At 37.7% G+C, this 288,358-nt stretch overlaps 7 protein-coding genes and 1 long non-coding RNA gene across 19 annotated transcripts; 7 read left to right on the forward strand and 1 right to left on the reverse strand.

The window, feature by feature from the left end:
• The first annotated feature begins 13,159 nt into the window (after positions 1-13,159).
• prkrip1 (PRKR interacting protein 1) lies at positions 13,160-20,403 on the forward strand. The gene is made up of 6 exons (XM_084114323.1): positions 13,160-13,381; positions 13,495-13,573; positions 16,259-16,359; positions 19,050-19,135; positions 19,337-19,398; positions 19,716-20,403. Exons 1-6 carry the CDS (start codon positions 13,181-13,183, stop codon positions 19,805-19,807), a joined length of 621 nt encoding a protein of 206 aa, XP_083970449.1. The 5' UTR covers positions 13,160-13,180; the 3' UTR covers positions 19,808-20,403.
• Positions 20,404-21,508: 1,105 nt separating this feature from the next.
• On the forward strand, positions 21,509-29,177 carry upk3b (uroplakin 3b). Its single transcript, XM_084113417.1, has 6 exons — positions 21,509-21,699; positions 23,837-23,980; positions 24,902-25,139; positions 26,509-26,591; positions 26,680-26,809; positions 27,289-29,177. The coding sequence occupies exons 1-6, from the start codon at positions 21,636-21,638 to the stop codon at positions 27,482-27,484; spliced, it is 855 nt and encodes a 284-aa protein (XP_083969543.1). The 5' UTR covers positions 21,509-21,635; the 3' UTR covers positions 27,485-29,177.
• Positions 29,178-32,074: 2,897 nt separating this feature from the next.
• LOC311083793 (uncharacterized protein) lies at positions 32,075-34,186 on the forward strand (the record flags this gene model as incomplete). The annotated part of the gene is made up of 3 exons (XM_084115537.1): positions 32,075-32,212; positions 32,305-32,372; positions 33,748-34,186. The coding sequence occupies 3 exons, from the start codon at positions 32,075-32,077 to the stop codon at positions 33,947-33,949; spliced, it is 408 nt and encodes a 135-aa protein (XP_083971663.1). The 3' UTR covers positions 33,950-34,186.
• Positions 34,187-43,517: 9,331 nt separating this feature from the next.
• Positions 43,518-86,365, forward strand: rasa4 (RAS p21 protein activator 4). Its single transcript, XM_084114830.1, has 21 exons — positions 43,518-43,770; positions 51,618-51,674; positions 53,285-53,398; positions 54,327-54,388; positions 61,645-61,777; positions 63,166-63,247; positions 63,341-63,475; positions 66,939-67,030; positions 72,653-72,770; positions 73,292-73,445; positions 73,611-73,675; positions 75,321-75,433; positions 75,528-75,720; positions 77,343-77,480; positions 77,765-77,909; positions 78,180-78,352; positions 79,468-79,605; positions 79,794-79,929; positions 81,938-82,058; positions 82,284-82,342; positions 84,189-86,365. Exons 1-21 carry the CDS (start codon positions 43,706-43,708, stop codon positions 84,314-84,316), a joined length of 2,421 nt encoding a protein of 806 aa, XP_083970956.1. The 5' UTR covers positions 43,518-43,705; the 3' UTR covers positions 84,317-86,365.
• Positions 86,366-87,332: 967 nt separating this feature from the next.
• On the forward strand, positions 87,333-139,173 carry clip2 (CAP-GLY domain containing linker protein 2). Of its 6 annotated transcripts, none has more exons than XM_084113209.1 (18): positions 87,593-87,734; positions 88,377-88,600; positions 99,691-100,205; positions 117,818-117,942; positions 121,270-121,483; positions 124,353-124,550; positions 124,698-124,801; positions 125,805-125,865; positions 126,398-126,502; positions 131,090-132,049; positions 132,431-132,488; positions 133,073-133,105; positions 133,188-133,271; positions 133,422-133,578; positions 134,785-134,944; positions 136,097-136,285; positions 136,430-136,492; positions 137,615-139,173. In XM_084113209.1, exons 2-18 carry the CDS (start codon positions 88,486-88,488, stop codon positions 137,624-137,626), a joined length of 3,153 nt encoding a protein of 1,050 aa, XP_083969335.1. In that variant the 5' UTR covers positions 87,593-87,734; positions 88,377-88,485; the 3' UTR covers positions 137,627-139,173. The 6 variants fall into 6 exon arrangements, with proteins under 6 accessions (XP_083969340.1, XP_083969338.1, XP_083969335.1 ...); XM_084113211.1 differs by lacking the exon at positions 126,398-126,502 and adding an exon at positions 129,688-129,738; XM_084113212.1 differs by lacking the exons at positions 126,398-126,502; positions 133,073-133,105 and adding an exon at positions 129,688-129,738 and having other exon boundaries at positions 87,591-87,734.
• Positions 139,174-142,426: 3,253 nt separating this feature from the next.
• Positions 142,427-174,822, forward strand: gtf2ird1 (GTF2I repeat domain containing 1). Of its 6 annotated transcripts, none has more exons than XM_084114648.1 (27): positions 142,427-142,830; positions 152,365-152,494; positions 152,578-152,719; positions 153,443-153,622; positions 153,747-153,930; positions 154,881-155,176; positions 155,341-155,436; positions 156,992-157,075; positions 158,282-158,465; positions 158,997-159,022; positions 161,053-161,176; positions 163,414-163,457; positions 163,574-163,654; positions 164,944-165,030; positions 166,627-166,677; positions 166,764-166,826; positions 166,982-167,165; positions 167,290-167,351; positions 168,631-168,693; positions 168,900-169,167; positions 169,286-169,314; positions 169,418-169,465; positions 171,155-171,232; positions 171,333-171,525; positions 171,620-171,657; positions 171,737-171,852; positions 173,712-174,822. In XM_084114648.1, exons 2-27 carry the CDS (start codon positions 152,369-152,371, stop codon positions 173,778-173,780), a joined length of 2,916 nt encoding a protein of 971 aa, XP_083970774.1. In that variant the 5' UTR covers positions 142,427-142,830; positions 152,365-152,368; the 3' UTR covers positions 173,781-174,822. The 6 variants fall into 6 exon arrangements, with proteins under 6 accessions (XP_083970774.1, XP_083970771.1, XP_083970770.1 ...); XM_084114645.1 differs by having other exon boundaries at positions 142,480-142,830; positions 168,628-168,693; XM_084114644.1 differs by having other exon boundaries at positions 142,591-142,830; positions 152,368-152,494; positions 166,761-166,826; positions 168,628-168,693.
• A 1,247-nt stretch (positions 174,823-176,069) lies between these two features.
• dtx2 (deltex 2, E3 ubiquitin ligase) lies at positions 176,070-197,164 on the forward strand. Of its 2 annotated transcripts, XM_084114324.1 has the most exons (9): positions 176,077-176,930; positions 178,483-179,071; positions 185,939-185,997; positions 189,234-189,371; positions 191,459-191,526; positions 191,846-192,007; positions 192,841-193,002; positions 193,257-193,346; positions 195,541-197,164. In XM_084114324.1, the coding sequence occupies exons 1-9, from the start codon at positions 176,597-176,599 to the stop codon at positions 195,799-195,801; spliced, it is 1,863 nt and encodes a 620-aa protein (XP_083970450.1). In that variant the 5' UTR covers positions 176,077-176,596; the 3' UTR covers positions 195,802-197,164. The 2 variants fall into 2 exon arrangements, with proteins under 2 accessions (XP_083970451.1, XP_083970450.1); XM_084114325.1 differs by lacking the exon at positions 189,234-189,371 and having other exon boundaries at positions 176,070-176,930.
• A 33,052-nt stretch (positions 197,165-230,216) lies between these two features.
• Positions 230,217-250,142, reverse strand: LOC311083073. The gene is made up of 4 exons (XR_014606197.1): positions 249,914-250,142; positions 246,937-247,009; positions 235,228-235,359; positions 230,217-235,137 (listed from the first exon to the last, which is right to left on the reverse strand). It is a non-coding gene; the product is annotated as an uncharacterized lncRNA (long non-coding RNA).
• Between the last annotated feature and the right edge of the window lie 38,216 nt (positions 250,143-288,358).

Here is a 288,358-nt window from a genome sequence, read left to right on the forward strand (position 1 = left end):
TTTATTTATGGAAATCCTGTTATGGAATACCCCATGTGGACATCAATCACTGTTTATTTGTTAGGATTTTATATCCAGGCCGGAAAGCTCTGCATTCATTTTCAGTGCTTGTATTGTATTTTAAACAGCTGTGGGAAAATATGTATGAATCATTACAAGGGTGAGAAGGTATGTGCCTGCACTATTTATCACTTTGTAGGGATCAGTGAGAGGTGCAGAGCACAAATTACGTGTGTTTTTCTCTTTGAATTTAACCTTCTGTTTCGGACATGAGTGGAATTCAGTAAAACTAATTCTGCAAGTGCCAAGACCCAACCTGCACTGTGTTTGCACTTGTCTAGATCGATTAATACATACATTAAAAATGCACTTCATCTCTTTAATGATGAGCATGATTATTTCTGAATTAAAATTCATTGCGACATTTTTTCAAAAGTCAAAATGTCAGGGTAATACCACTGTCCAGAAATGTACAGTAGTAGAGAGAAAAAAAGCCATCAGGAACTTAAAAAAGAAAACTGATTTTTTTTTTTTTTACAGAAATAACAGTTTAATAATGACAACACTCAAAAGTATTTAGCATGATAATGAATATGGCAATGTAAATGTATTTGGTTTTGGCGGACTAGATCTGATACGCTGCTGCTGAGCAAGTATGGACTTGCTGCTGCCATTAGATACACAGACACGCTGCTTTGAGAATGTAAGATATGCTGCTGATGCATGAATAAACATACATAAATCCCTTTTCAGATCTAGGCAGGTGGAGCTGGGGGAGGTGGAGGGTTTCAGAGGAACTAAATAATGTTGTTTGTTGTTTGTTGTTTGAATTACTTGTGAATAATAATAACTTTTTACCTTGAAAATTATATTTAAAAAGTATTTTACACTTTGCCGAATAAATGGCTAATTTGGATGAATTTGTAAAACCTCATTCATATGTTTTCGTACATTTGCTATCTTTTTTCTGTTTTCATACACATCAATAGTAATTCATACAAAATCGGCACCTCATAAAATAAAGTCGTCATGGAACAAAATTTGCGATTTTTCTTCCTTATTGTGATGTACTGTATATATAAGTGAAATGGCTTAATCAAAAAAAAAAAAAAAAAGTAGGGCGGGACATTTTGTCCATTGAATTGATTGGGTTGATTTGATTGGAAGGTTGTGGTATGCTATTACAGTGATGTCATGTGAGTGACAGGTTGCCCCGCCCTCGTGCCAGTAAACACGTCATCAGAGAAGAGAAGAGATGTCGCTGCAAGAGGGAGGGGAAGCTATTTTGAATTAAGATTACGAGGGCAGATCGGCAGATAAAAAAAATATAGCTACTGCAGTGTTCCATAAAAATAAAAAAATTCTCAATTTTGATTTCGTGGTTCTCATCAGATCGAGTTGGTTTTGAACCAAATTATGAAAATGTCTTTCCTTTTCTTTATGAAAATATATCAAAAATGATCCAAATATTCAACAGATTACCTTGAGAAATGTTGTGTCAATTGTGGGGTCAGAAATAGCTACAGTATAAACAAATGGAATTAATCAGAGCCCTGTTTTCCTGATGCTGTGATGAATCCAGCCTCAGTATGACATGAAACTCACTTAGATCATCTACTAAAGAAGCATGACATCACTGTTCAAGAATTAGCATGAAGCCTAGAGGCACAGTGGTTTCGAAGAACTCAAAGTCTCTTCTCTGAGTCCATGACCCTTCAGACACCCCGTCATGTAGCTAGCAGCGTCGGTTCGCGAGGTCATACAGAGTCCACATCTGTCAACTCATCATCGGCACATCTAGCACAAGGTGACCTTGAACATGATATCCCTGATCCTTTTCCCCCTCCTCAGAGACCCTCCAATCCTGAAACTCCAGCATGTCTTCATTTTCATTCCACTACACTGGACATGCAGAGGGGTGATTTGACTCTTAAAAGCTAGAGTTCGTTTATAAGTGTGCAGGGTTTTATTCGTGCAGTGGATTAGCCTGTTCTAGCATGTGTTTATCGTGGAGCAGATCAGTGTTTTCCATTATGGAGGCAGGAGGAATGTTGTCAACACATAAACAGGAAGGTGTCTCTGTTCTTTAATGATTTCATTTGGTCGATTTCATGCTGCAGATTTCAACCGGGTGTAAACACAACAAATGTCAATCAAGGAAATGCACAAGAGCAATATCTGTAATGCATAATTTTACCATATTTTCATGCTTCCATAATTTTTAGCATATTTTCATATTTTTGTTATAATTAAGAAATTACCTTTTGTAAATGTATATCATATTCATTTCATCATCACAAACTATGGTTCAAAACTTTAGGGTCAGTAATATTTTGTAATATTATATAAAAAAAACTGTAAAACAGTGAAATATGATAAGAATTTGAAATAACTGTTTTGTAATTTAATATAATTTAAAATGTAATGTATTCCTGTGATGTCAAAGCTGAATTTTCTGCATCATTACTCCAGTCTTCAGTGTCACATGATCCATCAGAAATCTTTGTAATTTGATTTGCTGTTCAAAAACATTATCATTATTATAATGTTGAAAACAGCTGTGCTGCTTAATATTTTGTTTGGAAACAGTGATTCTTTATATATATATATATATATATATATATATATATATATATATATATATATATATATAAAGAATCACTGTTTCTCATCAAAAACTTGTGATCTCTCATTCAAGAAAAATTATGTATGTATATATGTATATATATATATGTGTGTATGTATATATATATATATATATATATATATATATATATATATATATATATATATATATATATATATATATATATATATATATATATATACATACATACACAGACATAGATATATATATAGATATAAAGCTGTAATCAAAATGATTCAACCCCCATTGCAAATCAGGTATATTGGCAAAATGTACAGACTTTCAGCTGTTCGCAATGAACAAATAAATAAAAAAAGTCACTGAAATAGCTCAATACAACAAATGTTTCAAGTGGTTTCTCCAAAATCATCTGAAAATGCAACTTTGGATTATTAGATGTTATTTTCTGGGTTTTGAAAGGCCATGAAAGGTGTGGTCCGGCTGCAACCAAGATATTATTGAAATGGCCAAATCTGGTCAATTGGGATATTGCTCATGTGCTGGATGTAAATGGTCACAATGTCCACAAAATTATTTCAAAGCACAGTGACACAACGCCACTACCATGCAGAATGTAAAGTGCTGTGACGGGTCAAGGAAGATAGTGAGCATTTTGACAGGAGGATGAAAATGCCCTGAATGTGGGACCTCAAAGATCTGGATGAGCTGCAACCTCCAATTTCATCTTAAACTGTAAGCCAGCGGCTATAAGAGGCTGGATTGAGAGGTTGTGTACCAGTTAAGAAAACATTAATTAGTTTTATCTACCGCAAAAAAAAATCACCATATACATTTGCCAAAGAATATAAGGATTGGAATGTGGAAGATTGGAGCCGTGTTCTGTACAGTCCAAAACCCTAGCATTGGATGGTGTCAGGTATGTTCGTAGGAGACGACTGGAGAGTTTTAATACTAAATGTGTGGCAACTTTAAGCATTTTCTGTATGGAGTTTGAATGTTCTCCCTGTGTCTGCATGGGTTTCCTCCGGTGCTCTGGTTTCCCCCGCAACATGCAGGTGAATTGGAGAAGCTAAATTGTCTGTAGGTGTGAACATGTGAGTCCCAATCCATGTAATGGGGAGGTTTAGGGGAAAGACCTGGCAACCTACCCCTGAAAAATCATTGCAGAGAAAATTCATGGACAGTCTCTCGCGTATGGCAAGAGATGGCCTATAAAATCACCAAGAGTCAGATATGATTATAATGGTTTATGAATATATGAAGAGTTCAGATGCAAAAGCCTCTAAGTGCCATCTGAAATTTTCTTCTAGAATGATCATTTTTATCAAGCTTGTATATTTAAGTTCAGTAATTTCACTTAAATGCCAATTAATAAGTAATTTTCATTGGCATTTAAGTGAAATTACTGAACTTAAATAACCGAGTTTGATAAAAATGATCATTCTACAAGAAAATTTCAGATGGCACTTAGAGGCTTTTGCATCTGAACTCTTCATATATAGTGTTTTGTTTTCATAACACTTTACAATAATGTTCATTAGTTAACATTAGTTAACATGAACTAAGAATGAACAATATTATTAATTTATATTAATTTCAACATTTACTGATACATTATTAAAATTAAAGGTTGTATTTGTTAAAATAAGTTAATGCACTGTGAACAAACATGAATAAACAATGAACAACTGGATATTTATTAACATTAACAAAGATTAATAAAAACTGTAGCAAATGTATTGCTCATTGTTAGTTCATTAATGCACTAACTAATGTTAACTAATAAACCTTATTGTAAAGGGTTACTGTTTTCATTTTGTAAATGAGTTCGCTTAATTCCATAAGTCCATAACCATAAATGCAGCTTGGCATTAATGTGATTCAATCACGCTGTATGCCAAGGCACAGACAGATTTCACAGTGTGCTTTGCATAAAAAAGGAAGATGGATGCTTTCTCATGAACAGAACTGCTTTGTTCAGCCAGATGACAGCTCTGAGAAACATCAAATGATGTGCTCTCGGCCTTTGACGTCCTGTGGTAAATTTCAGTCACAGCAGCATTATTATAAATTTCAACACAGCATTATTTGATCAGTGTGAAGCCAGTGTATTGTGTTGCTGCTTTATGAATGCTGAACTCGCCATGAAATGACTGCTTACTGCTCTTGCAGACAAACACACACATTATTGTGTACAGGGCCGTTGGAAAGTGGACGTCAAGACCAAATGACGCCCAGGCCATCTGGTGTGCATTCAAACTGCTGTTTTGGGGGAAGCGTAATGTTTTACCTAATCATTCTGTAATCTTCTCCTAAATATTGAAGGCTTTTAGTTGGTGTTTCTCATTGTATTCTGGATGGTGACTGATGTAGTGCCCCCTGGAGTAAAGAAGACGGGCTCTGACCTTCTTTCGTTCTCAGACTGTGTCCCTTCAGGCTGTTTGTTTTGGTCAAATGGTTCAAATCAGGGCTCAGCTTGATTCTGGATGGGCTGTTCCCTTAATGCTGAGGATGAAACGAAGGACTATGGAATTCATGTCATCTCATGGCAATTATGTTTTGAGAGACTCATTTGGAAGGCAATTCACAATGCACTACACTTCATAAGTGTTCTATCGGGTGAATTTTACCTAAATTAAAAAAAAGAAAAATCATTAAGAATTCATTAAGAACGTATTGCACTGATGGCACTGTCAATTTTCTCACACTGTCTGCTTTGTTTCACACCAGATTCACAGTAAAAATACAGTATATTATAATATATTATTATAAATATTATTACAGTGTAAAATAACCTTCTATTTTAATATATTTCAAAATGTAATTTATTTATGTGATGCAGAACTGAATTTTCAGCATCATTACTCCAGTCTTTATGATCCTTCAGAAATCATTTTAATATGCTGATTTGCTGCTCAAATAACATTTCTTATTATCAATTTTGAAAATGGTTGTGCTGCTTAATATTTTGGTGGAAACTGTGATACATTTTTTTTTTTTTTTCAGGATTCTTTGATTAATAGAAGTTTCATTTCATTTAAAATATAACTGTTTTAATAAATGTCTTTTCAGCAACTTTGATCAATTTAATACATCCTTGCAAAATAAAAGTAATTTTAATTTCACTGACCCTAAACTTTAAAAAAAAAAATAGTGCACAGTATGCTATTATACTAAAAATATACTATTGCTCTTTGTCAATTTATGTTCATTTATAATACATTGATGTTAAACTAACATCCGTAACCGTAACCGTAAATGTCAGTATACATACAAGTGAACATTAATGCATTATTTATTTATTTAGCATTTGTATCTTCTCATATTGCTGTTGCCTCCATTTAAAAGCAATAAGCCCCTCAAGTGTGTTGCAGTGATCTTAACATGGCTAAGGGGGTTGCATCACAACAAAGAGGTTGAGTATCTTTGAATCTACAGATTGGCCTCTGCCACTTTGAAACCTCAGATTATCCTTATCGTGTCCTGTGTCCTAAAAGCTATAAGCCTTTAAATTCAAAGGATTCTGTTTCATTCTCTATCCTAAGTCATTCTCTATCCTTTTGAAAATGTATTGTAGTAATACACACAGACAGACAGGCTTGATGTTTAAGGGTAGATGAAATATTAAAATGAGAGCTCATCATATCTCACTATCCTCAGGATGGGCTATGTGAAAAGCCTCAGATACAAACAATAAAAATGGTTCCTTGTTTTGATGGATGTTGGGTAGGCAGACTGCTGAATGCAGTATCAGCTGGAAGGTAATGAGAAAATGAGAAGGGGGATGATATATAACCACCTTTGATCCCGCACTGCTTTTATCAACTGAATCGACTAGCCGCAGTGGACCAGGTTGTAAATTTGACAAGCTGTATATATGAGTGTGTTAGAGAGAAAGAAATATAGAGAGAAGGAAGAATGACAAAGCCATTTATCACAAACCACTGAGGCATATTAGATGCGATAAGTCAGATCCATCCATACTAATGTCTCTGTTTAGATGAGATGCTGCAGTTTTTGAACAATGTTTGATTAAGAGTAGTCAGATTCACACGGCGGCCATCTTGGTAATACAAACAATACAGCCGTTTTAGGTGTAGGTTAAGTAATATGCCCTCTGCTACCTGAACCCCTATAGCATGACGGTCCTCAGATCTGTCCGCCCTTGGCAAGGCTTCACTGTTATTGCCACCTCAATCCCCAGTTTCTTTCTTGGCCTCCTGAAACCTCTCGACGACAGCATTGACTGTGTCGCCAAAGAGGCAAGGAGGAGAAAGTAAAGTCTCCAGCAAGAATGACCTGTCCCTCTCTCTTATTCCTGAGAGGTTTAACCAGAGATGCCCCTCCATGGACACCATAGCTGCCTTAGAACGGCCGATTGTGGGGCGTCTATTTGGTGTCCCTGGGCAGTGGCGTGCACAGACCTCTGTGGGAGCAGAGGCGAAATCATGTTCCACAGGGCACCGCGATACGACCGAAAAGGGCACTTCCGATTTCACAATTAAAGGGGCAGGAGCTCAAGCTGTCATGTGTCCGAATTTCAGTCATACTACACATTCATACCATATAGAACATTCTTTTTTAAAGGTCGCAAAGTAAGTTTCAAACCAAATGTAGTACCAACTATATGCGATTTCAGAGGCAGCGCCTGTTTAGGTGTGTTTGATTAGGGTTGGAGCTTATATTTCTAAAGGAAAGTAGATCTTGAGGTTGCCCAACCCTGGTCTATGTCATTTAAAAAGGCCAAATAAAAAAAAGTTGAGTAGCTTGCATCACCTTATTACTTTCTGTCTTTTAACATTTCTGTCATAAAACAGTTGTCAAATATGTTTAGCTCTTACCTTGCACTCTTTCACCAATGCTGGAACAGCAAAGCCCGCCTTTTTTATTTGATTGTACCATTTTATACCATTGACCCCTCGATTTTGACAGAAGAAACGAGACCATAGTGCAACACGATTGTGACATCACAACAGCAACTCGCAGTGCTCGCACTTAATTTACCCACAAGTGATCAAGGGCTTCAGGCGTTCCATTTACAACCCATTGCAAGGGTTCTGTCTGTAGTGGAATGCAAGCAATGATGTACTGTACATCCGAGTAAATGAGCATGATAGAAGTTAGCAAGGGAAGGGCATAAAAAAGTGGACTTAAATACAGCTCTGCGAAGCTGAAACTCACAGTTATGGTAAGGAGCGTGACAAAACACGCTGGAAGCGATTGACTAATCACAAAACACTAGTCCAGTTGACCAGTCAGAGCACATTGCACTACTGGAAGGAGGGACTTCATAGAGACAGGAACTAAACAGAGCTTAACTGACAGGAAAACTGGGAAAAGAGGTGCTGCAACATTGTAAAATATGTGAACATATTGTGTTTTTGAACATTGAAGTAGGAAAACCTATTCTAGTAGAACCTAAAAAATCAAGACTTGCCAAAAAAAAACTTGCCATATCTGAGTATAGGAACCTATGGGGGACCTGTCAATGTGGTCGTTATGGCCATAAATATTGCTACTTTCTTTACTATTTTCAAGTTTTAAGGCTGGTCTAGCTAATGCTGTACAATAAAGAGCAAATAAACTCTGTAACAAAAGCTATTTCACCTGAAAGGCAAGACTAACATTGCTTCAGTTGTCATATTTGTGCCCATCTTGTGTCATCTTTCTCCTTCCCCTTGTACTGTTTTAATATCCGCATGAGCTTGCACATGTTAGAGTACACATAATGTGCACAGTGTTACATGATTAGTGTCTAATTGTGTTAGCATGCTTCATGCTTCTATAAGGGCACATCATTCTATAGAGCGGACGCACTTGCCCTGGAGGCATATAGTCAACACACAGGAAGTGACATGCTAGTCTTAAGAAGTGACACTATGAGCTTTTATGAGAGCAGGATTGGTTTGAGTCACACACATAGTGTGTAAAGAATGTGCTTTATAAGTTGACGTTCAAGGGCATTAATGAATCAAGACAACAAGTGCACTCAACCGGCTCAGGCAGGATTCAACATCTCACTGAATGCTAACAATCACACAAAACAAATGCATACTGACAAACAATTGAAAGTCAATTATATATAAATAGAAAGAAAACCTTTTTCGCACTTTGTCTTTCGCAATTTTTTTTAATGGTCAGAAACTTCACTTATACGTCAAACTTTACAGTTGCATTTAAATTTACTGTTCTGGCGGTTATATGTAATTTATCATTTGCCTGATTTATTTGCCTGATTTAATTAATGTTTTAGTCCTAAATCCCTTTTAAAAACCTTTTAATCTAAATGTCAACAAAATGAAACAAGAATTTTGAACCTTGCTTTATCCAGTGTTCAGATATTTGGTATGGAAATGTATGCAAATGAGTGCATATTTAATTAGATAATGCCTCAATTGTCTATTTAAACACTTAAAGGTGCAATGCGCAAGTCTCTGAGTTTTTGCAGAACTATGCCCCCTCTGGCGACAAGCGAAACTGCAACCAGAGGTGTGCACGCTCATGGACCACACACACACGCACGCTTGCACGAGCTGTTCATAACCAAAGGAGCATCAGCCGCACAAATCTTTTGTTTACAGTCATAATGTCTTCAGAGGTAATAAAGTTATAAATCTGCAAGTCATTTTAAATATGTGAAAGGAAAGGCATTTGAGTAAATTACACACTTATGTGTGAGGGGGAAACGGGGGTAGTAGAAAACTTCGTTTTTTGTTTCCATCTATCTCCATGTTGAACTGTTTTATGTGTTTACTGTATCCACTTATGATTGTATTATTATGGAAACACGTTCATGAACAATTTAAGTTATTACTTTGTTATTACTTTGTAAAAGCTCAAAATAATAATCATACCATACACAGTTGGTCAACAAAGTACACTCAAATGTCTCAAGGTAATATTCATAGATTATTACATCATTTGTTGTCATAGATTTGCCGTATCAGACATTAGAGACTGGGCTATATCTTACCGTTTTATCAAGAAAAAAGCCAACTGAGGATCCCGTTTGAGCCCTAGAGCAGACCGGAGATTCCAACGAACAGTATTTATATCGTTTTTACCTTTTGTACACAGCCACGTCCAAGTGATCTGAGGGCGCGGGCGCTTCCTAGTGTGTGCAGACCGAAGATCTCTCCATTTGTTGAAAGCCTTCCCGATGTTGACTCTCGTCTTATTCCGACGCCTGTGGCACTAGACAAAAGTTTTATTTTCTTTGTCTTGCGTGGAGTTTGCGTTGGGGTTTGGAATGAACTACAAGCTGGTCTCTTTGAATCTTCTACTTTTGTCGAAAGTTGACTAAAGTTTTGTCGCTCGTGTTGTCTTCGCTGATACGGAGAATGGCGGCGAATACACAAACCTGCCAGACATAGCCAGGTGAGCGTGAACGCGCATGACGTCACGCCCAGTCTCAAATTCCGTCCCGAATCCCTCTTATTTATTTTACTGTACAGGATTATAGAGGCAATCGCAGTGATCAGAGAAGGGCTCATTCAGCCCATCAGGCAATTGTTTAAGCATGTATGGGTTAGAAAAACGGGTATTTTTAACATGAAATGTTGCGCAATGCACCTTTAAGGAACTTGTCATACTCAACTGGGAAGTATGGTGAAACTTTTTACACTATTCATATGCAATTTTAGATATATGTAACACTTTATTTCAAAAGTCCACTTTAGACATTCTAGGCCTACTAAGTAACTTTGCACATACGTCAGCTAACTCTCATTAGTAGACTGTCTGATTAATATCTGCTAACAGTTTATTTTGATGATCCACCAACAGACATTCACTGACTATAAATAACTTAGCAACATGTCAACTTATGCTACCAACCTGAACCCTATCCCTAACCTAACAGTCTACTAATATTCTAATGAGAGTTAGTTGAGTTGCAAAGCTACTTATAGTTAGAAGAATGTCCAAAGTGGACCATCTAAATAAAATTTAACCTGGTATTTTACTGTAAAACAAGAAAAAAAAAGAAGAGACAAATGCTGTATGGGGGCAATATCATGATGCTAGCTCGCTCCAGCATGTTTGAGGAATTACCCTACACAAACCGTTTGTGATTATAATCGGAAAATCAACAGCGGCATTGTGTGGATCTGTTAGGCTGGGCCAGATCTGGCAAACACGGCCGAGTGGAGATGTAAGATACTGCTATGGTTGAATTCTGCTGAATATTTCACTGCAATGATAACTATAAAATCAAAACAGCCCCTCTCTGCTGAGATATCATGTTCAAAAAACACTATATGTGATGATTATAATGTTGCAGCCTGGGAACTAATGCATTTAACATCACATACCGCTGGCATTGACATAATGTGCAAATTATGTCCCCCTAGCATAACAAGGACACAAAACACCTTTCTGTTTTCACACTTAATTTATTTTATTTCATTTTATTTCAAATAAAACATTCTCTGTTGCCTCACCACTCACTAATGTCTGTCTTCACTTCCTGCCACAAAAGAGGGAAAGACGGTATACGGCGACAGTTATGTCATTGTCAAAACATGTTAGTGCTTTACGAGTTGACGGTGGTGAATCACATGGTGACTATGTTGGCCAATGTGGATTGTCTAATAGGCCTGTTGGGTCACACCATGTTGGGAGAAAAAATATTTTCCAAACCAGTTCTGAATGATGCTGGGCGTATTTTGAATGAAAGGATTTGCAAGTGAATATGGTATTGCATGAAATAAACATACAATTATGTTCCAGTTTTGAAATACATACAGTTTGATCTAAAAACAGATGTGGCAGATATGCATCCTAATTTATATATGCATCTAAATACAACTCTGAACAAATAGGGGTGGCAACTGGCAAGCAATGGAAATGCTGATGACCTTGCCCTGTCTGTATGCGTCCTGTTGAGGAAGGGTGAGGTGATATCTATAATAAGGATGATATTCCTGGATGAACTGCAGCTTTTCTGGAATGACTAGCACTAATAAAAAATGTATAAATAAAATCATGTTTTTCAATAGCATGTTTTTGGGCATACAGCATGAGATATGATATGATATGATATGATATGATATGATATGATATGATATGATATGATATGATATGATATGATATAATGAAACAAAGAGCAAATTATGTTAGCAAGATTAAGACAGTGGAAAACGAGATTAAAATCTTTAAGTGTATCACATGAACGATGTGAATGATGTTTGCAGGATTTCAGAAAATAAGTTGTGAATGTGAACACTGAACACAATGATAAACATACTTTTAAAGGGACAAGATTTAGTAACTTTCTCCAAGACTTTGCAGTGTTGTGGAAGCTAAAGTCAATCAATCAACCAATCATCCATCAATCAACCAATCAATCACCCAATCAATCAATCATCCAATCATCCAATCAACCAATCAACAATCAACCAATCAATCAACTAATCAATTAATCAATTAATCAATCAATTAGAGGACAAAGACAACATCAAATCTATAATGTACCTATAATCTTGTTCTGGAACAAAAACATTTTCGAAAAGAATGATCTCTATTAGGATTAATCTGTTTATTTGCATGAACCGACCGAACAAATCATTTCAGAATGAATCGAATCACGTAATCTATCAAAATTTATTTGTAATATTTTTATTACAAAAAACTAAACAAAGTCAAAGCAACTCAAGAGAAGAAAAAGCCCAGTTACAAAGACACAGGATACTTTATCCTCCATTTGCAAAGGTAGGCTATATCAAAGAATATTTTGTTCATGTTAAAGAATTTCCCATTTCTTCATAAAAGAGGGGAATTAAAAGAATAGTTCACTTAAAATGAAAATTCTGTCATTATTTGCTCACCCTAAAGTTGACAAACCTGTGAATTTCTTTCTTCTGCTGAACACAAAAGAAGATAGAGTGAAGAATGTCAGTAACCAGACAGTTGATGGACCCCATTGACTTCCATAGGGGTGAAAAATACTATGAAAGTCAATGGGGTCCATCAACTGTTTGGTTACTGACATTCTTCCAAATATATTCTTTTGTGTTCAGCAGAAGAAAGAAATTCTGTATTTTTTTAAACTGAATATTTGCAGTATACGAATTCAGAACAAAAAAACTAGCTGTTTGAAAATACATGTCTATAAAATTCAGCCATAAAAACATTTCAATTTATTAAATTTCAAATGTTCAATATTCGTTTAAAAAAAATCAAATTCAGAACTATTTAAACTACCACCTAAAATTCAGTTTTGTTAGATTTCACTTGTAAATAATTCAAATTTACACAATTCAAATTCAAATCATATTGTCATATTTTAAGCTCCATATACTGTTACCTAATTACATTGTTACATGTCCAAAACAAATAATAAAAAAAAACATGGTATTTTTAGTAGGGATTATGGGGATGACATCTGGAGGATGCATGGTTGATTTTCTATTTAATTTCTTGTATATGCCTACTATATGTTTATTTGATATAATAACTCAGACTGAGACTTATATTAATAATCAATGCAAAACTACATCCAGTCATTTGCATGTGCTATTTATTTTATACCCAAAATCGATGTAGATCCACATCAGTCCAATAGGTGGCAGTATGTGGACTCAGATATGTGATCTGCCACAAAAAAGACTCGAAGATCTTCTCGAAGAAGAAGACGAGAAGAGGATCATGGCGGAGGAGAAGAAAGATGCCCGATCAGGGAAAGCTCCTAGAAAAGAGTCTCAGCCTCTCATTATCGCCAAAACTCCAGCAGAGGAGCAGCGCTTGAAGTTGGAGAGATTGATGCGAAATCCCGTGAGTTAAAGCTTTACATCAAACTAGCAGGTTTCATTGGAGTAGTAATGATGCTACCGAACTGTTTGCATTGCACACCAAACAGTGCTATGTTTTATATTGTGTTTTTTAAGGATAAACCTGCACCCATACCAGAGAGACCCAAGGATTGGAATCCACGCGCTCCACCAGAGTTTGTGCGGGATGTGATGGGTTTGTGTCGTTTGTTTACTCTCTCAGATCTAGGCATGGGAATCGAAAGAAATGTAAAGATTCGCTCTTAGAACGACCCAGGTGCCTTATTAATAGCACCATTAACGATTCTTTTAGTACTTTTGAGTTAGAAATATCAAATATGTATAGAAAAAAATATGATTTTTGAGTTGAGTGCTCTCAGAAAATGAGATAACTGCAGATTTTAGCAGGGTCGGTATAGCGCAAAACAAACGTTTAAACTTAATACAATTCTTGCAAAGAGTTTATTTAATAATGATCAATTATTGGTCATAAATATATTGAGTAAAATCTCATGTAATTAAACGTGTGGTTGTGGTAACCTCATTCATTTTCAACTAATTAACTTTCATAAATTCATGACAAACATAACGTTACATGTCACAAATCGTAAGTCAGGTCAGTTTAACATATTAGTACCACTGCTTGGTTCAATCATATGCGACTAAATAATTTGCAATTGCAGTTTAGTAAATGAAATGAATTCAGGAACGATTCAAATGTTTCACAAACGTTTTTGATTCACTAAAAAAGAACTGCTCATAAAGAATCGGGAATCAGAAACTGCAGGTGTCTGAGTGATGTTGTGGCGCTGCTGAATAAGTAAGCTTCAAGAAACGCTTTCAGAGTATTTGGATAGTGCATTTCAAAGAATTGTTTTTAAACCACTAGTTTTGTTTGTTTGACGTGCATCATATAGTAACTTCCCCATATTGTCACTGGCTGCACCAACAAGTCGTCCATCCCCAAACTCATGCCTTTGGCGCTGAGCTGTCTCCAGGATTTGAGACTGGCTAACACCCTCGGTTTAAAATATATATATTTTTTTAATTAATCAACTTAAGGGATAATTTGTTAGTTTAACTGCTTCTTTTGCTCTCCTCATTTGTAAGTTGCTTTGGATAAAAGTCTGCTGTATGATTATATGTAAATGTAAAGGGTTAGTTCACCCAAAAATTGTCATCAGTTACCCATCCTTATGTTGTTCCAAACCCGTAAGACTTTCGTTCATCTCCGAAACACAAATGAAGATCTTTTTCAATGTATTCTGGAGATTTCTGTCCCTCCATTGCAACTACCACTTTGTCGCTTCATAAAGAAATAAAAAAAACTTGTGGTTCTTGCAGAAGCTCGAACGTGATGCGTGACACGAGAATGAACCTCATTGGTTCTTGCGGAAGCTCAAACATGATGCGTGACACGAGAATGAACCTCATTGGTTCTTGCGGAAGCTCAAACATGATGCGTGACACGAGAATGTACCTCATTGGTTCTTGCGGAAGCTCAAACGTGATGCGTGACACGAGAATGAACCTCATTGGTTCTTGCGGAAGCTCAAACGTGATGCGTGACACGAGAATGAACCTCATTGGTTCTTGCGGAAGCTCAAACGTGATGCGTGACACGAGAATGAACCTCATTGGTTCTTGCGGAAGCTCAAACGTGATGCGTGACACGAGAATGAACCTCATTGGTTCTTGCGGAAGCTCAAACGTGATGCGTGACACGAGAATGAACCTCATTGGATCTTGCGGAAGCTCAAACGTGATGCGTGACACGAGAATGAACCTCATTGGTTCTTGCAGAAGCTCAAACGTGATGCGTGACACGAGAATGAACCTCATTGGTTCTTGCAGAAGCTCAAACGTGATGCGTGACACGAGAATGAACCTCATTGGTTCTTGCAGAAGCTCAAACGTGATGCGTGACACGAGAATGAACTTAATTGGTTCTTGCAGAAGCTCAAACGTGATGCGTGACACGAGAATGAACCTCATTGGTTCTTGCGGAAGCTCAAACATGATGCGTGACACGAGAATGTACCTCATTGGTTCTTGCGGAAGCTCAAACGTGATGCGTGACACGAGAATGAACCTCATTGGTTCTTGCGGAAGCTCAAACGTGATGCGTGACACGAGAATGAACCTCATTGGTTCTTGCGGAAGCTCAAACGTGATGCGTGACACGAGAATGAACCTCATTGGTTCTTGCGGAAGCTCAAACGTGATGCGTGACACGAGAATGAACCTCATTGGTTCTCGCACGTCAAACGAACATGCTTGAGCTTCCGTTTACCACAACTGATGTGTTAGTTGATGAACGTTTAAATGTGAATAAATGCCTAAATTAAATCTGTTCATCATATAAAGCGATCGTGTCTCTTTAAATTAGCTCTAAACCGCTCAATTCATATGGATTAGTTTTACAGTCTCTTTATGAACTTTTTGAATTTTCAAAGTGGTAGTTGCATAACTGTCAATGGAGGGACAGAAATCTCTCAGATATTATTAAAATATCTTCATGCGTGTTTCGAAGATGAATGAAAGTCTTACGGGTTTGGAACGGACATGATGGTGAGTAAATGATGACAGAACTTTAATTTTTGGTTAAACTAACCGTGAATGTCCCAATATGTTTGTTGATCTATGTTGTAATATCAAGTTTTCATATGGGTTCATATTTAGTCTAGTACATACTCTTTACTGTCCAATGCCTGTCCATTGATTCCAACATTCCCAGAATTTCTGCCCACACAAATAATGTCAGGATACCAGAATTTAGTTATTAGTAATTTAATTGTATTTAACTCCACCCCACCACTCTTCAGGGCTGTGGAGGTGTGCGTGTGTCTTTAGTGAGTGCTCTTATGTTTGATTTTCTCAGGTTCCAGTGCTGGCGCTGGCAGTGGTGAATTCCATGTGTATAGACATCTGCGCCGTCGAGAGTATCAGAGACAAGACTTCCTGGAACGAATATCTGAGAAGGTAGGGATATTTCTGCCTAAAGCACATGTAGGAGCCAAAATAAATTGTTCAACCACTAGATGGCGGTGTGGACCAGTGGTGTAGGTGTAGGTCACCTGTTCAATTTCACGTTTAACTTACGAGGTTGTATCAGGAGGGACAGGTGGTGGGAACAAATGGTTCTTATCATAGATCAGGGGTACCCAACCCTGCTCCTGCCGATCGACTGTCCTGCACAGTTCATCTCCAACCCTAATCAAACACACCTGCCTTTAATTTTCAAGTGATCCTGAAGACCTTAATTGGTTGCTTCAGGTGTGTTTGATTAGGGTTGGAGATAAACTCTGCAGGACAGTCGATCGGCAGGAGCAGGGTTGGGCACCCCTGTCATAGATCCATGGGCTTTTAAACCTGTAAATTGTTTTTGTGTGGACATTGTTTATTCCAAACTATGAGTGAAGAACATCTTACTACCTTGCCCTGGCTTATTGGAAAGCCACTACAGCATATGATTATTAACTAGAAACCGCTTTAGTGTGTATGCATGTCACTAGTTAAGTTTACACTAGGGCTGTCACTAACAATTATTTTGGCAATCGAGTACTTGGTCGATTATTTTGACGATTAATCGAGTAATCAGATCAACAACCGTTTACAAACTGATGTATTCTCCTGTGTTGGCTTTAGTGGTGTGCGATTATATATCATCTGCGAAAATATCGTAATTGTTGTTTTAACGATATGCGATTTGACATTATCGAGTATAGCCTATCCCTCACACACACCCAGAGAGTGCATGCATACTCTACGTGATGTAGTCTTGTAGATTAGACTAGTGCAGGTACGCATTTAGAGTGCACGCTTTCACTGCGTGATTTAGTCTTTATTTATATAATTTAGTAATAAATATCACAAGAGTGCAGTTTTTCTCCAAATATCAGCATAACAAATATGATATTGATTTTATACAAGTTTATTAAACAAGTTAATATTACGTGACTTACATTTTAGACACCATATTGCCTGCTTTTGCTCTATTATGCCAACGAAAATAAATTGATGCATTGTGAATCGAGAAATGATTCTGGATCGATTCCAATTTTTTCCGAATGCATTGCGATTCTCTCTTGAATCGATTCTGAGCTTATTTTTTAACAGCAGATGGCACTGCGTGCTTTGGAAACAGCCGTAATCTGCTGGCTTCCAGTTCCTTACACACACACCACTTGAACCTTCTATAAAATAATCATTCATAAAGTTCAAAAAGGTTGAAGCGAATTACAAGGGTGTTTGCAGTAGGCTGTATAGATTAATCTCACGTCATAAAAGCATTCTGAGGTGCAAGTATATTCTCAGACTCAACCGAACGCACGAGCGCTCTTCTTCGTGAGCATTTGAGCGTGCCGTTAAAAACTAGCCTAGAGCGCCATCTGCTGTTGAAAACTAAGCTCAGAATCGATTCGAGAGAGAATCACGATGCATTTAAATTCCCTAATAAATTAAACTCCGCTGAATCGCTACATTATATTTCTCAACGAGCCGCAACTGACGAAAGTAACCGCCCGTTGTACCTTTCCAGTCAAATATTGCGTTGCAAACATCAATAACAGCTTTAAATTGTCATTGCTGGCAGATGACCATGGTATTATTATTATTATTTTTTATTTATTTATTATTTTTATTATTTTTTTTATTTATTTGTATAGCGCTTTTCACAATACATATTGTTTCAAAGCAGCTTTACAGAAAGTGCATTTCAGAAATGTACATAGAAAAATACATAGGTATTAGCGGGATAATCCACGGATAGCTGTGCATTTAATGCACGACTTGGAGGCAAAGAACCGCCCGACGTGAAGTGGAGTGTAGTTTACTTGTTTTAATTAAAAGGCACCAGAATAGCCTACATGAAATGGTATTTACTCCAGTAACATTTTTCTGGGGGAGGACCCACCCACTTTTTTTTTCTTCCGACGCCCATGGTCAAATGCTTCTTTCCTTGAATGAATCAGCCGTTTGAATGAATCGGTTGAATCTCAATGATTCGCTTATTACTAGTGACTTGCTGCCACCTACTGGCGGTTTCAGTTTCACATTTAAAGTATCTTTTCTTGTTTTAAATCATTTTAATTATCAATATTGCAAAGATGAATTTTGTTGATACTGATTTCATTTAATTGGCAGCAGCCCTGTTGTCTTATTTTTGTTTAAAAAATAGCTTTATAAAGGTAAAAATGCCCATATTAGGTAAAAGTTGGCTAGTTGGCTTAGATTTATAAATTAAGTTACAAATCTGGTGAAATGGCACACACTGCGTACCTAGATGAACATTATAAGCAACCCAAACATATGCAGAGATGGAATGCAGTTCTACCCGTTATTTGTAGAGGCTTAAATAACTGGATTTGGGTGTGGCGTCAGAGTAGCGGTGGATGTGCTCTTCTCTCAAGCTCACGGGTTCAGAGGATCTACATTTTGCTGTTGCTGTGACAATCAATATTGAGTTGAGTTTGCCAGTGTAATGTTAGATGTTTATGTGTGAATAAAAGATCGTGTCTCTTCAGAAGACTTTAAACCGCTCTATTAAAATAAAATGTTGTTAAATATTTATGGGGTCTGTTTTCAAGAGTAAAAAATATATATATATATATATATTTCAAGATGGAGTTTAACTTATATTGGTTCACATTTAATTTGTTTCACTTTTGCAGCAAAAGCTGGATGAAGATTATATTGCGAAGGTGAAAGAAAACCAAGAGGCTGCTGTGGAAAGAACAGCCAAACGCAGAAAGAAGAGGTTTGCAAAATACCATCTTGTGTTTGATTCAGAATCTCTAGAAAGCTCCAAATCGTTAGCCTCATAGCATAATTGCCCAAGTCATTTTTTGTTTCTTGTTTTCCAAAGAAATTGAAATATGACTTAGGCAATTATGCTATGAGGCTAACGAAATGTATCTCTTGTGTTTCTAAATCTCAATTGTTCTTTTGTGTCATTTAGGGAAAAGTTGAAGCAAAAGAAGCTGATGGCCAAGAAAGCCAAGATGGAGAGCCAGAAAGAAGGTTAGAGATAATAAAGTTTTCACTCCCTTGTTCATGTTCTGTGGTATTACTGAATTTAATCACAGTGGCCTTTTTTATTAGCAAAAACAGGAAGGTATCTACTAAATAAGCAAATAAATATTATATAATTCTTATATTAATAATAGTTAACAGTTAATTGATTTGGCAAAAAGGCAAAATAAATCCTCTCTGCCTCAGTGTTGTAACATCATGAATGTGAATATTTAATATATATTCTGTTTTTGATTGACAGCACAGGTTATCATCATGAGTTTAGGTAATTTTAGCTTTCATCTAAGCGGTGTTTGTGTCAGCAGGCTCTGAGGAGTCGTCGTCTTCCTCGGCTTCTGAAGCAGAGGAACGAGATGATGATGCAGAAGTGCCCAGCTTCATCATGGGGAAGAGGTGAACGAATGAAGGAATGGAAATATCCAGCATATATTACCATGTGATGCCTAAAACACCTCAAGCAGAGAACGATTATCAAATTGTGTTCTGACAACACTCTTTGTTTGAAATGTTTCAGAAGTGCTCTGGCATCCTTTATGGTTGATGTTAAACACTTGAGGTTGATATTGTCTGATGTTCAACACTGTAAACATTTGGACATTTGAAACGCTGTATGTTTTTCTTCACTGGAGTGTCGATAAAATCATTTGGTAACGCTTTACTTGAAGCCTTCATATATAATGCATTATGAAAGTGTTTTTAAAGCATTAACTATGCTTGTAATGCACCTTATAATGTGTTGTATAATCTCATTAATAATTGTAATCTCAGTTATAATATACTTATCTATTCATTGAACACACCTTTAGAAAGGATAATGCATTGAAAAACACGACAAACAATACTTAGATATAATTCATTATAATGTGCACTATGAATACATTTATAGTGCATTATACATAAAGGCTTTAAGTAAAGTGTTCCCAATAATTTGACCAGGATTGACTTTTATTCTGTTGTAAATATGTATTTTTTAAATAAACGGCAAAGGGACTAGTTGTGTTTGGCGTTTAATGAAACATTTTGTGGCTGCTGGAAATTCAGCTTTGCAATTACAGAAATAAATTACATTTTTAAAATAGACAGTTATTTTAAAATGTAATATCTTACAATATTACTATTTTAACTACCGGTATTTTTGATCAAACAACAATGCGGCATTGAGTATGAGAGACTTTTTTTTTTAAACAAACAAAAAATTGTAAGGGTTAAAATAAATGTATGTACATGTATACATACACACTTATATGTGTACAGTATATATAAATGAATGCATTTTTGATGCATTATATATACGCAGTATTTTTTATGCTATTTCCAGAGAATAACTTTGACATTGATGCACTAGATTAAATATAGGAATATATGGATATTGTATTATTACTATGTCATGATTTCAACTCTTCAGTTTTTGCAAATATTATATATTCAGAGTTTTACACATTCACATATAGGCGTTTAACAAAGAGAACGTTAGAGAAAATATCAATGTCTGACTATAAACAAGTTGATATGCTTCGTGTCTAAGCTGGTCTGGTTGAGCTGGTTTTACCTCAGACAAACACAAATATGTATATTTAATTACAGTTTCTGGGGTTGCAGAATATGCGTAGTTTGTCACAGAAAACCAATATGATGGTGTAAATAAAACATTGTTTTCATGCTTAAGTTATTAATGTTCTTCCCTCAAGACATTAGGAATTAAGAACTGCTTGTATTATTGGTATATTGCATGAGTAAACTCCACGCCCCTGCTTTTGGATATTGTGTTAACGCACGTCATCTGATTGTTTTGTGGTAATGAGGTTTGTTAACTTTAACATTACTCATTCAAACAGCCTTTCGTCCGTCGACTTTATTTTCCATTCAAGCATCAGATATGTTGGTCACATGCAATGACTACACAATTGTAGGTAGCTTGAGACTGTAATTGTGGCACTGTCAATTCAAAAGTATTTAAGCAGAAATCATTTTAATATGATTCAAGCCTTTTTCAAAGCTTACAAATGAACAATAATAAGACCTTGGAATCTGGAATTTCAAAGCACTTTTTTGTGCCCAAAGTACCTCCCAGTTTCTACACACCCTCATGAGAAACTCCACTCCTTTCAGCTTCTTTTTATACGAGTTGATTCATATCTGCCAGGCTGATTATTGAATTTCACCAGCTAGGTGTGATTCTACTCTGGATTTTAATCATTAGAAACTATCTGCGTCCTTGTTCCAAGATGAACACAAATGCAGTGATCCGTTTGATATCATTGCTGTCTATCTGGATGTGGACCGGACAAGGTAAGTGCATTTTAATGATCAATGTTTGTTTGGTCTTTTTATATGGTTGTTGTTAGTAAAGCGATCTAGGGTAAAACTTAAGTTTAGGGTCCATTCTCACTATTGACCACTTAGTAGCATGCATATTACTAGAATATTGGCTGTTTATTAATACATATTAATGCCTTATTCTGCATGACCATATTCTACATCCCTTAATCCTACCACATACCTAAACTAGTAAGGTAACATAAGGTTACTAACTGTTAATTATCAGTAATTAGGATTTTTAGTTTTTAGATTTTTAGGACCCTAATCTAAAACCCCAGATCTGGTTTTAGCATTACATCACAAATACACTTAATTTATTCTCTAATCATGCTGTTTATATTGAATCTCAGTTTAACCCTACTCCTCTCTCTGGCCATTATGACCTGTAATTAATATATTTGAAAAATCAGGTCTTCCTCTGAAACTTTCACACTTGAAATGGGAATGTACACACACAAAAGTTTTTGGGGTTGTCATAAAAATAGTAACAAATCTTTTACTCACGGGTCATTTTGACCCACATAAGGAATGAATGGGACATATGAGGAAACTTTTTATCAATTTGTTAAACACACACACACACACACACATACACATGAATCAATATATCGGACTACTGAACATTCCAAGAACACACACACACATTCTATCAGTCACAATGCAGATCTCACAGATATGAAGTGGAACACATTTACAATGCAGAACAAATAACAACATATAGTTCATAAAATCTTTTTGAATATTTGTACTAATGCCCCGCTTGTCCATTAATTAAGATTTTTAGACCATAAAACTTTTTATTTTTTCCCACTTATGAATTAAAAAAATAAAAATAGAAAAATGTGGCTAAATATTCCAGCTGCACTTTATTTTACAGTACATGCACTTTCGTGTACTTACCTAAGAAAGTACTGTTAATACATGGTAACTACATGGGTTAAGGGTAGGTTCAGGGTTAGTACCTAGTTATTACACAGTTATTGCAATTACTATAAGTACATAGTATGTATATGGGGAACAGGACTGTAAAATAAAGTGCTGCTAATATTCCTAATAAACAATACATAAAAATGTATAATATGATGAATAGGGACATACAAATTGGCTGAATGTATTTATTTAATATATATTTGCAGAATCTTCAAAATGTTAGAAAAGTAAAAAGTAAGAGGATCATAAAATCAGATCATCCAGGTAGTGACCATGACCAACAGTATTAAGAATCAAGTGTGTTTTAACTTTTAAATGGAGTCATTTTTTATAAAATCAGCTATTGTCATGAAACTGCTCAGAGACACGAGGTTGAGGATCCAAACACAGAAGTTTATTGAAAGGATAATCCACAATCGTAGTCCAAAACAGGCAAGAGGTCAAAAGCATATATTTATTTGTGTTCAGCACAAGAAAGAAATTCATACAGTTTTGGGACAACTTGAGGGTGATTAAATGATGACAGAATTTTCATTTTTGGGTGAACTATCCCTTTAAGTATCATTAATTATAGCAATATTTTATGGATTATTTTATGGATTTAAATTGAATACATTTTGTTTTCTTTTTTTTTTCTTTTTTTTGGTAAAATTTTATCAAATAAACGGCTCGTAAACATACTTTATCACTTGAAAAAATTGGGGGAAAACATTAAACATGAAAGTACTATGCAATGATTCAAGACATTTTCCCTTAATGGTTCATATGGAACCTTTCTGGCATAAAGGATTCTTTAAAATTGAGTAAAAAACCTAGGATTCTGTATAGAAACCCACTGAACCTTTGGATAGCACCCCAGGATAGCTAAACTCCAGGAGCAGGATTGGACACCCATGTCATGTTCATACAAGTCATAGAAATTCTAGATAGAGCCTCAGGAGAAACACACAAGAAAGCAAGACTGAGCCTGTATGTTCTGTTCCTTGCCCAGTTTTTCAATCAATACACCTGTACCACTGCAAATATTTGGGGTTGTTAGGTGTAACGCAATCCATTTTTTTCCCATGACAGGTGCAAGTGAATTAGGGCTGAACCTGCTATTATTCTGTGACAGACTGTTGGAACAATGCGGTCATTTTAAAAATGTCTCTTTAAATGATTACTTTTCTGTCTACAGGTCAGACATTCCAGCCGCAGCTCTCACCTATTGATTTACAAGGCAAAATCACCAGCAATACGGTAATACTGAAGCAGCCGTATTGTGTTTTTGATCAGACATGCGATGGCTGTGAGATATGGCTGGTAGCTGCACTGAGCTCAGGTAAAATATATTTACAAATTAAGGTCAGGGTACAATCATTTAATAGATTTATTTTATTTTGTTTGCAGGCCATAGCACAGATTTTCTCTTGCTCTGCCAACTTGTAGACAAGTAGAATTTTAACAGACACACACACACACACACACACACAGGTAATATACCGTTTAAAAGTTTGGGAATTGTTGTTTTGGCATGCATTAATTTGATCAAAAGTGACAGTAAAAAGACATAATGTAATACAAGAAAAAAAAGAAAAAGTTAAATTTTTGTTTCAAAACTTACATTTTCAACATTCTAGAAAATCTACTTGAGCACCAAATCAGCATATTCGAATGATTGCAACAATTAATCGCATCCAATATAATATATACTACAATACAATATCCATAATATGTGTGTATACTGTGTATAATTATTTTGTATATATAAATACACACACATGTACATATTTATATACATACACACACACACACACACACACACACACACACATATATATATATATATACAGTAGCCTATATATTAGTGCTGGGCAACAATTAATCGCAATTAATTAAGGGACATAGCACTGGCTGTCCACATTGTTGAGCCCTGATGTGTGTGATTTTAGGCTTGGTTTCAAAGACAGGGCTTAGATTAAGCTAGGAGTTCAATTAGGACATTTAGCTTTAATAAATGTGCAAATAAAAAAAACATTACTGGTGTGCATCTTGAGACAAAACAATGGCAATGACATATTTTAAGATATGTCAGAGCAAGTTTCAGTCAGTTAATACAGCTCAAACATGCATTTTAGTCTGAGCCTAGACTTAAGCCTTGTCTGTGAAACCGGGGGTTAGTGTTCTAAAATGTTGTAGGCCATTGAATATCTAATGCAAATGCTTCCATCTGTCTAAATGATCAAACCTCTTTCACCTTTAGCGACCGGCACCTTTGATGCTCAAGTTACAAACTCAGCTCCCAACGTCCTCAACCTGTCACCCTACCCAACAGCGTTTGGCGCATCATCATCGCCGAACTTCTTTGTGACCAAAGTTGGACCTCTGGCAGGCTTCCCCTGTAATCAGGCCTCCAATGACTTATACTTCAGAGTCGGAGCCGAGGGGAAATGTACTGGCACCAACTGTAATGGAATATTACCTGATGGATCCAGTGTTAGGTAGGACCTTTTAATGTAGGACCTGCAATGTGAACCCCAGACTTCATTTTACATATACAGTAGTTTAACATTTCTAAAAACCCATAGGAAATTCTAAAGACAATTAATGTTGACTCTAAAATGCTAATTCTTTTCCAGGATTTAAGATTACAAAAGCCAACACAACTCTCCTTTCGATGTCATGTCGTAACTTAACTATTGTCATTACTTAACTACATTTAGCTCAACTGTAAAAAAAAAAAAAAAAAACACAGTGACATAAGCAAAAATTTCCAAAAAAAGCTCAGTGTATATTGTCAATAGTGTACCGATGAATGAAGCATAGGTCACACAGAAGTCACTCTCAAATAAAGAAGCTTTCTGTTGGTCAACGCGACGAATCTGCATGATCAACTGAACCTGATGCGAAATCTGCATGGGGAAATTTTTCGCCCCCGCTTGAAATTCCCATTGACGTGAATTCCTATGGAAATTACTGAGTGGATTTCGCCCATGAAAATTCTCTTAACATTGGTAAATGTGAACAAATGCGACCACATTAGCGAAATTTAGGCTAAATTCAGTAGTGTCAGTAGTGTTATCAAATCATGAATCACAGCCCACACAGAAGTTACTTTCAAATCAAGCAGCTTTCTGTTGGTCAACATGGGGAATTTGATCAAATTGAACAAGCAAAATCTGTATCGCTCATGGAAACTGCCAAACATGCCTATTGTAATTACTCGAAATGTGACTGCACCTTTAGAAATCCTAATAATTTTATTGATTTTGTTAAAAAAACTGCTTTAACAATAAACTGATCATGGATTTATTTGAGCAATATCGCATGAACGAGTGCCATTGCTGAATATCTGCATTGCTGTGATGATATTCAGATCTACAGAACGATTGCAAGTGTAAGATTTCTTTTATACAACAGCTAAAGCTAATTAGATTTAGACACAACATTGGCTGTTTTTTTCCTTAAACCGAAAATAGTTTTAAAAGAAGTCAACCTTTGCAATTTTCTAATCAAAAGACAGTAGTTGAATTCGTTCTTGAATGTGTTAGAGCTAAACACTGAGTGAATAATTCAGTGATTCACTTATAAAGACAGTCACGTGTCGCCACCTACTGGTGTAACAATGTAACCTGCAGAAAGAGTCATTGAAAAATCCCCAACATAATGCACAGACTGCAGTATTTATTTATTTACAAGACTCTACAAAAGTATAATACTTCTTAAATGCTGGTATTCTTCTGCAATGCTGTCCTTTTTAAATATTGTAGTTTGTCAGAAGACTGCAGTTTCAAAGTAGCTTCTTAAACTCTTGATTTAAGTTTGCTGTTAATGTATTGCAACTGTTTTTCACTTTTTTGTTTTTCACAGTTTCAAGTATCTTCTTATCGATGTGAACAACCAGATTATTGTTAATTCGTCAAATTGGTCTGACAGCATTCCTCTTAAGACAAGTAAGAATTCATAATATCAAATCATTTGAATTACCACTCTGCTAAGTAATATTGGAATAATTAATATCTTAATAATTTGTTCATACAGAACAAAACCCTGAAAGCATTAACAGTGGTCTAAGTGCGAGATCTGGTGCCATGGTTGTCATTATTACCATCCTATGTGTGGCTGCGGCTCTGCTTTTACTGCTTTTCTTCATCATGTTATGCGTAGCCTAGTAAGTAAATCATTTAAATCATATCCACCTCACAAATACAGTGGTCCCAAAATATAGACACTTGAATCACACTTTAAAATGATTTAAACACACAATTGCTAGTTTATATCTCACAATTCTGACATCTTTTCTCAGAATTGTGAGATATAAACTCGCAATTGTGAGTTATATAGTGCAATTCTAAGGTAAAAAAAACCCTGACTTTTTTCCCTCAGAATTTTGTTAGTTTATTTCTTGCAATTTCAACTTTATAACTCGCAATTGGGACTTTATGTCACGCAATTCAGAATTGCAAGATGTAAACTTGCAATTGTGAGAAAAAAAAAAGGTCAGAATTGTGAGATAAAAAGTCGCAATTACCTTTTTTATTTTTTATTCTGTGGCGGAAACAAGCTTCAATACTCAATATATGATTGCATGTAATGTCATCTAATGCCAGTGCAATTCATTTTCCTAACATCTGAATCTTGTCCATCCAGCTGTGGCAAGAAAGACAAATTCCAAACGACATCTCCTATGAGAGTCATGAACTCAATCCGTATCCCCCGCTATGACATCCACAGCCTGAGGGGGCGAGCACACCCCTACGACAACCCAGGATACGTGTCGGAAGGGAAAAATTATTCCACGTCTGAGACTATGCCCAAGTCTGGAATACAGACACAGAAACTGTGAGCTCCATAGACGCCATCATTGCATAGCCTATTCCAAGGGAAGCTAAACTACTATGCAGTATTTCCTCTTTCAACATGTCACAAGGCAAAATAGAGGAACTCTATGACACTCACATCAGAACTATTCCCTGTAGAACTGTTTTCTGTGTAATATCAAACCAGAATGGTTGTGGTGAAAGTTGATATTTTAGCCATTATCTTTTGTAAACTCTTTTGGCCTCAGTATTGTACGTGCTCAAAAGAACAGATTGACTACAACATGCAAATTCACTAGATGGCGCTGTCTAGTAACCAAGCAGATGTGGAACTGTGACAGTCATAATTTACTGGTATTTACTGGTGCAGTTTTTCCTAACCTTCATTGTTTTAGGGTTCAAATAGGCTTAAATATCCTTTCATCAACACCGAACCAGGAATTTGTTCCTTTTAACTGGATATTTGGTAACTATACAATAGAGTCTCAATTGTATATAATTGTTGTCAAAGCGTTCATTAACTAATGTTAACTGATAAACATTTTTATCTTAATAAATGTATTAGTAAATGTTGAGATTAACATTAACTACTAATAAATGCTGTAGAGTTGTTCATTGTTAGTTCATGTTAAAGTCCCCCCTGTGGTGAAAATCAAGCTTTTAATGTTGTTTATATGTAAGTGTGTGTTTTTTTATTTTGTTTTTTTAATATACTTTAAAGTGCCCCTATTATGCTATTTTAAAGTTTCCTAATGTTGTTTTGGAGTCTCCTACAACAGGTTTACATACATCAAAGGTCAAAAAACATTCATTTTCTCATAATATACATTTGCACATCACCACATTTTCAATAATTCCTCAAAACGGCTCGTCAAATGAATCAATCTCTCGAAATCCCTCCTTTCCGGAGCTACTCTGTTCTGACTCAGTATGTTGTGATTGGTATAAGTTGAGCCATGAGTTGACATGATTTATATTATAGTTTTAGCTTAAATTTTGTATTTTATATAATAAAGTAAATTTCCTGAAATCTAAATATTAATCTATATGTTCTTAAAACCGACTTTTATGACAAGTACTTGGAGGTACTAGTCACTATTTAATTTACTATTTGTATTATTGTGTATATTATTATGCAACTGATATTACATTGTATTTGCTATTATTATTATTATTATTATTGTTATAATATTATACCACTTGCGATTATCAATCTATTATAGTTATGCTGTTAAAATATTGTACTATTCAATAGTCACTATTTAACTTATTATTTTTTATATTCTGTCATTGATATTTCATATTCCATTGCTATTATTATAGTATTATAGCCTAACATAAACTATATGCTATCAATATATTATTATTATATTGTTGTACTTATGATATTATATAATTATACTATTCATTACTATTTTATTTGCTGTACACTTGTTTTTCTATTTTATTGACTATACACTAAACTATTTACTATTACTTCTCACTTAATCTTATATTTACTATCTGCATTGGACTGTAGTACCATATCATGTTTTACCAAAAAGGATCCATCAGTTATCTTTGTTATTGTATATTTGGAGTATATCTGTAAATATCTATCATTTAAAGGTGCCATTGCATGAATTATTTTATTATTTAAGAATGTTTCCTGGGGTGCCCTTATAATGTTAGTATGTTTTTTAGATCAAAACTTGTTATAATTTAGAAATAAAAGGCATATTTCCTAGCCTGATTTTAGCCTCTGATTTGAACGCTCTGTTTGAAGGGGTGTGTCTGCTGTGAGACTTCAGTGTAAACTCCCACTGCTGTGATTGGCTGACATGCTTGCATATGAAATATCTAGCATGTGGAACTCTCTCGAAAACTTTTACTATTACAGCTATTGGGATTAACGAATCGTGAGAAGTTTTTTAAGTATTTAGATCTATTCCCTTCACATAAAAGGTTGCAGTGATGAGCATTGAGCAGATGACAGCCTGTTGATCGTGTGAATGAAGATCTTATCATTGCAACGCAGTTTCTGCACTCTCACTAATGATTTCACCAATGCAGACATGAGGTAAGTACAGTAAGAGCTTCGTGCAGCGTAACAGCGTCATTGATTTCATAACGAGTTTTGGCAAGTGTCCAGATAAACTCGCGTTGTGTGATTGACAGCTTGGGCGATTGGAAAGGGATTGTTCTTTGATCGCTTTCTGTATTAATCGCAGTTTAAGTAAGATTATTTTCATCCTAACGGTACGTTCACACGGGTCGTCAGCGTCAACGCTTGACGGAAGGCGTGGCTGAAGTTTGGCACTGACGCCATGGTCATAGCAGCGTCAGCCAATGAAATTAGACAGGAACTCAACAACAAGCTTCATTGTCATTCAATGGTCATAAAGGACCGGGTGATTGCCCACCGCAATAATTAGTTTCTCCTCCATTTTAAAATTTATCCTCAGTTTGCTGCTCTTGAACAGGATGAACGTGATTGGCTGCCGCCTGGCTACTGTATTTGCATAGAGCGATCTGATTGGCTGACGCTTCCGTCGGCGGCGCTTCACTGGCGTTGCTCGCGGCAGAAGTTGAAAAATTCTCAACTTCTGCCGTGAGCAACGCCAGTGAAGCGCCGCCGACGGATCCACAATTCTTTTCGGCAAAGCTTGACGTCACCCATTCAAAGTCAATGGGAAGCGTTGACGCTGACGCCCCGTGTGAACGTACCGTAAGAGAAACGACGTGAAGTTGATCGTTTAGTCACTGGCTTGATTTACTGATGCATAAACAGTGTTGAACGACTTTGAGAGAAAGATTATCTGTCTGAACTTGAACAATTACACATCAGACATTCACATAACCTACTGGTTCTTCAGAGGCTCGGATGAAGGAACTAAAACAATACCTTTGTGTTAATTTACAAATGTACAAGTACATCCAAACACTGAGCAACTGCCAGGCTTCGCTCATTTGCAAGCCATGATGTCTTTCGAGGAAAAAACAATATTGCGCTCGCGCAGCTCATTTTCTCATGAACGGGCCAAATTCTCTTTGCGGGCAAAGAAGAGAAAGGGGAGGTAACCTTTCCCCTTATGACGACATAAGGGGAAGATTTCTAGATTCGCCTGTCTGAGCTTTCATTTTCTCAAAAATACCCAGGGCTTGGTTTACACCCATCAAAATGTCTAGCCACTGGGGGACCATAAGGCTAGGGAAACTCATATTAAGGTTAAAAAACCTCATAAAGTGAAATTTTCATGGAATGGGACCTTTAAGTGCTATAAAAATACAGAAAGCAGCCTACTGGTGTGATTTGTAATTTGCCGATTTGTTTCATTTTCTCAATCGCGGTCAAGAAAAGCTAAAATCGGGTTAAAGACAGAAAATGCTTTTTCCACAATAAGAAAACTTTATTTCATTTAATGTTAAAATTTAATTATATCTCAATATGGGGGTCTTCACAATTCTTATCCAAGAATAAAAGCCAAATACACGACAAGCCTGAGCTTTAACAATTCCTTATTAAAAAAATATTTTATAAGTCTAACTATCGAGATTTTAAATAACTAGAGATGGAACTTTTTGTACACCACGTACAAACCACTGAAAACGGTTGATACGTAAACATTATTTTTGTTTTTATCCGGATAAACCGCTCACCCGTTTTCTTGCATTTGTTAACAGCGCCCTCAGCGGCGGACGCATTATCGCAGCAACGTTCCAAAGCGGCCAATATGGCGTCTATGTATTTATTATGCTCCTACACCTTAAACAGTAACGAACAATGACGTCGATTTTACCATGTCAATGCGAGCGCGAATCCGATGATGGAGCATTGGAAGAACTAGTTATTCCAACCTCCATCGCCTCGAACAGGACGTTTCTCAGTGATAAATTAATGACCTTGTACAATTAGCAAAGTTAATTTAGCAGCAAATCTTAAAAAAAACAAAACAAAAAACAGTTTGACTATTACATAGGCTACAAACTCATTATAGAAACATTTCAGTTCATATTTCTACCATACTTATCTTTTTGAGCTGAGTTGAGAACAAACAAACAAATTGTCATCGAGTCGACGCAATAAACACTGAATAGTAACGTCAACTCTTTATGAGAAACCAGACCCGCCAATACAGCTGATATAGCCTACATATAAAAGATTAATTAATAGTAATATTTTTCATTTTTACACAATAATATTGCTACACCTCTCAGACAGTGTGAGGAGTGAGTGTGTCAAGATGTGGAGGAATCAAAACCAGAAACCAAACGCAGGTAACGTTAACTTAAGTTAGGATTTACTGTCACATTATGAATTCCTATGTTACTTTGGAAATGAAAATAAGTGTTGGGTCAGTCTAAGTCTTCCATCTACTATCTAGATAATCAAATTACTTGCCATGTATTATTTCCAGAGAGCTACTTGTATATAGCCTAAATCTGGCTAATAATTGAAAAACTGCTTATCTGCTAATACAACACTTTGCTGCAGTTATGTCATTCAGGTTGCTGGAGCCTGAAATCAAAGCAGACATTTGTCTCTCTGTGTTTCTGCAGGCTGTCTCTCTGTGCCTCGTTTAATCAAAGGAAGAGGAGCAGGCTGCCTTTGACATCGAATCCCTCTGAGAGTGAGCATGTTTCCAAGTGAAGAAGAGTTACAAGTGGATGAGCTCTCCCATGCAGAGCTCAGGGCTTATGTGGAGGGATCAGCTCATGCTCCCCCCAGTTCCAGACCACAATTCAACATCAAGCTGAAGGTGGAGAACCTTGCAGTAAGTTGGGGAAATACATTCAAATGCACTCTTTATCATTTAATTTTAATTTTATCATGTAAATTCATATCTTTATCTTTTTTTTCTGATAGGTGAGCATTACATTGTTGTGCACCTACCCAGCTGACTACCCGAAAGTGTTGCCAGATATTACTGTCAGGTATTTAAATATTTTGAGTTTCCAATTAATATTTTTCATAAGCTGTTTTTATTGATTGTTTACTCAGTGACATACTTGAATACACACTGACAGTTCCTATTGGACTTTCTATGATAATTTGATAATAGTCCTGAAGGATTCTAGTGGGATCAAACCCAGACAGCAACATAGTGTCGGCCCACATCTGGTACATCTGGAATCCATGTGTACCAGATGTGGGCCGGATCTGGGCCAAAGTGTTCAAAAGTGAAATAAATTAGTACTGAATTAAACTTAAATCAGTAACACTTTACAATAAGGGTTCATTAGTTAACATTAGCTAACTACATTAGTTAACATGAACTAATAATGAACTGCACTTCTACAGCATTTATTAATCTTTGTTTATGTTAATTTCAACATTTCCTAATACATTATTAAAATCTAAAGTTGTATTTGTTTACATTAGTTAATGCATTGTGAAGTTACAATTAACAAACAATGAACAGTTGTATCTTTATTAACTAATGTTAATAGAATCGAGTTTTCAAATTTGCAAAAACGATTTTCTTTCAATTTCTTTTGATGTCCTCCAGTAATATTTTGTGTGGAGGGTCTTCAGTCTGCTTGTGATGTGTTCTGGGCCAGGTATGAATTGAAATCTAAACCAAATCAATAGGGTCTACTCTTACTCTTTTGTGAACACGCCTTTTGAGTGCAAACTCAAAATACCAAAGATGAGTTTAATACCTAATTTAAAATAGGTTTTGTTTGTGTGCCTGTGTGTGTTTGACTATACTTGTTAGGTCCAAAATAAGGATCTCATTTATTATGTTAGAGGCCTGTGTGTGTATGTGTTTTATGGCTGTTTAGATGACTATAAAACATTTCTTGAACTTGGACATATGTTTAAGTGCTTAAATTTGCTACCCCTGATATAGGCGATGATATTTGCTACCCCTGATATAGGCGATCTCCCAAATTCATATACAGTAGATTAACTTTTAATTTGTATGGTTTTATGTTCTCTGCAACTAATAATTGACCGTACTTTATGGTTGACACAAACAATCTTAATTTAATTTTCAAATTGTTTTAAAATGATTATATTATATTATATTATATTATATTATATTATATTATATTATATTATATTATATTATATTAAACTACCGGTCAAAAGTTTGAAGGAGATTTTTTTAATGTTTTGAAAGAAGTCCCTTATGTTCACCAAGGCTGCATTTATTTGATAAAAAAAAAAAAAACTGTAATATTTGTGAATGAAATATTACAATTTAAAATAACTTTTATATTTAAATATATTTTAAATTATATTTCTGTGATGGCAAAGCAGATTTTTATTACTGGTGCATTTTAAAAAAATATATATTTTCAGAGTGAAAGTTATGATTCGTCACAGAGAGGATGTCCCTTTGGAAAACAGCTCGATAGAGGAGAGAACTGGATTTCATGAAGCCATTTTTGACCCTCACGGGACCAGAGGAAACCATATGGTCCTTGGACAGCTTTATCAGTTCCTTAATGACAAAGGATGTGCTGATATCTTTCAAATGTTCTTTGGGATTGAGGGGAGATAATAGTTTGTCTGTGTCTGTTTGTGTGCACATCATTTCTATTTTTGCCTTATTTTTAGGCTAAATATTGAAAACATTACAAATTTTAAAACAGGAAACCAATTTTATAGTAAAGGCAATGAAATGTGCAATCCAAACATATTAGTAGGGTTGTAGTTCTGCATCACTGTTGTGTCTAAAGGATGCACCTGTGTCATCAATCCTCAAATTTCTAATCTTCATAAAGATGCTTTATTTCACTGTGCTGTCTTTGGAATTTTTTCTTTTAGCAACTCACTTCAAATGTAGTTTATCTTCCTTTTATGGAACACAATGTTGTTCCGATAGTGTTTTCTCTCTTGGTGCATTAGTGCCTGCCCACTTTTTCAGTGGCGTTGGTTCTGGAAGTATTTTTTCCATTCATTTTTCCCTTTAGGATTTTTAAAAAGTTTCTGTTAAAGTATTATAAGCAATGAACCAAACCAACCAGCTATGAGGTGAATCATAACATCACAAACTTTGATTTAAAACAAAAATGTATTTGAAAATTAGACAAAAATGCAAAGGTACAAGACCGTGTACTTAACGGCTTTAGTGAGGAAAAGAACTACAATCCCACGAAGCATTATGAACAAATATTTAAGTATTTTGAGAGCATGGGGATATTGACTTGATTACATCATTCATAGTGCTTCATGGGAGTGAGCAGAGCTAAGGAGCTCTTTTGGCTTGTTTTGCTTGTCGTGGCTCTGATTGGTGGAATTTTCTGTACAGAAATCACCCTGAAATTATGGGTAATGTAGTTTTTACACCACAAAATCAGCTGTTAAACACGGTTATTTTAGAAATAATTATTTTAGATACCAGTTGCAATATGTTATCGCCAAAAATCAATTTCCCTATATGGAGAGTTTTACTTGACTGTCTGCTCTCTATTGCAAGGATTCTGGAGATCACTTCAATTAACAATTGATAAAGTTTGGCTTGCCGAATATTAGACTAAAGCACACTTTCTACTAAAGCACATATTAATTGTTAATGATATGATCACAGATCACAACCTAGATGTGCTCAGTTTGACAGCTAATGTGTACCTGAGTGCTGCCTAATTTACTGCTCCACCCATAAATGCATCTCTCTGCACCTCCTGCTACCTTACACTGGCAGGCGCCCTACTGTCCTCTCTCTCGAGGCACGCAGGCGTTGACACCCATTAATGAAGACATGCCAGTTACTATAAGCAGGCAGTCACCTCAATTGTCACCACTGCAAATTGTAGCCTCTTTTTCCTATTTGTAGTGGAGATGAGTGGTACCCGATGGGGTCTTCTGCTGTTGTAGCCCATCCACCTCAAGGTTGTGCGTGTTGTGGCTTCACAAATGCTTTGCTGCATACCTCGGTTGTAACGAGTGGTTATTTCAGTCAAAGTTGCTCTTCTATCAGCTTGAATCAGTCGGCCCATTCTCCTCTGACCTCTAGCATCAACAAGGCATTTTCGCCCACAGGACTGACGCATACTGGATGTTTTTCCCTTTTCACACCATTCTTTGTAAACCCTAGAAATGGTTGTGCGTGAAAATCCCAGTAACTGAGCAGATTGTGAAATACTCAGACCGGCCCGTCTGGCACCAACAACCATGCCACGCTCAAAATTGCTTAAATCACCTTTCTTTCCCATTCTGACATTCAGTTTGGAGTTCAGGAGATTGTCTTGACCAGGACCACACCCCTAAATGCATTGAAGCAACTGCCATGTGATTGGTTGATTAGATAATTGCATTAATGAGAAATTGAACAGGTGTTCCTAATAATCCTTTAGGTGAGTGTATATATATATATATATATATATATATATATATATATATATATATATATATATATATATATATATATATATAACCAAACATTTAACTGTTAATTATAGGCCTACTTCTTTTCAGTAAGAAGCATAAATACATGTTTACAAATGCAAACACTGTAGCACATCTGTTTGATTTTGACTTTAGGTACATTATGAGATGTTGCAACTGTAATTCCTCACCATCAGCATTTAACAAGTGCATGTCCATCAACAAACCAATTATTTTACTTGTACTTATTTATTTACCGAGTATTTTGTCTATTGTGGTGAACATGTGAAACTGTATCAATAACAGTGCATACATTAGCCGAGCTCTAGCGTGAATGACTGTAACATAGACGTTGGTCAAACAAATCTTGCTCCATGCTTAATCTTTCCTCTAAGTAGTGAGAACGACAGACAATCTGCATTAATAGACACAGTTTTAGGTAATAGTGGCCCACAACTGATTAGCAGAAGTATTTCAGTAAGAAAGTAATAATGTGAGTTAACCAGTTAGCAGGAGACCTACACAATATAAAGATCAAAACTAAGTCTTTTGAACACAATCTTTCAAGAGCAAGCGGTTTGCGAATCCTGCATTGAACTCTGAGATTTGAGAAGCAGTCGTCAGTGAAATAAAGGGAACACAGCAAAAGTTTAGGATTATACTGCTGTGGTATCGTGGTAAAGATGAATTTTAACCACTGATTCTTCACATGCTCGTCCTTGGGCTGTGAAAAAAAAACTTGCTTACCTTCACATTGTTGAGCACAGCGTTTTCTCGACATGATGCTATCCAGACCAGTATCCAGGAATCAGCTGCAGTGTTTTAGGTTCAAGTTTAGGGTGGCCATTTCCATAACACCCAAAAGGAGGACACTTTGCGGCATTTAGTGAGGCAAGAATAATTGCATAGGACTCTGGTGTACTCGCAACTACAATACAATTTTGTCCATCATATCGATGGCATCATGATACAGTGATTCAGAAATAGTCTATTCGTTGCCAGACAATTTGATCTACGATATATCTTGATGTAGACCTGTGTATAACAAAAGAGGCAAAAAAGTGTTTATTCACAGTATTTGTATGTATTCAAGACATTGTGTCTGTTTCAAAAACTAACCACTGAGATGAACCTGTCATGAAAAGTGCACAGTGCCAGAAAACATAAAATTTCTGGACTTCTGGAAATAAAAGAAATACATAAATAAACAAATAATGAATGCGATAAATAAACACACATTTCAGTTCTTAACAAAGAAGTTCACCCTCTGCTGCAGCTCAGGCGACAACAGCTCCTCTAGGGTCATCATGGCCAAATTCGTGCTCTTTTGTCCATTCCGGATTAAATGAGGTCTGACGTTTCGGCATGTTAACGTTATGATATGACGTAGCCAGCACGTGGACTCCACGACGTGGAGGCTTCTTTACCAATGATATATCAGATATTTATTTGACACCGCTTTCAGCCAGTCATTTGTTTGACCAGAGAGACGCTATGCTGCTGCGTCCCAATAAAGATTCTAGAGCGGGTTTTTTTAGGCCGATTTAACTCCAAAAAGGAGGACAAATGAGTATCCGGCTTGAGGCTGCGCCGGACAGGGGGCTTAAAATCCAGACTGTCCGGCCAAAATCTGGACGTATGGCCCATAGATATCATATAATAAAGGCTATGTCTCGTCCGCGCTGCTGGCCAATGGAGGTCGACGTCCGCACACAACGGCCATCTTGCCACAGGTAGCTCGCTCACTTGTAACATTGTGTTTTAATGGTGCATGTACTTTTAAATAACCATAACTTGCTCAATTTTCTACCGATTTTTAAACGGTTTGGTTTGTTATAAACGTCAGAGATGTAGTTATGACACTGCATACATATGAATAATTAAGAAAATCTGCAATTTCAACATGTTCCAGCGTTCAGAATTATAGCCACGTTAATAACGTTTGTAAGAAACCAAACCGTTTGTAAATCCGTCAAGATTTCAGCGAGATAAGGGGATTTGTGTTCGTGCTGATCACTCACCACTACAGAGCTCGCCAGAAAGCTTCCCTGTGGCAAGATGGCCGCCGGTTGATGCAGGAAGAGACTCCGCCTTAAGACATCTAGCCTTATATGGATATCTATGGTATGGCCACCCTATCAAGTTTTCCCTGGTGTCTGCGCGCACAATAAGTGGGCGGGCAAATTATGCTTATGTTTCGTCACAACTAAACGGTTTATGATTCGTTTGAAAAATTATTCATTTCATTGACTCAACTCTTACTTTTGAAAGACAATAACTTTATATACGGTACACTTTCAGATTTAAAACTTTGCAGGATGTTTTCAATCACTTAGAGCTATGTTACACACTACATGAAAGGTAATTTTCAAAAATCCATAATAGGGGCACTTTAAGAAAAATCATGTCCAAATTCATGTCAACACCATTGCTGAGTATTTTCTCAATCTCTTTAAAACTGCAGTGAAAAAAAGACAGTCTCAAATACATGGTTTGAAACCTTGAGCTGGTGTGAGTGAGTGTGGGCCTAATTTGCATATTCATAGAACTTATTCAAGCTATTTTAAGGCATGAATAAATATTTTCAAGGAAATAAATTTTAAATATGTAATTTTGGTGATCAAAGATGAGTTTTAAGGAATACAATTATCTAATAATTGTTACAATTGTACAATTATCTAATGTTAACATATAAAAACCTTTCTGTAAAGTGCTAGATATCTTTTATATATTAATATGTATTACATTTTTATTACAAAAACTACAGAAAAAAAATCACATTGGATAAAAAACACTCTCCAAATGGAGATGCTATAAAACATACACATTGCATATTGTCTTTCATGTTTAACCATGATTTGTCCTAATCTGTTCATTCTAGTAGTTTTATAAGGTTTAATCTTTGACAGCCCTAATATTTTTTAGTATTTGTGTCATATGCTTACAAAGGAATTACCCCATGGTCTTAATCATTATGATTAACGATTAAATTAGTCATTAATGTATGTTTATTGCATGTGCTGTAACTGGTCACTAAGTTTTTCATGATTGTTAATCAGTTTTTATACAGATTGCTTTAATAGTCTTGTAGTGTGACAAATACATTTAGAAAAATGCAGCCGTTCCATGTAGTTTCTCAATTAATATCATAAAAACATTTAATAATTTACAAAAAATGTCACCAGCTGGAGTTCCCTTGAGAGCCACCAGAGGGCACTCCACATCTGATTATTGTCATTCCTCACAAACTACATCTCCCATAATTCTCTGCCTGGACATCCTATCCACCTGCATGTCATTATCTTGTTTATTCACCCCATATAAGCCTGGTTTTCACATTCGTTCCCATGCAGCGAAGTCTTGTATGTTGTTACATTGCATCTCTGAGCATTCTCACTGTCTCATGGATTATTGCCTGTTTCTTGGATTCCCTTTTTGCCTCTGATCCTTGTTTGTTTGTTTGTTTGACTGCCTTCCTGTGCTTGATTACGATTCTGGATCACTCAAATAAACTGCATTTGGATTCTCAACCTTTGTGTCTCAGAGCAGTACATAACAAAAGACTTAGCCAAATATGGATCCAGCAGTTGAGTTAGTCAGCTTGCACCAAGGTATCCGTACCCTCGAAGAGCACATTCATATTTAACTGGACTTTGCAAATGTTTCTGAACTGCCAGATTGTGCTCTCATTTACTTTTTCTTTTACGGGCTTAACTGTCCGCTCAAGGACAAACTAATACACAATGCTCCTCGAGGGTCGTTCAGTGACTTTTTGGATCATGCCCTGCTTTTGTGTGGTTCCTCCTTCACTGTTGGGGAGGTTGAGGAGGACATGTCCCCTAAACGTTTTTTGGGGAGGGGCATCACACTCCAAGGTCCAGTGGCCACTGAGCTTGGCCCATCAGTCACCAACATGCCCATGTCTGATGACTGCTAGTCCTGTGTTTTATGTACCTCCCTGTCCTTTGGTTCCCGTGAGATAGTGTTGTCTTTACGTCATGCCTGCCGAGCCTGAGCTTCTTCACGTCATACCCGCCGCGCCTGAGTCAGCTCCGGAAGACATAGCACTCATCATAGTTGCCACGGCTATTTTGAGTGTGTGGGCAGTAGGGCTGCACGATATTGAAGAAAAACGGTCACTGGAGTTCCCTTGAGAGCCACCAGAGGGCATCCACATCAGACTATTGTCATTCCCTCACAAACTACATCTCCCATAATTCTCTGCTTGGACTCATCAGCACTCATTGTATCTGTATGTCATTATCTTGTTTATTCACCCCATATAAGCCTGGTTTTCACATTCTGCATCTCTCAGCATTCTCCCTGGCTTCATTGTCTCTTGGTTCTTGGATTTTTTCTTGGATTCCCTTTTTGCCTCTGACCCCTGCCTGTTTGTTTGGACTGCCTTCCTGTGCTTGACCCTTTGCCTGTGTTTGATTACGATTCTGGATTACTCAAATAAACTGCATTTGGATCCTCAACCTTTATGTCTCAGAGCAGTACGTAACAATAGCAAGTAGAGTTTAATTAATGTTAGCATGTTTCCAAGCTAACAGCATGATACTCTAATAAACATAAAAATTCATAGCATAGTACAGTAAATTTGGCAATTTGTTTGAATTGATACTTCTCTGTATTGAATGAAATTAAAAGTTTCTTGTATTCAATGTTTCTCTCATCCGTCAGATTTAGTTTGATTTATTATAATCAACTCATTTTAGTGCAATCTGGGATTGTCTTAAACGGATAGTTCACCCAAAAATGTCAATTCTGTCATCTATCATTTACCTTCAAATTGTTCCAAACCTTTGTGAATTTCTTACTTCTGCTGAACACAAAAGAAAATATTTTGTTTTATAGTATCCATAGTATTTTTTTCTCTATGGAAGTCATTAGGGGTCCATCAACTGTTTGGTTACCCATATTCTCTAAAATATCTTCTTTTATGTTCAGCATAAGAAAGAAATTCATACAGGTTTGGAACAACTTGAAGGTGAATGATAATATCCATTTAATGTTGCAATGGAACACACTCTAATGGCAGTTGATAAGTGTTTTACATTTTGGTAAATTGGTGGCGGATTCGTCAAATCTCTTTCTTACGCTTTCGTATGATCTGATATGACCTATAAGTTTAGGGGTGAGATTATATGTGGACCTTCATGCTGTTTTTAATAAAAATCCTGTTTCCATACAAATCACATCGTATAAATTCATACGAAATAACCATCTCACAAAATAGTTGTGTTTTCTCATGAGCCTCATATCCCACATGAAAAGCCTCTGCTAAATGGCGGCTTATACATTCAAACACACTATATAAAGAGAGGGTTGCGCTCTGGTAACTCTTTGATAAACTGGTGAGTCACAAGAAGCCCACACAGCGTATCCCTTCCTCTGGTCACAGCTCTAAAGGTGCAGGATCTCACGTCTGTATTCCTGGATCAATGAGTCACCCGTGCCCACACTCACACATTATTTTGTAAAAACACATAATTTGATGAAAAACCTCACTGGAGCCTAAACAGCATTGGCATTTTACCTGAGAATGTTTTAGAATCAAGATTCCTATTGCATGAACTTCCTTTTCATAAACAGTGGAGGTGGTCAATTTGTCTGTCTGGAAAGAAACTCTGTTGTGACTGTGAATCATCTTCCTTTTTCCATGATAAAGGCACACTTCTTGATCTTTTCCGGACGTTGACAGCACTTGTGTAGCCTAAATCAGAATCTGTTATGCATTCGGCTGACATTATGTGAGAGTCCATTTCCATCAAAGACCATAATCAAGGAGTCTTTTTTTTAACTTGTTTATTCAACTGCATGCATTCAGCGAGGCTTTCAATTTTCAAAAACAATTATGACTGGAGAGCTTAGAGAGATATTTTCTTTCATATTTTTATGTGAGTCATTTCAGTAAGTGTGGAGTCTCTTCCCATTATTATAACAGACTGGGGTTATTTGGTTATACATCATGAGCTTATCAGTCATAACAACCTGTGTAGAGGCAAAAGTCCTCTGTGAAAAAGGAAGTACACTGTCATACTGCAGCTCTCGGCTATTCTGAATCACCCCTTTGAATGTTTTTGATACTGCGTTTTCACACAAAATAACATTGAATCGTTAGAAAAAAGCCATTTCCCTGCAGGCTTGTTCCCCAGTAAAAAGCAACGCCAGACAGATATTTAGAGAAATGAAAGAGAAGTGGACAGCTGTCCTCAGATATTTAAATGCACGATTATAAGCAAAGAAGTCGTAATGAGTGTTTTTGTTGGCAGTGGTTTTACATGTTGATTTACATCCATTTCAAACCCTCTTAAATTGGAGCTTTTTTTCTGAATTCTGCCCTCCAATATCTTTAACTATGAGCACAATAAAGCCACACTGACATACACACAGAGAATTGTCAACAAGAAAAGGAATGGAATTGTAGTGGACTTTAAATGTCAAGTCGGGACAGGTTGTAATTTTTAGGGTAGGCCTATATAGATTTCATGTGCGCTTAACATTTTTGAATAATTAAGTAATACTTTATTTTACAGTGTCATTGTTACATATGTTACATGTAGTTACTATAGTAATAACTATTAATTATGCATAATTACATGCAACTAACCCTAAACCAAATCAATCCCTAATCCTAAGTGAGTACATGTATATTACTCAGTACTTAAATGTATAATTACAGTGTAACAAAGACACCTTAAAATAAAGTGTAACCAATAATTATTTATAAAAAATAGTGAAAACTTATCCCATATAGTATCATGTGTGTTCAATTAACTGTAAATTTTATCCTAAACCAGGGGTTTTCAATCTTTTATGCCACAGACCCCCATATATTTGATCATTCTCATGCGAGGTACCCTTTAAAAGTTAAAAGGCAGATCAAATGTATGTATAAAGATCCAATTTATAAAGTGAAAAATAACTATGTATAAAATATTATTTGGAAAATAAGTAATTTATTAAGTTTTTTTTTCTAATAATATACTGTAGCCCTACATTTTTTTTTATTTAATAATTTATTATTATCAAATTTGTATTTTAATCTATTTTTATTTAATGGAATATTATAATTGAATAGAACTGATTTTTTTATTTTATTTAATTTAATAATTTATTATTATAAAATTTTTATTTTAATCTATTTTTATTTAATGGAATATTATAATTGAATTGAATAGAATTGAATTTACTTTAATCTTATTATTTATGTTTATTTTTTTACAGTGTTTTTCTCTAAAAATGTCCACGGACCCCCTAACACTTCTTGCCCCCCACCCCCACCCCCCTTAACGCTTTAATGTTTAACAGCTTTTTGTAGCCAAGCCTTCAAGATACACGTCTAAACAAATATTGACTTTCAGAACATAGAATAAAAAGTGGAACCCTATTAGTTTTTCATGTGTTTTGTATCGAATAGTCTACCAAGACAATTGTTTGCTTATCTCAGGTATCTCTTTCTCTCGAGGTTGAGAATGACGCCTCTTTCCCTCACACGGAGAATTCAATTTACCCGTCGCGTCGCGCCACACCTCGTCTCCACTTGACGCGACACAACAAAAGTACAATATTCAACAAAGCCGCTTACAGTCGCGTACTTTAAAATCAGTTGCGATAATTCTAAAAGGAGCGTTGTAGTTTTGTCGCGTCGCGTCTGCCTCTCTTCTAGTGTTTGTTCTAGTCAGTCAGTCACTCCTCCTCCATACAAACAACCCCCAGAGATCAAACCCGCCTGTGTGTAACGCGTGGATTGTGTAGACGACCGCTGGACTGAACGGAGGTGCCGCTTCTTCTCAGCACAGGCTTTACCTATGAGAAGCTTTATAGATAGAACGCACATTATCATTTCTGCAATGCTTATAAGCATGCGTGTTATTGAAGGAATAAGAAGTGACGGCGCGTGATATAGTCACTGAATGACAGCATGGCTAAACGAAGCACACTATTCATCAGGATTGTGGAAGGAAAGAACCTGCCAATCAAGGACATGTAAGTGTTGATGACTTAACTATGTGGAAATTATACTATGATTTACACAGAAATATGTGGGAAGACAAGTGTACATGACGCTATACTGAAAGCAGTATGGGATTTGACAGATACAGCATATAATAAATTCACAGATAGCCTACCTTATTAGAGAGCATTTCAGTTTAAAAAAACAAGAAAAAAATTATTTTGCATTACACTTTTTCCCCCACAATGAAACGTATAAAACAAATAGGATTTAGGGATTTTTAAAGAACAGTTATGGCATTTTAATAAACATAAATATATATCCTATATTTGAAACAAATCAATGAAAGTGCATATACTGTAGCCTACAAAATGATAACCTGTTCTGCATTACCATGAATGAGCATTTATCGTATAAATATGTGTGATATAAATATCTAAATGATGGTTTTAGTTTAAATGAATGAAATTTAAAAAGCTGTTTTATTGTGTAATGTGTTACTGATGCCCCCCGTAAAGGGAATAACACTATAACAGAAACATATAGTGCATTTCTCTCAATCAATATTATTATTAGATATTACTCATCAGTGTATCAACCACATCATCTGATTCATCAATCACATTCTAATATTTTACACTCAGAATTCTCTCTCTCTCTCTCTCTCTCTCTCTCTCTCTCTCTCTCTCTCTCTCTCTCTCTCTCTCTCTCTATATATATATAGTTATTTTGGAAGCAAACTGCTGTATACACACTCTTTTCAAACCATTAATGAGCAGTATAAATTAATTAAGCTTGTTAATTGGTTCCCTGTTTGAAATTGGCAGCATTCCATTGTGAATTCATTTGGCGCTCGTTTGTCTGGTATGAGGTTGGAAACTCACATGTCTATGATTCTGACCACAACAGCCCAGATGACGACAGTTCATATGCCTCTATTTGTGGAAAGGACAGTTCTCCCACATTCTGTGAGGAAATTACTTTATTGGCTAATAAGGTCATCTGCATTAACATTTCAACAGTGTGGTCATGTCAATGCAATGAAAATGTGATTCGCTGCCCTTCTTTTCCTGAGCTACTGATTTCGCTTCCTTGTAAGATTAAATTAAATTACTAGTGAACTAGTCGGTGGGCCGAACCGTCGGAGCAGATGTGGAGTGTTTGTATTGACGCTGTGATTGAGAGATTGTACACGTTCTCCACAAACCCATCCCTCTTTATGTACACATGCCCTGACTGAGCTTTAGTAAATAGTATGAACCTTTCTTTAAATGATTGCAAGGCTCTGGAAAGATTAGTAGATTTTGGACTGTTTAAGATATGCTAATTATAATCAAGCAGCTGTTGAGTAATCAGCACCTGGGAAAAGGGAATATGAGCACTTGTTTTGTGAGATAAATGTTCATTGATTTGGACTTTTAATTACAAGATCATTATAAATAGAAAGTGCAATCAGATATTGTTGATATTGTTGCTGTCAGGAGTGTGTGGCTACAATGAAGCGCACGACGATGAAGATTCAAAAAAACAAACAGTCTTTAATAATTAAATCCAACGGGCACAGGAAAACTCTGGAGAAAGATTATACAACCATGAATAACACAAACGAGAACAAAGAACTGAGGAAACTAAGGGTACGTTTACATGGCATGATATGCTTGAACGGAGAAGTTTTTCCTTTGAGTTTTCCGTTTACAGACGACACCATTGTCAAAACGATACGATATGCGAAAACGGCCAAAGTGATGCATTTTGCTGCCAGGCCATTAGACAGCGATGAAACACTTTAGATTGAACACGTACTACGCATGTGAATGACGTCATCGTCTTCAGAGATTCGTGTTTTTGTTGTTTACAAGGAGACTTCTGCACATGATCACATCAAGGATCAGGCAAATTTCCACGTGCATCTTGAAAAGTGTATGTTTTGGAAAGTGCTACGGCAAGTTTTTGTGCCATCTAGTGGTTTAGAGGAAAATAAAATCAAAGGCGCCTTTTACCCCTGTGCTCCTTTAACCAGGATTAATTAACAACCAAGGAAACTAACTAGGGAACAGAACTCGGTCAAAGTAAAACAGGCAACAGAATGAAAATGAATCCAAAACAGAACATACACGTTACAGTTGTCAGTAATCATTGTTTTTTTTCTAAACCCTTAACCCTGCATGTAACTCACCCTGCATTGTTTGATATTACCCTAGCAACACCATAACAACCATCCATTACAACATAGGAATCACATAACAACACCCTGGCAACCACCTAACCCTAACCTAGCCACCTTATTTTTAAAGTCGTATATCTGCAATCGATTTTGAATATATAGGCATTTTTAGGGCAAAAAGAAAATCTTTTTTTTTAATAAAAATTGCATTTGTGATTTAAAATGCGATAAAACGTTTGCTGTGCATGTTTGTATGGCTGCACAATGTCATATGTATTAACATGAGTATAATAATGAGTATAATTGTTGTTGTTGCTGTTATTATTATTATTACTAAAAGAAATATTAAACAAAATAAGAAATTAATATTAAAATATTTCACTCTAAGATAAAAATTTATTTAAGAAAAATAATATAACAACAACAACAATAATATTTTGTTACAGTTCAACTCTATATTACAATGCTAATATTTATAGCCGTCTTAATTTCTTCATTTTCAAACGTTAAACTATCAAGCCTTTTTCGGCCGAAACAGCCTGTGGTTCACAATAAGTTTGGGACATGCCTTTGTTAGGTAGGCTATGTCATATTGTGATTTTGAATTTGAAAAATGGTGCAGCCCTAAGCCTAGTTGTAATCTGAGAGCATAATTCATTTTATTCTTGTAGCTTCTCAGATTTCAGTTGGCAGTTAGATTTGTGTTCAGAATGAGGCTCAGTATGAGTCAGTTACAGATAAACTGTACAGTTGACATGGTTGTGTGATCCAACAAGAGATGATAGTCTGAACCAGAATAACAAACAAATGAATCCACTGGTCCAAGTGTAGAGCATGCAGACAGATGAAAGTGAAGCTTGTTAAAGAGCTTCCGTTGTAACACGGGCCTGGACCCTGTCAAGCCAGATTCATGTATTTGTGACACAGAACCCACTTAACCCTCGTGTTCTCTTGAGATGACTTTAATGTTGTTAGGTCTTAGATCCCAGAGATACCAAAGATGTGTGTGTAATCAATCAATTAAAAATTCAAATCAAATGAATTACATGATATGCTGATTATACAGAATATTTCCATGTACACATGCAGAAAACCAAAAACAGGATGTGATGTCACAAGATGGGACCCTAAAAGGAACGAATGCTCAAGCATACCTGGTTTATCCCGTCATAGGAGCTGCGTTGCCCATTACAGTTCAGTACAGGCGTCGGAAACGCCGTCACCTTGCAGCAGATCTTCATTTGTGTGTGTAACAGAGGAATTCCTGCCACTGTTTAGGCTTCACACTTTACATATTTTATAAGCTCTTCGTGATTTCTCAGCTGGTAAAAATACCATCATATGTAGGGAAGGCACAACCTAACACTTTTTGACTTTCTCAGTTTGTGTAAACCTACTTAGAGTTCAGACTGAGTATTTATTTTTTCCCGCATTAATTTCTATATACACATTGTGCTTGGCAGAGTTCATTTGCCATGCAATTCCTGCTAAACATACTAAGCACCGAACTAGAGAGCTCAGAGCCGCTGCACTCACACGCGCCGCCATCTATACATCGCTGATGTTCGTTGTGCCGCTGTGGCTCATTCGGCCTTCGAAGCATGCAGCCTCATTCACACGTCTTATTTCACACGTCTAGTACAATTATGTGGTTTTGTTTTATTAATAGAGTGTATACTTTTTTCTTGATTTACCAAAAAAAAAAAATGGAAGTGAAATGTGACAACATTCCCCATAGGTGCGGCATGTTGTAACATCTGAGGGGCACATTGTAACATGACCAGAGATTAAAATGCTATCTGATCTAATCAAAACAATATACAAGACGAACTAAAATATTTTCTCAATAAAATACAATTATTAACTTTTTCATATAAAATAATGGCATTTTTAATCATTAAAAATAAATACATTTTTAAGTTTGACAACAAACACACCGCAAAACACAGCTATACAGCATAGTTCAAAACATAATAATTTCTGAACATTGACTCTTGTCTTTATTCACCTTTTTCTCATGGTTTCTCAATAGAATTCATAAAAGTATAGAATAGAATAGCTTAGTTCTAATGCTGCACATTGTAACGCTAGTGTTACAACTTTCCCAACTTTCACGACTATGATTTAAACCCTGCTAGTGTCTTCTGCTAGTTAGATCAGAATTAAAGAGCTGTCTCAACTGTTAAATAACAGATATACGATTAAGATGAGACGATTATGATCAGATTTGTCTAATTTTAAATAAACAAAAAACAGAGGACAAAAATTGACATAAGTAAGATATTTTGCTATGGTTAAATAAATGTTCAGTGATATCTTCCAAAGATTTCTGAATTCTGGCACTTTTTCTCTATATAGTGTTGAAATGGCAACTAGTAAATACACTAAGTTTCGTTATCCTTGCATGCGTGGAAGTATTTAAAACAAGTTTGTTACAACTAGCCCCACGTTAGGTTGTGCCCCGCTCACCCCTACACACATATGAGAGCAGTTAGTTCGAACACAGCATTGTATTGGATGTTTGTTAAATTCACCTTAATATACTTAATATACATCATAAAAGAGTTTTTATGTTGTTGTTGTGGATTTTGTATCTTTAGGTTCAGTCTTAAAGGGGTGCTTGATTATGATTTCACTTTTCTAACTTTAGTTAGTGTGTAATGTTGCTGTTTGAGCATAAACAACATCTGCAAAGTTACAACGCTCAAAGTTCAAAGCAAAGGAAGATATTTGCTTTTAAAGAAATTGTTTTTTAAGGACTACAACAAACGGCTGGTAGAGACTACACAACATTCCTTCCGGGTTAGTGACATCACTAACCCTAAGATTTGCATAAACCCCTCCCCGTAACACATTTATAGATGATCAAGACAGAATATGCTAATCAATGACTAGAAGATAACTACACATAAGCTACATGAATTCATCAACTAACCATTCAGAAAAGTTGTCTACATGTTGTCACTTCTTCTTGAGTCTCTCCATCTTTGTCTGACTCCAGTTTGAACATAAAAGGCTAAAAGTTTTTGAAATTTTTAGTGCATGTCTGTGTGAGGAGGTAATTGAAGCCCCGCCCCCTGTGCCGGGAGCAGCAGCTCATTTGCATTTAAAGGGACACACACAAAAACTGTGCGTTTTTGCTCACACTCAAAAAGTGAGAATTTTAACATGATATAAAAATATTTGTGGGGTATTTTGAGCTAAAACTTCACACACATTCTGTGGAGATCAAAGACTTATTTTACATCTTGTGAAAATGACTGTGTGAATACTAAGCAAACCAGGACTAATTGTATCGTTTTCTTTTTTTGGTCCCGACCAAAAAAGAACTGAGCAAAAAGTGTGAACAAACACACCCTTAGTGGCCACTGCGTTATGTTTTTCAGCATCTTACACCATAAGTAGGCTACTTTTAAGATGGTTGAAAATAAAACGTGCAGATAATGCTCCCTTGACTGTTTCCTGGACTGCATTGTTACTGTCTGTGCAATAATAAAACTTGTGGATATAAAGATGGTTGAAAATGTCCTTTTTTTATGAAGGTGCATGATTAATTGCGGTAATATTTTTATCGCAAAGTTAAGAAGTAACAGCCTGATTAAGTCACATTAAAACGGACCTTGTAATCTACATCTAAGTTTAAAGTCGACATGAAATGGAAGTTGCGATAGTCTCTTTATCCCTATTTTGATGTATATCCGAGTGAAGCGGCTTCTCGAACAAGAAGAATGTAGGCAGTGCTTCATTTTTTCGGTAATTGATTAGATCGTTGGCTGCTGTGAAATCATTACAAGGTTAAAAACAAATAAAGAAAAAAATATACACACACACAAAATCCGGAAAGGCACAATGTACTGTATTCATTTGACAATTTTTTACAGGTGTTTTACCTTTATTTTGAATTTTGAACTTCATTGCGTTGTGTTTTAGGGTTACCGAAAATTACAGGATAATGCCCCGGTAATAAGCTGCAGTGTACTTGGGTGAATAATTCAGAATAACATCTGTAACATGCATTTACAAAATAGATAGTTGAATTTTCATTTCATGACAACTTTCAATTTCAAGTATGTGTTTAACTAGTAAAATGACTCTGGGGTCTCTCAGTCCCCAAACAGAACATCATGGTTACAGAAGATAAGAGAAGCAGCGAGAACGAAAGAGGAATCTCTCCTCTTCCTTCTTTTGTCATCATCTCTATCCTCCTCCTGCAGGTGGCATGAGGATGATAGTATGTGGTTTAACTGCCAAGTCTCAGTGCTGTTTGATGTAGCACCTGATTCTGACAGCCACAGGTTTCCCTATTACACTGATAACAACAGGCGAAGATGAATCACCGCACGATGCACTCATTCTCCTCTCTCCGCACACACACACACACTCAAATACTCATACAGCTCACCAAAGTTGCCCAGAGCAGTCATTACCTCCACAGAGGAATTTCAATATCCTCACAGTGACAGCAGACATCTCTACAAATGCTCTATGTCAATTCACAGCTCATCTGAGACAGCCTGCAACGAATAAATGTTCACCTATCAGACAGTGGATGTCGGAATGAAAATGGAAGTTCTCTCATTTTAAAATATTGGAAATGGAATATACGCACAAAAACATATTTTTTGTTGTTGTTGGACAAAGAACAGGAAGATATGATTGTACCTGTAATTTAAATCTAAAGTGTGTAATTTACGAGGAGGAGTATATAATACCTGGAGAAAGCCGTGTGTTAGCATTTCCCTTTCATCCCATAGAAATGTCCTTAATTGGCGTGTGCAGGATGAAGTTAGGAAATGAGCTGCAAGGAATCTGGCACAATTTTTTTATTATTACTTCTTAGAAAAAATATAAGCATTGAAGCAGTTTTGTTAAAATATTCTAAATATGTATTTTTAATGGCAAATCAAAGTCATGTTGTGTGACCAACAAAGTTATGTGGAGAAAAAGACAGGAAAAAACATAAAAATGTTAAAAATCATAGACAAGAATTTTGTCTTATAATTGTGTCAATGTCAATAAGTATCTTAAAATATGATGTCATTTTTATGATCCTTTTAGGACAAAGTTTCTTCAGGTTTTAAAATGTCATGATATTTATAAAAAATAAAATAAAAAGAGTGTTCATAATAATATATAAGTATATATTTCATACATACTTTTCTTTAAAATAATATAAAAACCAACATGAATACAAAGACTATATTAATACATTAATTTGGCACATGCTTTAAACTAGATTTAAATATATATATTTATTTACCGGTATTTATCTTGGACAGTCTTGTCATTTACCCCATAAATGACTTCCCTCTGGAATCTCATTGATCTCATGGTTGGATTGATAAAGGTTGTTTGAAGTGAAAGATTAATACAATTCTTTCATATAAGTTTCTTGAAAGCTCCAGTACATCAGGAAGATTCTTTGTGGATTCTTCTATGGAATAAGGCTATAAAATCCTTCCTGGTCATAATTAAAACCTTATGAATAAAATAATATGATAAGAAGATACATTTTTCATTTATCCTTGCAAACTATACATTTTTATCTTTATAGATTTAAATAAGCCTCGTTGCCGATCTGAGAGAGCAACAGCATCATTTTTAACATGCAATTAAAATTCTTGATGGCATAAATCAATCATGTGTGATCATGAGATTAATAACTATTGAGTTTTTGCCAGTGTGCAATAACATTATTGTTCATTTCATTTGCAGAACTGGAAGCAGTGATCCATACTGCATCGTGAAAATTGATAATGAGGCGATAATTCGGTAGGTATGATTTTTTTTTCCTGCACATGTGTTGCTATACAGCCTATAATAAGTAAATTATCATAAACTGAACAGATTAGAAATGAAATTTTCTGTGAAGCAGAACTAATTTAATTTGTGCCACATAATTGAAATCCCTCCTGCACCATAGATTGCTGTGTGGTTGTACCTCCGCACTTGGCAGCAATATAAAGGTCATACTAAACAAACCTCTCCTCTGATCTGAGTTTGAGTACAGTACAGTGTGGGCATATTGATTCCTGGTGCTCTATGAAAATGAAATGAAAATCCATTTTATATGCACAAAAACAGTAGAAACCACTACCACAGTGAGAGAAGTGGCAACACTGGAATTTTTAACTGAACTTATAAAGTTTATTATATTCTTTTATTTGTTATTCACTCTACTGTCTCTTTTGTGACTCACTTTATTTCCAGGGCCTATAAAAATAACTTATTTTCCAGCCAACTGAAAGGTTTAACTGTGAATGTTACTGACTGTTCTCTGAGCCACAATGATTTCTTTGGTCAATAAGTCACATTTTTTCCCTGGTATACCAAATCTGAAGGTAAATAAATGTTAAGTATGGATTGTAGTCTGATGTTTGTTTCGTCAGGCTAGCTTTATGCTAACGCAGTAAATAAGCCTTGTGAGTCTGTTGATTGACAGTGTGATACACAAAGCACACTTGCATTAGACGATTGACAAAATGCTAATCTTTGCTTAGAATTTCTGATTTGGTATTGACATTTGTATACGAACCATCTGTCTATCACTGCAGTTAAAGAAAAACTGCTGTCTGGTTTTGTTAATGTTTAAATAGAAATCAATGTCTTTTTACCAATTCTCCAGAGATTTTTTTTTATACCATTATAGGGGTCTTTGCCAGACATGCCATTTATTTCAAGATGACGTATTTTAGTACGACCAGTATGATTTTAGTATGTATATAGTATTATAGTATTTTATTAATATTTTTTTGTATGTATTAATGTTTGTCCTTAACATATAAAAAACATATTTTTATATGTTCAGTTTTCATTTTAATTTTAGTAAGTTTGTTTTTAAAAATTCCATTTGTATTTTTTTTATTTTTTTTATTTTCTATTTAGCTTCAATTTATTTTCTATTTCAGTCTAATTTTTGTTTCTTAAGTTAATTTGTTTCATCTAATATTTATATTTTATTTTATTTCAGCTTTAATTCAGAAGAAGACTATGGAAGCTTGTTTCCACCACAGAATAAAATATTTAAAAAATAATTGCAACTTTTATCTCACAATTGTGAGTTTACATCTCGCAGTTCAGACTTTATTTCTCAGAATTGCGAGATATAAAGTCAGAATTGTGAGATATAAACTCACAATTGCGTGTTATAAACAAAAAAAGTAAAATATATATATATATTTATTTATTTTTACAACTAAATAAACTTTTTTTCTCACAATTGCGAGTTTATATCTCACAATTCTGAATTTGTAACACCAAAATGTCACAGGATGAAATTTGCCATTTATAGGCATACCAGAATGAATTTAGCTACTTTGTAGTTTTTTTGTTTTTTTTTACACTTACAACTTTTCACATTTATTTTTTAATCTATCTCTCAGGACAGCAACAATATGGAAGACACTGTCTCCGTTTTGGGGTGAAGAATACACTGTCCATCTTTCTCCCTACTTTCGGACAGTGTCTTTTTATGTGCTGGATGAGGACTCTCTCAGGTCTGAACCTACATACTACTACTTAACCTACATGCGACATGGTTGAAGGTGAAGTGTGTGATATTTTTTTGTTAAAATACTTTTTTCCTGTTAAAGTTTGATGTGCAGAGTCATCTATGAGTAAGCCATTCGTTAAGATTGACTTCCCCTAAAGTGTCGCTTTCAAAACATTGCTACGCTGTTTGAGCAGTCCGACATGAAAATGGAAATGGGAATGCACAAGCTAATGAAATGAATACTGTTGTTGCACTGTAAGTCACCCTTGTCAAAATTTCATTCACACTACCCTTATTCAGAGTATACGGTATAGAATGTACTTTTTAATGGTTGCGAAGTAAATTCAAATTCAAATGTAGTACATACTTAGTATGTGATTTCGGACACACCGCTCGACTCTTGGATCCTCCCACAACACGCTAGCATCATTTAAGTGACTTTTGCATGGGTATTATCTTCATAAAATGTAGAAAATAATTATTTTCCACTTCACCTTCAACTACTGACATAATTAACATGATAAATTGTTATAGCATTATAACTGTGATTCATGTGAGACAATCACACTTTATATTAGGTGTCATTAACATGTACTTACATACTTGATGCCATTAGTCTTACTAATACTACAAGTATTACAAGTATTACTTGCTGGCTAAGGTTAGGGACAGGTTTGGTGGTATTGGTGGGTGGGTTAATCGCAGTGTAATTATAGATGTTAATACAGAAATTAAGCTGTAATGACATGCAGGTATTTTAAAAAAATAAGTACAATTTAAAAAACATGTACATGTATGTACACAATAAGTACACTTTATCAAATTATTAATTTAAATGTTAGTACATGGTAGTTTAAGACACCTAATATAAAGTGAGACCCTTATGTCTGCTCAGTAGAAACCTACAGTCTCAAAAACTGTTCTGTTCACAGCCGAGATGATGTCATTGGGAAGGTGTCAATCAGTAGGGAGGTTCTCACTGCTAAACCTCAAGGTAAGAGAGTCTTTACAGTCTTTATTCAGTCGCTGTGGTGAAATGGGTAATCAATATCCAGAGCCAACAAGACATTTCTCAATGTCAACAGATTGTATGACGAGTGTTGCAAGAAAGTCTGACCCTTAGTCACACACAATCATAAATGTGGACTTGAAACTACACTTGAGTTTCATGTGACTGTGAGAAGCCACAAACTTCCTCAAGTCATTTTTACCTCTGAAAAAAGACGAGAACAGTTATTTTTGTTTTGCCGCTGGCCTTACTGCATATGCATTTGTAGCAGTTTCCCTTTCAGACTCCAAATTTTAAGGGAGGAGAGTATTTAAATGAATCATGCAAGGTGATTTACTAAGGTTTGTGCTAGTCAATTTACTGGTATTTGCACCATTATTTAACGGCCAAAAAAAGCATGTCTTCAAACCATACGCTAATTTGCGCTGCTCTTGGTAGATTGCGTTGGTCTTTATGGAAATGATCCAGCTGTGTCTGTGTTCTTTAATTTGTCAGTAGATCATCAGTAGATCACATGCAGAAATTTCCACTCCCATCTATGCTTTTTTGGGATTGCGCTCACGCTAATTTGCCTTGTTTAGGAAATCTGATACGGGACTGTTAGTATCTGATTTTGCAAATTGTTTCTGAATATAAAAATGTCGACAAAATGTAATGTACTTGCTCTGGCACTAGTTTTGGATGGAGATATGGTCTTGTTGTTGCTGTTTGCAATCGTTGTACAAGCAGGACGTGACGGTTGGTCGGTGTGTTATATTTGTCCCGCCCCTCCTCCACTGTGATTGGATGGCTTGGTAAAAAGTGACAGTGATGATTGCTGTGTTTTACCCAAAGTTAAACATTCTTCAACTCTCTGCAACCGGATAAAAAATGCTAAGCATTCAGCACTCAGTGTGAAATAGACGCTCAGCGCCTCGTCACGCTGCTGGCGTTTAAAAAATGTGGCACTCCCATTGAAAACAATTGGAAAATACACTAGCCTCTGGAAAAAAAATGCTTTGGTGGACACACAGGCTAAGGAGCGGAATTAGTCATATTCTCTGCAAGCAAGTCTTAGGGCCAGATTTACTAACAGCTTGTGCCAGCACAAACCCTCTTTGATGTTAAAAAACTACTGTCAGGATTTACTTAAGAGACGCAGTGAAAATATAGCGCTAAAAAGGCTAGGACACAGTTATTTTTGCGGCGGACCTTATTGCATATGCATTTGTAGGAGTTTCCCTTTCAGATGCAAACTTTATGAGAGGAGAGTATTTAAATGAATCATGCAAGGTGATTTACTAAGGTTTGCGCTAGTCAATTTACAAGTATTTGCGCCATTATATAACAGCCAAAAAAAAACATGCGTTAAACCAGACGCTAATTTGCGCTGCTCTTGGTAGATTGCGTTGGTCTTTATGGAAATGATCCGGCTGCGTCTGTTCTTTAATTTGCGTGTTGTTTGCCCTCAGAACTTTCCACTCCCATCTTTTATGGGATTGCGCTCTCACACCAATTTGCCCTATTTAGTAATTCTGACCCTTAATATCTTGCATAATTTTGCTCAAAATGTTTTTGAAATAATGTTTTATTTGAAATAAGGCAACAATACTGATAAGGAAAATTGTGCATGAGATGACTTTAAATCAACATAGTTGTAGTAGAAAAGTCCCTCGTGTATATGAGCACACAATCTGGTGGGGTTCCTGAGGTGGTGTTTTGAGTGCTGGTGAGTCATTGTGGTTGTCTAGGCTTGTAACTCATGTCTATTGGGCCTGAGGGGCAAGGACACGGCAGGGTTATCCATTATCATGACACAAAATGGAACAAAATGGAACAAAGCATCACTCATTGTACCCCCATGACGTGTTGATGACTAGTCATACAACGCAGGCTATCCGTAATGGAATAGAAAAGCTAAATCATTCATTAACACTGTGTTAGTGTCTCAGGGCATAATAATGATTGTTTAGGAATTATTGGAGTAAGGGCTGCTGAAAATTCAGCTTTCCCATCACAAGAATATATTATATTTTTTTTAAATGTATTTAAAAAGAAAACAGTTGTAAAATTATTTCACAATAAAGCAATTTTTACTGTATTTTTGATTCAAATAAATGCAGCCTTTGTGAGCATAAGAGACAAAACATAAAAAAACTTAATTATTCCAAACTTTTGACCAGTAGTGTACATGTACTTACCAGGCATGATATGATAAAAATGAGTTTGTAAAATGCTTCCAGAAGAAGTGGTTCTTACAGTAAGTAACTATAACACAAGTCAGCCTTCACTGACTTGTGAATGAGTCTTTATGCTGGCTCTTTCCCTCTCTTTGTCGTCCTCTTCCCACCCTCACCCCTAACGAACAAATGGCCTCACATAACCTTTTTCTCTGAGGGCTCTGAAACAGCATTTAGCGAAAGGACATGTTCTACAGAGCACAAAAATAGCCATGTGCTCAAGTTTCCCTTGGTTTGACAGGGTGTGAACATTCAGGTTAGCTATAAGTCAAATCATAGTCTAACCACACCGATAACAGTGCGAGATGGTGTGTAATTAGCTGACGGCGGAATGTTGGCGTATTATGCAGGTTGGCATATAGACCCTAATTATGACATTCTTAGAAAGGAGATGTGTAGAAGAACGTGCAAGCACTGAGAATAATAGTTAAATCACTTTATCTGCATTTCCCCCCTGCATTGTAATGACGTGTATCTTGTTTCTAAAAAAAAAAGGAGGATGCTAATGGCAAACTAATTTAAACATAAGTCCCCATGTGGTGATCAAGCTTTTAATAATGTTTATATGTCTATGTGGTGTTTTTAATATGCTTTAAGACAAACCATGTGCAAATTCATAAGTATACACCATTGCTAAGTATTTTCTCCCTAAAACTGCAGTGAACCAAAAACGTGGTTTGAAATCGCTGGTGTTTCTGACGTCACAAACTACCTTGTAACCAATCACGTCAATGTGTGATCGTCAACGAGTGGATCTCTGAGCTGGTGTGAGTGAGTGGAGGCGGGGCTAATTTACATATACTAATTGAAGCAAGGGTGTAGAGCTAAATTCAAGTTATTTTAAGGCGCGAATAATTTTTTTTCAAGGAAAAAACTTTTAAATATATAATTTTGGTGATCAAAGATGAGTTTTAAGGAATAAAATGATTGATTACAGGGGGACTTTAAATGAAAGCCGCCATTTGCCACAAATGTGACCCTGGACCACAAAACTAGTCACATGGGTAATTTGAACTTGAGATGTATACACATGAAAGCTGAATAAATATGCTTTCCATTGATGTATGGTTTGTTAGGATAGGACAGTATTTGGCCGAGATACAACTATTTGAAAATCTGGAATCTGAGGGTGCAAAAAAAATCGAAACATTGAGAAAATCACCTTTAAAGTTGTCAATTTATGTTCGTGATTGTGCTGCATTCACTCACAAAAATAAATGTTTTTTATATTTACGGTAGGAAACTTACTAAATATCTTCATGGAACATCTTTACTTAATATCCTAATAATTTTTGGCATAAAAAAACAATAATTTTGACCCATACAATGTATTGTTGGCTATTGCCACAAATATACCCGTGTGACTTGTGACTGGTTTTGTGATCCAGGGTCACAAATGTATGCGATATGCATGAAAATGGTTACAACAAACATAAGTATTTTAGCATTTTTTTTGGGCAGGTTCCCTTACAAAAACAAAACTATTTCACTGCGTCTATGCGTCTGTTTCATATCTCTTGTCACAGTCATGCCACTGTCTTGTCATGTGATTCCCTGGCCCTCATGTGATCCTGCCATGTGTTCTGTGTTTGATCTTGCTTTTGAAGAGTATTAATAAACTGCACTTGGGTTCTACAACGAGTGAGTGGAATTGAAACGTAGCAAACTGGCAGCTCCAGTAGTAATGAAAAGATGTATCCTGAACTCTGCTATGGAAAAAAAGCATGTATAAACCGTAATTAAACAATTTAATAATCAATTAAAAAGGAATTTATACCTGTATGATATTACGCTGGACCAGCGCGGTTTGGAAAATGGATGGACAGATGATTCAGCTGCGGCGCCATCTCCTGGCGAGACGCGGGAATTCATTCAGCGCGCGACTCTCACAGTGTATTATGGGTATTCTCTTGCAGTTGAGCGTACATTGGTTGTACACTTGTTATTGCGGTGTATTGTGGGATTGAATAAGAGCTCTCAAAAACGTCCACTATGGTTTCGGACACCACTACAAATGGCGGTCCCCTCAAATAACGCCCTATTTAAGGGTATAGGGGACGATTTCGGACACAGCCACTGTTTAAACATTAATAACAAAACAACAAAAATAAACATTAATCACATAGTTTTATTTACACTGCAATTGCACTCCGCTGTGGGCCTACATCCGGGTCTTCCTGGTGGGGGTTACTCCCTGGTGTAATAAGCTGTGTCCCAATTCAGGGGCTACATCCTTTGAAGGCCGCGTCCTTCGAAGTGCGCGGCTGACGCTTGACGCTTCGATTTTCTTGACCCTGCTTCAAAGGCGACCGAGACTCGTTTAAAGGGGAAAGTTTAGCCGATTGCATCAGCGCGGCGAAGGCTGTCCCAATTCGAAGGACCATTGAAGGCTCCGTCAAAATGTGGCCTGCAAATGCGTCCTTCTTTTCCCGTGAATACAGGATACATCAGAAAATAATAATGAAAATAATAATAAATAAAAAAATACAATAAAGGTTCAAATGTTGACTTATAGTATATGTTACCAGTATGTAATTTTGCATAGGCTTGTTTATACTCTTTAGATTTTTATTATGTACTTAAATTGACCATGGTGAACATTTTTAGATAGGTTTTCGAAGGGTTGCCAGGTCTGTGGAACAAAAGTTTTCTCCATCGGGCGGCCGAATTCTCCATTGGATTTGTGCGTCGGAGGGATGTTTTGGGGGTGTTGGAGCGTCGAAATCGTACTTACGGGGGTGGAAATCAACCTGCGGAAAAAATGTTTACCTGCGGCAACAACTTAAAAGTAGCCCAATTCCGGGGGAGAACCTCGGACTTGGCAACACTGACAGTAGGCCGCATTAGAAGGATCCTTCGACTTGGGACAGCCTTCGTCACACCGCTGTGACCGTTGTCCCGTGTACCAGCTCTGCATCCTCCTCCAAAGCCTCCTCCCGCCTTGTCTGGGGTTTAGTTTTGGTTTTTCCCGGTTTGCATGCTTGATTGATTTCCTTGTCTTTTTCCAGGGTTTTTCATTGATTGATTAAATTGTAACACCTGTTTCTCGTTTCTTTGATTGGTTTGCATTTATATATAGCCCATTTGTTTGTTCTTTTCATTGTCTATTTATTGTTTATACTGGTTGTTCTCTTTGTATTTTGATATTCTGAGTGCTTATGTTTCATTCAGTTTGCCTTTAATAAAATAACTGCTGCAAATAGATCCTGCTCAAATCATATTTGCTGTTGCTGCAACTGGCCATTTGTGACACCTGACCAACCACCCATAACAATTTAGCATCTTGGAAGCAGCGTTTGCACAGGGCACTCATTTTATGAAGTGTATTTTATATCTTGTTATTATTATTTACTTTTTGTTTTTGTATTCTAAACATTTAGCCTGTGTGTGCAGGTGAAGGAAAAATGCACTCTGTTGTAAAGAATTTTGGCTAGTGGCTCAGCATCTGTTTGAAGCAGAGACCTTGGCTCTTTAAAGGTTGGCCGTGTGTGTGTGTGTAGGGGAGGAAGGGGGGGGGGAGGTCACTGTTTTGAACATATTTATGAGGCAGACCTTTAACTGTCCAGAGACTGTCAGTCAAATCTTTCTAACTGGTGTTTCATTTCTTATTGTATGAATACTGTATCTGTAAAAAGACTGCTTCTAGAAAATGTTTTGGTTGTTTAGTTTTATTTGGTTCACTTTAGCTTTTTTTTTTACATGGTTCAATAATCAATTTCCTTTCTTTAAATGGATTTCATTTGTGTCATTTGTTTGTGTACAATGTCATGTTTTGTCATTTAATTTCAGAGGTTGGATGATTGAACTGAAGAATGGGCGATTTCAGACTATTTGCTGCTTATTATAGTGATTTTGCATTCCATTTTCTTTTCAACGTATTTCTTTTGAGCAATATCTTGGACCAACAAACAGCATTTTCCTGAAATGCTTGATGTCTGCTTTAAATTCATGTTTTTTAAATCAGTCTGTATTGTATGGTATATTTAAGATACAAATTTCACTGAACTTCAAACAAAAATATGAAATGTATGCGTAATCAGACGATATAATCACGTTCAGTTCCACAAAATATATTGAAAGCATCAGCATTCAGCTAAATGGAAAAGTTTTTCTTGGCAGACCGAATTTGTTTTTGGGCTGCTCACCAGAGCAATAAAGGAAAATGGACCTTGACGAGTGATACGCTGGAATACTAATCGAGAGGAAAAACTACCTACTAGGCCACAGGAATAAACAAGCTTTATGTCCACATCAGCGAAGCCAAAATAACTAGTTTTACAATTTTAGACATAGCCACTGCAAAATCAGAGTGGTTTGGTGGTCCTTGAGTCAAGCTTTCAGCAAAATACTAAGAATGGTCTTTAACAACTGCAGCCCTCGATTTCCTAAATACAGAAGGTTTCTAAAGCATGGAGCATTAGGTGGACTTCAAGGAAAGAAATACAATTCTATTCTATGAAAGCATGCAATATAGCTTGTTTTATACCCCATTTAAGTCAATATTTCTTTCTCTAAGACTCGGAAATCTTATTTGCATCCTCGTTCTTGTGTGTCACCTGACCGATTGCAACGCAGCAGAATGGAGAATGAGAATTAAGAGCTACAACGGAGCATATTTTCATAGAATAATAGCTTAAATCTCAGTCTGTTCACATTTTAACATAATTATTGAACATCCAACATGTCAGTAAATACTCTTGGTCTACCATAAGCTTATTCAGTAGAAATACAGCAAGGCCATTAATTCTATTACCGTAAGCCTCTTAAAGCTAGAGTTACTGAGGAGGGACATGATATATTACATTTTTATCCCAACTGTAGGCCTACTGTGTGTGTTTGCAGATACGGGAATACAGAAGCCATATAATACTTAATCCTGCTCTCTACCACTGTGCACTAGGCCGTTTTAGGGTCCCTGTTCTTCAACTTAGGCCACCATAACTTGCCCACTAAATGATTTATTTCAACGTCAATGTCAGACATATAAATTCTCATTTTGCGCTTCTTGTCATTTTCATTTAGGTGTTGATGGATGGATGAATTTAACAGAGATTGACCCAGATGAGGAGGTGCAAGGGGAGATTCACCTCCAGATCTCTGTGCTGGGAGATGGAGATATCCCACGGAAACTGTGCTGCCAAGTCCTAGAAGCAAGGTGAGGAACTATGAGGAGCAGCAAATCATTTGTGACAGGAAACTTATGTTTTCGTGATTAGTAGCCTATATCAATGCATTTTATCAATTCATGGATGGGAATTGTAAATAATTAAATAATAAATGTAAGTTCTGGTTCTGATTCCTAAGCAATTCTGGTTCATTAACGGTTTTTAAAGTGCCCCATTATGCTTTTTCAGATATGACCTTTCATGTAGTGTTTAATATAACTGTTTGTGAATGGAAAAGGTCTGCAAAGATCAAAGTGCAGATAAATTAAGTTATTCAGGGGCATAGCAATCATTTTAAAGTGACTTAAATGTGTAATTCAAGTTCAAATTTCTGACCTTATTCTAATTAACATTTTTTTGATCGCTTGCTTTTAATTGGCTAAGAAATCAAATACAATGCTGAAAAATAACCAATCATTTGTATTCTATAATATGTTTACCTATATTTTCCGTATGACAATTTTATGATTGGTTTATGTACTACAAACAATGTAAAATATATACAGTGTAAAAATAAATCATCACAGAATAAGGCAGAACAAATATTTTGTAGTTTCTGTACTGTAAATAAAGGCTTAATCAATTAGCACTGCATTATTCACATAATTTATTGTTATGAAAATAGCCAGAGATGGCTTGAAAAACACACATAAAACATATTCTTGCAATTGTGTGTTTATAGTTTTCGCGGTTCATCAGTCAAAACATTTCTGCTTTTTATTCAGTGACAGTGATAACTGGATACCTTTTTCCATATAAGGAATTTCCTGGAACGTTATAACTTATTACTTCTATGAGTCCGTTTTGAATTTAAATCTAGATTTATTCACATTTGCCCATGAAAACACACTTGCCCATAAAATGTCCCCCACATAATAAATAATTAAACAACCATTTATTATTGAAATATTTTAAAATAAATTAAAAACAATTCTTGTACAATATATTTAACAGCAATACAAAAAACAACACAAAAAATATATGTATATTTCATTGTAATGTATTTCATTAACTTTTTTGTTTTATTTTTAGACAAAGCATTCCATCCGCATTGGTGAAAGAATGCACTTGCGAGAATCATTAATGGAACCGAAAGTCATTTACATAGACAATTAGCAGCATCACAAAAACCCTGGATTACCCTTGGTAAAATATAAATGGTGTGAAAAATGGAACTAGATACTCCAGGATTACATAAAAAATTCCTGGTTTATCAGTTTGAAGTTTAAATGCTAGGTCAATGTATTCAAAGACTTTTTAATTGAAAACAAGTCTGTGAATCAGACTGTTGGAATGGGGCTTCAGAGATTTTATCTTCATAAGCTACATTTGGATTTGTGTCTCTAATAGCTTCATGTACTTTCGGCTTTGTTTCTAGAGATCTTGCAAAAAAGGATCGCAACGGGGCCTCTGATCCTTTTGTTAGAGTGAGGTACAATGGCAAAATCCATGAGAGTGCAGTAAGTATGTTTCTCTGTAAGTTTTTGCTTTGCTCTGCCACACAGTTAGAACTGACTGTCTGTTACTGATTTCCATGACCCTGCTTCCTCCAGGTGGTTAAGAAGTCCTGTTACCCACGCTGGAACGAGAGTTTTGAGTTTGATCTGGACGAGGGCCTGGCTGACAGCCTTTTGAGTGTGGAGGTGTGGGACTGGGATCTGGTCAGCAGAAACGACTTCCTTGGAAAGGTGACTGCACAGAATAGACATCAGTAAATCCTAGACTATATCCTCATGCTCTGAAGCTGACCTTTGTCTTAGTTTAAAATAAAACACAAAGCATTTAAGGTGCTGTATGTAGCTTTTTCACTCTACTAAAGCATAAAAATACCATAATATGTTTGCAGATACTTAGGAAACATGCTGCGTTCACATACTCGTTTCTTAGAAAAACAATGCTACAGCCAGTTATTTTACTTTGAAATGTGCGGTCCGTGTTGGAATGTCTATTTTTGTTTTGGTCTGTGTGATCTCGCCCACTGCCAGTTCACCCAATTGTATTTCGACACCCGGGGATGCCAGTTGGCAGGAAACACAGTGTATTGCAGCCTGCAAACAAACTGGGTCAGAGATCGCAGATTCTACCCGACCTAAAAAGCCTCGGCATCCATCTAAAAATCTCTATGAACGAGAGCATATTAAAACGCGGATAAATCAACTCATCAACTTACTTAAGTCTCCTCGGCTTTCATTGTCAATTGCGCTCGTTCCTGTTGCATGTCCTCAATCTGGCAACCCGCGTGAGCGTCGAGTCCGAGAAGGAGGGGGCGGGGGAAACAACGATTTTGGACTTCAGTAGCTATTTCGACCACTAGCTGTCATTTTTACAGACTGCACCTTTAATTAGTAAGACGTAGCTTGTTTAATATTAGTTTTACTACATAGATCAACACTCGTCTGCGGCATTTTTTTGAATTGTCTTGCAGCTCTTTTAAGTTTTTATTCACTGATAATCTTCACCTTCAAAACTCTGAAATCTCATCATGAGTAACTTAAATGACAAGATAATTTGACATTTTTGCACTGAAATAAAGAGGTTTTCGACCAATAAGCACAGCGGGTTAGATTAATGTATACTTATTTTTTATACACTCACCTAAAGGATTATTAGGAACACCTGTTCAATTTCTCATTAATGCAATTATCTAATCAACCAATCACATGGCAGTTGCTTCAATGCATTTAGGGGTGTGGTCCTGGTCAAGACAATCTCCTGAACTCCAAACTGAATGTCAGAATGGGAAAGAAAGGTGATTTAAGCAATTTTGAGCGTGGCATGGTTGTTGGTGCCAGACGGGCCGGTCTGAGTATTTCACAATCTGCTCAGTTACTGGGATTTTCACGCACAACCATTTCTAGGGTTTACAAAGAATGGTGTGAAAAGGGAAAAACATCCAGTATGCGGCAGTCCTGTGGGTGAAAATGCCTTGTTGATGCTAGAGGTCAGAGGAGAATGGGCCGACTGATTCAAGCTGATAGAAGAGCAACTTTGACTGAAATAACCACTCGTTACAACCGAGGTATGCAGCAAAGCATTTGTGAAGCCACAACACGCACAACCTTGAGGCGGATGGGCTACAACAGCAGAAGACCCCAACAGGTTCCACTCATCTCCACTACAAATAGGAAAAAGAGGCTACAATTTGCACGAGCTCACCAAAATTGGACAGTTGAAGACTGGAAAAATGTTGCCTGGTCTGATGAGTCTCGATTTCTGTTGAGACATTCAGATGGTAGAGTCAGAATTTGGCGTAAACAGAATGAGAACATGGATCCATCATGCCTTGTTACCACTGTGCAGGCTGGTGGTGGTGGTGTAATGGTGTGGGGGATGTTTTCTTGGCACACTTTAGGCCCCTTAGTGCCAATTGGGCATCGTTTAAATGCCACGGCCTACCTGAGCATTGTTTCTGACCATGTCCATCCCTTTATGACCACCATGTACCCATCCTCTGATGGCTACTTCCAGCAGGATAATGCACCATGTCACAAAGCTCGAATCATTTCAAATTGGTTTCTTGAACATGACAATGAGTTCACTGTACTAAAATGGCCCCCACAGTCACCAGATCTCAACCCAATAGAGCATCTTTGGGATGTGGTGGAACGGGAGCTTCGTGCCCTGGATGTGCATCCCACAAATCTCCATCAACTACAAGATGCTATCCTATCAATATGGGCCAACATTTCTAAAGAATGCTTTCAGCACCTTGTTGAATCAATGCCACGTAGAATTAAGGCAGTTCTGAAGGCGAAAGGGGGTCAAACACAGTATTAGTATGGTGTTCCTAATAATCCTTTAGGTGAGTGTATAAGAGCCAATGACCATGAGAGTGAGAGTTCCCATTCGAAAGGGAACCAAACATATGGAGCTGGTTATGTGCTGCGAACGTCAAAATGTATTAGCTTACAAATCATGCACTATGGTAAAAAGTGTTTTGAGGTCATAATATAATATTGTGCAAGGAACCGCATGAAAATACGTCTTTATTAATTGATAATCTGCCCCAGAAATAATCATAATTTTGTATGAAAAGACCTAAAAGCGCTTGCTTTTTTACTGCCTCTAGTGTTCATTTCAGGTGAAAACTGCAGTGATTTGTATGTATTGGTAAATGTTTTGCATTTCACAAAAATGTAGGTTTTTCTAATGAGCCTGTGTTTATTTTTTTAAAGGGATAGTTCGGCCAAAAATGATATTAAACCCATGATTTACTCACCCTCAAGCTGTTTGAGATGCATATGTCAATCATTTTTCAGACGAACACATTTTCAGTTATTTTAGAAAATGTCTTCGATCTTTCAGTGGTTATAATGTCAAGTTATGGGGTCCACGTCCTTCAAGTCCCAAAAATGTGCATGCATCCTTCACAAAAGTAATCCATCCGGCTCCAGGGGGATAAACGAAGGCCTTCTGAGGGTAATCCGTGCGGTTTTGTCGTAAAAATATACATATTTAAAACTTTATAAATGAAAATAGCTGGCTTCCGGCAACGGTCGTATGACGTAGGGACGTAGCGTAGGAAGCGTCGTGACGTAGAACGAAGTATAGCTAAATCAAACGCTACATCCTACGTCATACGCCGGCATCTATCTCCCGTGAATGCGCGTCGACCGTTGCCGGAAGCCAGTTATTTTCATTTATAAAGTTTTAAATATGTATATTTTTACGACAAAACCGCACGGATTACCCTCAGAAGGCCTTCGTTTATTCCCCTGGAGCCGGATGGATTACTTTTGTGAAGGATGCATGCACATTTTTGGGACTTGAAGGACGTGGACCCCATAACTTGACATTATAACCACTGAAAGATCGAAGACATTTTCTAAAATAACTGAAATTGTGTTCGTCTGAAAAATGATTGACATATGCATCTCGAACGGCTTGAGGGTGAGTAAATCATGGGTTTAATATCATTTTTGGCTGAACTATCCCTTTAACTTGTCAATTCAGCATATCCCAAAGTTAACAAAATAATTCAAGCATAGTCACTGTTTCATAACATTGCGTTTGTGCCTGTTTGACAGCTGTTCACTGCGACATTGCCTTTGTCACCCAATAATAAATGTTCCAATTACTGTGTTTAGCTTCGGTTGCTTTGACAGCTAATTGTCATGGCGATTGATATATGCGGCCTCTGTTTTCCTTCAGGTCCTGTTCAACATCAACAAGCTTCAGTCTGCCCAGCAAGAGGAGGGCTGGTTTCGCCTGGGGCCTGACAAATCTAAACACAGTGAATATGAGTGAGTGTATTTTGAATTGTGGCAAATAAGCACACCACCTAAGCAAACCTTAAACTTTGGTTGCCACAGCAACAAGTATTCACCTTTAACGGTTGCCTGTGGCAGAGAACATTAAGCATATGGCACAAGGACAATAAAGTACAAGGGAAAAAGTGCAACTTTCCCTAGTCTGTTCCTGGGAATTAGTCTGAGCTAACATTGGAGGATTGTTACGCACTCTTCCCACAGGCTCTCACAGCGTTACGCTTGTGTGTTCTGGTCCATGTGTTGACAGGAAGTACTAATCCTTTCCCTGGCTAAATCCTGGGATTTTTTCTGTTCATTCGCTCTGTCTCCCCCTCCACCCGGCCCTCCTCTCCACCCATAAGAGATCATTTGGCCACGTGGATTGACAGTGGGGATTATATCTCAAGCTGGCAGGAGGAGTGGGATGGAAAGGCTTATGTAAAAACTCCAGTACGGGGGATTCGGTTGGGTGATGACAAAAGCTATGCGTCATCTGAGAGCTTGTGCGAGTATGTAGGTAGATTAAGGCAGGAAGTGTTTTCGGGTACACGGCGTGTCAGTGTGACAGACTTGTGTCCACATGTGCAAAGGAGTCATTGACATTCGTTCTGTCATTCATTTATTTATACACTTGAGTTGATTGAACTTACCGTCCAAATCCTTTGATGAGTCATGTAGTTCAAGCTCCACATCTACATGGATATATGGATCAGGCTTGAGCACCTTTTACACAGTGTTATGTAGACAAGGTGTATTATTGTGTAAATGTTGGAGGCAGATAAGGGAAAACGTTTTCAGCATTTGAGCATCATATGCTTTTTTTTCCAATATTGCTAAAAATTGTTCCATAATCGTATCTTCTTAAAGGCCAAAGGATTGTATTTAGGGCATACATGGACTGACTATCCGTGATTTCTGGATTAACCCTCATCTACTGCCGAGATGGACTTGTTTGGGGTCACAGATTGACTTTATTGTCCTAAAATGCAGGGATTTTAAGTGTAAAAATAACAGTACTTATTCCAAAATTATAGGGTTGGTTTACCTAAAAACGGAAAATTCTGTCATAATTTACCCCCCCTCATGTCGTTCCAAACCTGTTTGAGTTTTTCTCTTCCTTGGAACATAAAAGAAGACATTTCGAAGAATGTTAGTAACCAAAGATTTTTGGTTCCCATTTACTTACATTACATTTTTTGACCAGTAGAATTCAAAACTAACATTCTTCTAAATATCTCCTTTATGTTCCAGATAAGAAAGAAAGTCATACACGATTGGAACAACATGAGTGCGAGTAAATTATGAAATTTTAATTTTTGAGTGGACAATCACTTTAACCTCTTTTTTCTCTGCAAACTCTTGTAATTTAATCCTCTTACCTGATCTAAACCTATTTGACAGATATTATTAAGCCACTAAACCAAAACGACTTTGATTAATTTGACTTAATATGAACTATAACTTCAAATTATAGTTTTTTAGTTATAAACTTATTATATTAAACTTTAAAAGATTAGGAAAATCTTAGGAAAAGTTTAAATATAATACTTCAAGTTAAGTTGTTTGGGCTATTCAAAGGACCTTGGGCTCTCTAAGACCTCTAACAGAACATGCAGGTTAATTTTGTACAAGTATTTTATCAAAATGCTTTACAGTGGTATACAGTAAAAATGTGTCTATGCATTGTGAATCTAATCTAATCTGACAATGACAATTCATTGCAAAACGCATCAATTACCAGAAATTAAAAATGGAGCTAAATCTACACTGCCGGTCAAAAGCTTGGGTTTGGTAAGATTTTGTTTGTTTGTTTGTTAGTTTTCTTATGCTCACCTAGGCTGCATGTATTTGATCAAAAATACAATAAAACAGTAATATTGTGAAATAATATTACAGTTTAAAACAACTGTTTTACATGTGACTATATTTTATGTAAATATTCTAAACTATATTATATAATAGGTTATCGCAATTTTTTCACCAAAATTGGCAGATTTCGTCTGCCATAAATATGTTGATGCACAACCGTCTGTTCCTTCATAACAGTTTTTACTTTTTTTTCTACTCTGACCAGATTTAAAAAACAAGATGGGAATTAAAATGTCACGGCCAATCCTGAACAAAGGATTATTTGACTCTAGGTTTTTGCCCACATGCAATAAAAAAGCACTGTTTGATAATCATCTCTGAGTAATCATGTCCCTATATATATTTGCATCATCTGATATATTGTTATGAACTTATTTTTATATTTCATGAGGATACCCTAGAAGTAATTAGTGATTTTTCTGTAAGAATTTTTTTTTTTTATTATTCATTCTGATGTCATCCTGATGAATGGAGTTTTCCATTAAGCTCCTATAATCTCTCGCTCCCCTTGGGTGATCCGCTCTCATCTCAGTGAACAAATCAAGCTGTTGTTGTTTTTGTTTATTTTCTCTTTCTCCTCTTTTCACTCCCTCACCGTCTTCTTCCTGATTGGATTTTTGACGGCCCACCATCTGTTGCCTGCTGTTCAGTGACTGGCTGTTATGGTGGCACTCGCCACACACACACACATACTCTCTTCCAATTCCCACCTTCCCTCGAGTATTTCCCGTCTTTACAGTGAGAGAGCATGTGGCGTATGGAGACACTGAATGTATAAGTTACGAAAAATTAATGCTAATATCACCTCCATTGCAAAATAATATTTAGATGTTTGGAACGGCACATGGATTTAAGTGAGTCATATCGTGACAAATCTATTTTTCTTATCTTTTGATATAAAAAGTTCCCACAGTTCTTCAGATCCTCAGTGAACAGAAATGCTAGCAAAAAATGGCTTGTTTAATTCTAAGATGATAGATCTTAAACAGGGTAGTGCCATATTTAATTGACAGGAATAAAAATGAGACTGTGAGAAATAGAAGTATAGTGTGTTCAATTGATTGTACTGTAGTTTAACAACTTTCCGATTGTTTATTCCAGCTGATGAGACATCTTACTAAAAATCCCAAAATTCCATAAAACAGTTTTGAAAGTTAAAAAAATTCCGTCATCTAGGACCTTCATGTTGTCTGTTGGCCATAAATGGTCATAAAACTTAAACTTAAAGGGAAAGTTCACCCAAAATTCCTTCATCCTTTACTCACCCTCAAATTGGTTGAACTATCCCTTTAAGGCAAGACGCTACAGGCAAAACCATTGTTTGGTCAATTTGGAGATTTTGGTTAATTTTGCATCCATAATATGTCTTCTTTTTAGACTAGTGGAAAGAAAACATCCACTACACACATATAAGTGTTTATTATTACACCTTTTTATTTGTGTCTGTAGAGTTCATTTACAATACATATATTTAAAGGCCATTTTCAAAATGAGTTTTTTTTCCTCGTGCACTGAGCCAGAAATCTCCACTTCAGTAGCACTTACATACATCAGATCAGACTTTACAGTTTTATTCATATATCTATATTCGGAAGGTTTTTAAACTCATCTTATTCAGTAGTGCCACAGGCTGATAGCATCCATGCCACTCCGCATTGAGGCAGTAATTCATGCAAAAGGGGCCCAAACCAAGTACTGAGTACATCTGCATGATTATACTTTTCAGAGGGCTGACATTTCTGTATGTAAAATCCTTTTTTTTATTGATTTCATGTAATATTCTAATTTTCTGAGATTTTGAATTTGGGGTTTTCATAAGCTGTAAGCCATAATCATCAAAATTATAACAAATAAAGGCTTGAAATATCTCACTTTGCATATAATGAGTCTATATAATATATTAGTTTCACCTTTTAAGTTGAATTACTAAAATAAATGAACTTTTGCACGATATTCTAATTTTTCGAGTTTCACCTGTATATCCAAATAAATCCAAATATAAAAACCTTGAACTCTAATATATCAACACAATAAAACAATAATTTTGAACTTGGCTTTATCCAATGTTCAGATTGTCGTTCTTATTTCTTAGTGCATATTGAGTTTTTCTCTTTAGTCTTGAGTAATTCTCCCTTATTCATCAGAGCAGTGTCTTGATTTCATGGGCCCGGGGACAAGTTTCACCCCATGAGTAGACTATACCACAATGGATCTTAGTGGAACCCCCTTTTCCCAGGGTTAGTCACATTCTTGGTTGTCCCCCTTTGTATCCTGTACCCTTTGCCAGTTAAACAGGTACAACTCTTGCAACCTTCCTCCAGCCACACCTTGTGGTTTGTGAGTTCTACATGTAAAGGGAAGCAATTAAAAGAAACAGAAAATAGGTCAACATTTACATTACAGCACCGATTAGGCCGTTCAGAGTACTGATGGTTGAGTAAACACATTATCAGTTTATGCTTGTGTTGTGTGTAAACGAAACACTGATACTCAACAAACTGAAACTGATTTAAAACCTAGTGAGCTGTGCAGAAGCAGTATATTAACCTATCATAGGCCTATAAAGATGTAACTTAGAAAGATAGTTCACCCAAAAACTATACCTTTAATTATGCCATTTTCTAAGATAACATATTTTGGCCATATTCTAACACAGCATCATATATGTATCCTTCATGGAGAAGTGAATCCCAGAATGCACTTCTCTGTAGAAAAATAAATCCAAGGTTGTGAATGAGACAAGCTTATTATCCACTTTATTGCAACATGAATACTGTTAGTAAAATTGTTTAATTAAACGCATTAATAAAAGTATTCATAAAATATTTCATGAAACTATGCCGTTCTTTAAATGCAATCTGCTAGCAATCATTTATTACACGGCACAAGCTGATTGGCCTCTGCTGATTCTCAGCCAATGAGATGGCACGCTCAATTTATAAAAAAGTCTGGTTCAGTGTTCGCTGTAAGCTGGTCCTGCTGGTTCAGAGTTCCTCTGAACTCCCCCACCTCCCCCAGTTCCACCTGCCTAACATGCTAAAACAGTTCTCATGAACCAAATATATTAATATTACTCCAAAATTAATTAAATGTATTAATTAAACTGAATATTTAACTGCTACCTAATATTAGTATGTAATATGTAAAATATGTAAAAGTCTATTGAAATCAGTTGAGTTGTGTATAAATAAAACTGTGGATTGTTTTATTTGTGTAGTTATTCTGCTTTACGAGTTTCTGACCAGTCGGATACTGCCTACGTGAACAGTAGGGTTTGCGAGCAGAGCTTGTATAGATTGTACAGCTGTAGCCGAGAGCCATTTTTACTTCATCCATTTCTGAAGCCAAATTGTCTCTAAATGCTTGCCTCAATATTGTGTTTTTCAGATGGGTTGCCAAAGGTGTCCTTATTTTCTGTTCCATCATGACAGAGTTAGAAAACACAGCCACCCACATTTACAGTAATAACATTTACTGTTTGTCTTTTTACGTATCGCTGAACAGAGCAGGGTCCTTAATGGAGTCATTCTGCCTAATATTGTTTGTCTCCCATGCTGTGCTTTACTTCCTGGAAAGGTTTCACTGTGTTTTCTTCCTTATGAGTAATGTTTTCTTATGTGAAACTACAGGTTATGGCTATTTTTCAAAATTTTCATTAAAATCACATTTTAATTGGAAAAAGGAGGAGATTTACAGTATGTCAGTAACCTAATATAGTATTATTGCGTTTCTCTTATTCTTTCCTAGAGGAACTCTGGGTTCTCTGCGGCTTCAGCTACGGCTTCGAGACGAGGTTGTGTTGCCATCCAGCCATTACAAGCCACTCACAGAGCTACTCAGCCAGTCGGTCGGCTCTCAGCTCAACGTGAGTCTGATGCCATTTGGACTGAGCCTTATCTCAGGGAATATGCCTGTGCATTATCTCTTGAATTCACATGGCATATTCCTCATAACAAGATAACAAGACATAATTCGGTGTATGGATTGCGAAATGCAGCACTCGTTGTTATCTGATCACATTTGTATGCATGTGATGGATACTTTACTCGTGCCTGCAAATGTTAAAGAGGCAGGTCACCTAAAAAAATTCTCACATCATTTACTCATCCTTACAGTGTGTTGTTTCAAACCAGTCTGATAATATTCTGTAAAATGTTCTCTTTTCCATATGTTTTGTGTTCCAAAGTCATACAGGGTATAAACAAGAGGGTGAATAAATTATGACAGAATATTCTATTTTGAGTAAAATGATGTTGCAAATTAAAACAAACAATAAAGCATGTTCACTATGATAAACGGGCTATTGTTTTAGCTCACAGTGTTGTATATATTTAAAGCTCATTTAGGCATAACCTCATTTGACTGAAATGGCTGTGTTAATTGTAGGGGAACTGGCCTGATTTCATCATGCTGATTGATGAGACCACTACAGCTGAGAGCAGACAGGAAGTAGCTAATAATCTGGTGAAGCTGTTTTTGGGTCAAGGGCTTGTCAAGGAGTTCTTGGATGTTCTGTTCAAACTGGAACTGGATAAGACTAGTAAGCAAATAAGAAACATATACACACAAATATATGTGTGTGTATATATATATATATGTATCTGGTAATTATTTTGGTAACACCTGTATTAGCAAAAACCTTTCTACATCTTATGTGCACTGTGATGCCTATTGATGGTATGATGTTGTTGTTGTTATCCTTCAGCTGAACCCAACACACTGTTCCGCAGTAATTCATTAGCATCCAAGTCTATGGAATCATTTTTGAAGGTAAATATACTTATTAATATACATGTGTTAAGGTGACCTGATTTCTGAAATGGAAACTAGGGGCATTTCCTAGTTCAGTGGTCAAAATATAATTGAAATCTCACTTGTTATTATTCATTAATTCAAACATTTATTAGAGAAGAATTTGTCAGGACTATGTTTGGTTCATTTTGTTCTGTTCTGGTTTAGTTTTTACTCTGTTCCCTGTTATGGTTTGCCTGAATTTGTTCTGCTAGTTTGTTTCCATATCATTAGTTTCCACACGACTGTTGTTAGTTCTGTTAACCACACTGTGTATTTAAGCCCTTAGTTCCTCTCAGTTCTTTGTCCAGTCTCGTATTTCTATTATGTGGTTGTTTTCTTTCATGATTCCTGAGTTCTCCTGCGTTTTTTCCGAGTTATATTGTAATCAAGAGTTTTTCCTGTTTTTTTCCCTATAGACGTGTGCATTACTACAGTCACACCAGCAAACCGTTACAACATAAAAAATTGAATTAAAAATAAATAAAAATAAATTTAATATACTTTTCCATATGCTGTAAAGCTGGGGTGAACTCTAAGGAGAGAGGATCCAAATTCATATATACATTTAAATAATAATTATAATAATGACTGAAATATACAAAGCATGGGAACTAGTAAACTACGAAAACAGAACTGAGCAAATCTAACAAACCACCATAGAAGGATTAGAGCCAACAAAAACAGATCAAACACTTGGGCACGGGAAATGCAGAACACTATTATTATAATTAATAACTATTAAGATGTTTTTGGCACATAATGACCCTAACTGGTTTTAATACAATTAAATTCACCAAAATCACACTATGAAAAACAGTTAATAGAAACCATTGCAAAACAGTATTTTATTATAACAAAATTATGACTTTACAGAAACAAATTACAAAAGTAAAACAAAATAAATATGAGAAGATATGACAAATACAACTTTTTTCAACTTTTTTCAAAATTATGTTTCTGTATCCCAAATTAGGCTCATTATTTTGTATTTTACGTTCATTTTGAGCATAAAGTTTGGGCTTTCTGCAAATGTAATTGTTGCAATTGTAATTATTATTTTTCTTTTTTTTAAAGGTGTACTATCACTCTTGAAGTTAAGATGTGTATGTGGAAATTACTGCATTTAAAAGTGTGTGCAAAACAGTCCCACACCCTATTCAGGCCCTGTTATATGGCAAAAACCGAGACTGTTCCCGGAAAACAAGGAAGTCTGGTCACCCTGATTGTGTTGTACAGAAATCTTTGAACTAATTTAAAGTGAATATGAAAGCCAGACCTTTGACTTGCAGCATAAAGTTTGATCCTCATTATTTATTCTAGCCAAGAACTGCCCACTTAGACAGAAAGGGACCATCTTAGATTTAGAGAAAAGATTGCAAAGACACACATAAACACATTGATGAATAAATATTCAAGACCAGAATCAAGACCAGGAGCATGCATTGAGAAATAAAAAACGGGCTTAATTTGGATTTATTGTTCAATTTAACTTTATTGTTAAATTTAACCAGCTTAAACCTCCTGCTGTTTTATTATATTTTATTCCAGTTTTCATGATTTGATTATGTGCAATATTACACAAAGGCACCTTAGACTTTTGTCTTCATTTTTCTCTCTGCAGGTGGCTGGCATGCAATATCTGCACAGGCTTCTGGGCCCCATAATAAACCGAATATTTGAAGAAAAGAAATATGTAGAACTGGACCCCAGTAAAGTAGAACTGAAAGAGGCAGGGTAAGACAACTATGACTCATGGGTTACGTTTGACATTTTTATGGTTCAAAAAGTCAATTTCTCAGAATTTTTCTTGGGTCTTCTGGTATTACAGGTGTGCAGGTTTGCACCGTCAGCAGACTGAGTCTGATATTATTCAGCAGAGCTCCAGCCTCCTGCAGTCATACCTGTCTGAGCTGCTCACCTCCATCCTGCAGTCGGCCTCCTACTGCCCACTGCTCATCTGCCAGGCTTTCCATCAACTCTACCTCAGAGTGCAGAAACGCTTCCCTGACCCAGAGTACCGGGTCAGTGATATTCATTTTTCATAAACATTATTTAAAGGGTCATTCCGGGACATTCTGGATTCACAAGGTGTGTCCTAGTGTCCCAACAGTTAACTACAAATGTAATTATGTCCAGTTTTCATCTGTTATACCATCCCATTTTTGCCTGGTAAAAATAAAAAATGTCCAAAAAAATCCCATAGGCTTACAAGGACAGGAAGGACAGGTTCAAACTTTAGAATATCACGCAGACTCAATGGTGGACTATTTTGGACCCTTTTAAAATTAGACATTAAAGGGATAGTTCACCCAAACATAAAAATACTGTCATCATTTGCTCAACCTTATGTCATTCCAGACCTGTATGACTATGACTTTCTTGCATCTGCAGAACAAAAAAGCTGATTTTTTTAAAAACAAATGTCTCTGTTTTGTATCCATACAATAAAAGTCAGCGGTGTCCGGTGTTGTTTTAGACCCCATTGACTTTTATTCAAAAGAGTTCAAAATATCCTCTTTTGCATTCCACATACAAAAAAGGCATACTGGTTTGGAAATAAGTGAATTTAGCCACAAACAGCAGTGCTGAATGAATGCGCATCGGTTGAGTGAATAATTCCATGACTCACTCATAAAGATATGCACTTGCTTCATTCCTGAATGAATCAGCCAATTTGAACAAATCGGTTGAGTGAATAATTCAATGACTCACTCATAAAGACAGGCACTTGCTTCATTTCTGAATGAATCAGCCAATTTGAACAAATTGGTTGAGTGAATAATGCAATGACTCACTCATAAAGACATGCACTTGCTTCATTCCTGAATGAATCAGCCAATTTGAACAAATCGGTTGAGTGAATAATTCAATGACTCACTCATAAAGACAGGCACTTGCTTCATTTCTGAATGAATCAGCCAATTTGAACAAATTGGTTGAGTGAATAATGCAATGACTCACTCATAAAGACATGCACTTGCTTCATTCCTGAATGAATCAGCCAATTTGAACAAATCAGTTGAAAAAATTATTCAACTGCTGTGTCTTATTTCAAAGGCTGTGTCCTCCGGAGGTCGCATTTGTTGGCCGCATAAGTCATAGAGGCTGCCTCATTTCAGTAAAGTATATTCCAAAGTCATAAAGAAATGACAATTTACACTTCACAAGGAATAACGGTCAATTTTATAATGGTTACTTTTCGGAAATGAGACTTCCTTGATGACGTATGCGGCCAACAAATGGGACGCAGCCTTCAAAATGAGACACAGCTAATGACTCACTCATTAAGACAGCGACTTGCCGCCACCTACTGATGGTTTTAGTTTCATATTTAAGTATAATTTCATTTTTTCCATCATTTCAATTTTTTATTTTCAAAATTTTATATTTAAAACATTATTCTCGTAACATTTATGAAATTGTAATTGAAGTATTATTTCATGCATTCAAAGATGGATTTTGTAGGATACTGGTTTCATTTGATTGGTATCAGCCCTAGTACCTAGTGTCTTAATATTCTAATATCATTTATTAATTAAATTTAACAATTTGACAAATGATCACACATACTTTTAATTAGGTTAAAATTACAACATTTAGATCATAGTTTTTTTTTATCACCTGGTTGTATATTTTTCCTCAGAAGGTGAAGTTCATTGCTGTGACCAGCTTCCTGTGTCTGCGGTTCATCTCACCTGCCATCATGTCTCCAAAATTATTTCACCTGCGTGAGAAACATGCTGATGCCCGTACGAGCCGCACACTCCTGCTACTTGCCAAAGTATGACCAGTTTTCAAGGAAACCATTGTTGTGAATACTAGTAACATATCAACTGAAAAGACATGGTATCATTGTCCAGCTGTTACATGTCTTTAACGTAACACAAATCAAGCTCAGATCCTTTCAGTTAATTGAGAATAAGGTTTTGCACTCACTGTCACAATAACATTAACTATTTAGGTCACAGTATAGTCGTGGATTATGACCTGCATACATTCATAGACCTAATTATGGTTAACATAATCCCTCTTTCGTCATTGTGACTACCTCGTGTGTTTCCTCAGGCCGTGCAAACCATTGGGAATATGGACACTCTTGCATGTTGCTCTAAAGAGCCATGGATGGTCTGTCTGCAGCCCGCCATACAGCAAGGCATCACCCAGCTCAAAGACTTCATCACAAAACTGGTCAACTGCCACGAGTCAGAGGGTGAGCTGCTCTAAATTAGTCATTAGATGAAAAATTGAGTGGATCCCCATGCATGGCTGGACACTCATTCATACCTGTCATATCTGATCAATCTTTTGATAATTCATCTCCATTTTTTTAATCCTTTTTAATTTTCTTGTTGAAGCAGCAGGTTTAATCGTGTAATTCACCCAAAAATGAACAGACCCTTAAGAGATGGAGCAGACAGCCAAGACCCTAATTTTATTCACTTGTCTTGCTCTCTCTCTCTTTGCTTTATATTTAAAACAGATCTTGCGCTTCAGACACGAATGAGCCTACAGTGTGGCACTATGGAGAAAGAAGGCTTTCTCTTACTCCACAGGACTAAGGACAAGTGTATGCCCATGACATCACCCTTTAAGAAGTACTATGTCACGCTCAGTAAAGACACTCTGTCCTACTCGCGGACGCAACACTCTAAGGTAGGTAAATTCTGTCGTTAATTACTCACCCAAACCCGTAAGACATTTGTTCATCTTCAGAACACAAATGAAGGTCTTTTTGATTAAATCCGAGAGCTTTCTGTCCCTCCATTGACAACTACGCAACTACCACTTTGATGCTTCAAAAAGTTCATAAAGAGATCGTAAAACTTATCGATATGAATTGAGTGGTTTAGTCCAAATTTTCTGAAGACTCAATTGCTTTATATGATAAACAGATTTAATTTAGTCTTGTATTCACACATAAACATTCATCAACTCACACATCCGTTGTGGTAAACAGAAGCTCAAGCATGTTTGTTTGACGTTTGAGAACCAATGAGGTTCATTTTTGTGTGTTTATCCAGCACGTTTGAGCTTTCGCAAGAACCAATGAGGTTCATTCTCATGTGTTACGTTCTCATGTGTCAAGCAGGTTTGGTTGAGCTTCTGTTTGTGTTCGCTGATCAATGTTTATATGTGAATTATAGAGCCCCTACTACAAGGAAGCTTTATTCCCTAAAATGGAGATTCTTCTTCCTGTTGGTTCAGTGCTGGAGTTCCTTCAAGAACGCTTTTCAACGATTCACCTCTAAGAGTTAGGGCCCACTCAACTAGGAGTGTTGCGTCCTCCACACACAAAGTCTTCAGGTTTTATAGTCTGGACAGGGATTTAACCCCAGGGTCTCAAGTCCTTCAGGGTTGATCCGGCCTCAGATCGGTCTGTGCAGATACATAGCCTTGTGGGTCAGATGCTGTCCCATGTGATCACATCCACTGTTGAGGCAAAGTCACATGAGGTTTTTGTTGCGCTTTGAGGGATTTGTGTTTCCATCGCATGTCTTCTTATCGGATAAAAAAATTGTCCGTCTCGGTTGAGTGCATACGTTTTTTAATGCTCATCTTTATAATTAATGCGCATCTTAGCGTTTCATTCCAGCATTATATATGCGATATCCCAAAATGCAAAAATAGGTGGACAGAAACATAGCTAATGTCATGATTTAAATGAATTATAAGCTTATTTTGTAAAAGTGCCAAAAAAAGTCTATAGAAACACCCATATATACAGCATATAAGATATTTTAAGCAGGCTCTGGTTTCTGAATCTGTAGAAGAGCTCGTCTATTTCGCTGCCAAAGATCCGGGCGGTAGAGAAGGTGGAGGAGAAGTGCTTCGGTAATGCCAACGTCATGCAGATTATCTCAAGCGAAGACTCGGGCCAGCAGGAAACCCTGTACCTCGACTGCAAAGTTAGTATTGCACTGGATTCACAAATAAAATGTGAATGTGGCTATTCATAGACACTGACTCAAATATGTGTTTGTTGTTTGTGAGATTGTAAGAATGGGCCCTGAAAAACCTCAAAATGGGTTATTTGATGTCTCATTGTTTCATTGTTTTATACTCTTTGACTCTTTGTCTCTCTGTGTGACTGTAGAGTGTAAATGAGTTGAATCACTGGCTGTCAGCATTGAGGAAAGCCTGCAGTCACAACACAAACACTATGAGTTGCTATCATCCTGGCATCTATAAAGCAGACAGATGGAGCTGCTGCCATCAGAAGGAGAAATCAGGTATTACAAATATTAGATGATGTACAAGCAAGCCAGGCTTGTGATCTGTTTGGGGTTGATAAGAAGTTTTTGAAAGAAGTCTCTTATGCTCACTAAGGCTGCATTTATTTGATCAAAAATAAAGTAGGAAAACAGTAATATTGTGAAATAATATTACAATTTAAAATAACTGTTTTCTATTTGAATATACTTTGAAATGCTATTTGTTCCTGTGATGGCAAAGCTGAATTTTCAGCATCATTACTCCAGTCTTCAGAGTCACGTGATCCTTCAGAAATCATTCTAATATGCTGATTTGCTGCTCAACAAAACATTTCCTATTTTTAATTTCAATGTTGAAAATGGTTGTGCTGCTTAATATTTTTGTAAAAACCATGACATTCAGGATTCTCTGATGAATAAAAAGTTTAAAAGAACAGGATTTATTTGAAATAGAAATCTTAAGATTATAAATGACTTAAGGTTTATGTTGTTTTATTCATCACGTTGTTTCTGAATTCTAAGGTGTGCACAGACCGATATGTGTATGACATTAAAGTACCGTGAGAACAATTAGAGAGCAGTCGGCTCTGTATGCTTTCAAATCGCTCTTGCGGTACTTTGATGTCATACAAAGATCAGTCTGTGCAGCGCTACTTCAAGTTGAACACACCTCTAGTTTCTTGGGTTTAAATTTCGGTCTCATTATTTCCCTTGCTTTCTGATTGTCTTGTTAGTTTCCATGGCTACTGATTATGCTTGCCACCTGTTTCTTGTTTAGTTTCTTGTATATATAGGGTGCTTCTCAAACAGAAGGCTGCATCTCAGGGGCTCTTTACACAATACTGTTTTCAACTAAAAATGTAAAACTTTTTATGCGTTTTGGCGGTTCATTTACACGACAACAGCATTTAGGCTGGCTAAAAAATGCAAACTTTTGAAAACGGGTTTTTAAAAAACGGTCTCCGTGTAAACAAAAAAAAAACATGAGTCATGCACGTGCGTATTACATGTTCAGTGTATAGTGTTTCATCGCCATCTAATGGCCTGGCAGCAGAATACAGTGTTTTTAGTTGTTTTCGCGGATCCGTGTGAATGGGGATCGTTTTGACAATGGTGCCGTCTGTACGCAGAAACCTCAAAGGAAAAACTTCTCTGTTTTAAGCATATCGTTGTCGTGTAAACATACCTTTAGTAAGGCTGTAGATCCTTGGAAATCAGCCTTCGTTTCGTGTCCTTCATTCAGCTCATTCTGAAGGATGCATCGAGCGTAGCCTTCTCGTCCTTCAATCACCCACAATCCTTTGCACACATTACAATTCATGAAAAAGAAGAACTGTCAGAAAAAAACGAGTCGTCACTGAGCTCGCCTGAGTTCATTATGAAATGTAAGACAAAAATAATGTTTGCGGAGATGATGGCATACGTGTTATCTTTTGCTTTGGTGTAAATTAATCACTTAGCACTAAACTGACAATAATGTAAGCCACTGGGAGAACACAGACGGTTGTCGTTAATATAAAGCTCTTTAATACAAAGTATTTTTTTCAAAATTAAGTTTAAATAGTATTTTCATGCCGTGACCATGGCGACGAACATGTGACGTCGCCATGCGCACTTACTAGAGTAGACTGTCTCATTCTAGTGTTCATTGCTGAGGAGGATTCTAGCCTAAGAAGCCTCAAAAGGACTGGTCCTCAAAATGGATGCAGCCTTCTGTTTGAGAAGGACCCATAAGTGCTGTGTTGGCCTTTCTTGGTTTGTCGGTTATTGTTCTTGTGTTAATGCAAGCTGTTATGCTGTCTTTTGTTTCTCCTGTTGATTCTTGTGAGCTATTCAGTTAAACTGCTGTTTTAAGGATCCCTTTCGCTGCTCTCTTTATTAATTTCCACTGCTACGTGACAATTATAGACTTATTTTAAATGTCTTTACAGTCACTTTTGATCAATGTAATGCATCCTTGCAAAATAAAAGTATATAAAAAAAAAAGAATCTTACTAAACTGCACTGATGAACTCTTTGTTCATAGACCAAGGCTGTGATAAAACCAGACATGGAGTAACTCTGCAGGAGTGGTATGACCCACTGGACCCAGACCTGGAGGCTCAGCTCATCTACCAACATCTCAGTAGTGTCCAGCATGCCATGCGGTAATGTGGCATTAACATAACGGGCCTGTGCATTTAATTATGACAGCTGAAATGATTGATTCAAGCACATAATTCTATACAATAATAATTCAAATAGAATTAAATTATACAAAGCTGTTCAACATACATGTCAGCTTGGTAATAACTTCTAAATTTGTGTAAAATCCATGCAAATTATCTATAGGTCCAGGCCATCAATAAGTGATGTTTTGTACTTTTTTGCAGAGATAAATATTTTAAGTTGAGAGAGCAGCAGGGAGTTCAGGAGGCAGATTCTGTAAGAGGTAAGTTATCAAGCCTGCCGGACACCTCGGTGGCATGTCCCTTCCTGCTTTTCTTTCAGCAGTGTTATCATTAACTATAAATATTAGATGAAAAACTTAAAGTGCCCATATTATGCTATTTTAAAGTTTCCTAATTTTGTCTTGGAGGTCTCCTACAATGGGTTTACATGCATCCAATGTCAAAAAAACACATTGCAGCATCACCTCTTTTCTCGCAGTGTCTGAAAAAGTTAGATGAAGAATTCAGTCTCTCTAAACCCGCCCCTTCCGAGAGCCTACTCTGCTCTGATTGGTCAGATGACCCAGTCTGTTGTGATTGGTCTACCGCTTTCAGCATGTGTTGGAAATGAAACAGCAGTTACCATATCTGAATTTCAGCTCCAGAGGCTTCCTCTGAACTTGAATACACAGTGATATGAACAGTAATGATGGCTTCAGTTTTACCGTATAAATTTGAGCACAAGTCCTCATCCTTTGGAAGTGCATGCTAAGTGGATTTCTTTTCACAGCAAATTATCCAGGCTTCAGCTACAACTACAGTATTTGAGGGTCAAAGTAGACGTTGTTCATCGGCAGCCAATGAAGACCATAGACTGACATTTGTTACAAACCTATGTAGGTTCGAGCAGGAAGTAAGACTGGAATTACTGATGACTCGTTTCAGGCAGTTCAGAATCGGTTCTTTCTTTTGGGAGACAACAACTTTATTTGTGGTGCACTTTGATCCTCGAAACTTTGCAGACCTTTTACATTCACAAACAGCTATATAACACACTACATAAAAGGTAATATCTCGAAAACGTATAATAGGGACACTTTAAGTTGGAGTACTCCTATATAGTGCCATGCACACCAATTGTATGTGTGTTGGATGAAATTGCAATATAAAATAAAAATGTATAAATCCTCCACTACAAAAATACTTTAATGAGCAACATTTCAGTCAAGTGCAAGCACATTTAAACATAGAGTACAATCATCTGTTATTAATAATAATCCCCACAAATAAATCATGAATTGCTTTCCTGGATTGAACCTCTTCAAACTCTTTTACCTATGGGACTTAATGATACATTTTTGCTTAATGTGATGTTATAAAAATGTGCCTATTACGAGCATAGTTCATATTTTTTGGTAATATAGGTTTATTTGTGTCTCTATGTTAATTGTTTTTGTGAAATGTGAATTATTATGTGGCAATTATTATTACTAACACATTGCATTGCTAAAATTATTCAAACTGAAATAAAGCTAAATAGAAATGTTAAAAATGATAAAAAAAATGAAGTATGACAAAAGCACATAATGAAAGTATTAAAGTCTCCCTGTGGTGAAAATCAAGATTTTAATGTTGTTTATATGCCTATGTGGTGTTTTTAATATGCTTTAAGACAAACCATGTCAAAATTCACAAGTTTACACCATTGCAGAGTATTTTCTCTGTAAAACTGCTGTGAACCAAAGACAGTCTCAAAACTGCGGTTTGAAATCGCTGGTGTTTCTGACGTCACAAACTACCTTGTAACCAATCACGTCAATCACCATCTCTGAGCTGGTGTGAGTGAGTGGAGGCGGGGCTAATCTGCATATTCATAGATCCGCCTATACTAAATGAGGCAAGGGTGTAGAGTTAAATTCAAGCTATTTTAAGGCACGAAGAAATATTTTTCAAGGAATTTTTTTTTTTAAATATGTCATGAGTTTTAAAGGATACATTTATTGACTACAGGGGGACTTTAAAACCTAAAATGAAATTTGAGAAAAATACTATATTAATATATAAACAACAGTAATTTCCATTTAATGAACCATTTGTTCTCCTGATATCAATACATTGATCTTACAGAGCAGAAGAAAGCAGATGGACTATCAAATCTCTTCAGTATTCTCCAAGACCTACATGATGCACATGCCGCGGTGGAGGAAGAGGAAAGACTGAAGAATAAAAACTTTTTCTTGGAATTACAAACGTAAACAATAGGACTTTTTGATTTGCATTTCGTAATTCACAGTGCATTCAGTCACTGAGCGCATTAACGCAGGATTCAGAATTTGACACATAGACAAGAAATCTAAAAAAGAGCAGTAAGTTGGATTAGTTCACGTGTTCTTGAACTTTTGAACCGATTTTTGGTGCATAGATGGATATTTAGAGGGCTGTGATCACAATCCCTTTATTAAGGATAGTCGTGGTGTGTGTTTGGTATTAAGGTAAGCTGAATTTCTGCATAGTTTTAACTCACTGCAATGATTCCAGTAGGTTGGTAACTCAAAAACAGTGTCTTGTTGGCATTTCTGCAGGTTTTACATGCATTCAGACATGCTATATTTGCTTTAACTTTGATTTTCCTTTGTAATGGTATTAATCACCATTCTTCTTCAATTTAATTTTATGCACGTCAGCTCTTCCTTTGTAAAATTTTTACATTAAATCAATTTTATTAAAATGTTTATAGATTTTAAAGATGATTGTTTTTAATATTGTTTTTTAATCTATAGGGGAGAAATAGTTTATTCTTGGATCTAAATGCCATACAACACTGCCATTCCTGCTGTCTCAATGCCTTGTTCGTATCATGTGTCATGTTTTGGATGTATTGATGTTCTGTCTTTTTATGATATGTACCCTAAACAAGTATGCATTGTGCATTTCACAGAAACAGTGTAACACAAAAACGTGTTCATAGTGTTTTTTATTATGAAAAAAAGAAAAGTTTTTCTTCTTAAAATATGGCGATAGTAATTCTCCACTAGGTGGCAATACAGTGTTACTTATTCGAAAGCTGAATTCAGCCCATGGTCACAGTATAGCAGTGCTTGTAAATACAAGACTGTTGGAACTAGTTTTAGAAGATTATCATGAACTTCTCTATTGGATGGTGTTTCAAATTCTTCTCCAGTCGTATTTAATTATGTGCACTACACAAATCTCTAGCAAACACAATGCATAATGTAAGTTCAGACTTTAATTGTTATTTAATTGTTTGACTTAACAATCAACGATGTAGTAAGTAAATTCACAATTCTGTGTCTTCATTCACTCACCTTCATATTGCTTGAAACCTGTATGATTTTCTTTCTTGCACAGAAAACAAAAGCTGATATTGTTCATGCTGCCCAGTTGCATTAAGTCACATAACTGTGTTAATAAATTTAAGTCTTGCGCATTCTGCAAAATATCTCTTTTGTGTTCCATGGAAGAAAGTGTTTATGGCTTTGAATACTCCGTGTTTAGGAAATACAACTGGAATTGTTTTTATATGGTATATGAAAAATGATTTAATATAATCACTGGGCATGTGATCAAGTCAGGTGACAAGTATTTGGGCAATGTATTGTAAATTATGAATTGAGTATATTATTTACTTAAACATTTGGATCACATTATTATTATTTGCATTTATTAATTCAGTTGTGCATTCATGTATTATTCATTTCTCATTCTTGTTATTAGTTTGAGACTGATGTTTTGAGAATTTTGCATTTACAGCGTATAATGAGTTAAAGTGGTGCCTTATGTTTAAGAAAGAATGTGCTTCCCATTTCCCTTCAGCAGCCGTTTGAAACATGACCAGCGCTCTGTTATTTTCTCTTTCTTTCTCCACCTCTCTCAGTCTGTTTTCCTCTCCCTGTGTTTGCTTTTGATGGAAACACATTATTGCGTTTCACTCCCTTCTGTACTATTAAAGACAGGCACTATTATTACACATGCTAAAGAGGAGGGACTGGTTGGAGGAATTTATAGTACAGCTGAGCTCTGTGTTCTGTTGTTTATCAGAGATGATGCTTATTTTGAATAGCATGCAAGAATATTTGATTATGAGGAATTTAATAATGATGATTTTTTTTCCCTCCTGAAATGGAGTTGGTTATACAGTAATATTGCTGGATCTTCATCTTGTTCTTCTTTTCTGACCATTTCCTCACCTATTTTAAAGCCAATTAAGCAGGTTTTATTTTCCTCGTGATCAACAACATGTTTGTGGAAGTGTGTTCATGCAGCAATCAATAAAAACGGCATGAATATTAAAATACAATATCTCTCGCCTTCTTTCTCTCTGTTTTACGTTCTTTGACAAATTGCTTTTGTTCCTCTTTTGTAAGTTGCTTTGTATAAAAGTGTGCTTAATGCATGTAAATATATCCTTTTAACATTGAGGAATATCTGTGGGACTCTTTCGTCTTTCAAATGTAAAAAAAAGAAAAAGAAAAGTTTTTATAATTTTAATGTTAATAGTTTTTATCTACCACACGAATACTTTTAACTGTAGCTATTTAAATGTAGGCTATTTAGACTTTTTTTTTCATTTCAGGGTTGCAAAATAAATAAAATATATATTTTTGATATGATGTCTTTCTTGCTGAGATTTCTCCTTTTTTAGATTTGTATTATATTTTTTTTACTGATTGAGGTTATGTTTTTTCTTTCTCCCTTTTCCTTTTATGTTATTGTATTTCAATGCAGTGTAGTTTCTTTTCTTGCAATAAAATAATAATAATCATAAAACAGCACATGTAATAGGCCTATTTAACATAAATGTGCCTCAATATAATGTGCCTGTGTTGTGGGCAGTTTTGGTCTTTATTCATTCATTTAATTCATGACCGGAAATGCATAAATTCCACAGCAGCTGGACTTGTTTTTTTTTTTTTTTTTTTTTTTTTTTTTGAGTTTCCGGAATTTGCTGCAGCCAAGATTCAGTTTATAAAAACATGGTGACAACTTAAATAGAATTTACATTAAACAACTCTATATCATTTACATGTCTTTATTTGTGCTCGTTGTAATTACATTTTGTTTTATTTATTTATTTAAACCAGCCCTGGTTCGCATTTGTGTTAAAAAAAACTCATACAGCCAAGTCGTAAACATATTTCCAGTGTGATCGCTAGTATAATTTATTTCGCTCATCAGTCGAATCCGGAAAAAAAATCCGAAAATACCGGTTTTGTTCAACCAATTCATTGAAAAGATTCGACTCAAATGAACGATTCGCGAATCGGACATCTCTAAACGGCCCCCCGCCTGAAGGCTTTCACCCCTCCTGCTTAATGAGCCTCATCTATTCTATTCAAGAACCATTTGCTCACCACTGACACACTTTCAGGAAATTTCTCGGCATTTGTGTAAAAGAGCTTTCCTAAAATGTGCCAGTGCCTGTGAACCTCGCATCCTGTCCCACTTCCACTGCCAGCTTTAGCTCAGCATCCATATTTTTCGCATCCGTGTGGGAGAGAGAGAGAGAAAGAGAGAGAGAGCGGAGCGAAGGGAGTGGCAGACGCTGACAAATGCCGGGAAGCCGACTGAGCCATCCCTGATTCCCTGCACAGATTGATCTGAAGTTCGCCTGCACCGACTTCATTTTAATTCACAGGATTTGGACTTCATAAGGTAATAGTGCTGTTTGTGAGAACGGGTCGCATTTGTGTTGCTTGACAGGGGCGTGTGAAGAGGGTCGCGAGCGCGCCGCAGTGAAGAGCCAAAACAATAGAGCAGCAGAGTCTACGGCGCAGAAATGAGCTAGCACAATAAACTTCCGTCTCTTTTAGGATACATTATACGGTTAATGCTGTATTAATCTCTGTTTTAAAGTGGAATTCACGTACTGAGCTTTTAACGGAGTTAATTTGGGGTTTGGAAGGCAGCTGTGGTGACAGCATGTCGAAACTGCCGACCTCACTGGATAATGGGTTTCATTTCACAGATATGCTAGAGTGACCTTGCTAGATTACTGATTTATCACATAGGAAATATTGCATTAGCGAAAACAACGCGTTTACAGTCTGTCAGTGTCGATTACATTGTTACAGCTTCATTCAAACAATAAAATGTGTTTTTTTTTGTGTGTGTGTGTGTCCTCCTTTACCCTGAAGCATCACATTATTGATGCTGTGGCTCAGCTAGTATCCTCTTAATGAACTGACATGGGCCATGCAAGGCCATTCATTTAGCAAATTGCGCCCAGTCAATAGGATCTGTGTATTTCCCTTAGCCTCACTGTTCGTGTTGAATGCTCATGATGGTTGTTTTCAGTCCCACAGGTAGAATGGAGAAGGATATCCGCCATCCTCACATTTAGTGCCTCGATTATAAAGAAAACCCTTAATAAGCTGCGAAACTTAAAGTTTCTCCAGTGGACATAATGAACATGCTGAAGTCCAGTGGCTTGAAGATCCCTGGCAGGGGTCCTAAACACTCCAGTCCAGTGGGACGAACAACTGCTGGCCCATCAACCAGTCCTGCGGCTCAGAAAGACAGTAAGTCAGCTTCTTTTAGTCCCTCTACGAGCAATGTTATGTCTCATCATATTACCCGTCACTAGGACCAGACAGAATCTTCAGTCATTTCTGCACCAGTGTTAGCATTATTTATGTACTATTATAGTATTTATTGATATTTTGAATTAGCTTTTATTATTATATTTTTATATAATTTTGTTAGTTTTAGTGTTGTCATTTCTATTTTTTTTTACTATTTCTATTTAGCTTTAATTCATTTTTATTTCAGTTTAAGTGTTTGTAATTATTTGCCAAAGCCAAATTTCTTAAGTAATTTTTTTATTTTTTATTTTAAGTTTGATCTAATATTTATATTTTATTTTATTTCAGCTTTTATTTCAGTTACTGAAAATGACTTTAATAGTTTTAGTTATAGTTAATATCAACACTGTTCTCCATTGATTTTTATTTAATTTGTATGAATGGGGGAGGGGTTGGATTTGAGCATGATAAAATGCATTAAACAAAGCTAAGTGTATGCCTAAATAATTAATTAAATTATTCAAGTAAGTGAACTTCTGCAGAGATCGGTGTCACTTTCTCCTGAATTATATGTTTGCAGATTCCGGCTTGTTACCATTAAAATACTACCATGATTTTTAGACATTTTAGACATGTTTATGTGGAATACCATGGTATATGAGCATGGGTATCATTCACTACAACAGTAGATATCAAAATACCATTATTTTATTATCTGATACCATTGCTGTATTGTAGTACCGTCACAAGTACCGTTGGTGGATTTGCAGTGGTGTGATTGAAATTTAGATTTTTTTTGTCTGAAATTGAACCAGAGAAGCTGAAGTGCATTTTTGCTGCTGTCTACACTACCATTCAAAAAATTGATCAATTGATCAATCACTTTGATCAAAAGTGATAGTAAGGACATATGTTGCAAAAATTATTTCAAATAAATGCTGTTTTTAAACTTACCATTCATCAAAAAAGCCTAAAAAATATATTGTGGTTTTCACAAACCACAGGACAATCGACAGAACTATGGTTCCTATCGGGCCAGTGCCGCATCGTCACGAAAGTTTATCCTTAGCTCATGTTTTTAAACCTTGCAAATTTAAATATTCAAGTGCAAGAAGACACAATAGATAACTCAATTTTAAGAGACTTTTTGTGTGCTCACAAATCCAAAGTGCATGCACATGGAAAAACGTGTTTTAGACAGCGCGCAAATACTGATTTTGAGTTCTTTCATCTTCTAATTCACACAAAATTATATCAAAATGCCCGTCTTGGCGAGTATCCTTGTAAACATAGTTAGTTACGTCTTAAATGAGCATAAACAGTTGTGAAATAAAACGCTTGTGTATCAGTAAATTGGATCCGTGCTGCTCTTAAAGTGACAGCAGCCTAATATACCTGCTGTGCTGCTGTATGTTTTAAAGTTAATCAGTCAACGAAAGTCCAAATAATCGCTCACTACTCTTAACCTGAGCCAACAACTTTTGTAACTTTAACAAGGATTCATTTATATTTAATTTATACTATCAAGAATATATTTTTACATTTGATCACTTTATTTATGTACCTGAAAACTACTTTTAAACCTACCTTAAAAGCACTGCTTATTTCATATACATTTTTGTTCTGTTGTATTTATGTATGCCTGTTGAATGTTAAATGGAACATTCCATGTTCTATAGGAATTTATTTCATGATGCTGCGATAAACTAACTAGGATACCTTAATGCATGCACTTTTGAGCTTTGCTCATTCAAAACATGATAAAAACAAACAAACACTATTTTAATTATTTAGATATTTTAAGATATTTTTTTTCACAACATCTATTTTAATGACAAAAGTTCAAATAAGAGAGTAAGTAACAAATATCGGAATCGGCCAATAGTTGTTTGTTAAAATCGATATTGGTATCGGGGAAAAAAATCCTATCGGTACATCCCTATTTAAAATCATAAAAAAATCTTGACCTCAATCTTTTGAACTGTAGTGTAGCATAATTTGATTACTCTTCAACTATATGTGAGCTTTATACAAACGGTAGACCATTTGAGAAGATCAATGGGTGTATCACTTTCATTCTTGACAGTTTGATCTGAGTTGTGGTTTATGGTGATTAGTGTGCTTAATTATCTTTCGAGTCAGATGACATGCGTTGATACTGGTGACACAGACATTAGTTACATAAATCACAGTGAGCTAATCCCTGCCTCAGTGATGTGGCCGACCTCACATCCAGCCACGACGAGACCAGGCCATGTTATTTACATTAGTTTGTGTGTCACCCAGAAGAGTGCCATGGTTCAAGCAGACTGGAATGCTTTGTTTGTAAAACACACACACATACAGGAAGTGCAGTGAAAATCAGGAGTTGTGCTGCTGCTCAAATAAAGAATTCCTAAAGACAAGTTTAAAAAGCCATTTTACGTAAAACGTACGTCAGCGTTTTGATCTGTACGAACAGCATGTATTGTACATTTAACAAAAACAGCTCATGATATTTATAATTGTGTAGGTGAAACGTGGTAATCTGTCTATTTTTAAATTCATACCATGTTAATAATGTGTTGTGTCCTGTGGTTTAACACTACCCGTCTGTGATACGAGTGAAATGCACTAGCATTGATCGTATTTCTCTGGCTGTTCTCGGAGACCAAAGAAGAAGAGTGTGTGCTTGTGACAAAAATGTGACTCCAAGAATGCACTTCAAAGAATTTCAGCTAATACTTTTTTTAGCGAGGTTTCATAAAAACACTTTCATGCAGAAATCTTTGACCATCTGTATTGCTTTGTATGAGCTGTGTGTGTATTTAACTTGAACCCATTATCACCTACTTTGACTTATTTCAATATTGTGGATGACATGAATGAAAGGTCCTGTGTAACATGCACTTTCATTATCATAAATGAGGAGCAGCTGCTAAATAGCAAAAAGTCCCATATCACAGTTACAGAACAGATTATTAAACACCTGGGTGGTTGATATTTCAGCATAAAATTTAATAGAACAAAACAAAATCTAAATATGAAAGTATTTAATGGTGCTAACAACTGTTAGTTAATAGTTAAGTATATAAAAATATTCTAGGCTACACCCTAAAATGTCAAACAGTGTGACAGTTCATTTATTGCATTTATTACAGATTACATGTTTTTTTCTATTCAATAGTGTTTTTGAATTAAGCTGAAATTTTGAGGTCATCCAGTATACTATTAAACATTGACAAATTCACTTTTAGAATAAGTTCACAGTTAAAATGTACATAAATGTTTTTCTCTTCCTGGAAACAGACTCAAAATATTGATGACTCATGTTACACTATAAAGATTTTCATCCAATCAAATGCCTTCTAGTTTGAGAATGTCCTTCCCATCTGTGACCAACATCAAGCAGCAAATCAATAGATGCTGGATGTGATGTAATTGCTATTTAAAACAGTAAAAGCTTTTGATATTCTCCATCCATCCTTCCAGTTTCAGTAGGAAATGCATCAACATAGGAAAGAAAACTAGTCCCTTTAAATGATTTTGTGGCATTTTAGGCTAATTGTTTGAAATTAAAGTCTTTTATCTGTTGGTCAAATAATTTCCTTCATTGTGGATTAAGAGTTTTGCAGTGTTTTACAACCAGAAACAGTTTATCATTATTTTGACTGTCATAGCAAATGACATTGTCACATCCATATTCTCAAACTGTGACAAATTATTTAAAAAATGGTACATCTAACATCTAAAAATAAATAAAAACAAATAATTTCTCACCACATTTGGATGTTAAGTTCAAAATTGAGCACTAAATTTGTAAACCGTACTAATGCATGAACCGGTTTACAATATAAACATCCGTTAAATGATTTTTTAATTTTTTGAATGTTTTTTTATTTGATTAAATCCATGTATGACTCAGTCTCTGGTCATGTAAAATGGCATGTCAGCCGCCCACAGACTGTGGCTCTGTACACTCCCTAAACCAAAATTTTTGCCTGAAGATTTCTTACATGTGCAGTCCAGGCACAGGAAATGAGTAGCATATTGATTCAGACACAAGACTGTCTGAAGTCAGTAGCTTTAAAAATGTTTTTAGGCCAAATAAGTTTGTATTAAATCTTTATGAATGCTTTGGTCAGCAGTTTTGCTTTAAAATGGTGCCACATAGTTCTTTATTCTATTTTCTTAGTCTAGTTTCTCTCAGTTTCTCTCAGCCTCAGATGGACCACCAATGGATCATTTACACGCTGTCTAATGGATGATACAGACTGAAATGGCTTCCAATCTGATTGGCTGGCCACAACCAAAATTAGCAAGTCAGGGACTCACACATCTTCATCAGTTCACCAGAAAAAGGTCAATTTGGACAAAGGCTTGTACAAACAAGATTGAATTTCGGGATGCTACTCCCTGAATTGTTTGATAAAAGTAAAAAGTTAAAGTTAGCAGCATAAAGTAAGCTTTTTCTTGCCATATTTTATTTTATATATGATTTGAAAGCAAACTTGCCAATTCTGCACTTTCTTCTCATGTTACAAGCTTGACTTAACAGATGAGAATCAGAGAAGCAATGTGCCGAAATTGCATCTTGTGTAGACATATTTACTTGTCCCCATTCCTCCGCCAATACGATGTATTTGTAAATCGACATTTTCATTGCGGTGAGGAAACTGAGGGATGAAATTTATAGAACAAGAAAAACAATTATTGTATAGAGTTCATCCTTCAGTTCGACCTCTTCCATGAGATTTTTCATTTGACATCAGTGTTCATGTTGACAAACCTGTGCATGTCAATATAACATTATGTAAAAAGATAGAATAATGATTGGTCATTTCACATGTCAGTCAAATGATACCTTCCTGTCTAAGTGGGCAGTTTGTGGCCAGAACACACAACTACCCCTTTTCCACCAAGGCAGTGTTGGTGCCGGTTCGGAGCCGGTGCCTACTACTCGCGAACCAGTTCTTTGTGTTTCGACAGCCAAAGAACCGGTTCTCGGACAGGGAAATTGGTTCCAAAGCGGCACCAACTCTTTGCTGGACTAGAACCGTTCTTTTACCACGTCATGCTTACGTCGGGGGCTGGGGGCGGGGTTATTGTCGAACTTCTTCTACAACGTAACCTCCGTCTATAGTAATCCAGACGAGCAGCACAAATGTGTTGTAAACGTCTTCTTCTAACCCCAATATAGGATCGCAAAGCCAGGAGAAACATTTGCAGAAAGACGATGTAGTCCGCCATTGTAATTGTTATGCTTGAAGTTTGCGAAAGTTAAGACGTATGGCAACGTACACAGTGACGTAACGACGTCGTTCGCTGGGCTCTCTAGTCAGTGGAAAAACAAACAGGTTCTGAGAAGGTTCGCAAGTTGAACCAACTTTGAACCAGCACCAGTTCCGAACCAGTTCTTTTTTGGTGGAAAAGGGGTAAATGTGGTCCAGGTGTTATTGAAATAGTGTTACCATTTCAAGTAGAATAGCAAAAACATGTTTTTAACCTAGTTTTATGAACATTCCTCTTGTCTATCATTGGTCAATCAAACAAATAGCCCCGCTCTAAAGTCAAAACATTGGGCCAATGGCTGGTCAGGATGCTCAAGTATAAGCAGAGCAGTGTTATGCTTTTTTCTGGGAATCAACCTATAAATTACACTTAATTAAATTTGTACATGAATATTAAATGGGATAAGAAAAAAGGCCTATAAAAAGTTTTACACATTATGAAGCCAAGTTTGTTGTTATCAGGAGATACATTTCCATTTTGAACTGAGAAAAAGAGGGAGTTATCAAGACACCACAAAGAGCTTCTGAGAAAGAAGTGTGTGTGTGTGTGTGTGTGTGCAGGGGGTGGTTAAAGGCTGAGCTGGGGTCATTGTGTTAGCTAGCTTGTGCTGCTGAATGGTGGGATTGAGATGGTGGGAGGAGGAGTGCAGGCACAATGGTGAAGTGAGGCTTGTGTTCTTCTCTTCTTCCTGTATCACTCCTTTTTCTTTTTTCCCCCCTCGCTGATCTACTGTTACCGTAGCAACGCAGCCACATGGGCAAGCAATGCACCAGAGCTTCTGCTCAAGCCCCGCAATGGGCCGGGACTTCCTGAATGGGCCTAGTTTTCCCTAACATAGCGTAGCGCTCGTGTGCTCCTATTTTGAGTCCCGGCACATGCACAGACACACTCTTTCCGCTTGTGTTTCACTGCACTGCGCTGAGTGTGCTTTACTGCTGCGCTAATGTGTAATGGACATTTGGAATGTAATGGGTCATCAGCTAGTGAAACAATGGAGCAGCACGTGAAAAGGAAAAAAAAAGTGTCATACTTTCTAAGTTAAAAAAAAAAAAAAAAAAAAAAAAGAGACCACTACAAATGGAGCAGTTTCTCTGGATTTGCTATTTATATGTATGTGTTTGAGTAAAATGCACATTTTTGTTTTATTCTATAAACTACTGACAACATTTCTTCCAAATTTCATTTAGAGCCTTTAAAGGGTTAGTTCACCCAAAAATTAAAATTCTGTCAGTAATTACTCACCCTCATGTTGTTCCAACCATGTAAGTCTTTCGTTCATCTTCGGAACACAAATTAAGATATTTTTGATGAAATCTGACAGCTTTCTCACTCCTCCATAGGCTTTCAGAGGGACCCAAACTCGCCGGCCCAGAATAGTTGTTAAAAACATCGTTAAAATAGTCCAAGTGACTACAGTGGCTCTACATTATGTTTATCATGCGACGACGATACTTTTTGTGCGGAAAAACAACAAAAATAACGACTTTATCCAACTATTAGTGTTCTTCAATGTGGGCCTCTGACGAGAGTTCACGGGAGCTCCAGGACGCATGCGCGAGAACTGAGATTACGGCGTTCTTCTTCTACTCCTACTTGTTACTGGCTGCTCACTCCTATTACCGCCATCTACTGTACAAGATGACGCCCCGACATTGCCGGAAGCGCAAAACGGTCTGTTTATAAGCAGAGGAAGACGCGCGCTGTATGTAAGCTATTGACTTCGACACTTATTGTGATTTACGTCTCGATGAACATGATGTCGGGACGTCATCTTGTACAATAGATGGCGGTAATACTCCCAAGGAGAGCACAAATAGAGCACATCAATTATGGTAAATGGAAGCTTAAACATGCTTGCTTGACCCGTGAGAACCAATGATGTTTGTTCTTGTGCATTAAGCAAATACAGCTGAGCTGCCACTGACCACTCGTTTTTGTATTCTAGCCAGTTTTCTGCCAAAAAGAAGATTTGTTTATATATTTCCATTACAGCTGACGTTTACACGTCTGCCTCTGTGTGGTAAACTGCTGACCTCAATACTATTTGAATAACATCCAAAATTTTCGACGTAGACAGTCTGTCAGCTCTGAGGAGGCAAACCGTCCCAGTTCTGTTACACACCATTTCTAAACGACAGCAAATTAAATCAGGATGTTTTTGACTGATGAGCCTCATATCAGAGATCTTTAACCACCATGTTTATGAGTCAAACAACATGTTGGAGCAATTGAGACAAAAGCGGTCATTATCCCCCTCTCCCAGCACCAATACCGCCCAACACACATACATCAGAAAGACTGACTGAACACATTCTAAATGAGCCGTGGCTCACACATCATCACTGGATCCTTCAAGCGGTATCGGGTAAGTGGCATGTGTCAAAAGCAGCACATGTGCAAAGATACTCTTAGAAACTATTTCACTGCAAATTCCACTGACCCAGATTCGTTCATAAATTAGCGTGCTGCTCATCCTTGCGTGAAGTCTGCAGTGACATCCAGACATGAGCGAAATGATGAAAGTACTCATTTGATACTATGCGTTAAATGAGCTGTGTGACAAGTGTTGACAACATGTGTTGTGAAATACTGAGAATGCTGTAAAATCTCAAAATGGATGTTTTTCGATATCCGTCAGGTTACTTTCATGTATTTATCGTGGACTTATCTATCTCCAGCTTCCAGTCAATAACATCAACTTACACTTGTAAATGTAAATACCAAGTAAATATCCTTGTTCCTTCTGAAATGTCACATAACATAAGTAAATGCGTTGTGAAATGGATTTTTTTTTATTTAAGTTTTAAGATTTTCACTGAATATTATAGGGCAGGGATTTAAATCTTTCAGGTCCCTTACAAAAAACATGTGACAAACACTATTATGGTACAAATGTTAATGCCATGGTACTTTTAGTGTACCCCAGTGTTTTACTTTTATTGTACCACAGCACTAATTGTTATTCATATACATTACTGTTCAAAATTCACATTCTTTCCCTGAAAGAATGTGAAACTGTGAATGAAACTTTTCAGCATTGATAATAATAATAAATGTTTCTTGAGCACCAAATCAGCATATTTTTTCTGAAGGATCGTGACACTGAAGACAAGTAATGATACTGAAAATTCAGCTTTGCAATCACAGGAATAAAATACATTTTGAAATATTTAAAAAAAGAAAACAGTTATTTTGAATTGTAATACTACAGTATTTCACAATATTACTTTTTTTTTACTGTATTCTTTTTATAATAAATGCAGCCTTTGTGAGAATAAAAGTCTTCTTTCAAAAATCTTACCAACCTCAAACTTTTGTGCTGTAGTGTACATCAGTTTTTGAAGAATATCTTGCTATTACTACATTGGCTGACCAAGGAATTCTTTCTGGATAAACTATGTCTGGTAGGGACACTAACACACCAACATCCTGTGATGGTGACCAGACCATCCCTAATTTTGTCAAATCAGACAAAAATCATGTTTAGCCTAATGCTTTAATAATGGAAGCCTATGGGGCAAGCAATTTCACAATAATAAACATTAAAATATAGCTGCAAGCAGCAATACGGGGCCAAGCCGCTGTAACACAGTAGGGCTGTAGCGCAATGCAGAGCCAGAAGAGCAAAAACAGCAGAAATAAGAATGTACATGAAGAACTGATGGGTTCAGAAGTACAGATGAAATCAAAATGAACAGAAGTTCTGATTCGAACGAACACAGAATGTAGAAAAAAACACACACTTATTTCTAATCCCAGTGTAAGAAACATTAGTACAGCTCTTACCCAGATAATAAAGGAGCTCAAATGACAATTTATACGCAATTTCAAAGTCGCCCCACACTGGTCTCAAACCCACGACCAGAATGGTTCGGGATTCATGACGCATGGTTGAACAGATTGCGCCACCCAGAGGACATGTTTTACAAAGCTGCAGAGGAGAGGTTTCAGTGTAAGAATAAGCAGACAAAATACATGTTAACGAGATTAGCATGTTAAGCTAGCTTAATGCTAATGTAGCTTATGGTTATCCTGATAGCTGAAGAGCCACATTAGAAAGAATGGCATCTGGTTAGCATGCTAACCAATTATTATGCTAAGTTAACTAGCATAAGGCAAAAAATGCAGGCTAGGTCAACTTTGAAGATGAATATCTCGGGAACGGTAGAGAAAATCAAAAATCTGTTCACTCACTTCTGTGCGGCTTGGTCCAAAGAACATTTGATCAAAATTTGGGCAAAATTGAGCAAAATCTGAAGGAGGAGTAGTGAAAAAACTGTTTTTCATTTGCTCCAATATGGCGGACAGTCACATTGTTGGAAAATGACAAATGAGATGTCGGCGGAATCGGCATAAACCAAAGAACGTAGTGACATAAAGAAATCAAAATTTGAACAATGTTTTCAAGAGTTATAAGCGTTTTTGCAAAAGACCTTATATCTCTGGAACACTAGGTGGCGCTGTGCTCAATCTTCTCATGTACCTTCAGGACATTGTGTCGATGATCCATACTAAATTTTGTGAAGATATGTCAAATAGTTTAAAAGTTATTGCAAATTATGACAAAATTAAAAATGGCGGACACGTGGTTCATCCGATCTTGGATAATTCGGTATCCACGGATTCGGCATGATGCAAGGAATCCATAGATACCACATTTCTGACAAACTGTTCAAAAGTTATTGGCCAAAATAGCAATTTTCCAGATCTCATGACCCGTAGGTGGCGCTGTTCCCAACTTTGTCATGGAACCTCAGATCATGCTTCTGATGAAGTGTACCAATTTTCGTTTCGATTGATCAAAGTTTGGCCGAGATACAGCTCTTAGCCGATTTTGGGTGGACCTTGTTAAGTTTGCGACATCATAACTTTTGAACAGAAATGAATAAAAAAAATCTGTTCACTCACTTCTGTGCGGCTCAGTCCAATGATCATTTGAGCACTTTTTGTAGAAAATTGGACAAATTTTGAAGGAGGAGTAGCGAAAAAACTGAATACTGTACTTTTCAAAATGGCCACTACTGTAATGGGCGGAGTCTTAATGTAAGGTATTGGTTGTGATCACGATGATGAGAGGAATCAGATGTACTAAGTTTCATGTCTCTAGATCAAAGAGTTCAGAAGTTATAACCATTTAAATTTTGAAATTTTGAACTGGTGGTGGCGCTATAGAGTTGGTCCTAGAGGCTAAAAAATTGGTCCAATTACTGTTCATTAGCATCACTAGAAGTGTACCAAATTTCATCATTTTCCTATGTACGGTTCATAGGGCTGCCATAGACTCCCATTTGCGGAATAATAATAATAAGAAAACTAACAGATACAATAGGGGCTATCCCCTTCGGGGCTTGGCCCCTAAATATACATTGTTATGGTAATATATCGAACAAAATGGTGATACAAAAACATGATACACAAGGATACAAGAAATGTACTGTTTATCGCAGTGTATACTTGCATATTTTGTATACGGACCTTGGTATCACATAATTATAAGGTCATCCACCTAGAGCAACAGTCCTGCCACTAAGGGATGGTTTATACAACTTTACATCTCAAATAAGTCCAATTTTTTTTTTGTATGGCAGAAAGAATAGAAATACTTGAAAAAGTTTGAGCAACACAGAACCCTCCAAAATGTCGCGCTCCATAGACCTCCAGTGTAAGTCCATTATTGTACACAAAAATGTAATTTGTTTTAACAAATAAAATGAAAAAATTCAGAGGCAGTTATTTGGCAACGTGTTATTTGTGAAAGTGAAGCTTTGTTTTATTGAACATGGAATATTCCTTCTTTTTCTGCTGTTTATCCACAGGTTGCCCCTACAAGCAAATGACTCCTACCCCCAGCAGCAACACCTCAGACAAGTCCAGCTCCAAAGCCTCTGAGGTGGGTGACGAGGTGGCCGGGGACTTTGTGGTCGGTGAACGTGTCTGGGTGAATGGAGTCAAGCTAGGAGTCATCGCCTATCTTGGAGAGACCCAGTTTTCCCCGGGACAGTGGGCTGGAGTGGTCCTGAATGACCTGGTTGGAAAAAATGACGGCTCTGTCAATGGAGTGCGTTACTTTGAGTGCCAGGCTTTGCAGGGCATCTTCACCAGGCCTTCCAAGCTCATGCGGCAACCCGCCGGGGATGGGGGTGACGAGCAGCAGAACACACAACTGCAGGGTGGTGCGGGAGCATCCGGTCAGCGTGTGGTCATGCCGCTCAGAGAAGGCATGCTCAACAGCTCAGTCAAAACCGGCAATGAGTCAGGATCCAACATGTCTGATAGTGGATCTGTGAAGAAAGGGGGAGAGAAGGACCTCAAGGTCGGAGATCGAGTGCTGGTGAGTGTTGATTTTTTTCAGTGAGTAAAATTAAAGTCTATATAAACCAAGACGGATCACTCATTTCTATGAATAGGAGACAGTGCAACATGCAGTTGGTGGAATGAAGGTTCATCCATATTTACCATTACTTGGTAAAAATTTGCTGGCAAAATTCAGTAATTTCAATTGAAATCCGTGCGATCTGGAGTTCTGCGCGAGGGTAAAAAAGTTCCACATATTTTTGCTTGTGTTCAAGTCGGTCAATGCCTGCACAATTTTGCTGAAATATCGCTATTGTGATTGCACAGAACCAATCACCAATTGGTAAAGTCATCACATCACTGCAGATGCCATCAGAAGCTGAGGCACGCGCCAAAATCCATTTTGGGTAGTCAGTTCACTCGGCAGTTGGCAGCCATATTTGCAATGCCTCCGGGCAGCTATTTTGTGCATCCAGGACCAAGTCCCATCTACTTGAATGGGGAAATTCTGAAATCTGAAAAAGTGCTTGTCACTAAATGTTGTTTCTTAAGGCCCTTTCACACTGAGCATGATTAAACTGTGTGAATGCACATCGCGATGATGCTGTCAATTCAGCACGGTTCGGCACATAAACAACTGAGAGAATTTTTTTTACAGGTGCAACATGAAGCCAAATAAATATATGATTACGATTATATATGTTCTGTATGTGTTTTTCATGCGGCTCTGGGTATTTTTATAACAGTAAAGAATGAGAAATGCTAATCAGGTGTAGCGTTCAGTTTATTATAAAATACTACAAATAATGCACGTGTGCCCATTATTTAATCAAAATCCACTTTAGATTGCACTCGATGACTGTTTCTGTGAAGTACCACACTTTATTTATCTTAATTTACTGTTGTATGTTGTGCAGAGGTTAAAGCCAAATAGTAAATCCAACGAGATACATGCATAAGGCAAAATGTTTTCTCGGTCAGCACCACCTATCATGCTGGCGTGAATTAGCAATCAGTCGTTTCGTGTTCAGTGTAAAAGCTCCTTTCGGAAAGGGCCTTTAGGCTCAGAAAACTTTAAAAAAGATTATATTTCTGGTTGGTCCAGCCAATGCTCATGTGCATTCCTAAGCGCACACCATAACATGTAATGTCAGCTGTAGTGGCACAATGACTTTACCAATTGATGATTGACTCTTTTATTTAGAAGGCGGGGCTTATTCTGCCATATTTTGCATTGTACTTTGAGCCATCTTGGTATATCTAAAGTTTTTGCTTGGAACTGCTCATGCACATTGGCTGGACCAACCTGAAATATTTGAGCACAAGAAACATTTATGGGACTGTTAATGTCAGATTTTGTTTCCGATTTAAAGTATGTTACTTAAATATGAGTTTGGCAGCGTACCCGAAATAGCTGCCCGAAGGCGTGGCAAATATGTCCGCTAAGTAAAACTGACTTCCCATGAAAGGGAAGAGCAGAGAGTCTAAGTGCTTTCTAAGTGATGATTGGCTGAGTGCTGATGTTTAGTATGTAGTTTGTATCACTCATCTTAGCAGTGTTCCAGAGTATGTGAGTGAAGCAGAGTAAATGGTAACTGACTTTCTTGATATTAACTTGTTTATTGAACAGTTCTATATTTGCAACCACAGCCATGTTCAGGAAACAGAACTCTGGCTAAATGTCTCTTGATTAAAAAGGACCTATAATGCCATTTTTTGATGTCTTTATTTAGTTTTTGGGGTCTACTAAAATAGGTTTTCATGCTTGAATGTTCAAAAAGCACATTATTTTTCACATATTTTACATTTTAACAGTGTGTCAGTAACACTCTAGTTTTTGTCTCTATGAAGCCCCTCATTCACTAGTTTCAACACACTACTAACACAACTCAACCATGCCTTGTCCCTTTTTTTGAGTATACATGCCTTGGGATGGGAATTATTTCAGTGAGAAATATTGTGACGTGTACGTACCCAGAAGACAACTCAAGACTACAATCGAGGCGTTTCAGGGAGTTCAGAAGCAGTGTGTACTAGGGCTGGGCGATATGACCAAAATCTCATATCACAATATAAGTCATCTCATATCCCGATAACGATATAAATCACAATATAGTACTTAGTAATTCAATCAATTAATAGTTTATTTATATTTTCTACATTTTATAGTATCAAAAATGTACTTCATATGTGATTATTTTCCTTTATTTAGAACTTCTGGGCAAATGTTTGATTTAAGAATGTAGAATATATAAAATATGAATGAAATATAAAACACTTTTCAAAAACAAATGATTACAGGCCCAAAATAAAATATTGGCATATGTAAACATTGTACTTTCAAGTTTAAAATGTAGCAGCAATCAAGGCTCTGAACATGCAGCTTGATGTGTGTTTTGAAACCAGCAAAAATTGCAGGATAGTGTAGAACATGGAGCCACTCGTTTCTGTCTTCCCTTCACTCGTCATGCTGTTATTCACGTTTCCGCCTGCATCCCCATGGTGGCGTGTAAGATTGCAGTCATCCAAATGATGGAACGTAAACAATGTATTTTGCGACACCACAAAAAAACGATATGATAAAAACAAGCATAATATGAAACGATAGACTTTTTATTTCGTCCATCCGATATATATTGTCATATCGCAGTCCTAGTGTGAAGTGTATATTTTTTTCCTACTATGGAAGTCAATGGGACCCAGAAACTGTCTGGTTACTGACATTCTTCTAAATATCTTCCTTTCTGTTCAGCAGAAGAAAGAAATTCATACAGGTTTGAAACAACATGAGGGCGAGTATATGATGACAGAATTTTCATTTTAAAGTGAACTACTCCTTTAAAAACAAAAGATTGACTATCTTATGCTATGAATAGGCTGTAGGTGTATTCTAATTAAATAGGGAAAGGATAAGAAGCACAGAATCTAAGACACTGGCATTCATTTAGTACATACACCAAAAACAAATTCTGTGAATACTAAATTAAAGGAATCCTTATAAATTGCATTGTTTTGCACAGCAGTACAATGACAATAAAGTCTTTAACTATGCTGTGTACAAAAGAAGAAAAAAACATGACCAAAAGAAAACCAATGTGTAAAGTACAATAAGAAACTGGGATAAGCTCCAGCCCTATTCCCCTAGAAGGTTGTATAAGGATCAGTGAATGAAAATAAAAGTACAATAATAATTGAAAAGTAATACAATTTTTACAGTAAATTCAAATTACATTTTTAAAACGAGTCAAATCCAACTCCGTAATCTCAGCGTCTGTTTTCAGAAGTGCCCTGCCTTCCACTGGTCCACTGACTCTTTCCAATCCATTGAGTTTTAATGTGTAAAAGTTCAAATTGTGTGCTAAATCTGCTGATGCATAATGTACTGCCATAGGATTAATCTTGTTTTCTGTTTGTGTTGCATTTTTGTTGTCTATCTTGCAAATCTTTGTTCGATCCAGCCTCATGAAACTACTGACATGGTTGTTGAAGCCTGTAAATGACTTTTTTTATGGAATTCTGATGAAATGCCTTTTGTTGTGGAAAACCTTTTTAAAAAAATATATATATATATTTGAATTGATATTACAGTTATATATATAGATTCAGTGATTCAGAATTGTACAGGGTACAATGAGACTGAATACTGGACTGCTGTGGCTGTTGAAATGCTCCATCCTGGTGATGTGTTTTCTGTACAAACTTTTGCGAACCATTTTTATTTGCTTGCGGGTGCATTTTACTATGCTATTATCAATTTCAGATTTTCCTGTCCCTAAATGTCATGTATAAAGCAAACTATTGTTCATATCTGGCTGTGAACGAATAATATGTGTCTTCCCTTGTGTTAGATTCCTCATGTTAGGTAACAGATGCTGCCCAATAGCTGTCTGCTTGAGTATACAGTTGATTGGCTAGGGGTCAAATTGCTTTCTATTTAGTATAGCGTAGTCCTAAAGCTTTTCAGGCAGTCAATATTCTTAATCAGATGGGATTACTGCTCCATAAACCATCAGCCATTGATCTTAGCTATCTAATTGTCTGCCTGCTTCAATCCCGACTGACACCTGATTGGTTTGTTCAGTGATGGACACATCAGGGAGGATCCCAACTTAGACACAGAGTCACAGACACACATCAGTTTCGGACTTTTATTTCCCAGAGGCTGATTTTTATTAAAACTAACAGATTTAAATTTGATTTCAATGTTTATTGTGTGATTAGAAACAGGTTGATGGTGAACCTGCTGGGCATTACTGCCCGATGCTCCTCCACCGGTGCCAAATTGCTAGCTGGGAGTCATCAGCTGGGAGCCACCCTTTACCGATGTTTCACCCCTTTAGTCCCAGAACATCTCAGGGTGTTGGGGCAGTGGACAAGGACGTCTCCCTGCCGCTCCCTGCTGCTGGATTAGATCTCAGGTCCTTATGCCTTGAGGCTTCTCAGCACCCCAGCTCTTGTCATTCCTCCTCAGCCATAGCCAAAAGCTTCCTTTCTCCGCCTGTTCGGCAATATCTTTTATGGCCTTCCTGACCTCGCCAGAGCTAAAGCGATGTCCCTCAGGACGCGGCTAGTTGACTAGGAAACAAAGCCATGGCAGCCTACCTCTACTGGGTAAGATGTTGCTCTCCATCCCTTTCCCTGGCATTCCACTACCAGGTCGGCGTACCGTGACTTTTTCCACTCGTATGCCTCCTGTACTGCTTCCTCCCAGGGCAGTGTCAGTTCCACTAGCACCACCCACTTTCTCGTCTCTGACCACAACACAAGGTCCGGTCTCAATGAGGTTTGCGCGATAGAAGCGGGGAACTGCAGCCGCCTGTCCAGGTCTGCTCGTAATGCCCAGTCCCTGCCACTAGCCAGGATTGATGCTTTGTGCTTAATAGTGCATTTCTGCACTACCTGTCCTGCTCTTACAAATTGGACAGGCTGACTCTTATGGCTCTGGAGCCTCTTGTTTGCCAGTGCTCTTAGCCAACTTCCTTAGCACCTGGTCATGGCGCTACCTGTAGCAACCCTGAGCCAAAGCAGTTTTGCACCCACACAGAATGTGATGGAGGGTTCCCTGAGCCGCATTGCACGGGCTGCAGATTTTTTCAGCCCCAAACCACCAAGCCAAATTGACTAGGCTAGGAAGTGTGTCATAAGTGGCTTGAATAATAAAACTTAACTTGTCTTGGGGAATTCTCCAAAGGTCGCTCCAACTGACTGACCTTGGCAGGATGTCGCCCACTTTGTCCACAGGCCTTGTTTACCTTGGCCAACAGATTTCACAAGAAGTCTTTCCTCTTCAAATCTCGTCACTTCTGTAATCACTAGCTTTTTCCGTTCCTTTATTGATGCGTTTGACCAGAAATTCCATGCCTCACCCCATCCAAGACCCTGTCTTCCCTGCTGGGTTCTTCCAACATACTCTTGGTGCTTCAGGTTGTCGACGCAATTGTCTGCCTTCCACTTCCTGCCGGTCTGAACCTTAACACCAGCATTTCAGACAAAATCTTCACTTGATTGTCTAATCTCGAGTTCCAGCCTGGTCTCCTCCAGCTCGTACCCAAGTGAAATGCTCTTTAGTGGGAGCTGAAGAGTATTTCTTCCAAACAATGCTGCATCAGAAAGGCATCACGGCAGCCCAAGTCATTTGTGGATATAGCTGTTGGAAATGGCATCCAGCCTTGCTACTGTTGTTGCTGTAACTGTTATTTCACAAAATGATTTATCTCAGTTCAGATTTGAACATAAATTATAACTGTCCCGCTGGGGCTAATTTACTGTAACTGCATTTTTGTTGAGCTGAGCAAAGTCAAAGTTATTGACTGTAGCCATCAAACATCCACTACAGATGCTGTTTATAGAACATAGGATGAATTTAATCTAGTATATTCGTGTTGTTGAACTCAAACATCAAATCCTGCTGGATAAATCTGTAGAATTGTGTACACAAAATTATTTAGCTTGTTAGATTTTAAATATAATTTCAACACACTCATATCTGTTAAATAGTATCCCAGTGTACAATGTTACTGAACTGCTTTAGAAAGATGTCAGTCCACTGTTGTACCCCCCTACAACTGGTATCTTATTACCATGACTGTGCTTTAGTGCATGAAGGACCTCTCAAAGTCAGTGCTTTTTCATTGTTTGCTCTCAAAAGACTTACAAATGCACATGTGTAAAACCGATGCTCATGTATCAGCAATATGTGAGCCAGAGCCTAGGACCATGACTCAATCGACCACCTTGACATTGCCTTGTAGCATTTTCACCTCGTAACTCAGACAAAAGGTCGCAATCCACACTAAACAGTGCTCTCAGCCTTCTTAAAATCCTTATCAAAATGCACCACTTTCAGCAGTAAAAAAAAACAATGCAAAAATAATCCTTTTTATTTGCACTTATACAGATTTTTGGATTTGCAATAGGGTTCATTTTACTAGTGAGTACTTATTTTTATCTGGACAGGAAGCACTTTTCCTGGTAGATAGCATCTGTTGGTACAGACAATCTCTTATTTGAAGCTAAAGCACTTTTAGTCGCTCTGGATAATAACCTAAAATGTCTTCAAGTTGATATGTAATATCTTCTTTTATAGATCTTATTATGTTGTAGATCTGATTGTGAACGATTCATCAATGTATGTTGTTTTGTTTTTGTTTTACCTTATAATGTAGTCAAAATGTCTCAATTTAGAAAACTCAATCTTCTGGTGAAACAACAGAGTTCTCTCTGGTCACGTAAGCTGGATTTTTCAGTCAACAACCATTGAATTGAACCAAGTACACGCCCTACATTTTTCTTTTCAAAAACCCCTTTGCTCGCATGTAAATGTCACAATGGCCCTGTTTACTCTTGGTATTAAGGTGCGTTTTGGTCGATCGGATCATCACAGTGAACGACAGTAAATACAGGTATAAACAGGGTCTTTTGTGCTTGTCATCTTTAGACCACTTCCAAAGGTAGTCGAAAATGCATTCAAACGGATTGCTTTTATAGTGTAGACGGTCATGTGGTCGAATGTGTTTAAACAGCCACAAAAGACCATCTACTCTCTGCCTATTGAGCTGACCTAATGCATAAAAATTATGGGAAGCGCGCTAGCCAGACAGGATTTAAACTTTGTCAGCTGGAGACCCAAGTTTGGTTTGAAGACTAACCAAGCACAATGTTCTCTTCGCCATTCCTGATTTCTAACACACACTCACAGCGTTCGTCATGATCTTGCGGCTGTCAGAGCAAAAACGAAAGCTGATGCTCTCCATATGTTTTTCTATTGTCTCCAGGCGCTTTCATATGTAAGCGCTGTCTTATAAATGACAGAAAATCTTGTCAATGTTGGGTTGTTAATGTAGGAACAGGCGTAGCAATTTGCTTCAAGTGTAGTTCACTTCCAATTTGTTATTCATCTATTTATTTACCTATAGCTGCTAAAGAATCAGAAGTCTCACACATTAGAAGAAAATAGTCTGGAATCACTTACTGGCAGAGGAAGTACTACATTTGTTGAACTTCGCGACCATTGGAAAAAATCTTTCTATATAATATGCGTGTAGTATGCATGACATACTACATCCGCATTGTCATATGTGACCTTTGACCACAAAACCATTTTGGGTCACATGGGTCCATTTTCTGAAATTGAGATTTATACATCATCTGAATGTTATTAAATTATTAAATTTAATAACAAATAGATTTTAAATAACATAATAAATTGTTTTTATGTTATTAAATTGATGTTTATTGAATTTTTTGTTATTGTGGTGCATTACCATGATATTTAGTGTTTGTGTGAATGACAAAGTTTTTTTGTGTGTGTTAGTATTTAATTTCACAGCTTGTGGAAAAACTTAAAATGTTGCTATCATATTTTTTTTTTTTTACGGTAAATTTCTGGCAACCACAGCTGCCAATATTTAACCGAATTTTTTTACAGTGAAAAACGCTGTTTTCTCAGCTTTATGCTCAATGATATTATTACTATTATTAAACTTACCTACATTCAAGCTTGAATCATTTTGTGTGTGTTTTTTATAAAGCAGATGCTCTGTTCATTCTTTTGACATAATGTATGGTCACACATTCATACAACAAAATATTTTGGGGGCCATGAAAGTTTTGTGAATATGATTAAAAAAATGCTGGCACTGGCTTGCAACTTAAAAATAAAACGTTTGCATGAAAAGAGTTAAAAATTCAAACTCCCATCAATTTTCTATCTCTCCTACATCCTTTCTGAGATTAGTTAGCTATTGAAATTCTTGAAAAGACCTGAAAGATGTCCTTTTTGGACAAAAAAAAAAAAAAAAATTGGGTAATTTAGATTTTTATTTCTGTAGTATATTGACGGTCATACAGTGTTATATTTGTAGCATGATGTAGAGGGGTTCTTCACGCTGGTGTTATTGAGCAGACTTCTGAATGTGTCTTATGGCTAGTTTCCACCGAGTGGTACAGTACGGTACAGTACAGTATGATTCAGGACGGTAAACCCTGATCCGGCTTGCATTTTCCACCGCCAACAGTACCCTTACTTGATGGGCGTGGCGTAGCCTATGCCGGAAAGAAGCGCTCAATGTCATTTTTGCGCGAAGAAGAACGCAACATAGTAAACAACAATAATGGATGACATACAGAAGATCTTGTTCTTGCTTCTCTGCATGTTTGTCACAAGAAGCCAAGTGCCGAAATTAGACACAAAGTTCGGACTTGCCTAGTCCGACTCAGGAGAATGACTCCCGAGGACGCGAGTCCGGTAATTCTGCAAATGGAACAGCACGTTCTTGAAAGCGTCACTCAGCTCGCTCTGCTACTCCGGTTATGTCTGAATGTACATTTTAGGCAACAATAAAACAAAATATGTTATAAAACATCACTCTGCCTCTTTTTTGTTTTCATTTAAAGAAATCTTAAACATTATAGCCACACAAATGTGGTGCAGGCAACGCGTATTGATTCACTGCATGTATAATGTTAGCCTATTTATAACAAAACGAAATATAAAACACAACCCTCTTTTCGTTTAAATTTTAAAAATATTAAACATATGAATATGGTCCAGGCAATATGTGCATTTGTACTCCGATCATCTTCACTGTAATACAGTTAAAAATGACAAAACTCAACCCTGACTCTTTTGTTAAATTTCAGTTTTATCAATAATAGCCATTATAAAAGTATAAGTAAAAGGTACAAGAAGCAATAAAATAGAAATAAATAAATAAAGCAAACAATTCAGTCAAACGTACAAAGTCAGCACTCTAGTCTAACATTACGGTAAAGTTAAATAGCCTAAATATATACTTTAGTTAGCCCTCAGCCAAAATGATTGGCCAGGGAACAAATTATAGATTCACGAGACCAAACATCGCTCGTTAGGTCTACACAAGATGAATTATATCTCATGTTTAACCACTACAGACGCCAGAGTCAGCGGCAAACGTCAGAACGACTGGCCGAGGAAAGGCTGTTCCAGGCGGGGTACATGAGCGCCGAGTGCCCGGTGATCGCCTGGAATGGATCTCACAACCTGGATCAAATTTTCATAAATCATTCATACATTTATAAATAAACGACAGATTTGAGCTTTAAACAACTACATTCTCGCCTAAAAAACTCTTAAAACTACATTTTGTGACACAATAATAGTAGTATCAACTGTATATAAAAAAATGGCCCTTATGTTGTCATTCCCCTTGTAGCACGCGCAAGTGACGATTCTCTGTCCAGTGTTGCCAACTATTTTCAAAGGAAAGTAGCTAACGCCTCCCCTAAAAGTCACTAAATGTCGCTAGATGACGTCATACGTCAATTAGCATATTCATGACGTCATCGCGGCGTACTTGCGTTCTGCCTGCCTAATGTTTTTTCTCGTTAAAATCATGCTCACATACTGTATTTTAATATAATATAATATAATATAATATAATATAATATAATATAATATAGCCGAATGTCCAATAAAGCTGTTCTCATTTACTATATTTTTTTTGTCAGACAATAGAACGAGTAGCTGTTGAATGACTATTTTTTTTATGTGTAAAATTATCTGAATTGAGAGAGTTCGGGAACTGGGTGAACTAAAGCACTGTGATAGTGAGTATTACAAGTGATAAGCACAAGTAATAAAATAAAATGGTCAAACTAAATTCTTTAAATATAAAACAAAAGATAAGTGATAAGTCCGTGGAAACAACACTGCTTATTCACGTCTGTTCCATGCTGCTGCTCCTCTCTCAGCCATTCACTGAACAGGGTAGACGCAGAAGAGAGGTGTGTGACGGCAAGGAGAACGCAAACCTCGCGCTCGCAGGACTGTGCTGGCAACATTTGGAGGTTACTGAGGTTTGTCCAAAAAGTAGCTAGATTTGTTGCTAGTCGCTTTTTTGAAAAAATGCCGCTAAAGGGGTCTGAAAAGTCGCTAAAAATAGCGACAAAGGCGCTAAGTTGGCAACACTGTCTCTGTCAACCAATCAACGTTCTGCAGTGAGTCTAGCTCCACCCTTTAGGTACAGTACCACTGTGCTAGGTACCCCAACGGAAGGGTACCGAAAAAGTGGTACGCTACAGTTCGGCATTTTGGTACCATTCACAACTTTTGACAGGGGAATCGGAAATAATTGCGTACCGTTCTGTACTGTACCGTACCGCTCGGTGGAAACGAGCCATTAGTCAGTTCAGACAGTCCATCAAAAGACCTGTAAGGTGGATCAAGCCACTGCCAAGTTAAGGCTTATGCTGACTAATCGTGGATCTGCAGTGTTGCGAGTGAGTTGAGAGAGGAGACGGTCGGAGTCAGCTTTCTCCATTCCTCGCCGCTCATCTCTGTGCTGTGCTTGTGTATTCTGCTGAATTTATAGTTCTTCTCACACCCAGAAGGTCTTTTAGAGAATAGCTGCTCAAAGCCATATTGTGACTTAGAAGCTTTTGCCAAACATGCATCTGACATATGTTTTTACCCTCATAAATTGCTACTGTTTTGGTTTGAGACGTCAGTGAGATGACATGGTAAAGTAAATATTGCACATCTGGAACGTTCCCTCAGGAATGTTTGTGTTATCACCTTATCCACAATTGAACGCACTGTGGCTCATCTGCCACGTCAGTTGCACAAACACAGACTCGCTCACTGGCGGGAGAATGTGATGTGTCTGTCTGGATATATTCTCTTCCGGATGCTCTCCTTTCTAATGCCAAACCGCAGATGTCTCAGGAGCAGAATGTCTCGCAGTGCTCAAAACACCACTTGATGAACCTGTGAAAACATAAACAGCTCTACTTTAATTTATAATCTTTTTTTTATTGCCACAGGATCTGTGTGTTTTAGAAGAATGGTGAGGTCCCACAAACTTGACAGCTGAAAAAAAAAAAAGGAATTTTGGTTTTCACATGAATAAATGCTGATGTGGACAAATTTTTTGGGCTCTCATGTAGGCATGGATTGGAAATCCTAAGAAATTGTATTGTTCTGTTCTGACCAAAATGTAAAGCAACCAACCATAGTTAATTTTGTTTTTATGTGCCATTTAGGGGTGGATTCATTTGTATCTGTCAAACAATAATAAATAATGGAGTGTGGGTGGGAAACACTCAAATAATGGTATAGCCTAGTAGTCTCCGCAAACAGTTGTAGAAACAGCACCTTGGAAAATGGTTAAGAACTTTTGTTTCCAGGTGAAATCATACTAACTGACTTCCAGTGGTCCGTAGAGGCCAGCCAGTCATATTGGAACTGCAGAATGTCGTTCCACACTTGCAATTCTAGTCTGCAATATGCATCAGACAGTCAGTGAACAGATTGTGGGTGGAACATGGGACATTCTGTCTGAGCGGAGACTAGGGTTTACGCAAACTGACTGCTTTGGCTTTTCATTTCATTTAAGTAGAGACAGATTAAAACGTAAGAGTAGACACAACTGTAGGGCACACGTGTAAGCATGTGTTTATGCATTTATGGTCCACTCTTTGCATATCTCTTCCATCACTCTCTCTGGGAATGGATAAAATGCCTCAGACCCTCAAGAAAAGCTGTTTATATCTTTGGCTGGGAGGTATGATTGTAGATCTGTTTATAATAATAATAATAATAATAATATTAATAAGAATCATTTGTTACATTTATATAGTGCTTTTCTGGGTACTCAAAGTGCTTTACATGGAAGGGAGAATCACCTCCACCACCACCAAATGTGCAGCATCCACCTGGATGATGCGACAGCAGCCATATTGCGCCAGAACGCCCACAACACACCAGCTTATTGGTGGAGAGGAGACAGAGTGATGAAGCCAATCAGTATATGGGGATGATTAGGAGGCCATGATGGATAGGGGCCAATGGGCAATATTTTACCAGGATCGGTTACACCCCTACTCTTTTTCGAAGGACATCCTGGGATTTTTAATGACCACAGAGAGTCAGGACCTCGGTTTAAGTACTGACCAGGCTCAACTGTAAAAGTGTTTAGTTTTGTTCCAAAGCAATTCATGCTTTTGATCCCCAAGTATGACTTTCATTAATTCTTTGTTTTATCTGTTGCTATTCATTTTGGCTCTAGGATTTTAAAGTTGGATGGATGGATGGTTTGCTGCTTTCTCATGTTCTGTTTTGCTGTGTCATCTTTTGGTAGACTGGTTGATAAGGAACAGTAAAATGAAATCCTTTGAAGAAACGTGCCTCAAGGTTCCGTACTAGGCCCATTCTTCTTTATGATGATGATTTTAGGTCAAGATGTAAAGTTACATGTTACTAAAATGTGAAATTTACCTGTAATATATGATCTACAGAAATACAGAACAGTTGCACAAAGCAAATGCATTTCTGATGCATTCAAAACATTGTTTTGTGGAGGGTTTATTTAATGGTTAAAATACATCATATTAGTCATTCAAAAATTTTTTTTAGTTAACAGCATTACATTAAAGTGATGAAAGCCAGTATATATTGTTGTTATTTGTGAGCCAGTGCATTGTTTGGCCAGAATAGTTTATTAATGGATTGCAAATACTGCAATATCAATCTATGATTTTTATCTAAATTTAACTGGATCTATTACTTGGGTGAAACAGGTTAATCTCACATAAACTCTTAGTAAATATCCAAGTCATGTGTAATAATGACCGAAATTAGTGAAATAATTTTACAGAAACAATGTGTTTTTTGTTTGTTAGTTCTGGGGTTGATTATGGAGAGCGTTCGTAAATCTCAGATTGTGACTAGGAAACAATGAGACTTTGAGAGTCTAATTCCGTTTATGTTCCTGTATGTCATGTTATGCATAATTTAGGAGTAAAGCTATGAATGTGACCTGCTTGGAACCAGAGCCTTTTCTTACAGCAGGTCTCATCTCTTTCAGTGTAGTCGCTTTGATTGTGTGTGTACACGTTTATGAGAGAGAGAAATTATTTTACAGTAATGTGAACGAATGCTTCTGGAGCACACAAAATGTGTGACATACACTTCCTTGTAAATGAAGCATACAATATGCTTTCTTATGTGTAGTGGTGCCATCACTAATGAATAGTCTGTGACCTCCTTTTTTCCCCAGTCCTGGGTTGATGAATGTAGGCCAGTTCAACCAGCACAACAGTCATTCCCAGTTACATCTCAGCACCAGCTGGCAGAGTTTACTACTCTACACTGCTGACATGCAGTGAGACTACTTCTATCTACTTTCCTAGACTTTAAGTTTTGGTGACAGGCAGACATTTAGCTGTGGTAGACAATTATTTGTACATTTTAAGAGTTACATGCCAACTCATTTTCCCGACCTCCTAAAGGTTCCAAAATATAGGCCTACCCTTTTCTATTTTCAAACTTCACATTATATGATTATATGTAGCCTATGTGTGTTTTTGTATATATATATATATATATATATATATATATATATATATATATATATATATATATATATATATATATACACTCACCTAAAGGATTATTAGGAGCACCATACTAATACTGTGTTTGACCCCCTTTCGCCTTCAGAACTGCCTTAATTCTACGTGGCATTGATTCAACAAGGTGCTGAAAGCATTCTTTAGAAATGTTGGCCCATATTGATAGGATAGCATCTTGCAGTTGATGGAGATTTGTGGGATGCACATCCAGGGCACGAAGCTCCCGTTCCACCACATCCCAAAGATGCTCTATTGGGTTGAGATCTGGTGACTGTGGGGGCCATTTTAGTACAGTGAACTCATTGTCATGTTCAAGAAACCAATTTGAAATGATTCGAGCTTTGTGACATGGTGCATTATCCTGCTGGAAGTAGCCATCAGAGGATGGGTACATGGTGGTCATAAAGGGATGGACATGGTCAGAAACAATGCTCAGGTAGGCCGTGGCATTTAACCCTCTGAGGTCTGAGCTGTTTTCTGGGCCCTGGAGGTGTTCTGACATGCTCTGACATTTCTGGTTATTTCTGTTACTTGTGACATTTTCATGGCTAAAGTCTAATTACACTGTATTCAGCACAAACTCTGCTACAATAATATATCAGCAGCATGTATGTAAAAGTTTGTAGTTTTGAGATAATGACATTTATGCGTGGTTTTTGAAAATACAAAAAAAAATTCTCACTGAAATAAGGCCATGAAACCCATACTGATTATTTCTTCACAAGACTTTTGAAAATTGTATGACGTAGCCTAGAATATTTGCTGCAAAACTATGTGAAAATCACCCTGACTGCTCATTCAGATAAGACAATATATTGATTTAAAAATTTTACGACGTGTTTTGTGTGAAAAAGCCTTATGCGAGAGCTCATTAATATGTAAGCTTTTCTCACCTGAGAAAGACAAAGAACCTCCCCTAACGGCCCTATTAGGAGCTATCAGGCCCCTATCATTCTGAGCAACCTTGCACAATACTGTAAATGAGGAGATTTAAAAAATAATGGCTTTTAAATGGTTTGGATTTATTTACAACACAACATAATCCAAAGATACACAACAAATGCCAAAAAAGCACTTCAAAGACAGAGACCTTTGTGCCATTCCTAAAAACATTGTACATACCTTTCATTTCCATGATTTTCACTTTACCATGTTCACGTACTGAGACTCATGTGAATGTTGAAGTCCTCAGTGGCATCTGGGACCTGAAAAAAAAAAAAGTGAACATACTGATATCAAGAGAAAGGCCTGCACGATTTTGGAAATAAATATTAGATTTTTCTGGTTAAAATTGCTTTTTAAAATTCCTTTTTAAAATTCACAGAATACACACACACACACACACACACACACACACGTTTCCAACGATATATAATATAATGAACACCAGGTTTGTTGTGCCTTGTAGGCATAAGGTAGCCTATATGCGCAGTGCGGATAAAATAATAATAACAATAAATAACCTATAGCAGCCTATAAATCTTCCAAAAGAAGCTAGAGAAAAATATATTGATTATCATGTTACTTCAAATGTTTCCATCCGTTATGATGATATGAAATGAGATAATAATAAAAACATGAAGCCGTTTGGTGCGTTTTGCTTTCATCCAAAATATGATACATTCAAACGCGATCGCTTGCAAAATATGATACATTCAAACGCGATCGCTTGCAAAATATGATACATTCAAACGCGATCACTCTCAAATATAAAACATTATGGTTACCATAAACATATCTATGTTTGAGCAGATATCCACAAACACAGTAAACACGGGTCTAAATATTATAATATTCCCCATATATCTAGCAACAGTTCAACTGCAACGTGACATTTATGCAACAATAACAAACTAGGCTATGTAAGAATTTCTTACCTTATCTTTCTTGTCTTCAAATCGCGTTCTTCTTCTTCTGAGGTAGCCTAAATCCAATGTAAGCTCAGGCACGTCTTTCAAACTCGACGAAAAGTGAAATGAAGTGTTTTGTTGTTGAGGTAACGAGCGCGTTCGCGTTCCATGTGGAGATTTGCATGTGAATATCTTTTGCGCGAGTAGGCGTGGCCAAATTAACTGTAATGAGCAAGCGTTTGAGAAGCTGGACATCTTGTTGGTTTTATACAAATTACTTAAACAGAGAATATTTGTTTTCGTTTTGAATCCGATCATTTAAAAGTACACACTTAAATGTTTATAAAGGTATATGGCTCATAAATGTGTGACAAGTATTCGCTGAGTTTTGTTTCAGTTTATAGACGTGCTCAAGAAAAAAAAGTTCACCGCGACGGAGAGGCAGAAAGCACACCCTGTTTATTTTCTTTATTTTACAAAAGCACAATGTTTTGATTTGATTGTAAGTGGACACATACAAAAGGAGAAATATCACAGATTCTTTTTTTATATTTCTTTTTTCTGTATGACCATAAATGATGGAGTAATTTAAGTTTATAGTGCTACAATGTGGAGAAAATCCGGCAAAACGCGTCGGCGCGTTTGTCGACCTCAGAGGGTTAAACGATGCCCAATTGGCACTAAGGGGCCTAAAGTGTGCCAAGAAAACATCCCCCACACCATTACACCACCACCACCACCACCAGCCTGCACAGTGGTAACAAGGCATGATGGATCCATGTTCTCATTCTGTTTACGCCAAATTCAAAACAGAAATCGAGACTCATCAGACCAGGCAACATTTTTCCAGTCTTCAACTGTCCAATTTTGGTAAACTCGTGCAAATTGTAGCCTCTTTTTCCTATTTGTAGTGGATATGAGTGGTACCCGTTGGGGTCTTCTGCTGTTGTAGCCCATCCGCCTCAAGGTTGTGCGTGTTGTGGCTTCACAAATGCTTTGCTGCATACCTCGGTTGTAACGAGTGGTTATTTCAGTCAAAGTTGCTCTTCTATCAGCTTGAATCAGTCGGCCCATTCTCTTCTGACCTCTAGCATCAACAAGGCATTTTCGCCCACAGGACTGCCGCATACTGGATGTTTTTCCCTTTTCACACCATTCTTTGTAAACCCTAGAAATGGTTGTGCGTGAAAATCCCAGTAACTGAGCAGATTGTGAAATACTCAGACCGGCCTGTCTGGCACCAACAACCATGCCACGCTCAAAATTGCTTAAATCACCTTTCTTTCCCATTCTGACATTCAGTTTGGAGTTCAGGAGATTGTCTTGACCAGGACCACACCCCTAAATGCATTGAAGCAACTGCCATGTGATTGGTTGATTAGATAATTGCATTAATGAGAAATTGAACAGGTGTTCCTAATAATCCTTTAGGTGAGTGTGTATATATATATATATTTCTGTTGAGCGTTTTAAATCACTTTAAACCATGTGTATATATATATATATATATATATATATATATATATAATATATAATATATAATATACACTCACCTAAAGGATTATTAGGAACACCATACTAATACTGTGTTTGACCCCCTTTCGCCTTCAGAACTGCCTTAATTCTACGTGGCATTGATTCAACAAGGTGCTGAAAGCATTCTTTAGAAATGTTGGCCCATATTGATAGGATAGGATAATTGCATTAATGAGAAATTGAACAGGTGTTCCTAATAATCCTTTAGGTGAGTATTTATTTATTTATTTATTTATTTTGTCTTTTTCTGTTGAGCGTTTCAAGAGACCAAATTTCCAAACCTGTTTTGTTATACTAAATAACTGTAATCACTTTAAACCATGTGTCTATGTTGCCACTATGTACCACTGAATCTCCTTTGCTCTCTTCTCAGGTTGGCGGCACTAAAACAGGAGTAGTGCGTTATGTGGGGGAGACTGACTTTGCCAAAGGCGAGTGGTGTGGAGTGGAGCTGGATGAGCCGTTAGGGAAAAACGATGGAGCTGTAGCAGGAACCAGGTACATCATTTGTCTTCCACTATTATGTCCTGTCTTTAGCAGCACCCTCAATGGCCTTCCAACACTAATAGGTCTCATTGTTTCATGCCCTTTTAAAATAGGTTTGTAGACTATTTAGTATGTTAATATATCTTGGTTGTAGTGCAACCTACAACATGAAATCAAAATGGACCTGATTTATTTTCTTAATACATCCCAGTATTATTCAGCAATTTATATATACACGTTATTCCTAAGGAATTTTTTTTTTGTCTTTAGAATCTTAAGTGCTGCCAATCCATAAAAAATGCCTAACATTAAAGTTTTTAATATATTTTTATATTGTAATAATTTCACAGTTAATCTCCAAATTAATGTAGAAACAACATAAACACATAATTTTTTGGTCTGGTTCTCGAGGGAGCACCTGGAGAGGCTACTTGGTACTCACACTACAGCGGCACACTTATCCTACAAGCTGCCTAAATGGAAAATAACACTATTTGGTTACTGTAGAGATTAAATATTGGTTCATCGTTGTTAAAGCTGTATTTTTTTTTTATCAACGCTAAAACACCGACAACAGCAGAAATATTATGCTGCTGCCACTTTAAGACCGAATGCACTGTCCGAATATACTGACACGCATCCGGTTTCTTTCTCAAATGTTCACTTATGACATAACCGAGAGAATACTTGCCGAGACGGGTATTTTGACATCATTTTGTGTATGTGTCCGTTTAAGTGCAAGTATACGCGAAAGAAGAATCTCTCTCTCTCTCTCTCTCTCTCTCTCTCTCTCTCTCTCTCTCTCTCTCTCTCTAATCACATGCATGCCGAACCGTGGGGCCTGGTCCATATGGATCACAAATCAACTGCAATTCGTTGTACCCCTAATAATTCATGAACACACCTATCATCATGATTGCTATCTTACCAGAGATTGAGGAAAATCCTTCTCCAGTAAGTAAACGTGTCCCTGTCCCCCAAAATGGCAAAAATGTTGGCACTCAAAAACGCTTCCCTCCACGTTTTCTACTGCGCATCGTTCATTTTTACCACGCATGCGCACCAGTTATGAGCACCCCTGAACATAAAGACAGTATATTATCTAAGTATTTGATCTAACAGGTTGGAAACATACAGAAATGTAATAAAGTTATAAAACACTTAAGTCTTCACTGCATAAATTATAATTTAAATATAGATTTATCCTTATTAAAGCTACAAAAGTTAGTCAAGAGCAGTGATTGATTTTCTCTTTGTCTTTTTGTTCTTTGATTTACACTAATGACACATCACAGCAGCAGGTTTATTAGGCTGCTGTCACTAAGATCTGAAGCACATGACATGGATCTGACTCCTATTCCATGACCTCACAACTCTTTATGGTCATCTAAGACTTTATTTAACTCATTTAAGACTGTGCTTACGAGGATACTCGTCATAGCTTGCATTTTGTCATATTTTTTTGTTTTTGTCCGTTCAAGCGTGAAAGACAATGCAGCCGTGCGCTGTCTGAAGTGGCTTTCTGTGCGCATGAGTCCTGTGTGTGTCTGTCACACAGACAGGAGATGCACAGACCGCACGCCAGTACAGATTTAAGTTATTTTTTGTGTCTTATCACGCTTGAATGGTTTAATGGCAGTTGAATGAATGATAGCGTGATCATATACTATAGAATAAACTGATGCTGTGATAATTGCGCTAAGTATTTTTAACGTGTTAAACTGAAAAAAATGATTGCATGCCTTAACGTGTTAATTTTGATAGCCCAAATATCTTTCAACATCTAGTAATTTGCTCTGCATTCCGTTCACAATCCAAACAATTCCTGATGGACAAACTCCAATCCTAAGTTGTTTTTTAGGGAAATAATTACTGAAGAACAAGTGCAGTTTCATGTTGACTTTTAGGATTAGAATACAAGCCAGGTGATCTGCACATGTAATGATTCACATGCTGAGCCAAGGTTAAACCTCAGCTGTCTTTTCACTGAAGAACGGGGATGGTTGAGTGCCAAACAGAAATAAACAGCTTCATGGACATTTGGCCCAAGGCTGGATTTAGTAGATTATGTAGTTTGTTTTTATAAATGATGGCTTGTTTGGGCTTAGTACATTTTTATGCATTGAAAGAAGTCTCTTCTACTCACAAAGGCTGCATTTATTTGATTATACAGTAAAATCAGTAATATTGTGAAATATTATTACAATTTAAGAGAACTGTTTTTTGTTTTTTTATTGGAATATACGGTATTTTAAAATGCATTGTATTCCTGTGATGGTAAAGCTGAATTTTCAGCATCATTACTCCAGTCTTCAGTGTCACATGATCCTTCAGAAATTATTCTAATATGCTGATTTGATGCTCAAGAAACATTTCTTATTATTATCACTTTTGAAAACGGTTGTACTGCTTAATATTTTTGTGGGAACCCTGATACATTTTTCTTTTTCAGAATTCTTTGATGAATTGAAAGGTTTTTTTAAAAACAGTGTTTATTTGAAATCTTAATCTTTTGTAACAGTATAAATGTCTTAATTGTCACTTTTGATCAGTTGTCCTTGCTGCATAGAAGTATTAAAATCAGTGTTATCTTTTTTAAATGTCTATATACTTTTTTATTAATTTTATTTCCTTTTGTGTTAATTTAGGACATGAAGTTAAGCTGAATGAATGTTGCTTTGGCAAATAGCTAAAATAAAATAAGTTTACGTTTATTTTTATATTTTATTCCAGTTAACGTTTATTTTATTTCAAGTAACAAAAAAGTTTTTTATGGTTTTAGTTTTAGTTAACTATAATGAATAGGGATGCACCAAAATGAAGATTCTACACCGAAACTGAAAATTCTTTTTAAAAATTCTTTATTTCTTATTTAAATTTGCTTTTTTTGTATAATTGTATTAATATTATACTTTTTAATATAATTCAATCATTTTAAAGATACTACATTTAAAAAATAGATGAAGTTCTTCCGCGTTTCTCCCTCGTTCTTAGGAGTTTGTGTTGTCATATAAGGTTATATTTTTTTAAATGCATCAAGGTGCCCTCAACTGTTTTTTGTGGGGGGGTTTTCTCCGTGGTCATATTTTAATATTCATGTGCCAGTATAATGAATGTGTTGCAGGTCTGTGTTTTATTGGTTGTTGTTTCCCCTTTTCCCACCTTCTACTCTCCCACTTTTCCACAGCTTTACACGTCCATTTCTTGAGACTTTTTCAACTCAGAGGTGTGAACGACCAGGCTAAAGCATGACACTTTAATGTTCTAATGTTCTATATGTTACCCTTGAACATACTGCATTTCCTCCTTCACATCCATATTCTCTCTGTCTCTCCTTAGATATTTTCAGTGCCCACCCAAGTTTGGCCTCTTTGCTCCGATCCACAAGGTGATTCGGATCGGCTTCCCATCCACCAGTCCAGCTAAAGCTAAGAAGAGCAAGCGTATGGCCATGGGTGTGTCGTCTCTGGCCCACAGCCCCTCCAGCTCGTCCATCAGCTCTGTCAGCTCTGTGGCCTCCAGCGTGGGGGGCCGACCCAGCCGCACTGGCCTGGTACGACACTTTAAAACGCCAGTGCAAATCACAAATGTCTTATGTTGACATTTTACAGCGTTGCCTCCTGATGCCACTGTCATAATGTCACAATCACTTTATTTTTGTCCTGGGGTAATATAATGCATTTTTTTCTTGATAAGAACCTCTGGTGCTCTTCGCGTGTTGGTCAAAAACGAACCAACATTTATTTTTTCATTTCAATGAAATTAATTTAGTTTAGTTTTTTATTTAATATTTTGTATTTTTAGGGGATTTTATGGTACAAAATTATATTTACCGCTGTATTTATAATCCATTTATTTACTTTTTGAGCATAGACCTGAAAATTTAATTTCCAACTTAAACTGTCGTAAATCTTGAATGCTTTAGAGCACAGACTTAAGTTTGATCTCTTTTCAAAGACAACACTTGGCAGATTATTGCTGAAGTGGAAAAAGTTTTAAAAAGTGAACTTAAAGTTACAGAATTTTACGTTTATTGTTAAGAAAAATATTCTAAATAATAAACTATTTAAAAATTTTATATGAAATATATTTTTTCAAAAACATGTTTTACTCTAAAATTATGAGAAAATCAAAGCCATAAATCTAAACAAGTTGTGTTCAAAATTTGAGCCTGATATCTCAAAAAATTAGCAAGATTTTGCTTGGCCGCAGTACCAAAGGTTTCCACTAGGGCTGTCACTTTTGTGAAAAAATCCTGTTCGATTTTTGAGACATAAGTGCTCATTGAATCGATTGTAAAAATCGATTTTCCATGTCTAAAGACGTTTCCATTTTAAACGCCAAATATGGGCAAATCCACGGACAACTAACAGTCGTTAGGATGAACGTGAAGAGGGCGCTTGAGACGCGTTAAAGTAAGCAAATAATCCTGTTGATTTATTGGCGTGAAGTTTCGTGCACAATGACAAACAGGAGTGCAACGTTCTCGAAAAACAATAAGCAGAGTGGACTGCCATAACATCAATGAAAAACATCACTGCAGTCTTCAACATGCCCGTGTTTAGGCTACGGTTAGAAATGTCAAACAAATTTCGCTTGCGTAGATTGTAGTCTGTAGCCTGAATCTGTATCTGTATTAGGGGTGTCGCAATATACCGGTGTTGACGATAATCGTGATATTCAAAGCATGAAATATCGACATCGTGTTAATTTAGAGTGTGACAATATACCGGTATTGGCGATAATAACCACAATGTTTAAAATGAATAGGACTCTTATGATAACATGACACGTAAATACTACAGCGCCAGTACCTGGTTGACCTCTCAAGTGGCAGTATTGCACCCGCGAACACCTGTCAAATAAGAAGACGACGCAGCGCTCGTCCGCGCTCGCGTAGCTAGAGTGAAACACTCTGTCCACAACCGAAAAAAGTAAGCTCGCCAGTAATAAGAAAAGAGTTCTTCGACTTCATCAAAGAAAACAGCACATTAAAGATGGTCGCACACCGGACGAGAAGCGCAGCGCCACGTATTTAAAATTAGAACACATTCTGTATGAGTGTACACCTTTTACAGTCTATGGTGTACACACACCGGCGGCGCCCAGCAACGGCTCAGGACCTTGTTCAAAATCCTGCCGCGACACAGAGCGCCATTTACATCGTTTTATATTAAATTTACATTATATTTGTTTCAAATCATCCTAAATGATTTCACCCTGTGCTACAATATACATTTAATTTGACATTTATTTACAGAAATCAGCTGCTTGAATGAAAATTGCTGATATTATCGGATTTTCAGGTGATATTCTCAATGCATTCAGTTAACGGACGCTCTGAGGTAAAGTGTTCAGATGACAGACTCAGCAACTATTGTATTTAATTGTACAGTATAATCATAACATAGTACAGACATTATCTCAATTCCATAATGTCCTTAAACATAATGATATTGCTGGCCATAAACTGAGAGTGCGCGTCCAGTGCGATACCTCAAGTTGTCATAGACGCGACGCGGCTATTATTTTACTAGTCATGGAATGGGAAACGTGACATTAACTGTTAACAGGGGGTTTCTGTGTTCATATATTTAATAAAGGGTGATTATTAAAATTAAGAACCCTGTTTTCTTTACTCATCTTATTTTTGTATTTGTATTTGCACTTGATTTTTTTGTTCAAATCTGCTATCTGCATGACTTTATTGGCAATAGGTTTAAGAGCTTTTCAGTTCTTCAGGAAACCTTCAGACAGTGTTTGGCTTCAGTTTAAATTTAAAACCAGATAAACTTCACATGCTTGTCTTCCTTCACAAAAATTTGCCATAGATTGAGTACGCAAAGTAAAAATGAATTTGACTGATAACTACTAATTTTGAACGTAAAGTGACAGCCCTAGTTTCCACTAGATGAAATTCGTCTCCCATTCATTTCCAATGCGGTAATTTTGACAAGTGTGACTTTTTGCAGCACCATTTAACCTGTTTTTTTGTGTGTTTACATAGCAAGTGCTAAAACCTTTACCAAGTTTAGAACCATAATGATGAAGAAAAAAATTCTAAAAACAACAAATGTAAAATTGTTTGGTCAAAAATTACTGAAGAGCATCCAGAGGTTAACAATTCAATATGAATATCTTTGTTAATAATAATAATAATGTTTTATTTATATAGTGCCTTTCCAGGGCTCAAGGACGCTTTACAATGAACAAGCAACGATAATGGCAATGGACAATGATAACAAACAAAACAACAGTAGGTAGATGAGAGTAAAAGTACAGTAAAGGAGAATTATGTAGATGGGGCAGCATACAGCAGAATACAATGGTAACATTCAGAAAATAAGTGAGTTTTGAGCATAGTTTTAAATTCAGAAATAGTATTGTTCTGATTTGAATTGAGTTGACTTTTTTCCGCGCAGTTGACGGAGACGTCGTCGAGGTACGCACGGAAGATCTCTGGGACCACGGCTCTGCAGGAGGCCCTGAAGGAGAAACAGCAGCACATAGAGCAGCTCCTGGCCGAGAGGGACCTGGAGCGGGCCGAGGTTGCCAAGGCAACCAGCCGTATCTGCGAGGTGGAAAAAGAGCTGGCGGCGCTGAAGGCCGGACATCTGCAGGTGTGACTCACACATATAAACACAACACTTACATGAGCATTTTCACTTACTACACTTCCTCACAAATGCAAACTTATACACTCCATTTAACAGCACATTCATATGAATTTCTGACGAACAAATGACCTTTTCTCTTATCTCATTCAGTATGCAACGGAGGCAGAGAGCAACCTACAGCAAGTCCGAGCCGTGCTGGCAGGCACTCAGAAAGACAAAATGGAACTGGCCAATCAGCTTGAAGAAGAGAGAAGGTAGAGCTTTTTTGAACCTTACATACATTGTATAGTAGTATATATATATTATTATTATTATTATTATTATTATTTATCCAATTCATTTTTATATTATTAATAATAAAATGAAATGGTCTTAATTAATTAATTAAACTTTAATTAAACTTAAAATGTTGCATAAAGGCAATATTTCCTTTTTCCATTAATAACTGTTGAATCTAATCGCATCCCAGTCTATGTTTTTATAAACAAATATTAAAAACAAGCAGCTTTGTCATAATATTGGCACAAATAACTTGCCTTGTATTGAGAGGCCTTTAAAAAATGCATTGGACAATTGGGGCCTTCAAGTCAAAAAGGTTAAAAACAACTAGTTATATTCTCCAAAATATTAGTGTGATCCAGTAGGAATACCTATACTATGTTTCAAATAGATATAAATTAGGAAAAACAATTTCCTAATGGACAATAACAAAATTGAAAAAAAAATCAATAATTCTGAATATAAACAGCAAGGAAAAGGTGTAATTATCAGATTGATTATTTCCTGCCCTCACCCTCACAGCTTTTAGGGAAAATTCTTCATCTAATGATTTGGCTAATCATTATCCATGAATTTTTACATGGTTTTATACATTGGTAATAAAGTTTGATGGAAAGTTTAATTTGACATGCAAAAAAATTGAGGACTTATTACTGTTCTAATGTTCTCTTAATTACAGCCTGCAGTACATGATGAGATATATAATTGTGCTCCATTTGCTAGATTACCAGGGTGACACAGCTTACCTTACGCTGATACATCATAGCCTACTGTTCACAAAAAACATATCCTTGTCATCGGTGATAAATACACCTGCGAATAGTGGTGTTTGGCAATTAAACACTTTTGTTTTTGTGTGATGCTGCATGCACACCAATAGGTGTTAGCATAAAGTCCAATACTTCTTTATCTGCCAGTGAAACAAACAAATAAATGAAGAATTTCCTGACACCTGGTGGTTATTATGTGTTATGACAGGAAGGTGGAAGATCTTCAGTTCAGAGTCGAGGAAGAGTCCATTACCAAAGGAGACCTGGAGGTATCTGCCATTTTTACTACTACTTTACTGGAAGATGGTGTTATTTTTGGTTTGTTTTGTATTGTTTTTCAATTGGAAGATTTCTGTTAAGATAATAGATTTGTAGAAACAAAAAAATATGCTATTACTGAATTATATAATTGATCAAATATTTAAAATGTCTTTCCAAATATTTACAGTCCTCAAAAATCATGCGTTATGAATATTAGACATGATCCTTATGACTGTACGAAATGCTGAACACTGCTTTTACAGTCTTATTTTCATTTGTGAAAAACTAAATATGGTGTCCACTCTGACTAAAATCTGTTTAAATATCATATTAAACAAATGTCCTTCCATCCAGCCCTATACTGTCATGCTGAATTTATAAACACTCTTTCCTGCCTTTAAACTTCTTCACACTTTGGTATTATGATTGGTGTATAGCAAAGACCTGTTAATCTTTTTCTCTGCTACCTATGTCTATGTATGTCTTTTTTCTCTCTTTCTCTCGTGTCTTTTTATTTCCCCCCTCTTTTCCTCTCTTTAGACTCAGACCAAACTGGAGCATGCCCGTATTCGGCAGCTCGAGCAGTGTCTGCATTTGGAAAAGTCCAAAGCAGAGCGGCTTCAGAAAGAGTTAGAGGAAAATATGGTAAACATGCAGGGAGAGGAAACACTGTAGCCATCTCTCCTATTGCCATGTTTCTGCCACTTTATTAGAGCCCATGTCTATGGGCCTCCACTGCTTGTGCTTGACTGACCAGGCCTGGGATCTCCATCATTCACCAAAAGCTCTCATAGATCTATATATATTGATCTGACTTGTTTGTTAGGGCTGTTGGAAGTTAATTCGTGCAACTGATTCAGTATATTTTGTCTAAGCAAGTGGATCAGAAAAGATCAGATATTTCAGTCTTTGGTAGATTTGGATCAAATTGAATCGCACCCATTTTTTATTTGCATTTACATGGTTGAATTAATTGGAATTTACTCTGAATTTTGCTCTGATCAGAAACTTCAATGCTGTGAGTGTTGGAGATGTTGGAGATCTTTGTCTGTCTCTTGTGGAGCCAGCAACTGCTTTCACCTTTAATTTGCAAACTATTTTTTCATGTCTATCTTTTTCTTGTTCTCTAATCATCTGCCCGAGACCCTCTGGTGGAGTTGAGAAGTTACCTTCTGCTTTGCAGTGATCTCACTTCCCCACATCAGCCTTCATTTTATTTTTTATATGCCGAAATATAGCCTCTAGCCTCTAAAAGGGTTGTGATAAAACTCCCTCTGACACATCAACATTGTATTTGTAGCCCTCATTTTTCTATAATTAGTGCTACACTGTTATCATTGGTCATGCATATTTTTCCTGTTCCTCTTATTAGTCCTTTTGCACAGAAATCATCCCACAAAATTTGTGCTACACTGTTTTTTTGTGTGCTGGAGACAGGAATGTCTTAGAAATGTGTGGTCGAACCACTATAGCTACACCCTGGTGACCACCCAGAACAAACTAGTTATAGACTAGTGACCACTCAGAATACTTTGGCACCTGACTAGCTACATCCAAGCAAGCACAAAGAACACCATACAAAACACGCAGAAACCCTCACAACTGCCTAGCATGGCCCTAGTGACCACTCAAAAGACCCTCGTAAGAACCTAGTGAACACCCAAAACACCTTAACAACTACATCCTACATCCATTACTTAGCTACATCCAAGTGAGCATGCAGAACACAATAGAAAACACCCAGAACACCCTCACAACTGCTTAACGATGGCCTAGCTGCCAAAGTAAAACACACCCTAGCTACCAACTAGCAATGCTCTTGTAAACACCCAGAAGACCCTCTCAACTACCCATCAATGCTCTAGCGACCACATATAAAACCTAAGAAATGCCCTAGTGACCACTACCAAGATCCTAACAACACCCTAGTTACCACCCAGAACACCCTAGTAATAAACTAGTGAACGCCCAAAACACCTTAGCAGCTGCCTAGCTACATCCAAGCCAGCATGCAATGTCTGAGCTACCAACTAGAAAACTCTAAACACCCTAACTAGTAACAACCGACTAGCAATGCCCTTCCAAACATCCAGAACACCCTCACAACTGTCTATCAATGCCCTAGCAACCACCTAGAACACCCATGAAATGCTTTAGTGACCATAGGGAAACACTCCTTATTGTCCACCCAGAACACCCAAGCAACATCTTAGAAAATGCCCAGAACACCCTCACAACTGTCTAGCAATACACTAACTTCCAACCAGAAAACCCTAACAGCCACCAAGCAATGCCTAGCGACCACCCAGAAGATGCTAGCAACCTTGTAGCAATGACGTAGTAACCACCCAGAATACACTAGCAACTGCCTAGTAACATCCTAGTGATCACCCTAAATACCTAGAAATGTTCTAGCAACCACCTAGTAATGCCCTAGCCTACCAACCACAACATCCTAAACACCCTACTATGCAGGGCTTAGCAAAAAAAAAAAAAAAAAAAAGTCATAAGTTTTTTTTATTATTTCCTAAATAGTAGTGGTTCTACACTAACCTACGATTTTGGCTGGTTTCAAAACACACCACGCTGGATATAACCTGCCATCGATGACATATCCTCTGAAAAACTCCTGCGATCCTACAGCTAATGCCAGCACGTTGCCTTGTGACTTACACAGGATGAATTTACAGCCGAGCGTGGGCATTTCACTCACGTTGGATGCGTCAACGTTGCATTTGCATAGAGGCCGTACTATTTGAATTCATGATTGGGTGAATGATGCCAAATTAAAATCTTAAAGGACAAGTTCGGTATTTTACACTTAAAGCCCTGTTTACAGATCGTTTCTGATGAAATAGAACGGCTAAGATTAAAATTTGGACACATGCTGCTGTCCCGAGAATTTTAGGTTTCTTTCGCTTTCCCCCCGATCTACAGAATGGCTGCCTATGGGCACTGGAACAATCCTTCCTAAAACGCATTAAACTTTCGTTTACAAAGACGTGAAACTCACCGAGTGGTCAGGGGTGTTCACTGATATGCTCACACAAAAATCGCTGCAAAAGATGCTTTCCAACAGGTGTTTTACCATTCGTTGTAAAACTGTGGACCAAACGCCAAACGCCTCACACCCATACATTCTTCCGTTGAGAGCTTGAATAATAGACACTGCAGTCCAGTTTCCGGCGGCGGAGTAATACCGTACCTCACAGCACATCCAAAACAAGTCAATGAAGTTGGACAAAAACTACGATAAAACTGTTGGAAAGCATCTTTTGCAGCGATTTTTGTGTGAGCATATCAGTGAACACCCCTGACCTCTCGGTGAGTTTCACGTCTTTGTAAACGAAAGTTTAATGCGTTTTAGGAAGGATTGTTCCAGTGCCCATAGGCAGCCATTCTGTAGATCGGGGGGAAAGCTAAAGAAACCTAAAATTCTCGGGACAGCAGCATGTGTCCAAATTTTAATCTTAGCCGTTCTATTTCATCTGAAACGATCTGTAAACAGGGCTTTAAGCGTAAAATACCGAACTTGTCCTTTAAACAGAACGATTGAACCGATTTAGAGCCCCTGGATACACCCAGAACACCTTAGCAACTACCTACCAATGCTCTAGCAAACACACAGAAACACAAATACCCTAGTAACCACCACAAACACCCTAGCAAGTGCCTAGCAATGTGGTGGGAGTTTTGCGTGGAAAGCACCACACACATTTACTTCAGTAAATGTAAAAGTGTAGTTTTGGCTGTCATTGTGAATGATGGTGAGTGAATCCAGCACAGTCCAGGCACTCTAATCAACAGGATTTCACATTTATCATTAACAGGTCAGAGGCAGGTTCCAGCCAGCACCCATGAGGCTGGGCAAGAGTGTCAAGGTGATATAAAGGGAGTAACATACTGTGTGGTTTTAGAGTGACCTTCTCCTTTAAAGATGAACATTTATATTTAGATGCGTGCTCCTCTCACTTCTCTCTTGTGGTTTGAGACTTCATCTATGAACTCTTGTAGTATTATCTGATCTCTGATAACCTCTAATGATATTTTCCTTGGAAATACCCAATTTTCAGATGACTCCAAAATGACTAACATTAATATTTGGTGTGCTCTATGAAATGAAAAACATCTTCAAATATATTTTCTTTAAACATAGTTTGAATCATAGTAGTAATTGCCTGTGTTCCTTTGGACTTGCTGTGTGCTGTGCCATTTCATATTTGCCTGGCTGCTTCTTGATGGACAGATTGAGGAACGCTTGCTTGGGCTTGAGTTCAACAGGAATGCTGGTGTAGTTTCTTAGGTTGCACTATATCTGCTTTTTTGCACATGCAAGAGCCATTTTTCAAGAAATGGTCATTCACTGAAATGTTTGCAGGCCAAGCAAAATGCTTTGTTTGCTTCTCATGCCTGTAATGCCTTCCGGTTGCAAATCTCTAGTGGGCAACTCTCTAAGAGATTTCATTTGAATTATCAGCAACAATACAATGTTTATTTAGGAATGCACAATATATAAACATTGGCTTTTACACAGAGCCAATATTATTCCTTTTTTTTTTTCTTTTTTTTTTAATCGAAAAAAAATACTCCCTTATATTATCTGCTTCCAGTAGAACAATAATAATAACAATAATGATTATTATTATTATTATCAGTATCATAATAAACAGTTCTCAGTAGTCTGATCTCATTACTGTAATGCAAAAAAAGAACTAAAATTACATTTGTAAAGTTCATTTGTAACTGTGCATCATGGAAGTATATAGGAAAAAAATTATTGTCTAGACAAAATTACTTTCATTACAATATTACAGGTTGACTTTTTTACTTTAATAATGAAAATTGTGTTTTATTGAGTCAAGTGTCATTCAAATAATGTCAGAGTGCATGAAAATGTAATGGTCCTCATTTCTTTTACAACCTGTATAGGTTTACTCCGTATTGGCATTACAGTTCCCAGTGTATATTGTGCATCCCTAGTTTAGTTGTTTATATTGTTATTTTCATCACTATTTTGTCATTTAATATGATTTTTCCAATTAGATGTTATAACAAAACACTCTAAAAGTTTGCTCTGTTTAGAATCACTAATTAAATCCTAAGACTAAGGTCAAAGGTCTTATTGAAAAATCACTAAATCCTTTGAGAGTTGCCACTGACCAGAAGAACTGGAGGCTTTAGCATAATAACGGTTTACGATGCAAGATTTATGACCCTCTCTCTGTCCTCTAGCAAACTACAGTTGAGGAGAAGAGTCGTGTTATGCAGCTGGAAGAGGAACTGGCCCTGCGCAAGGCTGAGGTCGAGGAGCTCCAGGTTCGGCTTCAGAGAAGCTCCTCCGGCCCAGGCACAGATGCTGGAGACCGCGGGCCAGGCTTAAACTCGGAGACTCTAGTCTTGCGGGAACAGCTTCTCTCCGCAGGTCGCGAACGCCGCGAAGAGAGCAGTCAGCTGCGCGAGAGGTACGAGGCGTCCCTGAGCACCAGCCAGAAAGAAGTTGAACGCCTTAAAGCCACCACAGAACGTCAGGGCCATGAGATCTCTGACCTGAAGCAAAGACTTCAGCAGGCCACTCGTGAAAACATGGAGATGATGGACAGCTGGAAAACCAAGCTTGACGCTTTGGTTGGAGACCATCAACGTGCTCTAGAGGAACTAAAATCCTCATTAACGGGAGATTGTGGGGCCAGTGAAAACGGAGAGGGTGAAGGAACCACACCTGAGATGAGGGCTGCTCTGGAGAGCTTAAAAATGGAGCATCAACTGGAGTCGGAGAACTTGAAGGCCAAGCATGAGATTGATGCCGCCGTGATGGCCAAAGAGCGTGAAGACCTACGTGCCCGACTTCAGGATCTGCGGGACCAGCTAGAGGAGAGCGAGCAGAACTGGAAGATCCAGGTGGAAACCAAGAGCAACCAGCATACTCTGGAGCTCAAAGAGGTTTTAGAGAAGCTCCAAAAGGCTGAATTTAGGATCAGCGATATGGATAAGTCCCATGAAGAGCATAAAAATGCCACCCTACTTCTCAAAGAGCAGCTGGAGCTGGCTGAGAAGAAGATGGTCGATTATGAAGCCCTGCAGAAGGCTGAAGCTCAGAGCCGAGCAGAGATCCTCTCTCTGCAGGAGAAGCTGAGGGTCAGTGAGAACCGACTGCAAGCTGTGGAGGCGGATCACAACACCCAGGATGTTAATGTTAGTGATCTCTGGGACAGTACCCTATTTTTTTATGATTAAAAATTAAAAAATGTGTAGAGTTGTAGTTAATGTTTTCTTGGTTATTTTGTAGATTAGTCAAAAAGTCCTTTACATACAGGGCTACAGTTGGAGGTTGATCATAAATATTTGGAACCAGTCCAAAAGGATCCTAATGGGATGAATGAGAATCAAGATCCTACTGGATAAACTTAAATCCTGAAAAAATAGTATGAAATTTCCATTAGGATCCAGTGGGATCTTATTTGATCATATTAGTTCCAAATTATAACAAAAATTCCAAAATGAATCCTGTTCAAACTTTGGAAATTGTTGACTGGGGTTCACTTAAATATGTTTTTATATTTTCTCACCATCCAGATGATAGAAAATAATGACAACTCTGAAGAGAAGATTAAACTGAAACAGAATATGGAAGGTACGTGTACAAATTATGACAAATTATTATGTTGTATCTTGTAACTAATGTACTGTACACTACTGTTCAAAGGTTTGGGGTTAGTAAGATTGATCAGATGGTCAGTTTGATTGCTAAGATTCTTACAAGGCTGCATTTTTTTTGCAAAAATGCTGTAAAAACAGTAATATGAAATATCACAATTTAAAATAACTGTTAATATATTTTATGTCAGTGTCACATGATCCGTCAGAAATCATTCATCAATTCATCAATTTGCTGATTTGGTGCTTAAGAAACATTTCTTATTATTATCAATGTTGTGCCGCTTAATATTTTTACTGGAAGCCGTGATCTTTAAAAAATAGAAATTTCAAAAGGACAGCATTTATTTGAAATAGAAATCTTTTATAACATTATAAATGTCTAAACTGTCACATTTGATCACTTTAATGCATCGTAGCTGAATAAAAGTATTTATGTCTTTCAACAAGGAAAGAAAAACAAAACTTGAACATTAGTGTACATAACTGAGTTGACAGTGGTGTACTAAATCCTTCTGGTATAATGTTAAATTTTTCTTTTAATCTGTAATTATACCATAGTTGCTATAACGAAAAACAGAGTGAATCACCATGGTAATAATAAACATTTTCAGACATTTCAAAATGTGAAAAATGTTTTCTATGCCTGTGTTTATAACTTCATTCTTTCTATTAGAAACTCTGGAGAAACTCACAAAAAGGGAAAAGGAAGTCTCCACTCTAACAACCCAAGTAGACGCCCTAAAGACCCAAATAACGGGTAATTATCACATTAAAGAGTGACATTTGTCATTCTCATTATATTTTTTATAAAAGAACAAAGAGTGCTATATTTTAACATAACATAGGATGATGTTAGTGATATTTTGTTGTCTTTCTAACAATAAAATCCACTGCATCTTTTGTGTAGCCTTGGAGGAAAAGGTTCGTTTGGGAGAGAATGCGGCAGAAGGATTCTTTAGGGAGAAGACACGTTTGGAGGCGGAGCTGGAGTCCATGACCAAGAAATCCCATGATGCATCAGGCCAGCTGGTGATTATTAGCCAGGAGCTTCTGAAGAAAGAGAGGTAAAGAGCATTACATGGACTTTATGACAGGTGTGAGGTTTTAACCACTTGATAATGACAACATGAACCATCTGGAAAATTATCGTGTCAGTTAATATTCTTTGATAGTCTTTCTTACACTTGTACACTTGAAACTAGTATGTACTTGAAATTAGTAGTCCACCTTCTGTTTTATCCCTATCATGAAGAACCATCATCTGGATTGTATTGCTTTCCAATACACCAGGATAAATGGTTACCCATGTACCATTGCTGATTGTAATCCACTCAAGAACAATTTAAGTTAACAAAGACAATTGCGTTGATTAAAACTGTGACCTACACATCATTAAGCCTTTTCAGTCAATACTACATGCTGACAGTGAATATCCTGTCAGGGGTTTAGACTCTGCCCTTACTGAACTCTGCATGGAGAACCCAAAAATATTTACAGACACACATTGCTCTCAGTATTTTTATTACTTATCAAATATTTTGGATGAATGACAGACACAGGCAGATCCCCAGTTACTAGTGATGCACCGACAACTGAAAATATTCGTCCAAAAACAAAAATTCAATTTGGTTTTGGAGGGGCAAAATCATTGATCTAAATGTTGACATTTAATTAGCGCTTCTCTGGTGGCACAGAGATATGAAACAAGGTGTGAGCTTTCAAATTCTATCAATTTTATAACAAAATTGAATGTGACGTGAGTCACGTGACAGATCGCTGTATCATCCTCAGTTGAAACGGCAGTGCGGTTCTGGAACCTACATTACCTCAGGAACCATTCAATGTTCAAGCTAAAAAAAAAGTGTGCTAAATATTCATAATAATACCATATTCATTATATGTTTTACTTCACTTGTTGTCTTCATTATTTAATGCATGTTCCAATAAATCTGTCTTAAAAAACATTTTTATTACAGCCACTGTTTTTGTATAGGGCTTTTCACCATACAAATCGTTTCAAGTTATGTATTTCAGAAATGTACATATACAAATCACACAGTTAGATAATAAGGTATTCATTTAAGGCAGAAACAATGAACTCATCAAGGTAAAGAATACATGTTTGTTAACAAATGATTAGGATATATAGAACATTTTTGCATTGGTGCATTGGTTTAAATGTCAACAACAAATTAGTTTTTTAATATTAATATTTAGTTTTATGCAATATGTTTTCTTTTCCTGTGTGTGTGAATGGGAATGCGTATCAGGAGCCTGAATGAGCTTCGGGTGTTATTGCTGGAATCTCCGCGCCACTCTGCAGGAGTGGATCGGGACATTAGCCGTGAAGTTCACAGAGCGGAGTGGAGGGTGAAGGAGCAGAAACTACAGGATGACATTAAAACCCTGCGGGAGAAACTTTTGCTGCTGGTGAGACACATGGGCAGAAACCTGAGACTGCAGCTGTTGTCATTTTGTTTTATGCCATTGACACTTTTAGGGGGCTTTCACACTGGGCATGTTTGCTGCGGTTAAAAGCGTGATTGTTCCCGGTGCCCCCGCAGCGCTGGTCTGGATATACAGTAGAACCCTGGTGCACTTATGTTCATCTTACGTCATCACAAATGTGCACTCCGCATGATAGAAAACAGAACGCGGTCAATATATTGTGTTTTTTCTTAATCTGGTGCTATTATGCACAGCAGAGTAAACGACTCTTGGGTTTACTGTATCAGAAGCTTTCTGCTGCTTGCAAATGGAATCTTTAGAGGAGATAGCGGATTGCCATTTATTTTCTGCCTTTACTGCACTCGCTATGTGCGATTACACTGCAGGCTCACTCTCGCTCGTCTCCAAGGTAAATCATCAATACTATCATCCCTTACATGTGTTTTATTGAACCTAATAAATCGTCATCTGCTAAAACGTATGCGCAGGTTACTTTTCTTCCTGAACAAGTGCGTACCCGAGTCCATGTTGCTTTCACTTGCACCTGAATGGCGCCATAGTTCGAGTGCAACCAAACTCAGAACACCTTCTTCTGGCGGTCTCGGGTTCAGTACCACGGTGCGCACCCGGGTCCTCATGACAGCTTTCACATTAGCAATTTTTCATGCAAACCGTGCCCCGTTTCGATCTAAACTGCCAGTGTGAAAGCACCCTTAAATTAAAATTTAAGATTTAAAAAAAAGAAAAGAAAAAGTTTTAACCTGTTTTCTATTTTAATTAATATATTTTATAATGCAATTTATTCTTGTGACGTCAAAGCTGAATTTTCAGCATCGTTACTCCAGTCATCAGTGTCACATGATCTTTCAGAAATCATTTTAATATGCTGATTTGCTGCTCAAGGAACATTTCTAATTGTTATCACAGTTGAGCTGCTTAATATTTTTGTGGAAACCATGAAACTTTTTCAGGATTATTTGATGAATAGAAGGTTAAAAAGAACCTCATTTATTTGAAATAGATTTTTTGTAACAATGTAAGCATCTTTACTGTCACTAGTTTGCAGCTCACTTTTTTACATTTACACTGATATATTGTTCATCCCTTTTAATTCGTACAATTTCCTCATATCAGAGTCGGGAAAGGTCGTCTCCAGACCACCGCCGATACTCTATGATGGACCCATCTGCTTCAGACACAGAGGTGGCCCGTCTGCGTCAAAGGCTGCTGAGCACAGAAGATGCCCTGAGGAACGCTCTGGAACACAACCAACACGTGGACCAGCTAGTGCAGGCCATGCGTACCCGCCCAGACAAGAACCAGGTAAACACCTCAACCTGCCACTGCTGCTTGGTGTTTCTTCAACTACAGGCAGTTTTGTCCCCATTTATAATTAGTACACTAACAAAGTCCAACAGTATAATAACTATTGAAATGGTTTATTTCACTCTTTCTTCATCTTCACAGGCACATGCTAGTGCAAATTCTGCAAATGGAATTCATCAAGAAGACACTTCCTTCACACAAGAGGTTAATTAGATTTACATTCATGCATTTAGCTGACGTTTTTATCCAAAGTGACTTACAAGAGAGGAACAAAAGCAATTGGTCAAGGAGCCAACAATATTCAGAATATACAATGCCAGGTGTATTTGACAACTAGATTAGGAAGCAAGGTGTGGTTCTAAATGTTGGAAGGTGGAGTGGGCTGAAGGAGTAACAGTGTTGTCTGCTGAGATCCATGTTTCTGTCAAAGCCAGAACATTATGTTTTGAGTGACTGCAAAGGCAGAAATGAAGTCAGCTTTGTTGACAGCTTAGACAGTTACAGTCAGACAGAGAGGGTGAGAGGAGGCGGCAAGGGACCGAAGGTGTCTCAGTGTGTACTTCTATGAGCGGATGTGCTTATACTTCTGTGTGCCATGGACAACAGAGATGAACTGATGGCACTTTAGTTTTTCAGGGGAAACATTAAGAAAGTAGAAAGGGATACTTTGTTCAGCCTGTTATGTCTTGTTGGTGTCCTTTCTCGGTGGACTCGAATCACAGGTCTTTCCCCGAGTTGGTCTTCATCCAGAGAAGGGCTTCACACAAGTGCTGCCGCTGCAGTAATGTTTGCGTATTAAGCACAACCTCACTGATTGCTTCACAGCTGAGTCTACTTCCTTCATAAACAGCTCAATGCATAGAAAGTGTAAACTATGTATGTTTACACAACAACGATATGCTTTTTTCCTTTGAGTTTTCCACGTTCAGACGACACCATTGTCAAAACGATCCTCATACACACGGATCGGCGAAAAAAGACTAAAAACGTTGTATTCTGCTGCCAGGCCATTAGATGGCACCAAAACGCCGTTGTCGTGTAAATGTTCTCGCATAAAAAAGTTTTACGTTTTTAGTTGAAAGTCGTGTAACAGCCCCCGTGGCTACTTGTTGTAGACGTTTTCGCAGATCCGTGTGAATCGTTTTGACTATGTTGACTGCGCGGAAAACTCAAAGGAAAAACTTTTAAGTATATCGTTATCGCGTACCCTGAGACTTCAACTGGATAGCTCTTACACTAGCAACAATAGATTTTTTTACTCTGCTCAAATAATAATGGAGAATCCTAATATTTGTTCATTATCCTAAACTCTATTTCTCTTTCTAGGAAGAACACTGATGAGGGCTAAAACAGTTCTTGGATGTTTAGGGAAGAATGGAGGTGTAATGGGAAAGAAGAAGCCAATTTGATGCCTAGACCTTTGGACTAATGCTTCACTGGACATCTTATTTTCCGTTTACTGTTAACACCAAAACAACAACTTTATACATGAACAAACAGAAACCACAAATTGAAGAATATCTAAAATGATCCGAGATGCTATAAAAGACATAATGGAAGTGGTTTTAAGGTCAATGGTACAACACGGACAAACTGACACACCGATCCTGTAGACTACCTCCGAGATGGACAATGATGTCTGACTTAACAAACGAGAGAGTGTTGGTCAGGAAAACAAACAATACCCTGCTATACTCCCAGTTGGTTGTAACCAGTTGCCGTTTAGAAAACATTTTTGGCCTCAATTTATACTGTTTAATTTATTTGCCATTTATGCTTTTCACCTTTTTTTAAAATGATAAGCTGGCCAACTCTCAGCATAAGGTATGAAGGACTTGGGCTGGTCACTAGATTCTGTAGCAAACAAGTACATAAAACAGACAGGCTCCCTTATTCCATACATGCTCATTCTTGTTGATTTTTATTTTCTTTTTCTTCTTTTTTATCAAGACATAAGTTTTAATGTATGCATTATACAGTATTCAGCAACAATGTTCAACAGAATTAGCAAGTTAAGGTGCACCGTAAAGCTTCAAGAACCAGTATTGCAATTTCAGTCAATATTAGTGCATACCTTTGTAATATTATAAAATATTAGCAGACAAAGCCAACTCCCAACCTGTAGTTCAATTCAAATGAACAATGAACCAACAGTTTTCATTTCTTGAATCATTTGAGGAATCAGTTTGATTGACTTGTCTTTTAATTCAGCTGGTGGTGAGTTGTGATTGGAGTATCTTGAGGGGAGGTACTACATGCATAAGTGACATATTGCTCATATAGCAAATACAATAATTCTGTTTCACCACTCAAAATACATTTAGCTATTTTCATTAGCTTTTTATTTGATTTCATTTGACAAAAGTGCATTTTTAATATTTTTGTCATATGCAAGTAAGTTCGTTTTGATAAAAGGAAATGCTCACCTGTAGTGCCTCCCCTTAAGAGAACAAAAGACTGATGGTATTTTCTCTCTGATCAGATTTCTGGTTGTCTAAACAGATCTTTGTGTTATGAACAACAACAAAAAAATCTGATTTAACTGTACAAACAATAACTGCAATCCCATAAATCAGTGTCTGCTCAATGGTATTCCAAAATGTATTCTCTCCTTTGAAAAATCATGTGGATGAAACAGAAACACTGTGCAATTAGGTCAAGTTTGTTCATAAAGCAACTTTATACTGATGTGATTGCCATTAGAACTAAGAAAGCATTTGTTTTCAATAAGAATAGGGAAAATGATAGGGCTGGCCCCAAGTTTTGCAGTTGAAATTGCTTTAGATTGCAGTTGGATTCGATAAAAATGCCTTTTATCTGTTGGGAAACTTTTCATTCACCACTTGCTGTAATGGTTTCCAAGAATCGGTAATTAAACATTAACAAAAGAAACACTTTGTAGTGTATTATTTGTAACAAATGGTTTCCTTTCATTTTCTTAAGGGAAGGGTTTGTACATAAGCACTTTCCAAGTCACCACTACATACCATATAGGCCTACACTATGTAAAAAAAATGAAAATGGTGATATTTGTACCTAAAAATGTCATACTTTTTAAATCAGCATTTACAAAAAGGTTACTGTTGATCTTTCAAAAAGTAATTTTACCAGCATATTGGGATGCAGCAATAACCAGGTTTGTGGTCAACAAATATGGAATTTTCAATAGCAGATTCTTAAAATGTTAAATGTAAATCCTTAAAAGGTGTCAGTATTTAAAGTAGCCTAGGCTACTTTGTAGTAGTAAGTACTAGTGAAATGTGTCAGGGGTTGGACATCACAGGATTGAAGGTCAGAACAGAATTAACTAGAAAATATCATTATACACACATTATTCTTCGTTAGTATTTGTGCAGAAACCTGCATAAATAACGATACATTTGTTTTTCCCATAACCGAGCTGAAATATTGAGCTCGACGAGGCCAGTGTAATTGTAACCATAACAGACCTTATTCAGAGCAGCGCCATGAAAACGAGGCTGTGAGGAATAGACGACGTGTTTTCAATGGCGTCCACTGTATACAACTTATAGATCAGTTATAATTTTCCACACCTCATGTTGTCTGGAGTTTTTTTTTTGTTTTGTTTTTTGTCTTCTGACATTTCTTGGAAATGTTTGCAGTGTTTCGTCAGCAGAACAATCGAAACGCCGATTAAATAACAGTACAAGTGAACCGACTGAAGAGATGTAGCCTAATATGTCTATCCCTCACAGCCTCGCTAAGATGGCGCTGCTGTGAATAAGGTCTATAAAGCCATTATTTAAAAGGGGGAAATGTCACAGTATAGCAAGTGCTCGTATCTATCTGACTTAGCTGTTGAAAGAAATTTTGTATAACAGCAACAGGCAATCTTGAGCAATAATTAACATGAAACCTAACCTTGCAAAAGAAAATCATTGTTTCAAGAGGAACTGGCAACATTATGCAGGTCAGAATTCATGATTACTGTCAAGACTTTTAGAAAATAAACCTAAAATACTGAAAATAATTTTCCAGTATCTTTTGGAAAGATCAAAAGACTAAATCAAATTCACTTCTGAGCATAATTATGTTATTCTGTGTCAATTCCAATCAAGCTCACATTATGCAAAAAGGTGAAACATTTATTTATGACAATTGAATATATAGTTTTACATTTTTGAACAAATTAAATTAACTAGGACTTTTTCTCAAATTCCACAGGACCAAACGAATCCCATATTTCATCAAGAGACATGCTTAAAACGTTATCAAAGGAATATTCATTCCTCAAATCCTTTGGAAGATATGGGAATATAGTAGGCTACTATATTTTTCAAGTCTAATTGCCCTTTATATTGTAAGGCAATATTCGGAGTGCAAAAAAAAGAAAGAAAGTAGCTTACTTATGGGCAGTGTACTAGGTCCAAGTGAGTATACATGTCTGCAAGACAAGCAAGAACATGATTTTCAACATATATCCTTATTGACCAGCCACTACAGAATGACAGAGTTGAGGGATAAACGCATTACAATGGTACGCCGTTAGGGGGAGCTATAACATTAAAAAATCGTTTTAAATCAGCCAACCTGTGAACTGAAGGCTGTTCCTCTGTGCCTCTCTAGTCTTTGTTATTGGACAGCAGTTTGTGATCAAAGATGCATCATGGTGCCTTAATATCTTGTGTCACATGCTGAACTATTATACAACATTAATATTATTAGTCCTACATTAATACTACATTGGAAATGTGTAGCCTATAGGCCTATGTAAAAAAAGTTACATAATAATGTATTCAAAAATTACAGTATTGTTACGGTGTTTTTTATGTAATGTAAATTTTAAATGTAGGCCTACTGTAACTTTAAAAGTTGAAAACAATGTTGGTGAAATGTAGAACTGTTTTTTGTTTGCTGGATCCTACGAGCATGACTGGTTGATATTTGGTCAATATCTGCTAAATATCTGTCTATCAGGCACCATTTTTGTGAACATAACTGTGGCCACATCCAGAAACTTCATTGATTTAATTCTTAGAAAATAACTTTTTTTTTTTACTAATTTTTTATTTTAGCCTACTAATTTATAGATCAAAATTAAATCTGAAACATGTGTTTTGTTTGTCCTGACCTGGACATTAAGAGAATTTTTTATACTGTTCCAGAATGTTGCCAAAAATGTATATAATATTATTATAGCGCCACCTAGTGTTAGGAACCATTGATTTGGAACCATCCCACTCAGTTTTGGGTCTCTGAAATTGGTAACACTTTACAATAAGTTCTCATTTGATAACATTAGTTAATGCAGTTACAATGCATTAAATGAGCAATATATTTGAGCAACATTTATTAACCTTTAATAATGTTGCTTGATAAAAATGTTCATGTTAACACAAACAACTTTTGATCTTAAAAAATGTATTAGTAAATGTTGAGATTAAGATTAATAAATGCTGTAAAAATAACAAATATAACATGGTTCCAGCACCTTAGGTACTTAGCAAAAAAAAAAAAAAAACTTTTCCTGAGGTTTATGCATTATTTTTTTTCTACATGCTATAAAGAGTAAATGATTAAATGAATGGCATTGTAATTTTATTGTGTTTATTTTTATTCATAATATATATATATATATATATATATATATATATATATATATATATATATATATATATATATAATTTTGTTTGCTTATTTTTATTTTTATTGTGTGTTTTCGTTTATTACGAAGAGCTGAAATTTTGACTAAGCCTATTGAACCTATCTAAATATAATATATATTTTATAAATAAAAAATAAAATTATAAAAAATATATATATATATAATATTATATATATTTTTATATATATTTATATATAAATGTATTTATTTTATATCCATTTTTTAGATAGGTTCAATAGGCTTAGTCAAAATATCAGCTCTTCGTAATATTAACGATTCATTGCACAGGGCATCTGAGGGCATCGTGGATATCCACATTGCACTATCTTCATCGTATGATCAGAACTGCATTTACAGTTTCATGGAATCTGTTTTATTCCAAAACGCATCTGTATAAAACAGGGTACAGGTTGTCAGTTTAAACCGTTTGCGCTTATTTGCAACGGTCCAGTTAATCTTAAAATAAAGCAACAATAACAAGGGGGGCTGTGGCGAGGGGCAGAGAGAAAAATAGACATGTTACAGTCACAAAGTCAAAAGAGTTAGTTGCTCACATTTGTCCCGTGAGTGTCGGCGAGTGTTGCTGGTCCAGCGGTTCTTTAATCCTGTATGTAAATGACAGCCAATAGATGCTGTTGTTGAGTTGGGCTGGGATTAGCGGAGGCGAATGACTTTCAATTTTACTGGATTACAGAACAAAGAAAGGGGAAAGGGGACACACTCCTCTGTTAAAGAAAACAGAAAGAAAACGGGGCATATTGATCAAATAAACCACGTCGATTGCATTTCAACAGACTACAAACCATTCGAGATTATGACATTTAATAAAGTCGCTATCGCCTTTCTTTAGATGGGAATTCTGCTCTCACTGTTGGATTAAACGGAGAATAAACCTATCCGGGATTGACAGCATAAGGTAATTAAACTTGCTACGGATTAAAGATAATTCTGTGTATGCATATATGAAAAAACATTTACGAGTATCGTTCTTGAGCACGTGACTTTTTATGGATGTTGAAAAAGTGAAATTACAGATTATAATTTAGGGGGAGGAGGATGGCTAGGAGTGTTAGCACACTTGCTATCATGCTAACGCGAATGTATGGCACTCAACGCGATGTTTTATACGCTTTTATGAAAGTAACACGCGTTATAATACGCTGTATATAAGCTTAACAATTAAACGCGTTTGCGTTCCGCGTATTTGTCTAACAATAGCTGCAATTCTCTTGTTTTGTTTGTATTGTAAAAATGGCAACACAATTTGAGTGCTAGCAAGTTGCTGAAATGGAGCAATTGCATTGTTGGCAGGGTGAGAAAATACAGCTAGTCGTGTTTATCTCGCACAGTTTGATGAAAATCGTCGTTGGCGTGGTCACGGACACGTTTTTCGACCTGAGAAGGTCATGTTTACAATGTCAAATCCACATATCAGTTGCTGCTAATCTGTGTCTACTAACGTTATGAAGGCTGCTTTAGTGGATTATGCATAACTGGATGTGTCCCAGTAAGTTTGCGGCTGAGAAATAATATCACATGTCTCTAAACTTGATCAGTTTTCCTCGAAGGACTTCTCGACTGTCAGATCCATTCATGAGAGTTTATGATTTGTGTCATGCTGTCCCACAATGAGTGTCTAACTGAAACATGAACTATCCCAGAATGACTTGCTGTCGGATTGGGCCTCGTTGTCAAGCACTGTATATTTATAACAGTAATAGCTGTCTGTGTTTTTCTGTGTTTTTTCTTCACCCAGATTTTATATCTGACTCAGTACCACAATTGTTTAGTGAACACAACTAAATGAAAATGATCAAATATTGAATGTTATTAATATTGCCATGAAGTGCATAAGGGAAATCATTGTTAAGAAGTAGGCTGAATAAGAAATGTTACAATATTGTACATTTGTAAACAACAGGAGAAGATTAAACTGTATGGAAAAAAAACACTGAGATAAAATTCTGTCATTAATTCTGTCGTTCCAAACCCTTAAGACTTCCGTTCATCTTCGGAGCACAAATGAAGATCTTTTTAATGAAATCTGAGAGTTTTTGTGTCCCTCCAATGACATCTACGCAACTACCACTTTGAGCTTCAAATAGTTCATAAAGGGATTGTAAAACGTAAAGTGGTTTAGTCCAAATTTTCTGAAGAGACTCGATTGCTTTATGATGAAAAGATTGAATTTAGGCATTTATTCAATATTCACATATAAACATTGATCAGCATAAACAGAAACTCAACCAAACCTGCTTGATGCATGAGAGCAAACCTCATTGTTTCGTTGTGGTAAATTTATTTTGAATTCCTAGCTATAGGCCTACTTGATTAAATGGCTAGTTGAATTCTATTATTTGCATTTAGCATTGTTTTACTCAGACTTCTGAATCAGACCATCATGTAATCATTTGAATTACCTTGTAAATACAATTATACATGAATATGGCAAACATTCAGTACCATGGTATAAAATTTCATGATTTCAGCCCTTTTTGTAAGGTCTACTATGACATTGGTTTGAAAACCTGGTTGATTCACAGCTCAAAATGTTCGATTGCATTCTGATGAAATAGGTCTTTCAATCCATAAAGTCCCATATGTTGGTTTTTAGGCTAAATAGCAGAAATTGTTTTCTGTGCCCCTTAAGATGATGTTAAGCCCAATGTTTTTGTAATCTGAAGTATGCATGATTATATGGTTAGTTAGTTGCATTTTATTATTTGCTGGTATTGTTTTACTCCAACAGACCTGCAAATCACTAGTTGAATCAGACAAAAAATAGCAATTTTTTTTGAATAACCTTGGAGTAGCATATGAATCCAATATGGCATTCATTCTGCATCATATCAAAGTTTAATGATTTCAGTACCTTTTTTTTTTAAAGATAAATTGGTTTAAATATTGACATTTGTCATTGCTTTATGCTTAAAACTTCTCTTAAAATATCTCTTAATATTGAAATGATCACATTCTGTTGAAACGGGTCTTTCAATCCACAATTTTCACAAAGCTAAATGATCTGTTTTAACAGTAATACATTTTTGCTACAAAAAGTAAGTCGTAAGTCTTTTCCGTCAGGACAATATCTTCCCATGCAGGCCGCAGTTCTTTGTGTTTGCTCGATGCAACATGTTTGTGTGGCCTTGGGGAACATGTCCAGGGTGAAACGAGTTAGGACCAATTAAAAGTAAATTATCAGCCGAGCTTGAGCTGAACGATTTAGATACAGCTGTGTTTCTGAAGGGATCTGTGAGCAGAATCTGTATAAAGGCTATTAGCAGAAGTATTGTGTATCAATGGCAGAACCACAAGCCTCTTAGGGCAAAACCGCTCATAAAACCCACGTTACCCTTTCTTGAGATGCCGGTAATATCTTTAAGCACCAAACAGGCAGTAATTCAAGAAGTAAAGGAGCAGCTACTTTATGCTTCCCCAGAGCTGAGGATCCCAGATAGCGTGAATGAAAAAAAAAGTATTTTGGCAGGGTGGACTCCTAACAAGGAGGAAGTCATTAATCTGAGCATTTAAGCATGTCAGTCCGGATCCTACTTTTCCTGCAATTTCTTTTAGGAGTGTCACCAGTATTTTTTTTTCCAGTTTTTTTTTCACCCTATAAAAATATATTTGTTGTAGTTAACTCATGTCTTTTGACTACTGCAAAAGAAAGCTTAGTGTAGAGAACAAAACAAGTCATTTATAGATGAAGCTTAAGGTGTCAGATGAATGTGGTTTCCCCTGCTGATAGGATAAGCCTGTTCAATGAGGAAGTTTCAACTATTTATTTTCTTCAAAGCGTTCAGTTAAACATAAAAGTGTCAAGAGGAAGCTGTTAAATGGCTATAGCCCCTTTCAAACAAAATCATTTGCTGTGGCAATCATTGTTATTAATATACGGCAGTTAAGATTCAATATTAACTCCAAACCTTAAAGGGATATTTCACCCAATCATTAAAAAAAAATAATTTACTCCGAAATATTTTGTTTCGTAAAATGGACCCTTTCGCATTTTCCGGAGTTCTTAGAAGTGAAAGTTGTCAAATATGATTTTTGTGTAAATTTGCCCCAATAGCAAAAGAAAAAATCCATGATAGTATTTCTATGACTTTCCAAAAGAGGAAAAACTGGATTTATGATGTTAATAACTGAGGAAACGCGTCATCATAGTCTGCGAAATCCATGGAAGTCAATGGTAACCAATACTGTTTGACTATCCTTCAAAATATACTCTTTTGTGTTCCACATAAGAAAGTCATACACATGCACTGAATAAAATTTGGTGTAGAAACAAGTTTCACATTACAACGATGTACTAAAAAACGGAAAAGTTTTTCCTTCGTGTTTTTCGCGTACAGACCGAAACGTTGTCAAAGCGGTCCCCGTTCACACGGATCTGCAAAAATGACTAAAACGCTGTGTTTTGCTGCCAGGCCAGTAGTTGGCGATGTTACTTTGTAAAGAAACACCGTACGCACCTATAGACTGAATTTGTGTTTTTTGTTGTTTACACAGAGACGATAACAGTATTGTTTTCAAAAACACGTTTTCAGGCCCCTATGGCTCGTTGTCGTGTAAATGAGCAGCCAAAGTCATAAGATGAGTTTTGGACAGTTTGATCACAAGTGGTCGACGCTAAATATTGGTGTAAACGGCTTATCAACTTTCAACCGCTTCCAGTTGGTCGAAAAAGCATTCGACCGGATTGTTTTGGTTGTGTAGACGATCATGTGGTCGAATGTGTTCAAACAGCCACAGAAGACCGCCAACTCTCCACCGACTGACCTAATGCGTAAACATTATGGGAAGCGCTAGCCAGATTTAAACTTTGCCGGCTGGAAACCCAAGTTTGGATTGAAGATGAAAAATGTACCAAGTACAATGTTCTCTCACTATTCCTGATTTGTAACATGGTCTCACAGCGTTCTGTGTGATCTTGCGGCTGTCAGAGCAGAAACGAAAGCTGATGCTCTCTGTGTTTTTCCGTCGTCTACGGGCACGTTCATGTAAATTATGGCGCTTATTTTGTCCATTGGATCGAAAGATCTGAAAAAGTCCATACATTTACCAGCCCATAGACCCTCCTCTCGAAGAAATCAGGACAGAAGTGGTTGAAAGCGAACAAAAGAGATGTATTAAAACACCAGCCCCAAGTTTCACAGACAAGGCTTAAATCTAGTCCCAGACTTAAATGCATGTTTGAGCTGTTTCAACTGAAAGCAACTTGCTCTGAGATATCTTAAAATATGTCAGTGTCATTGTTTTGTCTCAAGATGCACAAGATTTTTTCTTAAACTTTGCTTTTGGATGAGATAAAATGGGTGAAAAAAATCTTACGGGTGATGTTTTGAAAGAGGGACCCAAAATACTTAGCTTCCCCATAGCAAATTGTGACTACAAGTTTGGCATGTGCAACCAGTGCTCACATTTTCTTTGGAAAATGTAAAAATCTACTTAGTTTTATTGTCTGTGAACTAAACATGCAATGTAAGTTGTGTTAAAGCATCAGAACATAACAGAACTTTATTTTTAGGGACCTAAAGTTGTGAGCTAAAGCCTGTTCAAACAAATGACGATAACTATAACGTTAACAATACAGATATAGGCTAGTTCTAAAAATTGTGTTAAATGTAAAAGAATAGCAGAGTCCACACCACACCACAACTATAATGAAACGGCACCGAGAAACATTATCGTTGGAATCACTTTTAGAATGATTTTTTCCCTAGCTTACGAACAATAAAAACTTTGACAGCCAATCAGAATCCATCCTACTTTAAAGAGCTTGAGCATTTAAAGCGCTAGACGATATAACTGCAGCGTGCGTTACAATAAACAGAACGATATCGTCCGCTGGTGTGGACGCTAATATAGGTTAGTTATCCTTATAGTTATCTTTATAGTTCTGGTTCTTGGTGTGAACAGGCCTTTAGATTTGGCTATTTGAATGAATCGGAAAGCGAACTGGAGATAACAAGGTGCTGCTGTGGTTGTTTCAGTGTTGTACGTAATATTACACTCAGGCAGAGGCATCCGGCTTTGCCTTGTAGCAGGATTTATAGGAGGTTTTCAGACGACTAATAGTAGTACTGGGCTCCCTCTGTGCAGTCTGTGGTTTTGGCTTTGCCCGGAGGCTGGGATAATGGCTCCCAGTGTCTGGAGAGATTAAAGGCCAGAGCTGCATTGTTCACATGCCTCGAGATTAGTTTCCAAGGAAACGGATTGTGGTTGCCATGTGAACACAAGGCCCGGAATTAGGATTGCGTTATTTATTTATTTGTTTTACAGCTCACATTTGTCATCCCCGTTGTTTTTGTTTGTTTTTCATCTGTAGACTGTCTTTCGTTGGCGCTCATATTTAAACCCAGTCTCGTCCGTACTCAAGTTTACAGCACTGTGGTTTAGAGAAGACGTGGCTGAAATCGAGATTGGAGGCGTCAGGGGGGCGTCTGTCGAGAGGGACGGGTAAAGTACTTCACTTTAGGGGTCTCATGCTTCCAGGCCCTGTCTTGCTTCCAAGGAGAACAAATTAAGGATGAAGGGTTTTAAGGCAATAATCTGAGCTAGCTTTAATTGGTTGACAAAGGCTTATCGTAATTAGCTACTTTCACATGTGTGTGACGGATTTTGGTGTATTAGCACAGGAGAGGGTATTACTATCACTTCCCAAAGCTTCTTATAGGTTTTTCCATCCTTCAATACGTTTTGTACAGCCGAAAAATATTTTGAAAAGTTACTGGGGAACTTAAAACCTTTCTACTCTTTTTAGTTTATTAAAAAAAAAAAGTTTGTTTTTGCACATAATTATACCACTATTATTAATCTGCTAAGGGGTAATTACAGTGCTGGTCAGAATTATTTGCCCCTTTGGTAAATATGATCAAAGATGGCTGTAAAAAATAAATCTGCATTGTTGATCCTTTTTATATTTTATTTGAAAAATAAAATGCAAAAATCTAACCTTTCATTGAATTAAAATAATTGAAATCACATTATGAAATATGAAATAAATGTTTTTCTCCAAAACACATTGGGAACAATAATTTGCCCCATTTTATTAAATACTTTTTGCAACCTCATTTTTCCAAGATAACAGCTCTGAGTCTTCTCCTATAATGCCTGATGAGTTTGGAGAACACCTGATGAGAGATCAGAGACCATTCCTCCATACAGAATCTCTCCAGATCCTTCAGATTCCCAGATCCATGTTGGTGCTTCTTCTCTTCAGTTCAGCCCACTCATTTTCTATAGGGTTCAGGTCAGGTGACTGGGATGGCCATTGCAGATGCTTGGTTTTGTGCTCAGTGACCCATTTTTGTTTTGGTCTTGATGTTTGTTTTTGGATCACTGCCCTGTTGGAAGATCCACACATGGCCCGTTATAAGATTTCTAACAGAGCCCGTCACCGTCAGGGTTTTGATTTTTTATCTGTTGGTATTGTATCTGAACAAGATGGACCTCTGGCAGAAAATTAGGCCCACAGCATTAAAGATACAGCAGAGTATTTCTTTTTACACATGGGGTATTTTTTTATCCCTGTATGAACCAAACCCATATTAAGTGTTTGCTGCCAAAAAAGCTCATCTGACCATAGAACCCGTCCCGTTGGAAGTTCCAGTCGTGTCAGTTACTTTTCAAACGTTCTATGGACAGATGAAACAAACAAAAAAGAGCTTTTTGACAGCAAACACTTAATATGGGTTTGGTTCATACAGGGATAAAAAAGTAGCCCATGTGTAAAATGAAATACTCTGCTATATCTATCAGGACAGTGATCCAAAAACAATCATCAAAATCAACACAAAAATGGGTCACTGAGCTCAAAACCAAGCATCTGCAATGGCCATCCCAGTCACCAGACCTGAACCCTATAGAAAATGAGTGGGCTGAACTGAAGAGAAGAAGCACCAACATGGATCTGGGAATCTGAAGGATCTGGAGAGATTCTGTATGGAGGAATGGTTTCTGATCTCTGGTCAGGTGTTCTCCAAACTCATCAGGCATTATAGGAGAAGACTCAGAGCTGTTATCTTGGAAAAAGGAGGTTGCAAAAAGTATTTAATAAAAGGGGGCAAATAATTGTTCCCAACATGTTTTGGAGAAAAAACATTTATTTCATAATGTGATTTCCCCCCCACTTTCAATTATTTTACTTCAATGAAAGGTTATATTTTTGCTAATTGATATTTTAATAAAATATCAAAAGGATTAACAATGCAGATTTATTTTTTACAGCCATCTTTGATCATATTTATCATATTTACCAAGGGGGCAAATAATTATGACCAGCACTTTAAATATACCAAATCAGGTAACAATCTATCATATTTTATTGGAAAATTAAACAATATTTTATCAAACTTTGATTATTGTCTTGATCAATGATCAAACTACATTTTATAAAAGTCTCCTGTCAAGTTTAAAATATATTAGGCTACACCAGCATATGAGAGTCAAATTGGACGACTACAGGGACTCATCTCAAGATCAGTCGTTTAACTCTTTCCCCGCCAGCGTTTTTGAAAAAAGTTGCCAGCCACCGCCAGCATTTTTGATCATTTTTACAAAAGTTTCATGGCCCCCAGAATATTTTGTTGAGAATATTTGAAAATTCAATGAATGTATCAAAAGAAAGAACAGAGCCTCTGCTTAAAAAAACACTTTTCACACCCCGTCAATCGTGTGAACACAACACATCTATTGCCAAAATTATCAAAAAAAGATCAGTCAAGAATAGAAAATTATTGAAAGTATTCAAACCAGGAATGTCAGAATCAGAATGTGTATTTACATGCGTTTGTGCATGAAAAATATGTCTGTCAAAACCAACACGTTGAACGAAGTTCACTAACCTGGCTGGAGGCTAACTAAGTGTTTTTGATGCACAAAATGGCATCTTTTTGCTTAGCACTATGACACTGATCGTCTCTATTAAATGTTTTTTCCCCCTTAATTTTAGCCATTAATCATAGCCATTTAACATTACAGTATAATTGAAAGCTATCAATTTTAACATTTAGTAGGCTTTAAAAATATAACAACTTTTAATTTAATTTAAACGAACTTAAAACAATCTTCACATAAACCAATTGTAATAAATGTCACATTTAGCTGTACCTTTAATATATATGAGGACTCAACGCTAAGGGTTTGCGTCTTGTCGTGCTTAAAAAAAACAAAAAAACCTAATGCCGTGGTAATTGTGTTAAATATTTATAACGCGTTAAACTGAAAAAAAAAAAATCTCATGTCTTAACACGTTAATTTTGACAGCCCTAATTTTAACCCATGTACAGTAAATGCAGATCCCTTTGTAAATAATAGTGAAAAATCACTTAACAATCACTAAAGCTGTTATTTTAAAACATTACTCCTTTGCAGATTTTAACTCATCTAGTATGCATATACAGTACTAGGCTATACAGAAGTCTACTTACAAACTGCAGTACTGGGAAATGTTTTTTGGGCTAAATAAAAACTAAAATGCAGTGAAGTGAAGATGTTTTCCAAAACAATGCCATGATAGATCTTTTTTATTACTGAACTTCTATTAAATTAATCCTTGGTACACTATTTACAGTATTTACGGGTAGTCTGCAGGTAGGATGGAGAAGTTGCCACAGTTCTTCTGTGGATTTAGACTTTGCTTAGCCTTAGTCTGTCTGATATAATCAAACAGATTTGATGACGGTGAGATCAGATCTCTGCGTGGGCCATCCCATCTGTTGTAGGACCTCTCGTTCATACAGTTCATTTCAATATATGACACAAACCCAGAAAAGGCTAATAATAATTACATACATACAAATAAACAAACAAACAAACAAACAACAAAACCATGTTACATAGAACACATTATTCTTAAATCCCTAACCTTAAAATTTCCTTAAACGCTTTTTTAAAATTCAGATTTTATAATATGTGCAAAGAGTTAAAACTTTCCTACAGGCAAACTAAAAGAAAATATATAAATTAGCAACTTGTTGTGCCTAAAGACTTATATTTATGATGTTACAAAAGATTGCTGTTTAAAACTAAATGCTGTCAAATTTTCTATTCATCAAAGAATCCTGATTTTTTTTTTTTTTAAATCATGTTTCCTCAAAAATGTGAAGCAGCAGAACCTTGATAATAATAATGTGCACCAAATCTGCATATTGAAATGTTTACTGACATGAGTCATATGTTTGTGAATCCGACTACACTGAATGAATGCGCTGACTATTTGTTTTTCTGTGTATCCTACTGTACAGGTCAACTCAATAGCAAGAGATGCTTTGTTTTGACCGTTATTTTGTCGCTTACGGCATCAATTTATTTGTCAAATAAAATATGGTATCTGTTTTTGAACAACTTTTGGCGCAACAGCTGTTATGTGTGATTTAGTGAGTAATTAAGTTTATATTTGATGTAGTGTTATTGACCTGCATTTCATTCCGTGTCTTTCCCTCAGAAGAATGGCACAGATACGGAAGCTGGGCTGTGATGGGATGAGGACCAACTCTCGGCCAGAGCTCAAAGTTCCCCAAGTGTCAGCCAGACAAGAGATCCTCACCAGCCTAGTGTCTGCTCTGGACTCTGTGGTAAGACTGTTTAAAGATGCTTACAGTGAGAGTATTATGCAGCTTATTTGTGCTGGATGACTTGAATCAAACTGTGTCTGCAGTGCACTGCCATGTCTAAACTGAATGCTGAGGTGGCCTGTGTCACTGTGCACGAGGACAGCGTGATCGCCGTGGGAACAGAGAAGGGAAGAATCTTCCTAAACTCCAGAAAGGAGATACAGACAGACTTTCACAAGTTCTGCAGTGAGTCAACATCAAATCCAAAATTTACCCTTTTTGCTTTCTTCATTTAATACATGTGTGTGTTATTCTATAGAAAAATGGTTTTCATGGCAAATTGTCTTGGCAATTACAATGTAACCGTTAGGGGTGTAATGGATCGTAGTTGATCCATGATCCGTATGGACCAGGCCCCACGGTTCGGCACTCTTGATTTATTGAAAAATGTAACTATTATAGAATGAAAGTTTATTTTCACATGTTTGGTCTTGCCAGAATGAAACAGTTGGAATGTCAAATCAGATAAATGTTTTACTGTTAAAAAATTAAAGGTGTATAACACATTTGAATAATCTCAAAAGTTAACATATAATTTATAAAATAAATATATAAAAATTTGCATCATTCTTATATCATATTTTTACCACTGCAGAGGCAATATTGTCATGAAGATTTATAACCTATACTACTGTTCAGATGTTTAGGGTCAGTGAGATATTTTTGTCTGTTTGTTTTTGAAGGAATTTTGTTATTTTATTCTGCAACTTATGATGCATTAAATTGATCAAAAGTAACAGTAAAAATGTTTATAATGTTACAAAAGATTTCTATTTCAAATAAATTTGTATAAATAATGTATTTTCCCAAACTTTTGAACGCTTGTGTATGCAAACCGCATATAACAGTACAGGTGTTTCGAGGCTAGTTGTGCCGTTTCCTCAGAAATAACAGATTTATTTTCCACAGAAGTGTCCTGTCTGCAAGCATTAACTTCCATGAATTCCCACGCCAAAGTTCCTGATGTGGACTGCAGCAGGACTGGCAAAGACTGCGGGCAGCAGGGCAGACAGAGAGCCTTAACAGACACTCATTCCAACATCTTCGTCCTGAGGAAGATGGTGGAGGAGGTGTTCAGTGTGCTTTATAGTAAGTTGATAGTAGTTGATTAGGGTTTTCTTCACATTTTTATGGGATGAAACGCAAAAAAGGGATGTACAGTATTCGGCACAAAAGCAAAAACATCATTATCCACTTAAATGTAATGTTTCAGGTGAGGCTGTTGGGAAGAGCAGCCTGGTCCCTGTGCCTTATGACTGGATTCTCAAGGATCCCAGCTCAGTGGTTGTCTACGGCCTGCCTGATGGTGTGACTTTGAGAAAGCCTTCGGAATATGACACCAAGACCTTAATGAAGATCTTAGAGCAGAGCAACCGCATCCGCTTCATAGTCAAAAGGTCAGTCTTCTAGTTGATTTTTTTTTAATACACTGGAAAGAATGCAAATGCCTGTTTTTTTTTTTCTGCACAAAAGATTGTAAAATTAAATGGAAAAAATGCATCTCTTTGAACTCCTTTACATAAAAATTTAAACTATGACGATTTAACTTAATTTCCTGTAAAACCTCACAAAATAAGATAAAAGCTTTTGGTCGGGTGTCTCTTACCATTTTAGAGAACAAGGAAATGGATAAAAGCAACAAAAATAACAAGAGGAATGAAAAAGTAAAATGACAAAATGTGCTGACAAAATGGAAATAATCTACATACTCCAAAGTTTGATTTTTTTTTTTTTTATATTAATCTAGGATGCACTAAATTGTTAAAAAGTGACATTAAAGATTTTTACATAATTACAAAAAAAAATCTTTCAAGTAAATGCTGTTCTTTTGAACTTTCTTTTTATCAAATAATTCTGTGGCATGGTTTTCACAAAAATATTAAGCAGTTTTTAAAATTTATAATAATAATTAATGTTTCTTGATCTCCCAATCAGCATATTAGAATGATTTCTGAAGAATCATGTGACACTGGAGTAATGATGCTGAAAATTCAGCTTTACCATCACAGGAATACATTTTAAAATATAATCAAATAGATAACAGTTATTCTAAATTGTAATAATATTTCACAAAATGACTATTTTCTACTGTATTTTTGTTATATGTAATTATTGTATGTTATTTATGCATATATATATATATATATATACATATAATGCATGTCTTTTATATAAAGTATATATATTATATGTGTGTGTTTTACATTATAATAACTGAATCTATTGTCAGGTGGGTTGTATTTTGAAGTAAATCATATGAATGGCTGCTTTCATTCAAAAAAGCAAAATCATTGTTTGATATTAAATGACGTTCATTGGTGTGAATTTTGTGTGTGTATTTTAATAGAACACCAGAGGAACCCTCCCGGGATGCCAAATCCTGTCCGGAAGTCAACCATCAATCTTCGACCTCAAAGAGCGTAAGCAACCACGCCTCCGTCAAACCCTCCGTGCAGGAAGTGTCTGCTAGCAACTCCATGCTCTCCAGCTTCCTGTACGGCATGCCCATGTCCTCCCAGCCCCACCCAGACAGCAAGCTGGACCTGAAGCCCACATCACTGCACTGCGTTGGTAAAGAGCGGCTGGGCATGTGGGCGTCCGCTGAGGAGAAAGCGGTTCAGGCCAAGGAATGTGCTGACAATGGTTAGAGCCTCCTGTTGTCTTTCTATATACACTGGCTCCCACTACCTTTCTATGGAAATGAATCACTGTTGCACTTATGATGAGTGATATCACACATGTAGATGCTGAACCATGTGGAGATTCTTCTTTTTTTATGTACTTGACTCTGTGTGTGTCTCTTCCAGGCGAACGAATAGGGCTGGCAGCGGATCTTACCCAGAGCCCTCCCAGCATCCATGTCTCCAAGCGCCTTCTGTTCTCCATAGTGCATGAAAAATCAGGTGGGTGACAGACTGTACTCGCCATTACAGCGTCTGGCCAAGGACAAGCTGGCCTTCATTTCAGTGGCTTTTATGGGGTCCCAAGCAGTGCGTCTAATAGAGCTAGAACAGGATAAATACCAAGTTAGTTTCCACCCCAAAATACAAAGACAAGGAATCTTCTCACAACACTATAAAGTGATAGTTCACCTAAAAATCAAGGTTCTGTCATTATTTATTCACCCTCATGCCATTCCAAAACTTGTATGATGCTATATTTTCAGTGGCACATAAAAGGAGAACTTTTGAGGAATGTTAATGTAGCTTTTTATGTATATATACATATATATATATATATATATATATATATATATATATATATATATATATATAACTAAAAATATAAATATTTCTTTTTTAGAAAATAACTAAAAAAAAATATTTTCCATTGTCACATATATATATATTTCATAGTGTTCTGAAAGAAACAAAAAATCACTATGTTCAAAGTCTTCTGAAGCCATTTGATAACTTTACATGTGACAATGGAAAATATTTTTTTTTTGTTATTTTCTAAAAAAGAAATATTTATATTTTTAGTTACATATATATATTTTTTTTGTTATTATTCCCCGATAATCTTCCTCTTCACTATCGCGCTCAGATTAACATGCCATTATTGAAGTCAGCAATTATATATATATATATATATATATATATATACATATATATATAGTATATATAGGTAACAGACACAAGATCACCATCCTTTTTAAAGCAAGACATTACAGGTAAATACTCTCACCATACTCACATACTACACCATACGATTAATATGTTAATATGTTAAAAAATACAAATCAGGCATTATCTAATTAAATATGCACTCATTTGCATACATTTCTGGAAAATAAATCTGAACATTGGGTAAAGCCAGTTTCAAACTTTCAGAATACAGAATAAAACTGTTAAGTCTGGTGTATTTAAGACAAATAAAACATTTTTGTAGTCCATTTCAGAGAGTTGATAGCAAATGAGTCTTTTTTTGAAGCTTGACATATTGACACGCTTACTAATAAACTGTTGTCTAGTTTATAAGAAAGCAGCATGATGTTTCTTCAGAAAATAACAGCATATGAGTTTGGAATGATTCAGTGATTAAACAACAACAGAATTCCTTGCAGTAAGAAAACACAGCTAATGTATAATTTAAACTCCCTGTAAATAAATCAATCCTATCTAATGATCCACAAAGTATTCTTTATATATCGGTGGTATTTGTTTAGATATGGCTCCAGGCGAATGAGACATAAAGAGGGCTGGTTTTGGCAGAGTGAGCAGTAGTAATGGGAGTTTGGCCAGGTCACCTGGGCTACCGAAGTCTGTTCCTCTCTAAAGATCAGCGTGAAATCTCCAGTCACTGCAGAGAGTCAGGACCTGCCTTAATTGTCTCCTATGTCTAAAAGAACAGAGGAAAACCTCAATGTACCCAAACACATTTCAGAAAATGTTAACAATCAGGGAACATATGAAAGATTGTTACATGATACAGTTTTGTTTTGTATTGCATGCACAGAAAAATGGGACTCGTTCATCAGGGAGACCGAGGATATCAACACCCTTCGAGAATGTGTTCAGATCCTCTTCAACAGCAGATATGGTGAGCTCACAGTGCACAATTCACAGCCATACCACTATACAATAATTGCAATAAATGCATATTGATAGAGAAAGTGTGTAGAGCTGATGTGTGTAATTTTTAACCCTTTTAAAGTTTGACATATGAAATAATCTTTTTTTTCTGAAATGGAACTGTTTATTGAACCTTTAGACACAATCTAAAAAAATCTAAAACAGTTTGCATACATGTTTTTTGTTGAGTAACAAAAATATTTGATACATCAGGCTTTTATGGCTTATATAGTATGATATAGGAGAATATGGAGCTCATAATTGAGAAGGAAAAAAACACCTACATTTTATGAGCAAGAATATACAATATACAATTTGGTGCCGTTTTTTATATTTATATGACCAAAATATAAGATGAAATTCTAATAGCTTGTTGTAATATAAATCAATGAGATCTTTATGCACAAATATCAGTTCTAAAAAATATCTTATAAAATTATTATAATTTTATGATCAAAACTCTATAGTTCATTGTGGGGGCAAATCATATAATGCAATGCAATTCGTCAAAAGTCAGATGTATCATATTTGATACTCATTTTACCTTGTATGTATGGATAATCAAGTAAGTTTTCCAGCGTTCATATTGAAATATTACTAATATAAAATTTCTTACATTTTACTTTATAAAAAACAGTAGAGATTTCACAGCAGAAAGACGTGAACCACGACCTGAAGGGAGACGGAATAGAATTTTACTAAAAGCTCTTTTACCTGCTAATAAAATATGAACTATCAATCAGATGACAGAAGACATGTAGTAGATTGTGTACAACAGGTTTTTCAGCAAAGTTTTGATCACGTTGATAGTTTAGAGGCCTTTGAAATTTGCTTATCGAATATGATACAGTTTATAGGGTTAATCTATTTTCTCTTATCACAGCTTAATATGCAGAGAACTGTAAGTAAACCATTAGTAGCTTGATCCCCCCAAAAACTATAAATACTGTGTCTCTGTGGTGCTATAAAAAACAGCCAGCAAAGCAACATTGGCTCAACCAATGGTGTGCGTTTGGGGCGGGATCACCATTTTGGCTGACCAATGGCAGTTGGGGGATTGTTTAAAAATCGTTTTAAAAACAATTTTTCTTTTTCAGTTCCGTTTTGGAACACTGGTAGCGCAGAAATTACATGCTTCAGCTTTAACTCATCACATAACTAATGTTCATTTTAGCTGAGGCATTAGGCCTGGATCACATGGTTCCTGTGCCGTACCGGAAAATCGCCTGTGATCCTGAGGCGGTGGAGATCATTGGAATTCCAGACAAGATTCCCTTCAAGAGACCATGCACTTACGGTGTGCCTAAACTCAAACGGATCCTGGAGGAAAGGCATGCTGTCCGCTTCGTTGTCAGAAGGTTCGAGGCGCCATCTGAACATACTTTTATTTTGAGATCTAATCTTGACCTGACTAAGGAGATTTCCTTACGTGACATAGCTGCTCGATTAAGTACCAACATAGTTAAACTGCTACAGCGGCAGTGTGATTTGTAGCTCTTCCAATTTCAACGTGTGACGGTGGTGTCAAGAGATTGAATTACTGATAACCTTTCATTTTTGGTCATGTAATTAACTGTGGGGCTCATTGAAAATGAATCCAGATATTGGTACTGGATATACTGAGTTTTTAATTTGCTTCATATGAAAAAAAAATGAAAAAAAAGTCTAGCCGTCTTTGCCATCTGGCAGAGCAGCACTAGGCATCCAAAGTGGAGCGTCATGCTGGTTGTAACCGCTGCCATACATGAGCCAGCGTGGAGCCGCTGATTTGGCATAATGAGGAAATCTCCTGCTGTTCGGCACCAGACATGCGTAGACAGCATTTCAGATTTTTTATATGTTTAAGCTGGTCTTACAGGAACTAACAATTTTCTTTTTTCTTTTCTTAGAATGTTTGATGAACGGATTTTTACTGGTAGGTGTTTCCTGAACCAGAGTCCATCTGACTTATTACATTGTAATAGCATTGTTATAACATAACTTGGTTACACTTTTTTTTAATGTGCCGTTGTTACACTGTAGTTATACATTTAAGTACTGAGTAATATTAAGTAACTACATGTACTTACTACCTAAGGGTTAGGATTAGGGTTTGATTTGGTTTAGGGTTAGTTTCATGTAATTTATAGTTATTACTATAGTAACTACATTTAACATATGTAACAATGACACTGTAAAATAAAGTGTTACCCATAACTTTGTACCTTTTCTGAACTGTAAGTGAAAATGTCTTGTTGTTATCTTAAAGGGACATTGTGTAGGAATTTCTCCCATCTAGCGGTGAAATAGTATTTTGCATTCAAACAAATAGTGCTCTCCAGCGCCTCGCATTTTCAAATGCGTGTTGCATCTACGGTAGCCGTTATGTACCAAAAAGCTATGACAGGATGTCTTATAATAGCACTTCATCGAGTTTTCCTTCGGGTGAACTGGTTTGTTATTTCAAACAAACTGCAACTTGACAACGAACAAACGAATGTTACAGTTCTGACTTTTCCTAAAAGTGTCTGTATTTTCATTTAAAATGTTTTTCATATAAATTACACATAAGGCAAAAAAACAAATGAACATTTACCTATATTTCGGCCATAGACGGTCAGATTGACCGCAATGAATTCCGCGGTATTATTATAGGCTATACATATACACAACAATAAAATGTGTTAAAAAAATACACAAACATATTCAACAACAAATCATTTAAATGTAATGATATTCAGAACAGAACAAGAATGAAAAAATAACTATAAACAAGCCAAAATGAAATACTTTATAAGCGAAAGTGAAAGTAAGCGGCGTTAGGCTCACGTAACTCTCTAATTAGAATCAAAATGTTTCAACATTTGCAATGTATTTGGATGGTAAACTATTCATTACAGGCTTTGTACTTCACTCACGTTCCAATAGCGACGGAAAAATCATCCTCTTCACACGCGCAAAAATGGTACGAATTGTACTAGGCTACTGACTATATAAACAGAGCAGTGGAATTTTTATATGTTAGGTTGACTATTTTATTATGGCTATAATGAACAGGCTGCAATGTCAAGATTGCAATGCTGTAATATGGTGTGTGTGTGTGTGTGTGTGTGTGTAGGCGGGCACGATCGAACAGTGGAAACATGAAAACAGGCTAGGCTACTCTGTCATTTTGTTCAGGACATCTACGGATATTATTTATTTATAAATGTATAATTAAACTTGTTTAAATGTACAGTTTGGTAGTGTTAAGACCGTAACATTGACTTACCTGTCGAGAAGAAAGCAGGCAACTTCAGCATCTCTTTTGAAAGCTTTCTCCTGCATTAGCTATCCCGACATTAACCCTTGTTTTTTGTAATCTCCGGTCACGTTTCCTTTTACGGTCTATTTCAGACTTTTTCGACGACGAGGACTCCTTATCCTGTGACTCAGCATATGTATGAATGAACGGTGTATAAATAACCATACAGTGCAGCCTTTTAAACTTGCCGGGGCAGTGACAAGCGCCTCTCTCTGCTCTGGTCCTCCGCTTCTGCTGGCTTCAGTCACGTGACGCTGGCTCTGAATGAAAACGCGTTGTGGAAATGCGTTGGCTTAGTACTTTTTGTCCCTCTCTGCTATTATAGTTTTTCAAGATGGCGGAACTACATGGAAGCCTCCGTGGACCTACCCGTCCCATGTATATAAAGATAATAAATTCTTCATTTACGAGGATAAGTCAGATAATTAGCAGAGGTATTTGTATACCATTGAGGACATATTTATGAATAAAAATATTGATTTTAGATAATAAAATACCTAAAAACCTACACATTGTCCCTTTAAGGAGCTATTTTGACCCCATCTGACCCTTAACTACCTATACTCATTGGTGTGACCTATTATAATCAAGTTGGCAAATGGCAATTTTATATAATGTACAGTATGTGTATGTTAACCTTGTCTTTTCACATTATTTGTAAGCTGCTGGTAAAGTAGCTAAGGAGGAGGGCAAACAGGATGGTGTCGGCCTCGAGGACGGTTTCCCAGATGGCCTCAGGGTGCCGAGCTCTTCCCTAGAGCTGGTCAGCAACACTCACAGTAGCAGGTATCAATTCACCTTGCCTGTCACCACAGAAGAACAGTATTGTTATGTTCTTAGTAGGGCTGGGTATCATTCAAAAAATTTCGATACCAATACCGATACCTTGATTTCGATACCGGTTCCTGAACGATACTTTTTTCGATACCAATTTTATGAAATCCATTTTAACAATATTACATAACACATTACCTCAGAAAAACTTTGGTTTTATTTTTTCAGTTTGACTCATGCTCCTTAGCCAGTGCACAAAGGAAAAAATTTTTTTATAAAGAGCTCATGCTCACCAAAGCTAAATTTGTTTGATCAAAAATACAGTAAAACATGTAACATTGTGAAATAGTATTACAATTTAAAATCTTATTTGAATATATTTCAAAATGTAATTTATTACTGTGATGTCATAGCTGAATTTTCAAAATCATTACTTCAGTGTCACATAATCCTACAGAAATTTGAAAACAGTTTGCTGCTTAATATTTTGGAAACTATGATACATTTTTTTCATGATTCTTTGACGAATACATTTTTCAAAAGAACAGCATTTATTTGAAACAGAAATATTTTGTAACATTACACGTGTTTTAAGGTAATTTTTGATCACTTTAATGCATCCTTACTGGAAAAAAAAAATCTGACTAACCAACACATTTTTGAACGGCAGTGTACATTTAGTAGGTCATTATTGCAATATAAACACTGTCAGAGTGATCAACAAGGTAACTTATCTCTTAATTTACCAGTCGAAGACGGAGCAACTTTCTGCTCTTATGTTTACTCCGTGCACTGTCAAGGTCTTCATCATATCTGTCGCGGTACCGGTCTTTGCAGCAATTATTTTACCGCAAATACTGCATCGCGCGCTGTTGGCATCGAGCCTGGAGAAATGTAGCCACACTTTCGATCGACTTTTCCACATCTTTAGGGTATTGTGTGTGTGCGTGTGTGTTCGCGTCTCACATGAGTATGTGCGTGGAGAGTTTGTGTGTGTGCTCGCGTCTCATTGAGTATGTGCGCGAGTTTGTGTGTGTGCTCGCGGCTCATATATGCGTGGACAGTTTGTGCGCGCGCGCGTCTCGTGTGTGTAGAGTTTGCGTGTATGTGCGTGAGCGAATTTAAGTGTGTCGTTGTGCATTTCATATGTATTTGTTTGAGCACTGACGTTGACGAGTTAACCCCTTAGGTATCGAACAACGAGTCATTTTTCCATACTCGATAGCATCGAGGCAATTCGGTCGGTACCTAAAAAGTATCGAACTCGGTACCCAGCCCTAGTTCTTAGATAGTTTGCATTATTATTTTCCTGTAATGATGCACTGACAGAACGTTTTGACTGAAAATATGAACCAAAACTACTGAAACAGATCTGGTAACTTTGACAAGCCAAAAAAATGTGACAATAATTTAAATAAAATTAACAAATAAATTAATGAATTAAAACTTATTTTTACATTTTCCCTATTAAAACAAAGCAACCATATTTGCATACATTTTCCTTATAAGTAATAACTGTCATATTGTCATACTGTCAACTGGACATATTGCAAACATGTACTTGCCCATGTACACACAGACAGCGAGAGACTCTAAACATCCCATGTTAGGCTGTGCTTATATTATAAAAAATAAATAAAAATGAGTTAGAGTTAATGAGTAAAGGCCTGTTTATACCTAGAATAATGACTCTAATAACGATAAGAATCACTACATTAGCATCAACACCAACGAACAATATCGTTCTGTTTATTATAAGCATGATAATCAGTTTTATCATCTGCTGCTTTAAATGCTCTGGCTCTTTAAATGAGGATGGATTCTGATTGGCTGTCAATGTTTTATCATTATCAGCTTGGGGAAATAAAACCTTTGTGAAAGTGATTCTAACAATATCATTTCTCTGTGCTGTTTTTGTTATAGTTGTGGTGTGGACTTTGCTATTCTTTTACATTTAGATATCTTTATCGTCCTTGGTGTGAATGGGCCTTAATTCTTTATTCTCGGTTTTTCTGCAGATATTTATTTGATTTAAAAAATGTATAGGCTAACAGAATGTATAGTTCTTCAAAGCCAAACCATTTAAAATGACAATTTAGCCTTTTTAAGTGTGTCAGAAGTTCTGCTTTAGGCCAAGAAATTTCATTTGGGTGCATAACTTTTTTTCCCCCTGTAATTAAGAAGAAAGTAGAAAGGTAACTAATAAAGATGGAAATCTTGTTGGGTTTTTTTTTCATTTTTTTTTTCAGATCGACTAGCTCCTGTGTCAGTCCTTTGGCTGAGTGTGAAGCAGGTAGATCTTCTGCTCATTGTTTTAATGCAACTTTGGCTTCTGCACTGTAGTTTTATGAATCTGTAACTTATTTCAAGTGTAAAAATCAAAATAATTCATTATGATTTATTTTCCAGGTCCATCTGGAGACTGTCTGCCTTTGAAAAAGATCAAAACAGAGCCCCCAGATGGTGAAATTATCCAGGTGACAGTGCCAGGTATGAGCTCCCAGTCCCACAGTAAGGCTCACACTGAGAGTTTTAATATTTCGGCCCTGGCATCTCAAGTTTTCTTGTCTTTTTGGCGTTATTGTTAGTTGACAACAATCATCATTTGTGCAGAAATTTAAATAAAGTTTTGAGTTGAACGCAGCATGAAATCCCTGTAGGTCTACTGGATATGAACGCATTAGCATATTCCACTTACTCGCAGAGAGGAAGTTTGTCTTTGATGGTTGCCTCCTGATTTAAAAATATTTGCTCTCATTTTCCACCCTGCTGTGCAGTGATCTGAGCCTTTGAGGACAGACAGGGCATTTTGCATTACATGGCACATTTATTGGCTAAACACTGAACTGAAGGAACATCATATATAAGCTGCAAATTTGAGCTCAAGCGCTACATTAACAGTGTTGAAAAACATCATTCTGGCCAAGTATAATGCTTTCTCCATCTCTGAAACCACTCTGAATCCAATTCCAAACACCTGTCAAACAAACCCAATCAATCCTTGATATATAAAATCAACTCCAGACTGGTTTTTCTGTCGTTTAGTATCCTATTTTACTTGGAAATATGTCATACTATGGAACGATTATGAATGCTGCATAATGTCTACTTTAAACACATCCTGAAATCAAATCGGGCCCTATTTACTTTCTTAATGAATGTCACTGGTTTATACAAAATGTACCGTTCAAAAGTTTGGGGTCAGTCAAAAATTTTTTTAAGAAATGTGTATTTTTTTGTTGCAAGGATGCATTACATTGATCAAAAGTGACAGCAAAGATATTTACTGTGTTTAATTAAAAAAAATCATGGTTTCCACAAAAATATTAACCAGCACTGTTTTCAACACTGATAATAATAAGAAATGTTTCTTGAGCACCCAATCAGCATATTAGAATGTAATGTGACGCTGAAGAAAATGCAAGAAAGAAGCTTTGCCATCTCAGAAATGAATTACATTTTAAAATAAAATTTAAAATTGTAATAATATTAAAATGTATATTACTGTTTTTTGACCAAATAAACGCAGCCTTGGTGAGCATAATATTGTTCTTTTTCACTAGTCTCATAGTAGACAAGTTATCAATGTTTTCTAAAAAAATAATGAACCAATTTTATCAGCATAACTTTTTCTTACTTTTTACAGTTCGAAGTCAAATTCAAGTGAACACATCATATTATCTAAATTGAAAGCATTTTGAGTGCCATTAAATTAACATCCATATCCGGCTCTCTCTCTCATTCTCTATTCCTGTCTTTCTCTCATCCTCTACTCTCAGAGTCCAGTGCTTCTACAGAGGAGCCAAGTGAGCCTCAGGCTGAGCGGGTGACCCCTGACCTCTGTCATCCCAAGGAGCCTGAAGCAGGTAACAGCATACTAGCCTTCTTACCTTATATCTGAATGTAGTTCCATATCCATCTTTTTTCTCTTGCCTCCAGTGGTACATTGATAATCCCAAACATATGACATATCAAAGCCTCTAATATAACCCTCTCCAATTTCTCATCCAGTTACAAATCCCTCCATCCCGTCTATACCTGCCCTCCTACAAGCTTTAATGCCTGTCTCATAATCTTTATATGCACATGTACGTGTCAGTCCAACTAACTGTCAAGTCCATTCTTGTAAGACATTCATTTCAGTGAGCTTATGCTTAACACAGGGATATTAAATGCTGATTTAGCCACTGTGTTGTGTGGAGAAACCATGTCCTGATCTCTCAAAAGGAGTACGAACCTCTGTGAAGATCGAAACAGGACAGCGGCAGTTAATGTACAAAAAAACATTTTTACCAGTGATAATAACATAGGTTGAAATGTGGTAAGACAAGAGTTTTACATTTCTTATTTTAACACCAAACCCAATACCCCAGACTTAACCCAAACAGTTGTCCCAGCCCTAGTCAGATCCGATGTGAAACCTGTTCCCCATGCTGTGCTAGTTCTCCCACTACAGTAAACCCACATCCAATAGAACTCCCTAAATAGACTCCCAGTGTTAGTGCCCTTAATATATAGAAATATACTGTGAGTTGATATGAACGCTTAACCACTGTCATGTGTATTAACAGGTTTCCTTGGTTATGGAAAATCAGGGAATTTTAAAGTTCTTTGCCAGGCCTAGAAAAAAAATCTTTAAGTTGTTAGAATATTTCGTCATAGCTTAGATATAACTCTTTTTTAGAGTAAAACTTGCAGGTAAGCAAGTGATTTCTGATTCTTTTGATTTGGATCTTTTCAGTGCTATTTTGGCACTGAATTATTTTATTATTTATATACTATATATATATATATATATATATATATATATATATATATATATATATATATTATATTATTTTATTTCAATTAATAAAAAAGATTTTTAATCGTTTTAGTTAACAATATTAATGCTGGTTCTGTCCCATGAATCTGATCACAAATTGGTCTGAATGATTTATTAGTGAATCTAAATTCTTTTATTTTTTTGTTACTATTGAAAAGTCATGGAAATTCATTGGTCACAAAGTGTGCTTTATCCAAAATTTATTTAATATTTAATGTTTTATATATAATGATATAAATATAATCTGTTATTACATTTTAGTTTATTTATTAATATATATATATATATATATATATATATATATATATTAAGATTTTTAAACGATAATTAATTAGCAAATTACCATTTTTAAAAAATAATTTGTACACGAGTCGGGTGTAGAAACCTGGTGTTGTTGAAGCGTACATATTGACTCACAGATTAAGTATTTTGACTCATAATTAATAACACTGGATTTATTATGTTGAAGTTTGCATTACACAAATGGTCACTGGAGTAAACCACAGGTGAGTTGAATCATCAAAACATCTTCAGCAAAGAAGAATTGAACTCATGTGTTTTTGATCAAATCATACACATAGGGATACTTCCCATGTGCTTCGCTGATGGTAATTTCATTCTGTTTATATCTCTGCAGAAGATTTAACGCCGAAGTCTACACCACAAGGGCTCAAGAGAGCTGTTGAAGGTAAAACTCCATTTTGAATTATCACTCAGGTTTGTCTTCAGATATTATGGGCTGTTGGTGTGATTGTCCTCCCTTTTCCCCAGAAGACATCGGAGAGATGATCCTTCAGCTGCGAAAGCAAGTCGAGAGCCTTTTCAGCTCCAAGTACAGTGAGTCATGGACTTACTCACCGTATCAATTGCAATCAACTGTGGCGGCAACCTGCAAATCTGCCAGTTACAGATTCCTCTGGCTTAAAATATACACGAATAATAGATAGCAGAATTCATAATAGTTTGTCAAACATCTATCTTTCTCATTCTAGGTGAGACTCTTGGTCTGCCTGAACCGGCTAAAGTGCCATACTCCAAGTTCCAGATGTACCCAGATGACCTGTATGTCACTGGGCTGCCAGAAGGGATGACTTTTCGAAGGCCGAACTGTTTTGGGGCAGCAAAACTCCGGAAGATTCTTGCCGCCAGTAGTCAGATTACATTTGTCATAAAGAGGTATAGTCATACAGAACACATTAAAATGATCAAACAAGTTTGTTCTGACTTACACAAAACACTACACTACAATGTTTCAGAAAGCTGCTTGACAATGATGTGCCTTTTTTTATCTGTTTGTCAGGCCAGAATTGTTGACAGAACAAGTAAAAAATGAAGGTGCCTCTAAGACGACCTCTGATTCAGGTAAACTAACATTTTTTATTTTACTTTACATATTTAATTTTATGTAGGGCTGTCACGATTCCTCTTAAATTTGAGCACTCGATTGAAAAAAAAATCCTCGATTACAATTTGCCTGTGTTGATTAACCGGCAAAATACCAGAAGTGGTGCATTCCACAGACGAGAATCCATGAACCGCATCATTAAACCGCTTTCAAAGGCTGCACGATATATTTTAACCATTTAAAAATCATAACATAGAATAGTGCTATTGTGAATCACACAATTAAATAAATATATATGCGCTGCGAGTTTCAGGGTGAAGCGCGGCTCTCTATTTACATGCTGCAGGTTACGAGTTTCTTCCGTCTCAGAGCAGCTCCGTTCACAGTAAATGCTGCTCCACACAAACTCAGGCTGTTTGTCTGGGTTTCCAATAACGCGCTTTGTGTTTCATGCAAAGTGTTGCACTGTTATCATTTACATGCGTGGAGTGCGACTCAGCAGCTCAGTTAACACACTCCATCTCTGCATATGTTTGGGTTGCTTACAACGTTCGTCTGGGAACGAATTGTGCGTCATTTCATCAGATTTGTAACATTTATAAATCTACGCCAACACAGGAGAATACATCAATATGTCTCTAAAAATCATCGCGATTTCAAAATAAAAGTTTAAACCCTCGCTCTGAGTTTGCATGTTTTGATATCCACACGTTCAAGAAATGAGAGTGGCTGTAGCATTTTTATCGTAAAGAATTGGTCAAATATTAAAGATTAAAGGTAAAATTCAGTTAAATGTTATTTAATTGATAATAACAGGGCAATATTAAACAAGGATTTGAACTGCTGTAAAGTAACAACCACACCAGGCCGTTGGCGCCCTCTGTAGGCATTTGTTATAATACGTAATGTACATACTGTAAGTTGATCATGTTTATATTAAGTAATTACATTATGTATTTTAACAGTGTTGTTTAATATAATCATATGATTATTGCCTCATTGTTATTATACCTATGTATTTTAAGTCCTTTTAATGGTTATTGTTCACTTAGGTCTATTTTTATTTCCACAAAAAAACTGATTACTCGATTAATCGTCAAAATAATCGACTGATTACTCTAATACCAAAATAATAGTTAGTTACAGACCTAATTTTATTTTATTTTACAAACCAATTGTCCTGTGAATGGTCATTTTGTTTTGTTTGAACTATCCATTTTGTGTGTATTCCTTGTTTTATCCAAAATATCACTTACTAATCTAATATAATGCTCCTTTTGATTAAATCTTCAGCAGAAACCGACTCTAAAGACCAATCAGATGACCCGGGACCTGCCACCAAAAGACCAGGATTCTCAGGTATCACCGTGATTAAGTTATCAGGTGTTGTACATAGTAAGTTTGTGACTTTATTGCATCCTGACTGAATGAAAAGATTCAGTTTATCATGTGCCACGTGTCTGTCTTTTGGATGCCAGTTCATGTTCAAAACGCCATTCCCTCCTGTCCTTTCCCGATATGCTATCACTAAACCGTTGGCTTTTCTACCATTGTTCTGCCCTCAGACAGTTTAGAGGCCAAGCTCTCCCGTATCGACTTGGCGAACACGCTGCGAGAGCAGGTCCAAGACCTGTTCAACAGGAAATACGGCGAGGCACTGGGCATTAAGTATCCTGTGCAAGTGCCTTACAAGAGGATCAAGAGTAACCCTGGCTCAGTGATTATCGAGGGCTTGCCCCCTGGCATCCCCTTCAGAAAACCCTGTACCTTCGGCTCACAAAATCTAGAGAGGATATTAGCGGTGGCAGACAAGATCTCTTTCAGCATTACACGGTGAAGCACTGCACCAAGTTTCTGAAAAAAAAAATAAACAAAATAAAGTGAACATGGATTAATTTGTGTAATATATTGGGTTTATTTAAGATTTACAAAGTCTTTACTGTCTTTTCAGGCCTTTCCAAGGGCTTATTCCCAAGCCAGGTAAGCAGTCGAAATCTAATAGCACATTTTTATTTAAAAGTGTCTATATTTTTGCTGAATTACTCATGGAAATAACTTAATCAAATCATTTTTATTTTGCCAGCACCCCGAAGAATAACCATATTAAAGAAAGGTTACAGCCCAATAAGCGGTGAGAATACAGCATCATTTACTATGTGTATATATAATATGTGTATATACTGTATATATATATATATATATATATATAACACATATATGATATAATATATACAATTATATATATATATATATATATATATATATATATATATATATATATGTAGTACAGTTCAAAAGCTTGGAAACATTTCGTTTTTTTATATTTTTGAAAGAAGTCTCTAATGCTTATCAAGGCTGCGTTTATTTGATCAAAAATACAGAAAAAAACAGTAATATTGTGAAATATTATTACAACTTAAAATAATAGTTTTCTATTTGAATATACGTTAAAAAATTATTTATTATTAAAAAAATAAACATGTGACATCCAGTCTATCACATGATCCTTTAGAAATAATTCTAATATTCTGATTTATTATGAGTGTTGGAAACAGTTCTGCTGCCTAATATATTTGATGAAAAGGTTAAAAAGAACTGCATTTATTCAAAATAAAAAAATATTTTCTAATAATATAAATCTTCTTTACTATCACTTTTTTATCAATTTAACACATCCTTGCTGAATAAAAGTATTGATTTATTTCAAAAAAAGAAAGAATTTTTTTTTTAATAAAGAATTTTTTTTACTTTTTATTCATCAAAGTATCCTAAAAAAGTATCACAGGTTATGAAAAAATATTAAGCAGCAGAACTGTTTCAAAACTTTGATAATGAATCATCATATTAGAATGATTTCTAAAGGATCATGTGATAGACTGGAGTAATGATCCTGAAAATTCATCTTTGCATCACAGAAATAAATGATAATTTAAAGTATAATAAATTGAAAACCAGTTATTTTAAATTGTAATAATATATCACAATATTACTTTTTTTTCTGTATTTTTGATCAAATAAATGCAGGCTTGATGAGCAGAAGAAACTTCTTTCAAAAGCATTAACAATAGTAATGTTTCCAAACTTTTGACATATATATATATATATATATATATATATAATTATTTTTTTATTTTTTATTTGTTTTTACTTGCAAATTTACTACTGCACTTGCAAATAATGTTTCTTACAAATATATTACCATACAAAAATATTTTTTAATGCTTTTGGAAAAAGTCTCTTATGCACACCAAAGCTGCATGTATTTGATAAATGTAGTAAAACAGTAATATTGTGAAATATTATTACAATTTGAAATAATTTTTCTATTTTAATATATATTTTAAAAAGTAATTTATTCCTGTGATGTCAAAGCTGAATTTTCAGCATCATTACTCCAGTCTTCAGTGTCACATGATCCTTCAGAAATCAGTCTAATATGCTGATTTGCTGCTCAAGAAACATTTCTTATTATTATCATTTTTTTTTGGGAATCTGTGATACATTTTTTTCCCCAGGATTCTTTGATAAATATAAAGTAAAAAAATAACAGTAATCTTTTCACTTGTATAAAATTGCCCATTATTATAAAAATGTTTTATTCAAAATATTTAATCATTTATAATTTTCTTAAATATATTTTAAAATGATAAAATAACCCATATCCAAGGTATTTCCTTTGAAAAAATAAAACCGTATCAAGTCTTGCCTCAAGCTTGAATCTGACTGTCTGTCAAGCATAAAAGGTTATTTTAATGTTGAATCTGTCATTGAACTTATATTAAATATCCTTACACTTAAATATTGTATCACTGTCCAACAGAAGAAGATGAGGTCAACCGAATGGGAGAGAAAGTGATATTAAGGGAACAAGTTAAAGAGCTCTTCAATAAGAAATATGGTACGTTAATTACTAATAACTGATTTATTCTTTTGTGCAAATGTGTTTTTGTCCTTTTGAAAATATTCCAATGCTTCATATGTGAATGCGTTGCGTTCAGGTGAAGCTTTGGATTTGGATCGCTCAGTCATTGTTCCGTACAAGTTAATCCGTGCCAATCCAGGCTCGCTGGAGGTGTGTGGACTTCCGGATGATATCCCCTTCAGGAATCCCAATACTTATGACATAGTTCGGTTGGAAAAAATCCTGCAGGTCCAAGATGAAATTACCTTCAATATCAAAACCCCCCTACAGTAAGTGCAGCGCCGGATCTGATTATAGTGATTATGTTGGATGAACAATGCTTGCAAGTGTTGTTTGATCTCATTGATTTTTGTCTTTGTTCAGGCCTTTCACTGAGTTGTGTACTCAGTCTTGTAATAAAGGTAAGAGCCTTTATTTGTTATTAAACATTTTATGTACTTTTGAAAAAATGTGTGCAAATGTTTACATCTTCTTTTGCAGAAGGTAAAGAAGTGTCTACGAATCGACGCAAACGTAAACGAGTACTTGACAACAGTCAAGCATCCATGGCCACTAGAGCAGACTCGGCACTATCAACCAATCAGATTCCTGTCATGGTATGCAAACACATTACAGGAACGCTTTTCTATTTACATTTTTTTAAAATACTTTACGTCATCATAAAAGGCATTTTAAACCCAGGTTACTTTCAGAATGCGACATTTTGTTGAACAGGATATTCAATGAGGAAGAAATGTGGGGTGGGACTCGATTTTATCAGACAGGAATTAATTGTGTTTTGAAAAGTGGGTGATATGGACAGAATGGAGCCAGACTCAATAGTCATTTCTGTATAGTTTAACATTACACTACTGTTCAAAAGTTTGGGGTCAGTAAGATTTGTAAGATTTTTTTTTAAAGAAATTAATACTTTTATTCAGCAAGGTGCGTTAAACTGAACATATAAATTTACAGTACATGTCAAAAGTTTGGAAACATTACGTTTTTTTATATTTTTGAAAGAAGTCTCTAATGCTTATCAAGGCTACGTTTATTTGATCAAAAATACAGAAAAAACCCCCAGTAATATTGTGAAATATTATTACAACTTAAAATAATAGTTTTCTATTTGAATATACTTTAAAAAATTATTTATTCCTGTGATGCAAAGCTGAATTTTCAGGATCATTTCTCCAGTCTTCAGTGTCACATGTGACATCCAGTCTATCACATGATCCTTTAGAAATCATTCTAATATTCTGATTTATTATGAGTGTTGGAAACAGTTCTGCTGCCTAATATATTTGATGGATAAAAAGGTTAAAAAGAACTGCATTTATTCAAAATAAAAATAATATAAATCTTCTTTACTTTTTATCACTTTTTATCAATTTAACACATCCTTGCTGAATAAAAGTATTGATTTATTTCAAAAAAGAAAGAAAAAAAAATTACTGACCAGTAGTGTATATTGTTGTTACAAAAGATTTCTATTTTTAAAAAAATTTCTTCTTTTTTTTTCTTTCTTTTTTTTTCTTTTTTCTTTTTATTCATCAAAGTATCCTAAAAAAGTATCACAGGTTATGAAAAAATATTAAGCAGCAGAACTGTTTCAAAACTTTGATAATGAATCATCATATTAGAATGATTTCTAAACTAAAGGATCATGTGATAGACTGGAGTAATGATCCTGAAAATTCATCTTTGCATCACAGAAATAAATGATAATTTAAAGTATAATAAATTGAAAACCAATTATTTTAAATTGTAATAATATATCACAATATTACATTTTTTTTTCCTGTATTTTTGATCAAATAAATGCAGGCTTGATGAGCAGAAGAAACTTCTTTCAAAAGCATTAACAATAGTAATGTTTCCAAACTTTTGACCTGTACTGTATATATATACACAAATGTAAAAACTCAAATAATCCTGAAAAAAAATCACGGTTTCCTCAAAAATATTAAGCAGCACAACTGTTTTAAACATTTATAATAAGAAGAAACATTTCTTGAGCAGCAAATCAGCATATTAGAATGATTTCTAAACAAAATACCTGACTGCTGATAATTCAGCTTTGCAATCACAGGAATAAATTGCATTTTAAAATATATTAAATATTAAACCGTTATTTTAAATTGTAATACTGTTTCACAATATTACTGTTTTTACTGTGTTTTTGATCAAATAAAAAGTTCTATACAATGGACTCCATTTACGGTCTTAAAGGGATAGTTCACCCAAAAATTCCGTCATCATTTACTGAGTTTCTTTCTTCTGTTGAACACAAAAGAGTATATTTTGAAGAATGTCGGTACCCAAACAGTGTCTGGTCCCTACTGACTTCCATAGTATATATATATATATATATATATATATATGTATATTCAGTTGTATTGAACTTTCATGTCAACCTTCAAAATTGCTATTTTCGCCATTAAAATGTCCTCCTTCTTTTTCTTTTTTTTTCCAGCAATGGCCCATGTACATGGTGGACTATAGCGGAGTGAACGTTCAAGTTCCTGGCAAAGTCAAATACTAAATAACTTAAAGACTTTCACCATTATGGGACCTTTTTAAATGTTTCTGAATGCTAAATTCAGCTTTCTCCAGAGCTGTGGCAGATCGGGCGGCTCGCGCATGGAGACACCTGTGTGTTCTGGCAGGTGTTAGAGAGTGTGAACTGCTGGATGCAGTTGTTTCTGAATGAAGTGCTAATGATGGAAAAACACAGCAGTAAATCAATCGGCCAGTGCTCTAATACTCAAGAGGAATAGTTCTCATCCTCATGTCAGTCCAAACCTCAATGCTTTTTAACTGAAAAAAGAACAACATGCAGGTTTGGAATGACATGAGGGTAATGACGTTCCTTCAGGAGGTTGTTTGTAAAGGAGTAGCCGTTATTTAAGTATCAGATGAACTATATTGCTTTGCCACCAGGATTTGTGACAGCAGATCCTGGACACAATCATGGTTAAATAACCATCTCATAAAGAGCAGTAAGAATGAGATTTGGGATTTGTTTTTTCCCCAAATAATAATCACTGTTGGGATACACAGCCTTGTTTGGTGCCGAGAGCTCGTACAGTACGTACATACATACTATACGACGCGTGTAGTCGTCTGGGTCTCATGCCTTGCAAATGTTTGTATTGTTATTTATTTATTTATTTAAATAAAAACTTGTATACGCAGGGAATGTAAACTTACCACATTCAGTATAGAGCATAAAGTACTGAATAACACGACTAATGATGCTAAAAACAGCTAGCTACTGTATGTATTCAGAGAGAAACTTCTGCTTCAGGTTTCAGTATGTCAAGTTGGAAAACCCTAACATGATAGCACTAACTTATATTCAATCGAGAGACTTTTTTTGTATTATTTTAGCTTTGTACGTTACTCTCAAGTTCGTTAAAGTAAGGCAAAGTGAGATATTTCACAGAGAAAACATCATGAATGTATTGTTTGTAAAGGAAAGAATGCTATAATGTTATTCTGTAATGACTGTCTCTGGAATCGCCAGTATTTATATGCTGTACCCTAATGCCATTTAGGCCTTTCAAATAAAATGTGTTGCCTTGCGTTTGTTTGTTCTACTTTTATCATGATGTAATGTAATACAGTGAACGCATTTCTACGTGTGTGTATTAGGATGCCTTATTGCATAGTAGTTAAAGAATTCTGAAATATGATAAATATTTCAGATGGAAAATAGATGAATGATGAAGAAAGAATAATGTTCCAAACACATCAGAGTTGAGGCCATCATTAGCACCATCTGCTGGGCAAAAGGCAACATCACATTTTCAATGGTGCAGAAATTTTACTTTTAATTAAAATGTACTATCCGTACATCTTTAATATAAAATGTGCATCTTGAGACAACAATTTGACATGTTTTAAGATTTGTCAGTGCAAGTTGCTTGCTTTCAGTTGAAACAGCTAAAACATGCATTTTAGTCTGGGACTAGACTTAATCATTGCCTGTGAAACCAGGGGAATATCTTAAATCGAATCCCACGTTTCATGTCTGCAGTGTTTCATAATAACTGCATTATACTCGTAGAAGGAGATGAAAGTTAAAACACCATCACTGCTGGTACCTTTGCTAGAGTAGTTTTTACTATTAACTTGAACTTCAAGCAATTATTTAAAGTTAATAAACAGAATTACTGAGTGTTAAGGGGATAATTCACCCAAAATCGAAATTATGTCATCCATTTGTTACTGATGCGAATAATTTTCCCTATTCAGCGTAACATAATTTTAATAGTGAAACATTATTTATTATAAAAAACATTACTTACTGAAAATCTTGACATTCGCCCTAATGTTTACGAAATCGATTCATTTGAGTTGAATCTTTTCAGTAGATTCAATTCACAAAAACTGATTCACGGATCAGACTCGTCTAGTTCTCCCAGACAGTTCAGCTCCCAATTCATCCTGACGAATCTGTTGACAGCAAACTGGACAGAAACAATTACCAGTGAATAATGGCATCATTTTCAGTTTCGTACAAACTAGTATATTACAAATTGCGCGTATTTGTACTTTATAATAAATATATAGAGGGACTTTTAATTTGCCGTTTGTCACATTGGCTTATAATAACTACTTTCAAAATAAAAGTCGGCAATGCAGACATTAGCTAACAGAGACAAAATCTGATAACGGCCACAGTAAGTAAACTTCATGTAGCACCGGGAGATGCTAGTAATTTAAAACAACTAGCCACTTTAATTTATTTTCAACCTGTAAAATGTTAGGGGAAATGTAAAAACAGATTTCCATAGGGGAGTGTTCTGTGTCTGGCTTCACAGTGTGTATCTATGGGAATCCACCACCAACGTCAGCGACACAAACACACACAGCAGGCGAGCAAGTAACGTTAACTATACAACCCTTGCGTACTTAAAAAAAAAAAAAAAACATGTCCATCAGTGTGCTTCTATAAGCCACTTTAGTCTGCTGTCTACAAAATAGTAGCTGTTATATTATCTGATTGTGGTTTATGAGGCTGGTAGCCGTACAGTAACGCACTGAATGGCGAAGAAAAGAGCGAGACGCGGCTAGTCTGAAGCTGCGACTCTAGCAACCGAACAAGATGATGCGACGTCAGTGGTTCTACGCTCAAATCTGCGGTTAGATTAACGTGTACTACTGGATAAAACACTGAGGTGGCGATATTGATCAATATCTTACAGAATACGACTAGTTAGCGGGCTAGCTGGCTGTAAATCAAGTGCAGCTGAAAGGGTGTTGTTGTTAGCTGGGCCAAATCGTCACATTGCTTTATACTCCAGCTTATTTCGTCGCCGGTGCGGTCAGTCGGGATCTTTTCTAACTGACAAAATGGCAACAGGCTCCAGTTTTCATTCCGGAGGGAGTGGGTCTAGAAACGGACCGTCTTTCGCATCGCCATCCTCCTCCTCCTCCTCCTCTTCTGGGATGCCAGGACAGGCTCAGCCGATGGCGGTGGTTTGGGAATGGCAGGATGATCTGGGCTTCTGGAGGCCTTACACTGGACAGGTGAGCAGCTTCATCGAGCAGTGTCTCCAGCATCAGAGAGGAGCATCGACCCCCAGCAGCAGCAGCAGCACCAGCATCTGTCTGGCTCAGGCGGACCCCAGCCTGTCTGCCTACATCATCGACATCCCCAACCTCAAACAGTTCAGACAGGACACCGGTGAGTGGGACCTCGCACAGCCCGTTCACTAAACTACTTAGAAAAAGTACGCTGGTGGTACCATGGTACGTTAATAGTAGCTACTGAATATGAATCGTTACCATATTCGTGTATAGAACTTCAGTCATCTATGGTATGGTACATATTCAAAAACATGGTAGTACCGTGGTACTTTTTTGTTAACACTATCGGTGTTATTGAATACGTAACATAACAACATGGAACTTGTACCAAACCTTTGGTTCAGGTTGTGACATGTCGAATGGTGAAACTCCCAAATAAACTTCTTGACTAGTTTCAGAACAATTCATGATTTAAAGAAGTTGTGATATTTGTGAAAAATTGTGATATTTGTAAAAGATGTAAAATTGTGAAATATTATTACAAAATAACTTTCTATTTCTTTCTATAAATCTTCTATTAAGTAAGTTAGCTATTACTTTCATCTTGTGCTGCTTAATATTTTTGTGGAAACTGTGAAATAGTTTATTACAGGATTATTTGTTGAATAGAAAGTTCAAAAGAACTGCGTTTATTTGAAATAGAAAACTTTTGTAACATTATAAATGTCATTACTGTAAGTATTGATCCATTTGATGTGTTCTTGCTGTATAAAAGTATTAATTTCTTTAAAAAAAAGATTAACTCCTAACCTTTGAGCAGTATTGTGTGTATAGATATTTGATATGTGTATGATAGTATGTTATTAGTATATACACTGCTATTCTTTTGTCTATATTCATAAGTATTTATTGAATAAGTATATTTTTGATTTACTTTTACACTTGACATTTTTAGGGTCATTATATCAAAAGTTTGTTTTCCGAAAAACCTTTAAAACCAGCATCGGTACACATACTTTTTAAAAGAGCTTATATCTAATTTGCATTTAAATAATATCTAATTATCTGATAAGTTTTTAAGGACTTATATCTAATTAGCGTTTTAGACTAGATTTAAAATAAATATATTATTATCTTGGACATCTTTATTAGTGACCCATAAACTATGTTGTTAAGTGATGTTTTTACCATCTAGGACCGCCACAGTACTTCACTTTAAGGGAGTGGTAAGAATACGCTTATTGCTCATTTGGATTAAGTGAATGTTACCAGTTGTCAAGGAAGTGTTTCCATAATCTACATTGTGAAATAAGCTTAATGCGAACTGTGAATGCTGGCTGAAACTAATTCAGTTGCTCCAAATATATGATATTTATGCTTCATTCTTGACAACAGGTCATTAAGCCTGCTGGGTAAAGCTGTTTAGCGCTGCAGTCTGACACATGGGCGTTTGGTCTGTTAGCTGGAGATTAGGCTTGTTTTGGGGGATGTTTGAATGACTTTCGACACCTGTGGTCTCTATGGAAAAGAACAGGAAAGAGGTGACATAAAATCTCAGGAAATAAGCATCCAGATTTCGACAGGATGCACAGTGTAATTGCTGGATGAAATAACAGCTCTTGCTTATATGCATATATGTTTTAGAAGAGAAGCGCATTTTAGGATTCATGATGATTATCTTGTTCCAATTACTGTGAAATGTTTTGTAGGAAAGATGCGCACTGTTCGGCGATCCCTGTTCCCGCAGTCTTCTGCCCTGGGCAGTGGCGTTCTCTGGGAGTGGGCCAATGATGAAGGAGGGTGGACGGCGTACGAGATCCGAACCTCCATTTTGCTGGAGCACAGCTACCAGGCAGGGCAGGCCACAGCTGACCTGAGCCCACAGGGCTACAACTACATTGTGGACCTCACCGCTCTAGAGCAAGTCAACAAGACTTCTAGCTTCAGACGGCGCGTCAGGCGGCAAGGCAGCATGCCGTATCCTCTCACGTCGGGGTCGGTTATTCACTCGGGCCCGGCCTGTACCTGTCACCAGTGCGTGAGCAATAGCAGCACCGCCGGACCCATGCTGAGCCGGTCACGGCATTCCTTCTCCGCGGGGCAGGCCAACAGACCCAGCCTCCAGACGCAGCATGGAAGACTTCCTGGAACCAGCTCCTCTTCAGCCTACTCGCCCTACCCCAGAAGACCTCTCTCGATGGGGAACCTGTTATGGAACGCCCCATGGAGCACCCCCACCTCAGTGGCTCATCCCACAGGACCGCCGCAGGCTTTTGGTCATCACGCAAATGGCTTAAGGTAAGACTACTAGGCCTAGTTCAAAAAAAGTTGAAAATGCAGGTTATCATATTTGTTTTAAATACTTTTGTAATTGCCATCTGATACCTTCAATCTATCATGGTACCACCATAGTTGTTTTTATTCCCCTGAGGGAAAGAGAGACTTATTTTAGCCATATTTTCAAGGACTTTGCACACAAGCATGGAAGTTCTCCTACAGAGAGCAGTTTAAAAATACTCAATGGCTTTTGGTCATAAGGAAACATGATGTTTGACCTGCATATTTCAAATGACACTGAAGGTCAAAAGGTTGTATTTCATCATCTACTGTGGTCTTCTCCTTCCTGCCATTGTGTCTGTTCTCATGTGGTCTTTGTAGTCGCAAGCTCAGTCATTCTGTGAATCCATTTGTGGCATAATTTTGATTACTGCAGAAAATAATTTTGGCTTGGTTATTAGTTACAAAAAAAGCATTATATTTTATAGTTCTTTCTCTGTATGACATGGTAATTATTGTGTAATAACTAGGTACTAACCCAGAACCAAACTTAACCTTTAACCATGTTAAAGGGATAATTTGGCCTTAAATGAAAATGTTGTCATCAATTCTGACCCTCGTGTCATTCCGAACCTGTGACTTTCATAAGAAGATATTTTGAGAGATGTCTGAGTGTTTATATATATTGAAAGACGATGGAATCCAAAACTGTTTGGCTACCAACATTCTTTAAAATATCTTCTTTCGTGTTCTGGAGAAGAAAAAAAGAGTTAAATTTCACATTGTAAAAAAAAGGCCATCGTTAATAGTGTAGTGATGTATGAAGCAACTCACACAGAAGTCACTTTCAAACCAAGCAGCTTTCTGTTGGTCAGCGCAATGAGTTTGTGTGACCAGCTTGAAAATTAAAATCTGCGTGGGAATATCTTTGGCCCTCACACAAAACTCTTTGCCTGCGCTGTTTTGCAGAGCGACTGTAAATGTGACCACACCTTAAATGATGACTTCATTTTCATTTTTGGGTGAACTATCCCCCTAAGTCCATGTAGTACCTTTATATTACTCAGTAATGGTTCAGGACAGTTCATGTATACTGTAAAAATAAAGTGCAACCAGAATTGTCTTTGCGTTAAGGAACGTACAATGAAAGTAATAGACGTTAAAATATGCAAAGTTTTTAAAAGTACAGCAACAAATCTAGTAGACCCAAAGTAAAACTACAAATTTGCAGCTAAATTAATATAATATTTGTATGGAATAATAAATACAATAATAAATGATTAATATTTTTAGGTAAGAATTGTATTCATGCAATGTAAATGCATTATCAGAAATATGAGCTTCACATTTCGAGCATGGTTTTTTTACTTAAAATGTGGGATTAACAGGAAAACCACTGTAAGCTATGTTTCCATTCAAAGTTGCGAATTTAACACGCGCAAAATTGGAATAATGCATAAAAAAAATTACGAATAAACCACCGTTTCCATCTAAATCGTCACTTCCTGATTAAACTGCCGCTAAATATCACTAAGAAAAATGGAAGTTGCTGCAGTACTGCACTGTATATAAAAACTTTGCATACTTGCGCCTTAGACTAGAGCATGCATGCAGACAAAACGCATTTACAGTTTTTTTTACAATCACTATGACAATTTTTTCAATACTTTTAACAAATTTCCTAAACTCTTAATGCACCAACACACCTACAACACACACAACTCCAACACTAATTTTCAAAATACAGTAATACACTAGCAACAATACACTATGTCTACCAAAACACTGCAAACATGTCTCAAAATCAAATAATTTTTCAAAACACTAACATATGTTCTCGTCCAACAGGAAGATTTAGTCAATCATAGCACAATGTCATAAAAACACTAACATCAGATGGAATTACAGAAACTGCATTATTTTATATGTGTCAGGTATGCCCTTATACAACAGACAGTATATTGTATTGATCATAGATTGCGTTTTGTACTGCAGTTTCTTTTGAAGCCTCTCTACATTTTTGTTTTGTTGGGTTTAGGTCTTTTGCTGCAGAAATTCAATAAAAAAAAGACCCATCTCAGAGTGCTTTATAGAATGTACGGTTACTGTAATGAAAAAATTGCTGCAATAAAGACTTTATTTGCAAAAGGACATTACTGCAAGATAACAAAAATATGCAATATAGCTGTCATTTGTTATGTGAAAGTGCAAAATATACGAACAGAAAAAGCACCAGAAGAATAAAAATATCTATTTGCATAATTCAATCAGCTGTTTCTCAGTAACAATAGAATAAAATACAGGGGATATATTTGTATTTCAATTCACAATATAAACAGCTGTTTACCTTGACTTTAGAACAAGGTGTTATCTGTTCTGACATACAGTGTTAAAGCATTGGTAAATTTGGCAGTAAAAATCCATTGTTTTGGTCTTGTTTGAGCTTGCGTGTAAAAGAAGTTCAAGCATCTTAAATGTGTGTTAATTGTATGCATTTTGTGTTGAAGCAACAAGAAATGTGTTGATAGTATAGCTTACACAGACGGATGTAGTGCTAACTGTGTTAAGAGTTTTGGAAAATTGTTAAAAGTGTTAAAAATCTGTCTTAGCAATCGTAAAAAACTAAGTAATCTTGCGACTTTGATGAGTGGTTTAGTATAATTTCAGATGTTGTGCAGTCCAGTCATGCCATCCCATCGCAAATCCATGTCTTTTTTGATGCGCATCGAGGAATTTATTCAGTAAAGGTGTTTCCATCGTAATTTATGCGCATGTTTTCTTATCAATTAAAAAGTTTATCCGACTCAATTGAGCACACAAACTTTTTTTTTAGTACAATATTCCAAAATGTGCATAAAACTAGGTGGATGGAAACATAGCTTATGATAGCATGATAATTTCCTCTCTCAGTCTGGACTAATTGTAATTCAAGAGCAGTAAGGATCATCCTCCCTTTTGTCCCCCTACTATAATTGTCTTTTCCTCTGTGTAATGGTGTCATATCCTCTCCTCTGTTTGGATCTACAGGAGTAGAGGTCTGCTTTAGGACACATGGAGGAGAGCAAGTCTGCACTTACTGTGCTGACTGAAAGGGGAAGACCCAGATTTGAGTTATTGTTCTCTTCTGGTAAACTAGGTTGAAAGGGGAACCAGGAAATTTTAGACATGTTTTTCTCACTCCTTATTCACACAGTCAACTTACACTAGCACCCATATCTGACCTTAGTTTGATTCTCACATGGACAAAATACACCTCCTGTAGATATGATCTGTGGCATGATTGCTATGAAATGAGAAGTCTGAAATCGAAACCAAAATCACTCGCTGAAAAGCGTAACCCAAGTAATAAAAAAAACAAAGCTTATGAAATGTATTATTGTTGTTTACAAAACCCTTTACACAGAGTGAAGAGCTGAATATTTTCTGGCATATGGCCTCATCACACCCGACTGTGTCATGCGGTTCTCAGATGACTGTGGGAGTGTACTGTGAGCTGGAATTATTGCGAATTGTAGCGCCACTACTGAGATAAAGCTGTAAATGCAGTTATGTAAGTAGCAGAAACATCTGTGTCATATGCATAAAATAAGAGGGATTTACTCTATACTGTATATCCATGACCCAGTTTGCAGAACACTTGTCATTGTGGGAAATTGTTTATTGGTTAACCAAAAACTGTTGCTGAAAACATTGTACGATGCTGAATCTATGCAGAGTACTGTCTTATCAACCAGTGAAACATATTTGCAGAAATGGATTTTGATTGGATTCATTTTTGTGCACTCATTATTCTTTTGTCATCATCTTTTGGGCTAATGTTAGCCTAGAAATCTAGACGCACCCTAGCGGCAGCAAAATGTATTTCGCAGCCAGGTGGGTCTAGCAACTCTCAATAGACTTTCTAGCTGCAAAAACCTAAATTGGGTCAGGCCAATCACGTCGTGTATAGAGTAGGCGGGGGCGGGCTTAACATATGACGACAGAGTTGCAACGGTTCCCTGGCTGCTACTTGAAAACAAAGAATGGCAGCTGCTGATGGAGAACAACGGTCTTTCGAATCGGCTTTGTCCGCGACTCTGGAGGACTTGGAGTTAGGTTTTTCTTTGAGAAAAGAGCAAAGAACGGCACTTAAGTCATTCTTAAAAAAAGGAAGATGTGTTCGTCATTTGGTTGAAGCGCTGTCCTATTGCGTGCAGAGGGAATTTGAAAGACAGCCGTTTATCCCACCCCTCGGATTAAACCGCGTCTATGGTGAGTTTCCAGACCTAACATCTTGATGTAGGTCTGGCTTGCCAGGCTAGGCTAATGTAGATTATTATGTGCATCTACACTGTACCAAAAGTTTGGTTTGGGATCTGTAACTGTTTTTATGCTTGTTTTGAAAGTCTCTTATGTCTCAATTTAAGTCTCAAAATATGTTTTAATATATTTTATATTAAATTAATATATTTTAAAGGGGTCATGAGCTGCATTTTTTTTTTAATTACACATTTGGAATTGTTTTGAAACTGTGCGATGTTCGCCATAGCCTACATGTTTGAGCCAGAGTCTGATCCCGAATCAGACAACAACCCTACACCTTTAAAAAATACCAAGGATACTCCAGTCTACAACAGCATGGTAATTAATCATTTTTATTTATATCTTATGTATTTGTGAGGTGGTATTGTTTTTTATTATATTAAGTTAAAGGTAGTATTTTATTATATTATAGGGGTGGTCTAATGCCCTTTTCACAAGATGTAAAATATGTCTTTGATGTCCCCAGAGTGTGTGAAGTTTTAGCTCAAAATACCCCACAGATATTTTCATATCGCATGTTTAAGTTGTCACTTTTTGAGGGTGAGTAAAATCTTTAAATGCAAATGAGCTGCTGCTCCCAGCACAGTGGGCGGAGCTTCAATTAACTCCTCATACAGACATGCACTTACCCTGGAAATCCAGAGTTCTCGCGAGAGCACAAGTTGAATTTGCTCAGCGTATTTACTCTGGCGTCGAGTAATGATGCTCATTAAATATGCCCTTATATCCGAGCTGCACCAATCACATCGGGTTATCTGATATAGGCGGGCCAGAGGCGAGCTAAACAGAAGACGACAGCGCAGTGATGTAGAAGTCATTAGTAAACATTGCAAGATGGCTATGGATGAACACCAGTTGTTTGAAACGGCTTTGGCCGCTACAATGAACGAGTTAGACTTGGCTTTATATCTAAAACAGGAACAGAAGACGCCACTCGAATCGTTCCTTTGCAAGAAGTGTGTTTTTGCTGTTTTGCTGACAGGATACTGGTAGCTAAGCGTATGGGGCTCAGTCTGGATACGTCACCCCATGTATTGTTGTGATTGGTCGTAGTGTTATCCAATTGCGTGCAGTGAGATTTTCAAATGCATGCTTGGTGCCGCCCCTCGTCGTCGAGCTGGACGATTTTCATTAGTCGATGCCAGACCATTAATCTTTCAGATTTAGGTCTGGATTTACAGGCTAACATGCACTGGAAATTTCAAAAACTTTTAGCCTTTTATGTTCAAACCGGAACATTTCTGAATGGTTAGTTGATGAATTCATGTAGCTTATATGTAGTTATCTTCTAAAAGCAAATATCTCCCTTTGCTTTGAACTTTGAGGGTTGTAAATTTGCAGATGTTGTTTATGTTCAAACAGCAACATTACACACTAACTAAAGTTAGAAAAGTGAAATCATATTCAACCACCCCTTTAAGTTAGTGTTGAAATGAAGACGCTACAGCAAGGGCTTTATCTCATTACATTTATGTGTATCACATATGCTTTACAAGTACTTGGAGTTACCAGTTATAGTTGACAAAGGATAGCTTGCAGTGTTTCGCGTAAACGAATTATGAATGAATGCCATAGTTTGTCGCCCTGTCGTTGTTATATTCATTGTTCATCATTTTGTGAGTTCATATCAAACGATCTGTAACAGACAAAGCAATAGTGGCACATGGTAAAAACATTGTTACTCACACTTGTGTGTTGCGACATTACTGTCGGATTCAATATAGTCAGCACTGCATCGTCATTTATTCAGTCTGATGTGACTTGGAACTTCGTTAAAAATAAAGTTCATCCACGCTTCGGATCACAATGAAGGCAATGCAAAGAATGAGGAAATGTTTTTCCTCATCTTGGCACTTCAAAATATCCTCAGAGGCATCTTTATCGCTTTGTTGCTGGAGTAATCCCGTGTTTGTGTCTGTCTTGTATTTACTACCACTCGAGCGAGTTTTTTTTCAGGAGCTTGGTTTCTGTTTTTGGACTCTTTTTGGATGTTTTAAATGTCAAAAGATCAAGGAATTTGGTTTCTCAATTCATAACCCCTTTAAAATGTAATATTCCTGTGATAGCAAGTCTGAATTTTCAGCATCAATACTGCAGTCTTCTGTGTCACATGATCCTTCAGAAATATGCTGATGCTCAAGAGTTGCTTGTTATCTGCAATGTTGAAAACAGTTGTGCTGCTTAATATTTTTGTGTAAACTGTTCCTTTTTTCACAATTGTTTGATAAATAGAAAGTCTCTTTACTGTCACTTTTGATCAATTAAATAAATCTTTGCTGATTAAAAGTATTCATTTCAAAATCTTACTCCCGAACTTGGGAGTGTTTATGAAAAAGGCATGTCAGATCAGATGGCATAGCATGAATTACACCATGACAGCTCGAGAAAGCCAGGGGATTTCCTTGGAAAGTATCTTGCTTTCATTTTATCTTTACTAGGTCATCTACAACAATCTCAACCAATCAAATTTGCTTTCTCTTTTGTATAATAAAAAGAACATGACACAACTCCTGTAATGGGAGTTAAGGCCATTGTCAAACGCTTTTGTTCTCATGCATTAAAGTGTGTATATTTCTGTCTCCACAGCATCCCAAACATCCCTCTCCACATGAACGGATCCAGTAGTGTGAACTCGGCGCTGGCAGGTACGGTACTCACCCATCACACATGGCACACAGGAGAAAATCCTTCCAGTGATGCACTGGGGTCTCCTCCTCATTGCAGAAAGGTGTTTGATGCTGCAGTATGAACTGCAGCTGAACTGTTTCTTGGGAGTGTCAGTTTGAACCACTCAAATGTTTCCCAGAGCAGTGAGAGTCAGTGAAGTTAGCTTTAGCATCCTTCAGTGAATGTCACAAGTATATTCATGCCACAGACTGCTTGTCACAAGTCAGTTTATGACATTAGCGGCTTCACTGAGTCACCAGCTTGTGGGTTTTGTGTTGGTTGTTGAAAGCCGTCGCCTTTCAACAAATTTCAGGCTAATGGCGCGTGTATGGGGATGTTGAATATCTGTTGTTCTTGTAGCTGACAGCTGCAGCACCAAGATGAATGAGGCATTTGGGGAACATATAGACAGATCTGGAGCGAAGTGACATTTCTAACATCATTTTCACTAGAGTGAAGGTGAGGAGATTTTGGGTGGGTTTTGAATAAAGTGATCAATGCAAAACAACTATAGGCTAAAAAAAACAAAACTGAATTTGCATACACCGTAACCGTGTTTATATATTTATCATCAATAAATTCAATTCAGTTCACGTTTATTTGTATAGCACTTTTCACAATACACATCATTTCAAAGCAGCTTTACAGAAAGTGCATTCTGTTTCCTTCCTGAGATTCATGCCATTCTCATTTGTCACAATATGGAGTCACTAGCCACTTTCACACATTAAACCTGTTAAATTACTGTGCAGTTGCTGAATCAATTGTTCCAGTGCCATGTGTTACATGTTTCGGTTCAGTTTCAGTTTCGGTTTCTTGCCACTGTCGCCTTTTTCGCTTTTTTCACCTTTGTTGCCATTGGCTTTTGGCTTGCTTAGTTAGGGACATTAAATTTAACATTTAATTTAATTTTCAACAATAACATTGATCTGCCTGCATTGACACCATTATATGAGAACTAAACTAAGCTGGACGATGACATCATGGTTTTCTCCAGAGCGGCTATATATATATACATGAACTAAATTAATAACTTTTTTTACAACAAAAATGAAACATCACAGAACTTGCTTAAGCTGGACTGTGACGCTATTTTCTTCTGGAAACAAACTTTGTTGCATTATTTTCTTATCTCTGTAAAGCTGCTTTGAAACAATCTTTATTAAAAAAAGCGCTATATACATAAATGTGGCTTGACTTGACTTGCTACCATTCACACACCTAACCACAAGTCCATATTACAGTTTAGAGTGATCTGTTATCCGAGGTAACAGTCTAAGTTAAGTATTTTAGAAATGCACATATACAAAGTCACAGTTAGCTAAAAATGTATTAATTTAAACAATGTGATAATTTAATGCAGATACAATGAGCTCATTTAAGTAATGAATACTTGTTTGTTATAAATCCAATTTGTTTCAATCTCACACATTTTAACTAACTGAATATTGCTTGTCTCACTGCTGTCTCACTGTATGAGGACGTGAACACATGATCTTCATCTGCTCTTTACGAGCATTGTCATTTCATATATATATATATATATATATATATATATATATATACACAGGCACTCAAAGATCTTCACGACAATCTTTCAAAATAAGTTACTTTTTTTTATTACAGTTGAATTATTAAAACTATTAGTTTAATTATTAACTATTGAATCCAGAAGAAAAATCAAACAGAACACACTGCTAAAGGCTAATCATATAAATTACCGTTATGTTGACTTTTATTCAAATTCTGAATGGATTATACAGTATATAGCCTAAAAGACCTGCGAAGACCGAAGCTGTCACTCCTCTCATTTTGTGATCTCACAGTTCCATTATAATCAATAAAGTTGTCTACACTGCACAATGAATCTCTTCTTTACATTTGTCTACACTTTGTTGATAAGAGGTTTTTGACCAGTGAGTGGATTCTGACTGAATAAACACCTCTGATTGGCCACTTTGTTCACCGCTTCAAAAACACGTTGTAAATAGAAACATTGGACGGTCTCTAGAACGCCAACACAAATACGCACTGGTGCATTTACCAAATCTGTTTTGTCAATATGATATTATTACAGTATCAACTGAGGGTGCTCTTGCTTTCATTTGAGGGTGCTTGGCGTATGCTTATATGGCTGAATTAAACCAATATTTCCACTTGTGTAGCGTTTACTATAGTTGACCGAGTGGAGGTAGTCCGATCTGGTGTGAGTGGAGGCGGGGACTAATTTGCATATTCAAATGAAGTAAGGGTGTAGTGTTAAGCTATTTTAAGGCATGAAGAATCATTTTCACAGGGAAAAAAAGTTGTGATCATCAAAGATGAGTTGTACGCGATAACATTATTGACTGCAAGGGGACTTTTAAAGTTTAACTATTTAACTTAAATGCCTGGTTTCACAGAAAAGGCTTAAGCCTAGTCCCAGACTATGTCAGTGTCATTGTTTTGTCTCAAGATGCTCTCCAGTAATGTTTTTTTTTTTTTTTTTTTAAGGCACATTTATAAAAGCTACTTAAATGTCTTTATTTAACTAAAGCCTAATCCTGGCTTATTCTAAACCTTGTCTGTGGAACCAGGCCTAAATGTTTAACTTGACATGCTGTCTTAAAAACGTAGCCTAATGCTTACAGTATGCTCAGATTTGGTCATATGTCTTGGTGTGTTTAAAGCTTTAATGTAATTTTTTTTATGTGTCCGGAAGCATTGCTTGCTTGCAGCTTTTTTTGTCATGCTGTTCTATTATTATGTTGTAATGGATTTCAAATTGTCCTGTCATTAAACGTTGCTTAAAAGCAACACGATTTGTGATTGGTCATCAGATGTCAATCAGATGGTCTCTTCCTGTCAAAATGGACCAGACGTTATGCAAATAGTTAAAAGTCTGACTCTGTGAGACCAATGTGTCCCATGTCTCCTCTGAAGGTGATTTGAGTGATCGCATCACAGTTAGTCTCCAAAGCGAACTGGATCCCATGTACTGCATTTAGTCCTAGACGAATATTAATAACAGGTAGGATTGTAGTCAGCATCTATAGATGGATGTTTTTGTCACCGGTATTACAGGGTGAGTAGGACCCTAAACTTTTCTTGACCTCATCAGAGCATGCCCCACTTGTGGTTGGCCTCTCCACTCTTGGCTCATTACTCTTCCTTTCCTTCACTCCTCCTCCTCCCTTCCTCCTGCATGTCTCCACATGGCCTCCGGCCGTTCCAGGCATGGCTTCCATTTTGATGTCAGCCGCAGGACTGGGAGTTCGCTTCATGACCGCCCCCTTCTCCCAGCGTGGCTCCAGCAGGCCCACCAAAGGCCAGCCCAGCTCCGTTAAGAGGGCAAAGAGACAGTCCAGGACAGGTAGTTAAGCACCGCCAACCAGCCCGACCGAACCTGCCCTCCACTGGCCTGCAAACTGCTGCTGTCCTTTTTGTTTAATTGCTCTTTTCCTTACCATTCTCCTTTCAAATTATATTTTCCCCAGGGGGTTAGTACTGTAGCTTCATTCCGACATGCTCCGTCCAGCCATTGCGAGATGTTTATGTTTTTCTATTTATCGTTTGCTTCTGCCGTCATGTTTTCACCCATTTCATGTTTATGCTGTCATGGTCATGCTGTCTTGCATCCATCCTCTCGATCACATAATGAATGCACTATTGATGGTATTCAGCTTGACACCTGCCTGCTCACCTGTGGGACACTGCAGACAGATGTCTGCTGGGGGGGTTATCGAATAACAGTTGTTCCCTGGTCTTTTTCTCTTTCTCTAACCCTAAATAACCTGTGTTGTGGTTAATGCTTTACATTTTAATGTGTTTTAATACAGAAGAGGATATTAGGTTCAGACTGACACTCACAAGCAATGTTAGTTTACTACTTTAATATCGCTTACTAAAACATCCTAAACACATTTTCCGTTTTGAACGGACTATTTAAGTGTTACAACTAACACCAAAGTCTGCAACCTGAACAGTGTGTGCTTTTAAATGGTATGTTAAATGCTAAGTATCAAACATTGATTTATTAAAAGAAGCCATATTTAACGGACAGTTCTGACTCTAAATTCTGATTGGATGAGTGACTTTCAAAGCCTTTATTAGATGGCTGAATCACGTTCACATTATTTGAATTCTATATACTGTGTTACTAGACTAATAAACGATATCACTTAGCAAATTGTTTATCATTATTATTACATTTAATTATAAAATTTAGCAAAAGTATTTTAATAAGAGCTGTGGATTACACTTAAAATATAAGAATATTCGAAAGATAACTATTTAGCAAATTTATTTAGCTAAGATCCGTAAATTTTATTTGATAAATTGTAAACCTCAGGCTGTGAGATTTTAACTGCATTAAAGGGTGGTTTAGATACGGAGCCCCAAAAGGGACATGGTGATTATAAATTATATTTCAATGTTTTTGCCTTCTCTCAAAAGTTTTGCATTTCCTTGCAAAACTGGCAAAATTGGTGATGGACATATGAGGTGGGAGGAAAAACTATATTGCAATGCCTTTAAGAGAGAATGCCAAGTTTCTCAGGGGAACGCTGAACTGAATGCAAAGATTGCAAAGATTCTCAAGCAGTGAATTCAAAAGCATTGAAGTATAATTTAAACTCATTTTTTGTCCATCACCATGTAGAGACTCTGTATTTAGGCACATATGCTGCACACTTCTGTTTACATTAGTAAATTGCGAAAATTGCCTTGATGTAACATCAAAACGAACTGATGTGCACATTAAACGGTCACGGTCTTCACATGCAAAGCAAAACCGGCCTATCCTGTCATCCAAAATGTGTTTCTTTTCTAGGGGAAAGCTCATTAACAGTTAAATGTGTATACATGAGCTTATATGTGTTTGCATATAATCAGTGTGTGATAATGCATAACAATGCACTCATTAAAACTAACTGACTCAGGAAGTCAAGAGCAAGTGTTATTGTATTAGGTATTTTGGTTATGGTTCCTTGGAAATACACAAGGATACTGATGCCATAGCATCTCTAACTGCTTCTTAGAAAAACTATTTACATAATGTATTTGTTCATTTAGAAACCATAACAAGCATAGCATTCTACTTCTGCCAGGTTAGCTGCATTAATTATGAATAGGAATTTATTTAAAAAAATAATAATAATTTAAGTGTCTACAGAAATTCACAGATAGTGAAAATGTTTATAATTGTGATATATATATATATGTGGTATATATATATATATATCACATATATGCATATGCTGACTTCAGATGCAGTCTCATTATAGAGAGCATTTGATTGGCCAAAAATGTATGTAGTACATGAATAATTAACAATTGATCAGAACAGACAGACATGGATTACAAGCCACAAAACTCTGATTAAGCTTTCATGGACTCTATAAGAAAATGCAATCTTCATGTCGTCACGTAGGTTAAAATGTGTCTTGTGTATGTCCTCAGCTCCTGCTCAGAAACCAGAGGAAGTCATCAAGAAATACATGGAGGAAGTGCCTGTGGTTCCAGATGAGGTATATTTTTAAGTACTGGCATAAATATGTAAATTTTTCAGGTCATTTTTCACCCCAGAGTTAAAAGAATATTATGTTTTAGATAAATATAGTTTTTAGTAAATAGATTAGTTAAAGAAAATAAAGACTATATTAGGACCATTTTTACATATTTTCATGACAATTAAGCACCTTTATGTAACTATGCAAAAAAACGTAATGGTCCTAAAATAGACTTCAATTTCTGTATGCAAAATATAACATGACCTGGACACATTTTGATGACATTCACCCATATGTTTAACGCCCTGCCCTATGACATCTGGCTGTGTGCTCTCAGGACTGTATTATCTGTATGGAGCGCCTGGCCTCCCCGTCTGGTTATGAGGTCCCAGCTGAGTGCTCTCAGTCTCTTCAGCCCAACACTGTGGGCAAATTCACAAAATGTGGTCACACCTTCCACATGCCCTGCATGCTGGCCATGTACAACAATGGAACAAAGGTGTGCAATATCTTACCAACACTTTTAACTGTCAATTGTATACAACTATTTTAATATCTATTTTAGGGTAATTCCAAGAATGGATGACAGAAATTGCAATACTGTTAATATCCCCAAAAAACATTGTTATTTTCAGAATTTTCATTTTTTGGGTGAAGTATTCTAATCTACACTACCATTCAAAAGTTTGGTATTGTCAAGTGTTTTTTTTTATAAAGATGTCTCTTTTTCTCACCAAGGCTGCATTTGTTTGATCATAAATACAGTTTAAACAGCAACATTGTGAAATATTATTACAATTGAAAATAACTGTTTTCTATGTTAATATATTTTAAAATGTAATTTATTCCTGTGATGGCAAAGCTGAGTTTTCAGGATCATCAGTCTTCAGTGTTGCATGATCCTTCAGAAATCATTCTAATATGCTGATTTCTTATCATTATCAACGTTGAAAACAGTTTTGCTGCTAAATATTTTAATGCAAAAACGAAAAAATTATAATTGTTTTCCAGAATTTTTTGATCAATAAAAAGCTCAAAAGAACAGCATTAATTTGAAAGAAGGAACATTTATAAATGTCTTTACTGTCAGTTATGATCAATGCATCCTGAATAAAAGTATTATTACTTAAAAAAAATTAAAAAAAATACTGACCCCGAAATGTTCAATGGTATTGTACGTCATGCATTCCTGGAATTACTCTAAAATGACAAAATAGGTGCATGCAATTACAAGAATTGATTTTATTAGCTCTAAATACTTATTTTCACATGAACTTTTTCTTTTAAAGAGATTGTTGCACCCATTTTCTCTCTCACGTTGTCACACCATAGGACGGGAGCCTGCAGTGCCCCTCATGTAAGACAATTTACGGAGAGAAGACCGGCACCCAACCAAAGGGCAACATGGATATCTATAGTATTCCTCAGTCTTTGCCTGGACACCCAGACTGCGGCACTATACAAATCATTTACAACATCCCGCCCGGAATACAGGTCTGTTTTGGCAGACCAATGTAGTGCTGTACTATTTTATATTTATTTGCACCATGATTTCAACTTTCAACTTTAAGAATAAGTGCTAGAGGTCCTTAAGAACCAGCCAAATGTTTTCATCCAGCAGACTGACGTCAGCGTCCATCTGCATTTATTGGGGGCATAACTGACTCATTCCTTTGTGTGATGTTGGTTTTGTCTTTGCCTTGGCCTGCACGAAGCACTCATTATCCTAATGCACTCTTTGTCTGCAGGGCCCTGAGCACCCAAACCCAGGACAGCCGTATACGTGCAGAGGATTCCCTCGCTTCTGTTTCCTTCCTGACAATGACAAAGGCAGAAAGGTAATTGAGTGAATTGACCCAGTTCAAATAAAGATTCATGCCATTCTCATTTGTCACAATATGGAGTCACTAGCCACTTTCACACATTAAACCTGTTAAATTACTGTGCAGTTGCTGAATCAATTGTTCCAGTGCCATGTGTTACACAAGATGGAGTTTCGGTTTCTTGCCGCTGTCGCCTTTTTTCACCTTTGTTGCCATTGGCTTTTGGCTTGCTGAGTTGGGGACATTTAAATTTAACATTTAATTTAATTTTCAACAATAATATTGATCTGCCTGCATTGACACCATTATATGAGAACTAAACTAAGCTGGACGATGACATCACGGTTTTCTCCAGGGCGGCTATACAGCGGGGGAAATAAGTATTGAACACGTCGTCATTTTTCTCAGTAAATATATTTCCAAAGGTGCTATTGACATGAAATTTTCACCAGATGTTGGTAACAACCCAAGTAAGCCATACATACAAAGAAACAAACAAAAATAAGTTCAGAAATTAAGTTATGTGTAATAATGTGAAATGACAAAGTATTGAACACATTTATTCAGCCCTATTTATTTCATACTACAGAAATTGAATAATCAAATGTTAAAATAAAACACTGCACTTTTCTGTGTGGTTTAAATATAAATGGATTCTTATTAAAGATACAAAAGTTATTCAGTGAAGAGCACTGATCGAATTATTGTTTTTTTCTATTTTTTTTTTCCCTCTGTCTTTTGTTGTTTAGTTAACATTAATGGCACAGACGGCAGAAGGTATATTAGGCTACTGTCACTTTAAGACCAAATGCATGGACCGAATTTACAACTGTTTACTTTCATTAAAGACATAACCAAATGTTTATGTAAATACTCCACACAATGGGCATTTTGACATAATTTAAGCGCAGCAAGCTGCGTCTTTCTCTGCGCGTGCTTCGGGTGTTTTTCAGTCAGTGCAAGTGTGCATTGAGAATATTTTTCACGACTTATTGCGCTCAACTCAGCATGCATGTCCCACTTTTTATCTGCTACATGGATACATTTACATACCATGATATAAACTATATATCTCTAACGATAGACAACTTCTATGTTAGCCAGTTCAAAAAGTTGAAAGCTGAATTTGCGACCAAATGTCATGGAAAAGCACACTTTAAAGTGAAATGAAATATCTGTCATTTAATCACCCTCATGTAATTCCAGAACCATAACATTTCTGCACATCTTTGGCACACAAATAAAGATATTTTTAATGTTCTCTCATCCTTTTTGTATCTCCAATGAAAGTCTAGGTAATGAACATTTTCAAGCTTCAAACCTTATGAGTAAAGTAACCCATATGAATGGAGCAGTTTATGTACTTTTTAAAGCTTGAACATGTTGATTATCTAGACTTTCTGTGAATAAATACAAGAATATTTAAAGATGAACCGAAGTCTTACTGGGTTTGGAACAACAAAATGTTCAAGTTTGCAGGGTCTAAAGATGCTAAATGCACTGTTTTTGTGTCTGTCCCTTTAAATGCAAATGAGCTGCTGCTCCCGGCACAGAGGGCGGAGCTACAACAGCTTGTGTCCTTTTACCTCACACACACATGCACTGGAAATTTCAAAAACTTTTAGCCTTTTATGTTCAAACCAAAGTCAGAAAGATGGAGAGACTCAAGAAGTAACAACATGTAGAATGCAACAGGACATTTCTGAATGGTTAGTTGATGAATTTATGTAGCTTATGTGTAGTTATCTTCTAGTCATCGATTAGAATATTCTGTCTCGATAATCTATAAATTGTGTTCCTTGGGCAGGTTTTATGTACATTTTAGGGTTAGTGATGTCACTAACCCGGGAGGAATGTCGTGTAGTCTCTACCAGCCGTTTGTTGTAGTCCTTAAAAAGCAATTTCTTTAAAAGAAAATCTCTCCCTTTGCTTTGAACTTTGAGATTCCTAACTTTGCAGATGCTGTTTATGCTCAAACAGCAACATTACACACTAAATAAAGGACATTAAGGGTGATCAATAGTAATGATTCAAATGACTAAATATGGAGAAACAAGATTTCTGCCCGATATATTGAATCTTGACATAGGTCTTGCTCAGCATTTGTTTCATGTTGATCTTTGGTGCTCTGGTTTGCATTTCTCTCTGTGAGAAAACCCACCAACTGTGTTTACTGTAAATCTGAGGGTCTTGATTATGTGGTTTTCAGGTGCTGGAGCTGCTGAAGGTGGCGTGGACACGACGCCTCATCTTCACCGTGGGCACTTCCAGCACCACAGGGGAGCCTGACACCGTCATTTGGAACGAGATCCACCACAAGACGGAGATGATGTCCAACGTCTCCGGCCACGGCTACCCCGACCCCAACTACCTGGACAATGTGCTCTCAGAACTGGCTTCACAGGGTGTGACGGAGGACTGTCTGAAACGAGACGCTCAGAGCCAAGGGGCTCATGGTTCAGGCATGTGAAACGGACCATTCCATCTGCTGCAGATCTAATAAAACTTGACGAAAAGGGAAAACTAGAGTTATGAGGTTTGGATGTATGCGAATGTGCAAGGGTTGGCGTCAACTTCCTTCATCTAGCTGAGTCTAGAATATTAACGCACACATGGGGTCACTGGCTTTGTGGTCATCTGTACTTTCACCGTATTGTAAGACAGCTATAGATGGTTCTGCACGAATGGCTCTGTCTTAGATTGACGCCCGAATCTCGAGCCAAGAGGAGACTCGCCCTCTGCTCTGACGCCAATATTGGGATTCATCTCAAAATATGATTCATCATAGGGCTGTGACGTCCTTCCTGACGCACTACATTACAGTAGTGCACTGCGGCAATGATCCTCATACTTTTGCTGGGAATCGATACAATATTAATTGAAAAGCATTGACATGAAAACACAAATTTGCACATCAATGCAAATCATAAGTCTTTACTAGTACTGTAAAATGTACTGCTTCAGAAATTAAAGGCACTTTTTTCAGAATTTGCAGCTATGAATTTAGTTCATATTGTTTTAAAAGGTTTTTAACCTGACAGATTTCATTCACTTGCTGCTATTTTTTTTTTTATTATTTTTTTTTACGGTCATAAGGGATTTGATTTTTGTCTTGATTCCACATAAGGTTTCTATGGAAGCTTGTTTCCGCCACATAATAAAAAATTTTTTTTAAAGATAATTGCGACTTTTTATCTCACAATTCTAACTTTTTTTTCTCAAAATTGCGATATAAACTCGCAAATGCAAGTTATAAAGTCAGGATTTCTGGAATTTTTGCAATTCTGACTTCATTTCTGAGAATTGCAAGTTTATATCACAAAATTATGAGGAAATAAAAGTCAAATGCAAGATGTAAACGAGCAATTGTGAGGAAAAAAAGTCAGAATTGTGAGATTAAAAAGTCGCAATTACCAATTACCTTTTTTTTATTCTGTGGTCTATAGGTTTCTATTGCAATGGACCATATTCTTTAGAATATACATTAATTTTAGCTATTTAAAAAATGCAAGACTTTTAAAAGCTCAGCAAAACTATGTAATGCTTTTAAAAATATGTCATTGCTTATTTAATTATAGTCCAGATCCTGAAAACTAGGTGTAGAAATGCAATCCCACAGCATTATTATTGGGTTGCAGTATTAGATGGTGCCACAGAGACAATCAGCAGTGTTTGATTAAGTTACAGTTCATTACCACTGTGAGTCTGGAGACATTCATTCATCATCTCTTACTCCACAGTATGGGATTTTTGGTTTTACAATGTATGCAAGTGTATATATAAATATATATTCAACTTCTAATCAGCAATAAACATTACTCCATATAACAACACTTTTTGGTTTGTGTTACTTGTTAATAAGAACACTGCTATAAAACACTGAATTCTTCCAGGCAAAATCAGGCTTTCGGTTTGCAACAAAATACAAAATTAAATCCACCAGTAATCTCAAGAAAAGCTTATATCACACACACACAAACACAAATAATATAAATAAATAATTCGGTATTGAGACATTATTTTAAATTAAGTTCATTTTCACTCATTCTCATTGCTGTAGCGCATCCAGAAATTTTACTTTAAATGTAACTTTTTTTGAAATGACAATAAAGACATTTATAGTGTTATAAAAGATTTCTATTTTAAATAAATTGCTGCTCTTCCCAACTTTCTATTCATCAAAGAATCCTGAAAATAAATGTATAATGCTTTCTACAAAAATATTAAGCAGCACAACTGTTTTACAGCATTCATAATATTAAGAAAGGTTTCTTGATAAGAAAATCAGCATGTAAGAATGATTTCTGAAGGATCGTGTGACACTGAAGACTGGAGTAATGATGCTGAAAATCACAGGAATAAAATACATTTTCAAATATATTCAATTAGAATTGAGTTTGGTAACACTTTACAATAAGGTTCATTAGTTAACATTAGTTAATATATTAACTAACATGAACTAACAATGAGCAATACATTTGTTACAGTACTTGTTAATCTTTGTTTATGTTAGTTAATAAAAATCCAGCTATTCATTTTTTTGTTTATGTTAGTTCACAGTGAATTAACTAATATTAACAAATACAACCTTTGATTTTGATAAAGTGTTGGTAAATGTTGAAATATTAACCAAGATTAATTAATGCTATAGAAGTATTGTTCATTCTTAGTTCAGGTTAACTAGTCAACTAATGAAGCTTATTCTAAAGGTTTACCGTTATTTTTAACCTCTTAATATATTTAATTATATTACATTATTATGTAAAATTACTATTATCACAATATTCCCAACTGTATTTTTGACTAAATAAAATCAGCCTTGGTGAGCATGAGACTTCTTTCAAACATTCATTTTTTTTACTCACCTCCCACTTTTGAACGGTAGAGTATACATACACATAAAATATACCTTTCTTATGTAGATTTGGGGAAGAAACATGACCTTGACACGTTCTTGACAAACAGTCAAGCGTTCACCATATTATCTCATATTTGTACCTGATTTTCATGTTTGTAATAGCTGAATGTGAACGAATCCTCCCAGCTGGAGTGTGTCGTTCAGTCAGTAGAGGACAGTGTTGCTCCATGTGTTCTGCAGGACATCTGCATCCCAGAGCTGCTGTTCTTCTGCTTTATAAAGACAAGTGCTTTTCACCTGCAGAGTGAGATTCTGTCCTTCCCTCATGAAATTAAAGCTGAAAACTGTCACAATCGTGTTGGTTGCTCAGCAGATCAGATGTGTTCGGTTTAGAATCCTTTACCATGCATCTTATTTTCGCTGCTTTTGAATAAATGATGTGCAGCTTCAAACTTGCCAAGGGTTTCATTTCAGGTATAAATGCCCAAAATGAACTGACTTTGAAAAACATGCATGATAAATAAGAGGCCTTTGATTGTAGGCAAGAATACTCAATCGCTGGTAAGTGGTAATGCTATAAGATGCTTAATGCAAATGTGAAGATCAAACAAGATTATAATGCTGATGCACTGCGAACACTTGTTCTCCAGTTCTCTTCAGATCACAAGAATGCAACTCCTTTGAAATCTTGAGTCCTTGTTACTACTGGGCCACAATATCCAAACCTGGGCAAGATACTGTGACGGTTGTTTATAGCATCTTATAGAAATTATTTGGCAGAATGCATTTAATCTTTGTGCAAATTTTGAATACCAAAAAAAGTATTTGGAAATTTAAGTCACATTAAAGGATTAGTTCACTTCGAAATGCAAATTCTGTCATCATTTACTTATTTATTCATTTATTCTGCTGAACAGTGAACACAAAAGAAGATATTTTTTAAGAATGTCGGTAACCAAACAGTTGATGGACCCCTAGTATTTTTTTTCCTACTATGGAAGTCAATAGGGCCCATCAACTGTCTGATTAACAACATTCTTCAAAATATCTTCCTTTGTGTTCAGCAGAAAAAAGAAATTCATCCAGGTTTGAAACAACTTGAGGGTGAGTAAATGATGACAGAATTTTCACTTTGAAGTGAACTATTCCTTTAAATAGCTTCTTTGGAATATTAGCAAATGTTAGTGGAATATGTGAATGCAAGATATGAAAAACTGTTTTTGTCCATATAATGAAAGTCAATGGGGTCCAAAACAGCACTGTCCCTTATTGACTTTCATTGTATGGATTAAAAACATCTCTTCAGATCATTTTTTTTTTTAATCAATATCTTCTAGAAGAAAGAAAGTCTGATTTGGAGCAATGTGAGGGTGAGGAGCTCAACATTTTAATTTTTGGATGAATTATGCCTTTAGGTGTCCAAAAATGTTTCATTGGCATTGCATGGCCTTTGAATCACACAAATAGATGAACAAATACTCTGAGACATCCTAAAAATGTATTACCGCTGCACACTGAACAAATATTCTAAAAACACAGCACCTCTCAAGCCAACTCATTTTGGTAATGATTTACTCTGTTTATTGTACTCGCTTCCTCTGTATGCATGAGAAATCCTCTCTTTTGCTTATGAAAGTGCTCCCACTTTCTCCTTCATAACTGGTAATGAGACCCTCTCTGACTCCATCTTATTAGGAAACATCTATGCTGTTTGTTGTGTGTAATTAAAACAAGGAGCGAAGGGTGCAGTGATGAATTTCCTCCACTGAAGTGTGTCCCGCTGCATGCCCACAGGCTCATCTTCTCCTAAAATGGGCTCTTGCTGAGGTTTCTGGAAGAAATGAAAGAATTATTCTCATTCTTATTAAGATGTTCTCAATGTTCATATTACATTTTGCAAGGAAATAAAGACTGTAAAGCTAAATATTGTTTGGTTTACTGTTGCTCTAATGTTACATGACCATGTCCATGGGTGTCAATTTTATTCTAAAATTAGGTAGCGTGACATCATGACATGGCAAATGGCTGGCTCATAAATATTAATTAGGTTAAATTAGCAAATAAATGTGATAATCGTGTCTGTAGTAGAGTATTTGCTTATTCACGTAGTGTAACAGCGCAGCGGCAGCGCTTCTGTGTTGAACGTCACACGCATCACACACATGACCAGCTTCGGCCAATAGTGATCATACGTGGTGACGTACAACACAGAAGCGCTGCGCTGTTACTCTACGTGAATTCATTCAGGCCCACACAGACGAAAATGAATAGTTGAATAAAGTCGTTATTTTTGTTGTTGTTTTTGCGCACAAAAAGTATTCTCGTCGCTTGATAAACTTAAGGTTGAGCCACTGTAGTCACTTGGACTATTTTAAAGCTGCCGTCGGCAACATTTTTTTTATCATATTCAGTGAAATTGACACTATAATCCGACAGAACAACATAAATAAGGTGGTTTTAGAAAAAAACCCGAGCTTCGTTCTAACTCCACCTGGAGCGTGTTATTTGTTTTGCAAAAATCCACCGCTCCCGGTGTAGCAGTCGATTCTGTTCCCTACAGGAATTTGTGTTCCCCCTCAAAGAGGCATGTCTGCGCATGCGTAGCAGATGCATCAAAGCACAACTGGAAGTACGGAAAGCGAAAAAGGCCAAAAGCATTGGCGCAACATTCAATTGTCAGCATAATAAAATGGTTCTCACACTCCAGGGGCCTGTACCATGAAGGTAGCTGAACAAACTCGGGGTTACAGGATTAGTTTTGAGTTGACAAAACCAAACCGATGCAATCAGGCTTTATTGGTACCATGATGCAGCTCATCAACTTTCTCTGTCAACTCAGGCTTTGATCCTCAAGCTATGATTACTACACGCGCGCGTGCACATAAAAGAGTGACGTCGACACTGAACAACCAATCGCGGGTCGCGATTTTTCCGCGGAGGAGCAAGAGATAATCATTCATAATTACGATGAATTGTATTTGTATTACAATTAAAATGTATTTCAAGCTCGAAACAATACTGTCTCTGCTGCCAAAGCAAGAGAAGACTGTTGGAGAAAGATTGCTGATTGTTAATGTGTAAGTTAAACAAATACATTCTATATTTATGTAAAATTATGTATGTGTTGCCTATACGTGTAATATAGCCTATAGCCTATTTTTATAATATATAAAAATATGCATGTACTAAGAAAGATTAATATTCAATGATTTTTAGATGCAACCCCAACTCCAAATGTTCTTGGCAGCAGATAGCCTAAAAACAAAATATAAAAATATAATTCAAAGTGGTGAGTATTTACCACAACCTTTTATTACTTTTGTGAACATTTTATTACAAACACTTGTTTGCAGCAAACAGAAATAAAGAATTAAATTCAGAAAACCAGAATACACTGTGGCGGAGGAGTTGGCTCTGAGTAGGCAATAAGGGACGGCCGATTATGGATGTGATTACAGGTGCTGTACAATCTGACCCTGGTGCTGGCTCCTCTAAAGCAAGTAACACTGGGTACGTGTGCAATACATTACTACTTTTTCAAGTTTTAAATATGGCTGACTGTATCTTCTGCAGTAGAGGGAAATACAGTGTCTCTGTTGAAGCCAGCACACATACACACAGTCTCGCACACAGAGGTCAGTATGCAGCAGACAGAACAACAAACTAACCTGCTTTACAACAGTTATGCTTTACATTGGCCTATTTTTATTTATTAGGGTGGAGGAAATGAACACACTCTGTCTGTGTGTTCTCAGACAGTTGCTGATGTGAATGCACTGGGCTTTTTATTATGGCAAACATTTGAATGTGTGGCATAAAAAAGGGACTGGCCCTTACACATCTCTTTTACTGTAGGATTTTTCACAACCTGCCCCAGAAACTGAGGCCTCTACCTCAATGGGCTTCAGAAGAAATGTGTAAGGATTTAAAACCCTTGACATAAATTACAGTCAGTCCTGTGTTTGTAGGAAGTCAAGGAACTTTTTGTGATTTGATGCGCCTCCAGAAAACTTGTAATGATCATGTTTGTGGTGGAATTATGTTTCAGGTGGAAACAGACTCAGTCAGGGCCCTGTACAAAATGAGTCTTGAACTAGACTGCACACTAAAGGAGACTCGAACTAGACTGCACACTAAAGGAGACTCGAACTAGACTGTTCACTAAAGGAGACTTGAACTAGACTGTTCACTAAAGGAGTCTTGAACTAGACTGCACACTAAAGGAGTCTTGAACTAGACTGCACACTAAAGGAGTCTTGAACTAGACTGCACACTAAAGGAGACTCGAACTAGACTGCACACTAAAGGAGACTCGAACTAGACTGCACACTAAAGGAGACTCGAACTAGACTGCACACTAAAGGAGACTCGAACTAGACTGTTCACTAAAGGAGACTTGAACTAGACTGTTCACTAAAGGAGTCTTGAACTAGACTGCACACTAAAGGAGTCTTGAACTAGACTGCACACTAAAGGAGTCTTGAACTAGACTGCACACTAAAGGAGTCTTGAACTAGACTGCACACTAAAGGAGCTGACTGCGAGCTGAGGAGGCTCCAAACAAAATCAAACAGCTGGATAAAACTGATCTCAGTATGTATATATATATATATTAGTATAACTTATTTAACCAAGTAACACTTTAGTATGAATATTTATTAATGCAACTTTTTCTTGCTCTCTTTCTCCCTCCCATCCCACAAAACCAATAAAACAGTTTGAGACCTATCTGCAGTTTCAATGTGCTTTTATTAAGTGTAATATTGTATGGTGATTGCATCTACATCTGCACCAGCTGGGTGGTCAAGTGTGATCGGGTCAGTTTCATCGGGGAGAAGCTGGTTTTGTGGTGTTTCTCACTCCTTTCTACTGGTGGCTATATTGTGCAGAATGGCACATGCAGCCACTATCTGTGATGCCCGCTCTGGTGACTCTAAAGTGCCGAACACCGTTGAAATGTGCCTTTAGGAGGCCAAAGGTCATCTCTATCTTCACTCTGGTTTTACTGAGGGCCACATTGAAGCGGTGCTGTGGCCCTATATGAGGGTCATGATGGGGTTATTGTGTAGGTTTTTCTAGCTCAGTTCAAATTAACAGTGTTTTGTACTGTACCAAATTTAACTTGCTTTCCTCAAAGTGCTGACACAACACAGACTCATGGAAAATTTGTGAGACAAGCACTGGAGCCAGGCCATTTGGCATCCAACCTTGATCATATGTTCATGACCACAAGTCGTCTGCAGATGAAATGTTTAGTAGATCATTGTTATATCTGTTAAAGTTACTATTAATTTAAAGATTCATCTCACAGAAAATAATCATCTCACATATTCACATCATCTCTACCTGAACATTATGGCTGTGATAGGACTTCCTATTAACATAATCTGCCTCATGTTCCCTATAGCAGTGGAGATTGGAGCAATAGACTGCATACATGTTGCAATGACTTGGGAATCCTATCATAAGATTAACAGAAGAATAATAAAAAAGATTCAAAATAATTCTTAACATGTATTATATTGTATAGTACATTTGTGAAATTTGCTTTTTGAAAAAAAACAACAAAAGTGTTCATGTGATGTCACCCTATCAATATATCTTACTGGCAATTTTATAAAAGCCCTCTTTTATGGACATGGTCGATAAATGTCCGGGGAACACTATTAATGAAACGTTTCATGTACTCCTGCAGAGCGAGGACCACCTTGCGAATGGTTCGACAAACATATGTTTTCCCCTAGCTTCTGTGCGTCACCGTGCAAGAATGTAGCACTACCACTTGCAAAAAAAAAAAAAAAACGCAACGCAATACAATTTGCGGTACAGTAAGTGCATGAATTTGACGTGTTAAATTCTTTATGTGCGGCTCAAGAAGTTCGCAAAGATAAGACATTCCTTCCGCGGAAAATCTGTATCTTTCATACAAGTAACTATCAGTTAAGGCAAGGGGATTTTGTCTGGCTAAAAACTCTTTCTCTACGAAGTGCTCGTCAAACAATTTGCGCTGAGATGTCCACCGGATTTGGAAGAAAAGGTGAAGTCATTGCAACAGACACTTGGAATAAGTTACGTCACCTATATGTTTCTTTGCTCTCAGCTGATTGGTCAAACTTCAGTCTGAGATCTTGAATCCAGAACATAACCTGCCCCGGAGCAGGTTAGCCGTGCAGTGTAAGATACCATGGTAACGAACACCGATTAAAGCCGAGCTACATTCATAGTACCTAAAACCCAGGGTTGGCGGAAACTAAGCTGAAACATAGCTGGCTAGCCACCTAATCCGGCTTCATGGTACAGGCCCCAGTAATATGGGTAATATCAAACCCAGGGGTAATATCAAATATCAGTAATATCAAAACAAAACAAACTCAATGCCTCATATTATTGTCTTTATATTATTATGTCTGTATTATTTATAAAGATTGCAAAACGTCAAAGATGACTTGTTTATGAAATACAACTTTGTAAACAGTATACAAAATGTATTAATATGTTAAATGTCACCAAAATACACATGAAAAAAAGAGTTCATCATATTATTGTCAAAAGGTAAACACATTTTCAGGTGACACCTTTTATGTTCCCTGTATGAAAATAAATAAATAAATATTAATAAAACCATATTGCAATTTTTCTTTAATATGTTTCACATGCAAGATACATGGGTGCAACATAACATTCTAGTAATTAATTAACAATTTCTGAGGGCACTAATTAGCTTTAATTAATCAAGTTAATCAATGGTGTTATAAATTGGGGAGATGACCACACAACATTGTCACCTGAATGTCTATTCTTGCTGGCACATTCCAACAATGGATCCAAAAATTTATGAGGAAATCATGAATTATAAAACTCAAGGCACATATCCATTTGGTATTAAAAAAAGACCATAAATATGTGATTTGCAGACGTTGCTCCAATTTCCAAATTCATGGTAAGTAATCTATTCTAAATTATAATTATTTTTGAAAGTGAAGATAACATAACTCCACAGACAGGAGTAAGGTATAGTAATACACCAAGACTTGATAGAAACAAAAAACCCATACTTGTCCATGGACTATAGCCTTCTTGGCAAATAGAACATAAAAATTACCTATCCTGCAATTTCAGTTTAAAATATCCTATTTCTTTCATTAGGCATTCAGAACCACCATGCAGGTTATTGTTTAGACTTTACTAACAATAAAGCTAGTTCAATAGATGGTCAATTTTACTACATCTCCTCAAAAAATTGTATGGGTTTGAGGAAAAAAGTGGTCATTGGACAAAGAGGCCAACCAAATATTCACAGAATTCCATGCCAGCCCCTATGGAGCACACTGTGGAACAGAAAAAACCAAGCTTGCCATTTCAGCGAGGTTCTACTGGCCTGGAATGGGGGTGGATATTGATAAATGGGTAATACTAAATTATTCCTTTCTAACTTTGTTGTGAAACATACAAATGTATTATGTTTTGGAATGCATTTCTCATGTGCTTATTTCTGAACATCAGGTTTTGCAGTGTGCCCAGTGCCAATTTAGCAGACTGTCCATCAAGCAGGAGCCCAAGTACATCCCAATATGTGTAAGCTTGTCCACAGATGAGCATGGGATTTGAGACTGGTATTTCATGAGTGCACATAATTTAAATGTATTTATTTTAATTTTAAGGTGAATAAGCCTCTGGAACTGCTAGGCATGGATTTAGTGGGGAAAGTCACCAAAACCAACCAGGGAAATGAGTACATTTGTGTCCTCGTTGACTACTATACTAAATGGTCCGAGGCATATCCAATCCCAAATAAATCTGCAGCAGTTGTCTCGCGCTGCATTATACATTTTTTTCTACAGGTTTGGGGCACCAAAGAGAATTCTAACTGACCAAGGGACTGAGTTTGTAAACCAGGTTTGTAGTTTGTTAAATGAACTAAACTCAATATGCATGAGAATTTAATGGTTTCACACATTTGTTTTTATGTAGATTAATGTTAATGTATGTTTTGGAAACAGATTAATGAAGAAGAGCTCTGTACCTTCCTCAATGTGGAGAGAAGCCTCTGTGCCCCATACCATCCACAAACAAACGGGCTTGTGGAAAAATTAAATGGAACCATTCAGAGGTGAACCTTCATTTATGGGTTGGTTTGTGGGAATGCAATATTCAGGGAAATATTTGTCTTTGAAAATTGGTTACTCATAATTTTTAACTCATTTTGGTCATGACTCCAGAGCCTTGTGCAAACTGGTGGATACAAGACCAGAACAACTAGGTTCTCACCATTCTTTTTAATGTTCGGTATGGAGGCACGATATCCTTTTGAGGTGCCGGATATATATGAGGTATGTGATCATTTACATTGTTCCATATAAATATCATGCATCAATTTAGTGAAATAATTTCAATCTTCAATGTTTCTAAAAAAGGTCAACAGCACAGTGGAATCTGTGATAGCAGAGGACACCATTTCAAAGGCCATTTCTTTGAAGGAGAAAATGGACAACATTGTAAGAAAAAAACAGGCAAATCAGGCACCTTTTTTTGTAGGGCAGAAGGTCTTACGAAAAAACATACGGACCCAACAGAGGAAAGGGGGCAAGCTTGAGCGCAGCTGGTTGGGACCATATGAAGAAAAAAGCGCAGATTTAAGGGATGAAAATGGCAAGATATTCCCCAAAATCAACACTGACCACCTCAAACCCTTTAAAGAAGACACACCCCGGATACCCCATAGAATTACCCAAGAACCACAACATAAAAGAGCACATCAAGAAACGTTATGCCCTTCACTCACACCTGTAGACCTCACCATCACCAAGTCACATGAACACCAGCCCCCACCATCACCTCCATCCTCACCAATTGACTTGTCTACTAGATCTACATCTACAAGATCCTCTCCCCTGTCTCCGTTGAACTTTTCAACCAAAATGCCACTTTCCTCTCCTGTGTCCCACACCCCTACAATGATTGCAGAGGTACCAGCCGACACCACAGACGCAGTGCATCGCTGTAAGTGTTGATGCACAGTCAGATCTTATAATAGATCAATATTAGTCTGATTTCTAATATATTTGTGAGGTGGTAAGTGCAATGCTGTTTTTGGTTATCCTCTGTAGATATCAAAAGTGCCTGGGCTGGAAACGACAGTTATGTACTGCTGTCCAGAGTGGGACCCTATAAATTATTTTACAAAGACTTGCGGATCGGCCCTGGAAGGGAGTTGGAGAGTGAGGTACACATTTCATTGATTTTGACAGATAAGGCTTTCATCTGCTATGCTAATATTTTGTATTAATGTTTTGCTATGTTTGTCAAGGTTATAAATGCATATCTGTCCCTGAAAGTGAGGGAGCACAATTTGACTTCACCAGGCAAGGCATTCCACATGGACACATTTGCCATGACAGATATGTGGAACAGAAAACATGAAAGGCTCAAGGTGTCCTGCAAAAGTGCAATATTTTTTTTATTTTTTTTTACTTGTGCTAATGCCTGTTTTGTTCAGGGCTTTGTGTACATTCGCAAAGTTTAAATGATAGAACATGCATATTTTCTTTCTTTTTTTTTTTTGTTGGACCCAGCAAACTATGAGGTCATAGTGGGTATTGTAAATGAGGGCCACCACTGGTTCCTAGTTGTAAGTATTTGTGGTATAGAACAGTTTCATTTAAGTTTTCCCTTTTCCCCTTAATCCTGATTAGCAATTACCCTATCAAGTTGTCTTTTTGCATGTTACTTAGGCTATATACCCATCCCAACAAAAAATCATTCTGCTTGACTCAATTGGCGAGTCGGATATCAAGAAGAAAAAGTGTTTGGAGACAATAAGATATTTTTCATGCACCATATGTAGTGTTATTGTGTAATATGTACTGTATGCTTGAAAATATACTATCTTGTGTGTAGAGCCCTGATGATGGCAAAGGGTATTTCGGTTTCAAACTGGGTGTGTGAAACCTTGCCTCACCCACTTCAGAGGGATGCCATATCATGTGGTGTGTTCGCTTTGAAGGTGTGTGATTATAGTATTGTAGCAAATATTAAGTGTTCATTAAAATGGGATGATGCTTAAGTTCATATTTCTTGTTACTTCCTCAGTTTGCAGAACACATTCTGCAAAATACCACAATAAACTTCTCCAGTGATCTACAATCTTTAACACGATTCAGAATGGAGATTTCTTTAACTCTGCTCCGCCAATCTGGTATGGCTTTATAAACTCATGAATGTTATTGACGTGCTTTTTGATGTGCATCACTTTCATCAGTGTTGTACTGTACCTCATAGATGACCTAAGTGACCTGTGCCATTTTTGTGGAGAGGCAGAAACTTTTGATGACTCTGAAGGAGAGGCAGAAACATTGACTGCATGTGCAGATGATTGCAGTGCAGATGTTCTTTGGGTAAATATGGCTAAGCATTTTTGGTTGGTGTAGCATACTCAAAGTAATCATGAATGGACCAATGCTTTAAACCCCTTTTTAAAAAAATTGTTAATCTTATATATATTTTTTTATTTTTTATAGATTGCTTGTGATGACTGTGGGCGATGGTTCCACTTAAAGTGTGTTGGCAATCCATCCACGGAAGATGAATACAAATGTGCTTCTTGCAATAAATAACTAAATATGAAACCATTGTTTTTGGAGTTTTTTATTTTTTATTTCATTTTCTCTTTTGTTAAACCTACTCGAAAATCAGTCTTTCAAAACAAGTATTTATTTTATAAAATGTGACATTAAATTGTGAAGTGATTGTGGTTCAAATAGTCTTCTGCTAGACGAGTATAGAGCTCGGGATCGTTGCGTCACGCCGCAATGCATTGTGGGAATCACGGTACGGAAGTAGATGTACTGTATAGTAGGCAGTAGGTAACGTTGATCATTTGGTCATTAATTTAGGTTATTTTTTGGAAAATGGTTCAATTGCTGTATTGTGAACTGCTGTAATCGGTCTCATGATCGACAGGGCAAACGCCTCATAAATCATATTAGTTTTCCCTATATGGCTTGGGTCGCCGCTGGTCGTCAACCGGACGAAAACAGTGGATTATTGCACGTATAATAAATAACTCCTGAAGCGTAACAAACCCACATAGACAAGCTTCGTAGCTCACAGAATCTGACAAGTGTGTGTGTGTGTCACCACTGATGCTTGTTTCACGGTGCGAACGATTGTTTTCTCCGCGTTTACTTTGTAGATCTGCAGATCTTGCACTCATCCATTTGTGAACTGCAAGTGAGCCTCCAGTGACAGGTTCTACTTTTCTAAAAGTGTCTACTTTTAAACAAACAATTCAAAACGAAAGAAAACAGACAGCTCTCTGCTTATGTAAGTTAATCCGTATGCAATTTGCATTTCTCTCTGGCGCGTTCACTTAACTTACAGCGAAGATCGCCAATCAGCATCGTCAACCTCATCTTTGCAGCCGACTGTGACAAAAAAAACCCCATTTTTTTTTAAACAATTAAAATGTGTGTGAATGTTGTTGCCGAGGGCACAGGAAATTGTAAATCCGGCTCTGGATCGGAGGTGTAAGCGCTCATTCCACAGACCAGGTAGGAAAATATCAGGGAAACTGAGGCTTGGTATTAGCCTACTCCAGACTTTATTCATAGGGATCGATTCGCCTATAATCTAATTTGTTTTTTAAGTAGCGTTGTTTGGCTTCATTATTAAGTTTGTAAGTATACGGTATAGCCAACTTTTTTTGTCACGGCCCATAACTTTTTCTCTTTCTTTATCGGTGCCGGTGGAGACCGGTCGGCTACGCTATTACTTTATTCCGAACGCTTCTGCGTTGCCTCTAAAATGGCCGCCGTTACCCACAATGCATCATTCCATAACGTCTACGCCCGAGCTCTATAGGCTACTAATCAAAGCCTTAATAAACATTACATTGGAATCGCTAATAACGGTTTAAATTGAAAATAAATAAATAAATAAGCTAGATTGAAATGACAGAGCAGGAAAAACTCGCTTATAATAATAACTTTTTTTTAATTAAAATTTGGCTTCCCGTACATCCAGTTGTGCTTCTTGTCGTATTCAATTCTGATGGTACGTATGGTAACCTGATGGTAACGCGGCAACTACGCATAATTTGTAGTATGATTGCGTAAAGGGAACAGGAATTCCGGAAGGGAACAGAATCGACTGCTTCACCGGATCATCGGGTCCAATCAGCGCAGGGGGGTGTCTGACTGTCAATCACAGGTCGTGCACATGCCACAGATCCCCCCTCGCGCACGTTACAATATCACATGCACACGCCACGCCTGAAGTTCGCCTGAAGATTGCATGAAGCGTGATGGCGGAGAGAAAATCTACTAACAAGCTTCCAATTCCTCGGTTATTGCTATCTATGGATAGATTAGCCAGGGCAGCCTACCTCCGAGTCCATGGTGTTGATCGATGCTGAAGAGACGGACTCGTTCACAGAAAATCAGGTACACACGCACAGTGACGCACTGGGGTGGTTGTGAACTCTAATCCAAAGTGGAAAAAAGATTATTTCTAAAATGTATGTCAAATGTCTTATAATTATATTGCTTAATATGTGAATAACTCAAAACTGAATGTGTCCCTTTCTAGATGTGTCCCTTATTTATTTAGCATTTTATTAACTTTTTTGTGTGGTAGTCCCAAATATTGTCCACCGGTGTGACAACATTTTTTATGTTAATATTTAATTCAGAGATTGTGTGACAGATAAGACAAATATGCACAATCCTTATCAATTTGTCCTAATTACATTCCCACATCAAAAGTAACCAATAAAAATTCACAATCAAGTTATTATCCCACTATAAGATGTACACATAGGGGACTTTACCCAAACGTCTGGATTATATTCATTATAATTAGTATAAAACCTAATGAAGCTTCATTCCATCCTTATATGTGCATAGTGATGATATCATTATTATACTGTTCAACACCTTTTACATAAATTTGTGCATTTAAATGCCTTTTCCACTTATAATTCAGTTTGTCACACCACAGGACATTTGTCACACCATTGGACAACAAAAAGTACCGGTATGCCCCTGTTTTGTACAAAGTCATATTTATTATTTCTTGTTCAAATAATTTAAAAAAATCATTAAAATAAAGTTACAACTTCAAGTTCAAATGTGTTTTGTACAATAAAGTCAGAAGAAAGAAGAAGAAACGATGCGCGTGGAATCTGCCTAACAAACATAGATTTCATTGGCCTTTTTACGCAGTGGTATTGCGCAACCAGGAAGCGTATATACAAACTGGATACCACTGTTTTCAGCGGAATCTGAGAAATACGGCAAACAAGAACGCACCTCTCTATCATTAACAGTTTTTAAGATAATTACACATGTAAAAGTATGCAATTTTGGGCGGTACCGCCCAATCCGTCCCCATAACATTTCTATTCATATCCCATTGAAATGTGCGATCTCAAGAGCTTAAAACCATAGATAGTATATAAACTGGACACAGCGACCCAATTGGATTCAACGGAGACAAGTGAAGTCAATTAGAAGCACTCTCTTCCTGGGGGTCGAGCGTACTGCGCAGACTCACACTGAGCTTGATGACGTAGATGTGACGTGAGCAACCTGTCTGTCTTTTAGTAGCTGCGCCAAGAGAAATCTGAATCATTCCCTTCAGAATCTCGCAGAGACGGAGAGTGTGAGTAGGAGCTGTCCATGAGCTAGGAGCAGGAGTAACTTTTGCTAAGTATTCTGATTAATTATTTTGTCACTTTGTCTCCACGTCCCCCCGATTGCCCGCGAGCTTCTCCTCCTGTCCATACGGTAATTTCTCTACTGTGCGACAGAGAATCGCGTGGTTATGACGCAATCGTTAGCCTATTTTTACAAAAACTGCATGGGGCCATAACGTAAGATACAAGGGGCCATAACGTAAGATACAAGGTAATGGAGCCTTTTATACATTTTCGTGTTTCTTTAGAAATAAATAATGTACAAATGGAGTCTTTAAACGCCTCAGATGTAAGGTTATTCACTGTCAAAGTGATGCCAAAATGAATGGGAGTCAATGGAATGCTAACAGCAGGTGATGGTCCGCTAATCAATGGCGACGCCCGGGAGAAGCTTCAATATTTTATGAAACCCTGCCCCCCTGCTTAAAACAGCTAACTGAGCTAGCGATGACTCTCCTCTTCCTGATTCACGTCAGCTATGAAATCAGCGTGATATGATTAGTTTCTAAAGCTGTCAATCATCTCACGTGAACCAACCATAAGGCTGTTCTAATGCAATGAAGCTGTCTGTGTATAGTTCCTCATTCTGAGCTACAAACACAACTAAACACATCTCTTCATCTGATTCAAGAAGCTAATAAATGCAGGATTCAAATATATCTGGTTTGTGTGTGTGATTTCTGTCCGATTTTGGTTATTTTATAGGAACAAAGAATGTTTACATCCACTGGTGTGACAGCCATTTCCACCAGTGTGACGCTGATTTCATGTCACATTATAGGACAGTGCTGTCACACCAGTTGACATTTTCAAGATCAAGGCCAGTTTGCAGCCTAGCTATATGAGAGACAGTCTTCAATCCTGACTAACAGTGTTAAGGTTTACATTATTTTCAATAGTCAATCAATATAAATTGATTAAAATTTTCAGATCAATACTTAGATTATGTCACACCAAAGGACTGCATAATGGATCCCATTTCCAACAGTGCACGGAAATAGCAATATTATGAAAATATTTGAAACAGAACTCACCTTGTGGGCAGTCCATGTACTCCAGTGAGGTCTACTGTACCTCCTGGATGAAGAAGGGCCCCTCTCAGTAATAGGGTGCCCAAATTAATGCCCGTTTTATATCTACAGAATGGCGTCACACCAGGTGGACACCAGTTTTGCGGACAAAATGTAATGCGTCACAATTATTTTAAATGGGGACCTTATGACTTATAACCTTTAGTTTCATTAAGTTAACACCGCTATAACATCTATTCAAGTATTTTAATGTATTTAGACTTATTTTTCATTTAATTACAGTAGTTTTAAGATAAGCAACGCTACCCTGGACAGTCACACCAGTGGACAAATGTCATGTTTAAAACTAAATATTTACATATTTGAATTATAATACTCATTAATTACAGATGTATTAGTTCTGGAAGATTAAACTGTATATAACAACAGATATTTTAATGAAATATTATACATTTTTATTTATATTTGTCACCATGAACACAAAAATGTAGCGTCACGTCAACCACCCACTGACGAGCACGAACTCGATGGGAGGGTGCTCTCTGGTAGTGGGGGAGGGGCATGAGAGTTGTAAACCATAGACTGTAAAAAATATGGACAAAGCGTCTGTGACGTCACCCATAGACTTTCTCAAGAACGGTTTTGAAGCCGTTTATGGGGGGTATGGGCAGCGCCATCTTGGAAAATCTTGGGAAATCCTAACCCCGCCCACCTTCTGGCCAATCCATATATGGGTAAAGGACGCAGCGCACGTCTCGCTCTGCTACTCCGGTTATCTCTGTGTATATTTTAGGCAACGAAATATGTTATAAAACACCATACTAACTCTTTTCGTTTTCATTTAAAGAAATCTTAAACATTATAGCCACACAAATGTGGTTCAGGCAACGCGTATTGATTATATTCACTGCATATAACGTTTGCCTATTTATAACAAAACAAAATATAAAACACAAACCTGCCTCTTTTCGTTTTAAATATAATATAAAAACATTAAACATTTTAATATGGTCCAGGCAATATGTGCATTTGTACTAAACAACAGATTTTGCAGTAAACAACATTACAGATCATCTTCGTTGTATTAAAATTTAAAATGACAAAACTCAACCCAGTCTCTTTTTGTTTAATTTCAATTTTATCAATATTAGCCATTATAAAAGTATAAGTAAAAGGTACAAGAAGCTATACAAATAAAGCAAACAATTCAGTCAAACATCAGCGCTCTAGTCTAACCATACAACGGTAAAGTTAAATACTTATAAAGTTATGAAACTTCCCCTCAGCCAAAACGATTGGCCAGGGAACAAATTATAGATTCACGAGACCAAAAATCGCCCGTTAGATATACACAAGACGAATTATATCTCATATTTAACCACTACAGAGACGCCAGAGTCAGCGGCAAACGTCAGAACGACTAGCCGAGGAAAGGCTGTTCCAGGCGGGGTACATGAACGCCGAGCGCCCGGTCATCGCTGGATCTCACAACTGGATAAAGTTTTCATAAATCTTTAAATAAACCACAGATTTGAGCTTTAAACAACTACATTCTCGCCTAAAAAACTCTTAAAACTAGCCTACATTTCATGATACAGAAACAGTAGTATTATATTTCAACTGTGTAAAAAAATGGCGCTTCTTATGTTGTCATTCTCCTTGGCGCAGCCTAAGCTGTCAATCAAGCTGTCAATCAAAGTTAACCACGCCCTTATTTGTCATACATTTTATATCTAAATACGATCTAAACTAACGAGTTAGAAAAAAATTCACAGCCCTCATGGTTGTCAGGCACTCGGAACCTATCGAAAAATACAATAAAAGTCCATGGGACCAACCTGTAAAAACATGAATTTATGCTGTGAAAACGGACATTTTAACATGGGGGCTATGGACATTTGCTCCCTTTTGGGACCTCGCCCTAGCGGATTTTCGATGTATTGCAGTTTTTCGCACTTCCGGGTAGGCTTCATTTTTCAGATTAGAATGTTGCCGCTTGTTGTAAACATTCAAAATTTTGGCTAAGTCGACCCAATCTGCCAGACTTGCCGACTGCAGCTTTAACAATGTCTTTACTAACTTTTCTGGGATGGCAAGTTTCGATCCCTTAGAAGCCTATGGAGGAGTGATCCAGCTCTCAGATTTAATCAAAAATATCTTAATTTGTGTTCTGTTGGAAAGTTTTCTTTCATCGAAGCAGAGACCAGGAGACAGTTGGGATCGCGTTCAACAGAAGTTATTCTTTATTGAGAACTCCGCTGTACGTGGCTGCAGTACTTCCAACATTATCTAACTAAGGGAACTTTACATGGTATCTTATAGGCATTTTAGGAGGAGGGTTCTCTCAAATTCAAACAAAGCATGTAACAGGTTTAGGTAACACCCTAGACTGAGGGTCTGGCCAATCCTAATTCAATCAGCATAACCATTCAAACGCATATGTGCTAATCCAATCAGCCTAACGATTCATCGTCTAGGGCTGGGGCTCGAGTCATTAAAGACAAAAGGTGACTTACAATAGAGAAAAACAGGACTGGCAGAAACTGTTGTTACTATTATCCTAACCTAACCTTAAAATGCTAACTTCAATGTACTCAACTTTTACTGTTGCAACCTAAATTAAACATTTCATAAATTTGTAATACAACAGTTCCGAAGATGAATGAAAGTATTACGGGGTTGGAACAACATGAGGGTGAGTGATTACTGACGAAGATTGGGCCAGATTTACTAACAGCTTAGTTACTTTAACGCCCTTTTGGCGTTAAAAAAATACTGTCATGATTTACTAAAGACAAGTAGTGAAAAAATAGTGCTGAAAAGAGCTTCGATCTGGTGTCGTTAACGTTACACACACACACACACACACACACACACACACACACACACACACACACACACACACACACACAGTGATAGCTAGCTAGAGAACTACTGAATTCAACTGATTTTTTTTCCAAAAAAATATTTGATTATTTTTTCTATTTTAATATAGATAAAGCTGGCAAAGCTGAATTTTCAGAAGCCCCTTCAGAGTCACATGATCCTTCAGAAATAATTCTAATATACTGATTTGGTGCTTAAGAAGTGTGGAAAGAGTAGAATTGTTCAAAAGAACAACATTTATTTGAAATATAAATGTTTTGTAAAATTCTAAATGTCTTTGATCTTATTTTTGATCGATTTAATGCTTTCTTGCTGAATAAAAGTGTAAAAAAAAATCTTACGGACTCCAAAATCTGAATGGTGTGTGTTTTTTAACAAGCCTTTGGAGGACGTTTGATCTCTATAACGCGTTAAACTGATACTCTAGTTAGATGTGATGGATAGTCTTTCTTTATATCTTTGATCATGACCAGACAGCAAAGATTGCGTAAAATGACACTTTCTATGACAGGTAACTAAGACAAACATAGATCAACATGCTGCAGCATTATCTGTTCTGGTGAAAGATTATCAATCCATGTGTTTTGAAGAGCTTGCCATATTTGATGCATTAAACCGAGATCCCAGAGTAGGATGAGCATTAATCTGTGGCATGCAGTGGTGTGAAGTCAAACCTAACTCCGGCCCATCTATCTCATGAGCTCAGTGGCAGTCACCATTAATCAGTGTGTCACGTTCAATCTGGAGGTGTTGGCACTCCACTCGCCCAAACGGCTGATCACACACAGTGTGTTCACAATTCCCACGGCCTAATTGCACATTTCGCAGTGGCCTTGGTCCTGGTGTGGGACTATGAAAACTCACTTTCTCTCTCGCAGTCACGCAGCTATTAGTTCATCATCGTCAGCTAATGAATGCAGGCTCCATTGTCTCTCAAAGTTTGATGAGATGACATGTAATTAATTGTGAGATGTGCAGAATGTAGCTCGGGGAGTTTTGATGTCTAAGAGTGCTGATGTTCTTACATTGTACCATGCCCTTCTCTCTCTCTCTCTCTCTCTCTCTCTCTCTCTCTCTCTCTCTCTCTCTCTCTCTCTCTCTTTTGTGAGCACTTCATTAACTCTCATTCAAGGATTTTTCAGAATGGCTGACCTGAAGACTTATGCTGTGGCTGAAAAGTCAACATGAAATCAAAAATTACCACATTTACTTGTGGTCATATTGTGTGGTGAAAAATCATTGCAAAACAATTTCCTCTTTGTAATTTTTCATCAAAGTGCAATCATTTGCTACATCTCTGAACTGACTTTATTGTTTCATCCAGCCATGTATTTACTTTTCTGGTATGTAACGCCCAGTTTTCACAAACTAATAAATTCCAGATAAATAGTTAAATACATCTTTTCTAATTGAATTTCCTTATCTATAGCCTAACTAACCAAAACTGGCAAACTTAATACAATGAATAGTAATCATTCTTTTACATGGAAATACAGCATTTTATTGTATGAATACAAGGAAGATACGAGTCTTAAATTTATTGTTAACTTTTTAACTCCAATTGTCCTGATTTTCCTTGTAAACTTCTTGCAATCTTCAATTTTTTTTGAATTTGTTCCCCTGAAAAAAACCCCAAAAAACCCTATAGTTCAATCAGGATTCATTAAATTGATCAAAAATGACAGCAAATAGGTTTATAATGTTATAAAAAAAATGATAGTTAAAATAAATCCTGTTATTTTGAACTTTCTATATGTCAAAGTATCCTGAAAAAAAGCAATTAATTTCTTAAACGGCAATTAAAAAAATTAAACCGTTTTCAACATTGATAACAATAAGAAATGTTTCTTAAGCAGCAAATCAGAATATTAGAATGATTTCTGAAGGATCATGTGACACTGAAGACTGGAGTAGTAATGCTGAAAATTAAGCTTTGCCGTCACAAGAGTAAATTACATTTTAAAATATATGCAAAAAGAGAAAAACTTATTTTAAAATGCATTCATATTTTACAATATTACTGTTTTTGATCAAATACTGTATTTGTAGTGCAGCCTTCATTTATAATAAAAAAAGAGAAAATTAGCTTTAGACTGTGAGTGTTCTTGTGGAGTGTTCCAATCATTGTTGACACTGATGAATAAGATTTCTTTGGTTCACACAAATATATATTTATTTTTTACATAAAAAAAAACACTGGAAGTTGTCGAATGCTGTTTAAAATGTGTATCCGTATTTGACCACAGCTGCTTATTTGCATATAGTAAAGCTCGCATTTGCCACATCACCAGGAGTGTCTGTTAGCATGTCACCAGAAATCAGCAACCCTTGATGAAAATTCATCACTTTGGGTCACTGTACAACTGCAAACCACTGTCAGTGTAAAAGTTCTTTCAGAGATATGAGTATGTGCCTACTCCTACTCCCCGTCATCACTCTAAATTCAATGCACATGCAAGCTGCTGCATTAATATATATGCTGTTTGATTTGAATCCTTTGGTGCAATGAACAGCATTTACAGAAAATCACACAGAGAATTAACAAGAGTTGTTGTCATTTGTATAGTAACACAAATATCCTCCGGCTACAGACAGGAATGTTTTGTCTACTCACGTGTCTTCTTGCCTCAGGTTGCTGTTAACCTGATTTACACAAGTCCTGTTAGATTGAGCTAAGGGCTCTCATGGTGGGATCTTCCTATTCCTGAAGCCATCCATCAAATTGCCTATCGATCTCTGGCATTTGGAAAATGGGCAGGATTCTGTATTCCAAACACAGGCATTCACTTGTTCCTCTACTTTAATGGGTAAAAGTAAGAGACTGGGATCTTTACAATGACAATGATGGATAACAGTTGTGATCAGTGGTTAGTTTAAATTGACAGTAGTGATTGGTGGCCTTCACCCCAGACTAAATTAGCCCAATTTAAAACTCCAACGTGGCAGGCTTTGATCTGCATTTATCTAAGATTTCATATAAGTATTCAGGCTCTCATGGTGGCATACAATGACTCTCTGAGAATGCTATTGAAAGTACCGCGGCACAGCAGTGCAAGTGAGATGTTTATTAACAGTGGAATAAGATCTTGTGCAGCTGGCATTAGGCACTGTATCTATACATTTATGTGTAGAGTCCTGAATCAGTCAAACTGCATTGTACAAGCTTTGGTCTGTCTGAGGAAAAGCTCGGTCAGGTTTACTTCAAGAATCTGGAAGCACTGGCACTCTTGCTTATATGTGTAAATAATGTATTATGTAATTTTTTATTTTTTTTTTGCTTTCATTACTATTATTTTCCTTTTTGTTTTCTTTTAACACTATGGACAAGGATTCTGTGTCCTTAATAAAGATTGAATGAATGAATGAATATTCAGTCATGTACAAGCACTGTATATCCAGTCAGCATGCACAGGTGAGAAAGTGTGGGTTTGTGTCTGTAAGTGGCTCTGTCCTTCGTGCCAGTGCTGTCCATTGAGTTTCTGTCTGTGCGAAGATGAAACGGTAATAATGACAGCACACATCAATATGCTGCCCTTCAGCAAGCAGTGATGGATGAATAGCAATATTCAGTATAATTGAGAGCTGTTTGTCAGGATACAAAACATGATATTCACTTGCAAGTGCACAAAAGACATTTAATGGAAGATGAACAGATACAGAGAGAGTCTGAGTGTCATGGGTGCAGATGGAATATCCTCGGTAGCACAGGGACTACAATGGGCAGTGATGATGAATTTCCAGCGGAAATCCAAAATAGATCATCCACTAAGGCAAAAACCCAAAGTCAGTCAGATATTCCCAAAAGCAAAGTCCTTAGGCAGGCAGGAACAATTCCACAAGCAGCAGGCAAACTGGAGCACAAGAAACAGGAGAATCTGAGACACTGGACAGAAGAAACAGTAAGCACAAGACGAACCGCAAAGGCTGATGAGCCGCAGCTGAAGCTGATTGCTAATCAGTGATCAAGGTTGCCCAGCAACACAGGTGACACACACAAATCACAGAAGACAAGAATTAATCTATAGACCTGCGAACCGTGACAGTACCCCTCCTCCTAGGAGCTCCACCTGGCGCTCCCATGAGAACTTACCTGTCGATTGTAATCATCGATCAGGGAGTGATCCAATATATCTCTTGCAGGAACCCAACTTCTCTCCTCCGGACCATAACCTTCCCAGTCCACCAAATACTGTCTCGAGTCCAGAATTCATTTGGCCGCATAAACAGGTTCCCCATCTACGAGATGCGGCGGGCGAATTAAAGGGTTAATGAAAAACAGGTTTTAATTTAGATGCATGAAAAACCGGATGAATTCTCCTGTACACCGGAGGAAGTTTGAGACGGCCTGACACTGGACTAAGGATCTTAGTGACAGTAAACGGGCCAATACATTTTGGAGCAAGCTTATTACAAACGGTGCGAAGTGGAATGTTCTGAGTAGAAAGTGTGATGAAATAACAGGAGGATGCAAATTGCAAGTAAACTCAGTTTATTAAAGGTGGTCAGAAAAAGACACAGGCCGGGGACAAACACTCAGGTGGTGATGAAGCAGGGACGAGATGGCGATCCGGTGGTGGTGCGGTGAACTGCGTGCTCGAGTGAAGACAACCAGGAACCGTGGAACATCAAACGACACGAAGAACTGACGAAATCCAGAACGAAGAATCTTAGCAGACGAGGCACAGGAACAGGACACACACCGAGGAACAACCACAACGATCTGACAACATGAGAGGGAAATTACTGGGCATATAAAGGGAACTGAGATTGGTGACAGCTGGAGACACTAATCAACACAACGAGTAACCACACCCACACAATTACATTCACACAGACACATCAGCATGAGACAGCCGATTCATGAACCGTGACAGTACCCCCTCTCCTAGGAACGCCGCCTGGCGTTCCCAGACACCCTTACCTGTCGATTGTAATCATCGATAAGGGAGTGATCCAGAATGTCTCTAGCAGGTACCCAACTTCTCTCCTCCGGACCGTAACCCTCCCAGTCCACCAAGTACTGAAATCCGCGTCCCCTCCGTCTCGAGTCCAGAATGCGATGTACCGAATAAGTTGGTTCCCCATCTACGAGTCGCGGCGGGGGGGGAACCGGGGCAGGCGGATTAAAGTGAGAATAAAACACAGGCTTGATTTTGGATACATGGAAGGCGGGATGAATTCTCCTGTACGCAGGAGGGAGTTTGAGACGGACTGTCACCGGACTAATAATTTTGGTGACAGGAAACGGGCCAATGAATTTGGGAGCTAACTTGTTAGACACGGAGCGGAGCGGAATATTCTTTGTAGAAAGCCACACTTTTTGACCCACGACGTAAACGGGAGGCTTTGACCGGTGGCGATCGGCCTTGGCCTTCATGCGCCCCCCTGCTTGGAGTAGAGTCTCACGGGCTCTAGTCCAAGTATGGCGACACCTCTGGACGAATGCGTGAGCGGAGGGGACCGCGACCTCGGATTCCAGACTAGGAAAAATTGGTGGCTGGTAACCTAAACTACACTTAAAAGGCGAGAGGCCCGTGGATGACACTGGTAACGAATTGTGGGCGTACTCCACCATAGAAAGCTGTTGGCTCCAGGACGACGGATTCTTGGCAACCAAACATCGCAACATTCTCTCGAGGTCCTGGTTGGCTCGTTCAGACTGACCATTGCTCTGGGGGTGATAGCCCGAGGACAGACTGACCGTGGCCCCCAGTAACTTACAAAATTCTCGCCAAAATTTGGATACGAATTGGGAACCTCTGTCAGAGACCACGTCCATCGGGAGGCCATGTAACCGAAAGACGTGATCTATGACTGTGACCGCTGTCTCCTTGGCTGAAGGTAATTTGGGCAAGGGGATGAAATGTGCCGCCTTCGAGAACCGGTCCACTACGGTTAAAACAACCGTCATGCCCTTGGAGGGCGGGAGGGCGGTGACAAAATCTAGAGCGATATGGGACCAGGGTCTTGAAGGGACAGACAGCGGTCGAAGTAGCCCATCTGGGGGTTGGTTAGATGTCTTACCAGTGGCACAGACTGAACAAGCCAATACAAAATCGTGAATGTCGCGAGCCATTAATGGCCACCAGAATCGTTGTTTAACCAAAAAACTGGTTCGCGTTACTCCTGGATGACAAGCCACGTTGGAGCAATGACCCCATCGAATAACGTCGGACCGTAACCCCTCCGGAACAAACAAACGACCCGGTGGGCAACCAGGCGGAGGCGTTACCCCTTCTAGGGCTGTCTTGACCCTCGATTCGACCTCCCACACTAGAGTGGAGACGACAATCTTCTCAGGTAAAATACACTCGGGAGTCACCGGGCGTTCGGAAGGATCAAAAATACGAGATAAAGAATCGGGTTTGATGTTCTTGGAACCCGGGCGGTACGAGAGAACAAAATCAAAACGTCCGAAAAAAAGAGCCCACCGAGCCTGCCTGGAGTTGAGTCTTTTAGCAGATCTGATGTATTCAAGATTCTTATGATCGGTCCAAACGATAAAGGGTACCCCCGAACCCTCTAACCAATGACGCCACTCCTCCAACGCTAACTTGACCGCCAACAACTCTCTGTTACCAATGTCATAATTACGTTCGGCAGGCGACAGTCGATGAGAAAAAAACGCGCAGGGATGCATCTTGTCGTCTGAGGAAGCGCGTTGTGAAAGAACTGCTCCTACTCCCACCTCTGACGCGTCGACCTCCACCACGAACTGACGTGTGGGATCAGGGGTGACAAGAATGGGCGCCGAAACGAAGCGACTCTTAAGTTTGGTGAACACTGCCTCGGCAGTGTTCGACCACCTGAACGTCGTTCGGGGGGAGGTCAAGGCGGTCAGAGGTGCGACTAGTTGGCTGAAATTGCGAATAAAACGCCGGTAAAAATTGGCGAATCCCAGAAACCGCTGTAGGGCCTTACGGGAATCTGGACTTGGCCAATCTACCACAGCCTTAACCTTGTCAGGATCCATGCGCACTCCCTCAGAAGAGATGATGTACCCTAGGAAGGGAACAGACTGTGCATGAAACGCGCATTTCTCCGCCTTGACAAAAAGCCCATTCTCTAACAATCTCTGGAGCACTCGTCTGACGTGTTGAACGTGTTCCTGGAGAGACGAAGAAAAAATCAATATGTCATCCAGGTAAACATATATGAACCGATCAACCATGTCTCTCAACACGTCATTAACGAGTGCCTGGAAAACCGCTGGACTGTTGGAAAACCCGAAAGGCATAACCAAATATTCAAAGTGTCCTCTAGGGGTATTAAAAGCGGTTTTCCATTCATCCCCCTTCCTGATGCGAACCAAATGATATGCATTACGTAAGTCCAGTTTCGTGAAAATAGATGCTCCCTGCAACCTCTCAAAAGCTGAAGACATCAACGGCAAAGGATAAGAATTCTTTACCGTGATGTTGTTCATCTCTCGGTAATCAATGCAAGGTCGCAGAGAACCATCCTTCTTCCCAACGAAAAAGAACCCCGCCCCCGCAGGAGAAGAGGAAGGTTGGATGAACCCAGAGGCTAGAGAATCAGAAATATATTTCTCCATGGCCTCCCTCTCGGGAACAGAAAGAGAGTAAAGTTTGCCCTTAGGCGGAGATTTACCTGGCAGTAGATCTATCGCACAGTCATAGGAACGATGCGGAGGAAGAGAAGCAGCACGAGACTTACTGAACACCTCCTTCAGGTCGAGGTACTCCGCGGGCACGTTTGACAAATCCGCTGCCTCACTCTGAAACACAGAACCAGACACAGAAGGACAGGCAGACAGTAAACAAGACTCATGACAGTGGTTACTCCAAGTGGAAACAGTGTTAGTGCTCCAGTCGACACGGGGATTGTGTTTGGACAGCCACGGGTGTCCCAAAACCACTGGTGCAAGTGGTGAGTCCATGAGGTGAAATGAAATGAGTTCCGAATGATTGCCCGAAGTGATGAGGGTGATGTTTTCAGTAGAATGAGTAATCCGGGGGAGTTCTTGACCATTGAGTGCGTTGACAGTAATGTGACGTGAGAGAGGAGTGATGGGAATCTGAAGCTTCAGTGCAAGTTTAAAGTCCATGAAATTACCCTCTGCTCCCGAATCCAGTAGTGCGCTGGTGCTGTGCGTCGATGTTCGCCATCTCAGTCTTACCGGGAGGAGGGTCGATGATGGTGATGAGGTCTTCTCGGCGGAGATCCCACCCGATAGTAGCCTCATACTTACTATCGGGCTTGCCCTTTTACCGGGCAGGCATGGATGTAATGGCCCGCCCGGCCACAGTAAAGACAAAGTCCTTGGGATCTCCGCCTTTCCCTCTCCTCCCGGGAAAGCCGAGCTCTCCCCACCTGCATGGGCTCATGGTCGAATGTGGGGCTGACCGCGCTCGCGCCGCCGGGTTGATGGTCCTCCGTGCTGGGCTGTGGGCGACTGGTACGCGTCAATCTGGTCACACGATTCAGACGAGCGTCAACTCTTAACGCCAGTTCCACCAATCCATTGAGGGTCTCGGGTAAGTCCAGGGCATAAATCTCCTGTTGAACGCGGTCAGCCAGCCCATGCAGGAACATATCCCACTGCGCCTCCTCGTTCCAACGGCACTCTGCGGCCAGGGTGCGGAACCGGATAGAAAAGTCCGCCACCGAGCCTTCTCCCTGTCGCAGTTCGGCGAGTAATCTGGCCGCCTCCTTACCCGCCACTGCACGATCGAATACTCTCCTCATCTCCTCGGAGAGTGCCAGGAACGAGGTGCAGCAGTTGTCTCCGTTCTCCCACACCGCCGTTCCCCAAAGCGCTGCTCTCCCTGACAGCAGGGTCAACACAAATGCCACCTTAGCCTGTTCGCTCCGGAACGTGCATGGCTGTAGAGCGAAATGCATGGAACATCTCGTGAGGAACGCTCTGCAAAACTCCGGCTCGCCGGAATAACCCTCGGGTGTGGGTAGGCGTGGCTCTGGGCTGTCTGCTGCAGCAGGCGCTGGTGGTGGGGGAACGGACGGCGTGGGGGGCGCAGTGGGAGTCCGTAGAAGTTGTACCTGTTGGGTGAGCTCGGACACCTGCTTCACGAGTGCTTGCACCGCCCGACCTGTGCCCGAGATGCTCTCCTCTTGCTGGTCCATACGTGAGATACTGTGAGCGATGAAATCGTTGATCTGGGACGGGCTTGCTGCATCCATGATCTGGTCAGATCGTTCTGTGATGAAATAACAGGAGGATGCAAATTGCAAGTAAACTCAGTTTATTAAAGGTGGTCAGAAAAAGACACAGGCCGGGGACAAACACTCAGGTGGTGATGAAGCAGGGACGAGATGGCGATCCGGTGGTGGTGCGGTGAACTGCGTGCTCGAGTGAAGACAACCAGGAACCGTGGAACATCAAACGACACGAAGAACTGACGAAATCCAGAACGAAGAATCTTAGCAGACGAGGCACAGGAACAGGACACACACCGAGGAACAACCACAACGATCTGACAACATGAGAGGGAAATTACTGGGCATATAAAGGGAACTGAGATTGGTGACAGCTGGAGACACTAATCAACACAACGAGTAACCACACCCACACAATTACATTCACACAGACACATCAGCATGAGACAGCCGATTCATGAACCGTGACAGAAAGCGACACTTTTTGACCAATGATCTATACGGTTGGCTTCGACCGGTGGCGATCGGCCTGAGCCTTAGTGCGTGTTCGCACCCGGAGGAGAGCCGTTCTGGCCTTCCTCCAGGTGTGACGGCACCTCTGGACGAAAGCGTGAGTGGAGGGAACCGCAACCTTGGATTCCAGCTCCTGAAAAATAGGTGGCTGGTAACCTAAACTAGCTTCAAACGGAGTGAGGCCCGTGGATGATACTGGTAATGAGTTATGCGTGTACTCAACTATCAAGAGCTGCTGGCTCCAGTAGGACGGATTCAGAGACACCAAACACTGCAACATCTGTTCCAAGTCCTGGTTGGCCCTCTCAGTTTGGCCGTTGCTCTGGGGGTGAAAACCAGAAGAAAGACTGACATTCGCCCCCAGGAACCGACAAAACTCTTTCCAAAATTTGGACACAAATTGGGGTCCCCTGTCAGAGACCACATCCATCGGGAGGCCATGAATGCTAAAGACGTGGTCAATGACAGTAACCGCTGTCTCCCTGGCAGATGGTAATTTGGGCAGGGGAATAAAATGGGCCGCCTTCGAGAACCGGACCACCACGGTTAAAACTACCGTGTTATCCATAGAGGGTGGGAGGGCTGTGATAAAATCTAGCGCAATATGGGACCAAGGTCTCGAAGGGACAGACAGCGGCTGAAGGAGGCCCGCTGGGCACTGATTGGAAGTCTTACCAACTGCACAAACTGAGCAGGCCAAAACAAAACTACGAGCCATAGACTGCCACCAGAACCGCTGCTTAACCAGAAAATTTATACGATTCACTCCTGGATGACAAGTGACCTTGGACAAGTGACCCCAGCGGATAATGTCTGACCGCAATTTCTGAGGCACAAATAAACGACTAGGTGGACAACCGGACGGAGGAGTTACCCCTTGTAAGGCATTGCGAACCTTCGATTCGATCTCCCAAGTGACGCAGAAATGACTAGTCTCTCCGGCACGATGGAATCGGGAGAGGTAAAACATTTGGAACGGTAAAAAATGCGAGACAAAGCATCGGGCTTGATGTTTTTAGGGCCCGGACGGTATGAGATCGCAAAATCAAAACGACCGAAAAAAAGCGCCCACCTAGCCTGCCTACAGTTCAAACGTTTAGCGGACCTAATGTACTCAAGGTTCGGTCCAGACGATGAAAGGCACCCCCGTGCCCTCCAACCAATGACGCCACTCCTCCAACGCCAGCTTAGTTCGCGAGGGGGCGCTGGGAGGTGACACACACAAATCACAGAAGACAAGAATGAATCTACAGATCTGCGAACCGTGACACTGTTACCTGGTTCTTTATGTTTCCTTTCTTTTCAGTGGAATTGAAACCGTGCATTGGATTATCCCCACTATAAGGGCTTTTTATACTACACTTTAATCTGAGGGTTTTAACTCCAGGTTCAGGTGACTTTTATCCTTGGGTTAAGTTTCACAGTAGTAATTTCACTTTTCAATCCTAGGCTATAAAGTCTTATTCCACCTAAAAGTTAAAAGCTATGGAATTTTAATTTCAAAATGCTAACTTTTTCTCGCAATTCTGACCTTTTTCCAATGCTATCAAAAATCTATTTTGATTTAGCAAAAATTTTACAGATTCGTATGAGTGAGGTCGTATGAATTCGTACGAATTAGCCACTTTGTAAAATTCGTACACACCTTGTAAAATGCTTTTTTCTCACAATTGCGAGTTTATATCTTGCAATTCTGACTTTTTTCTTGCAATTGCCAGTTATAAAATCTGAGGTAAAAAGAGATGTAATTGTGAGATGTAAACTCGCAATTCCTAGTAAAAAAGTCAGAATCGTGAGATAAAAAGTGGCAATTACCTTTTTTTTTTTTCAGTGGCGGAAACAAGTTTCCATAAAAAACAAAGTCAAGTCATGTCACCTTTATTTATATAGCGCTTTTTACAATACAGATTGTATCAAAGCAGCTTCACAGTGATAACATGAAAATAATTCAACAAAGTTTGTTTCTAGATGAAAATTGCGTCATCGTCCACCTTAAGTAAGGCCGATCACTAATATTGTTGAACTACTAAGTAAAAAACCCTGTCTCCAACTAAGCAAGCCAAAAGCCAAGGCAACAGTGGCAAGGAACCAAAACTCCATCAGGTGACAGAATGGAGAAAAAAAAAAACCTTGGGAAAACCCAGGCTCAGTCGGGGCCAGTTCTCCTCTGGCCAACGAGCGAACAGTGTATGATTATGATTCAGGCAGCATTACAGGTCAGAAGTCAGATTGGATCAGAACATTCAGAATATTATCCAGTTCCATCTGGTTGAAGATCGGAGTTATCACGCTGGTATGGAGATGAGTTTGTTGAGGATCAGTGCCGATGGCTGTCGTGTCGATGAGGCCTTTACAGGGCTGATGAGGCTGGCACTTCAGGGATGCATCATGGATGAGTCCAGGCGCAGGTCCACCATCTGATCTGGATACGGCCAGATCCAGCTGACTTCAATAAACCTTGGAATAAACAGAAAGACTTACATTAGAGTAGATGCCATTCTTCTTATGATGTAATGAGTACATCAGGTGTTATAAGTGTTCCCGGTTCCGGCTGACCTAATCTATGCAGCCTAATAATCATTTAACTGATTTGAATAATAGAAATGTATAATGTTCTAAATGAATGCCAGGTAAAAGAGATGCATTTTTAGTCTAGATTTAAACTGACAGAGTGTGTCTGCTTCCCGGACAATGTTAGGAAGACTGTTCTAAAGTTTAGGTGCTAAAAGGAGTAACACTAATAGAGAGATACAACCACGATCGGATGATAAGAGCAAATCATTTGTAACTCTAATGAGAGCAGTCACAGTACTATGACATGGTCTAAATCCTGACTGGAAATCCTTGCAGATACCATTTCTTTCTAAAAAGGAACATAGTTGTGAGGATACTGCCTTTTCGATTAATTATGACAGAAAAGGTAGATTCGAGATCGGCCTGTAATTGACTAATTCTCTAGGATCAAGTTACGTTTTTTTAATAAGAGGTTTAATAATAGCCAGCGTAAAAGTTTTCGGTACTTATCCTAGTGACAAAGATGAATTAATGATATTAAGAAGAGGATCTATTACCTCTGGAAGCATCTCTTTCAATAGCTTAGGCAGTATAGGGTCTAACATAGGCCTACATGTTGTTGATTTAGATGATTTAACAAGTTTAGACAATTCTTCCTCACCTATAGCAATGAATGAATTAAATTTTTCCTCAGAGAGACTACAATGCACTGTCTGATGCGATACTGTAGTGAAAGGTTGCATAGTTATAATTTTCTCTCTAATATTATCAGTCTTGTAAGTAAAGAAGTTCATAAAGTCATTACTGCTGTGCTGTTTGGTAACGTGTTGAAGCTTTATTTTTCGTTAATTTAGCCACTGTTTCGAATAAATACCTAGGGTTGTGTTTGTTTTCTTCTAAAAGTGTTGAAAAATAAGCAGATCTAGCAGTTTTTAAGGCCTTTCTGTACACAATCATGCTCTCTCTCCACGAAATTACCACGCTGTTGGACTATTTCCTTTAATCTTTAAGCGCAATGGAGCAACTGTGTCTAAAGTGCTGGAAAAGAGAGAGTCAATCATTTCTGTTGCAACATCGAGTTCTTCTAAGCTATCTGGGATGCTTTACAGGGCTGATGAGGCTGGCACTTCAGGGATGCATCATGGATGAGTCCAGGCGCAGGTCCACCATCTGATCTGGATACGGCCAGATCCAGCTGACTTCAATAAACCTTGGAATAAACAGAAAGACTTACATTAGAGTAGATGCCATTCTTCTTATGATGTAACGAGTACATCAGGTGTTATACTTTAATCTTTAAGCGCAATGGAGCAACTGTGTCTAAAGTGCTGGAAAAGAGAGAGTCAATCATTTCTGTTGCAACATCGAGTTCTTCTAAGCTATCTGGGATGCTGACGAGATGAAACTGATCAGGAAGATTATTTATAAAGCAATCTTTAGTGGCAGAAGTGATAGTTCAACCATATTTATAACACAGAGTCGGCTTTGCAACCTTGGCTAAATTAAGTATACATGAGATTAAATAATGATCTGAGATGTCATTGCTCTGCTGCAGAATTTCAACGGTATCAACATTGATTCCATGTGAAAATATTAGATCTAAAGTATGATTAAGACAATGAGTAGGTCCTGACACGTGTTGTCTAACTCCAATAGAGTTTAGAATGTCTGTAAATGCTAATCCCAATGCGTCTTTTTCATTATCTACATGGATATTAAAATCACCAACAATTAGGACTTTATCTGCAGCCAGTACTAACTCTGATAGAAAACTTGCAAATTCTTTGATAAAATCTGTATGGTGCCCTGGTGGCCTGTATACAGTAGCCAGCACAAATGTTAAACAGGATTTATCACTTACACTATAGATAACGTTACAGAAAGCACCATCACTTCAAAATAATTATATTTGAAACTAGACTTCTGAGTAATACTGAAGATATTGCTACAAATTACAGCAATACCTCCCCCTTTTCCTTTTAAATGAGCCTCGTGTTTATAGCACTAATCTTGCGGTGTGGACTCATTTAAAGTAATGTAATTGTCTGGTGTTACCCAAGTTTCTGTCAAACGCAGCACATCTAGGTTATGGTCTGTGATCATATCATTAACAATAAGTGCTTTTGAAGAAAGGGATTGAATATTCAGCAACCTGAGCTTTATCATTTGTTCATCTGCATTATATTTGTTTTTTATTTGTTGAAAATCAATCAAATTTTTACCCTTAAATAGGTTTGGTATTTTTTGTATTTCCTAGTTCGGGGAACAGACACAGTCTCTATGTGATGATATCTAGGTGAAAGAGTCTCTATGTGATGTGATTTATCTGACCTCAGTGACGTGAGACAGCTAGCAGACGGTCGGTTTAGCCAGTCTGTCTGCTTCCTGACCTGAGGCCCAGATTGTCATGTTTGAGCTCTAAGACTATGTGCCATATTACTAGAGAGAAGAGCAGCACCATCCCAGGAGGGATGAGTACCATCTCTTTTCAACAGATCAGGTCTGCCCCAAAAACTTTTCCATTTGAACCCTATATTATTTTGCAGACGCCACTTAGACAGCCAGCCATTGAGTGAGGACAGTCTACTAAGTATCTCATCACTCCTTCGAACAGGAAGGGGGCCAGAGCAAATTACAGTGCCTGACATCGTACTTGCAAGTTCACACACATCTTTAATGTTAATTTTAGTGATCTCCGACTGGCGAACAGTGGACAGTGCCGACCTGAATAATAATCTTAGAGAATTTATGATTAACATTAGCCAGCACTTTTAAATTGGCTTTGATGTCAGGTGCTTTGATGTCAGGGTTAAGCCTTGTTTATACTTTCGCCTGGCTCCGCAGCGCGAGTCTCCGCAGACTGCGTGCACACCTCCCCAAACGGACGAGGCGTTTATACTCGACGCGCTTGCCGTTGTACTATTCTTTGAAATGATTGAGGGCGACTCGAGTAATTGTCCTCTAAACCATCAGGAATCAGCGGTGAGAAGAAGAAAGCTATACACACGTGACAATGTTTATTTTAGTACACCACCACCAATACCACACTACAAAAAGAATCGTGTAAAACTCAGTAAACCCTGAGATTATTACTCGTGACAATAAAACAAAATATATGGATATGAGAATGTGTATACAATATAACTAAATTAACAATCTCTTACATATTTTCTAATTTCACTAAACATTTAATTAAGTTTCGTGAACTTTGTTTTTAAACATGGACCTTTATGTTCATTAAAAATACATGTTATGCTATTGTATGCTCATTTTTTAAATGTAAGCAACTAATTTAGACGTGCAAACTGGGTGCCGGTGTGGTGAGAAGTTCGAGCTCGGCCACATTCGGCTCGAAGTTGTTAATCTTCGGATGCGGAGCCGCACGCACTGTTACAAAAAAAGCTGCGCACACCACCGAGCGAAATGGGGTCTTGCGCACCCAACGCGCACGACCGCCCACACCGCAATGACGTCATTTTTGCCGCGCGCACCTTCGCGCTCGTGCGGACGCGTCGAGTATAAACCTAGCTTTAGGGGGGATTGGGGGGATGTAAAAAAATTATTGCATCACAATAAGTGTATTGTGATTGTGCCATTACAAATTTAGGAACAGCACCACCTACAGGTCATGGGATCTGGAAAATGCCTATATTGGCCAATAACTTTTGAACAGTTTGTCAGAAAATCACAGTGAGGTTGCAGCGGAACATTGAACAGAAGACGCTGCGAACACGGCACGAAGAGCACAGCGCACACACACAGCGGAACATGCTGCGAACACGGAGAGGAGATCACAGCGCACACACACAGTGGAACACGCTTCAAATTTGTGCATCTTCGGAAGTGGAGCGGCTCACAAAGTCACAAAACATGCTGAGCCAGAGTCAATCCTGATCGCTGAACGGGGCGGGGCGGGGAGGGGAGGTCCGGGGAGAGTTGCTGCTGCTTCAGGGCTTGGCCCCTGTATCGATGCTTGCAGCTATATTGTTTTTATTAGTTTTGATTTATACTATTCCAAATTATAAGTCACAATTAAACTCTCATTTGGAGCTATTTTTTGTTTACAGAGAACAAAAAGATAAAGTAACTGGCAAGATTGTGCTTAGTAAGTTACTTTATATTAACTTCTTGTTAATTTAAAAGTTGTATAATATCACACTTGCAGTCGTGCTGTTGGTCTGAATATCAGCACAGTTGTGATTAACTGGTGCTGGTGTCTTTTGGTACCATTTTATAAAAGCAATCTCAGGTTTGCACTGCAGTAATGTTACTGTTCTGGGTTTCAGGGTTTTTTACTAACAATAACCTCTCATGACTTGCTTTTATTTTATCTATTGCTTTATTTAACACTAATTTCTATTTTGGAGTAAATAGCACCCTGATGGACAACCCAGTATCACAAACTGACAGGTTTACTGAGCAAACTGCCAAATAGACTGATTACAGCACATTGAACAGTCATTAAGATGTTAGTATCAAAAGCGTGATGCAGTTTCACAACACAATGAGCTGAAATTAATACTCTTATCTCTAAAGAGGATCACGACGACCGTTCATCATGTCTCGAACGAATGAGGAAAAGATCCAGCAGATTGCACTTAGTTTGTTCTACAAAAAAATATGCAGTACCCTTTCATTCTTCTGTGTGCCACAAGCTTTCCATACAATTATTGTGAGTGGGTTAATGAAAGAAAACAAATTGCCATCCAGCTCATATTCTTCAAGGCAGCCACTCAACATTTTCATTCCATGTCCTACACAGACATTTAAGATCTGATTCCAGGCCAGAGTCAGTTAATAAGCAGGTTATACGTCTACATTAATCTGGATACATTTGAAGATGCACCTTTTTCTCTATGTTATGTTTTGGCCCTCTATCCATACTGAGACAGTGTTTTTGTCCAGTGAAAACAGAGTTTTTTGAAGACGCTCTCCCAAATGTATGAATTTGTTTTCGTGTTGTAGTTTTGGAATTCAATAACGATGATGCATGTTATTCATGTGAAAGTGAGAGGTGAAGGCCAAGAATGCTAACCCACACTCAGGATTTGTTCTCTGCATTTAACCCATCCAAGTTAGTGCACACACATTAGGAGTAGTGAGTAGTGAACAATACACACACACACACACACACACACACACACACACACACTGCAAACCGTGGACACACACACCCGGAACAGTGGGCAGACATTTTTGCTGTGCTCCTTGCTCAAGGGCACCTCAGTCATTTCCTGTCAGCATTGAGAATCGAACCTGCAACCTGGGTTACCAGTCTGACTCTAACCATTATGCCACAACAGCATGTGATGCATTAATATGCATACATAGCACTGTATAAATACAACTTGAGGTAACCAAAGTGCTTTTACAAAGTATACAAAAAAGATAATACATCAGCATAGTAATAATAAAATTTAAAGCAAGTTGTACAATCATAAGACATAAACCATTTTTAAAATGCCAAAGTGAATAGATAAGTTATGGGGCCCTATTTTAATGATCTAAGCGCATGGTCTAAGCATAGGCTATGGCGCAAGCACACTTAGGGCTTGTCCGAATCCACTTTTGCTAGTTTAATGGCGGGAAAATGGTCAGCGTGCCCGACGCATGGTCTAAAAGGGTTGTCCCTATTCTCTTAATGAGTAATGGGTGTGTTTTGGGCGTAACGTGCAATAAACCAATCAGAGTCTCTTCTCCCATTCCCTTTAAAAGCCCGTTGCGCTTGTGCCATGGTGGATTCGCTATTTACATGGCGGAATTTGCAAGTGGAAAGATTGAACGCTTCTCCAGAAAGGAAACAGATCTGCTCGTGAGCGAGGTTAAAGCACGCAAGCAGACCATCTACGGGACAAGCCGAATTCCACTATATCTTTATGTACACTATAATAATCTTTTACATTGTAATACTTTTATTTTTAATATTTGGCATGTTTGTGTGCTGCTGCGCATCCCTGTGTGTGTAATAAGCAGAGTTTACGTGAATTGTGGGCCCGCCTATAGGCTCATATTAATAATGCACCCTTTAAATAACAAAAAAATACTGCACCATTGACTTTAGACCAGGTTTCAGTTGGTCAATGGCGGAGTCTATTTCAGTTGCCTCAAAATAGCAATGCGCCAACAATGCGCCTGAACACACCTCGTTTTCAGACCAGCACGCCAATGGGTGCACAAGTGGGTGCAAATACATTTGCTATTTAAACAATGTGGCGCAGGACGTGACAATGATAACTGCGTCGGGCTGAAACTAGCAAAAAACACTTGTGTCGCGCCTGGTGCTGCATTGCGCCTGGTGTGTGATAGGGCCTTTTGACTTAGACTTAAAAAAGGCAAAAGTCAGCGGCATTCTTATAGCTTGTGTCATATTATTCCACAGATTGGGACCGGCCACCGCAAACTCACGATAACCCTTGTGTTTAGATCTAGTTCTGGGCACTAACACGTTCAGTAAGATGATTTCAGCGTTTTTTCAGATGTGTCTGTGTGGATGAGCAACTTTTAGAAAACACTAGTGTACACAGAGAGCATTTTGAAACAAAATCTGGATCTGGATTGATGTAGACCTACCCATAATAAAATTAATTTGAATTAACTTTGATTAACTTTGAATAGACAGCAAGTACTGTGTCCCATTGCTAAATGTGTCTCAGACTTGAAGCATGTGACAGCCTCACTGATGGAACACAGTGGAAACATTGAGCTTCACTGAATATAGATAGTGAAATAGTCCATCCAAAACACTTAGATAATGTGCCGTGAAGAATGGGTGGCTAATGGATTCTGGCCAATAAGCCTTTAGATTGCAGCAACAGCCAAATATCCTTGGAGCTCATACCTGTGTCCTGGTGAATTGTCTTGGAAAATACTTGGTCTGTACCTTGTGCTCGAAACAGCATGAATGAAATCTTAAGTGGCTCCAATCTGGATCCACTGTCATCCTCACAATAGGACATCTGCCTGCTTTGCTTCATGCAGTTACAAACGCCCCTTATCTTGGAAACTCGGAAAGAACTACTTTTCAATACTGAAGTTAAGAAGAACTTCTAGTGGCTCATTCATTCCAGCTGAAATGTGGTCTTGACCTTTCTCACAGTCCTTTTCTGGTTGCTTCATCAACATGGGAGAGAGATAGAGGCAAGTTCTCTCTCACTGCGTCTGCAGATAGTGCTTCTGTTGAGAGATGGCAAATCAACAGTGGACAGTTGGGTTGGGCTTGTGTTTTCAAGCAAACAACTCTGTCCCCCCCCCACCCCACCCTACCTTTTCCATCCGCTACGAGAGCAAACAGGGTTAGAGTGGGACACGGTGCTGACACGCTTCAATCCTGCAATCTTAAGCACTCCTCGGGGCCTGTTTTGGTTTCTCATGCTCCGACAAGATTCATTTTTCCCCCTGCAAGTTCCATTTGGAAAGGGGAAAATAGTATTAATAAAATATTAAGTCATTAATCAAACATGTTGGCTTCTTCGCCAGTCCTGCGTGGTTATTGGGGAGAATTTAACGCTGTGGCGGGTAGTAGCGACTTCCCTTCGAATGAATGAGCTTTCAAAATTTAAACCGAGTAATTGACTTATGCTCCCCAGACGGAGCACTATAGTAATGGATGACTTAAACACTCTCTATGTATCCAGAAAATACATTGCTTTGCGATGCAAAGTAGCATTTCCACACTTTGCGAGCGTGATTTATGCGTGCGTGTAAGCTATAATGGCTGGAGTATTTTGAAAAGGTGGCAGATCAAATCAAATCAGGACTGCGGAGATGGAACTCCAGGCCCTCGTTTCTTATCACGCACCTTAGACTCTAAAAGCGCTGTTCGGGATTTGAGTGGTTCATTAACAACTTGAGGGTGAGAAACGAGTTCCACAAGAGTTTTGCTCATTCGGTGGTTAGGAGCTTATTGATTTCAGAAGCTCTTTGCTCTATTCCGCCGTATGCATTGCCTTGAATCAGCATGAGCAATGAAGGCCTCTAATTCATCATTACAAATCAAATTCTCACTCACATTTGCATACACTGTGCTTATACTTACCAGCACATGCTCTCATTTGTCTCTGGAAATCTCCATGGAGACTGAGGGGGGATAATGTAGATATTTAAAATTGCGGACTCATTGGTCTTGTGAGAATTATTTACTCTCTGGTAGTTATCGATAACTAGATATAACTAGAGTAGAGCTGAATTCAAACTGTAGAATTGGTGCGTTTTTATATGGTCTTCAGAGGTCATTATTTGTGATTGCATTAAAGAGCTGTAAGCCTGCTAATAAATTTCACTCTATCTTGCAAACACTAGTTTGAGAATAATATCAAAACTGAGAACCAATTCTTGTATTAACGTCTCAGTATAATGAAGTTGAGCCACCAAATTTATAGCGGATCTCTGAAGATTGTCTCATCATAAACTAATAATGAAACTCCCGCCCTGGGGTATTACTGCAGATAGGCTATAAAGCTTTCCTGTGCTAAACGCATTGATGAAATGGTGAAAATTTATTTCACGCATTTACATCTAGCAGTTTACATCCAGCTGAGCCATTTTCTAGATCTCATTAGTGTAATAAGATGTTCCAGTTGACATAACTGAGTGAAACTTCAACCCTTTTTTGTCCAGAGACAATCTCCTATAGTGCAATAACATTGTGTACCCTTAAGTACTGCATTTACATTACATTCATTGACAGACATTTTTATCCAATGCGAATTGATATGCATTTTGCCAGTCTGTGTTCTCTGGCCATCAAACCCTTGACCTTGACACTATTAGTGCCATGAAGCAGATAAGTATTTATCCATTTATCCTCACTACATACTGCAAAGTAATGCATAGTACACACATAAACATTGCATACTAACATGCATATTAAAGTAGAGTTGTAAGTTTAATACAAGTTAAGCTATCGACAGGATTTGTGGCATATGTTGATTATCCCAGGAAATAATCTTGACTCATTCCTTGTGTTTTTAATTTTTAAAGCAAAAAAAAAATCAGCACTTCATTACAGTAACAGTAAATGGTAAAGTAATACAGACAAGATTTAAAAAGAGTTTTATTTAACCTGTATTTTAATGCAGATTAATTATTTAGTGAAAATATGTATTATCATAAAGTTGTACAAGTTGTTATTTTTATGGTGGAACTGCTGCTTTATGTGGATAAACTTCTAGTTATGTCACTGATATAATGCGTTAGATTTTTTGTTGTTGTGTAAAAAGGGCTGTTGTATTGTGCAGAAATTACTGGATTAATTGGCTTCACGAGTTCACATGTTAATGAAATCTGATGTAATATTATAATGCGTATTTGGCTTGCTGTCCGGGGGGAGGGCTCCGAGCTCGGAATTCAGCCCGACCCCAGAGTACTCCCCCCTATAAATGTATAGATCATAGGTATCTATGAGCAGACCCAGCCGAATGTGAGGTGATGGGGTGGTGGCGGGATGCTGAGAAATTAGTCATGAGACAGGAGGTAAGGGAAGGCTTTATTTATACTGGCTTCTTCTTGTGCTGATTGGATGATTACCTGAACATGCTCCTCCCGAACTTTGTTACATAAAACTTCATTTAATATGGCCATGAACGGAAGAAATATATATATATTTTTTTACATCAGGATTAGTAAGTGTTTTGTAATTATACACATATAATACTACAGTCATGTGGCTATACTTTTGAAACGATGTGTATCGCAATATTGTGTAGTGTTGTCACGATACTGGAATTTCCAACTTCAATACGATACCTTGAAAAATATCAATATTATATACCATTTTAGATACCATGGGGAAAACTGCCATATATACCACCATACAGATAATTTATACTTATAATTTCTTGGGTAATTGTTTTGTAGTAGCTTACACACAGCACATGGATTTATTTAAACTGTTGAACTAGATTTACAGAAAAAGACAAGTAAACAGTCAGTGATAAAATAAGAACAAATAAACAAATTGCAAATGATAGCACAAATAAATACAACAGAATAAAGAAACAAATGAAATAAACATGGCTTTAAGTTTTTCAGGTGGGTCTAATAGTAATATTTAGTGTAAATACAGATTAATGCTTACAATTAAAGTTACAAAAGTTATACAGTCAAGAGCAGCAAGTGATTTACTTTTGTATTTTGCTCTTTGATTAACATGACAGACAGCAGCAGGTTTATAAAGCTGTCACTTTAAGAGTTTATGCATGGAGCCAATATACTGTTACATAACATGCGTTTTCTCTAAACTATTTACATTCCAAAACTGACTGAATTTATCAGAATACTTGGCAAGACGGACATTTTGACATAATTTTTTATGTATTTGACCGTTTAAGTGCGACAATCCACGAATAAGAATTTGGTACTCGCAAGCTGTTTGAGAGGCGTTTTTATGAGAGCGCCACTTATATAGATCAGCAGTGCCCACGCTTTGGGTGTGAGCGCAAAACCTGCGATAATAAATGAAATTTTTAATAACTGTTATACTGTAGAAAAGGAGCAAGTAAGTTAGGGTGTATTCACACCTCTCTTGTTTGTTTGGTTGATTGAATCGAACTCAAGTTCGTTTCCCCCCTTGGTGCGGATCTTTTGGGCAGGTGTGAATACAGCAATCGCACTCGGGTGCGGACCAAACAACCGTACCGAGACCCAGCTGAAGAGGTGGTCTCGGTCTGGTTCCAAACGAACTCTGGTACGGTTTGTTTAAGGTGTGAACATGACCCGACCCAATTGTAGAAAGCACTGCGCCTTTTTTGACAGGGTCAGATTTTTACTATGTAATTTGGGGTGATGAATTGCCTATACATTAGGAGTGCAATGATCGCAGTTGATCCGTGATCCGTACGGACCAGCCCCCATGGTTCGGCAAGCATGTGAATCGTGGATTAACTGAGAGAGAGAGGCGTGTTTCAGATAGCGCTCAAACACCGAATTGATTCCTCTTTTACGTTTCCTTGCCCTTGAATGGACACATGCACACAAAATTATGTTAAAAAACTCGTCTAAATACCCGTTTTGGCAAGTATTCTCTCGGTTATGTCATAAGTGGACATTCGAGAAAGAAACCAGATGTTTGTCAGTTTTTTCGGTCCGTGCATTTGTTCTTAAAGTGACAGCAGACACCTACTATTTCTACTGTGACATTCATGTCAATGTAGCAACGTTAGATGTTATGGGAAGAAAGAGTCGAGAACCAGCGAACAATCAACAGATTTAAATAAAAAAACGAAAATAAAGGCAGCAGTCCCTCACGGACGACTGCACAACCCTCGGCCTCGCCCTGCTCGCCACAGTCAATAACACAACAAAATACAGCTTTAAAGGTGCTCTAAGCGATGTCACACGTTTTTAGGCCGAAACAGCAAACATCTCCTTACTATCTGCTAACTGCCTGTCCCCTGAACACACTATAAAGAAACGCGGTCTCTGTAGACAACCCAGGCTCCACAAATGGCAACAAAAACAAACTGGCCCAACCTGGACCACGAAACACCAAACAGTGTTCCAGCCAATAACCGAAAAGAATGATTTGGGGGTGGGGGTTGGGGGGTTAGTGCACGTGCACATGAAGGGGGGTGTGGGGATAGGAGGAGGATTCCACAGAAACCATAGTTCCCTTTCGTGGTCACTCCGAGTTACGTCGGATGACGACGAATGGGGTTTCGCTTAGAAAGCCTGTCATCTTCGAGTATATAAAACGAGCCAATGGCAATGAAATGCCATGGGTCTGCGGAATTTGCATAGCGTATCTCCGCCCCACGCCGGGGGTATATAAGGAAGTACGCTGGCAACATGCAGATATGTTTTCGCTTCGGAGCCAAGAGTTTTCTTCACTCCTACAAGCCATTCTGTATCATCTTCACTCTACGAGACGAGCGGCTCTTCAGTGTGTTTGTGTGACGGCGTGTTCCAGCGAGATCGCATTGCCTGCTGCTGATCTGTGCAGTGATCTGCCGACAGTGAGTGTGTTTCTCCCTGGGTGCTTCAGCACACTGCTGAGCTTTTCCTCTCTCTAAAAGAGCTGCACGCGGCACGTCTTTTTCAAGACGGTTCGCCCGTGTATTACTGGATGTGGGCGCGTGACTCATCTGTTTAACGGTCGCGAGCGCTGTTTTGCGTGTTGGGCTTAATCACGCTCGGCAGCGCTCGTGGATGAGTCATGTTTTCATTGCGGGAACATGACCATCGCGATGTTTATAGATCGAGACTCAATGATCTCTGTGTGAGAGTCCCCTCTGCCACACCCCAATCTATCTCTTCCTAAAAAGAAAAACGAGAGGGATACTTTGGCTGGTGGCCAGGGTGATCTGAGGGTTATGGTGTGGAATAATTCCGACGAGCTTTCCTCGGGCCACGCCCCCCTCCACATCGCAAACCGTGGGGCTTCCGTGTGTGACTGGTTCCTCTCGGGGACCCAGTGTTTTCATTCGAGACTCCAGCAGATGGTGTCATGTCACTCACAGCATCATAAGGCGGGCTTGATTCCTCTGGAAATGAGGATTCGACTGCGTTGCCTCCCTCGGGAGTGTCAGCGTTAGTCGAGTCAGATCCAGAGCTGATGGCCATGCTTTCCCGGGCAGCTGAAAGCATCGGTTGGAGTGGCGTCCTCCCCCCGAGCGCTGTAGGCTTCCCGGATGTGCATCAGGACGCTTCCGGGCCGCGGGAGTCCACGTGACTTTCGCGGCCCGCGGGCGTCCTCCGCCTTCGCTGCCCTTGATCGTGAGGCGATCTTGGTCTGTATGTTCTCTGTCACTATTGTGACACAGGCATGCAGTCCTGTGTGTCGCCTTCGCCTTCGAGGCAGTGCTGACTCTGGAGTTCTGTCAGAACCGGCCGCAGTGGAACGCTGGTCCTTCCCTGGCCAACACTGACAGAATGCGGAAACTCGACCACGCCCCCTTGCTGGGACGCTATGCCTCCCATGCCCGGCCTGGTCGTTCCGCCGCGCACACTACTGATCTCGCTCTCGGGCGACATCGGTACCTGCGTGATCCTGGGTCAGGTGGTGTCCACTAGAGTGGTCCAGACATGGGCTTAGCCAGGTTGATGTGAGGGGGTCTGGGAATTCATTTTCTCAGCTCCCCCATGTCCCAGGCTGGGCTCTCCGGCGGGGTGGCTTCGGCCACCAGAAGCAGACTCAGGTCCGTCTGCACTGATGGTCATCCATCCGTGTGGTCTCCTTAGTTTGCTTCCCGCCAAGGCCACCTCCATGCGGCTCCTCCCCTCAGGCCTTCACCGGCCCTGAGCAGGAGGAGGTCACAGGAGGGCGGCGCTGCCAGTCTCCGCCCCTTAGACTGCAACGCCAGTCTAAGCAGCACTCTTGAGATGGGCAGCTTGGTCGGCGGGGTGGTTGAGGACTGCGCCCAACAGTCTTCGATCTCTCCAGAAGCGGACTGAGTCTTCTGCACTGACGGTCATCCGTCCGTGTGGCCTCCTCCCCTCGAGCCTTCACCGGCCCGAGCATGAGGAGGTCGCTGGAGGCTGGCACCGCCTGTCTCTGCCCCTTAGCCGACTAACACCTGGTTAAGCAGCACTCCTGAGATGGGCGGCTTAGAGTTAGGGCTCAGTTCTCTCAGGAGCTGGTAGCAAGACCACTCCTTCCCCCGGTGGAGGGCTGGGGGAGAATCTCATTCAAAAAGAACTGATGCTCTTTCTCTGAGCCCCAAGAGGCTGTGGATGACAGCACGCGCCACCCACGGGCCACGCTCCTCGCATCCCCCTCTGTCGCCAGACCCCTGCCAGAGCACGCCCCTGTGGGACGCTGGTCCTCCCCTGGCCTCCTCTGGCAGGACGCGGCTAATGACCGTGCCCCCGCACAGGGCCGCTATGCCACCCTCGCCTGGGCCGGTCATTCCGCCTCGCTGCCCCACCGACGGTACGTCTGTGGTTCCTATGACCCCGCTGGCGCAGTTTCTGGAGGCCTGGCTAGAGCTTCCCAGACTGTCCCGCTGGGTCGCGAGAACCATCAGGCTCGGCTATGCGATTCAGTTCGCGCGGTCTCCTCCCCGCTTCAGGGGAGTCCGCTTCACTATGGTCGGTGGCAATGCCCCTGTCAGGAGAGCGGAGGTCGACACCCTACTGGCGAAGGGTGCGATCGAGATTGTCCCTCCAGCCGAAATGAAGTCCGGCTTCTACAGCCCTTACTTCATTGTACCAAAGAAATCCAGTGGGTTACAGCCAATCCTCGACCTGCGCGTCTTGAACCGCTCCCTTCACAGGCTGCCGTTCAAGATGCTTACGGCCAAACGCATCCTCCAGTGCGTGCGGCCGCAGGATTGGTTTGCAGCGATCGACCTGAAGGACGCCTACTTCCATGTCTCCATTTTACCTCGACACAGACCGTTTCTCGGTTTGCTTTCGAGGGGCGGGCATACCAGTACGCGGTTCTCCCATTCGGGCTAGCCCTGTCTCCTCGCGTCTTCACGAAGGTCGTCGAGGCAGCCCTTGTTCCTCTCCGGGAACACGAGGTTCGCATCCTGAACAATCTCGATGACTGGCTGATTCTAGCTCACTCTCGAGACCAGGTTTGCGAACACAGGGACCTTGTGCTCCGGCACCTAGCTCGTCTGGGCCTTCGGGTCAACTGGGAGAAGAGCAAACTCGGCCCCGTGCAGAGGATCTCTTTTCTCGGTATGGAGATCGACTCGGTCGCCAAGTGCGCGCAGCTTACGAGCGAGCACGCGCAGTCACTGCTGACTTGTCTTCACCAATTCGAGGACAAGAGTGCGGTTCCACTGAAACTATTTCAGAGGCTCCTGGGGCATATGGCATCCATAGCCGCAGTAATGCCGCTCGGATTGCTTCATATGAGACCGCTTCAGCTTTGGCTTCGCGATCGAGTCCTGAGGTGGACATGGCAACACGGCACGCTCCAAGTCCCAGTGACTCCAGCCTGCCGTCAGACCTTCACCCCGTGGACGAACCTCAGTTTTCTACGGGCCGGAGTGCCCTTAGAACGAGTTTTCCGGCATGTTGTTGTATCAACGGATGCCTCCACCATGGGCTGGGGCGCCATGTGCAATGGACATGCTGCCGCGGGCTCCTGGACAGGACCCCAGCGCCTTTGGCATGTCAATTGCCTCGAGTTGCTGGCTGTACTGCACCGCTTCCGTGCGCTGCTCAAGGGTCAGCACCTACTAGTCCGATCAGACAATACCGCGACAGTAGCGTACATCAACCATCAAGGTGGTCTACGATCCCGCCGTATGTCGCAACTCGCTCGCCACCTCCTCATATGGAGTCCGAAGCATCTGAGGTCGCTTCGAGCCATTTATATCCCGGGAGACCTGAACCAGGCAGCCGATGAGCTGTCTCGGCTTCAGCCTCTCTCTGGAGAATGGAGACTCCATCCCCAGTCGGTCCAGCTGATTTGGGATCAGTTCGGCGATGCACAGGTAGACCTGTTTGCCTCCCACGACTCGTCCCACTGCGACCTGTATTATTCCCTGACCGATGGCACGCTCGGCATGGATGCACTGGCGCACAGCTGGCCGCGGGGCCTACGCAAGTATGCGTTTCCCCCAGTGAGCCTCCTTGCGCAGACTTTGCGCAAGATCAGGGAGGACGAGGAGCAGGTCATTTTAGTTGCCCCGTATTGGCACAACCGGACCTGGTTCTCAGAACTGGTACTCCTCGCGACAGCACCTCCCTGGCCAATTCCTCTGAGGAAGGACCTCCTTTCTCAGGGACGGGGCACCCCTTGGCACCCTTGTCCCGATCTTTGGAACCTCCACGTGTGGCTCCTGGACGGGACAGGTTTGAGTACCCTACCACCAGCTGTGGTGGCTACCATCACTTCCGCTAGAGCATCGTCCACGAGACATGCCTATGCGTTGAAGTGGAACCTCTTCGTCAACTGGTGTTCTTCTAAACATCAAGAACCCACGAAATGCCCAATCAGTGTCGTGCTTTCCTTCCTGCAAGAAGGGTTGGAGCGAAGGCTGTCTCCCTCCACCCTGAAAGTGTATGTTGCCGCCATCGCCACACATCACGACGCAGTCGATGGTAAGTCTCTGGGAAAGCACGACCTGATCATCAGGTTCCTGAGGGGAGCGAGGAGACTGAATCTTCCTCGTCCTCCCCTCGTACCCTCTTGGGACCTCTCAGTGGTTCTAACTGCCCTGCAGAGTGCTCCCTTTGAGCCTCTGCAATCAGTGGAGCTTAAGTTTCTGTCAATTAAGACAGCGCTCCTGGTTGCATTGGCCTCCATCAAGAGGGTAGGGGACCTGCAGGCATTTCCGGTTGACGAAGCGTGCCTGGAATTCGGGCCGGCTAACTCTCACGTGATCCTGAGACCCCGGCATGGATATGTGCCCAAGGTTCCTACTACCCCCTTTTGAGATCCGGTAGTGAACCTGCAAGCGCTGCCCCTGGAGGAGGCAGACCCAGCCTTGGCACTGCTCTGTCCAGTATGCACCCTCCGTGCTTACGTAGACAGAACGCGGTGTTTCAGGACCTCAGACCAGCTCTTTGTCTGTTATGGTGGGAAGCTGAAGGGAAAGGCTCTCTCCAAGCAAAGGTTGTCCCACTGGATAGTGGACGCCATTGCTTTGGCATACCAGCAGCAAGGTCGACCATGCCCCCTTGGTGTGACGGCCCACTCCACTCGGAGTGTGGCATCCTCTTGGGCTTTAGCGCATGGCGCCTCGCTAACAGACATTTGTAGAGCTGCAGGCTGGGCGACACCCAACACATTTGCGAGATTCTATAATCTCCGAGTGGAGCCAGTTTCTTCTCATGTACTCGCTTCAACTAGCCGGTACTAGATTCTGCTCAGGTGTCTTCGCTTGCTCGCCATTCCTCTCCACGGACGGGATACGTGCGATATTTTCCTCAGGTGAGCCTAATAAGCCCTGAGTCTCCTCCAGCACTGTCAACGTCAACGCCAGAGTTATGCCACCAGGCAGCTTTCGCGCTTGACTAGGTGCCTCCATGTGCATGGTTCCCCCTCTGGGCGACCCCCACATGTGTATTCCACTGTAAGCCTCTCTGAGCATGTGTCTTTCCCTCGGCAAGCCACCTTGCCACCCCTGGGGTTGAAATAGTCCACCTGCGGTTGGACACCCCAGTGATACTCCATATGCAGCCCCTCTGGGTCATATGTGTATTCCAAGTCCCCCCCTTAGGGCTGGGCATAATTGCATATTTCCTCTGAGATATGCTTCCCAGTGTACCTTGGTATTCCTGTGTTAAGTAGGACTCCTTCATCCGTGCTAGTCTCACGACAGGGAGCTCAGACTTACACAGGGCACTGGAAGACAGCCGAGGTGGCGTGATTAGACTGGGGACCCCATTCGTCGTCATCCGACGTAACGTCTCCGTTCCCTACTCAGGGAACGAGGGTTACATACGTAACCGAGACGTTCTCAATGCTAAAGGGAGAGAGTTCCAGAGCCTTGGAGCCACGACACAGAAAGCACGGTCACCTCTTGTCTCAAGACGTGTTCTGGGAATATTTAAAAGGTCTTGATCTGAAAACCTCAGAGACCGACCAGGGGTGTGTGCATGTAATAGATGTAAGAGGGTGCTTGATCATGCAAGGCTCTGTAAATAATGACTATAATTTTAAAATAAAAACCAGTAGGAAGCCAATGAAGGGCCTTAAGCACAGGAGTAATGTGCAACCTCCTGCTGGTCCTAGTCAAAAGCCTAGCAGCTGCATTCTGGACAACTTGCAGTCAATCCATAGAAAATTTGTTCAAACAATTGTTTTGACAACACTAGTATATACTGTTCAGAAGTTTTGGGTCTGTAAGTTTTTTTAGTAGTAGTCAAAAATGTAAAAACGGTAATATTGTAAAATAATATTACAATTTAAAATAACTGTTTTCTGTTTTAATATATTTAAAAAAAAAAGTAAATTATTCCTGTGATGGCAAAGCTGAATTTTCAGCCTCATTACTCTAGTGTTGCGTGGAACACGATCCTTCAGAAATCATTCTAATATGCCCAATAAACATTTTATTATTATGATTATTATTATTGTAATTTTTTTTCAAGATTCTTCAAAGGATAGATAGTTCAAAAGAACAGCATTTATCTGAAATGGAAATTATTTATGAACTTGTGACATTACTTTCACTTTTGATCAAATGAATGTGTCCTTTTAAGGAAATAAATGTTAATCAGTTCCATTATTCTAGTTTTGATCCAGTATGTTTGTTCAATATCCTTTTTGAAGATTCACATTTGTATTTTTCCCTGCTAAAAGACCAGCTAAAATCAGCCTGAATTTCCATCCTTTTGTAGTTTATACTGTTTAGTGTTGGTTTGGTGGAGAACCACTCTTCTTTTCAGTGACGTCTTGCTGTCTGTGTCCATTTTCCTTTCTTTAATATGACTCTAAAGCAAAATACTGCCTTTGTATAGCCCATGAATCATCAGCTTGACTCCTGCACGATAAAGCCACGTGTGTCCCACTGCTGATAAGCTGAAATATGTGAAGTGTGCAGAAGCACTAGTGCCTGTCACACACTGACTACTCCAGCATGCAGGCCGGATCAAATACTTATCTGTACACTTCCTTGAGCCAGATGTGCCCCCCCCCCCACCCCCCGAGTGCATGATCCGACTGAGCATGTGTAACAAATTCTTAAAAGCTTGTTGAACAGGTAAAGAGTGTGTCCAAGTCTATTAGCTTCCATGTGTAGTGGAAGTCTAAAAGTTGGCAAAAAATACTTTTAGTAGATATTCGCCTTTAAATTTACTTTCTCATCCAAGAAAATTGGACCGGAAATACAGATTTCCGTCCAATAAAATACTCTCTAGAATAATGTGTTCCCTTCTCCTTGTCACGGTCTCCAGTCACCCCAGCACTACATCTCCCAGCATCCTCCCTGGCTCCAACCTGCACTCTATGCCATTACCCACACCTGCCACCAATCACCTTCATCAGTCAGCAACACACATGAGCCTGCGAGTTACACACTCCTCTGTCTGCTCTTGACTAGGACAAACTGAAGTATCGGATGATCTATTTACCTGAGTTACCCACCGCTGTGTTATTCTCTTTGTCACCACTCCTGTTGGATTCCTGTGTGTTCCCATAAGAAACCTGTAAGATTAAGAGTTTTCCTTACTTCAAGTATTTAGCAACGTACTGGTGTTTGTGTGGTTGTTGTGGTACAATGTACAAGCATTGGACTGATCCTTTCCCATCTTTTCTTTTGTTGTTGATTTACAAATACTCACCTATTGATAAATCCTTCTTACAATAAACTGTTGTTGTTACTTACAATCTCTGCGAGTCTGTGTTCCGTAACACCCCTAAATATTAATAAAATTAATTAAAGGTAATACTTTATAAGTACTGTAATAAAGTACTTACAAATTATTTGCAAACTATTTGTTTTGTTAATTCATAGTTAATATATTGTAGTCTCTACATTGTTAAAGGTAGGGTAGGTAGGATTTTTATAAAAAACTTTTTTTCAAATTTGTTTAAACTGTCTTTATATACCAATACATAATTAAAATGTAAGTGCTCTGAAAAAGAGAGTATAAAAATCGAGTGACTGTAGACCTTTTAATCTGCAATAAACACAGCTCATTATTTCCATTCGGGACGAAACAATTGATTGGTTTGGGCGACTGTCACTCACTCTCGCAACCATGGCTACCACCACTGTTGCTACAAGATCTGCCCATATGCGCGCGCACCTGTTTGATTCGAGGAGTGCAAGAGAGGTGCGGAACCTACGAAGAGTAAAATTATGGCAGAGAAAGAGCATTCAAAATTCAAAGCACCTGCATGCAGTCGCTCGATGGTGTTTTAAGCCCCCAATGGCTCCTTAGAGGCAGCTAACCCTACCCTCAACCTTAAACCTACCCATCCCCTCGCTGCCTGGAAGGCGCCGTTGGGGGCATAAAACACCAAACACCGCATGGCGTCAGCGAAGGCAAACAAGGCAAAAACTACTTCCTCGGACCCTGGTTGCCCGCACTCTTGAACGACCTCCTCTGCTTCGCCCTCGACCCCGGACCTGTCCTCGAACCGACGATGCGGTACTTGTCACCGGAGTGTAACGTTAGTCCTCATCAGAGTCAACAATGTTTTCATCATGTAAACTCTTACATGCAAAACACCGTATATGTTATGAATCTTACACGAAATTCACCTTCATCACAGTTAAACTGATGGTAATGGAAAAACGTGTATCAATGCAACCTGTTTTTAGCTTTGCCTTATAAATATAGCTCGTTACCTATAGCCTAAATATAGCTTGTTACCGAATCAAACTAAATATATTTTAAACTTTACCAGTATCGATATGCTAGCTTGATAGTGAGTACTAAAAGCCATCTTATTTGTTTATATTTATAGTGATAAAGTTAGGTATTTTATTACATGTGATTCTGACATGATGTCACTGCATGCACTGCGCTCCTTCCTCTGCACTCGTCTCGCGCGTTCATGTGTTTTGGGGGCGTGGCTTTGGAAGGAGCTCAGAAGGGAGGGGGTGGAGTGAATGGGAATAATTAGCTGTGTTTATTGCAGATTAAAAGGTCTACAGACACTCGATTTTTATACTCTCTTTTTCAGAGTACTTACATTTTAATTATGTATTGGTATATAAAGACAGTTTAAACAAATTTGGAATGTTTTTTTTTGTTGAAAAATCCTACCTACCCTGCCTTTAATATATTAATAGGCTATACAAATAGTGAGTTCTTCATTCATTGTCACTGTAATTAAACAAATTATTATTGTTTAATTAGCTCATATGTAAAGAGTTAGATAATGTTTTTTTATGCTTTAACAAATTATTAACTAAAAAGTTCACACACTTTAGATTAGGTCACGGAAAATATTAAGTGGTTTAAACCAACCTTTATTAGACACTAACTGCATTAATGTTAAGTGTTACTTTAATAAATAGATGTAACAATATTTATATATATATATATAGTTGTAGAATATACAAAATACATCTTTACACAGAAGTTTATTGGAGTATATTTTACAAGAAAATATGATTTCAGTTTTTCAACTTTAAAATTTCACGTTTAATTCAATGTGCTATACTAAACTGTTAATAATTGTGAAAATTTATTCTATTTTTTTTTTTTTTTAATGTTGGAAATCATGTCTCATACTTTTTTAAAAATAATTTTGTATCTATTTAAATGCATGAATTAATTAGATGATGGCTGATTAATCTAATCACAAATTTACTGAAAAATGCTAATTAAATAATTTAAAACATTAGCCTGTACAACATTTTTGTTGTATCATTTCATGGTGTTTGAGACAGGTGAATAACCTTACTTTCTTAATATACAAATATTTTTAGTAACACTTTACTTAAGACTTTTATGTATAATGCATTATAAAAAGTATTTTTAATGCAGTAATTATGCCTTTTAATACACCTTATAATGTGTTGTATAACCACAGTTATAATGCATTATAATACTACTTATCCATTCATTCAAAACACACCTTTAGAAAGTATAATTAAAACACAAAAAACAACCAATTTCAGAATATATAAATATTATAATGCATTTTAACTTTGGTTACAATTATTAATGAAAAAATATAATGCCTTATAACGTACATTGTGAATACCTATAATAATGCTTTACATAATTTGCTTTGCCTGAGCCTACCTTTTTATTCTAAGGGAACGTGTCTGTTTTTATTCCTGTAGGTTTTAATCATCAGAATAACTCGTAAACATCTCTAAAAATGAACACAGGAGAGCGTGCTGTCTTCAGATGAGCCGCTGCGAATCTTGGGTGCATGCTTAAAGAGTTATGACAGGTAGGAACCATTGACTGTTGTGTTTGCTTTATAACACCCCAGAAAGTGGCAGTAGAGTGAACGAAAGGCCATATTTCATCTGAAAAACCTATCAAATACTTTTAAAAGAGTTTTTTTGGACTGTTTATGGTTCCCTTTGCAGTTTTGCATAGTACAGATCGGCCTATTCTTTATTGTAGCTCTCACACTTACCTCTCTCTCCCACGCAAACATCATTCGGCTATGTCTAACTACGCTTGATCCATGTGGTCTCAGCTCTCCAAATGTGCTGTCCTTTGCCCTGCTTTTCTGGTCTTGTCTAGTTGTTTGTTGCGTTGCACACCATCTTGTAGATTTAGATGATGCCGCTCTGCCCGACAGCAGAGAGGAGCTTGAGGACACACTTTCCATTATCAGTCATTGTAACACCTGCAGTTCATCTGCAGGGAACTATTTACAGGAGCTTTAGAACAAACAGCCTGAGATTTATCACTCTATTGTGTATGTAGTCTGGGACATTTCTTGTTTATTGTTTCTTTGTTGTTCGTAGCATCTCTTTTGTCCTTGAAAACTCATTTTGTTATTAATGTCTAAAAACGATGCCCAATCATTCTTTCATAGAATAGAATAGAAGTTTAGATGGAACATATTAATAGCTCTCTTTTGAGCAGTGGATATTTTTTGGTGGGGAAATTGGGTTCTTTTCACAGGCAAGATTATAATTTGATTGGTCATTGTAATTTTTTGTTCATTATGATAAGCTTGCAAAAGCTAAAAGAATTAGACTGCAAAACAACTTGCATGTCGCGATGAAGTAATTTTCTCTTTTGTGTCGCATATGCGTGATGTTAAATACATTGGACTACACAAATGACTAATTTATGGGCAGATCTCACTTGAAACATAAGGAAATTGTGTTATAGAATGACTCGCTATTTCTTTAGTTCATTCAAAGCTTGTTACTTTGGCTTCTTTTGGGGCTTTTTTTTTTTGGTGGAGAAAAAAAAATACACTTCCGTCCAATCTTTAGGGTCAGTAATATATATATTACTATTAATAATATTATTATAATATAATTATATATAATATTATTATAATTATATTACTATTAATAATATAATTATATTACTATTAATACTATATATATATATATATATATATATAACTGCAACTTTAGTTAGTGTGTAATGTTGCTGTTTGAGCATAAACAACATATGCAAAGTTACAATTCTCAAAGTTCAAAGCAAAGGGAGATATTTGCTTTTAAAGAAATTGCTTTTTAAGGACTACAACAAACGGTTGGTAGAGACTACACGACATTCCTCCCGGGTCAGTGACATCACTAACCCTAAAATTTACATAAATCCCGCCCACGGAACATGATTTATAGATTATCAAGACAGAATATGCTAATCTATGACTAGAAGATAACTACACATAAGCTACATAAATTCATCAACTAACCATTCAGAAATGTTGTCTACATGTTTTCACTTCTTCTTTCACATCTTTCTGACTTCGGTTTGAACATAAAAGGATAAAGGTTTTTGAAATTTCCAGTGCATGTTTGTGTGAGGTAAAAGGACACAAGCTGTTGAAGCTCCGCCCCCTGTGCTGGGAGCAGCAGCTCATTTGCATTTAAAGGGACAGACACAAAAACGGTGCATTTTTGCTCACCCTCAAAAAGTGACAACTTTAACATATAAAAATATCTGTGGGGTATTTTGAGCTAAAACTTCACACACACACTCTGGGGACATCAGAGACTTATTTAACATCTTGTGAAAAGGGCATTATACCAGCCCTTTAAGAAATGAAAAGTTACACACTCCATCAATTACGGTTAAAAGTACTGTTACCAAATATATAAAACATAATAATTTTATCCAGTCCATTCATTATATATAATATTTCATTCCAGTCCATTCATATCCATAATAATAATGATCCAGTCAAGTATTTGCCTATTTATATCCAAACAGCGACTTTTTTGGGGGGCCAGGCAGTGTACGTTTCTTGTGTACCAAATCAGGATATCAGAAGAATTTCTGAAGCACCATGTTATGGCAGACGGCATCAGAAACATTGCCCTTGTTTGAGAGCTCAGGGTATTTGGAAGATTACACACATTTCTCTTAGTTGTAATTAAATCAGGTCCTTTTTTTTTCCATCGATGCTTTTTGGAAGAGGCAGATAATTTTCACCTGACTGACTGACTGATATCATTAGACATAATTAACTGAACAGCCTACAGTTAGAAACAAGCAAGCTATCTCACCTCGCTATAATGAATAAAATATTAGTTTGAATATATTTCAAACTGATGTTATGAGATAAAAAATATTCTGAAACAAGAATATTTTAATTTATTTTGTTTAGGCCACGGCCCCCTGCAATACCTCTGTGGATCACAATTTAGAAAACACTGGTTTTGGAAGCAAAATGTGTGAAGCATGAAAACTGCTAAACGCAGTCAATGTGTGAAGAAGGAATAATGACTTGTTTATATGCCACTGAGATTTAAATGACAAGAACTGTCTGTTTGATAAAACCTAAATTCTCTAAACTCAGCAGTGAGAACTGTTTGAGAGGCTGAAATAGTCACGGCTTGGCCATATGGTACATCAGTTTGTCCTTGTAAATCAGACAGACATCTCTGTAAAAAAAGATTGAATTATTCTAATGAATGAGTCCAGTCAAAATTGTCGAGAACTATCAGAATTGATCACAAATCAATTTATAGTTCATAATATTTTGTCAATTAATTAACTGTCAGCTGTCACTTTTTGTTACTGTAGGTGTAAAAATGTCAGTCATAAAATTCACTGAGAAATGATCGTAATAATGTTGCTCCATTTTGCGCAGGATTTAAGGAAAAGTTTTAAAACAACTTTAAAGGCAAAGTGTTATAACAGGTTCTGAGTTTAATGTCCATAAAATACTTTTAAACGTTCCAGCTGGTCACAGATAGCTTTTCTGAAATTAGACATTTTTCACAGCATGAGTCCCGTGATGTGTTCTTAACACCTTGGAGGAAGCTCTTAAACAAAATGCAATCATTTCAAGAAATATTACAACCCAACTGATACATGAGAAGACCTTCACGATCCCCAAAGTAAAAGTGTTTACCAGCACTGGATGAATCACTCTGCACTTTCCTTCGACAAATTTAATTTCCATGCCAGGTTTCCTTCTGTACTCCCAGAGGAACGTTTCATTGCTCAGAGGTTGCTCTTTCATGAAGTTCTCAGATTTTTTAAAAATTTTTTATACTATCAACTTTGTCTCGGATGTTTCTCCTAAAATTCCATAGGAAAAAAAAATGAAAAGACAAATTAGGTGTAAAATCGGTTGGTTCTGATGTTCGCCCCCAGATTATCTGGTAATGTGAGGCGTTTACAGATCAAATCTTAAACCTCCAGATCTGCCTGAGGACACATTGGGGCCGCCCTGACAATATCAAATATGTTTTTTATTTAGGATTTTAATTCGGGATGATTATGACAGGTGCCACTGCAAGCACCACTCACATTTTCTTCAGGAAATGTACATTCTAGTTTACTCTATAATCCTTATTTTGCAATTTGATGCACAAGTTGAGATATTGTAAAGTACCCAGCTTCTTCTGTGGAGAAAATGCAATATTAATGTCAAAATATGTTGCCGTGTTTTACAGTTCAAAAGCACTTAAGCTGTACCAGAAAGTGCACACAGAATAAAACAATGATGAATTTATGAGAGGAGCAAACCGAGACCTTCTGACATCAATAAATTGGCCCTGCGTGAAGATCTCCCGATGGTATAAAGAACATAGGCCACTTTTTCATGTCGAGAAGGCGAAATACACAAAAGCACAGAGAGCATATATAGAAATGCTTGATGTGTGACATATATTTATGGCACAGCGGTAGTTGAGCAAAACTTACTATGCAATATGAAGATATTTGATGTAATTACTTTGGCACCTGCCTCACAAGATCCACATCGCCTAACCTGCACATGCCAGTTCATTACTCAAGGAGCCCCCAAGGACAGCAACTCTTCAATATTCACTGACTACAGTGCAATAACTTGTTTTGTAGGGAATATAATGTGTGTATATGAACATATAATGACTCTCAGTGGACACTGCGGGAATATTATTATAGCATGCCAGAAACTAAGTTATTGCTGTCCAACAGTTTTTCTTCACACCAACAGAATATTTCACACTTTAATTTATAAATCTAAAGTTCTTCACTAGGTTCTAGATTTGTTTTTTCTTACAAGAAATCACTTTCTGTGCCTGACATGGACTTTTTTTTTAGTGCCAAATCCTGACTGTGTTGTGATTCTTGTAGACATTTCAAAAGCTCTTCCCCACCTATACTTTATTACACAGCACAGCGGTGGTCATGTCAGTCACCCTGAGAAATAAAAACAGAATTTAAAGTGAGACGTCAATGATTTCAGGACAAATTCATATAGGACCAGCAGGTGGCGCTCTTACTGATACACTGAATGTTATATACATTTTGAAGTATATTAATAGCAAAATAGGCAGTGCAAAAATGTCAACTCCTTTGAACTTGATGGTTGGTCATGGTTCAACAGTCTTTATAATTGTGGTTTGAACATCTAAGCAGTGATGGTGAAATATATACATATAGGGGAATTCTGTGCTTCATGTGAGAGATGGGAAAGGGGTTAAGTTCTTCATTCAGTCATTAGAGAGCAATACTTTAGCAGTACTTTAGCTACCTCATGGGAACTTTCATAATGTTATGCTTAATTTTCAGCCATGTGCATCTCTGCTGCTCTTTTCTCATTAAACTCCTCATTTAAATTACCCTTAAAGGATGTTAAGTGGTTGGTTTTGAATCAGACCGGTCAGAGCTGTTATCTGTTGATCTGACCATCTGTCTGGTGAAACTGCAAACTAGCTGGCAACAGATATGCCTGCATTGTATGAAAAAGCCAGGGCTGTTAAATAATTAATGTTTAAATTCAATGAATTAATATTAAATTATTATTAGTTTGATACTGTATCTGTAGTTGATACATTAGTTTGAACTGTAGTTTCCTTATAAATACTAGTCTCCAGTCTTCCTAGAAAGTATCTCATGCTCACCAAGATGTTAGTGCAATTTTTTATTTTAATATATTTTAAAATGTAGTGTATTCCTGTGATGGCAAAGCTTCAGTTTCACATGATCTTCCAGAAGTCATTCTCATATGCTGATTTAGTGCTCAAGAAACATTTATTAATGTTGAAAATATTGCTTAATGTTTTTGTAGAAACCATGATACATTTTTATTCAGGATTCTTTGATGATTAGAAAGTTCAAAACAACAGCATTTATTTTTATGTTATTTTATTGTATCTTTGCTAAATAAAAGTATTAATTTCTTTTAAATAACAGACCCCCTAACTGTTGAACAGAAGTGTAATTCAACAGCATTATTGTAGCAGACAACAGTAAATAATTCAACACAAATGACTTTAGTATTATGTTTTATGTTTTATTTTCATATCAGTAAACCCTCACATTTAGTTAATATTCTAAATACAATATAAAGTGCTCTGGTAATAACCGTACTAAATATGTAGACTTTTGAATGGTGTGCTGCTGCCTCACCTCACTTGCATGACTGGCCTATGCTAATTTAACTGCTGCTAATATGGCCTTGCCAACAGATTGAGGAGGGTTTGATAAATCACCTGAGGAATAAACAAGCAGAAGGTAATATCGTTAGTTTCCAACTTGCCGTCAGGTGAGACTCAGGGAGAGAGAGGTCTTGAGGATTTGAGCCGAGCCGAGTCACCCACATGCTTCATGTCTCACTGGATGGACACAATCCAACTGAATGCCGGGCGAGGAAAGTCACTGAATCTCCAGCGACCAAGGACACATCTGTGACTGTCCAAACGCATTAAGGTTCTATGCTGAAAGTTTCTACGGGGACGTCAAATTCTCCTGGTCTCAGCATCGCTCACAGTGACAACATGAAGACCTTGGTCCCGGGTTCTTATAATATCCAGACCTGATCTCCTCTCGCTTCCTATTTTACAGCTCCCATGTTAGTGTGCCATGTGTCCACGGACAGACTGAGCATGTCAAAACCGTGTCTTCATTACAAATACTGTCTCGTTGAATGATTCTGTTTGAGGGAGCTGTCAGCAATGCACTTTAATCCTCGTGACTCCTTATACCCTCACAGCACCATTAGTAAGACTCAAGTACCCCATTCAACAAGACCAAGCCAGAATTTTTACTCGTGTATCATATCATACCTATATTATAATTCATGTTATAAAAGTGGACATTATTATAATGATCTACTTTTAAGCTTAAAAATAGTGTGGGTGAAAAAAGACTCGAGTTAATAAACTACTATAGCTTGTAACATGTAAACTACTCATTATTTAAAGTTGTAAATCCAGTTAAGTTACACTTTTAGCAACTTTTTAAAAATGGCTAGCGACATTGACACTTATGGAGCGCTATAGTGACCTGGAAGTGAACAACAAGGTCCTTTCGACAAGACTAACAGGATTTTTCCTTTGCCTTTTGGATTATTGTGGAAAATGGAAACAGGAAAATGCTTTCAAATGATGACAACAGTTTGTTTCTTATTATAATCTTCACAAATGAACACAAGTTTTACTTACTGACTAAAAGTAGTAAGATTACAAACAATATTTCAACTGCTTAGCTTTTCCAGTAACAAAGCCACATTAAGTAGCGTGTAGCATTACCAAATACACATTTTATTGTATCTACAGCTTTATGGCTGAATGATGGAATATTCAAACATTCTTTCCTATAATCTGTCCTCTTTCTCATATTTAACTTTTTAATGAACCAGTTTGTTTGCAAGTTGATACACAAGAACAAGACTCACCAACAATCGATATATTAATTTAAATGGTTATTTTATCCAAAATTTTTAATTCTGTCATTAATTACCCTCATGTTGTTCCAAACCCATAAGACTTTCGTTCATCTTCGGAATACAAGTGAAGATATTTTTAATGTTCTCATCATTTTTGTCTATCCATTGAAAGTGTAAAATTGTAAAGCTTTGAGAAGTACATAAAGACTTAACATGAACTGAGTGGTATTATGAACTTAAAGTATTAAGGCCCGTTCACACCAAGGACGATAACTATAACGCTATCTGTAAATAGTTCTAAAAATCATTCTAAATATAAAGGAATAGCCACACCACAAGTAAATTGTGGTAGTAAATTGTAAATTGCTGAGTAAATTGTAACAGAATTTTCTCTGTTTACAGCAGCACATCACCAAAGGTTGCTCACCATCCCTCACCGAAAATCAATGACTGCGGGCACTTTACTTTATACTGTTTCCTCTCCAGATGTGATGCAAAAAATAAAAAAATATATAAATCACAGTGTGGATGCTCTCTTGCACTCTCACTGCAAATATGAAAACTACATACCTTGTATTGCCATGATGCTTCTTCAGACATCATATGACATTCAATGTTTCTTAATTTCCATAAACAATTTCTCCTTGTCCATGTTTGATGTTTAATACACTTGAAGAGCAGAATTTTGGTTTATTGAGTTTTTGGTGTTGGTGGTAGTTTTATTGATGCGGCAGAAATACAAATGAAGCCAATTACAAAATGTAGTGCCACGCATTGCTTACAGCAGCTGGTCATGCAAATGTATAATATTGGAGAAAAAGCTTTTATCGCTTGGCGCTTTGTTCCTGGTTATGAACGTGTAATTGAAGTGGGAAATTCCTTTGTTATATTTCTTCTGTCTCTCTGCTGCTCTCCTAAGAAAGATGGACTGAGAGGGAAGGTAGTCCGAGATTTAAAAAGAATTACGGCAAAAGCCCATCATGCTTTAAAAGAACGTACTGATTCTATTGACGGTGACAGGAGGAGGAGTGAGCAGTCCGTCATCTCTGAACATGAGCAGAAGTGGATGGAGGGATTAAAGCAAGATTGGATCTGCTTTTAAATGATAATCTAAGCAAACGGATTAAAATCCAGAACCACAGACAATTGGTCGCCCACCAAACAAAGGTCTAGTTGATGTGGTTATCATAGTCATACACCTACAGAATACTGCTGTAAAATCACATTACTGCTCAATGACCCCAGGACTGGAGCCCATGTAAATCAGTTTGCAAACTCTCATTATCTCGTTTTCCCCCTCACTGAAAATAATGGAAATATACCAAATTCAGCTGGTTGAGTTCTGAATATAACATGCATAAAAAAACATACCATCACGGTTCTGAATTCTGCCTGTTGTTGTCCATTTTTATCAGTATCCACAAATATGCAGTTTATTTTCATTTTTATTTTTAAAATGATGAATAGGTGTGCTAGCTCAATATATCATTTCAAATGATAGTTGCAGTTAGTTGCGAAGTGCTATTACTTTTACTGTGCTATTAATTATGACTTGCTGGCAGATGATAAATCAAAAATCGCATAGACTTTCAGTACATTAGAGGGACAGAGGCCAAATTTATGAAACATTCTTAATACAATTCTTCCTAACTGCTATTTTATACTTAATTTCTAACTTGAGAATATTTTGCATACTAAAAAACAATTATTCAAAATGTTACTGTCTACTGTCTTAATATTGTTCTAAATACAAAAATTCTAATTCCTGAAAAGAATGTTCTTAGATATTATCATAAATAACTGTTATGTTCTCCTCCCAGGGGTCAGGAGGGGAGGTAAAAGAAAATATGACTAAAAAAAGGTAATGTAGAGATGTAAAAATACGTGGAGAACACACTTCAGCCTCAGTCTCAGAGTGAAAACATAACACAGCTTTAAGGAAAAGCATTTATTTCCTTTATATATCAAAAAGGTTAACAAAAGATGGGAATAAATCTTCAGGAGAGAGTATGGCCTAAAATAATAAACAAAACAGAAGCTAACTAAGGTTTAAGGGAGCTACCCACCCTGCACAAAAACTCTTGTTTTTAATTTTATAATTACAACATCATTTTCGGCAGCATGCCAGCAGTACTGCTTATGTATTTCTAAGAATTGATCAGAAGAAATTTCTTTACTTTCTTAAGAACATTATTGTGAGTCTGGTTCCAGAATATCATAGATATCTTTGGCAAATAAGCAACGACCCACAACAGTAGTGTTACATGTTCCCTGTGTTTGCCCCTGGACTTATGTTGAAGTGTTTCCTCTTCCTTGTGCTATGTTTGTAGTCCTTTGTAGTCCTTTTGTTAATTGGTTCCCCTTGTTCGGTAGTCTTGATTGTTTCCAGGTGTGTCTTGTTAGATTGTTACCCCTTGTATAGTTAAACCCCACTGTTTTCTGTGTTCATTGTCAGGTATGAATAAAAACGCTGTATTATTCATGCCAGGCCATAGTTGGTGACATCACTTTGTAAAGAAACCCTACGCGCATAGACTGAACACATAATATGCACGCACATGAAGTCGCAGTTTTCACATATTCGCGTTTTTGTCATTTAAACTGTAATGATAACGGTATGGTTTTCAAAAACTTGCAATAGAGAGCCTAAGTCCCTCCCCTTCCGGTTGACCACCATGGGACCTTACTTCGGAAAAATATTGTATGGTAGTCAATGGCGCGAGACAACAAATATTTTGATCTCGTTTGAATTGTGCCCTGAATTACACATATGATGTTTGTCAATTTAAAATATACATTTTAAAGTCAAGAAAGTCGCAGTTTGATGTAAAACTGTTGAGGTATAAGACTGTGTAAATACGTAATTACAGAGACTACAAACCCAAAAGGCGCACATGTGACGTCATACCTTTTCTCTCAATGAATGAAGCTAACTTTACTGAAGCTAACGTCTGTCTGTTTCTATAGTCTTACGTTATAATCGTAACGTTACGCCGTCATGCCTGAGTGTTTTGTACCAGACTGCACACATACGAGCAACGGATCTTGTGACGTACATAGTGCGAGACGAGAGATGTAGTTCATTGAGCGATTTTCACATAAAACTAAATGTTACTCTTCTGTTTTATGACAAACTGCGACTTCCTTGACTTTCATAATTATCTTTTAAATTGACAAACATCATATGTGTAATTCAGGACACAGTTCAGACGGAATAAAAAGATAAGTTGTCTCTCGCCATTGACTACCATACATATTTTTGCCGAAGTAAGGTCCCATGAGCCGGAAGCGGAGGGGAGGGACTTAGGCTCTCTATTTGAAACCCGTTTTCAAAAGCTTACGATTTCAGGCCACCAAAACACCGTTGTCGTGTAAATGAACGGCCAAAACGTATTAAAAGGTTTTCAGTTTTTAGTTAAAATAACTGTGTTGTGTAAATGGCCCCTAATCCGCATTTGAATCCAGCTCTCCCTCGTTTCTAAATTTCACCAGTAGAATATCAGGTAGCAACTTTTGCTGAAGAAAATGTGATTCTTTATAAAGTATAAAATCTAGTTCTTTTTAAAGTATAAGAACATATGAGATAGACTGATGTGGTTATAACATTGCATAACATTTTCTACTGAAATTTGTCTTCATTCCTAGTTGCTCTATGCCTGCATATTTCCCATAATCAGGTCTGTGAATCAAATTAAGTACCTAATCTTTTTAAATACAGGATTGCTCTGTATAATTGCAGGTAGGTGCTCCATATGAGTGCAGTCATAAATTAAGGAGCTGAGCATTATGGGAATCCACAGTGAGGTTTAACTGGGGAAATCTGCAGAAGGGGACACTCATTGAAACAGCTGTCATGTTGATCACCCTGACCAGCCCATTAACACCTCAAGCTGTGAATGCCAATTAAATTAACTTATTGATCTTTGGTTTAATAAAGCTATCAAATGCAGGCATAGGGGAACAAAACCGAAAGGAAAATAATGTGTGTGAGAGAGGCAAAGGTCTGTCTATTTAGAAGAAAAAAAAGTGTCATTAAATGTGTCATGCCTTATATAGATGTGCAGGCAAAGAGAGAGGAATTTTTCTAGGTCTGACTACTTAGACAAAGACAAGCTTAAGTGGTCAAGCTTTAAATGTGTCATGGCTTTTAGAGATTAAACTTTGCAAAGTAGCAATCTCACCAGGCAGAAAGAAAAACATCCTGCTAGGATGAAAGGCTTTAGATAACATGATATACTTTTACGGTATAAAAAACTATTGCCCTTTCTCCTCCAAGTGCCATATATCTTTTAATCCCATGCCACTGATAATGCTGCTATCAACATCATGAAATGCAAAGATAAATCCACCTGATTTGGAGGAAATCTGATTTAGTTTGATGCTAGTGAAATGACACTGTCATATTGCTCTCGATGGGCTGAACAACACCACATCTTAAAACAATTTTGTCGAATGTTCCAACTTAAGCTGTGACATGCTGTTGGATTACACACACACACTGGATTACAACGCATGGTTGTAGAACAAAGTTATGATTCCACTTCCACTCTAGGAAAATAGACCCAGGGTTTCCATTTTAGGTATTTCTATGATTATTATACATGACATTCAGGTAACTAATCGATGTGTATAATATTATTTTAATAAATCACCTTTTTCTGGAAAAAACAAACAAAAGTCCAACTACAGTAATGGCTGCTGAAAGTTCAGCTTTGCCATCACAGGAATAAATTACATTTTAAAACAGAAAAGTTATCCACTTTCCAATTTATTTTAAATTGTAATAATGTTTCTACTGTATTTTGAACAAATAAATGCAATGACTTCTGTCAAAAACAATCAGTAACACTAAGGTTTTGTTTGTTAACTACATCAGTTACCATCTGTTAACATTATCTAATGATCCTAACTAACAATGAACAAGTATTAGTATTAATTAATGTCAACAAAGATTAATACGTACTGTAATACATGTATTGCTCATTGTTAGTTAATATTAGTTATTGCATTAACTAATGGAACCTTATTGTAAAGTGTTACCAAAAAATCTTACCATCCACAAACGTTTGAATGGTAGTGTAGGAAGGTCATATTTTTTAACACTGACTAAACACTGCACAAATAATTGTTATTTTATTTTTTCAGAAATAATATCTAACCATCCCTAAAACAAGATCAATTGAGACGAGAAGCGAAATTGTGAATATAATTAGATAATTCCTTATCCACAAACTGCACTTAAACTTAAAGGGTTATAGTTCATTTTAGGGTTAGCAGACCCAAAAATGAAATTTCTGTCATTATTACTCACCCTCATGTCGTCCCAGACCCGTTCATCTTCGGAACACAAATGAAGACATTTTTGACATTGTAAACACAGTGCATCGCTTCCGGGTTCTACATCAGAACGCTGGCTCATTATTGGCCGGCTCCTGCGTCAGCACCACATGCATGTGTCAAAGTGCTCACGTGAACAGGGTCAGAGAATGACACAGAAGAGAAGAAATTGTTGAATAAAGTTGTTATTTTTGTTTTGTTTTGTTTTGCTTCAGGATAGGGGTGTAAGTCCTTGAGTGCTGGTGGGCTTTATAGTTGTCAGTAGGCTACATACAGTATATGATCGTGTTTGTATTTGATCATGTGGAACAAAACAGCAATGAAAATACTGATTTTTATGATGGAACCCTCCCTTCTCTTTTTGTTCAGCTCACATTGTGATGGTTCATTTGACTTTGCTTTTGGGAGTATTTCACACATAGTAACAGTCCACTGTAAATCGTCATTCTGATTTGATGTGACTACTCAAAGTAGATTCTCTTTGTCTTTGTCTTTGTCACTTGTGTTCTGAGTTTTGATCGATGCTTCTGGTCATGGATATGGAAATGCTGCGAAATTAAGTTAAGCTCTGCATTTTATTTATTTGTTTTTCGTGTATTTTTGCAGTTGAGTTTGCATAAATGATAATGCAATCTGTGGGGGGAAAAAACACAATATTTATCTCAGACTCCCTCATCTTTACGCTGCCCAGCGGTTGCATTGGATGGCAGTGGCACATAAACGGCATAATCATCACCGGCGGTGTGTCAGCCATAGCTGTGCGCTGTCTAAACATTCATGTCAAAACATTACTTCCGATGATGAACGACAAGGTGACTCAGCCCCTGTCACAGAGTTGTCAATGCTGCCACACTCCCTTCTGGACATTAACAAAGCTTGCGCTCTTGCACAGGAAGTGAGCCTTTGCCAGCTGCACATACATTTGTCAAAACAAAAACTTTGCTCTGTTGAGGGAGATTCTGAATTACGTCTGTAAAGTGTCTATGGTGCTTAGTGAGAGAATCTGTATCGGAGAACATGACTGCTACTGAAGAGATTTTGTGATTTTCTAGAGGTGAAGATGGCAATCTCTGTATCATTAAAAAAGAGTAACTGTCAACAAGACTCAATATGCATTGTGTACGCCTCGAAAATGAATGTTCCTGATGTCATTGAAATGAAGGAGGTCTATAATACCATGGAGAAAGCTATATATTAGCATTCTTGTTTATCTCAATGGCAGTTTATCAGCTGGCGCAGGACACCCTGGATGTACAGTACAGTATGTGATTTGAAATCTGATATCTTTGCAGTGTTTGCAAATGGATGTTAAAAATGGATATACTATAATATAATGGAAAAAAACCTGAAAGACCCATCATGTTGGTTGCATGTAATCTTAAAGGGATAGTTCACCCAAAAATGTAAATGTTGACACAGGTTTGGAACAACTTGAGGGTTGAGTAAGTGATGACATTTTCATTTTTGGGTGAACTATCCCTTTAAGGGACAAGATGCTACATTTGTTTTGTTTTTTTGTTTTTTTTCTTATTTAAAATCTATTTACTTGTTAGTGATTTTAGTTTTAATTGATGTATATTTCCATTCTTGTTTTTTTTATCTTATTTTATTTCATTATGTTTTGTTCAACTGTACTGTATGTGCTGAGCTGGCATTAAAGGTAGTAGAAAGAAATCGGGCAGTGTTAAAACATCCAATGTGGATGTATATGCTGATCTGATGATTTTCTTGTGATATATTTTATTAGTATTTACATTTTATTGTATGATGATATTTTATGTCTGTTGTGCAGCACTTTGGTCAGCATTCTATATAAATAAATTTGACCTTGTCCTTGATGTGTACATAATATAATGAAATATTTATGTTCTAAATTTTGCTTGCAAAAATGTTATTTTGTCTGAATATGGATACTTTTAAATGGTCATCAATAAATAGAGATGTTTTTGCACCCAGATGGTAACCTATATTTATGACATCTCACTCAATTTAATTGCAAATTTGTTGAAAATGAGCAGAAAGTCAGTTTATTAAGTAATGAGCTGTTTCTGCACAAAAGTTCATATGTACTGAGGCATCTCTTTCATTGACTTCTATTCACACAAAACAGCCTCTGGTCTCCCTGTTAGCCGTTACGCTAACGTTTGAGCTAACCTTGAAAGCTAACCCTGGGGGAAGGGCTCTGCCAATATCAAAACTTAACTTAAAAGGTGAAGAAATGGGATATTGTGTGCAGGAAATCATACTAATGAGAATCTGTACTTTTCTATAATTTAAAGCTGATGTTTTTCAATGTTAAAATACTTTCTTTTCAGTTTAATATACTGTAGGCCTACAGGGACCATTATAAGCAAGCCATTCTAGGTTGATTTTTCTGAAAAGTGTGAACAGTGTGGTGCTTTGAGCTTTGCTCTGTTTGTTTGAGTGGCCTAATATAGCAAATTTAGCCAATCCAGGCTCAATGTAAACACGTGCATGTGACAGCATTTCTCCAAAATTATATTATGTTGCTTCTTGCACGTTTTGCAACACTTTCCAAGTGAAAAAGTGTCGAGAAAAATGTCGCTCAATGGACAGAAAAATGTCCAGTGAGCAGCACAAAAAATGCATCCAGTTTCATCTGAAACAGATGAATGTGAATGTGCCAACATTTAATTATGTATCTCGCAGCAGTTCGGAAATTAAATGTTGTGTTCGAAAGTACGGCCATGCTCCATAACATGGCTGTGCGTGGAGGCGCACCTATTCCGGAGGGGGAGGAGGAGGAGGTGGATGAGGAGGAAGATGGAGAGGGAGAAGTTGAGGTCCTCTATCCTCCACAGAGGGCTGCCCTGCACGCTGCCGGGGTTGAGGCAAGGCAGCTTTTGATTGCAAATGTTTTTGGTTGATTTATATTTTCTTTTTGGATTAACTTGCTGAGCTATCATTAGCCATCATCCATGATTGAATGGACTTTTCTTTTGATTCGTATTATGATGGAATTTTTAGTTTTCTGAAAAATAAATGGGAGTTTCAAACCTTGCATCCATTAAATGTTCTGTGTGTGATTCTAATCCTTTAAACCTTTACTCTATCATGCCATTGTGTCCATTCCATAAGTGCTCTATGCAACGCCAATCATTGACATGCTTCTCTTAAGGTCGGCGAAGGAGATTGACACTGCTTAATTTCCTTGTGGATAAATAAGGTATCTCATAGATAGAGCAAGATTTTATGCGTAGGTTTCCAATAGCAATAGAGAATCAGTTGTTGACTCATTAAGGATGACAGAATGACATACAATCTTGTTGATGATCAAGTATTTTTAATGAAAATGCGCATACAAACACACACAGACACGGTCACTGGTGTGACTGTTGCTCAGCATCTATAAAGACAAACACATACCAAAATCAGATTAGGAACTGTAAGGAAAGGAACATCAAAATCTATAAACCAAGAACAACTGGCTCACCTTCATCTGGCAGCAAGATTGGTACCGAGATTGAGGGCCTGTTGAATTGCGCCTCTGCTAGGGCATGCTGCTGCTTGGCCAGTTCCAGCTTGGCTCTCTTCAGCTCCAGAGACTGGCGAGTGAGCTCATTTGCTTCGGTCAACTGGTGCTGAATGTCCTGCAACACGACCAACTTCTCCTTTTCAATGTTCACCAACTCTTCGCTACACCGACATGGTGAGATTGTGGAGCGACGTCGTGATGTCGTGTAGCGAAGTCCTGGCGAAGACGTGTGTACGGGAGGTGGTGGCGTAGTGCACCCTTCCGGCTCGGTGCTGCCAGGTGAGGAGAGTGCTGCAGGTGGCTCGGTGTCTGGGGAGCATGGCACATTGGGGGGTGGCGATGACCTGGAACATGAGGCCTGTTCAGCGTCACCTCTTCTAACGTCAATCCCCCCAGGGATTCCATGTGAGACTGTGTCTCGCATGATCGCCAGTGCCTTCTCCTCATGTGCTGTTAAGGGTTGCACCGAACCGGTCCCCGCACCTGTCCTCGCCCGGTCTCTACGGACAGCAGAACCTCTCACCTTAACCTGGCTTGAAAAATCATGCCATTTTTTCCTGACGTCCTGCCAGGACCTTGGTGTGCCTGATTCGGAGGCAGCCATCTTCCTTGCTATGTCGCTCCATAGCTCTTTTTTGTTGCTGTTGCACAAGTTATTCCGAAAGCTGGAAAACAGTGTCACCTTGTGCAAGCTCACCTCGTCCAGCAAAACTTCAAGTTCCTCTGACGAGAAGCTTGGTGCCCTTTTTTTACGTTGCTTCCCCACCAGGGTGGGAATTATGTAATTTTAGGGGCAAGGCCATTTGGCCTCCACCTTTTCTTTTTTTTTAGGGGCACCAAGGCCATATGACAGGGCACAAAGGCCATTGAGTACAATTCGATGGTTTTCCCATTCAGATTGATACCATAACATCCTAATTTGGAATAAGACATGGATTATGACTTTTTTAATAAAAACAACATTTTTTAATGAGAGAGAGAGAGAGCACCATTACATCCAGAAGGTATACACCCTCACACAACAATAGAAACAACATAAATGCCAATAAAAGCATTCAGAAACACCACAAATGCCAATAAAAGCATTCAGAAACAACACAAATGCCAATAAAAGCATTCAAAATATTCATTCAGTCCTCTATATCATGTGAGTGTGAGAGAGAGAACCATTTCATCCAGAAGGTATACACCCTCACAATCATTATCGCTCAGCGCTCAACGCAGTTTGCTTCGCGCTCCACTCAAATCGCCCCCCGCTCGCTCCAAAAAAGGAAAAAAATCTACATGTATATCACTTGTAGCGGTCCCCAAGCTTTTTTGCACCACAGATCGGTTTAATATCAGACAATATTTTCACGGACGAGCACTCTCATTCGGGTTTGCCGATGGAGATTGAGTTGGAGGTCGAGGACGAGTGGCCGATGTTGGGGGCCGATGGTATCTGATGGGATCACCTTGGCATCGAGTGCCAGCTTCAGATCACGCCGTCAAATCATCCAGTAGTCGATCTGGGTTGTGTGGCCGCCACTGATGTAGGTGGCCAGGTGGCTCGGTCTCTTCCTGAAGAAGGTGTTGACGACGTTGCGTGTGCCTAGTCCCTGGCCTCCATGAACTTGCTTGTATCCTTTGCGATCTTTACCAACGTGGCCATTAAGGTCTCCTCCGACCAGGACATGCTCGTCTGGGGGGACCATCTGGAGGTGTGTGCCGAGGCTCTCCCAGAACTCGTCCTTCTCCTGATCAGTGCAGCCTACTTGAGGGGCATAACATGAGACGACTTTGAGGATGGTTGGGCCGGAAACAATCTTGATTGAGATTAGGCGATCAGAGATGTTGTCGACTTCGGAAACGCTGTCTCGAAGTTGCTGACAGACGGCCACAGCAACTCCATTTTGACTTGACACCATGATAGATGAGTTTGTACCCTTCTCCAATATCCCTTGCCTTACTCCCTTTCCATTTCGTCTCCTGGATACACGCAATGTCGATGCGTCTGGTCTTGAGAGTGTCAGCCAGTTCACGGCTACGGCCGGTGAGGGTGCCGATGTTAAGTGTAGCTAGTCGGATTCGGTGGACTATCTTCATTGGCCTGTCCCGTCCTTGAACAGGTAGCCCTAATCCATTTCCCACGCCATCTGGGCGAAGATGACGTGTGTCACCTGGCGGGGCGCCCTAGCTTGATCGGGTAGTAATTGGTTTGAGGCTGCCATTGATGCGACCAAGGTTACCCAGCCGATGTGTCGCATCACATGTCGCTGGGACCAGAGCCACCGTTAGCCGTGTAGTGTACCCAAGGGTCCTTATTTCCAGCCGACGCCGCGTGGAGGAGGTGGTTGGCTTTTGTCAGCCTAATGGTTGGCTTTTGTTTGTCATTCATGTGCACAGATTGTTTGTTTTCCACATCACGTCGAACGTTCATTCGCTTGTCACCTCCCGCATCGATTATTGTAACTCTCTATTATCTGGCTTACCACACAAATCTCTTCATAAACTCCAGCTGATTCAGAATTCTGCAGCTCGTATCATAACCCGGACTTCACCTATTCAACACATAACCCCATCACTTCAACAGCTACATTGGCTTCCTATCAACTTTCGGATTGAATTTAAAATTCTCCTCCTCACATACAAATCTCTTCATCACCTCGCTCCACCTTACCTTTCAGACCTCTTACATCCCTACACCCCTTCTCGAACTCTCCGTTCCTCTTCACTGGGTCTCCTTCATACACCTTCCGCTCGCCTAACCACCATGGGCCATAGGGCCTTTAGTCGTGTTTCTCCACGTCTTTGGAATTCTCTCCCAGTCAACATCCGTAATTCTGACTCTTTAGCTCAATTTAAAGTCAAACTTAAAACTCACTTATTTAGAACTGCTTATCTTCTATGATTACTTCGTGCACTCAAGTCCAGTATTTTTATTCTTTATTTATTTATCTTTGTTGCTGTTTTTTATTGACATTGTTATTTACTGTTATTTTCTGTTTTAATATTGTTACTGTTGCTACTTGTTGTACGGTGACCTTGAGTGGTTTGAAAGGCGCCTTAAATAAAATGCATTATTATTATTATTATTATCAGGTTTGATGAGATCCAAGCAAGATCTTAAGTTTCTCTTAAGGAAAATCATCACTGATGTTTGGCCAGTTGTGGTGTGTGTTGCATTTCTGTACATGAAAAGGAAGTTTTGTGTTTTAGCGAGATGTTGTCATTGTCCATTGGTTTTATTGCTTTGCTTTCATGCGCTGGCCATCCGTGTGCTGATGTCATAGACTTTGGACAATGTTGGGTCATTACGGGTCTCTCTCTGAATAGTGACATTTTTTACAGGTAGCTGACTCATGATTGTGGTATGAAACACGTCAGTTGGATCCATAGTATGTGACTCTTCCATAGACTTCAATGGAAGACGCGACAAGCCTTCCGCATTACCGTGTAGTTTGGTGCGCTTGTACTCAATATCATATGGCGAGCACCCAAGAAGAGTGACCAACGCTGCAGCCGTGTCGAGGCCATCACTGAGACACCCTTCCGAACGTTGAAGATCGAGACCAAGGGCTGATGGTCTGTGATCAGGGTAAATACAGACCATACAGATAATGGTGAAACTTTTTAACACCCCACACCGCTTCTCGGTCTATTTGTGCGTAGTTACGTTCTACTACCGTTAGTGATCCTGATGCGAAGGCGATTGGTTTTTCTGTGCCTTCTGGAAACTTGTGTGATAGCACCACGCCAATTCCATATAGCGACACATCGCATGCCAGTCTAATGGGCATGGATGGGTTAAAATGTGTCAACACTACATCAGAAGTTATTAGCATTTTGGTCTTTTGGAAAGCTTGTTCGCAACTGTCTGACCATTTCGTTGAACCAGTTATAGTTAAGTGCACTTTGTAGTTATTGTTCAAATAAGATATGACAATAGAAATTACAACAAATGCCACACACAAGAAACAAAAAGAAAAAAACTGTCCCAGTGATGTTTGGTTTCTTCAAGACCAACGCGACAACCCACAAGAGGTTTATGAAAGTTTGTATTGATAAGTCCATAGGTTATTGTTCGTTAAGGGAAAAGGATGTGCATGTAGGACTGAAGCGCTAGTCTGTGGAGAAGTGTGTGGGTAACAGGCTGCGGACAACCTTCCTACCAGACCAGTAGGGTGGCTGTTCAGTGGATGCTGCACAGTTGGTAGGCTCCCAGCTGTAGTAGTTCAGCTCGCCATCATTCATCCCCAAACAGAGAAAAAAAACCTGGCCTGTAGTGCAACAACAGGACCAGTAAATAATAAGGCTAAATTGGAACTAAAGTTACATTAAACTTTAGCTGATTCCACACTCAAATATCATTTCCTTGTGTACCCAATTCTAAATCATTACAGAATAATCAAATGTATAAACTACAATTAATAAACATTAAATACTTGACAACACAGTCAAAAGTGCAATATTAAAGTTGCATTGCCTGTACAAATTTCAAATAAATAATCCAACAGTACTGGGCTATAATCTGATTTCCTTAGTGCATGTAAACACACTTGGTGCAAACGAATCTATTTGTAAACCAGAAATGGCAGACTTTACAACAGTATAAATCAAACCCTTTTTGTTAAAACAGCCAAATGCCACTGCTAAGACTAATACTAATATTCAACGCCGCTAGCTTAGCATGTCAGCCTCCAGCATATAGTTCATTCATTTAATTTACTCACCAGTTCCTCTATGTAAACATAACTTGATGGCGGCGACGGATTCCCTGCAGCCAGTAAGTTGTTCTAAAAAGTTACAATGATATGCTTAACGTAGAAGCATGAATCAAGCACAAGAGTGACTAGTCTGTAAAACACAAACCTGTCCACAGCTGTCGATCGGCTTTCCCACACCTCTGAATGAGGAAGACACCGCAGCTCAGTTAAACACTCGCGCTAAGCACAATCACGTGACTAGAATTACGTGAGGTCGCAAGGCACGCACTCCGCATGGGTAATTTAAAGGGACAGGAACGGCAGAACCAATATACAAACATTTAATATATATTGATGGATTTTAACCTGGGTTACATTTGCAACAGTGTGTTCAATGGATGTAGCACAGTCGGGAGCTTCAGAAGAAATTTGTGGTAGTAGTTCACAAGTCCGAGATATGATCGGAGTTGAGACGCATTCTGTGGGTGTCTATTAACACCGCTTCAATTTTGTCCTGCAAATTATGTAGACCATCTTTGTCTATCACATGACCACAGTAAGAAATCCGAGACTTGAACTCACATTTTTCTTTGTTAGCTCTTAGTCCATACTCACACAGTCGAGTCAGCACCCGTTGTAAATTTTGGAGATGATCTGAATCATCCTTCCCCGTTACAATGATATCGTCCAGGTAACACTGCATTCCCGGGATGCCCTGCAGCACCTGGTCCATCGCTCTCTGCCACAAAGCAAAAGCTGAGGCAATTCTGAAGACTAGACAGTTGTACTGATAGAGCCCTTTATGTGTGTTGTTGGTCAAGAATTTCTTGGATTGTTCATCCATTTCCATTTGGAGGTAAGCTTGGGCCAGGTCAATTTTTGAGAATTGTTCTCCACCAGACAAGGATGCGAAAATATCTTCAATGCGTGGCAGGGGATACTGTACTGCATGAAGTGCTGGATTAATGGTCACTTTAAAGTCCCCGCAAATACGCACATCTCCTGTCTTCCCCTTTTTGATTACTGGTACTATGGGTGTTGCCCATTCACTCCTTTCGACCTTAGTCTGTTTTTTGTTTTTTTTGGAGAAGTGTCTTCTTTCAACTCCAGATTCCCTTTTATTCCTTTTAAGTGTTCCTATTCCTTTCTGAAACACGGTTCCACATTTTGTATAATTTGCTGTAAAGTCATTTGTGTCTCCTTGTTTGCAATTTGCTGGGACACGTCCAGGTTTTTTATTGCATGCCAGTCCAGAGGTATTTTCCTCAGCCACTCATGTCCGAACAATTCAGGTTCTCCATTTTCCAACACATACAGGTTCAGCTGCTGTTGATCTTCTTTGTACTTCACAGTTACTGGTAACTTTCCTTTCAGAGACACTTTTTTTTGCCAGTATAAGTCTTTAAAGGTTGTATCAGCGATTTCAGGCCCAAACATAAATGATCACATTCATCTAATCTTTCCTAACGATCCGCTAGCTGCCCGCCCCATAAGCATGCCGTCAAAAAAACGCGTCTCTGTAGGCAGCCTAGGCTCTGAATTCTGCACACAAAAACAGTTGGTTTCACCAACACTCAAAACCAAAATAAATAGTGTTCCAACCAATCACCGACAGGGGTGGGTGTTGTGAGTGTAGTGAAATTAGGTGATTGACGGCCGGATTTGCCTATCAGCGATCAGTATCTGTAATATAAGGGCTGATTTGTTGTTGGCCGTGGTGCGTCACGTCCGACTTTCCCCTTTGTGCCCGTGTTTACGGTGGTTACAGGTAAGCGTGCTGTGCTGTAACAGGGGGGTAATTTTAAAACTGGTTGGTCTTTTAAAGCATTTTTTCGTAAATTTATAGTGTCGTTTTGTCCGGGTGTCGGTGTGTTTTCGGCGCTGCTTTAGTGGATCTAGTGACCGGTTGCCTCTCAGGTGTGTGTGCATGTGCATCTGTATAAACGCATATTGTACTACCGTTGTGCTGTTGACACTGCCGCATGCTGTCTAGGTATGGTTTCCTGTACCCCATTGTTATCGGTGGGCTGATTAATAGACCTGTGCCTGTACATTTTCTATTTGGGGTGATGCCTTGACGGTAAGTGTTTTAAATGTAATTATAATTCGTGAAGGGCAAGTATCATTATTAGTAACGTCTCTGTGTTCGTTATAGGGTTCTCCCTCTCGTTCACTCTCTTTTCATCTCGTTCTATCTTATATTATATCGGATTTGCTGCGTTACTGCTGTCTTCCGCTTTGCGCTGCGGACGTTTTGCTCACATTCCTGCAGTCCTGCTGCGTATACCGTCGTGCAGACGCCACCGCCATCGTTGTTGAAAGGGGACTGTTCGTCTGGTTCCGATTGTGTGTAGTGGCTGCTTTCTGTTTGTGTATCAGCATGGAGAATACGAGGATCTCATTTTATTGAGAGAAAAGAATTGTTTCGTTTTTTTTTTTTTCTTTTGCACTTGTTTTCGTTTTCTTGTTTGTACTTTTGTGGGAGTAAAGTTTGTTTTGTCTTGTTTGATTTTTCTTTTGGTTATTGTATTGTATTGTATTGTGTATATATATATATATATATATATATATATATATACAGTGAGGAAAATAAGTATTTAAACACCCTGCTATTTTGCAAGTTCTCCCACTTGGAAATCATGGAGGGGTCTGAAATTGTCATCGTAGGTGCATGTCCACTGTGAGAGACATAATCTAAAAAAAAAAATCCAGAAATCACAATATATGATTTTTTAACTATTTATTTGTATGATACAGCTGCAAATAAGTATTTGAACACCTGTCTATCAGCTAGAATTCTGACCCTCAAAGACCTGTTAGTCTGCCTTTAAAATGTCCACCTTCACTCCATTTATTATCCTAAATTAGATGCACCTGTTTGAGGTCTTTAGCTGCATAAAGACACCTGTCCACCCCATACAATCAGTAAGAATCCAACTACTAACATGGCCAAGACCAAAGAGCTGTCCAAAGACACTAGAGACAAAATTGTACACCTCCACAAGGCTGGAAAGGGCTACGGGGAAATTGCCAAGCAGCTTGGTGAAAAAAGGTCCACTGTTGGAGCAATCATTAGAAAATGGAAGAAGCTAAACATGACTGTCAATCTCCCTCGGACTGGGGCTCCATGCAAGAGCTCACCTCGTGGGGTCTCAATGATCCTAAGAAAGGTGATAAATCAGCCCAGAACTACACGGGAGGAGCTGGTCAATGACCTGAAAAGAGCTGGGACCACCGTTTCTGCCGACTGCACTGTATTAAGGAGAGGATGACCTTAATACAGTCATGAATACAAAAATCATGTATTGCGAGATTTTGGGGAACAACCTCCTTCCCTCAGTTAGAGCATTGAAGATGGGTCGAGGCTGGGTCTTCCAACATGACAATGACCCGAAGCACACAGCCAGGATAACCAAGGAGTGGCTCTGTAAGAAGCATATCAAGGTTCTGGCGTGGCCTAGCCAGTCTCCAGACCTAAACCCAATAGAGAATCTTTGGAGGGAGCTCAAACTCTGTGTTTCTCAGCGACAGCCCAGAAACCTGACTGATCTAGAGAAGATCTGTGTGGAGGAGTGGGCCAAAATCCCTCCTGCAGTGTGTGCATACCTGGTGAAAAACTACAGGAAACGTTTGACCTCTGTAATTGCAAACAAAGGCTACTGTACCAAATATTAACATTGATTTTCTCAGGTGTTCAAATACTTATTTGCAGCTGTATCATACAAATAAATAGTTAAAAAATCATACATTGTGATTTCTGGATTTTTTTTTTTTTAGATTATGTCTCTCACAGTGGACATGCACCTACGATGACAATTTCAGACCCCTCCATGATTTCTAAGTGGGAGAACTTGCAAAGTAGCAGGGTGTTCAAATACTTATTTTCCTCACTGTATATATATATATATATATACAGAAATATTGTGCTGTCTATTTGTATGTTATTTCTCCTTTATTAACACAACTTGATTTGCTTCCTGCTCACATCTGACTTCAAGTTGCTTTGTAATTTCTCTTGAATTTATTTGATTCTTCTAACGTTTTTCTTTGTTTCATGTGATATTGATACCTTTTTTTGTTTGGAGTTGCTTCATCAGTTATTATCATTTGTTTATATTGTATGTGGAGCTAATTGTGTTTAATTGTGATTTTGTTAGTTTATTTTTGTTCGTCTGCAGGAGCTGGGGGTCCCACTGGTGAATGGATCTTCCTTCTTGTGGTGGTGGTTCTTCTTTATTGCGTGCTGTGTACCACTTCAGGTGTGTGGTAGTGTGATCTGAGTGCACTTTGGTGTGTGTGCGTGGAAGTGTGCTCTTGTAAAACCAGACTCCATTTTGTTCCTGCCGATGGGAGCCTCAGCCCTGCTGATATTTACTTTATTTTGTTTTCATATTTAAAATTGATTTTGTGTCATTGCCCACATTCATTCTTTTTGTAATTTCGTTTTCCTCCATTTAAAGTGGGGTCTCATGCTGTTCCTCTGACATTTTAGTGTCTATTTTAAAAACATTCTTGCATTAATAAACATTTGTATTTTTATACTTCACCCACGTCTCCTGCTTACTTCTATGAGGGAACCGAACCTGTGTGCTTAATGTACTACATTTTTGGGTTTTGAGCATTGTTCCCTAGAGTTAATTTCTAGGGTGGCGTAGTCGGATTTCTTTACTGGTAAAAGGTTGGTTTCACAATTGTACCGCTCCGTCACATGAGGTTTTGCGCTCATGCACAGCTGCCTATGACGGCTGCTCGCGAAAACCTCACAACACCCACCCCTGTCGGTGATTGTCTTTTGCAGTGGTATTTTTGAAAACAGTCGCTTGTAATCAGCTGCTGAGATGACCGATAAAGCAGATCCAGTGTCTAACTCCATTTTGAGTTTAACTCCTGACACTTCGGGTGTGAGCCAAATAACTCTTCGATCTGTCTCCTTAATATTATACAGTTCCAGACATGAAAGATCATCTGTACCTGAACTTGTGTTCGAATCATTTTCAGTTACTTGATGTACAGTGGCGGATTTGCATTTCACTTTGTGCGTTCTGTCTTTGTGTGTCTTCCCCTTTTCTGTTTTGCACACTCTCTCAATGTGCCCTTTTTATGACACCTTCTGCACTCTTTATCTTTTGACCAGCATGAGACATTTTTCCACAGCGATAACATTTCAGCTTTCTCTCTGATTTCAATGACAGTTTATTTGCTGCACATTCCATTGATTTTTGTTGCAATTCCAATGCATCATTTGCTGCTGTCTCCATGGATATTGCTATGTTCAGTGCACGCTGGAGTGTCAAATCTTTTTCTGTCAGCAGTCTTTTTTGTGTGCTTTCATTGTGCATTCCACACACAGGTCTGTCTCTTAATGCATCTGCCAGTCCAGCTACGAATTGGCAATGCTCTGACAATCGGTGTAACTCGGCTATAAATTCGGAAATGCTTTCTCCTTTAGCTTGGTTCCGCTTATGGAATCTGAATCTTTCCGCAATTACTGAGGGTTTGGGGTTCAAATGTTAATTTAAAATGTCCCCTATTTGCTTAAGTTTTATCCACTGGCTTTTCAGGGGTTAACAAACATACGAAGCAGTCCATACGTCTTCGCTCCCATCACGCACAGCAAAACAACCACTTTCTTATCATTTTCAACGCCATTAGCCTCGCAGTACAACTCCACACTTTCCACAAGTTCCTCAGTCCTCAGCAATACTGTCAAATGTGGTGATAGTTCCAATCATTGACATTTTTGCTCGTTTGCAATTTCGCTTTAGACATTAATTGGTTTTCACATTACTTTCATGTAACTCACACGCTCTTTTCATGATCATTCCTTCCTGTTTCTTGTCCATTCACATCTTGTTGTCGCATCCGATGTTGTCGATCCCATCCTCGTCGCCAATTTTGTCGTGTCTGCTGGCAGATAAATAATAGCAACACAATCGTCTGCTGTGCAACTCACGTTATTCTTTTACTGAACTGGAAATGAGCTCAATTCTCAATACATCACTGTATAGGTCACCACAAGGTGGCAGGCTTATCACAAAAACTATGATAACCAATAGTTCATACATTACAATGGTTATCCTTATCTGTAAATGTTAGAAAGTCCAGTGACCGAGTATTTCCTTTTGGCATTTTCTGACAACATGCGAGTTTTGTTAAACTTCACAGACTTCAATGAACAAGCACCGGTGCGTGCATGCGCATCAAACAGAAGGAGCGCAGTAGATCTACTCGAATATTTTGACTAAAATACACATTTAGCTAAAATATGTTTGTTAGAAATTAAGTGTAGTTTAAAAATATTACATGTAACACAAGTAATCATGAGAGCAGTAACCATAAAGGCATTATTGTTGGAATAGCCCATTAATGTAATATATGTTCAGCTGAGTGAATGTGTGTTCTTCATATCTAGAAAAAATTGACATTTAGTGCTTTATTTATTTTTTTTATTTTTTTTATTTAGTTGTTTTGAAGAGACGACGCGACACCTGTGAAGAGACGACTCGACGCTGGCGATATGTTTATGCCCTAAATTAATGCATGATTAACTAACTATATTTTTCTATGTACATTTCTGAAATGCACTTTCTGTAAAGCTGCTTTGAAACAATATGTATTGTGAAAAGCGCTATACAAATAAATTTGAATTGAATTGAATTGTTTTAATTTCTGCTTTAAAATAGTAACTAAGCAATCAGTTGTTTTTTAGGTTTAGAATGTAATGTTTATATTTTAACCCCCTTTTTTTGCTTATGTACATCATAACCTACATAGATACACTCACTATATTTGTTTTCATACTGGCTTTATTGTTTTGGAGGCCAGCACTGGGCAGGATATGTAACAAAATTGTTTAAAATAATGTATTAAAATGACATTTTAATTAAAAAAATATTTAAAATGTATAATACTTAGATTTTAAATTTTTAATCAGATTAATCGAACAAAAATAATTAACAGATTAATTGATTATCAAAATAATTGTTAGTTGCAGCCTTAGTTTTTTCCAATGAGCCTATGTTGATTTTAGCTCAACTAATGGCGTGAGTTTAACATGAAGGCGTGTTTGGGAAACCTGCTTGGAAAAATTGTTCTTTTTCCAGTTTCGTGGTGTTGGTAGTTGTGTATTAATTACTGAATGCAGATTTAGAATGAATGTAGATTCATTGGAATGCAGAATTAGTCAATCAAAATGTACACTCTTCACTTTCTGTCTACACTACGTTCTTAGTCTTATTGTGAACGATTCGTCAGTTTGTCGTATCCTAAAACAAACAAATCAATCTTTTCTCAAAATGTTCTCTGCCTCCACAAAGGGTTCATTATCTTTTTCCACTGATTTTTCACCAAACCCTCTTAGTTTTCAATACTATCTTATAACTAACTAATTTTCCATGATCCAGTTAATTTCCCAAGTTCATTTGGATAACACGTGCTACCCGTTCATACTCCATGTAGAACTGTCAGTTTTGGGCAGAGATGGCTTGCAATAAAAATATCAAGTAACTCACTTTACTTTACTCACTAAATGTATCGCTAAATAACTAGTTTAGCTATTAAATATAAATGACTATTAAATAACTAGTTATTTTATTGTATTCATGCAAATGGTCAATCAGTCTGTTATGTTCTGACTAAGAACAAAGTGAAGACAATATGTGAGAAAACATATCCTCTGTTCTTTGCTAACACACAGACAGAGCTCTAAGCTTGTGCTAAGACCATTGAACAAGTCAATCAATGTGTTATCTTCTCACTGTAACTAAAGGTCATAGCCTCATTTGGAGAAATGTATTGCCCGTGGCCGTGCTCCTGTGATCCAGATTATCTGAAAAACATGCCATATCCCACCTGTTGAGCTGTTAAGCTTAAGGTCTTTTCAAATTAGAGCTGTCAGATCTTTCGTTATCTGCTCGTGTCACTTCCATAACATTGGGATCAAGCTGGGCATTAAATTATGTCTGTCTCTTCGGACATTCATGTCTCTTTCTCCAACAATAATATAAAGAGGAATGCTGATAAGTAACAAGCACATAAATGTTGTAAAATAAACTATAGGGGTGCTAAATTAATTATAACTCATTTGTTTGGTCTAACACAATCTATGTTTTCATACAAAGTTGTGAATTTAACTTATGCAAAAATTAGAATATAGCATAAAACATTTGCAAATAAAGCCTGGTTGAAATCTGTAATGAAAGATTTTAATTTAAATCACCATTACGCCACTTCTCACAATGAAATGTATGAAAGATACACCGCTGATGCCAGAGTTGCTCGCATCTCAGATTTAAAAGGTAAATAAATAGAAAATCAGCCAAATCATTTTGAGTCAAATGTGCACTAGCAGGAGAGGCCACAAGTTTTTTATTGTATGGGAAATTATGCACTGAATTGTTATATTCTTATATTTAATTATTGTTAAAAATTGTTAGCAAGGTGTGTGTAATTCAGCTCACATCATCAAAATCTCACTCCAGCAAGGCAGCCAAAGTTGGCAACCCGTAATCCTTGGTAAAGGTCACTTTTAAACCTTAGCAACATTTCACAATTTATGTTAAGTTTTCTGAGATAAAAAAAAAACATATAGCTGACCTCTATTTCAAACAGCTTTGTGTTACTTAAACAACTTAAATCTGATTGGCCATTGCGTTCACATGCTCAACAGATATGTCAGTGATTGGCTACAAAGTACAACACTGCAAAAACACATTGTAAATAGAAACCTTTGACGCTCTTCACAGAGTGCTTACACAAACACTCACAGGAGCCTTTTTAAGCAGCCGTCAATTAGCGGGTACTGCAGAAGGGCAGGTATCTTCACATTAAATGAGCAAATTAATCTTTGGTGGGACAAAGATTCATTTTGGCGGCGGCCAAAATATTTTCAATGCAAAAACTCTGTACATACAAAGTTGCAAACACACAATCACACTTCTCTAACTGACTAGGTTAATGTTTAAAGACGCACTCATTAGTTTTAGTTTGTTCTGCTGGCTGATATGGTAGTGGTCTTATTTTTGTACTGACACATAGTGGTGTGGAGGCACTATCACGCAAAAGTTAGATTAACTGATGCTAATGCAAAAATTGACTATTCGCTGTCACACATGATTCATTTTTACCTCAAGGAAATGTGTCTGATAATAGGGATGTTATTGAGAAAAAAATATAGTAGTATAACCATGGAGCCTCCAATAAGCATCCTGCTCCATGTACAATAAAAAAATACTTTATTAATCTACTGATATGACTGGTTGTGAGTGTGGGACTATACATAATTTTAAAAATATTCTTCATATGTAAAACCTTTTAATGAGGGAAAATTACTTACTTAACCTTTAAATGGGCTGACAGTATCAACAGCAATCATCCGAGCTGAGGTATGAATTTCTACGCAAGTAAAGGTGCTAATGGGCAAGAATTAGTTCAACAACCACATACGCTATAGTGTGTGATGTATTATAATCAAAATGTACTCATTACACATGCTCATACTCATGTGCAATTTAATTCAAATAATGAGGCCATGTAGAACTGTCATGTTTTAAGAAAAGATTTCTATAGGTCAATCAATATCAGTCAGTGATGAAGGGATTTATATTAACCAAATAATTAATAACATATATTAAAACTTATTTCTCTTAACGATGATCCTGGCATCTAAAATGGGCTCACAGATGAAATATGGAGTTCTTGGAAGAGCTGAACAAACTGTCCTGGAGTCTGGCATGATAAATTTGCAGTAAGGAACATTACCCCTGCAAAACAAATTGCATTTATATCAGGAGCTGCTGCATGATGAATTAATTCAGAGCAGCTGAGAGTTAGTTGGCGTTCCAATGAAAAGAGCTCTATATATTATCTGTGTAGCAAATTAGCTCTAAGAAATATTAATAATAATCAATCATAACTTGTTATAATTGATTATGAATATTTGGATCAGTAAATAGAATTAACTTAATGTAGTACAATTAATATTACAATCAATTAACCTGTTTGTGCCGTGAACACTCAGTGTTAATTGTTTATTAATTCTAAGAAATGTACATTTCCGGGGCATGGGAAATGTCTTTCTTACTGTGCAGTACTATTCAGAGCCTGTAGCCAAAATCTATGACAACTTTACGTGTGACATGAACAAGACTTTATTAACTACTAAACACTTAAACTACTCTAACATACACATACATACAGTGAGGAAAATAAGTATTTGAACACCCTGGTATTTTGCAAGTTCTCCCACTTAGAAATCATGGAGGGGTCTGAAATTGTCATCGTAGGTGCATGTCCACTGTGAGAGACATAATCTAAAAAAAAAATCCAGAAATCACAATGTATGATTTTTTAACTATTTATTTGTATGATACAGCTGCAAATAAGTATTTGAACACCTGAGAAAATCAATGTTAATATTTGGTACAGTAGCCTTTGTTTGCAATCAAACGTTTCCTGTAGTTTTTCACCAGGTTTGCACACACTGCAGGAGGGATTTTGGCCCACTCCTCCACACAGATCTTCTCTAGATCAGTCAGGTTTCTGGGCTGTCGCTGAAAAACACAGAGTTTGAGCTCCCTCCAAAGATTCTCTATTGGGTTTAGGTCTGGAGACTGGCTAGGCCACGCCAGAACCTTGATATTCTTCTTACAGAGCCACTCCTTGGTTATCCTGGCTGTGTGCTTCGGGTCATTGTCATGTTGGAAGACCCAGCCTCGACCCATCTTCAATGCTCTAACTGAGGGAAGGAGGTTGTTCCCCAAAATCTCGCAATACATGGCCCCGGTCATCCTCTCCTTAATACAGTGCAGTCACCCTGTCCCATGAACAGAAAAACAACCCAAAGCATGATGCTACCACCCCCATGCTTCACAGTAGGGATGGTGTTCTTGGGATGGTACTCATCATTCTTCTTCCTCCAAACACGTTTAGTGGAATTATGACCAAAAAGTTCTATTTTGGTCTCATCTGACCACATGACTTTCTCCCATGACTCCTCTGGATCATCCAAATGGTCATTGGCAAACTTAAGACGGGCCTTGACATGTGCTGGTTTAAGCAGGGGAACCTTCCGTGCCATGCATGATTTCAAACCATGACGTCTTAGTGTATTACCAACAGTAACCTTGGAAACGGTGGTCCCAGCTCTTTTCAGGTCATTGACCAGCTCCTCCCATGTAGTTCTGGGCTGATTTCTCACCTTTGTTAGGATCATTGAGACCCCACGAGGTGAGATCTTGCATGGAGCCCCAGTCCGAGGGAGATTGACAGTCATGTTTAGCTTCTTCCATTTTCTAATGATTGCTCCAACAGTGGACCTTTTTTCACCAAGCTGCTTGGCAATTTCCCCGTAGCCCTTTCCAGCCTTGTGGAGGTGTACAATTTTGTCTCTAGTGTCTTTGGACAGCTCTTTGGTCTTGGCCATGTTAGTAGTTGGATTCTTACTGATTGTATGGGGTGGACAGGTGTCTTTATGCAGCTAACGACCTCAAACAGATGCATCTAATTTAGGATAATAAATGGAGTGGAGGTGGACATTTTAAAGGCAGACTAACAGGTCTTTGAGGGTCAGAATTCTAGCTGATAGACAGGTGTTCAAATACTTATTTGCAGCTGTATCATACAAATAAATAGTTAAAAAATCATACATTGTGATTTCTGGATTTTTTTTTTTTAGATTATGTCTCTCACAGTGGACATGCACCTACGATGACAATTTCAGACCACTCCATGATTTCCAAGTGGGAGAACTTGCAAAATAGCAGGGTGTTCAAATACTTATTTTCCTCACTGTACATGCATACAGTTTACCAAGGGAGAGAGAGCTGAAGCAGAATACAGGAAAGCAAGAAGTTATAGCATTGTTTGAAATTCAGCAGATCAACAGCCTTGAGCAAACCATCAGTTTAGTTCTAAGATGCCCTTCTTAAAAAGGGGTAAGGATACTTATTTTATCAAATAAGGAGACTAAGTTTGATAGTTACATGTGTCTCCCATTTGAAAAAAAACTGTCCTAATGCAATTTTGTGAGGCTCCAGTTGATCTTTGCTGATATTTTCTTGATGAGAGAGAACCATTGGGAGTCAGAGGATCTTTGGTGAATGGAAAGAAAACTTTCATTCTTAGAAAACTTCTAGTTAAGCATCATCTTCACATCAGGATTTCAGAAAGGAACTAAGAGCCCAAGATAACTAAAAGACTAAGAGACGTGATCTTGTGATCAGTGATTTTTAAAGGGAGGGTTCTGAGCCAATAAGAAGTTGTTCCCTTTGGATGGAATTTCTTTATGATCTTTTGTTCAAGTAGGCCTTTGAGCATGTAGTTTGATTGGGTGTTTAACAAAAGAATCTTTAAGATTCTTATAATACTAATGCGTCACAAAGTTAGCAAAATATAATGTAAATTAACAAATGGGGAACAAAGATTGGAGTTTATAGAGACTAAACATGCTACACATGATTTTGGTTAACCATAGTATGCAAGTCTGAAACATTAATCCAAAAGAGTTGAATGAATACATAGGCCAAACCACATAAAAGGAAAATCATGAGATGGGGAAAATTAGATACATGTTTATACATTTCTCAAGTGGTTATATATAGATTATATAGGATTAAAAGGGTTTATTTCTCCTTCTCAGCAAGAATTAAGAGAGAGTCACAACTCTCTGCAAATTCCTTTTGGGGTCGTTAAAAGTCTTATCAGTCTTAATGTGTCCTGTAACAGGACACGGGGTTCTGCCAGTGTGTTAGCTTCATTTGAGATGTTAGTTTTGGGGGAAGTTTCATAGACCTTTGTTGGGAAAGTGAGTTTGCTGAATTATTAATTAAATATAATGAATAATTAGTTCCAATCAACTAAAGATGTTACGAATCCTGGAAGAGAATGTGTGTCTATATTGTCTTAATGCACGTTGAGGAGGATAGTTTGAGTGGCCAAAGACTGTCCAAGGATCACAGCTGGAGAATTGCAGAGATTAGTTGAGTCTTGGGGTCAGAAAGCCTAACAAAATATCAAACAGCACCTACATTTCCACAAGTTGTTTGGGAGGGTTTCAAGAAAAAGCCCTTTAAGGCCAGACAAGTAGTTTATTGAGGGTTGATTTGTAAAGAAGGACTACACGCCTGCGCACATATTCAAACGCGCATACCTTTGGACTGAACACGTGATGAGCATGTGCGTGACGTCTGCGTTTTCGAGGGTTTGCGTTTTTGAGGTTTGCGCAGAGATAACGGATAATCGTTTGCTCCTTCAAAGCTATTTCAGGGAGTGCGTTCTCGAGACACCAGGCACTGTTTTTTTGCGGATGGGCGGCAGGAGCGCGTTAAGGGTTTTCCTGTTAAAACGGTGTTGTGTTAGCAGCCCCTAAGTTAACAACTAATGATCTTCGCAACGGAAGTGAATCAATCAATCAAAGCTAACTTAGCTGGACAATAACTTTATCCTACACTGTAAAAACTAAAGGTGCCTCAAATATCCTGTCGGATACTCAAGGAACTTCAAAATGTAATTTAAGTGCCTCAAAGTTCTTTCTCCTATAGTAGGGTTACTGGAGGAGCATTGACAATCTTTGAGGTTCTTGCTGGAACTTATGGGATCCTTTAAGCACTTTGTATTTAGTTCAGAGGTTCTGAAGTCACCCTGTTCATTACCATGAGACCTCGAAGTGCTTTGAGGGGGAAATAGAGGAACCTGAATGCGATAAAAGGGTTATTGGAAGATCTTTTAACATTTAAGGGGTTCCTGGAAGATCCCTTATGTTAAAGCCAGCATTTGGAGGAACCCAATTTGTTCAGTGAGGCCAGAATAAGATTATTATTATCCTATTATTATTATTATAGGCTACTTAAGTTTGATTCAGTATACATACCCAGGTGAAAAAGACATACTATTAAATGTATTAAAAATGTACTTGAGTGTGTTTTTAGTAGGCCTACAATACAAATATACTTTAATGCATTTTTAATACATTTAACAGTAGCCTAGCCTACGTCTTTTTCACCTGGGTAGCTTACATTTTAGTATAAGCCTATTTTATTGATTAATTTAAACCTTAAACAACAACACTAAATAATAATAATATTAATAATATGAAGAAGAAGAACCAGGAAGAGAAAAGTTTTATTCTGTCACGAAACTGCTGCTATTCCTCTGCTGTCGTCTCTTCAGTGATGCTCGCGCGCAACAAAGCTCAGCTGATCGACGTCATCGGGTTTGAAAGTAACGGCTCCTCTCATCAAAGCTTCCGCCGTTTGTTCGGCTCTCCATTACAAGGTTTGTAAACTCGCCAAATAAACATAAATACAGAGTGTACTCACTATATATTCAAACACACACATACAGTGAGGAAAATAAGTATTTGAACACCCTGCTATTTTGCAAGTTCTCCCACTTGGAAATCATGGAGGGGTCTGAAATTGTCATCATAGGTGCATGTCCATTGTGAGAGACATAATCTAAAAAAAAAAATCCAGAAATCACAATATATGATTTTTTAACTATTTATTTGTATGATACAGCTGCAAATAAGTATTTGAAGACCTGTCTATCAGCTAGAATTCTGACCCTCAAAGACCTGTTAGTCTGCCTTTAAAATGTCCACCTCCACTCCATTTATTATCCTAAATTAGATGCACCTGTTTGAGGTCGTTAGCTGCATAAAGACACCTGTCCACCCCATACAATCAGTAAGAATCCAACTACTAACATGGCCAAGACCAAAGAGCTGTCCAAAGACACTAGAGACAAAATTGTACACCTCCACAAGGCTGGAAAGGGCTACGGGGAAATTGCCAAGCAGCTTGGTGAAAAAAGGTCCACTGTTGGAGCAATCATTAGAAAATGGAAGAAGCTAAACATGACTGTCAATCTCCCTCGGACTGGGGCTCCATGCAAGATCTCACCTCGTGGGGTCTCAATGATCCTAAGAAAGGTGAGAAATCAGCCCAGAACTACACGGGAGGAGCTGGTCAATGACCTGAAAAGAGCTGGGACCACCGTTTCCAAGGTTACTGTTGGTAATACACTAAGACGTCATGGTTTGAAATCATGCATGGCACGGAAGGTTCCCCTGCTTAAACCAGCACATGTCAAGGCCCGTCTTAAGTTTGCCAATGACCATTTGGATGATCCAGAGGAGTCATGGGAGAAAGTCATGTGGTCAGATGAGACCAAAATAGAACTTTTTGGTCATAATTCCACTAAACGTGTTTGGAGGAAGAAGAATGATGAGTACCATCCCAAGAACACCATCCCTACTGTGAAGCATGGGGGTGGTAGCATCATGCTTTGGGGGTGTTTTTCTGCACATGGGACAGGGCGACTGCACTGTATTAAGGAGAGGATGACTGGGGCCATGTATTGCGAGATTTTGGGGAACAACCTCCTTCCCTCAGTTAGAGCATTGAAGATGGGTCGAGGCTGGGTCTTCCAACATGACAATGACCCGAAGCACACAGCCAGGATAACCAAGGAGTGGCTCTGTAAGAAGCATATCAAGGTTCTGGCGTGGCCTAGCCAGTCTCCAGACCTAAACCCAATAGAGAATCTTTGGAGGGAGCTCAAACTCCGTGTTTCTCAGCGACAGCCCAGAAACCTGACTGATCTAGAGAAGATCTGTGTGGAGGAGTGGGCCAAAATCCCTCCTGCAGTGTGTGCAAACCTGGTGAAAAACTACAGGAAACATTTGACCTCTGTAATTGCAAACAAAGGCTACTGTACCAAATATTAACATTGATTTTCTTAGGTGTTCAAATACTTATTTGCAGCTGTATCATACAAATAAATAGTTCAAAAATCATACATTGTGATTTTTTTTTTTTTTAGATTATGTCTCTCACAGTGGACATGCACCTACGATGACAATTTCAGACCCCTCCATGATTTCTAAGTGGGAGAACTTGCAAAATAGCAGGGTGTTCAAATACTTATTTTCCTCACTGTATATATAAACTAAATGTATTATACATTACCACGTTTTTACAGTGTTTACCACTCGTTTATTGCACAGTATCTGGTATGAAGGTTTTAGCCGCGATGCTAACTACGTTGATCTAATGAACAAATGGAAATTATTGAATTATTGTCTTAGATTGATTTAGTCATTCAATTCAACATATTCTGTACAACTGTGTCTTCAAATTGCTGATATAGCCTAACTAATTTAGCTGATTCCTGCTGTCGTCATTGGCGTTTGTTATGAATAACAAAACATATAGTTTGGTCTGTTTTTGTTTAGCCTAACGTTAACTTTACTTACTGTACTACAGGTGCCCTCAATACAATTTTAAAGCCATTTACTGGTCAATAAATATTATGTTGTGAATAATCAGCTTTGTTCTTTTGTTTCCCCAGAACTACAGTACATTTCTAAAATAATCGGAACATTTCAGTGGCAACATTGATCAGTTACCTGCACCACATGCAGTACTTTACTACTATGAACTTTCTCCGTGTGAAATTGTATTGTTTGACTGTGTACTTGTGTTTTTTAATCAGTTATTCTCTGAAAATCTTCCCTCATGCTCTCAAATCTCATTCATGTTACTCAGAAAAATAATATCACAGGTTTGGAGCCAATAATGCTATGCATTTTTTCTTATATCTTTATTATTTGCATTTGAATATAAGACATTTTAACTCTGAATTATAACTTCAAGTTTAGTCTTTTTCGACAAAAAAAAAAGAAAAAAAAAAGGAAAAAGCTATTATATGGCTTCAGAAGACTTACAACACAACCCATAACACATGAGTTGTGAACTCATTGATTATTTTTAGGATCTTTTCTGGGACATTTTTGGAGCTTAACCATTTTTACATAAATTGTTGCATTGAATTGAACTAGACAAGTGTACATAAGAATGGTTTCATGAATGATTTACACAATTTTTTTCTGCTTGTGTTTCATGCAGTGAAATTGAATGGTGACGGGTTGCATTATGCCTGAGATCTGCTTTTGGGTTCCACAGACAGAAAGTCAAACAGGTTTGGAATGTCACAAGGCTGAGGAAATTATTTACATTTCACAACTATCACTTTAATAACATTACTAACAGTAAATTTTGTACTTTGCAGGGATCTCGGTAAGCTGAAATACAAATTTGAACAAGAATAAAAATCCTCCTCTAGACCTGAAAATCACTGAAATGCCTGGACCATCCACCAGAAAAGAGGAAAAACACACGGAAAATGAATCTGCTGTACCTTTTCACTTTTCTAACTCTTTAAGTACCTCACATGTCCCTTGTGAAGATTTTATTATTGATTGCATGTTATGTTGCAGCGAGTAAAGGTGCAGTCACATTTGTGAATTTCGTGAAATTACACAGGCAAAAAAGTCCCTTGACCATTGTCAGCAGTGTAGCGATGTAATGTATGAAGCACAGCTCACACAGGAGTCACTTTCAAGCAGCTTTCTGTTGGTCAAATCTAGCGAATTCCAGTGACCAACTTGGTCCCATAGTGACATTTTTGACCACAAACGAAATTGCTGATCGTGTGTATTCTTATTGAAATGACTGGAATTCACCAGTGAACATTCACAGAACAACAGATAATTTTACTGCACCTTAATACTGTTTCCGGGTCGAAGCCTCTACTTCCTCTATCTTGTTTCATGAAAATACTCAACAACCATTTATGAACACTGTTGATTCAAGTCACACATTTAAGCTTTTCAAAGCCATAGTGTACATTACAGTCTCCAGTCTAACGATATCCCAGACTTGAACATTTTATGATTCAAAATAGCTGAATAACTAACCATCAGAGATTTCGGTATAGAGATAAAGGTTAGGATCATAATTTTCAGGAATATTACAGCACAATGTTAGCACTGTTTGTTTGTTTTTGGCATCTGATAGAGCTTTTGGACTTGGAAACAGTGATGTCTGTCACGTTTTGGGTTTGTTCTTGTCATGTTTCTGTGTCATGTCTTGTTTCCATGTCTGTCATGTGATTCCCTGTTTGTCATGTGATCCTGCCATGTCTTGTCATTGGTTAATTGTCTGATCATTGTTCACAGGTGTCCCTTGTTTTGTCATTAGTCTGTGTATTTAAGCCCTCATGTTTGCCATGTGTGTTTGTCAAGTATTGTTTCCTGTAGTCTGCTGTTGTGCAAAGTTCATGTTCATGCTTTGGTTTTTGTTTTCATGCCATGCCATGCCATGCCATGCCATGCCATGCCATGCCATGCCATGTTTTTGTTTCATGTTTTGTTTTAGTTATAATAAACTGCACTTGGGTTCTCATCTCTCAACTTGCCTCCAG

Source organism: Abramis brama (assembly GCF_963993115.1).
Source record: "Abramis brama genome assembly, chromosome: 5".
In the NCBI taxonomy this organism is placed as follows: domain Eukaryota; kingdom Metazoa; phylum Chordata; class Actinopteri; order Cypriniformes; family Leuciscidae; genus Abramis; species Abramis brama.

Bases quoted from the DNA above. Each gene is read 5' to 3' on its own strand.
- rasa4 (XM_084114830.1), top strand. From the start codon at position 43,706: ATGGCTAAACGAAGCACACTATTCATCAGGATTGTGGAAGGAAAGAAC. The intron at 72,771-73,291 runs GTGAGTCTGATG...TGTTAATTGTAG, and splicing joins CGGTCGGCTCTCAGCTCAAC to GGGAACTGGCCTGATTTCAT. The intron at 79,930-81,937 runs GTATTACAAATA...CTTTGTTCATAG, and splicing joins CCATCAGAAGGAGAAATCAG to ACCAAGGCTGTGATAAAACC.
- prkrip1 (XM_084114323.1), top strand. From the start codon at position 13,181: ATGTGGACTCAGATATGTGATCTGCCACAAAAAAGACTCGAAGATCTT. The intron at 16,360-19,049 runs GTAGGGATATTT...TCACTTTTGCAG, and splicing joins TGGAACGAATATCTGAGAAG to CAAAAGCTGGATGAAGATTA. The intron at 19,136-19,336 runs GTTTGCAAAATA...TGTGTCATTTAG, and splicing joins GCCAAACGCAGAAAGAAGAG to GGAAAAGTTGAAGCAAAAGA.
- dtx2 (XM_084114324.1), top strand. From the start codon at position 176,597: ATGGCAACAGGCTCCAGTTTTCATTCCGGAGGGAGTGGGTCTAGAAAC. The intron at 176,931-178,482 runs GTGAGTGGGACC...AATGTTTTGTAG, and splicing joins ACAGTTCAGACAGGACACCG to GAAAGATGCGCACTGTTCGG. The intron at 191,527-191,845 runs GTATATTTTTAA...GTGTGCTCTCAG, and splicing joins TGCCTGTGGTTCCAGATGAG to GACTGTATTATCTGTATGGA.
- gtf2ird1 (XM_084114644.1), top strand. From the start codon at position 152,369: ATGGCACAGATACGGAAGCTGGGCTGTGATGGGATGAGGACCAACTCT. The intron at 161,177-163,413 runs GTATCAATTCAC...TTTTTTTTTCAG, and splicing joins AGCAACACTCACAGTAGCAG to ATCGACTAGCTCCTGTGTCA. The intron at 163,458-163,573 runs GTAGATCTTCTG...TTTATTTTCCAG, and splicing joins TTTGGCTGAGTGTGAAGCAG to GTCCATCTGGAGACTGTCTG.
- clip2 (XM_084113209.1), top strand. From the start codon at position 88,486: ATGAACATGCTGAAGTCCAGTGGCTTGAAGATCCCTGGCAGGGGTCCT. The intron at 100,206-117,817 runs GTGAGTGTTGAT...CTCTCTTCTCAG, and splicing joins AGGTCGGAGATCGAGTGCTG to GTTGGCGGCACTAAAACAGG. The intron at 134,945-136,096 runs GTGAGACACATG...TCCTCATATCAG, and splicing joins GGGAGAAACTTTTGCTGCTG to AGTCGGGAAAGGTCGTCTCC.
- upk3b (XM_084113417.1), top strand. From the start codon at position 21,636: ATGAACACAAATGCAGTGATCCGTTTGATATCATTGCTGTCTATCTGG. The intron at 21,700-23,836 runs GTAAGTGCATTT...TTCTGTCTACAG, and splicing joins CTGGATGTGGACCGGACAAG to GTCAGACATTCCAGCCGCAG. The intron at 26,592-26,679 runs GTAAGAATTCAT...TTGTTCATACAG, and splicing joins CAGCATTCCTCTTAAGACAA to AACAAAACCCTGAAAGCATT.